Raw genomic sequence first — 288358 nt, 5'->3', positions numbered from 1 at the left:
GCGACTTTGCGACATGTATCGCGACTTGTATGAGTTGACAAGTATCAACCTCATACATGTATGAGTGTGCGTTTACACTGGTTGATATGGATCACTGTGCGATAGCTTTCGACGACGATTTGGAAGATTTGACATTTTTATGTGCTGGTACACTTGCTCTTTTGGAAGATGATAGGAGGAAAAGGCGGAGGAAGCGTAGATGGTGGCAGAGAGAGTTTCTCGCGAATTAACGCTAAAGGATGGCGCGTATTTTAGAAATTATGTTAGGATGAGTATGGAGGATTTCCGCGGTTTGTTATCACTTGTGGCTCCTCTTGTGTCCAAAACCAACACAAACTTTCGGGAAGCGATTCCACCAGAGGATCAGTTGGCAGTAACACTCCATTTTTTGGCCACTGGGGATTCCTCTTGAAACGAAGATTTCATTGCAAAACATTTGCATTGTCGCGCGATTGCTAATGCCAACGTCTCACACACGATTGTCGGCATCCGTTGTCAACATTATCACGCGAGGCCGCCGGAATAATAGCAAAAAATTGATATACGTGCCAGATGCATGAAAAAATTATAGAATGTATTACATACTCTGATATATATAAAACTTTTACCTTCACTTCTTGGAATAAAACTTGCACAATGGCCTCGCAAACACGAAGAATAATGTTGCATATGGCACTTTTTGATGTTCTATGCAGATACATTAACGTCGAAACGATAGTCGGCACCTCCAAAACTCAAACAGCCGCCAAAGAGCCTGGTACTACGCATGCGCTAATCGTCAAAATAAGCGGCAGGCGACAAGACGACACGAAATGATAGTACTGCGCATGCGCGAGTTCAAATGTCGCTCATACATGTCGCGTTGTTGTTGTTGTGGTCTTCAGTCCTGAGACTGGTTTGATGCAGCTCTCCATGCTACTCTATCCTGTGCAAGCTTCTTCATCTCCCAGCACCTACTGCAACCTACATCCTTCTGAATCTGCTTAGTGTATTCATCTCTTGGTCTCCCCCTCCGATTTTTACCCTCCACGCTGCCCTCCAATACTAAATTGGTGATCCCTTGATGCCTCAGAACATGTCCTACCAACCGATCCCTTCTTCTCGTCAAGTTGTGCCACAAACTTCTCTTCTCCCCAATCCTATTCAATACTTCCTCATTAGTTACGTGATCTACCCATCTAATCTTCAGCATTCTTCTGTAGCACCACATATCGAAAGCTTCTATTCTCTTCTTGTCCAAACTATTTACCGTCCATGTTTCACTTCCATACATGGCTACACTCCATACAAATACTTTCAGAAATGACTTCCTGATACTTGAATCCATACTCGATGTTAACAAATTTTTCTTCTTCAGAAACGCTTTCCTTGCCATTGCCAGTCTACATTTTATATCCTCTCTACTTCGACCATCATCAGTTATTTTGCTCCCCAAATAGCAAAACTCCTTTACTACTTTAAGTGTCTCATTTCCTAATCTAATACCCTCAACATCATCCGACTTAATTCGACTACATTCCGTTATCCTCGTTTTGCTTTTGTTGATGTTCATCTTATATCCTCCCTTCAAGACACCATCCATTCCGTACAACTGCTCTTCCAAGTCCTTTGCTGTCTCTGACAGAATTACAATGTCATCGGCGAACCTCAAAGTTTTTATTTCTTCTCCATGGATTTTAATACCTACTCCGAATTTTTCTTTTGTTTCCTTTACTGCTTGCTCAATATACAGATTGAATAATATCGGGGAGAGGCTACAACCCTGTCTCACTCCCTTCCCAACCGCTGCTTCCCTTTCATGCCCCTCGACTCTTATAACTGCCATCTGGTTTCTGTACAAATTGTAAATAGCCTTTCGCTCCCTGTATTTTACCCCTGCCACCTTTAGAATTTGAAAGAGAGTATTCCAGTCAACATTGTCAAAAGCTTTCTCTAAGTCTACAAATGCTAGAAACGTAGGTTTGCTTTTCCTTAATCTTTCTTCTAACATAAGTCGTAAGGTCAGTATTGCCTCACGTGCTCCAGTATTTCTACGGAATCCAAACTGATCTTCCCCGAGGTCGGCTTCTACAAGTTTTTCCATTCGTCTGTAAAGAATTCGTGTTAGTATTTTGCAGCTGTGGCTTATTAAACTGATAGTTCGGTAATTTTCACATCTGTCAACACCTGCTTTCTTTGGGATTGGAATTATTATATTCTTCTTGAAGTCTGAGGGTATATGGCCAAAAAGCGATGTACAAAATGTATACGCGACATGTATGAGCTCGAGGGTCCGCATACAAGTTCCGTGAATTTTTGTATGAGGTGATGTATCGCGACATGTCAAATTGACATGTCGCTCATACATGTCGCGATACATGTATCCCAGTGTAAACGTACCTTTAAGGTAGACGGCGCGCTGGGTAATCAGACGGGAGGCGCTGCCTGTGTAGCCTGCAGACGCGGCTGCTGGCCGAGGGGGACACGCCCCACGCGACCTTGCGACGTGGTGCGCTGCGCGGCGTGCCCGCCTCGTTACGCCTCCTGGCCCTTCACATGTCCTTCCTCGCAACACTTACCACATCACTAAATTGACCTTAATGGCGCGGCTCTGAGCCGAAGCTGACTTCCGTTCTACGTGCGTCACCTGCCCCTACCTCATTACATGGGTCGCGAAACGGAACTTCCTTCTCGGCATATTTTGAAGTAACTGCTGGTGCAAAACATAGGATCAAACCAACTTTTACACGATGTTTCAGTGCCGAGTAACATACTCGACGAAACTTGGACCGCTACGCCACACACTGCGGTGACAAAAGCCATCGGATGGCGATATGCACATATAGGGTGTTACAAAAAGGTACGGCCAAACTTTCAGGAAACATTCCTCACAAACAAAGAAAGAAAATGTTATGTGGACATGTGTCCGGAAACGCTTACTTTCCATGTTAGAGCTCATTTTATTACGTCTCTTCAAATCACATTAATCATGGAATGGAAACACACAGCAACAGAACGTACCAGCGTGACTTCAAACACTTTGTTACAGGAAATGTTCAAAATGTCCTCCGTTAGCGAGGATACATGCAGCCACCCTCCGTCGCATGGAATCCCTGATGCGCTGATGCAGCCCTGGAGAATGGCGTGTTGTATCACAGCCGTCCACAATACGAGCACGAACAGTCTCTACATTTGGTACCGAGGTTCCGTAAACAAGAGCTTTCAAATACCCCCATAAATGAAAGTCAAGAGGATTGAGGTCAGGAGAGCGTGGGGTTCAAAAATGGTGCAAATGGCTCAGAGCACTATGGGACTCAACTGCTGTGGTCATAAGTCCCCTAGAACTTAGAACTACTTAAACCTAACTAACCTAAGGACAGCTTACAACACCCAGCCATCACGAGGCAGAGAAAATCCCTGACCCCGCCGGGAATCGAACCCGGGAACCCGGGCGTGGGAAGCGAGAACGCTACCGCACGACCACGAGATGCGGGCGAGAGCGTGGAGGCCATGGAATTGCTCCGCCTCTACCAATCCATCGGTCACCGAATCTGTTGTTGAGAAGCGTACGAACACTTCGACTGAAATGTGCAGGAGCTCCATCGTGCATGAACCACATGTTGTGTCGTACTTGTAAAGGCACATGTTCTAGCAGCACAGGTAGAATATCCCGTATGAAATCATGATAACGTACTCCAATGAGCGTAGGTGGAAGTACATGGGGCCCAATCAAGACATCACCAACAATGCCTGCCCAAACGTACACAGAAAATCTGGGTTGATGACGTGATTGCACAATTGCTAGCGGATTCTCGTCAGCCCACACATGTTGATTGTGAAAATTTACAATTTGATCACGTTGGAATGAAGCCTCATCTGTAAAGAGAACGTTTGCACTGAAATGAGGATTGACACATTGTTGGATGAACCATTCGCAGAAGTGTACCCGTGGAGGCCAATCAGCTACTGATAGTGCCTGCACACGCTGTACATGGTACGGAAACAACCGGTTCTCCCGTAGCACTCTCCATACAGTGACGTGGTCAACCTTACCTTGTACAGCAGCAACTTCTCTGACGGTGACATTAGGGTTATCGTCAACTGCACGAAGAATTGCCTCGTCCGTTGCAGGTGCCCTCGTCGTTCTAGGTCTTCCCCAGTCGCGAGTCGTAGGCTGGAATGTTCCGCGCTCCCTAAGACGCCGATCAATTGCTTCGAACGTCTTCCTGTCGCGACACATTCGTTCTGGAAATCTGTCTCGATACAAACGTACCGCGCCACGGCTATTGCCCCGTGCTAATCCATACATCAAATGGGCATCTGCCAACTCCGGTTTTGTAAACATTGCACTGACTGCAAAACCATGTTCGTGATGAACACTAACCTGTTGATGCTACGTACTGATCTGCTTGATCCTAGTACTGTAGAGCAATGAGTCGCATGTCAACACAAGCACCGAAGTCAACATTACCTTCCTTCAATTGGGCCAACTGGCGGTGAATCGAGGAAGTACAGTACATACTGACGAAACTAAAATGAGCTCTAACATGGAAATTAAGCGTTTCCGGACACATGTCCACATAACATCTTTTCTTTATTTCTGTGTGAGGAATGTTTCCTGAAATTTTGGCCGTACCTTTTTGTAACACCCTGTATACAGATGGCGGTAGTATCGCGTAAACAAGATATACAGGGTGGTCCATTGATAGTGACTGGGCCAAATATCTCACGAAATCACCATCAAACGAAAAAACTACAAAGAACGAAACTTGTCTAGCTCGACGGGGGGAAACCATATGGCGCTATAGTTGGCCCGCAAGATGGCGCTGCCATAGGTCAAACGGATATCAACTGCGTTTTTTTAAATAGGAACCCACATTTTTATTATATATTCGTGTAGTACGTAAAGAAATATGAATGTTTTAGTTCAACCACTTATTTCCGATTGTGATAGATGGCGCTGTAATAGTCACAAACGTACAAGTGCGTGGTATCACGTAACATTCCGTCAGGGTGGACGGTATTTGCTTCGTGATGCATTACCCGTGTTAAAATGGATCGTTTCCAATTGGGGAAAAGGTCGATATCGTGTTGATGTATGGCTATTGTGATCAAAATGCCCCACGGGCGTGTGCTATGTATGCTGCTCGGTATCGTGGACGACATCATCCAAGCGTCCGGACCGTTCGCCGGATAGTTACGTTATTTAAGGAAACAGGAAGTGTTCAGCCACATGTGAAACGTCAACCACGTCCTGCAACAAATGATGATGCCCAAGTATGTGTTTTATGTGCTGCCGTGGCTAATCCGCACATCAGTAGCAGACAAACTGCGCGAGAATCGGGAATCTCAAAAACGTTGGTGTTGAGAATGTTACATCAACATCGATTGCATCCGTACCCTATTTCTATGCACCAGGAATTGCATGGCGACGACTTTGAACGTCATCTACAGTTGTTCCACTGGGCACAAGAGAAATTACGGGACGATGACAGATTTTTTGCACGCGTTCTATTTAGCGACGAAGCGTCATTCACCAACAGCGGTAACGTAAACCGGCATAATATGCACTCCTGGGCAACGGAAAATCCACGATGGCTGCGGCAAGTGGAACATCAGCGTCCTTGGCGGGTTAATGAATGGTGCGGCGCTATGGGAGGAAGGATAATTGGCACCCATTTTATCGATGGCAATCTAAATGGTGCAATATATGCTGATTTCCTACGTAATGTTCTACCGATGTTACGACAAGATGTTTCACTGCAGGACAGAATGGCGATGTACTTCCAACATGATGGATGTCCGGCACATAGCTCGCGTGCGGTTGAAGCAGTATTGAATAGCATATTTCATGACAGGTGGATTGCTCGTCGAAGCACCATACCATGGCCCGCACGTTCACCGGTTCTGACGTCCCCAGATTTCTTTCTGTGGGGAAAGTTGGAGGATATTTGCTATCGTGATCCACCGACAACGCCTGACAACATGCGTCAGCGCATTGTCAGTGCATGTTCGAGCATTACGGAAGGGGAACTCCCCGCTGTTGAGAGGAACGTCGTTACACGTATTGCCAAATGCATTGAGATTGACGGACATCATTTTGAGCATTTATTACATTAATGTGGTATTTACAGGTAATCAGGCTGTAACAAGATGCATTCTCAGAAATAAGTTCACAAAGGTACATGTATCACACTGGAACAACCGAAATAAAATGTTCAAACGTACCTTAGTTCTGTATTTTAATTTAAAAAACCTAACTGTTACCAACTGTTCGTCTAAAATTGTGAGCCATATGTTTGTGATTATTACAGCGTCATCTATCACACAGCAAAAAAAGTGATCCAAATAAAACATTCATATTTATTTACGTCCTACACGAATATATAATAAAAAATGGGGTTCCTATTTTTAAAAACGCAGTTGATATCCGTTTGACCTATGGCAGCGCCATCTAGCGGGCCAACCATAGCGCTATCTGGTTTCCCACTTCAAGCTAGACCAGTTTCGCTCTGTGTAGTTTTTTCGTTTGATGCTTATTTCGTGAGATATTTGACCAGGTCACTATCAATGGACCACCCTGTATAAGGGCGGTGCACTGCCGGAGCTGTCATTTGTATTGTTGTTATTCATGTGAAGAGGTTTCCGATGTGATTAAGGCCGCACGAAGGGAATTAACAGATTTTGAACGCGGAATGGTAGTTGGAGTTAGACGCATGGGAGTCAAAAATGGCTCTGAGCACTATGGGACTTAACATCTATGGTCATCAGTCCCCTAGAACTTAGAACTACTTAAACCTAACTAACCTAAGGACAGCACACAACACCCAGCCATCACGAGGCAGAGAAAATCCCTGACTCCGCCGGGAATCGAACCCGGGAACCCGGGCGTGGGAAGCGAGAACGCTACCGCACGACCACGAGATGCGGGCGACGCATGGGACATTCAATTTCGTAACTCGTTAGGGAACTCAATATTACAAGATCCACAGTGTCAACTGTACAGTGAGAATACCAAATTTCATGCATTACCTCTCAGTACGTACAATGCAGTGGCCGATGGCCTTCACTTAACAACCGAGAGCAGCGGCGTTTGGGCAGGGTTGCCGGTGCTAACAGACAAGCAACGCTGCGTGAAATAACCACACAAATCAATGTGGGACGTACCATTTGGCGTTAATGGACTGTGGCAGCAGACGACAGACACGAGTGCCTTTGCTAGCATCACGACATCGCCTGCAGCGCCTCTCCTGGGCTCATGACCATATCAGTCGGATGCTAGACACTGGAAAACTGTGGCCCGGTCGGATGAGTCCGGAATTTAGATGGTAAGAGCTGAAGGTAGGGTTCGAGTGCGACGAAGCAATGGGCCCAAGTTGTGAACAAGGCACTGTGCAAGCCGGTGGTTGTTCCATAACGGTGTGGGTTGCGTTTACATGGAATGGACTGGGTCCCCTGGTCCAGCTGAACCGTTATCATTCATGGTAAATGGTTATGTTCGGCTAGTTGGAGACCGTATATTGCCAGACAGCGATGGAATTTTTATGGATGACAATGCGCCATATCTACGGCAAACAATAGGACGGCAATGCTAAATTCTTGTACTCGCTGGAGGAACTTAGGCTGACTTCATTACCAAACAGCCAAGTCATAAATGGGTGACAGTTTGGAAGGTTTCCAATATCAGGCTTCACGTAATTTCTGTCTATTGTTACTTGAAAGTTGTAAATACGTTTCGATAATTACTAACTAAACAATTTATGGGAAACGGTTCACAAAGTCACTAGTATTGTCAGTTCACACTCATGTAATATACGTAAGCAGAGCCGATGTCTTGGTATTTAATGATCTTTAAACTCTTATTTGCATAAAAAGTAACACGTATTTTGAGAGAATATTGACCGAAAACATTTTTTATGTAATCATTCACAGTAACAACTTAACCTAACCATATTTCTAACAAAGGAAAATAGTGTATTGTGAATTCCCTTTCCAACTGGATCCGTCCTCTGGTGATTCTTTAGTAACACAATCACTAAATCCAAAGCTAAAACCGCTAAATATGTTTAAAATAACAAATTATAGGTGCACATAAACCACAGCTCACCGATCGACAGGGCCACACCGAAATCCAAAACCTTTCGGTACAATTGTCGTAAAATCGGTGAGAGGACCGTTCGGTAACAGGTTGGCTCTGAGCACTATGCGACTTAACTTCTGAGGTCATCAGTCGCCTAGAACTTAGAACTAATTAAACCTAACTAACCTAAGGACATCACACACATCCATGCCCGAGGCAGGATTCGAACCTGTGACCATAGCGGTCGCTCGGTTCCAGACTGTAGCGCCTAGAACCGCACGGCCACTCCGGCCGGCCGGTAACAGGTCTCAGAAGCGTACTGAATAGGATATTTCGATAAAGAACCGAAAATGACGTCACTACCGAGACTAACTTACTACACCGATCGGTATGAACGATACAGAATAGGGCCCCTGGTGGGGGCAGCATTATTGTACGACGGCGGACTTGGTGCAACTGATGCGTACTGGCGCCGCTTGATAATATTGTGCATCCTGGTGGCTGAAAAAGTAATGCCGCTGAGGTAAACAGCGTCTGAAAATTGCGACACCAAAAAAATAATTATTGTAGAGTAACGAAATTCTGGGAATTCATTTGTCTAGGTAACATATTTAAGGGATTAACATTGCAAACTTACAGGGTAATGTAAGCGCGAGATAAGCCATTGCAAATTGAAATGCTGGTACATTAATAACCGCCGTAACCAGCAGAATATGGAATGCAAGCAGACCATCGTGCATGCCTTGTATTGTACAGATGCCGGATGTCAGTTTGTGGGATGGAGTTCCATGCCTGTTGCTCTTGGTCGGGGGAAGGCAGGGACGACTTACGCTGTTTGTGAGTGACGCTGGAGTTATCGTCCGGTGATGTCCACATGTTCTCGATGGGAGACAGATCTGGGGATCGAGCAGACCAAGGTGACGTGTCGACTCTCTGTAGAGCATGTGGGGTTACAACGGCGATAAGTGGACTAGCGTTATACTGTTGGAAAACACCCCTCGAATGGTACTCAACATGCAGAATCGTTAGACTGACGTACAAATTTGCAGTCAGAATGCGTGGAATTATCACGAGAATGCTCCTGCTGTCATACGAAATCACACCTCAGACCATAACTCCAGGTGAAGTCCGACGTATCTACACTACTGGCCATTAAAAATGCTACACCACGAAGATGACGTGCTACAGACGCGAAATTTAACCGACAAGAAGAAGATGCTGTGATATGCAAATGATTAGCTTTTCAGAACATTCACACAAGGTTGGTGCCGGTGGCGACACCTACAACGTGCTGACATGAGGAAAGTTTCCAACCGATTTCTCATACACAAACAGCAGTTGACCGGCCTTGCCCGGTGAAACGTTGTTGTGATGCCTCGTGTAAGGAGGAGAAATGCCTACCATCACGTTTCCGACTTTCATAAAGGTCCGATTGTAGCCTATCGCGATTGCGGTTTATCGTATCGCGACACTGCTGCTCGCGTTGGTCGAGATCCAATGACTGTTAGCAGAATATGGAATCGGTGGGTTCAGGAGAGTAATCCAGAACGACGTGCTGGATCCCAACGGCCTCGTATCACCAGCAGTCGAGAAGACAGGCATCTTATCTGCATGGCTGTAACGGATCGTGCAGCCACGTCTCGATCCCTGAGTCAACAGATGGGGACGTTTGCAAGACAACAACCATCTGCACGAACAGTTCGACGACGTTTGCAGCAGCATGGACTATCAGCTCGGAGACCACGTCTGCAGTTACCTTTGACGCTGCATCACAGACAGGAGCACCTGCGATGGTGTACTCTTCGACGAATCTGTGTGCACGAATGGCAAAACGTCATTTTTTCGGATGAATCCAGGTTCTGTTTACAGTATCACCTTGGTTACATCCGTGTTTGGCGACATCGCGGTGAACGCACATTGGAAGCGTGTATTCGTCATCGCCATGCTGGTGTATCACCCGGCGTGATGGTATAGGGTGCCGTTTGTTACACGTCTCGGTCACCTCTTGTTCGCACTGACGGCAGTCTGAACAGTGGACGCTACATTTCAGATGTGTTACGACCCGTGGCTCTACCCTTCATTCGATCCCTGCGAATCCCTACATTTCAGCAGGATAATGCACGACCGCATGTTTCAGATCGTGTACGGGCCTTTCTGGATACAGAAAATGTTCGATTGCTGCCCTGGCCAGCACTTTCTCCAGATCTCTCACCAACTGAAAACGTCTGGTCAATGGTGGCCGAGCAACTGGCTCGTCACAATACACCAGTCACTACTCTTGATGAACTGTGGTATCGTGTTGAAGCTGCATGGGCAGTTGTACCTGTACACGCCATCCAAGCTCTGTTTGGCTCAATGCCCAGGCGTATCAAGGCCGTTATTACGGCCAGAGGTGGTTGTTCTGGGTACTGATTTCTCAGGATCTACACTCCTGGAAATTGAAATAAGAACACCGCGAATTCATTGTCCCAGGAAAGGGAAACTTTATTGACACATTCCTGGGGTCAGATACATCACATGATCACACTGACAGAACCACAGGCACATAGACACAGGCAACAGAGCATGCACAATGTCGGCACTAGTACAGTGTATATCCACCTTTCGCAGCAATGCAGGCTGCTGCTCGCGTTGGTCGAGATCCAAGATGGAGACGATCGTAGAGATGCTGGATGTAGCCCTGTGGAACGGCTTGCCATGCCATTTCCACCTGGCGCCTCAGTTGGACCAGCGTTCGTGCTGGACGTGCAGACCGCGTGAGACGACGCTTCATCCAGTCCCAAACATGCTCAACGGGGGACAGATCCGGAGATCTTGCTGGCCAGGGTAGTTGACTTACACCTTCTAGAGCACGTTGGGTGGCACGGGATACATGCGGACGTGCATTGTCCTGTTGGAACAGCAAGTTCCCTTGCCAGTCTAGGAATGGTAGAACGATGGGTTCGATGACGGTTTGGATGTACCGTGCACTATTCAGTGTCCCCTCGACGATCACCAGTGGTGTACGGCCAGTGTAGGAGATCGCTCCCCACAACATGATGCCGGGTGTTGGCCCTGTGTGCCTCGGTCGTATGCAGTCCTGATTGTGGCGCTCACCTGCACGGCGCCAAACACGCATACGACCATCATTGGCACCAAGGCAGAAGCGACTCTCATCGCTGAAGACGACACGTCTCCATTCGTCCCTCCATTCACGCCTGTCGCGACACCACTGGAGGCGGGCTGCACGATGTTGGGGCGTGAGCGGAAGACGGCCTAACGGTGTGCGGGACCGTAGCCCAGCTTCATGGAGACGGTTGCGAATGGTCCTCGTCGATACCCCAGGAGCAACAGTGTCCCTAATTTGCTGGGAAGTGGCGGTGCGGTCCCCTACGGCACTGCGTAGGATCCTACGGTCTTGGCGTGCATCCGTGCGTCGCTGCGGTCCGGTCCCAGGTCGACGGGCACGTGCACCTTCCGCCGACCACTGGCGACAACATCGATGTACTGTGAAGACCTCACGCCCCACGTGTTGAGCAATTCGGCGGTACGTCCCCCCGGCCTCCCGCATGCCCACTATACGCCCTCGCTCAAAGTCCGTCAACTGCACATACGGTTCACGTCCACGCTGTTGCGGCATGCTACCAGTGTTAAAGACTGCGATGGAGCTCCGTATGCCACGGCAAAGTGGCTGACACTGACGGCGGCGGTGCACAAATGCTGCGCAGCTAGCGCCATTCGACGGCCAACACCGCGGTTCCTGGTGTGTCCGCTGTGCCGTGCGTGTGATCATTGCTTGTACAGCCCTCTCGCAGTGTCCGGAGCAAGTATGGTGGGTCTGACACACCGGTGTCAATGTGTTCTTTTTTCCATTTCCAGGAGTGTATGTACCCAAACTGCGTGAAAATGTGGTCACATGTCAGTTCTAGTACAATATATTTGTCCAATGATTACCCTTTTATCATCTGCATTTCTTCTCGGTGTAGCAATTTTAATGGCCAGTAGTGTAGCATGCGGACAGGTTGGCTGCAGATGGCTCGGAGCTGCCGTAAAAGTGAGCGATACGCAACAGTTCGTTGTGTCCCTGTGGTGCCAACTGCAGCTCACATTGCTGCTGCAGGTGCAGTACGATGCTCCAGAGCCACAGACCGAAACACGGTGGTCTTCCCTCTCGGCAGAGCCGCGTGGCCGTCCGAAGGCGGTTTTCTTCAAACCGTACATTCTTGTGAACACCGCCGGCAGCGAGCACGTACAACGGCTACATTCCTGCCAAGTATTTCTGCAGTACCGCAGAAGAGACATACAGCTTGTTGTAGACCTATCACATGACCTCGTTCAAATTCATAATGTCTTTGTCGCCTCAAAAGCATTCTGGACTAACAACAGCTCACCTCTTTCATTCTCAAAGGTAACTGACGCTCACGACCGATACAGCGTGTATTTAAAGCAAACCAGATTTGCATCCTCATAGTGGCGCTACGAGCGTCACTCTCATGCGAGTAGAGAGAAATTTCAATAGACATCGTCTTTCATTGTGGGAAAATGCCTACTAACTTTCACTTATAACGCACAACTTCTTCTTGGTGTTGCGATTTTTTTTCTGTCAGTGTATTATTCTATTGTATTAACCGGAAGCCTAGAAACAACGGAGAGGTTCCGTCCCCACCGCAGCCGCAGTGGTCCACAACCCCACGACGACTACCGCAGTCCACCTCACCCCTCCGCCGCCCCATACCGAACCACTCTTTCACGGTTACTGTGCGGTTCGCCCGCCCCCCCCCCCCCCCTCCCAGGGAACTTCTCACACCAGACGAGTGTAACCTCTATGTTTGCTTGGTAGAGTAATGGTGGTGTACGCGTACGTGGAGAACCTGTTTGTGCAGCAATCAACGACTAAGGCGGAATAAGGGGAACCAGCCTGTGTTCGCTGAGGCAGATGGAAAACCACCTAAAAACCATCCACAGACTGGCCGGCTCACCGGACCTCGACACAAGTCCGCCGGGCGGATTCGTGCCGGGGACCAGGCGCTCCTTCTCAATCCGGAAAGCCGTGCGTTAGACAGCACGGCCAACCGGGCGGACCAGTGTATTGCTGGTTTTCATTCCCTTCAGGTGTTACTAATTTTCCCAGAGTTTCAGAATGTAATTGCCAAGAAAAATTATAACTTTATGTTTGTAGCGTATTGCTCTCGTTAAAACGATCGTGCCGTGGCAATTTGCGCATTGTTGATTTTAAAAAGATTTGCTTACGAAGCTGAATTTGTGTGTGAGGTTTATCACAAATTTTCCGCCTCCGTAGCTGAGTGACCAGCGTGGCTGGCGGCCCTGCGGCGGACCCGGATTCCATTCGCGGTACTGCTACGTATTTTTCCTCAAAAAATGGTTCAAATGGCTCTGAGCACGAAGGGACTTAACATCTCAGGTCACCAGTGCTCTAGAAGTTAGAACTACTTAAACCTAACTAACCTAAGGACATCACACACATCCATGGCCGAAGCAGGATTCGAACCTGCGACCGTAGCAGTCGCCCGGTTCCGGACAGAAGTACCTAGAACCGCTCGGCCACCGCGGCCGGCGTGTTTTTCCTCGGTGGGAAGATTGGACCAGGATGCGTTCAGCGTCGTGAGGCCAACTGAGGAGCTAGTCGACCGATTAGTGGACTCACTCGGCCGAACAGTCGCGGCTCCATGGTTCAGAAACGCGACAACGACCAGACGAGCGGTGTGCTGCCCACGTGCCCCACGGTACCACGTCTGGTGGTGGCTTTGGCAGAGGATGACACGGCGGTCGGTCGGGACCGATAGAACCGTCCAGGTCCAGAACGCGGAGCTTTACCTTTACCTGCTCTCAGATCATTATCTCAACTCATTACTTATGTAATTTATCTCATGTGTATTTCAACCTCTTCCATATCCATACGCCATATAAAAGATGTCGTTACAATTCCCCTAAACCATTTTTAGAGTAATGGTGCCAGGTGTAAGCGTCATATTCTTCTGTTCAGTCGAGGGTAACGGCGCAAATATTAAGTACATAGTGCAGCGAAGCGCTCACGCCTCCGCCCCTCCAATTTTGACCATTTTCGTTCTATATTTCACACAAAATTTAAGGTTGTGCGCAAAGGGCATCGGATTTCTCGTCTCACTTATGTGTCTCTATTTACTCAGTTACGATCTTCTTGCCATGACGGGCGTTCAGTAAGTAATGCAACACATTTTTTTCTGAAAACGGGTTGGTTTTATTGTGGATTTCAATACACCACACTATTCTCCACTGCTTTGGCCACAAAACCCTATTTTTGACATAATCTCCGTTCAGTACGCTGGCCTTACGTCACTTTACTTGGAGAGCCTACATGCCCGCATGGTACTTGCTCTTCCGGTCGACGTCACTCTGCGTCTTGCTCAATCAAAAAGCTCCCCATCATCCACGTACTGCTTCCCATGGAGTGCATCTTTTATTGAGTCCAACAGATGGAAGTTGAAAGGCGCGATATTCGAGGTGTAGGGGCGGATGAGGAAGAACTATCCAACGAAGTTTTATGACCTCCTCTCGGATGCGCCTTGCGTTGTCATGGAGAAGGAGAAGTTCGTCTGCATTTCTCTAGTGACAATCACGCTCAAATCTTCTCTCCAGTTTCCTGAGCGTAGCACAGAACACTTCAGAGTTGATCATTGTACCATGAGGGACAACTTCAAACAGAATAACCCCTCTAGAATCCCAGAAGACCGTCGCTGTAACTTTACTGGCTCAGCGTGCAGCTTTGAACTTTTTCTTCGGAGGAGAGGTTGTGTGCCACTCCATGGAATCTTGTTTCCGGTTCGAAGTGATGAACTCATGTTTTATCTCATGTTATGATATTCGAATGGGTAGCTTTAAGGGATGAAGTAGTGAAGGCAGCCGAGGATCAAGTAGGTAAAAAGACGAGGGCTAGTAGAAATCCTTGGGTAACAGAAGAAATATTGAATTTAATTGATGAAAGGAGAAAATATAAAAATGCAGTAAATGAAGCAGGCAAAAAGGAATACAAACGTCTCAAAAATGAGATCGACAGGAAGTGCAAAATGGCTAAGCAGGGATGGCTACAGGACAAATGTAAGGATGTAGAGGCTTATCTCGCTAGGGGTAAGATAGATACTGCCTACAGGAAAATTAAAGAGACCTTTGGAGATAAGAGAACCACTTGTATGAACATCAAGAGCTCAGATGGAAACCCAGTTCTAAGCAAAGAAGGGAAAGCAGAAAGGTGGAAGGAGTATATAGAGGGTCTATACAAGGGCGATGTACTTGAGGACAATATTATGGAAATAGAAGAGGATGTAGATGAAGATGAAATTGGAGATACGGTACTGCGTGAAGAGTTTGACAGAGCACTGAAAGACCTGAGTCAAAACAAGGCCCCCGGAGTAGACAACATTCCATTGGAACTACTGACGGCCTTGGGAGAGCCAGGCCTGACAAAACTCTACCATCTGGTGAGCAAGATGTATGAAACAGGCGAAATACCCTCTGACTTCAAGAAGAATATAATAATTCCAATCCCAAAGAAAGCAGGTGTTGACAGACGTGAAAATTACCGAACAATCAGTTTAATAAGGCACAGCTGCAAAATACTAACACGAATTCTTTACAGACGAATGGAAAAACTAGTAGAAGCCGACCTCGGGGACAACCAGTTTGGATTCCGTAGAAATACTGGAACACGTGAGGCAATACTGACCTTACGACTTATCTTGGAAGAAAGATTAAGAAAAGGCAAACCTACGTTTCTAGCATTTGTAGACTTAGAGAAAGCTTTTGACAATGTTGACTGGAATACTCTCTTTCAAATTCTGAAGGTGGCAGGGGTAAAATACAGGGAGCGAAAGGCTATTTACAATTTGTACAGAAACCAGATGGCAGTTATAAGAGTCGAGGGGCATGAAAGGGAAGCAGTGGTTGGGAAGGGAGTAAGACAGGGTTGCAGCCTCTCCCCAATGTTATTCAATCTCTATATTGAGCAAGCAGTAAAGGAAACAAAAGAAAAATTTGGAGTAGGTATTAAAATCCATGGAGAAGAAATAAAAACTTTGAGGTTCGCCGATGACATTGTAGTTCTGTCAGAGACAGCAAAGGACTTGGAAGAGCAGTTGAACGGAATGGATGGTGTCTTGACGGGAGGATATAAGATGAACATCAACAAAAGCAAAACGCGGATAATGGAATGTAGTCGAATTAAGTCGGGTGATGCTGAGGGAATTAGATTAGGAAATGAGACACTGAAAGTAGTAAAGGAGTTTTGCTATTTGGGGAGCAAAATAACTGATGATAGTCGAAGTAGAGAGGATATAAAATGTAGATTGGCAATGGCAAGGAAAGCGTTTCTGAAGAAGAGAAATTTGTTAACATCGAGTATAGATTTAAGTGTCAGGAAGTCATTTCTGAAAGTATTTGTATGGAGTGTAGCCATGTATGGAGCTGAAACATGGACGGTAAATAGTTTGGACAAGAAGAGAATATAAGCTTTTGAAATGTGGTGCTACAGAAGAATGCTGAAGATTAGATGGGTAGATCACATAACTAATGAGGAAGTATTGAATAGGATTGGGGAGAAGAGAAGTTTGTGGCACAGCTTGACCAGAAGAAGGGATCGGTTGGTAGGACACGTTCTGAGGCATCAAGGGATCACCAATTTAGTATTGGAGGGCAGCGTGGAGGGTAAAAATCGTAGGGGGAGACCAAGAGATGAATACACTAAACAGATTCAGAAGGATGTAGGTTGCAGTAGGTACTGGGAGATGAAGAAGCTTGCACAGGATAGAGTAGCATGGAGAGCTGCATCAAACCAGTCTCAGGACTGAAGACCACAACAACAACAACACATGATATTCGACAAAAAAAACTGCCACTGTCAGCCTTGTAACGCGCAAGAAATTCTGCACAGATGGCCCTTCGTTACTATTTACGTTTTTTTGTTAGACAGTGGTGAATCAAGGGGCACGCGCCTTTGAGAGCACCAACTGGTGATGGAGTGTGTCAGTACTACCAACAGAGAGATCCAGTTGCGCAACGAGGTTTTTGATTGTGATCCGTCGATCACCTCGAATGAGAGTGTCCATTGTACGAGATACACTGGAAAAGGGCATAGGTCATCCCCGTTTTCAAGAAAGGACGTCGAACAGATGTGCAGAACTATAGACCTATATCTCTAACGTCGATCAGTTGTAGAACTTTGGAACACGTATTGTGTTCGAGTATAATGACTTTTCTGGAGACTAGAAATCTACTCTGTAGGAATCAGCATGGGTTTCGAAAAAGACGGTCATGTGAAACCCAGCTCGCGCTATTCGTCCACGAGACTCAGAGGGCCATAGACACGGGTTCACAGCTAGATGCCGTGTTTCTTGACTTCCGCAAGGCGTTCGATACAGTTCCCCACAGTCGTTTAATGAACAAAGTAAGAGCATATGGACTATCAGACCAATTGTGTGATTGGATTGAGGAGTTCCTACATAACACGACGCAGCATGTCATTCTCAATGGAGAGAAGTCTTCCGAAGTAAGAGTGATTTCAGGTGTGCCGCAGGGGAGTGTCGTAGGACCGTTGCTATTCACAATATACATAAATGACCTGGTGGATGACATCGGAAGTTCACTGAGGCTTTTTGCAGATGATGCTGTGGTGTATCGAGAGGTTGTAACAATGGAAAATTGTACTGAAATGCAGGAGGATCTGCAGCGAATTGACGCATGGTGCAGGGAATGGCAATTGAATCTCAATGGAGACAAGTGTAATGTGTTGCGAATACACAGAAAGATAGATCCTTTATCATTTAGCTACAAAATAGCAGGTCAGCAACTGGAAGCAGTTAATTCCATAAATTATCTGGGAGTACGCATTAGGAGTGATTTAAAATGGTATGATCATATAAAGTTGATCGTCGGTAAAGCAGATGCCAGACTGAGATTCATTGGAAGAATCCTAAGGAAATGCAATCCGAAAACAAAGGAAGTAGGTTACAGTACGCTTGTTCGCCCACTGCTTGAATACTACTCAGCAGTGTGGGATCCGTACCAGATAGGGTTGATAGAAGATATAGAGAAGATCCAACGGAGAGCGGAGCGCTTCGTTACAGGATCATTTAGTAATCGCGAAAGCGTTACGGAGATGATAGATAAACTCCAGTGGAAGACTCTGCAGGAGAGACGCTCAGTAGCTCGGTACGGGCTTTTGTCAAAGTTTCGAGAACATACCTTCACCGAAGAGTCAAGCAGTATATTGCTCCCTCCTACGTATACCTCGCGAAGAGACCATGAGGATAAAATCAGAGAGATTAGAGCCCACACAGAGGCATACCGACAATCCTTCTTTCCACGAACAATACGAGACTGGAATGGAAGGGAGAACCGATAGAGGTACTCAAGGTACCCTCCGCCACACACCGTCAGGTGGCTTGCGGAGTATGGATGTAGATGTAGATGTAGATACAGAGCTGTGTGCGGCCGGCCGGTACGCGGGAGGTGGGACAGGTTTGCGCGACGTTGTTGCGATGACGGCAGACCCCCTCGTCTGACGGCTCACTGCGCTTTTGTTCAGTGCGAGCTCTCCGTAGACATTCCGCAAGCTCGTATGAATACCTGCTATGCTCTGGTTTACCGCCAAAAGAAACTCATTACAGCTGTGCTGCTTGGAACGCGCCTCAGTCACAGACGCCATTTCCTAGGCTACATATAGCGCCTATACAGTGACGTCTTTGTGTTGTATTGTAAGGTGCCACGTCTACCATTTGTATATGTGTATACGCGTATGTCGTCGTTGTCGTATCTTCTCTCCCTCGTCGATATGAGAGCATCAGAAATGTTTATGTTTGTGTTTACCTATTGTTGTTCAAAATGGCTCTGAGCACTATGGGAGTTAACATCTGAGGTTATCAATCCCCTAGAACTTAGAACTACTTAAACCTAACTAACCTAAGGACATCACACACATCCATGCCGGAGGCAGGATTCGAACCTGCGACCGTAGCGGTCGCGCGGTTCCAGACTGTAGCGCCTAGAACCGCTCGGCCACTCTGGCCGGTTTTGCGACTCCAAGAACCAGCTACTCTTAATCAGGCCCAAAACTCGACTTGTAACGAGAGCAGTTACGACGAGTCTATCACAATATCACTGTTCATGAAATAACAAAATATACGAATAAACTTCTTTATATCTTTCCTTTTATTCAATCAAATGCTTTCAAATGTTTATTTCGCAGCCACAAATCATTCACACCTCGATGCAGAGTGTAAATGTGTGCATGAAAAATAGTACACTGTTTCTGCTGAAAACCACGTATGAGCTTTTGGGTTGCTAGGCTACTCCGATCAACAGGATTTATATTGGATTTTGAAATTCATCTTTCTATCCAAACTTACGTCTTCCACAATAGCCCATCAACAGTGGGATAACCATCAAATATTCTAGCCTTTCGCGATGATTAAGAATTCGCGTAAATTGTATTTACGCGAGTTTAAAGCAACCATCGGCGGCGCGAAAGCAGTCTTGATACCGCGACACACTCGCGACGCTTACTAGCCTGTCACGAAATTGACTTGCATGCATCTACAATCAATTTCAAGGTCATAATTCGCTCCACGCGATTGTGTGGAATTGAACTTCGTCAAATCAATTATTTATCGAATCGTAATCACTGATCCCGACACTGACCGTTCATAAACGCACAATTAACGCTTTTTTTCTAAGAGTAAATGAATGACGTCACGTCATGTACATAGTTATTAAAATATTGTTCCAAATGACCTCAAACATTTATCGTCGTTATACTTCAATGGTAATCAGAAAAAATATGATTTATCATCGGAAAATAAAACATAACAGATCGCAAATCACACGTAACTAAATGACAGCTTTGCATAGCGTCAGGGTTTAATCACGCAAAACTATATGCCCGAAATCTCAATTTCTCCATACCAACTGACAGATACAAATAATATACCGGGTGATCAAAAGTCAGTATAAATTTGAAAACTGAATAAATCACGGAATAATGTAGATAGAGAGGTACAAATTGACACACATGCTTGGAATGACATGGTGTTTTATTAGAACGAAAAAAATACAAACGTTCAAAAAATGTCCGACAGATGGCACTTCGTCTGATCAGAATAGCAATAATTAGCATAACAAAGTAAGACAAAGCAAAGATGATGTTCTTTACAGGAAATGCTCAATGTGTCCACCAACATTCCTCAACAATAGCTGTAGTCGAGGAATAATGTTGTGAACGGCACTGTAAAGCATGCCCGGAGTTAAGGTGAGGCATTGGCGTCGGATGTTGTCTTTCAGCATCCCTAGAGATGTCGGTCGATCACGATACGCTTGCGACTTCAGGTAACCCCAAAGCCAATAATCGCACGGACTGAGGTCTGGGGACCTGGGAGGCCAAGCATGACGAAAGTGGCGGCTGAGCACACGACCATCACCAAACGACGCACCCAAGAGATCGTTCACGCGTCTAGCAATACTTTTTTTTTGGTTCTAATAAAACCCCATGTCATTCCAAGCATGTGTGTCAATTTTTACCTCTCTATCTACATTATTCCGTGGTTTATTAAGTTTTCAAATTTATACTGACTTTTTGATCACCCGGTATATTCAAGATCTCATAGATCAACCCCAACCTGTATTGTTATACGCCAACCTATCGGAATTTCATGATACTATAGGAGCTGAGGTGGGGATATTCCACGACGTCCAATAACAAATTTCGCATTTTTTCAACAGAAATTAGTCAAGGAAAAAATGTGTTGCATTATTTATTGATTGCCCTCGTACATTCTCAACTTGATCGTACTGCATTTGTCCAATTTGATTGCAGGGTACTTGCAGCAAAACAGTTGCTATCTTCCAGGTTAAGTTCATTTGCCTATTCCGGTGTTGAGGCACCAGGCCCCCACAAGAGCGGACAAATTGCATAGCTGGGCGGCGGCCATTAGAGTGGTAAACTGACGCGCGGAGTTCGAATGTTTATACATCGCTTTTGGTTATAAAATGCCTTCCTTTGAGTTAGGTCACAAACAAAATGCCTCATTTAAATACGTTACTACAATATACTTTTTAATTTATGAACAAATAGCAACTAGTCACTGTTCATGAATTTATCTTACGTAGTACATGGAATCTGTCGTAGCTGAAAGTTATGTGCTGGACCCCAAGCATTTTTCGTAGTTCATTTACGACAGATGTACGCACAATGCATCAAAATACTCGAAGTTTTGCCCAGTATATTAATAGATATTTTCTGACTCTACCTTGCTTTAGATTTTACGACGAGAAGTGCGTTATATATGGCATAGTCCTTCGGCAACTCACGACCAAATTATCAAGTTTCAATCTAACCTAGACCATGAAAACACTACCGATCAGCCAACTTTCTTCAAAATGATCAGAACATATAAAATGGTATTCTGTCGGTCGGAAATCTTGCCTCCTGACAGCGTGTAACCATTTTTGTAACAGCTGTGGTTTTGAGAAAGGAAACCTGCAAATAGATGCACAGACATTATGCTAATACCGTGCTATAAAGACATTTATTAAGCAAGTGCACTGACATACAAAACAACTTAAAATATCCATACACATGTGAAACGTATCGTTCCTTTCTCGAATTTATTTGTACAATTAATCGCTGCACAACTCTTCACCATTGTACTTCTTTTGATTGGAACGTACAGACAGTAGAATTACGAGTAACAAATACTGTATGTACGGCTCAACAAATATACAACGTTGAATCAGGGTCTTCATAAACAACAATACTACACAACACATCAGACTACAACCACTATAATGGCGTCCAGGCGAAGGTTCAAATTATCCCGCGACTGCAGCGCCATCAGTGAGTCTAGTTATTTTTTACAAGGTCTTTGTGAGGCACCAACGACGACCGTGGTAACCAAACTGCTGAGGGAGAGCAGGGAGTCCTCGTGCAAGAAGCTGAGCCCATGACCGCGGGCAACGACCGGCCGTGGAGGAGGGCGCCTGACAATCGCGCAGGAAGTTCGGTCCAGGCCGAGGACGCGTCGGCCGCTGTACAGTGCCTGGCCGAGGGCACTTCAGACCAGTACTCGTAGGAGAGGAACTCACGAAGGTTGAACAGCACCCCCAAAAAATATAATTACGCAATCGATTATTTGTTTGTTTGCAGGTACGCCCACGGGGGTGAAAGCTATATGGGCGAAGAGCCAACAAGCCACGTAGTTCCATTCCAGACCACTAGAGGCGCTAGGGGTCAAACGAAGCTGGAATTGACCAATGAGAGCTGTCTAAACTCCAATGGCGGTTGTTTTGAAATATTCTATTGTCTTGCTCTGCACTGAAGTCTGTGGTCCTTGGTTACAGTCGTCTTTGTATTTGTTTCATATTTACATACTACTCATCTTCATTATAAACAGATTTTTTACTTTAAATTCATCAAGTTCACTGTGGAATTGAAGAGATTTCCTGCTGAAAAATGTCCACAATTAATTGTAAGGTAAGACATTTAATTTTTCATTAAATAATCTCGTAGCCTATAAATGAAATGTCTTCTCTTCTATGGTGAATTAAGCAGTGCGGTTTGTGTTTGTTTATTTGAATAACTTTGATATGTCTGTAGTAGTTTTGCTTAATGAAGACTTTTATGTTTTTTTTCAGAATATACAACACAACAGATTGACGTTGAAATACTCCTGCAAGTTGCCCAGCTGTTCATCTGGCTATTACGTGGATTCAACGGAGGAAATTTCCAACAAGCATTTCTACAGGTTTCCAAAACAACCTCAAGAGTTGCTTCTAAGGTGGAAGAGTGTTTGTAAACTGTCACCAGATGTGAACTGTGCTTCTTATTTTGTTTGTGAAGATCATTTTTTCGAAGAAGATTTTATGAATAAAAGTAGGCATAGGCTAAACAGGGGTGTGTTTCCAAAACATGTGACAGGTTTTCCTTGTGAAATTGCCAAAATCGGTAGTGAATCAGGTGACACTGTTGTTAATAGAGAATAAAAAGTAAGTTTTGTTTTCATTTCACTGTTTTCATTACGCTGTTTTTATCCACCTTTCCTGCTTTTGGTACTTGATATTGATGTTTTGTTTTTTGTGTTGAAGCATTTACGGTAGTAAGATGCAGGAACCTTTTTAAGAAATTAATGGTCAGTAGTGCAAGTTTGCTGGGCAGTTACTCAGAACTTATAGTCCTGAAACATAGTTGTAACAAGTTTTACAGTTCTTCATTAATTAATAATGTGATAAATATTTCTTAATTGAACCTCTTTAACTGCTGCTTATTCTCATAATAATAGGCTTTTTCCCTCCATTGATCCAGTAGCTTGTATGACGTAAAAATTATGACATTATTCAGGAATATTTGTAGTCCAGTTTAGTTGTTACAATGTTATTTTTCTTTTGCTTCAATTATTTACACTAAATAAATGTCATAATTTTTAGTGTAAATAATTGAAGCAAAAGAAAAATAACATTGTAACAGCTAAACTGGACTACAAATATTCCTGAATAATGTCATAATTTTTACGTCATACAAGCTGCTGGATAAATGGAGGAAAAAAGCCTATTATTAAGAGAATAAGCAAGCTTGTTTCGACTTACTCTGAGTTTCAAGTGTTGCACCTAGTACTTATGAACCATAAAACACGCTAGAGCTTTTATGTGTTGATAAATAACAATATAAGCATGTCAATTTAAAAGTCTATTTTTGGTGTTTGCACCTGACAGTCGCTGCTCCTATCATGTTTTCTTGTCTGTCAGACGCAAACGTCAAAAATAGACTGAAAATATTACTGAATAGGTTTCTCTCTGCTGTAATACAGAGTGCTATAGCTGTGTTTCAATTATTTTCTTATGATGCCAGCCAAAATAATTACATAGCACGCCCAGAAAAATAAGGTAATAGAATTAAATGAAAAATAAAAACCTACAACGTAAGTAAACTAGGGGGGCATGCAACCCGCAATGTTTTCATATTTTAGTTCATCTCCATACCACTTGAGGCGCTGCTGTCGGTCTGTGTTTCCCACTTTTAACACAGGAGCTGCGTTTCTCTTTTTTCTTGTTCTGTGGGTACGCCTACATCTCTACAGTCCTGCTACACACTGTACGAGAAGGCACCCAAAAGAAAACCGGAATAACAGTGCCATGGGCGGGGCGTGTGTAGTACGCCTTTCTGCCGCTAGGCGTGTAAAACATTGACAGTTCACTGCCGCCTGTGTTGTCGGATTGGCTTGTTCTGTTCATCAGATTATATTAGATAGATTAGATTTACTTTCATTCCAAATGATCCGTAGTGAGGAGGTCCTCCTGGATGTAGAACATGTCAGAAAAACAACAATACATGACAAATATTTACAACACAAACAAATAAGCTAATGTACCATTCCACAGGTCCCAAGTGGAATGATCGTCGTTTTTTAATGAGCACTATATGAAAGAATCATTTTACAAATACTAATGCACTGAATTGAAAATAAAAAAGGTTTTTTGTTTATTTATAAGGTAATAAACGTGTAATACAACTACTATAATACTTATTTACAATTAACAAAAAAATGGTTCAAATGGCTCTGAGCACTATGGGACTTAACTTCTAAGGTCATCAGTCCCCTAGAACTTAGAACTACTTAAACCTAACTAACCTAAGGACATTACACACATCCATGCCCGAGGCAGGATTCGAACCTGCGACCGCAGCGGTCGCGCGGTTCCATGCTGTAGCGCCTTTAACCTCTTGGCCACCCCGGCCGGCTACAACACATTACTGCACTGAAATTGTGCAGAAGTTATATTGTATACACACAAATCAGTTGGTTCTAATGAGAAATTCATCAATGGAGTAGAAGGAGTTGTGCCACCAATAAATCCTTTAGGCTTCTCTTAAACTGAATTTCATTGGTTGTTAAGCTTTTTATGGCTGCTGGCAAGCTATTGAAAATGTGTGTTCCTGAATAATGCACACCTTTTTGTACAAGACTAAGTGACTTTGAATCCTTGTGAAGATTATTCTTATTTCTAGTATTGATTCCATGAATTGAGCTGTTGGTTTGAAAAGTGATATATTTTAATTACAAATTTCACTAAGGAATAAATATATTGGGAAGCAGTAATTCGTATCACTAGTTCCCTAAACAGGCTTCTGCAGGAGGTTCTTGAGTTCACACTACATATTACTTTTACTGCACGTTTTTGTGCCCGGAAAACTTTAGCTTGGCTTGATGAATTACCCCAAAAAATAATCCCATATGACATTATGGAATGAAAGTCAGCATAGTATGCCAGCTTTTTCATGTTTATATCCCCTATGTCTGGCACAATTCGCATTGCAAATAGAGATTTGTTAAGACGCTTCAGCAGTTCTGTGGTGTGCTTTTCCCAGTTGAATTTATTATCAAGCTGTAATCCCAAGAATTTAACACTATCCACTTCTTGTATCTGCTTGTCATCATATGTTAGGCATATACTCGTGAGACACCCCTTACGAGTTCTGAACTGCATGTAGTGATTGTTTTTGCTAGCGATGTTTTGTTCTTGTTTCGTTTTCTACGATGGCAAGTGAACAACGTGCATCTGTGAAATTTTGTTTTCTACTCGGTAAATAAGCTCCTGAAACTGTTTTAATGTTGAAAACAGCTTACCAAGATGACTCAGGTGGGCGAGTGGTTTGCTCGATTTAAAAATGGCGACTTTTCGTCTGATGACAAACCTCGTTCTCGACGTCCACTAACTGCCCGAACTTACGAAAATATTCTAAGTTTCTTCTCCGAGGTCAGACCGTCAATCAAACCTTTTATTTGGAAGTTTAGAGGAGATTGTGCAACAGTGTTCATCAACAAAGACCCTATTTGTGGCAGACACCACAGCAACGCACCTGCACACACTGCCATTTCTGTTGGTTTTTGGCCCATGCACCTTACTCGCCTGACCTGGCTCCGTGTGACTTATTTGCACACGCGAAAAGGGGCATGAAAGGGCACCGATTTGTCAACACTGAAGAAGGCAAGAAAAAACGAGAGAGTAGCTGTCAGGCATTTGTAAAGATGACTACAAAAAATGTTTCGAACAGTGGAAGCACCAGAGGGACAAATGTATTACAAATGTATAATAATTTACCCAATGAAATCAAAGCAACAAAGAACCCAAGAGCCTTCTCACATAAGTTAAAAAAATATCTCTTGGACCATTGTTTTTATGCAGTTGATCATTTTTTTGAAAGGGGTTAAAAATGTAAACAATATGAGAAATGTTCAATTAGGTCTGAAAATTATATACTGTGCATGTCTATAAAATATACTGGATTACTATATACTGTGCATGTCTATGAAATACACTGGACTACTTTACTATTACATTAGTATTGGCTGTTTGTATTTTACCATACAACATTTGTATTTACTGTTTTGTTAAAGATAGCTAACTTCCTCATTGCAAAATAATGTAAAATCAATTTATTAAATATTACTTGTAAATATGTTCCCTTGACGTGTCCAGTATCATATGCACAACCTTACAGTTCTATGATTTGTATTAACTGCTTTGTCTAAGATAGATAATTTCCTTGCTACAAAATAATGTAAACATCAATTTGTAAAAATTTGTATTAACTGTTTTGTTTAAGATAGATAATTTCCTTGCTACAAAATAATGTAAAAATCAATTTGTAAAAATTACTTGTAAATAGCTCTCTTGACCTATCCAATATCATATGTACAGCTGTACAATACTATGATTGCCTGGATCAATAAAAATACAATACAATACAATATTAGTTGTGATGGAGAGTATTTTGAAGGGGATAAGTACGTTTTCGAAACAATTTGAAAACATATTGCTTTTTAAAAAATAATTCCGTTTTTTTGTCGGTACCCCTTCGTAAGGCTTATTTCACATCAACCCGACAGCTGACAAGCCGGTATTTTTGCCGGGCCGACACGGGACCTACCGCCGTGCCGTCCTTCAGTCTCTTGAGCATATTCAGTTGACCTCGACTACAAATGGAGCAAGACCACTATTAGCGTGGTATCTCTTGTACAAACGTTTGAAAAACAAAAGAAGAGGAAGAAGAGTGCATTGGTTCCATCCACTCAGTATGAGAAAAAACGAAGTGGATGCATTCATTGTTCTTTTTGAGGAATTAAGGGGAGATGAAGATAAGTTTTTTAATTATTTTCGGATGAATTTAGAGCTTTCGACGATGTCCATGCACGAATCAACGCCTTAATACATCATTCCGAGAATGTATGCAGCCTACACAAATGTTGGCAATTACAATCATGTGAGTGGGAAAGAAAACAATAGCTAAAATTTAAAAAAAAATTGTTATCCTAAAGGACGTACATTCTTGTTATCACCTTAAAAAATTAAAACATTGGTTAAACATTTCCACAATCAGTAAAATAGTCAGATATGTGTGCCAAGCTTTTTGGTCTCTGCGTTAAGAATGTATGCCTCTACACACCAAAGACGACTTTGAAAACATTGCTCGAAAATTTGAGCAAAGAGCAAATTTTCCTCGCTGCATTGGAGCTGTAGATGAAAAATTTAATGTGCCACTGATGTAATTTTCTTTTGTATTTAACGTAAAAAATAAAGATTTGTACTCTCTGTCTTTGTCACACATCTGTTCAAAGCCTTCGTTCAGTGCCGGTAGATGTGCAATCGGCAATGTATGTACGAAGTGAGCAGTAGTGGTGGGGGTTGTAGGCAGAGGCAGCAGGGGACACACCGAGTGCTGGAGGGGAAGTGCGGTTCGAAACTGATGTCTACACGCACCTTTTTTGTTAATATTAAGTGGATCCCCTCCTCGCCCGCACATGCATGTTAGTATCTGAAAAGAATTCCACTGAAAATGCTACAAAAGCAGCGATTTATTTTCGCCTGGCGTGTTAAACATTGGTAACTTCCAGAGAAGCGTCAAAATGGCGAATTTTGGGTGAAACCTACATTCCTCTTGTTGCCATGTTAGAATCTGCTCCTTCTGCCACAACACAGTCGAGTTTACACAATGTCACCTCACTAACATGTTGCGCAGACAATTGCAACAGAATTCTGAAACAGTGAGTTATTAAGTTTATTAAGTGAGAAACTGAGAGGAAAGTAAGGACAATAGCTTATGAAAAAACATAGCATTGGTACAAAAATAAATGTGTAATGCCTTCACTTATGTTGTTCCAAAACTCACAGCATCTCTCATTTCACCAGCTACCGATGGCCCTTAGTGGAATAACATATTAGATAATGAAGTTTTGTGTAATAACCATAAGATAGTAGTAGTAGTATCTTTATTCATCCATAGATCTCTTTTTACAAGGATATAGGAAATGTCAAAGTATTTACAAATTTAGATTAATTTAAAATAAGGTAATTCCTATACACATATATTTACAGACTTCCAGTTAGAGGCAATCATTAGATTTACTCCTATACAATACATTTATACAAATAACTTATTAAATAATGTAATGTCACACTGTTCACCCATATCTCACTATAAGTCACTGCACACACTATACACACATTGTTTCTAATACTTCACTCTTTGCTATCCTGAAAAAATGAGTCAGCATCCCTCCATAATGAGTGAGATGTTGAGCTCAGAAAGAAGAAGAGGTGTTAGTATTGTGCTGTGCATAGCTTGGGGGTAAGTATTTCTGGAAAGGAAAAAAAAGAAGGAAAAAACATAAAGTGAAGGTGTTATGTGGAATGGCAGATATTTTATAATAACAATTATTATTATTTATTTGTACAACATTTGTTATAAAACCTCTAGTCTGTTTTAGCTAGGTAATCCTTCAATGTATAAAATGTATTGCATAACATGAACTTTTTAACTGCCTTTTTAAATAAGTCTATTTTCGCAATTTCTTTAATGTCTTTTGGTAATTTATTGTGCAGTTTTATTCCTTGGTAGAAACTGCTGTTTTGAGTTTCATGTTTATTGTTTCTTGGTATAATGTAAGTTGAATCTATCTCTTGTTGCATGGTCATGGACAGAACTGTTTATGCAGTAATTACCAATGTTATTTTTGATGTGTACAACTGATTGGTAAATGTATTCACATGGAGTAGTTAAAATCCCCAGTGTTCTGAACAGATCTTTACAATGAGTTCGACTAGTATTTTCGGTTATTATTCTTATGGCTCTTTTCTGGAGTTTGAAAATTGTGTTCATATTTTATGCATTTGTTCCCTAAACAAGAATGCCATAGCTAAGAATTGAGTGTACATATGAATAATATGTAACTGCATGTTACACACTGATGATAGGATTCTAAGGGCACAACATGCTGATGACATTCTGTTTGCAAGTACCTTTGTATATCCACAACTGAGAATCAATAGTCAATCCTAGAAATTTTGCATTTACACAGTCTATGGAGGTGCCATCTACATTTAATTTAACATTGTAATTTTTCCTCTTCAAACTGAAATTCATGGCATTAGTTTTCTTTATGTTCTATGTCACTTTATTACTTACTGACCAACCATAAACTTCCTTGGGAGTTTCATTTGCTTTCTCAGCAAGGAGTTATCTTGCTTTCTCAGTGACTACAATATTGCTGTCATCAGCGAAGAAGATTTTTTCACCATGAGTAACACTACTGGGAAAGTCATTGATGTATATCAGGAACAGTATTGGTCTTAATATGCTACCTTGCAGAACCCCTATATTAATGTATTTTGGTTCTGATAAGTGTTTTACTAAATGTTTATATCTATTTGAAGTATATGTTATCTCTACTCTTTGTATCCTATCTGTTAGATATGATTGAAACCAGTCATTAGCTACCCCTCTTACTCCTAATGCTTCTAATTTATTTAATAGAATCTTGTGGTCGACTGTATCAAACCCCTTAGAAAGATTCAAAAATATGCCTGTGACACACTCATCTTTATCAAGAGCATCAAGTACAACTTTTGTGTATTCAACTGTGGCTGACTCCGTATTTTTGCCACTTCAGAAACCAAACTGTGATTCACTTAAAAGATTGTATTTATTCAGGTAATTCATTAATCTGTCTTTCATAATTGCTTGTATTATTTTTGAGAATGCTGACAGCAGGGAAATGGACCAGTAATTTTCTATGTCATCTGCATTACCTTTCTTAAGCAAAGGTACAACACTTGCCTGTTTTAACTGCTCTGGAAATGTCCCTGACGTGAAGGATTCATTTATTATATTTGTTAAGGGGCCTTGTATAATCTCTACTGGTACTTCATCTAAGCCTACTGACTTTTTATTTTTTAGTTTTTGAACAGTTTTATTGACTTCATTCTCTGTGGTTGGAAGTAACATCATTGTATTTAGTGCAACATTATTTACAGGTGTTACATTTGTTTGGGGGAATTTTTGCTGTAACTTCTCTGCAATACTTGAAAAATGCTGATTTACATAGTTTGCTAAGTGTTGTGGATCATTTATTACCTTATCCCCCTCCATTAACAGTATGTTATTCTGCATTTGTTTGCCTCTCTCCGTTTCCTTTTTTATAACATCGCAGACTACTTTGCTTTTATTCTGTGCATTGTATATTACTTTGTCGTTAAATGACTTTTTGCAGCAATCAGCACCTTCCTATAGATCTTTTTGTAGCTATGATAGAAATTTAAGAATTCTGGATCATTTCGAATCTTTCTCGTGGAACTGAGGTGTTTTAAGTGTGTGGGACTATTTCTTAATAGCTGCTGTTATCCATCAGTTTTTGTGAGATCTTGATACAGACATGCATACTTTTGGAAATGCCTTTTCAAAGTTCAATTTAAACAATGTGGAGAATTTAGAGAATTTCATATTCACATTGGTTTCCTTATACACTTCATCCCAGCTTTGTTTTTCTAGTTCTCTTGAAAAATCTTTTATTTTTATTTCTGATAGATGTCGTTTATAGGCTTGTAGTTTAGGAAATGATTCGATGCCTGACTTTACTGTTGTTATTTGACAGAGATGGTCTGATAGTCCGAGATCTTTCACAGCTACATCACATTTTTCCCCTGTCCATATTTGTGGCCACATGGTCAATTACTGATGAAGTCGTTGTGGTAACTCTTGTTGCACTATTGACCAATAACTCTTGTTGCACTATTGACCAATAGTGACACGCCAAAACTTTGAAGGATGTTAATGAAGGTGCTGCTGGATTCATTTATGAAATTAGTATTGATGTTAATGTCCCCACACAGAATTATGTTGACCTTTGTACTTGAGACTTTATCTAGAACTTCTGTTAACTTATTGAAAAAAAGTGTCCACACTACCACTGGGAGATCTATACACACACAAAATGATTAATTTCTTGGTGATATAAAGAAAGCTCTTCTTTGCAAATGGTCACTTACGAAAATCCCACTTTGATAACTGAAACCACAGAAACCTGAAGAATGTTGTGGATACTTCATTCTGGCTTTACTGCTGGTGGGTGTGATCACCAATGAGCATGCTATAGCAGATCAGTTTTCTCGAGATTGGTGGCACGTAGATACCTCTACCCAAGTCTAATTCAATATGTTAGCCAAATTTCACACGCAACAACATATCACGTGATATGCACTAAATGCAAAGTCATAGTGATCCCTATTCTTCATTGCAAACTTTTTCGAATTTCATGCAGAGTCTTACTTAAATGCATTAAGGGGCTCCGGAACGCCCTATACTTGCAATGTTAAAATAACGCTTATAAATTACATCTTTCCTCACAAAGTATTTGAGGTAGGAAGTTGAACTTTTTACAGATTATTTATTGGAATATGGGCTACAACTTAACACAGGGATTTTACAAAATTTTAGTTCAGTTATTAAAGATGATTTTTTTTCAATTGTAATGAAAATTCACAACATTTTTTTGCAATTTTTTATTTATATATTCAAAAATATACAGTTTTTTGGAAAAAGGCTGTGTTAAATTATGCAGAAGGTACTGTGTAACATTTACTGAAAGTTTGAAACAAATATGTTTGGAAGATCCTTAGAAAACATGTAATTAGTATGAGAAAATAAAAGTTTTGGGAATCGAGCGACAAAGATTGGATTAACTTTTTAGTGCATTCCAGGTCCATAGGATGGATTATCTTCATCCTCTGCAAATTCCTCCTCCAGCTTCCTCTAGTTCCTCCTCCTGTTTACTCTTGCTTGTATTTCTAGACTCTTTACAGCCCTGTCTGCAGCCCGAAGGCGTTCCTTGTCTAAAGCAAGCATCGCTCGTACCATGTTAGAACCTATCTTCATTCCCATATTTCTAAATACCTTACACCTTACAATGTTGTTATCATTGAAAGTCGCAACAGCATCATACACACCAAAGTGAAGTGTTTCTATTCCAACAAATACAGTCTTGGGGATTCTCGACCATATAACACTATTTACACTTTCATTGGGTTCAAAAATGGCTCTGAGCACTATGGGACTCAACTGCCGAGGTCATTAGTCCCCTAGAACTTAGAACTAGTTAAACCTAACTAACCTAAGGACATCACAAACATCCATGCACGAGGCAGGATTCGAACCCGCGACCGTAGCGGTCTTGCGGTTCCAGACTGCAGCGCCTTTAACCGCACGGCCACTTCGGCCGGCCACTTTCATTGGGGTTTTGAGTTTTCCGTGAATACACTTTTTCAACAGTTCAGGTGCTGCTATGTCTCTGAAAATAGGTTTTATCACCTCCGTTATGTACCTGATGAACACGGACGTTAATAATAACACCATTTGACAGCAGTTTAACAGCGCCACAGTGGGTCATGCCCATGTAGAACACATTTAAAAAAAAATTTAAAAATAGTTTTAGTCCTCGGAATTGAATAAATTATATATCTATTAAAAGGTAATAGTCTGCAGATTCAGAAAACGCAAAAAAGTAAAATTTGAACTTTTCATGATTTTGAGCCTTTCCGGAGCCCCTTAACGAAATGATGGGCATATAACCATGAAGCTGACATATATACAGCTATAATTTACGCAAAAATGATTTTTTTTTATTGAACAGTTTCCGTAATACTCTTTGAGAAAGATTGCAGGGCTTGCGCCTAGATTCTGTCATAGCAGCGCGGCGCCCATCGGCCGAAAGTGGGCAAACAGCGTCGGTCTCCCCTTCCGAACAAACGACTCAACTCGCCCACTGCTTCGGTCGAAAATTGTTCGCTGCGCATTGGGCACCACATCATAGGGTCCTGACCATATCCTGCGTAGAATTTACGCATGAGCCCAGGACGGCAAATTTTTGCAAAAATAAAAAAAAAAAAGATAATGCGCAAAAAAAAAAGAAGCGATGGTTGCGGGAATTCTTATTAGTGAGAGAGACATCGGAGGTAGACTGACGGAGGTGTCAGCATTTAACTGACAGCACTGCCTCTTCTACGTTTTTGTGTGGCTAAGCAAGGACGCTTCACATATAGAAACAGAAGCTTTGATGCAGTATGTTATCAGCTTGGTGCTTTTATTACTGTTTGAGTATATTTCCCTCTGTTTTATTAACGTGGTGAAGTTCTGATATAAACGTGGTGAAGTTCTGATATAAAGTAAACGTCACTATTGACGGTAGGAAACATTTCAGTGGCGTAGGCTACATAAAATTTGCTGAGCAAAAGAGGAGGAGGGAAGGAAGTGTTAGATTAAAGGCCGAAGAGTTACACACGTTTTTCGTTAACAAAGGACTAGACTGTGCAGCTGCAAGTTATCGCTGTATAGAGAACTTGAAACCTACAAGTGATTCACAGTGCAGCGGCAATTGTGGTGAAAAGCTCGAGATTAGTGAACCTGAAATTGATGACCAACGTACGAACAATTCCACAGCAAGCGAACCAGCAGGAAAGTTAGTCAGACTTTACTGTTGATGATCTCTGCTTTTGGGAAACCGGCGAAAAAACTCGAGATTGCATAGTACAAAAAGGTATTAAACTGAATGCAAACCTTTATTTTGTTAAGTCAGACGTAGCATACGCCCTATAAACAAAGGATTATTCCCAAGGATTTGTTTGACAGGAAATTATTGAATGGAGACATCGTGCAAAGCGATTACTTTGTTTACTCCGCCAGTCAGGGGTCACTTTCTGTGCACTATGCTGTTTGGTGGTTCATCCCAGTTCTATAAAAGTGACGTTAAGGGTTGGAAACACCCATCAAAGGGTAACTGAACATGAAAATTCCTGTACGAATCGTGACTGTGTTGTAAGTTTCAAAGAAAAGGGAAATACTCTATGCAGAGTTGATAAACAATTCAGGCTATTACTCAGTTACAAGTAGTAGTAAGGTATTGGAGAAATGAAACTACTTCTGCTTCAGAAGCGAACTTGTTGATGTTGAGCATGGGTTGCCCTCTCAAGGCCTGTTATTGAACCATTTGGAACCACTGGTTGCCATGGTGAAGTTGGACGCCGTTCCAAAGTTTAATGATAGTGAATTAGCCTTAAACCACTTATTAACATCAGTGAAAATTTGATTAGCAGCTGTTTTTAAATCTGTAATTGATTTGCTACTTATTGCAATGTTTGTATCATCTGCAAACAAAAGAAACTTAGCATCTGCCAACGTAACAGATGAGAGGTCATTAATGTACACAAGAAAAAGCAGCAGACCCAAGGTGGAACCTTGAGGAACACCACATGTAATTAATTCCCAGTCAGATGAAGACAGACTGCTTACTGCACAGGTATTTCACAACGACACAATTTGTTTCCTATTAGATAGATAAGACTCAAACCACTTCACACATTGAAAGAAACACCATAATATACTTAAGAGAATGCTGTGGTTCACGCAGGGAAGGCTTTTGACAGGTCACAGACAATGCCAGTAGCCTCTAATTTATTATCTAATGAATTAAGTACAGTCTCACTGTAGGTGTAAATAGTTTTCTCTATATCAGAACTCTTAGAAAATCCAAACTGTAACTTGGACAATATATTATTTGCAGTCAGATGCTTAAGGAGACATTTGAACACAACCTTTCCAAATATTTTTGAGAGAGCTGCCAAAAGTGATATTGGTTGATAGTTTGATGATATCTCTTTATCCCCCTTCTTGTAAACAGGCTCAACTTCAGCATATTTTAGCCAATCTGGAAATGATGTGCTGATAAGAGATTGATTACACAAATAACTTAAAATAGAACTCAACTCACATGAGCACTTTTTGATTAACTTTGTTGATATGTTATCATACCTACTGGCATGTCTATGCCAATATCTCTTTCGTCATTGTGTCTAGCAGTGACTGCTTATTTGTGGTTTGGTGGCAAGGTGCCAACCTTGTTTTGGGGCCTTGTTTTTGGACGACATCACAGAGTTGTAATTAGTTTTTTTGGAAAGTCAGTACACTACTACCAAGAAAATTCAGGCAGCTGAATTTAAATGTGGCTGCACCAGCTCGAGGACATCCAAAAATTGCAACATTGACAATAACATTGCTCAAGTTCACCAAATGGTGATAGAGAACTGTTTAATTAAGGTGGTAGAGATAGCAGACACTATGAGCACATCTAAATAATGCGTTTGTCACATATTGATTGAAAATTTAGGCATGACAAAGCTGAGTGCATGCTGGGTGCCACCATATGTGCTATCACACCCGTCAGTGGTTGCCTTGGTGAAAATCCAGGAGTTGTGGTTTCAACTGCTTGATCACCCTCCTTATTTTCCAGATCTAGCTCCCAAGTGACCTTTTTTTCTCCTCGACTAAAAGTTAAGCTCGGAGGACAGAAATTTCCATGAAGAGGCCATCACCATCCTAAACAATTATATTGCAGAGCAAGACAGTTTTATTTGGACAGATTAAAGAGGTGAGAGCATCGCTGCAAGAAGTATGTTGACCTACAAGGAGATTATGTTGAAAAATAAAATAAAAAAAATTGAAGAAAAAAGTCTTTCCTTGTTAGGTAAGAAAATTTTCAGACTACCCTCATAGTGTGACAAACTGACTTAAGTAATTGAAAAGCTAAGTGGACTTTGGAACTATCTTGAGGTGAAATATGCCCAGGACATCTTTCTTTCTCTTTCTATCGATCCCCACCACCACTACACCCCCCCCCCCCTATCACCCCCTGCATAGAGGCAAATAATGTGGCTGGAAAATTTATATTTTGGGCAACGGTGTATAGGGTTAACTTCAGTTGCTGTCAGCTGAAGCACAGTATCACACAGTGTTGCTGTCATTAGTATACACTTGGCCAAGCTGTAGAACGGGCAGGCAGGAATCCTGCTCATGTGAAGGCTTGTGAGCAAGCCGGCCAGCTGCCTGCTTTTCTCCTCTCCCCTCCACACTATTCCCCTACAATCTTCATGCTTTCTTCCTCTGTAATGCATTACATTTGTTTACTATTTCCTGGCTTCCCTTATTAAATGAGGGAGCAGGATTTAATAGGACACCTGAAAGAGTATTAAGATCCATTTTATTTAATTCTCACAAATTGAATTTACAATGAGGTTAACAATCATTACAAAATTTCTATCTGCAGACAAACACAAACAGTTACATGAATTTTTATCATTGGTTTTGGTCTTAACTGTGATTTATTAATGTTCATAACAAAGAAAAAATCTCTCTCAAACTCATGTTGAGCCACCAATGACATTACTTGTATTTTCACTGCTGCACAATGAAGTCTAGGACTCTCTTGCTGTGGTAAGTTTTGTGTCCAGATTGCTTGAGAAATTCCTGTTTTATTGTATTAATTCGAGATACTTACTCCTTGTAATTCTTTTCATAGACAGAAGACAGAGTAGAGAAATGTACTGTGTCCTGGTACAAGGTACAAGCTGTCCTTCTCACACTACAATGTGTTTTTGATTTTCGCTTTGCAAACTAGTGTTCAGAGTACTCATATGTACTGAATATCCACTAAAAATGCAAGATCAGCCACCCACTCTGCACCTCCTAATTAAGGGACATGCTTTGTTTTTTGTTCTCTAAAAACTGATTTATTGGCATTCTCAATTCCAAAAATCTTTATGGTGCATTGCTGCTGTTAAGCCCGCTGACTTCACTGTGGTATGGTATGTCACATTACTCTTCTCCAAATTCAGCTTAATATTTATGGAACCGTCGATATGTCAAAAATTTTGTTGCTTCTACGCAGACTATCGTTTGGTGCAAATGCAGTGAAGTTATACAATGATTCTTCTGTGTGCTGCAGCCTTTTTCTTAGTAATTCAACAAATCCCATTTGCTCCCTTTCATTGTAGGTGCTGTCTGTTGTCACTGATGCCAAAATTCCCACTGTAAACTGGTAGCGCCTTTGAGAGCTTGTAGGATGTCAGCATCAATGTTAATGCTCTTTAGAGATATTTCTAAACAATCCAACATAAATCACTAATTGTGCAATATCTGGAAAGTCTGTGGACTCAAGTGTGAGGAAAATGCAATCAAGTCCTGCACTTTATTTATTAATTGCTGGTGAACATCACCAGCCAAGGTACTTATGCAGAGAGGCGCAGTCCTCCAAGAAAGGCTAGATGCTCAAAACTGATTAACATACATTTGGGTACAAAAGATCTGCAGCATCACTGATCCACTCTTTTATGAATTCAAGGTTGCCAAAGTGTTTTCCAACTCTTGCTATGTTATGTGCAATCGTACAACTTGTACAAACTGCTGGACTTTGCTTACTGTTGTCCAGAAAAACTGAAAACACTGTGCATAAAATAATATGAGAGGTGTTCAATAAGTAAAGCAACACACTTCTTTGCTCTGCCAATTTCTGATGAAGTAAATTTATAATTGGTTGTGAAAGATCATGGAATATTCTCACTTCAGCCCCTGTAGTTTCATGAAGTTCTGATAGATGGTGGCACTATATGTAGTCTTCAAAATGGTGTCTGTAATGGTGATGCGTCCAAGCAGAGAGCAGTCATTGAGTTTCTTTTGATGGAAAACCAGGGCATCGCTGATATTCATAGACACTCACAGAATTTCTATGGAGACCTGGCAGTGTACAAAAGCATAGGGAGTCAGTGGCCGAGGCATCTTTCATCACCGTAACCAGGACACACAAACCTGTATGATCTCCCAGGTGCCAGTCGGCTGAACACAGCAGTGAGTCCTGCATGTTGGAACGAGCAGATACACTCATTCCAGGTGACTGACACATCATGATCTAATACCTCGTTACTAAACTCGATGTCTGTTGGTGCTGCTGACTCATTTATCCAATAGTTGGGGTACTCTAGGGTGTGTTCCTGCTGGGTTCCTCACCACCTGATAGAAGATTGTAAAGAGCTATGAAGGACCATCTGTGGGGGTTGCTTGCATGTTACAGGTCCGATAGTGACAATTTTTTGTTACATATAATCACTTGCAATGAAACATGGGTAACTGGAAACAAAACAACAATCCATAGAGAGGCGCCACATCACCTCTCCCACAAAGAAAAAGTTCAAAGCCACACCTTCAGCCAGTAAAGTCATGCTAATAGTCTTCTGTGACTCTGAAGGGGTTATGCTGTTTGATCATCTCTGAAGTGTACTGTACTACCCTCAGAAACTGGAGGAACGACTTCAGTGTGTTCTTACAGAATAAAAACAGTCTTGGACTAATTCAAAAGTTGTTGCTGTAATACCCTGCCACAATGGAATGGAATAATTTTCATTGTGTTTATCACCAAAAAAATTCAAATGAACTTCTCCTACTCCTCTATGAAAATGAAAGGCCTCACAAGCCTGTGCACCTGAGAAGTGCTCATAAAACATCATTGGACTGTTCTTCCTCATCCATCCAACAGACTGGATCTCACACCCGCCAATTTTCATCTGTTTGGTCCAACGAACAATGCACACAACAGGGAGCAGTGTAAGGATGATGGGGAGGTTATTGATGCAGCAAGACGGTGGCTCTGACACTGACCGGTGAAGTGGTACCATCTAGGCGTTCAGGCCCTCCCAATAAAATGCATAAGGCCACTGGAATGAATGGAGATTATGTTAAAATTTAAAGTTTTGTAGCTAAAAGAGTGATGAATAATATTGGAACAATGAATAAACCTGCTTTTTTTTAAAAAAAAAAAAAAAAAAAGTGCTGCATTCCTTATTGAATGGCCCTTGTACATCCTTTATATGAGAGACACGCCGAAAGATAGTTATACACCTCTCGTGATGAAAGTAACTTACATTAGATTCATCAGGTGTCTTCTGAATGCTCTTTTTAAGGTCAGTTAATTTTCACAAGCATTCAGATTCTGAAAATAAGCTGAACACATCTGTGTGAAAATTGTTATAATGTCATTCTTTTCCAAACTTCCAATGACAGCAAGTATGTGACCACATATTCAATATTTTCAATTTTCATTATTCTGCACGAAGAAAAATTTACATACTTCTAATCCTTTTTAAACGTTACGTACCCACTTCTCCATTTATTCAATTGACAATGCATTTTCTGTTGCATGCAATATGATTTATGCTGACCAGTAGCTGCTTCTCATCATCTTCGACAGCTATGTCCCGTGCTCCATTGTTGCAGCCCGAGAGCTGTCCCCACGCTTCAGGGCCTGATACCGAATCTACTCTTGCACAGGACCAATGTTCATGTGCAATACGAGTTGTGTGCGATGTCTGCTCACCCCTGCTATAGAATACGGTCGCACATTTGTCGTGATAGAATTATGTGGCCGCACAACCCTGAAGTCTTCAGTGACGTGGCAAGTTCGTGTTACTAGCGATAGGGATATGGGAGAAAGTGAAATCCACTGATGCAATCCTGATGAGTAGCATGGGGACTGCAGGCCTTAACATCCCTCTCTGAAAGACAGATCACTGTAGAGTGACAAATATCCTCAATCCATTAGAGAGGAGGACATCTGTACACAGCCTGGTGGCTGGAAACATTTTACCTCTACCTCTACTCCCCTTGCAAGGAGAAATTATACACTACCAGGATTAGAATGAAGTTGTATGTTGACTATGATTTGTTTTTGATCAATTTAAACAATGGCAAGTCCAGAATGGAATAACAATACTGAAAGGGTAGATTGTTATGCCCATATAGAAGATGCATTTAGTCACAGACAGGCACAAAGAAAGAGAATACTAGAGATATTTAAGCTTTTGGACAAAGTCCATCAGAAGTAGATGTCTCATGCATTCACACGTGCTAATTCACACACACTAAGTCCAGACTGCAACTGTGTGTGACATGAGCAGCTGTCGGCTGGTGTGGGTAAGGAGGAGTTATGTGGCAGGGATGGGGAGGGATAACAGGGTATGGGTATGGGTATAGGTATGGGTATGGGTATGGGTGTTGGGAGGAGGGAGATGCCAGTGCTGCCTGTGTTGAGAATGCAGGTCCGTAGAGAATGCTAGGTGCATCAGGAGGTGTAACAAAGCAGGTGGATTCCATTCAACTGTTGTGCTATTCTTCCCTCCCAGATTTTTAATTTTTATGCAAATATCTTCAGTAGTGTTATTTTTATGACACGCACAGTACCAAAAACCTTGAATATTAAGTCAGGGATTGGCTAATTCATCTTTATTATCCATTACATTATTTTGGTTAGCAAGAAACTCAAGTATGATTAGTTTACATAATACTGTGCTAATCACAAATACTTGTAATATAAAACTTACCTATTATTATTTGTGTGTAAACATATACCTAATTGCTAACTTCCTAATAACGGAGATGAAAAATCTATGAAAAGAGCTGTAGCATTCATACAGCTAATATCGAAAATACATTAGCAACTTATGCTCTTGTTTAGTTTCAGAGTAATTAGCATTCATAGTTAAAACATTTTTACTGAAATATACCATACTTTTTACAAACTAAACATTGTAATTCAATAGCAATCATTATTGCATCTAAAAGTTCACTGTTCAGTTAACGAGGAATGTTAATATTTACTTATAATTTGTAAAAAGCCAGTGAACAATAATAAGTAAATGTAGTTCTGATTATTGTGATCTTATAAAAGAGAGGCTGATGGAATCCACGTTAGTGAGTTTGTGGGAGGTTATGGAATGTGAGAGATCTATGTCCACAGGTACGGGGAAATGTACCACAGACAAGTTAGCACAAACTGCAACTAGTACAGTGTGCCAAGTTTTATCTGAATTTCACATCTGGACGTTTGTTCTTAAATTTAGTGATTGTTTCTGATGATTAATTGGACAGAAATGTGTAATTATTATTAAGGCCTGTGTGAAACTTCAATAACGATCGTCTACTGTGACAACTGGGTCAGATTGAACTGTTATCTCCAACTTAAAATTACTGTGCACATAATTTTCATTTTCATATGACTGTCTACTTGGAAGGATAATGGTAAGTGGCAAGTGTGTTAATGATTTATTTGCCATTCTTTGGTTGTGAATCAGTACGTCGATGTTAGGTTACTGCACTTGAACAATGATCATCATCATAGAACGTCAATTGAGTCTAGTATGTGACTAACCATTTATCTGTGTATAAATTACAATAGATGAGACTCAATATGGGCATAAGCAGTAGGTTATTCAGCATGTAAGTGCAATTAAAGTGTATGTACTGCAAACCTGGCATAGAACTCATCATTTAAAATAGCCTATTTTAGACAACCATTTTTCAGCCAGATTCGACGTGGAGGTGAGCTACCGGAGGCATATTTTCCCATATAAATATGGTTATGTTACAGGTGGAGGGGTGGGGGGGAGAAAGAAGAGGGAAGGACTTGAAGGTGCACTGGCAAGATTGAAAACTGAGGCTAGAGGGTATGAGATTTCCAGCAATTTTATTGATAAGAATTTCAAAAAAGGAAACAATGTGGTTAATAGAAATTTCCATATCTGGAAATGAATATATGAATGAGAAAGTATGCAAAGTTGTGCATTTTGGTAAAGTTGACTAGAAAAGTCATTTTGAGAGTTAGAAATATGTTTATTATGTATTAAGATTTTTTGTGGAGCACATTCTATTGTTCTCTATTTGTTTGTTTGAGGTACCCCTAATAGACTTCATGCAGAGACTTGAGCTGTAGTGCTGCGCTTGACTTCATTGCAAGTGTAACATAGAGACTGCTGTGCCGTGTACGGCTCCAGGGCATATCAATGACTAACATAACATACAGCAATAATGTGAACAGATATTGAATCTTTTTGCAATAACATTTTGTTTAATTGGTTGAATGCCATAACCTGAACTGGACGTTAAACATAAAAATGCATGTTAATCTCTTGTCTGATGTATAGTCAATGTGTAATTAAGTCTGATTGTAACTCCCAAGTTGGAATGCTGATTTAACAGACATTGTTATTGAAGCAAGATTTAAGAAGATTTCATCTAGTTCAGAGTTCAATTATTACTATAGGGCAGATGTGTAGTTTACTGGTAACATACGTATCGACCAAACTCTCGTAAGGGATGTTGGGGACAAAAGATACGTTTTAGGGAGAATCCCCATCTGCGCAATTCAGATAAGATGCTGTTGGGGGAATAATCGAGATGGCACACACTGTGAAGCAATCATTAAAGTGAAGCACAATGTCTTGGGTTGCATGTTCAGCAACTAGGTGGTCTAGCTGAATCATGGCAAGCTTAGCGATGGTCCTTCATGCGAACAGACAGTGTGTTAGTAATAATCCTCAGCTACAATGCAACACATTGTTTGCAGCTATGTTTGTGTAGGTAGGATGGGCAGCAGAATACCACTATGGGACGATTGGGGAAGATATTTCGCACTTCAGGACACAATGAGAGAGAGCCAAAATCCTGGTGGAGAGTGTGGTTCAGTTTCTCCAGTCACGGGTGTTATTGAGTCACAAGAGGAATGTCCCTTGTGGCCACACTGTCGTAATGTGGGGAATGATAGGAGGCTGTTGAGACAAGGCATAGATGATCCTTTTCTGGATGAGATTGAGAGGGTAATTCCAGTTTGAGAGACCACTGTTGTGATTGGAGAGGGACTGCTCGTAACTGCAATTATGATGACAATGGGTGGCTAGGCTGTATGGACGGGATTTTTTGGTGTGTAATGGGTGGCAGCTGTCAAAGTGGAGATATTGTTGGTTGTTGGCAGGTTTGATGTGGACAGAGGTACTGACGTAGCCGACCTTGAGGTAGTGGTCGACATCAAGGAAGGAGGCTTGTTACACAGAGAAGGACCAGATGAAACAAATGCGGGAGAAGGTGTTGAGGTTCTGGGGGAATTCTGGATAGTGTGTCCTCATTCTTGGCCTACATCATTGTAACTGATCTTATAAGCTCCTTATCACAAGAAGTGAAATCAAATAAGACAGAAAAATATTTTTATGTTATTCCATCTAAAAATATTAATACATACCCAATGGAGTTTGTATACTGAAAGGTACAAAAATTGATGTTAAAGAGTAATTAGAATAATTTTAGTCAAAAAACAAAGAACACTGTATGTTTTTACGTAAGCTCTGTACTAGTAGTATATAAGATATATCTTAAAAGAATTTTGTCTCATGTCTCTTGCCCTTCTTGTCTGTTGCCCTTCTTGTCTGTTGCCCTTCTTGTCTGTTGCTCTTCTTGTCTGTTGCTCTTCTTGTCTCTTGCTCCTCTTTCTCTTCTTCTTCTTGTCCCTTGATGTTCTTGTGTATGTGAATTCTGTTCAAAAAGTGACTTTGGACTATTCTTTCATGAGAATTATTCGCCTCCGAATCTTTCATGAAAATTATTCGCCTCCGTATGATAGTGAAATGCTCATTTTTCATACTCATACTGCTAACAAATCTAATATTTGCAAATAAAATAGGAGAATAAAATCAGTACAACATTTAAAGTGATAGTTAATTAGATTTTTCATGCAGTAACATGGGAGAAAGTCTTTTAAACATAAAACATCAGTGATAGGCTGGGATCCTTTTTTTTTAGGGCAAAGAGTCATTATCATAATAGTATTTAATCAGAAAATTTTATTGTCACAGCCAATACAACGAAAATGTGTATACTCTCTGGTCTGGCTCGTGGAGAATTTAAATATTATTTGTGAACTGTAATTTACATGGATGTGGGTTGATGTTAATTAAATGTTGAGGACTTTTATATAAGAAAGTGACTAATAAATTACCAACAAGGATAGATTAAAATAGGTCCCCCATCTTATTTTTAAGAAGTTACCCCACATGTGGCACTATACTTCACACAACTAGCCAGGCCATCTCACAACAGTGAGAAATAAATCACAACAACAACAAAAGGTAACACCATATCATGAAGGTATCATCAGTGAATCTGAACTAGGTGAGAGGTTTGGAAACGACAGGGGAGTGCAGCTCTAGTGAGAGAGAGGGTACGACAGGATCTGCACATGAAGTCCACAAAATTACTATCACTGCATCTGAAGATCTCTTCAGAACTCTCAGCATTATCCTGGGATTGGATTGGGTAGACAACGCCACCTGGGTGGTTGCTGACTAGTCAAAACAACATGTGAAGGTTCGCCAAATGTCAAAGTATTCTCGTCTCGAGGCCCAGCCACAAGAATGGAGAGCGCCACGTTGATGCACTGTGTTTAATCTCACAGACAGAATTGTGGACAATGCAGCTGTTGCAGTGCTCGAGAAAGGTTTGAACTATGCACCAACACCACAAACAGCTCCAATCTGAGGTGTCGTAGCTGGCATAGAACAGGCAATTTTGAATTTTTCCAGTGATGTTGCAGAAGATACACCTGCTGAATTTTAACACGAGCCCCACCAAGAAAGTTCAACATCAGCTCAGCAGAAAGTGAGACTCTGCAACACTTGAAAGCAGACAAACAACTCGTCATTTTACCTGCCAACAATAGGAACACCATTGTCCTTTTATCACGAGTTGAATACTACAGCAAGATTTAAGTGCTGCTCAACGATCCTGCCTATTGCAAGCTAAGAGAGGATCTGGCTGGAAAAATCCTGAGAAAAACATTATATCTTCTCAGGAAGAGTTCTATTCCTTCTAAAGTGACTAAGAGCCTACACCAACAGGCTGCAGTTCCCCCAAGACTGTACAGACTACCCAAGATACATAAGGATGGGATTCCTCTTTGCCCAGTAGTGAGCAACATTGGAGCTCCTACCTATTTTCAGGCCAAACATCTCACTAAACTGTAGGGACCTCTTTTAGGCAAGAGTGATCACCTTATCTGGAATTCAGAGGCCTGAACGCACTTAAGCTACAAGTGTCGCATATTTTGGTAAGTATTTTGATGTCATACCTTTATTTACAAAAGTACCTTTGCAGTACTTGTGAGAGCTTATCAGCAGCCACTTTGAGAAAGACGTGGCATTATTTAAACATGTGCTTACCTCAACTTTGTTCTTATTCAGTGACCAGTATTTTGAACAACTGGATGGTGTCACCATGGGAAGTCCTCTGTCTCCCACGGTGGCCAACTGTTTTATGGAAGATTTTGAGGAAAAAGCACTGCAGTCGGCAAGTCTCAAACCTTCCTGCTTCTGGCAGTATGTAGCTGATACTTTTGTGCTGCAGCCCCATGGAATAGAGACATTACCTGTATTTCTCTGGTATCTGAGCTCGTTCCATCCCAATATACAATTCACAATGGAAGTGGAAAAGGATGGCATTTTGCCATTCCTGGACATCATAGTCAGAAGAAAATCCTCTATCGCAAATCAACTCATACGGAGCTATATTTGCAGGCCACAAGTTATCATCAGCCTGTGCAGCACAATAGTGGTGTATAGAGCATATGTGATTTCAGATGACGACAGTCTACCTGGTGAGCTACAACACCTAAGAACAGTATTCCAACAGAATGGCTATTCCGATAGGCAGATAGGCCATGCATTTCATTCTAAGCAAACTCAAAGCAGGGATGTAAATGAAGATGCAGAGGCACCCACTGCAATGAAGTTCTTGTCCCATTTTGGCGGCATCTCTTCGAGAATAGAAAAAATCTTCAAATAGGCATGACATCAGGTGTGTTTTCCGGCCACCAGCAAAATTGGGAAATTTACTGTGCTCTGTCAAAGATGACCCTGGCCTTAGGAAACGTGGCATGTATAAAACCCCATGCCAATGTGGAAAATCTGATATTGGGCAGACATGATGAACCGTGTGAGAATGTTGCGTCGAACTCCATCGTCATACATGCCTGGGCACGAGGCATTGTATGTTATGAAAAGACTGAAATTTTATCCCAAGAATCATCTTTCTGGGACTGTGTTGTTAAGGAGGCCATACATATCCGTATGGTGCACAATCTTATCAACAGGGATGCAGGTTTTCAACTAAGTGCCGCCTTTAGTCCAGCACTGGCTGCCATTAAATCAAAACAGGAAAAACAAGAACTTCTAATTCATCATGCAACACAACCCACTACTGAGATTTAATTCAGCCATTAATAACAGAAGTGCATGGCAGCACAGTCATTGCCCATAGTGAACGCACAGATGGCCTTTCTGCAGCTCCCTGCAGGGGTACTAGGAGCACCGCTTTCCTCCAACTACAAGTGTCTTCCCGCGTATTGGCTGCTCCTGGCATGATAAATTTCAACTCCGCTGCACAATTATCATCAGTCACGCCTTGCAGCAGTGACAGCAGCTGCTACGACCACCTGATAATGTCGAGTGGTTGCATCGATGAAATATTGTGCGAGTTACACAATACGATCTGGTGGCAAACCCGAGAAGCATATTTGCAACAGATCCACTGGGAAAGCATGAAAAAGCATATATTTTGGGTGTCTGTTAAAGTTTTGTATGATAGAACCTCAAAGATAATTCACTCCACTGTCTAGCGCACCAGTAATAGCAAAAATTTCTAGAACAATCCTGCCAAACAGATCGTGGCGGCATCAAAATCACAACAGTTTATGATAAGGAGTTTCCTTGCCCTACAGTGGCTTATTGTCTATCAGCCAAATGGCACCTGCCACCTAATGCCAGGTGCCATGTGACCAGGCGAAAGCAGTGTGGTGCTATGAGTTTATCATCAGCTGCCATTTTCTTACTTGCGGTTCTAGAATTTTTCTTGCAGTCAGATATAGGATTTTGCATGCTTGAAACTTATGAGCATTGTTCAAGAGTTGTAAAATAGAGTTTCAAGTGGAAAAAGGTCAAACATTTGAGACATATTATTCACTATGGGTTTAATAGAGGGGAGAAGGCAAGAGAGGCAGCTCAGCACCTTTGTATAATGAGTGGAGTGAATGCTTTTGGGAAAACATGTTGGAAAAGGGTTTTCTTATTTCAAGGAGGGTTGTTCTGGCATGAATGATGTTCCACATTCAGGAAGTCTCAATAACAGACATATGTGCTGAACTGCAACCATTTAAATGTCGTGCAATATTTGCATTCAATAGGCAAGTTTCAGAAGTAGCAACACTTCCTTTAAGAGGAGCTGGCCAATGTCTTCTGCATTGTCACCTCAATGAATACTGGTTCTTGCACTAGGCCACCTAGTGACTGAGGCATCTTGCAATACCTTCGTGATGTTTAGCTGCTTAGTTCTTCGTTGATCGTCCTGGTGTCGACGTACTGCATTGTTATACTGGCTGAAAAGTGGGTGATGGAAGTTCAACAATGAATACTGTAAATGATGTAGCTGACAGTTGCACAATTGTGTTTGACTGTTCTTTAATTTCACTGATCACCCCACCCCCCAATATTACACAATTATATGGCCAGTTCACTATTGGTAAATGTTGATAAGCCTCATTAATAGGTTGCAGGCAACATCGGCATACTGCTACAATAGTTTGCTGTTGAACATTTTTGAGCAGTAAAAACCTAACCACACAGTTCACAGTTCTTGCAGAATAATATGGTACGTGTGACGCTATTTCTCAAATAAACTGAACAGACATTGTCATCAATTATTGTAACACATGGCCTATTTGTGTTACACTTATTCCACTGTTAAGATGATGCATTGTTGTTAATTTAACCAATACATAATTCCTGTCTGAAAATCGGCTGTGGACTGACTGTGTCGGGATAAAAAATTGGTCCTTTTTATATCGTCACAATAATAGGCACTGAAGCTATACGTTGTTTGATGTTTAAGTTCCAGAAATTACAATTAAAACATAACTCATTCAATTAAATTCCTTCTTTCTAACAGTTCCTTCATCCACAGAGGACATACCAGATTATTTGTTTAAATAATGAAATTAATAGATATTGTTACACAAACAATACTTTTGACAAAAGTGGTAATTATTTTGGAATTAATTAAGGGCTGCCTTTGTTAATATGTTTTCGAATAGAGCTAAATAAATACTTTAAGAATCCTAGTAGTTTTTCTTGCAAATGTTTATAATTAGTACAGAATTACTGATTTAACCCTATAGCAAAAGATATTAACTAGGAATGTCAAAATAAATTAGGAAATAAATTACATACACAAGACTATTAGAGCTGGTGCTGTTTTCCTTAAGACCGAGCACCAACCTTTCTCTTTTACAGAAATGCAGATTATACTCGTGCCTGTTAGTGGTAATTAGGTGAAAATGAAAATAAAATGCATTTAAGGAGGCAGATGGCAAAATAAGAGAGGAACTAAAGAGATCCCAGCTTGCTTTGTCACACTTTCCTTAAGATGTTTTGCTAATTCAGTCACAAGAGCCGTTCGCTAAGCCAGGCCAAACAGTGACGCAACACTCTTCTACCTATTGGGAAAACCTGTCCACTGAATTGATGTCAGTTTCCATTTCTGGGAAAATCTATCAGCACATTTCTTGGTTTGGCATAAATGTACAATATACTCTGACTTACTCTAGCCCACCGTGAACCAAAGTGATCATTCTCTGCCTAATATATTAACTTCTACATTAACTTCTAATATTAACTCAGTCTTCAGGCCTAGAAGAACTTCCAATAGTTTATCTGGCCAATATAACAATGGGTTTGTCACATTCATTATAGTAGTGTCAGTGGTTGTGGCTGGGAGATGAAAAGCACCTCCTGAGATGTCATTAGTCGTGCCATTGATCAGCAACCTATTATCTCTTAGCTCTAGTCTCATTATCCCTTTAGCTCAACCCTACTCATAGCAGTTTATGATAACTATTTCGGGCTTGAACGTGGAATTGCTCCAACACACGTCGGCGATTTGGAAGTAAAGGTGCAGCATTAGGGTATTCCATGGGCATCCTCCTACTCTTGCTTTTCCTAAAAGCAACTTTACCTTGCATTTATTTGTGTTGGTCTGGATGACTTGTGTCAGGCATATTGTGACCCAGTCTGTCTGGTAACAATGGAGTTCATCTGCTGACAATAATAAGTAACTTCCCTTTCTTTGGTTTAGTATCACCTCTCGTGTTCCTATCTGTAAAAACTACTGCAGAGCTTCCCACTTCATTGGGTGAGGGTGGACTACAAAACATTTGTACCATGCGCTGATACTTGTCACCAGAACTTGAATTAACAGATGGAGTCAGGCTCTATCAGTGCTCATTCTTACCATTGTAGCTTGATAGAATAATGATAAGCTCTGCTAATTTGGTGTAAATATTTGTTTTAGCTGTGCTGTTAATTCCTTCTGGAGCTTGTGTGCCAGCCAGGAATTATTGTGAGGGTAGCATTGTAGGCCTCAACTGCCCGTATACTTCCTTCCTGCAGTGCTGTTGCCTGCTACTCTGGCATCCCCTGTGCTGTCAGATAGTGATTGTGTGAGTCTTGCCACAGATACTCTAGTATTGAACAGATCTAGCCAGGTCTGCATCGTATTCAGAGCTTCCTTCACCATGCTCAGGTAAATATTGACCTTAATGAAAGAGGACACACTGTGACAGGCAGTCTGCAGGCAAACCCAGTCAACAAAATCTACTATCTCTTGGGCACATCACCTCCAGATATCTGAAGGAGAACTGCAGCTGAAATGGAAAGAAAGAAGCAGGAGACAGACCCAAGACATCCCCTGTTTGTACAAGAACATAAATCACCAAGACTGAAATCGAGAAAAAGTTTCCTCTAGACAACACAACCAATTCCAACACTACCTGCAATGCACAGAATACAACTCTGGCATAGTTCATCATCAGAGGAATATTGAGATGACCCCAAAGAAGAAACTGCTGCAGGTCACTGCCTCACATACAAGACATTGAAGGTCTTCAATAGACTGAGAACTGCAATATCTTCGTGTAAGACAAACATTAAGAAATAGGGATACATTTCAGAAAATGAGGTATGTGTGTGTGGTGAACCTCAAGACCACCAACATATAGGTGGTGGTAAGAGGGTACCCTATGTCAAGTGCTACAGTGTGAATGGTCACAGGGATCGGGAAATGGGTAAAAAAGGTGCTTGGGGTCTGATTATGCTATTGCGGAGATTCGAGGAGGGATGGGAGGAGGCAGGCAACAAGAAGCTACCCTAGGTGTAATCGGAAAAACGTCAGACAGAATGGAACTCATTTCAGTGCACAATTTTTGGAAGTCATAGCCTTGTTGAAGCAGCTGATTAATACGTTCAAGATCAGGATAATACTGAGTGACAAGAGTGTACTCCAAAATTTTTTTTGGGGGGATCAGCAGTACCAGGATTGGATGTGATGGCCAAGTTTTATCTGTGTGTACTTATCAATGTATCTGCTAACGTACAACCCCTGTTTAATTTTGTTAGTAATTTTTATGTCTAATTGTTTTGTCTAGCATCCGCTGGTTTTTGTTCTGTTCTGTTCCCACTCTGATTAGATACGGACACATTGTCCTGACTCTCTGTATGAATCTATGTTAAAATGTACCTTAATTGCTTATAATGTAGTCAAAGTTAACTTTACTATGAATTTCATTTCTAAATTTTGACCCTCCATGTCACTTCGTTATTAATATTTTATGATTTATGTTTTTTAGATGATCACGGCTAGAAAAGAGGTGCCGACGATCCATAGTTAGTGGACGTATATGGCCAAACACTTCTCGTGTTCAGTCATTAATTTCAAACCAAGTATATCGCTCCATGCCACCAAAATGGGGCAAGAACTTCATTGCAGTGGTTGCCTCTGCATCTTCATTTACATCCCTGCTTTGAGTTTGCTTAGAATGAAATGCATGGCCTATCTGCCCATCGGAATAGCCATTCTCTTGAAATACTGTTCTTAGGTGTTGTAGCTCACCAGGTAGACTGTCGTCATCTGAAATCACATGTGCTCTATACACCACTATTGTGCTGCACGGGCTGATGATAACTTGTGGCCTGCAAATATAGCTCCGTATGAGTTGATTTGCGATAGAGGCTTTTCTTCTGACTATGATGTCCAGGAATGGCAAAATGCCATCCTTTTCCACTTCCATTGTGAATTGTACATTGGGATGGAGTGAGTTCAGATACCAGAGAAATACAGGTAATGTCTCTATTCCATGGGGCTGCAGCACAAAAGTATCAGCTACATACTGCCAGAAGCAGGAAGGTTTGAGACTTGCCGACTGCAGTGCTTTTTCCTCAAAATCTTCCATAAAACAGTTGGCCACGGTGAGAGACAGAGGACATCCCATGGTGACACCATCCAGTTGTTCAAAATACTGGTCACTGAATAAGAACAAAGTTGAGGTAAGCACATGTTTAAATAATGCCACGTCTTTCTCAAAGTGGCTGCTGATAAGCTCTCACAAGTACTGCAAAGATACTTTTGTAAATAAAGGTATGACATCAAAATACTTACCAAAATATGCAACACTTGTAGCTTAAGTGCGTACAGACCTCTGAATTCCAGATAGGTGATCACTCTTGCATAAAAGAGGTCCCTACAGTTTAGTGAGATGTTTGGCCTGAAAATAGGTAGGAGCTCCAATGTTGCTCACTACTGGGCAAAGAGGAATCCCATCCTTATGTATCTTGGGTAGTCTGTACAGTCTTGGGGGAACTGCAGCCTGTTGGTGTAGGCTCTTAGTCACTTTAGAAGGAATAGAACTCTTCCTGAGAAGATCTAATGTTTTTCTCAGGATTTTTCCAGCCAGATCCTCTCTTAGCTTGCAATAGGCAGGATCGTTGAGCAGCACTTAAATCTTGCTGTAGTATTCAACTCGTGATAAAAGGATAATGGTGTTCCTATTGTTGGCAAGTAAAATGACGAGTTCTTTGTCTGCTCTCAAGGGTTGCAGAGTCTCACTTTCTGCTGAGCTGATGTTGAACTTTCTTGGTGGGGCTCGTGTTAAAATTCAGCAGGTGTATCTTCTGCAACATCACTGGAAAAATTCAAAATTGCCTGTTCTATGCCAGCTACAACACCTCAGATTGGAGCTGTTTGTGGTGTTGGTGCATAGTTCAAACTTTTCTCGAGCACTGCAACAGCTGCATTGTCCACAATTCTGTCTGTGAGATTAAACACAGTGCATCAACGTGGCGCACTCCATTCTTGAGGCTGGGCCTCGAGACGAGAATACTTTGACATTTGGCGAACCTTCAAATGTTGTTTTGACCAGTCAGCAACCACCCAGGTGGCGTTGTCTACCCAATCCAATCCCAGGATAATGCTGAGAGTTCTGAAGAGATCTTCAGATGCAGTGATAGTAATTTTGTGGACTTCATGTGCAGTTCCTGTCGTACCCTCTCTCTCACTAGAGCTGCACTCCCCTGTCGTTTCCAAACCTCTCACCTAGTTCAGATTCACTGATGATACCTTCATGATATGGTGTTACCTTTTGTTGTTGTTGTAATTTATTTCTCACTGTTGTGAGATGGCCTGGCTAGTTGTGTGAAGTATAGTGCCACATGTGGGGTAACTTCTTAAAAATAAGACGGGGGACCTATTTTAATCTATCCTTGTTGGTAATTTATTAGTCACTTTCTTATATAAAAGTCCTCAACATTTAATTAACATCAACCCACATCCATGTAAATTACAGTTCACAAATAATATTTAAATTCTCCACAAGCCAGACCAGAGAGTATACACATTTTCGTTGTATTGGCTGTGAAAATAAAATTTTCTGATCAAATACTATTATGTTAATGACTCTTTGCCCTAAAAAAAAGGATCCCAGCCTATCACTGATGTTTTATGTTTAAAAGACTTTCTCACATGTTACTGCATGAAAAATCTAATTAACTATCGCTTTAAATGTTGTACTGATTTTATTCTCCTATTTTATTTGCAAATATTAGATTTGTTAGCATTATGAGTATGAAAAATGAGCATTTCACTATCATACGGAGGCGAATAATTTTCATAAAAGACTCGGAGGCGAATAATTTTCATGAAAGAATAGTCCAAAGTCACTTTTTGAACAGAATTCACATACACAAGAACATCAAGGGACAAGAACAAGAAGAGAAAGAGGAGCAAGAGACAAGAAGAGCAACAGACAAGAAGAGCAACAGACAAGAAGAGCAAGAGACATGAGACAAAATTCTTTTAAGATATATCTTATATACGACCAGTACAGAGCTTACGTAAAAACATACAGTGTTCTTTATTTTTTGACTAAAATTATTCTAATTACTCTTTAACATCAATTTTTGTACCTTTCAGTATACAAACTCCATTGGGTATGTATTAATATTTTTAGATGGAATAACATAAAAATATTTTTCTGTCTTATTTGATTTCACTTCTTGTGATAAGGAGCTTATAAGATCAGTTACAATGATGTAGACCAAGGATGAGGACACCCTATCCAGAATTCCCCCAGAACCTCAACACCTTCTCCCGCATTTGTTTCATCGGGTCCTTCTCCGTGTAACAAGCCTCCTTCCTTGATGTCGACCACTACCTCAAGGTCGGCTACATCAGTACCTCTGTCCACATCATACCTGCCAACAACCAACAATATCTCCACTTTGACAGCTGCCACCCATTACACACCAAAAAATCCCATCCATACAGCCTAGCCACCCATGGTCATCATAATTGCAGTGACGAGCAGTCCCTCTCCAATCACAACAGTGGTCTCTCAAACTGGAATTACCCTCTCAATCTCATCCATAAAAGGATCATCTATGCCTTGTCTCACCAGCCTCCTATCATTCCCCACATTACCACAGTGTGGCCACAAGGGACATTCCTCTTGTGACTCAACAACACCCGTGACTGGAGAAACTGAACCACACTCTCCACCAGGATTTTGGCTCTCTCTCATTGTGCCCTGAAGTGCGAAATATCTTCCCCAATCCTCCCATAGTGGTATTCTGCTGCCCATCCTACCTACACAAACATAGCTGCAAACAATGTGTTGCATTGTAGCTGGGGATTATTACTAACACACTGTCTGTTTGCATGAAGGACCATCGCTAAGCTTGCCATGATGCAGCTGGACCACCTAGTTGCTGAACATGCAACCCAAGACATTGTGCTTCACTTTAATGATTGCTTCACAGTGTGTGCCATCTCGATTATTCCCACCAACACCATCTTATCTGAATTGCGCAGACGGGGATTCTCCCTAAAACGTATCTTTTGTCCCCAACATCCCTTACGAGAGTGTGGTCGATACGTATGTTACTAGTAAACTACACATCTGCCCTATAGTAATAATTGAACTCTGAACTAGATGAAATCTTCTTAAATCTTGCTTCAATAACAATGTCTGTTAAATCAGCATTCCAACTTGGGAGTTACAATCAGACTTAATTACACATTGACTATACATCAGACAAGAGATTAACATGCATTTTTATGTTTAACATCCAGTTCAGGTTATGGCATACAACCAATTAAACAAAATGTTATTGCAAAAAGATTCAATATCTGTTCACATTATTGCTGTATGTTATGTTTGTCATTGATATGCCCTGGAGCCGTGCACGGCACAGCAGTCTCTTTGTTACACTTGCGATGAAGTCAAGCGCAGCACTACAGCTCAAGTCTCTGCATGAGGTCTATTAGGGGTACCTCAAACAAACAAATAGAGAACTATAGAATGTGCTCCACAAAAAATCTTAATAAACATATTTCTAACTCTCAAAATGACTTTTCTAATCAACTTTACCAAAATGCACAACTTTGCATACTTTCTCATTCATATATCAAACTAGTATGGAAATTTCTATTAACCACATTGTTTCCTTGTTTGAAATTCTTATCAATAAAATTGCTGGAAATCTCATATCCTCTAGCCTCAGCTTTCAATCTTGCCAGTGCATCTTCAAGTCCTTCCCTCTTCTTTCTCTCCCCCCCCCCCCCCCCCTACTCCCATCCACTTGTAACATAACCATATTTATATGGGAAAATATGCCTCCGGTAGCTCACCTCCACGTCGAATCTGGCTGAAAAATGGTTGTCTAAAATAGGCTATTTTAAATGATGAGTTCTATGCCAGGTTTGCAGTACATACACTTTAATTGCACTTACATGCTGAATAACCTACTGCTTATGCCCATATTGAGTCTCATCTATTGTAATTTATACACAGATAAATGGTTAGTCACATACTACACTCAGCTGACGTTCTATGATGATGATCATTGTTCAAGTGCAGTAACCTAACATCGACCTACTGATTCACAACCAAAGTATGGCAAGTAAATCATTAACACACTTGCCACTTACCATTATCCTTCCAAGTAGACAGTCATATGAAAATGAAAATTATGTGCACAGTAATTTTAAGTTGGAGATAACAGTTCAATCTGACCCAGTTGTCACAGTAGACGATCGTTATTGAAGTTTGACACAGGCCTTAATAATAATTACACATTTCTGTCCAATTAATCATCAGAAACAATCACTAAATTAAAGAACAAACGCCCAGATGTGAAATTCAGATAAAACTTGGCACACGGTACTAGTTGCAGTTTGTGCTAACTTGTCTGTGGTACAGGTAGGTGGACATAGATCTCTCACATTCAATAACCTCCCACAAACTCACTAACGTGGCTTCCATCAGCCTCTCTTTTATAAGTTCACAATAATCAGAACTACATTTACTTATTATTGTTCACTGGCTTTTTACAAATTATAAGTATATATTAACATTCCTCGTTAACTGAACAGTGAACTTTTAGATGCAATAATAATTGCTATTGAATTACAATGTTTAGTTTGTAAAAAGTATGGTATATTTCAGTAAAAATGTTTTAACTATGAATGCCAATTACTCTGAAACTAAACAAGAGCATAAGTTGCTAATGTATTATCGATATTAGCTGTATGAATGCTACAGATCTTTACATAGATTTTTCATCTCCGTTATTAGGAAGTTAGCAATTAGGTATAAGTTTACACACGAATAATAATAGGTAAGTTTTATATTACAAGTATTTGTGACTAGCACAGTTTTACGTAAACTAATCATACTTGAGTTTCTTGCTAACCGAAACAATGTAATGGATAATAAAGTTGAATTATCCAATCCCTGACTTAATATTCAAGATTTTTTGGTACTGTGCATGTCATAAAAATAACACTACTGAAGATATTTGCATAAAAATTAAAAATTTGGGAGGGAAGAATAGCATAACAGTTGAATGGAATCCACCTGCTTTGTTACACCTCCTGATGCACCTAGCATTCTCTACAGACCTGGATTCTCAACACAGGCAGCACTGGCATCTCCCTCCTCCCAACACCCATACACATACCCATACCCATACACATACCCTGTTATCCCTCCCCATCCCTGCCACATAACTCCTCCTTACCCACACCAGCCGACAGCTGCTGATGTCACACACAGTTGCAGTCAGGACTTAGTGTGTGTGAATTAGCACGCGTGAATGCATGAGACATCTACTTCTGATGGACTTTGTCCAAAAACTTAAATATCTCTAGTATTCTCTTTCTTTGTGCCTGTCTGTGAATAAATGCTTCCTCTATATGGGCATAACAATCTACCCTTTCAGTATTGTTATTCCATTCTGGACTTTCCATTGTTTAAATTGATCAAAAACAAATCATAGTCAACATACAACTTCATTCTAATCCTGGTAGTGTATGATTTCTCCTTGCAAGGGGAGTAGAGGTAGAGGTAAAATGTTTCCAGCCACCAGGCTGTGTACAGATGTCCTCCTCTCTAATGGATTGAGGATATTTGTCACTCAACAGTGATCTGTCTTTCAGAGAGGGATGTTAAGGCCTGCAGTCCCCATGCTACTCATCAGGATTGCATCAGTGGATTTCACTTTCTCCCATATCCCTATCGCTAATAACACGAACTTGCCACGGCACTGAAGACTTCAGGGTTGTGCGGCCACATAATTCTATCACGACAAATGTGCAATCGTATTCTATAGCAGGGGTGAGCAGACATCGCACACAACTCGTATTGCACATGAACATTGGTCCTGTGCGAGAGTAGATTCGGTATCAGGCCCTGAAGCGTGGGGACAGTTCTCGGGCTGCAACAATGGAGCACGGGACATAGCTGTCGAAGATGATGAGAAGCAGCCACTAGACAGCATAAATCATATTGCATGCAACAGAAAATGCATTGTCAATTGAATAAATGGAGAAGTGGGTACTTTACGTTTAAAAAGGATTAGAAGTATATAAATTTCTCTTCGTGCAGAATAATGAAAATTGAAAATATTGAATATGTGGTCACATACTTGCTGTCATTGTAAGTTTGGAAAAGAATGACATTATAACATATTCCACACAGATGTGTTCGGCTTATTTTCAGAATCTGAATGCTTGTGAAAATTAACTGACCTTAAAAAGAGCATTCAGAAGACACCTGATGAATCTAATGTAAGTTACTTTCATCACGAGAGGTCTATAACTATCTTTCGGCATGTCTCTCATATAAAGGATGTACAAGGGCCATTCAATAAGCAATGCAGCACTTTTTTTTTATTTTTTTTTTTAAATCAGGTTTTTTCAGTGTTCCAATATTATTCATCACTCTTTTAGCTACAAAACTTTAATTTTTAACATAATCTCCATTCAATGCAGTGGCCTTATGCATTTTACTGGGAGGACCTGAACGCCTAGATGGTACCACTTCACCGGTCAGTGTCAGAGCCACCGTCTTGCTGCATCAATAACCTCCCCATCATCCTTGCACTGCTTCCTGTTGTGTGCATTGTTCGTTGGACCAAGCAGATGAAAATTGGCGGGTGTGAGATCCAGTCTGTAGGGTGGATGAGGAAGAACAGTCCAATGATGTTTTATGAGCACTTCTCGGGTGCACAGGCTTGTGAGACCTTTCATTTTCATAGAGGAGTAGGAGAAGTTCATTTGAATTTTTTTGGTGATGAACACAATGAAAATTATTCCATTCCATTGTGGCAGGGTATTACAGCAACAACTTTTGTATTATTCCAAGACTGTTTTTATTCTGTAAGAAGACACTGAAGTCGTTCCTTGAGTTTCCCTGAGGGTAGTACAGTACACTTCAGAAGAAGGGCAGTACACATGAAGAAGGGCATCAAACAGCATAACCCCTTCAGAGTCACAGAAGACTATTAGCATGACTTTACCGGCTGAAGGTGTGGCTTTGAACTTTTTCTTTGTGGGAGAGGTGGTGTGGCGCCTCTCTATGGATTGTTGTTTTGTTTCCAGTTTGAAGTTATAAACCCGTGTTTCATTGCAAGTGATTATATGTAACAAAAAATTGTCACTATCGGACCTGTAACACGCAAGCAACCCCCCCACAGATGGTCCTTCATAGCTCTTTACAATCTTCTATCAGGTGGTGAGGAACCCAGCTCGAACACACCCTAGAGTACCCCAACTATTGGATAAATGTGTCAGCAGCACCAACAGACATCCAGTTGAGTAATGAGGTATTTGATCGTGATGTGTCAGTCACCTGGAATGAGTGTATCTGCTCGTTCCAACATGGCAGGACTCACTGCTGTGTTCAGCCGACTGGCACCTGGGAGATCATACAGGTTTGTGTGTCCTGGTTACAGTGATGAAAGATGCCTCGGCCACTGACTCCCTATGCTTTTGTACACTGCCAGGTCTCCATAGAAATTCTGTGAGTGTCTATGAATATCAGTGATGCCCTGGTTTTCCATCAAAAGAAACTCAATGACAGCTCTCTGCTTGGATGCATCACCATTACAGACACCATTTTGAAGACTACATATAGTGCCACCATCTATCAGAACTTCATGAAACTACAGGGGCTGGAGTGAGAATATTCCATGATCTTTCACAACCAATTATAAATTTACTTCATCCGAAATTGGCAGAGCAAAGAAGTGTGTTGCTTTACTTATTGAACACCTCTCATATTATTTTATGCAACAGTGTTTTCAATCTTTCTGGACAACAGTAAGCAAAGTCCAGCATTTGGTACAAGTTGTACGATTGCACATAACATAGCAAGAGTTGGAAAACACTCTGGCAACCTTGAATTCATAAAAGAGTGGATCAGTGATGCTGCAGATCTTTTGTACCCAAATGTATGTTAATCAGTTTTGAGCATCTAGCCTTTCTTGGAGGACTGCGCCTCTCTGCATAAGTACCTTGGCTGGTGATGTTTACCAGCAATTAATAAATAAAGTGCACGACTTCATTGCATTTTCGTCACACTTGAGTCCACAGACTTTCCAGATACTGCACAATTAGTGATTTATGTTGGATTGTTTAGACATATCTCTAAAGAGCATTAACATTGATGCTGACATCCTACAAGCTCTCAAAGGTGCTACCAGTTTACAGTGGGAATTTTGGCATCAGTGACAACAGACAGCACCTACAATGAAAGGGAGCAAATGGGATTTGTTGAATTACTAAGAAAAAGGCTGCAGCACACAGAAGAATCATTGTACAACTTCACTGCATTTGCACCAACAGATACTCTGTGCAAAAGCAACAAAATTTTTGAAATATCGACAGTTCCATAAATATTAAGCTGAATTTGGAGAACAGTAAAGTGACATACCATACCACAGTGAAGTCAGCGGGCTTAACAGCAGCAATGCACAATAAGGATTTTTGGAATTCAGAATGCCAATACATCAGTTTTTAAAGAACAAAAAACAAAGCATGTCTCTTAATTAGGAGGTGCAGAGTGGGTTGCTGATCTTGCATTTTTTGGGGATATTCAGTACATATGAGTACTCTGAACACTAGTTTGCAAAGCGAAAATCAAAAACACATTGTAGTGTGGGAAGGACAGCTTGTACCTTGTACCAGGACACAGTACATTTCTCTATTCTGTCTTCTGTCTATGAAAAGAATTACAAGGAGTAAGTATCTCGAATTAATACAATAAAACAGAAATTTCTCAAGCAATCTGGACACAAAACTTACCACAGTAAGAGAGTCCTAGACTTCATTGTGCAGCAGTGAAAATACAAGTAATGTCATTGGTGGCTCAACATGGGTTTGAGAGAGATTTTTTCTTTGTTATGAACATTAATAAATCACAGTTAAGACCAAAACCAATGATAAAAATTTATGTAACTGTTTGTGTTTGTCAGCAGATAGAAATTTTGTAATGGGCGTTAACCTCATTGTAAATTCAATTTGTGAGAATTAAATAAAACGGATCTTAATACTCTTTCAGGTGTCCTATTAAATCCTGCTCCCTCACTTAATAAGGGAAGCCAGAAAATAGTAAACAAATATAATGCATTACAGAGGAAGAATAGATGGAGATTGCAGGGGAATAGTGTGGAGGGGAGAGGAGAAAAGCAGACAGCTGGCCTGCTTGCTCACAAGCCTTCACATGAGCAGTATTCCTGCCTGCCCCTGTTCTACAGCTTGGCCAAGTGTATACTAATGACAGCAACACTGTGTGATACTGTGCTTCAGCTGACAGCGACTGAAGTTAACCCTACACTCCGTTGCCCGAAATATAAATTTTCCAGCCACATTATTTGCCTCTATGCAGGGGGGATTGGGGGGGGGGGGGGGGTAGTGGTGGTGGTGGGGATCGATACAAAGAAAAAGAAAGATGTCCTGGGCATATTTCACCTCAAGATAGTTCCAAAGTCCACTTAGCTTTTCAATTACTTAAGTCAATTTGTCACACTATGAGGGTAGTCTGAAAATTTTCTGACCTAACAAAGAAAGTTGTTTTTTCTTCATTTTTTTTAAATTTTTTTTTCAGCATAATCTCCTTGTAAGTCAACATACTTCTTCCAGCAATGCTCTCACCTCTTTAATCTGTCCAAATAAAACTGTCTTTCTCTGCAATATAATTGTTTAGGATAGTGATGGCCTTTTCATTCAATGGAAATTTCTGTCCTCCGAGCTTAACTTTTATCCGAGGGAAAAAAAAGGTCACTTGGGGGCCAGATCTGGGAAATAAGGAGGGTGATAAAGCAGTTGAAACCACAACTCCTGGATTTTCACCAAGGCAACCACTGACGGGTGTGATGGCACATATGGTGGCACCCAGCATGCACTCAGCTTTGTCATGCCTAAATTTTCAATCAATATGTGACAAACGCATTATTTAGATGTGCTCATAGTGTCTGCTATCTCTACCACCTTAATTAAACAGTTCTCTATCACCATTTGGTGAACTTGAGCAATGTTATTGTCAATGTTGTAATTTTTGGATGTCCTCAAGCTGGTGCAGCCACATTTAAATTCAGCTGCCTGAATTTTCTTGGTAGTAGTGTACTGACTTTCCTAAAAAAAAAACTAATTACAACTCTGTGATGTCGTACAAAAACAAGACCCCAAAACAAGGTTGGCACCTTGCAACCAAACCACAAATAAGCACAGTCACTGCTAGACACAATGACGAAAGAGATATTGGCATAGACAAGCCCTCAAGAGTTCCCATACACCATCGCTGGAGGAAGGTTGCTTGTCAGAGTTGAGTGCTGCTTGGCTCCAGTCTGCAAATGTCACTGAAGCCAACAGCATTGTCTCACTACAGGCAACATTGTGAGAGTTGTATTAGATAGACTATTCTGCTAAGTTTATAGACAATTGTACTTTGAGAGAAGAGAATTATCTTTTACTGCATAAAGTGATATGCCGAAATTCAGTCAGTGCAACCAGTCACAACTGTTGCCAAATACCTACTAGGAGCATCTGTCTGCAGCAATTTAAGATGGAATGACCACAAATACAGTTGTGAAGACAGGCAGATTTTCAGAACTCCAATATTATATAACCCAGGAGGGAAGTCAGAAAGATTGCTTGAACAATTCATGGACTTTGTTCATTGGGTATTGGACCTTTACCAAGTTTAATTACACAGCTCTTCAATAATCCATCACAGGCCTGTTAAACCAGCATGAGTGTGTCACAGAAATGGCCAACAAACTGCAGTAGCTGACAACGGAAAGAAATAACCCATTTGTTTACTGTAATGAACACACCTTGATAATTAAAGACATTTGAACTCCTGCTGATGAGTACTGGAAGCTGTTCTTCCCAAATATCATCACTGAAATCAGCCAGTTGTCACCAACTCTTGTCTATGAACTGCCTCAAGAAGTTACCTTCCATCTATCAATTTAGTACCTCTTTTCTTCATTCTCCTGGAATGTGAGACTCATATTAAAGTTTTGCAAGCTTGTACCCCCAATATATTCTTGGTATGCCAAAGTGGGCACATTTTTTGCAGTTAGTCCCTTCATTACAGCTCTTGACATAGTGCTCTCAGCCACTCTCGCCACATAGCCAGTCCACTGAATTTGCTTGCCTCTCAATATATTTGTTATCTGCTAAGTTTCCATCACAGTATACAATTCTCCATTTGTTCACTGCATCAGCTCTTTCACTATCCTTGACTGAGTCAGGATTTGTCTTATGATTCTTAATATTTCAAAGCTTCACTCTATTTGCATTCCTGGCTGTCCATGTCTGCACATCATGGAAAACACTTGGTTGAATGATGTCAATATACACAGTACTTACCATGGTGTTCTAGAGACTGTAGAGAGGACTTAGTAGAGCATGTTTTCATAAGGAACACACCTTTGAAAATGTATCATTTGGATATAAAATAACTTTGAAGATCACATCTCTTTCAAATCTACTACCTCACAGCACACATACAAACTGAGAAGAGTGTACTGTCATCAGTCCCTGCTATAATTATGACATCACATACCATTTTCGTCTGACCAGAAGAACGCCTGTGCGAAACTGGTATGTTCACAACTAGCTCCACGCAGATGTCGCACATCCACACCTACATCTACGTGATTACTCCACATCTACATCTACGTGATTACTCTGCTATTCACAATTAAGTGTCTGGCAGAAGGTTCAATGAACCACCTTCAAGCTGTCTCTACTGTTCCACTCTCTAATGACGCGCATGAAAAACAAGCACTTAAATTTTTCAGTGCGAGCCCTGATTTCTCTTATCTTATCGTGATGATTATTTCTCCCTATATAGGTAGGTGCCATCAATGTTTTCGCAATCAGAGGAGAAAACTGGTGATTGAAATTTCATGAGAAGATCCCGTCGCAACTAAAAATGCCTTTGTTTTAATGATTGCCACTCCAGTTCATGTATCATGTCTGTAGCACTAGCTCCCCTATTTTGTGATAATACAAAACGAGCCGCCCTTTGAACTTTTTCGATGTCATCTGTCTAACCCACCTGATGTGGATCCCACACTGCACAGCAATACTCCAGAATAGGACGGACAAGTGTGGCAAAAGCAGTCTCTTTGGTAGATCTGTTGCACCTTCTAAGTGTTCTCCCAACGAATCACAGTCTGATTTGCTATACCCACAACTTTATCTGTGCGATCGTTCCAATTTAGGTTACTTGTATTTGTAATCCCTAAGTATTTAGTTGAATTTACAGCTGTCAGATTTGTGTGACTTTTCGTGTAATCGAAATTTAGGGGATTTCTTTTAGTACTCATGTGAATAACTTCACACTTTTCTTTATTCAGGGTCGATTGCCATTTTTCACACCACACAGATATCTTATCTAAATCACTTTGCAATTCATTTTGGTCATCTGATGACTTTACAAGATGGTAAATGACAGTGTCATCTACAAATAATCTAAGAGAGCTACTCAGATTGTCTCCTATGTGGTTAATATACACTCCTGGAAATTGAAATAAGAACACCGTGAATTCATTGTCCCAGGAAGGGGAAACTTTATTGACACATTCCTGGGGTCTGATATATCACATGATCACACTGACAGAACCACAGGCACATAGACACAGGCAACAGAGCATGCACAATGTCGGCACTAGTACAGTGTATATCCACCTTTCGCAGCAATGCAGGCTGCTATTCTCCCATGGAGACGATCGTAGAGATGCTGGATGTAGTCCTGTGGAACGGCTTGCCATGCCATTTCCACCTGGCGCCTCAGTTGGACCAGCGTTCGTGCTGGACGTGCAGACCGCGTGAGACGACGCTTCATCCAGTCCAAAACATGCTCAATGGGGGACAGATCCGGAGATCTTGCTGGCCAGGGTAGTTGACTTACACCTTCTAGAGCACGTTGGGTGGCACGGGATACATGCGGACGTGCATTGTCCTGTTGGAACAGCAAGTTCCCTTGCCGGTCTAGGAATGGTAGAACGATGGGTTCGATGACGGTTTGGATGTACCGTGCACTATTCAGTGTCCCCTCGACGATCGCCAGTGGTGTACGGCCAGTGTAGTAGATCGCTCGCCACACCATGATGCCGGGTGTTGGCCCTGTGTGCCTCGGTCGTATGCAGTCCTGATTGTGGCGCTCACCTGCACGGAGCCAAACACGCATACGAGCATCATTGGCACCAAGGCAGAAGCGACTCTCATCGCTGAAGACGACACGTCTCCATTCGTCCCTCCATTCACGCCTGTCGCGACACCACTGGAGGCGGGCTGCACAATGTTGGGGCGTGAGCGGAAGACGGCCTAACGGTGTGCGGGACCGTAGCCCAGCTTCATGGAGACGGTTGCGAATGGTCCTCGCCGATACCCCATGAGCAACAGTGTCCCTAATTTGCTGGGAAGTGGCGGTGCGGTCCCCTACGGCACTGCGTAGGATCCTACGGTCTTGGCGTGCATCCGTGCGTCGCTGCGGTCCGGTCCCAGGTCGACGGGCACGTGCACCTTCCGCCGACCACTGGCGACAACATCGATGTACTGTGGAGACCTCACGTCCCACGTGTTGAGCAATTCGGCGGTACGTCCACCCAGCCTCCCGCATGCCCACTATACGCCCTCGCTCAATGTCCGTCAACTGCACATACGGTTCACGTCCACGCTGTCGCGGCATGCTACCAGTGTTAAAGACTGCGATGGAGCTCCGTATGCCACGGCAAACTGGCTGACACTGACGGCGGCGGTGCACAAATGCTGCGCAGCTAGCGCCATTCGACGGCCATCACCGCGGTTCCTGGTGTGTCCGCTGTGCCGTGCGTGTGATCATTGCTTGTACAGCCCTCTCGCAGTGTCCGGAGCAAGTATGGTGGGATTGACACACCAGTGTCAATGTGTTCTTTTTTCCATTTCCAGGAGTGTAGATCAGGAACAACAGAGGGCCTATAACACTTCCTTTCACTTTCGACTTTGAAGAGGACATCCTCTGCCAAAAAGAAAGGACCTGATGAAGAGTGCTCCAAACATTGCCAATGCCATGGGCTCCTGTAGAGCACATATGTCAGAGCTCATTATACTGATGTGTTTGTACCGTGAATCAGGATATTTGAAAGTGATTTTATCTTCAAATTTGTTTTACACCCAAATGATATGTTTTCAACATGGCTTCCTTATCAAAAGTTTATCTACTATCTCCCTCTTCAAATGCTAGAATCCTGTAATGGGATTTGTGAACCACCTTGGGTATCATGGTCTTAGTCCAGTATGAGAGGGCACTGGATCACAGCATATTTCACAGGCTACAGTAGCACTGTCTCCTATCAATTTTCTCCTCTCACAGTCCACATACTATATATTCAAATTTGTTAACTGATCTATAGGTCAATTCACATGCAGCTATTGGAACCTAGTCTTGCTCAGACCTTGATATTAGCATGCATTCAAGTCTTACTTTCATTCATTTGTACCACTACTTTTGCCTTGAATTTTAATTTCATCATTGCTTCTTCCATGTACACATTGAATAGTACTACATCCCTGTCTTACAGCGTTTTTAATCCGACCACTTCATTCTTGGCTGTCCACTTCCCTCTTGATTCTTGTACATCTTTTGCATTACCCGTCTCTTCCTATAGCTTACCCCTATTTTTCAATGAATTTCAAACATCTTGCACCAGTTTACACTGCCGAATGCTTTTTCCAGGTCAAGAAATCCTATGAACATGTCTTGATTTTTCTTTAGCCTTGGTTCCATTATCAACCGCAACATCAGAATTGCATTGAATTTACCTTTCCTGAAGCCAAACTGATTGTCATCTAACACATCCTTAATTTCCTTTTCCATTCTTCTTTATATTATTCTTGTCGCCAGACTCATACATTCTACATACTAATGTGAATAGTTGTTTTGTTGCCACTTTCCCCAATGATTTTTAGAAATTCTGATAGTGTGTTATCCATCCCTACTCCCTTATTTGATCTGAAGTCCTCCAAAGTTCTCTTAAATTCTGATTCTAGTACTGTATCCCCATCTCTTGTAGATCGACTATTGTTTCTTCTTCTATCACGCCAGACAAATCTTCCCCCTCATAGACACCTTCAATGTGCTCATTCCATCTATCCACTCTCTTGTTCACATTTAACAGTGGAGATCCTATTGCACTCTTAATATTACCACCCTAGCTTTTAATTTCACCGAAGGTTGTTTTGACTTTCCTATATGCTGAGTCAGTCCTTCTGACAACCATTTCTTTTTCCAATCTCTTCACGTTTTTCATGCAGCCATTTCATCTTATCTTCCCTGCACTTCCTATTTATTTCATTTCACAGTGACTTATTTCTGTATTCCTGAATTTCCCTGAACACTTTTGTACTTCCTTCTTCCATCGATTAACTGAAGTATTTCTTCCGTTACCATGGTTTCCTTGCAGTTACCTTCTTTGTACCTATGTTTTTCTTTCCAACTTCTGTGATTGCTCTTTTTAGAGATGTCCATTCCTCTTCCAACTGTACTGCCTACTGAGCTATTCCTTATTGCTGTGTGTATAGCCTTACAGAACTTCAAGCGTATCTCATCATTCTTTAGTACTTCTGTATCCCACTTCTTTGTGTATTGATTCTTCCTGATTAAACTCTTTAAACTTCAGCTTACTCTTCATCAATATTACATTGTGATCTGAGTCTGTATGCCTTACAATCCGCTATCCGATTCGGACTCTCTCTCTGACCATGATGTAATCTAACGGAAATCTTCCCATATCACCCGGCCTTTTCCAAGTATACCTCCTCCTTTTGTGATTCTTGAACAGAGTATTTGCTATTACTAGCTAAAATGTATTACAGAACTCAATTAGTTTTTCTCCTCTCTCATTCCTTGTCCCAAGCCCATATTCTTCTGTAACCTTTTCTTCTACTCCTTCCCCTGCAACTGTTTTCCAGTCCCTCATGACAATTAAATTTTCATCTCTCTTTACAGACTGTATTATCCTTTCAATATCCTCATACTTTCCCTCTGTCTTCCTCTTTAGCTTGTGATGTCGGCATGTGTACCTGAACTATCATTGTCAGTGTTGGTTTGAACAGTCCTGTCACTGAACTGTTCAAAGTAACACACTCTCTGCCTTACCTTCCCATTCACAACAAATCCTATGCTCGTTGTACCATTTCCTTCTGCTGTCAATATTAGCTTATACTCATCTGATCAGAAATCCTGTCTTCTTTCCATTTCACTTCACTGAGAGCTACTATATCTGGACTGAGCCTTTGCATTTGCCCTTTTCAGATTTTTTAGCTTCCCTGCCACGTCAGGCTTCTGACATTCCATGCCCCGACTAGTAGAATGTTATCCTTTCATTGGTTGTTCAATCTTTTTCTTATGGTCACCTCACCCTTGGTGAGGAGATCCGAATGGCGGACTACTCCAGAATCCAATGGAGAGATCATCACGACACTGTCAATTACAGGCCACATGTCCTGTATATACACATTGTGTGTTTTTAAGGCAGTGGTTTCCATTGCCTTCTGAATTCTCATGCTGTTGATCATTGTTGATTCTGCTGCTTTAGGAGCAGTTTCCCACTCCAAGGACAAGAGACTGCCCTAAACCTCTGTCCATTCCCCTGCCCTCTTTGACAAGCCCAATGGCAGAGTGAGGGTGACTTCTTATGCCGGAAGTCTTTTGCTGCCAGCGCTGAATATTAATCAAAACTTAAGCAGTGGTGGGTTTCAAACCTGGGACCGAGGAAGTTTTGATTACTATTAAAAGATGCTAGCCCTAGATCATGGGTGCATACAGATTAGTTTCAAGATAAGTATTATGCCAACTTCAGTCCAGAGATGACAGCAGGGCAGAGTGACATGTAAAAAAGGTCGAAGAGGGGGAGAAATGATAAGTGAAATAAATATTGAAATTAAGCTCTAGGAGGAAAACAGGAAGATGACAGTATGAAAACCTCCTTTTCAAGGTAGAAACATACAGTTACACAAAAGGTAGAACAACTTTTACCTACTTTTTGGCCAGTTTAATGGCAGAACTTGCACTTTTGCATCGTGAAGGTACATATTGGCCAGCCAGTAAGCCTCGCTGTAATTTTATAGTTTTCTCAAATTGATTTTCCTTTTCAGCCCTACAAGAAGGTAATGTGATCTGACACAGTTCACAACAACAGGACAGAACCAAATATGCATACATAAGCTATTCGATTATCATTAGTATGTAAAGTATGGGAAAGGTAACAACTCACCTAGAACAGATAAATCGGTAGGTGGAGCACAGTAACAATCCGTACGAAATTTTAGTTTCATAAAAGGTTTTTAAGATGAAAGAAATGAATGTCTAAGATGTTGTCAAAATAATTTATTTACATAACATGTTAGCAACAATTTGTACATATTAAATCAGGCATTTACAAATCAGACTTCTAGCTTATTTTCTTTTTTTTTTGCCATCTTTTGATCAGTCAAAGGTGCCTCTTTTTTATATTGCTTTAGAGGCAGTTAAAGCTTTTAGATATGATATAAAACAGCTTTCTCCAATTTCTTCACATATCTGCAATTAACATTAAAATTAGTCACAGCTTTTGATAAAACTCCTGCAGGGCTTTCTTTTCAAGAGAGCTGGTTGGAGTCCAACTGTTAGTACAAGGATATTCATCTGTTTTGGAAACCAAGCATTCATTAACAAGGTATTCAATATTTCAAAAATAAAAATGTTTTTTAAAATTCAGATCTGATGACCTAACTGATACAGAATACACTCGGGCAATTTGATAATAAAAGAAGGCTACCTGCAACAAAAGTAATGATTGCTTGGTATATTTTTTATGCCACTAAAAAAATATGTATCTAAAATTTTGCCAGTTGTCTGACTGAAGCAACTTCCACATCTCCATATTTTGAACATGGGACAGATCAAAAATTTCACAGCATTTCCTCTATTTCAGAAGCATTAGGCCAATTTATCAGTTCAAATGGATAAAAAGTAAATAAATGATTATTCAGTCTAAATATTGTAAATGTTAGTTAATGTTACTTTGTCAAAGGTAGAATTAAGTATGTTGTCCACCATTTTGAAATACAGATTTTACCAGTCATGTTATCCTTTATCTCCACACTTACACAATTGTCATTTTCAACAAAAAGCTTTCCCCCTGCTTCTTTTTTTCTTTTTTCATTATCTGAGAGTACTATTTTTCTCAGAGATATTTAAGGTAAACCATTAATGCAGATGGGTTAACAAATACTGCATGACAGGAAAAGAGGTGCAGAACAACACGCACTAAAATAGTTCTCTCTTTGTAAGTAGCCTGGTCAACGTGCATTTCATAACAGTCATCCATAACACTGACGAAACAGCTGCAGTCACTTTAAGAAATGCACAAAACCTCTTAACACGAAGAAGTGGCAGTCTCACAGATGTTTATGTAAATTTACTGCAAAAGAAACAAGAAAAAATTCCACAAATATTATTAAAAATGAAGACATCTGTAATGTCACACAGAATTAATAGATCCAGATCTAGTAACATGTAGAAACACTAATGTTATACGGACCATATGTAATGAAGTCAAACAATTTTGTCCAAATTTAATTTGATAATACAACTAAAAAATTTAAATCACATAATAATTCCACAAGCACTGAAAACAATAATTCAGTTAACTGAATAATGTGACTCAATCCACCTGCTAACATAAGGGCAGAGGACGAGGGTGGGGGCGAGAGGGAAAGGGTTCTTCATGTCTTAACAACGAGGTAATTACAGGTGGATGAACTAGTAAATAGCAAAAACTCATGGTTATTACTCCTTCTGAAGTCAAATAACATACTAAATGAGAGTATATAAGTATTATGGAGTTTTACTTTCAAGATGGGAGTGGACTAAAACTTATATTATTCTGCTATAGCTATTCATCTTCTATCATCATTACAGCAGAGCCTTTGAAGGCATAACTGAATAGTCTGGATCCTGACCCCCCCTCCCCCCTTTCCCATGCTGTTACTACTATAATAATGATGGACCATATTCAAATAACCACTCATCAACATTTATACAGATGCGATTCAAAATTTCTCCAGCTGCTGTAATTTTATAAGGTGCTAATTTTCATTCAGTGTGTCAGCAATCAATGTCTATTTCATGCAGTCAATAATACTGTCATCCAGCTTCACTTGTACTGTAAAGTTTCTTACTAAGTTTGGTGACAGACATCAATAATATCTTTATTTGATAAAATGACTATCACAATCTGTTTAAGAAAGATGTGCAAGATCAACGAATGAAGTCCGAAGGAAACAGGAAAGTAGAACATATTTCAAAGTCTGACAACTGCAGAATTACCAACAAATGAAATAGGTGGTGCAAATGAGTGGAGAACATTTAAGACAACATTAGCAAACTATGTTGACAAGTCTGTGGTAAACCAATGGTAAAATGAAACAGAAGGAAACCAGCCAGTGAAATCTCAGGGTAAAGGAAGCTGTTAAAGAATGGAACATATTGAAGGAAAAAAAATATGTGGAGAGAAACAAACAAACCCACAGGATCAAACCAGTAGATGCTCAAAAACTATCCACTTTGGAACAAGCTTATAGGGACAAGAAGCTTAGGGTTAAGAAAGTTGTGAAGCAAGAAAAGGAGATAAGTTGGGGAGTATTCACTCAAAGACTACAGGAGGACAGTAATGGAAACAATAAAATGCTATACAGACTAGTAAATAGCAAAACATCAGATAGTGAGGGCATAAAAGTAATGCGGAGGATAAAATGGGACCACAGCCCACGATGCAGAAGGGATCAGAGAAAATATGAAAACATACTTCAACACATTACAGAATCTCAAGGAGATAATGGAGGAGGAATAGAAAATAAAAGATTTACCAGAACTTGAAGTGGAACAACCACCTCTTACAGAGAACATCTTGAAGCAGATGAAAGGAGGCAAATCAGCCGGGCCTGATGAACTGACGGCAGACATGATCAAAGTAATAAGGCATAGAAGGAATAAAATGGCTACAGTGAACACAGGGAATCATTTGGGAGGAAAATAGAGTACCACACAACTGGAAGAAGGGGGTATAACATCACTGTTCATGAAAGGAAGTAGACAAAAGTTTTCTAATTATAAGGGGATCACACTGTCTTAAAGATATTGAAAAACGTTACTAATAAAAGATTAAGATCACTGTTAGAAAACCAGTTTGATGAGTAACAACACGGATCTGAGGTCACAGTTCGTAGTGATAGACGGTAAATCATCGAGTAGAACAGAAGTGATATCTGTTGTTTCGGAAGGTGGTTGGTTGGTTGGTTGTTTGAGGTGAAAGGGACCAAACAGCAAGGTCATCAGTCCCTCGTTTCAAATAGACTCCAATCTGCTAACGGGACATCTCAGAAAAGGCAGAACAATAAAACGGAAAAAGGGGAAACGTAAAAGGGCAGTCACGTTGTCATTAGTAAAAACAAACAAGGGAAGTTGGCAAGAGAAACGAACCCAACACTATGCTGAAGCAGCATAGGCAAGACCACCTGTGACTTAAAAGGGACAACCGCTATAATGCAGAAAGTACGTATGGGAATAGAAAAACTAACCAAGCCTTAAAAAGAAGGGGTAAAAACAGAGTAAAAGGGAAAGAAAAGAGGATTCCAGGCAGGGAGGTGAATCGGGAATCTCTGAACACCGCCTACAGTGGGAGACACCCAAACACTCACCGCCCTGCCCCAACACCAGAGGGAGATTAAAAACTTTAAAACTGAGAATAAAAACCACTCTCCCGGAGGAAACCTAGAACCAGAGAGACCATCCGGGAATCGTCAGCCAACATCAAAGGTAAAGTGTGGGGGAGTCTGTACTTCGCACGCAGAGCCAAAAGAAGGGGGCATTCAACCAAAATGTGGGCCACTGACTGGAAGGCTCCACAACCACATAGCGGGGGTGGCTCATCACGCAAAAGGAAACCATGGGTCAGCCTGGTATGGCCAATGCGGAGACGACACAGTGTGGTCGAGTCCTTGCGGGAGAGGCGAAAGGAAGAACGCCATGGGCCTGGATTCACCTTAATGGCACGAAGTTTATTAGACAGTGGAGTAGCCTCCCAAGAACTGGCCCATGACTGTGCAAAGTGGGATTTGATGTGAAGCCGTAAATCTGCTGCAGGAGGGGTTACAGAAAACGGGGGGTAAGTAACTGCTCCCCCAGCCAAACGATCAGCAAGCTCATTACCCGGGATACCCACATGGCCCGGGACCCATAGGAAGTCAATGGAACAAGCAGCACGGTGAAGATCAGCGAGATGGTCATGGATGGCAGAGACCAAGGGATGGCGCGAAAAACACCGGTCAATAGCAAGAAGGCCACTCATCGAGTCCGTACATAACAAAACGCGGTTGTGTTGGGATTGTTTAATAAAGGTAAGGGCCCGGGAAATGGCCATCAATTCCGCAGTAAACACCCCACATGAGGGTGGCAGCAGATGATTTTCCGTTCCAACAAAGGACGTGAAGGCATACCCAACATGATCAGCAGATTGAGAGCCATCAGTGTAAAAAACAACAGCATCCCGAAACTCCCATAAAATTTGGTGGAAAAAGGAACGGAACACCACCGGGGAGATGGAATCTTTCGGACCGCGGTGGAGATCCATCCGAATTCGAGGCCGAGGAAGTAACCAAGGAGGGGTGGAGGGGAGGGAGCGAGGAAGACAGGACAAAGAAGGAAGCCGAAAATCACGGTTAAGAGACGCAAGGCGCAGCCCAACCGGTAAACCCGCCCGAGGGCGGGAGTCAGGCGGGCGACGTCCATGGTCTGGAAATAGGATAGAATAGGAAAGATGAGCGGGAGAAGAACGGATAGTAAGGGCATAAGACACCAGAAGCTGGGACCGCCGAACAGAAAGGGGGGGGATCCCAGCTTCAACCAGGAGACTATCTACAGGGCTAGTAGGGAAGGCACCGGTGGCCAAACGGATACCACGATGGTGGACTGGATCCAGCACGTGCAGCGTGGAAGGAGCAGCTGAACCATAAACTTGACAACCATAGTCCAAACGTGACAGAACTAGAGCACGATAAAAGACGGAGGAGGAGGGAACGGTCCGCACCCCAAGAGGAGTGGGCAAGGAAGCGAAGGACATTGAGTTTACGGAAACATCCTACCTTCAGGAGTCTGATATGGGGCAGCCAAGTGAACTTGTTGTCGAAAAGAAGACCTAGGAAACGAAACTGTGGAACCACAGGCAATCTTTGTGCAGCGAGATAGAGCTCTGGATCAGGGTGGACCGTAGTACGGCGACAGAAGTGGACCACCCGCGATTTTAAAGGAGAGAATTGAAACCCGTGTGAGAGGGTCCATGCAGAAGCACGCCGTATAGCCACCTGGAGCTGCCGTTCTGCAGATGGCATCGAGGAGGAACTAACCCAAATGCAGAAATCATCCACATACAGGGCAGGGGTGACCAAGGGACCGACAGAGGCCACAAGTCCATCGATAGCAATGAGGAAAAGAAGGACACTCAAGACAGAACCCTGTGGGATGCCCGTCTCCAGGGTCCGTGGAGAACTAAAAGCAGTACCAACTCTAACTCTGAATGACCGATGGATCAGGAACTGGCGGATAAAATCGAGAGTGGGCCCCGAAGACCCCATTGATGAAGGGTTAGTAAGATGTGATGGCGCCAGGCCGTGTCATAGGCCTTGCGAAGGTCAAAAAACACTGCAACCAAATGGCGGCGCTGGGAAAAAGCCTGCCGAACTGCGGATTCCAAGCGAAGTAAATGATCGATTGGAGATCGTCCCTCTCTAAAGCCACACTGGTAAGGGGACAATAGATCCCGAGATTCGAGGACCCAAGTGAGCCGACGGGCTACCAGCCGTTCAAGTAACTTACAACCAACATTGGTCAAACTAATTGGCCGATAGCTGTCAACAGATAGGGGGTTCTGACCAGGCTTAAGGACAGGAACCACAACGCTATCCCTCTACTGAGAAGGGAAGTCACCCTGGAGCCAGATACGGTTAAACACCCGAAGAAGATGGTGCCGTTGTGGAGCACTGAGATGTTGAAGCAGCTGGTTATGAATGGAATCGGGGCCAGGGGCCGTATCATGAGAAGAAGATAGAGCAGAAAGAAATTCCCATTCAGTGAAAGGTTCGTTGTAAGATTCTGACTCACAAGTGGTGAAACATAAGGCGACAGCTTCAGCCTGCTGTTTTTGATGAAGGAAAGCAGCTGGATAGGAGGCCGACGCTGATGCCACCGCAAAATGGGTCGCAAGATGTTCTGCGATAACTAATGGGTCTGTACAAATGCCATCTGGGAGGTGAAGGCCTGGGAGGGTGGACTGCCGATGGCAACCTTGGAGAGAGCGAAGTGTAGCCCATACCCGCGACAGAGGGACAGTGGAACCAAGGGAAGAAACGAATCATTCCCAACATATCCGCTTGCTCTGTTTGATTAAATAACGGGCTTTAGCGCGAAGGCGCTTAAAGGTAGAAACGCTGGCTACAGATGGGTGCCTCTTGAAGTGTTGCAAAGCTCAACGGCGATCACGGATGGCAATGGCAATGGCCGTAGTCCACCACGGGACTTGCCGACGACGAAATTGTCCAGATGAGCGCGGGACAGCAAGGGTAGCAGCGCGAACAATCGCGTCAGACGCGTCACGTAGGACGTCATCAATACAACCCGACAAAGAGGGAGAAAACTCGACCTGTGCAGTGTATAGAGGCCAATCGGCGTGGTGGAAAGACCAACGAGGTAACCTGTCCATCGGGGAGCGGGAAGGGAGCGTGATAATCAACGGGAAATGGTCACTATCACAAAGGTCGTCGTGTGGCGACCAGTGTAATGAAGGGAGGAGAGAGGGAGAAGAAAGAGAAAGATCAATGGCAGAAAAGGTACCATGACCAGCACTGAAATGAGTAGGGGAGCCATCATTAAGAAGGCACAGGTCGTGGTCTGCAATAAATTGGTCTATAAGAAGACCTCGTCTAGATGGAAAGGCACTGCCCCACAAAGGATGATGAGCATTAAAATCCCCAAGGAGGAGGAAGGGAGGAGGAAGTTGCTGAAGAAGGGTGGTTAAGGCAGCAGGTGTAAGAGTCCTGTCAGGAGGGAGATAAAGATTGCATACTGTGACTGCAGAGTCTAAGTGGACCCTAACAGCAACCGCTTCCAATGTAGTTTGGAGAGGAATCCACGTGCTAGCAATGTCTGTACGGACCAACGTACAAACGCCACAAGAAGCCCGCAAGGGTCCGACACGATTTCGACAGAAAACACGGAACCCACGGAGGGTCGGTGAGTGAGCATCAGTAAAATGAGATTCCTGGAGAACCACACAAGCTGCTGAGTAGGACGAAAGAAGGGATTTCAATTCCGGAAGGTGACGATAATAGCCATTACAATTCCATTGGAGAACCACACAACAATGGTTTAAATGAGGGCTGAACACGCTAAATCCAGTCATACCGCCGGGTCCCCACCCGTCACCGACAAGGAGGGGGCGACATCCATAAAAGACAGGTCAGAATCCGGTTGCGAAGTCGGGGAAGGGACCTCCGGTGATACCAGAGGCTCTTTGTCCCGGGACTTATGTTTCTTCTTCTTTTCAGGCTGAGATCGAGGAGGGCTGTGTGGCATAATGGAGCCAGCTGCAGCAAGATCAGGGACAGCAAGAGACCGGGCGACCTGGGGGCCGATAGACCGCGGCTCTCGCGGTCGCCGTGCTGCAGCAGACCTCTGACCTGGAAGGTGCCGGGAAGGGGCATCCCGGGAGAGGCGCCCTTAACCGGCAGACGCCGAAGGAGTGGGACACTTCTCCGGCTGGGGAGGGGGAGCAGCGCCCAGAGGAGAGGGTGTGGGAGCCGCAGGGGAGGGGGGAAGGAGAGGGGTCCGGGATGGGGGTAAGGAAGGGGGAGGAAGGGATGAAGATGTAACCAAGGCGTAACTAGATGTCATGGACACAGGGTGCAATCGTGCATATTTCTTACGGGCCTCTGTGTAGCTTAAACGATCAAGGGACTTATACTCCTGTATCTTTTTTCTTTCTTATAGAATGGGCAATCTGCTGAACGTGGAGAATGACTACCATGACAATTTACACATACAGGAGGGGGAACACAGGGACTCCCCTCATGGAGTGGACGTCCACAGTCGCCACAGAGAGGGTCCTGGGAACAGCGAGAAGACATGAGGCCAAAACGCAAGCACTTAAAACACCGCATAGGAGGTGGGATGTACGGCTTCACATCACAGCGATAGACCATAATCTTAACTTTCTCAGGAAGGGTATCCCCTTCAAAGGCCAGGATAAAGGCACCAGTATCAATACGATTATCCTTAGGACCCTTCTGAACACGCCGAACAAAGTGAACACCCCGCCGTCCGAGATTGTCCCGAAGGTCCTCATCAGTTTGAAGGATGAGGTCTCTGTGAAAAATCACACCTTGTACCATATTTAGAGACTGGTGAGGGGTAATGGACACGGGAAATGTGCCAAGATGGGTACAGGCACGAAGGGCCGCAGATTGGGCAGCCGAAGCAGTTTTTATCAGCAACGAACCCGACCGCATCTTGCTCAGGGAGTCCACTTCGCCAAACTTGTCTTCAATGTGTTCCACAAAGAATAAAGGTTTGACATTGGTGAAAGTATCTCCATCAGTCCTAGTGCAAAATAGGTAACGGGGGAAAAGTTTTGCCCCTAGACGACGGGCCTGGCCCTCCTCCCAGGGGGTAGCCACGGAAGGGAAGGCCTAAGGAGCAAGAGAAGCAGCACTTGAGGAATCAGTACCACGCAGAGAGACGGCCGCAGAAGAGCGGCCAGAGTTTTGGACCCGTATGCGTTTCATCTGCATAGCGTCCGCCCTGATACCACCCACTCCGATCAGGGGCTCTCCTCACGGGCGCCACCCAGCCACAGCAAGGGCCGTCTGGCACGGCGGCCATTGCCGGGAGTTCCGATGCTCCAGGATGACGAGCAACCACTCCAAGGCTTGCATGAGGAGGTCACAGCTCAGGTATCAGAAGTGTGATCCCTGTGTGTTCAGGGGGCTCAACCAAAAGGTTACATAGCGACCCCACCACACGGGCTGGCTACCGTGCTGGCTATGCACCCTAGCATCAGACAACGATGTAAAAGAAAAGGTGGGATGTACTAGGAGGGCGCACGTCGGAGACACTAGATAAGGTGCTCTTCCCCAAATGGCTCACACTACAGAAGAGAAATTTTGGAATGGAGGTCAAACCCCAGAGGGGGACCAAGGAATGCCAAAAGGAGGAGATGAGTACGCAGCAAAGCCGGAGTGTAAAACCAACAGAACCAGGAGGATAGCGGGGGCCAACATAAGCAAGGACACCAAGAGAGGGAGAGGAGAGGGCGAGGGGAAAGGGGTATGGAGGGGAAAGGAGGGGAAGGGAAAGGAAATGCAGCCCAGGAGAGAAAGAAGGCTGCAATGGTTCGGGGCCCCATGCTCGCCCCGCACGTGTCCACAAAAGAGTTGTGGACCCCCTGGGGGGTCGGAAGGTAGTGTCATAGGCCCTCTGCTGTTCCTGATTTACACAAATGATCTAGTTGATGATCTGAGCAGCACCCTTAGATTGTTTGCAGATAATGCTGTAATTTACCATCTAGTAAAATCATCAAACGATCAATTCCAATTACAAAATGATCTGGAGAGAATTTCTGTATGGTGTGAAAAGTGGCAATTGGCACGAAACAAAGAAAAGTGCAAGGTCATCCACATGGGTACTAAAAGAAATCCGATAAATTTTGGGTATACGATAAATCACAAAAATCTACGGGCTGTCAATTTAACTAAATACCTAGGAATTACAATTACGAGCAACCTAAATTGGAAAGACCACATAGATAATATTGTGGGGAAGGCAAAACAAAGACTGTGCTTTGTTGGCGCGCTTTGTTGGCCGAACACTTAGAAGATGCGACAACCCCACTAAAGAGACACCCTACATTACACTTGTCCGTCCTCTGCTGGAATATTGCTGCGCGGTGTGGGTTCCTTGCCGGGTGGGATTGACGGAGGACATAAAAAAAGTGCAGAGAAGGGCAGCCTGTTTCATGTTATCGCACAATAGGGGTGAGAGTGTCACTGACATGATACTAGAGTTGGGATGGCAGTCACTGAAACAAAGGCGGTTTTCTTTGCGGCGGGATCTATTTATGAAATTTCAATCACCAATTTTCTCTTCCGAATGCGAAAATATTTTGTTGACACCCACCTACGTAGGGAGAAATGATCATCATAATAAAATAAGAGAAATCGGAGCTCAAACGAAAAGGCTTAGATGTTCCTTTTCCCCACGCGCCATCCGAGAGTGGAATGGTAGAGAAGTACTACGAAAATGGTTCGATGAACCCTCTGCCAGGCACTTAAGTGTGAATTGCAGAGTAACCATGTAGATGTAGATGTAGATGTAGAAAAAGAAGAGGAACAACAGACCTCATATTTGCACTATAACAATCAATGGAAAAGTACTGGGAAAAGGATAAAGATCTCATAATCATTCCTGGATTTGGAAAAGCATATGACGCTGAGGTAAGGTTGTGCAGGCATTGTTAATTAAGCATATAAAATTTTTTCGTGATTTTCTTTAGATTTCTATTCTTTTTCTTTTGTTCATATGGGCATTTCTAATTGTGATTACTTAACATTCTACTGTGGTTTTTAAATGTAAAGATGTAATTGTGATTATTTCGTTTGCCAATGGATAAATATGTTTCTTGCTTTGTACTTGTGGTAAAGTTTGTAAAGTTCTCTTTTGGAATATTATTAATTGTGAAAATGCAGTCAATAACATTTATAAAGGTTATGTAATTTACGATAATGATATAACATCTATAGACAGGGGACAGTGATAGTGATATCGAGAGTCGAAAGGTTGTTGCGTAGTAGAGGGGATGGTGGATGGCGTGTCTGTGAAGCGTGCGCGGGAAAAACGATACTGTGTTTCATGAAAAGCATACGTAATTGTATGGACAGTGATACCGAACTATCAGATTGTTAATTCTCTTTACAACTGCGGCATTTGTGGCCGACACGAACTGTGCTTTTATGCGAATGAACTTTGCTGGTATTGGTTTTGGGTGGTGGAACTGTTGTATATCACATTCTATCAAGCCGTGAAAGTGAAGACTAATTAACTGTGCAATACAAATGGCTTTCAGTGACGTTGTCGAAGTCTGAAACGCGAGAGCAGAGTGGACATTGTTTACGGTGTGCTTTACACACAAGAACAATTCTATGAACTGTGTATTTGTGGCTAAGACTATATGAATGTGACGAACCATGTAATTATGGACGATAGTGTCACGGACAGTGCATAAAGTGTAAAAATGAGCGATGTCTACGTCATGTACTTTGAAAGAGAGGACATGTCAACAACGTTTGTATATTGGTGTCTTGTGGTTTGTTAATCACCATGGGGTTAATGATACAGCTGTGCCAGAACTTTATTTGCGTTTCACCGGAGAAGATTAACCATCGGAACTGTCTGTATCCTGCTCTCATCATCGTAACCCGCCGACATCGTGCTGCCTAACGCAACGCTTCATATGCAACAAAAAGTTTGGGATTTCGCCGAACGCTATCCCCTGACCTAGAAACATTCTTTCTCTATTAAAAGTATAAGAATTACTGACTCTATTTAATTAAATTCTTTGTTTAGTTTGTTTGCTTTCTGCTAACGAAAATAAAATTACAATCAGTGAATTAAAAGTTGCCTGGTAGTCATTGTTGAAACACCAGTAAATATAAACTACTTCCTCTCATTAGGACTAATTCTCCTTGCATGTCAAAATTATTTTAGTTATTTTATGTAGTTTTATGTATTGTTATGACTCTAGATATGTGACAGTGACTAATAAGAGTATTTTGTCGCAATATATGGCTTCGCGGGAAAATTACGGTGATCGCCATAATTGCTTGCGTTCTGACCAATAACGTAAAAGCTGCTATTCCCTTATTGGTGCTTTTCCTGACGTGAGCGGGAATTATAAATGTCAGCTGTCAAATCACGTAGTGACTGTTTACCCAGAAATAAAAGTTTTTGATATTGTATTGCTACGAGTCGTAGTATTAAGAGACACTGGTTATACTCAAAATTGGGTAGACGTATGGTGAAACCCCCCAGTGTTCATGCGATTGTTAACAGTATTGTGTAGGATTCACGGAATTTTGTTACTTTTTATAATTTCTTTCAGATATTGTCTTAAATGTCATTGAAGTTTCAGAGAATATATACACAATTTTGTCGGTTCAGGTTAATTTCAGAGCAGTTTCTTGTGAATATTTGAGTTTTCAGTTCATAAACAAAGTGGGATTGTGACCAATTGAGAAGTATAACAAAGAGTGTGGTTTTCCAACTAGAATTTTGGATGACTTCACAGTTCAGATTTTGATAATTATTTTTCGTGTAGGTTGAGGTCATCACAAGGTGTAAGAGCTGGGAGTGTTGAGAAAAATGAATGGTTCCAAACTCCCTAATAACAGGCAACTGCTACATGAAATCTGTAAAAGTTGTGGACAAATGGGCAATGGCAGATCAGGCTGGTTCAGGTCAGACAGAGGAGTGCACTTTCTCCATTACTTTTTACTGCACTTACAGATGTGATTATAAAGGAAATCAAGAAGGTAGGAAATGGCAATCTCAATGCTTTAGCCTTTGTTGATGATGTAGCTATTTGGGGACATATGTCTGCTTGTGTCTGTATATTAAGTCTTTCCGCTCCCAAGATTGGAATGACTCCTTCCCCTCTCCCTTAAAACCCACATCCTTTCATCTTTCCCTCTCCTTCCCTCTTTCCTGATGAAGCAACCGTGGGTTGCGAAAGCTTGAATTTTGTGTGTTTGTTTGTGTTTGTTAGTGTCTCCATCAACATACCAATGCTTTCGTTCAGTAAGTTACATCATCTTTGTTTTTAGATATAAAAATAGGCATTTCATACAGCAAAAAGGAAACTGCACCTGTCTTCCATGTCAGCAAGACATATGACTGAAGTTTTGTAGCTCATATGATATTTTTGAAGACAATAATACAGATATCTAAGTCAAGTAAATCTATTGTGATAAATGAATATAATAGAAGGAAACATTCCACGTGGGAAAAAATATATCTAAAAACAAAGATGATTTGACTTACCAAATGAAAGCGCTGGCACGTCGATACACACACAAACATATACACAAAATTCTAGCTTTCGCAACCAACGGTTGCCTCGTCAGGAAAGAGGGAAGGAGAGGGAAAGACAAAAGGTTCCGCTCCCGGGATTGGAATGACTCTTTACCCTCTCCCTTAAAACCCAAATCCTTTCGTCTTTCCCTCTCCTTCCCTCTTTCCTGACGAGGCAACCGTTGGTTGCGAAAGCTAGAATTTTGTGTGTATGTTTGTGTTTGTTTGTGTGTGTATCGACGTGCCAGCGCTTTCGTTTCGTAAGTCAAATCATCTTTGTTTTTAGATATATTGTGATAAATGGTTACATCAGATAGTAAAACAGAACCAATAAGAGATTTTTTGTGAAGAGGAGACAATCATGGCTGATACACAACAGAGTAAATGATACTTTGGTAATTATTGTATGAAGTATGGAAAATCCCTTTACAAAGAACTTTATATCTCGTACAGATGACATGTTATCATTAGGTTCAACAAACTATGCTCTGGAATATCTGATGATGATGTTTTCAAGTACATTCTCTTCACCAGAAGAAAGTCAACTATAAAAGAAACTTAAAAAATGTATGAGGTAACAGTCAAATACCAATAAAGTTAGAGCATTCATATGTGTTTAACAATATTTCACATTATTTTCCATAACCAACAATTTATCACTGGGACATTTTTTCAACTAGCCTTACTGAAAAAGTTTAGTCCTGTAGAGGAAAATGTGGCTGTTTGAAGGGTTTAACTGTTGGAAACCACTTTTTACAAACACAGGAAGAATGATTTTAACGAAAAATAGGCAATAAATGACAAGCTACAGACATTTTTCTGTTAACTTATCAAAGGAGTTGACAGTGTGAATCACAGCCTTTAAGCAAATTAGAATATTACCGAGTCATTGACAATGTTAAAAAAGGATCAGCTACAATTGCTAACAGAAAAGAAAAGGATTTCCTATTTATCTATATTGTTGGGATATGTAAATTGATATCAGCAGTTTCCTGTTTGCTCTTTGCTGTTACCATTACTCTGAGGTTTCAAGTATTTGTATGTGTGTGTACTCACAGTACTGCACATACTGACTTTGATGTAATAAACTATTCTTTCACAAGGTTTCCATGTGCAATTATATGAAAAATGGTCAACAAGTATTATGGCAACAATTTATAGGTCTGTCTTTGCATACACCACCACCACGTATGGTTGTGTGTGATAAGAGTCCACAAAATTAAAAACGCCGTTTTTGCAGGTAGGTGTTCAACAACTGTCGAGACATCAATACATTCAAAGCAGTGCCACTGGAGGTGCATTAAATGAGTGGACCACAGGGTCACATTATTAGTTATGAAAGTATAGGTGGTTGAATGGAATGCAGACACTATGTGTAGCCAGGGTCTTCATTTATTCAGAGATCAGACCTCCTTTTCAGTGTGTATTGAATTGCATGAAAGCATTATCATGAATTTACTAAGCAAATGTAGCCAAAACCTACTCCTCCCAACCCATCTCTAGTCTCCACAACCACTGAAATAAGAGTGTGCATTGTTGAAAGTGTTAAGAGAGTTGGGAACAAAGAATGCTTACTATATCGAACAATGGAAAAATCCAGAATGGAATAACTACAATATTATGAAAAGGATAGTTGCTATTCACCACCACAGTCTCTGGCTGTTGAGGTAGGTTGTGTGTGTGTGTGTGTGTGTGTGTGTGTGTGTGTGTGTGTGTGTGTGTGTGTGTGTGTGATGAAGGCATTTTTGGTCTAAAGGTCATTTGCTGATATACTTTTTGTTGTGCCTATCTGTGACTCGGCATCTTCGATATGCAGTGAGTAGCAACTATTCTCTTCACAATATTGTCAATGTTTACTACATGGTTTTTAAAGGTTGACAACCAGAGTAATAAGAGAATGTAAGTTATTTGAGAGTATGTGTAGTGTGTGTCCCACTGGTGTACGAAGATGGCAATAAAGTAACCTACGTTGTTTAATTCAATGCGTGTATCTTATAACACTCATAACAACAACAACAACAACACTCCCCCTATGTGGTGAGTAGCAATCTATCCTTTTTCATAATATTGTTTTTATTCCATCCTGGGCAAACATGAAAAAAAGTGAAAACGGTTGATGTGAACAATGTAATGAGATCGTGAAATCAACAAAAGCAACAAAGAAATGCTGAAGTGAAGAAAGAAGTAAAATACTTAAAAATGTCTGAAAAAGAAGAACTTTGCGATATAAAGTTTTCAAGGGCAGCAACACTTTTGCTATGTGGGATGTAAAAATCAGAGTAATATTCACTATGCAAGAGCTACGTGATCATGTGGGCACACTTAATTACCTGAAAAATGTGACAAGAAAAAAAAGAAGTAGCAGCAGCAGCAATGGAAGAGCAAGGTGAAACATTATATAAGTCTACCATAAATGATCCATTCTTTTTCAAAGCTCTGTATTTTCCAAAGTATTAAATGCAAAAATATGATTCATACATTAATAGAACTGTAAACTCACCAAGTTTGCATTTTGCACTCTACAAATGTTCTGAGTTACCCTCTGGTCACACAACACAAATCAAAAGAGCAGTCAAGTTTGTTCCATACTTTACGAAGCAACATTCTGTCAATTGGCATCACAGCAGCATTGATGTGTTCTCTGAGCTGTTCTACAGTTCTTTGAAGTGGGGTTATACAAACATAGTCCTTAATGCAACTCTGAAGGAAAAAGTCACACAAGGCAATTGGGGTGCCACATGAAAAGAGCCGCACCTTCTTCATTACTATGTCCAATCCAGCAATGCGGCAGACTATTTTCCAGACAGCAACGAACATTGATGCTCCCATTAGGAGGTGCCAAGTTTTGCTGGAAGACGAAATTCTTGGTATCGGCTGTCAGTTGTGGAAACAACCACAACTGCAACATATGAAGGTAAGAGGTACCTGTCACAGTCTTCTCACAGGAGAAAAATGGCCCATACAGCTTGATCTATGACAATGGACAGAAAACATTAACCTTCAGAGAATCTTGTTCATGTGGCATAATTTCATTAGGATTTTCAGTGCCCCACACTGTCACATTGGGGTGAATAACCTTCGCATACAAACTGATGTCTACTTTGTCACAGAATATCCACTTTGAAGTGAAATGTTCATCCTGAAGTACTTGCTGCATTCTAATGAAACATTGAAGGCAATAGCCATAATCTTCCAGTTTAAATTGTTGCTCAAGGTGCAGATTATTCTTTTCCAAAGTGCCTTCTGAATTTAAGCTGCACTGTTGTAACAGATATACATCTCACATTTTCCAATACAGAAAAACTGTTCTTGCTTTGTCACCATTTTGTCAGGACACTGCCTTAATGTCAACTGGTGAGGACAACGCAAACTCTGTGATGATACAGTTCTATTCATGCATCAGTCATATTTTTAATGTAATACTGGGTCAATCAACCCAAGCAAAGCCATCCGCTAAAAATTAAGGTGGTTGCTTGACAATTTTTATTTTTATTTTTTTTAAATGTGTCTACCCTATAACTGAGAAGTTCAAAACAGTTTTAAAAAAATTGTACCTAGCAGCATAACTGAATGGCAGCCATTTTTACTAGCAAGCACACGACGATTTTCCAGTTTGGAGATATTAGTGTTAATCCGAATATCTCTGCACTGGGTTAAGTTACAATATTGAAATTGACTTGATTGTTTTTAGAAAAGTCTCCTCTACAACATTGTTTATTGCCCAAAATAACCAACCAAATACAAAAATGACCAACCAAATACAAAAATGACCAACCAAATACAAAAATGACCAACCAAATACAAAAATGACCAACCAAATACAAAAATGACCAACCAAATACAAAAATGACCAACCAAATACAAAAATGACCAACCAAATACAAAAATGACCAACCAAATACAAAAATGACCAACCAAATACAAAAATAACCTCTAAAGTTTACAATACCAAACTAAAGAAATCCACTTTTTAGACTCAAAAATAAAGTTTTCTGCAAAATCAGCTAGCACCAAGCATTCAGTTTCATAAAGTTGTGCTGCTTTTTGTCCTTCAAAAACTTACTTTGGATTTTAAAAACATAGTGGTGTCTTTTGAGGTGATCTAGGTTATCAACTAAAGATTCAAGGTACTTTTACCATTTAACCACTGTTATCATTTCAGCCCTGTCTGTTGTGATCCACTGTATGAAGGTAACATTGTCAGGGATTTCCTCCTAGGATTCGTTTAACAATTCAAGATTGGTTTCTTCACCATGGCATTTATCATACAAACTCACCATGCAGGCATAATTGTTAGGGTCACAGACCTTTAAATCTAGTAACTCTTTGTAGTTAACATCACTGCATTTTGCAACTGCAGTCATCAGTTTGACATTTTGATGATATAAACAAACACATATGAAGTGTGTTCCTGAGGAGCCACCCAAAATACACCACTTAGGGTGAAAGTCGCAAAATGTTGACCTTCCAATTTTTCATTCAGGATGAGCATTTTTGAAAGCCAAATAAAGTTCATTTAAATTTGATGGCACTAGTTGTTTCTGCTTTGTTACTTTAACTCCATTTATAAAAACTTTTTTGTTATCTTTGCTAACTGGGCACATTCTACTCTTTTCATCATCTTCAAAAAATTACTGGATCTTTGCACAATTGAGGGTGGTTGTGGTTGGGTTCTCTTCATGTTTTCTTGGTTTGGGACCCATGACGACCGTACCGAGACCGCTCTTTTAACCCTCTTTTTTTTCCCCGTTTTTAGATTTGGCCTACGCTTTATGCCTTATATTGTGTGTGTTTTAACTTCCTCATTTTATAGTTTGATCCCTCTGATTGGATCCCGTCCACTTTTAGTGGACACTCTCTCTTTTGAGAGTAACTCTGGAATGGTAGGACTAATGACCTTGCCGTATAGTCCTGTAAACCACCGCAATTATTCAATCAATCTTTTCAGTTGTTTCTTCACTTACACCTACTCCTTTCTTCTTTCCTAAAACTGGAACAATGCCTCTACATTTATTACATCTATACTCTGAAAACCAATGTGAGGTGCATGGCAGAGAGTACGTCCCATTGTACCACTTACTAGAGCTGCTTCCTGTTCCATTCACATTGGAGTGTGGGAAGAATGATTATTTGAATGCCTCTGTGCATGCAGTAATTAGAATGATCTTATCCTCAAGATCCCTGTCTGAGTTATACATAGGGGGTTGCAGTATATTCCCAGAGTAAACACTTAAAGCCAGTTCATGAAACTTTGTTAATAGACTTTCTAAGGATAGTTCACGTCTGTCTCCAGGAGTCTTCCAGTTCAGTTCCTTCAGTACCTCTGCGAGACATTCCCATGGATTTAAACAAACCTGTGACCATTCCTGCTGTCCTCCTCTGTATATGTTGAATATCCCTCGTTAGTCCTACCTGGTACAGGTCCCACACTCTTCAGCAATATTCTAGGACCGGTCCCACAAGTGACTTGTAAGCAATCTCCTTTGTAGACTGCACTTCCCCAGTATTATACCAATAAACCGAAGTCCACCACCTGCTTTACACATTACTGTACCTATGTGATCATACCATTTTATATCCCAATAAAGTGTTACACCCAGGTATTCGTACGAGTTGGCCGATTCCAACAGTGACTCATTGATGTTATAGTCATAGGATACTATGTTTTTTCGTTTTGCGAAGTGCAAAATTTTACATTTCTGAACATTTAGACCAAGTTGCCAATCACTGCAATGATTTGAAATCTTATCAAGATCTAACTGAATAGTTATGCAGCTTCTTTCACATAATACTTCATTATACATAACTGCATCATCTGCAAAGAGCCTGATTTTACTATTAGTATTGTCTGCAAGGTCATTTATATACAATATGAACTGCAAGAATCCCATGGGGCACACCCAAAGTTACTTCCACATCTGATGATGACTTTCCATTCAAGACAACATGCTGCATCCTCCCTACCAAAAAGTCCTCAGTCCAGTCACAAATTTCACTTGATACCCCATATGATCATCCTTTTGACCCCTGGTAGCCGAGTGGTCAGCGCGACAGAATGTCAATCCTAAGGGCCCAGGTTCGATTCCCGGCTGGGTCAGAGATTTTCTCCGCTCAGGGACTGGATGTTGTGTTGTCCTAATCCTCATCATTTCATCCCCATCGACGTGCAAGTCGCTGAAGTGGCGTCAAATCTGAAGACTTGCACCCGGCGAACGGTCTACCCGACGGGAGGCCCTAGTCACACGACATTTACATTTATCCTTTTGATAAAACGTGTAAGTGTGGTACCGAGTCAAATGCTTTTTGGAAATCAATAAATATTGCATCTACCTGGTTGCCTTGATCCAAAGCTTTCAGTGTGTCATGTAAGGAAAGTGAGAGTTGGGTTTCATATGATCTGTGTTTTCGAAATCCATGCTGGTTGGCATTGAGGTCATTCTGTTCAAGATACCTCATTATGTTTGAGCTCAGAATATGTTCCAAGGTTCTACAACAAATCAATGTCAAGGGTATTTGACTGTAGTTTTGTGGATCACTTCTACTACCCTTCTTGTGCCTTTTTCCATGAACTGGGCTCTACTTTTTGTTTGAGGGGTCTACGATAGATTATAGTTAGAAGAGGGGCTAACTCAGCAGCAAATTCAGCATAGAATCTGACAGGGATTCCATTGGGGCCTGGAGCTTGGTTCAATTTTAACCATTTCAGCTGTTTCTCAACACTACTGACACTAATACTTATTTCGTTCATCTTTTCGGTGTTACGAGGATTAAATTGGGGCTGGATTTCCCTTTGCAAAGGAACATTTGAAAATGAAGTTAAGCATTTCAGTTTTTGCTTTGCTACCCTCAATTTCCGTTCCTATCCTTCCTGTCTCATTTGCTCATTGTTACCTAACAGCCTTTACATATGACCAGAATTTCTTTGGGTTCTGTGAAAGATCACCTGACTAATTTTCAGGTTAGTCTAACCAAGTGATTAGCAACAACGAACTCATGAACCATTTTTTTTTTTCTCTCTTGACATGAGTCAACGAGCAAACTAAAAATTTTAACTTCTTCCTCTTTAGGTGTCACTGAAGATTTACTTTTTAATTTCTCAATTAAGCTCAAATATTCAGTGTGAGGTGATTCTGGAGGTAGGTTTTCTTCCTTTTTTTTAGAAATACTGTTGGTATCTGCATTATTAAAGTATGATTCTAAGTCTTTTCTAATTTTGTCTGAAATTCACTGTGCCTTGCTTTCAATAGCGGATTTTCTTTTCCACTAACCAGTTTTGTTATTTTTGAAGCAGGAGATACCTCTAAATCAGAACAAGTAAAATCTAATTTGCTAATAGCTTCCTCATTAGGAATATACAGTTTGGGCACAATTTCCAGGAATCACAAAAACTTTCACTCAGAAAGCTGTTTAGCTCGCACTTAACGTAGACAAATTTTCAAGTTTTATTTCCCCTCAAACTTTTAATAACTGGCTATTTATGAACTTTCAATGGATCAGAGCATTTTTTCCAAAAATGTGATTGTACCTCAGAATATATTTTTTTCTCATGATACTCACAAACTGATGATAAAGAAGAACCTACTCATAATTTAAACGAAGTTAGTACATCTTCATGAAAGTCATTAACATTTTTTAAAGTTTTTTGAAACTGAGCCATAAACTGTCTCATGACACACTTGATTTACTATATGTCCAATAGAGCACCATTCATCCATTTTATTGCATTCCAATTAGTTTTTCAAATTTGTTATTGAATTTTAAAATAATTTTAGTTAATTAAAAATCACACTAATGACAATAGCACACAAAATATTCTACATTCTAAATGAAGTATGTACATCTACTCCAACAGAGGTTTCTGAACAGACTGACTACAACAATGCCAGACCCAGCAAATGTAGTGGGGGTACAACAGTTCGTACATAGGCTTGTCACTGATTACTGGGCTCCTGCGGTAACTTTTAATTCTGTAAACCGAGCTCCTGTACACAACTGCCCAGAGGACTAAATTCACGCTCAAAACTGTTGCCTTTTCAACAGAAGATACATTTAACATGTTTATTATTTTGCTTTTATCATTTTGAGCTCTTAGTAATGTATTTGAGAATAAACCTAGTGTAACTGGGCAATTTTTTTCAAACTTAGAACTACAGCAAAGGCTCCTATTGTTTAATATTTTATTATTAACTCAATAATACTAACTAAATATAGGATGACAGTGTTAACTAAATAGAGGTTACAAATAACTTTTATTACAATGAAATAGTGAAGCATTTAAATAGGGAACAACCATGAGATCAATTGTAGCGTAACGTGAATTATTTCATTGTTTTCAAAAATTTATGTCTTTGTTCACAGTCAAATACCAATGTTCAAATTTTTACAGTACTTTACTATCATGTAGGTGTACAAAATGTACAAAAAATCAGATTTTTATATTCAGTCCCACCAGAGATATCTAACCCAAACTTTAGGGGAAAAAAAAAGAATCAAGATTTTCAAATTTTAAAAATTTATAAAAAATTAAGGAAACATTTGTCATTGTTCTTATTCTCTACAAGGCTAGTAGTTTATGACACCTAACTAGAGAAAAAAAAATACCCACTAATAAATCACTTCTTGGTTGTTATTTTTGAGTCTAAAAAGTGGATTTTCTAAGTTTTCAATACCAAACTTTAGAGGTAATTTTGACTGGTTATTTTTGAATTAGGATATTTTGGGTAATAAACAATGTTGTAGAGGAGACTTTTCTAAAAACAAAAACTTTGAAAATGATTTTTTATTTACAGTAGTCCCGTAGAATGAGGACACCTGACAAAAGAGTAAGGCCACATGTGTTGCGAAACTTGTGTGTGATAAACTTAAAGCTATACACAACAGAAACTCTACTCAAAGAACTCTGAAGTTGCCTCCAGAACTTCATAGTTTCAAATACAATGAAACTAGAGACATGGCAAGTAATGGAAAAGCATTGCAGAATCTAGAATTTGAAGTAAATTGTCTACTGTCAGAACATATGTCAGATAGCACACTCACACCCTATACACTATATATTTTCCCAATCTAATTAAAAAACTTCTTCAGCATGGGACATGTTACCTTGCGATGGGAAGACTGTGAACAGTCTAAATGCTAGGCTCATGACAGGAGAGGAACAATTGAAAAATAATAATCAAGAACAGAGTACTCCCTTTGACATTCACTTTAAGAAAAATATAAGAAAGCATCTACTCTATAAGAAATGTGATGGATGTGGACATTTTGCAAGAAGCTTAAGAAGAAAGAATACTTCTCTGAAAGCAAGAAATCTAGTCACAAATAAGAAGAGTGCTACTACAAAAATAAAAATAATGTACAAGATCCAAAACCAAGACCTCTGCAGCCTTGTCCTCACCGTAAAAGAACAAACCATAATGAAGAAGATTGAATATTGACATTTTTAAGAACATAGACAACACAAAAATAGCATTATTCAAATCAGAAGACACCAAAGGAGAGATAGTCATTTGAAAAAGAGAGACATCGCTGAAGAGAACAAAAGAGAAGACATCAATGAAGAAAAGAATAAAAAAGGCAATTCATTTACTGCATATAAATGCAACAATGAAAAAAATTCAGAAGAAGCTAATGAGAAAGAAGAAACACCAATGTCTGTTCATCCTGAATGGACAAGACATTGGTGTAATGAAGTGGACAAACTTACAAATATGGAAGCCTATGATAGTGTAGATAAAGATAAACTACTCATTATAGTATGACCAAAAACCAGATATGGACTGTATAAAGTGAACATTAAACGAGGAATGCAATCACTACTGACAGAAGAAGAGAAACCTGAATGGCATGAGAAGCTAGGTCATTCAGGCAAAAGTCTTAAAGATCAAGGGAATGTGTGATGGAATTCTTAATAGTTTATCCTAAGCAGAAAAATTGTATGAAGCTTGTCGAGAGCTAAGCTAAAAATGAAGCCATTTTCTACTGTGAGAGAAAGAGCAACATAACTACTTGAAATAATACATACTGATATCTGTGTACAGATTGATCCCCACATTTAATGACTACAGATGCTAAATGACAGTATTAGATGATTTCACTCATTTTTGTGTGACTTATTTGTTAAGACGTAAGTCAGAAGCTGCAAGAATCATAATAAAATACATGCTAGAAATTGAAAATCAGTGTCAAAAATAAGATGTGATAAAGGTGGTGAATACACCACTTGTGAGTTTAAGAACTGGTATGAAGAAAAAGTAATTGCATTTGACTACAGTAATCCTTAGAGAGACTAAATATAACAATAACGATCACGGCAAGAGCTATGATCTTTGATAGCAAACTGAGGAAAGTGCTTTGGGGAGAAGCAGAACTAATAGCAACACATTTAATCCTTAGAGTCCAACTATCAGTCAATGTGTTACACCTGCAGGAAAGTAGTTTGAAAGCACACCAGATTTGTCAAGACTTCAAATTTTTGGATCAAGGGTATTTGTCAAAAATTTAGGCTATCTGAAGAAACTAGATGAAAGGATTAATCCATGCATTTTTCTAGGCTACACTCAAAATGGCTAGAAACTGTTTGATCCAGATAAAAAATATTACTGTCTCAAGACATGTCAAATTTAAAATCAAAGGACACTGACAATCAAGCAAATGAAAGTCAAGATCAAGAAAATGAAGGTGAAGAAAATAAAGACAAAAGACGATGCAATGAAGAATGAAGAAACTACAATTTAATGGATTGAACCTATATGACAAAAACCTTTAAAATACATAGATTATGAAACAGCATTACTTTCACATGAATAGTGTGTAAATGAAGCAGATCAATAAAACTGGATAGCAATAGAAGATGGAAAGAACCACCAACAGAATGACATGTGGAAGTTGATGAATACAAAACAGGCAGTAAGGAATGCGACCTTGATAAGCAAATAGATTTTTAAAGTCAAAGATGGTGGTTGATATGAAGCCAAGCTGGTTGTCTGATGGTGTCAACAAGACTAGGATACAGATTTCAAAGAATTATTCAGCCCATTTGTAGATATCTGTTCACTGTTGTTTGCTCTGGCAGCAGAGAAAAGTTTCTACATGAGAGTGATGTAAAAACAGCATTTCTCTATGGGAAACTGGAGGAAGAGATTTTCGAAACTTGATTATGATATTTTCATGAAGACACCTGAATGATATAAAGAAGCAGGAAAGATTTGTATTTTGAAGAAAGCTCTGCATATACTTAAACTCTGTGCAGAGGGAATAAAACTGTCAGATTAATTAAAACAGAAGGATTAATTTATTAGAAGACAGGTCAGCAAAAATTTAAAGATTTAACAATGTACATGGCTATCCATGTTGTTGAGGGAATCATAACAGGGAAGTATAATTGCACAAAACTTTTGGAAATGTACCTTATGTCAACCAGGACTTAATATAACGAAACTTTCCTAAAGGCTCAATTCTGTGTGTTTTGTTCTTAGAATTATTTCTACAGTTTGCTCCTCATAAGGTACTAGAATGGTGCAGTCAAGTGATCAACAAAGCTAAGCGGCAACAACTGTGATGCGTTCTATGTGGGCATGATAACCAACAAGCTGTGTCTGTCTGCACGAGTGGCCAAGAAACATGTGGACACTCAATTGCTGAGTATGCTGCCCAACCCAACACTCTTCATTTCAATAATTGCTTCACAGCCTTTGCCATCTGGACTCTTTCTACCAACACCAGCTTTTCTGAATTTCGCAGGTGGGAACTCTCCCTGCAATATACTACATGTTCTCATAACCGTCCTGACCTACACCTTTGTTAGTCCCTGTTCTTCAACCACCTAATCCCCCTACCCTCTTCCCACTCCAGCACTCCACAGCCCTCTATTCCACAAATGCACCCATAGCCTATTCACTTTTCTCTTTTTCTGCACCCCCACTCCCCCTGCATCTGACTTCCTGACTGCATCCAGCTGCCTTACTCTCTCCCCATCTAGTCCCTGTGTGCTCCCACTAGCAGCACCTTACAGTACCCCACCCCTACCCTGCTCCCATCTACCTCTTCTCCTCCCCACCCTAGCCTTCTCCTCACTTCCACCACCCAGATTGCTTCTCTCATCACGCACTGCTGCTCGGAGCATGGCCTCAGCAAGCAGAGACAGTGGTATTGCTCTTTGTGTAATAACACTTCAACGACAGCATTTCATCAGTCACTGTTTTGTAGTAATTCATCAAACAAATTATGAATCTGAGTGTAGCACCTACATACACACAGATAACTAATGGTCGGTATGTTTCAGAACAGTGAAAATGGAATTGTAGCGAGCTTATTACTTAACTGTTTGTTTGTTTTGTTTAGGGCACAAAAACAACTAGGTTCACAAAACACAGACTTGGAGAAAGGTCCATAAAATATGCCACAGAGAAACTGAGATACTGAACTACAAATTAGATGTCTTTCACCATATTGCTATGACAGATAAAAAGTAAAACGTGGTTGACAGCCCGTGCATTGTTCGCTAAGAGGGCCAAAAACTCAGACAGCAAACATAAATGAGAATGTAAGTGGTTACAAAAAAAAAAAAAAGTCAATATCTCTCTCACAGGTTATGGGCGTGTCCCAAAGGGGATGGTGCACATTTAAAGTCACTGAGCAGCAGAAAGGGGTGAGGGAGTTGCCCAATAAGCTGGAGGAAGTCTGCTCTGGTGACACCAAATGACGGAGGGATGTAAACGAAATGAAGGGAAAAGGTCATATGAAGAAGGACAATGCGGACTGCAGCAGATCATTCAGTGAGATGGTTTGACTATTATCAGCCCTGATGAGCAGCGTGACCCCATCAAGAGATGGAATGCCTTCCTCGGGGAAGGTCAAAATGGACCGAGAAGAAATGTGAGAGCTGAAAGCAGTCATGAGGATGCAATTTTGTTTCCTGGAGGATGTTGCAATTCTACGAGCAGCTGTAAGTCCTCTTTGATGGATTGAAGATCGTGAACGTTCCACTGGGTGAGAGTCATAATGAGGAAAGGGGAGGAAGGAGAAAATGAAGGGGTTGTTACCTCGGCAGCTGCCGAGTGCCAGCCTTCGAAGACTCACTACTACAGGGCGCAGAGGCCGGAGGATCCTGCTCCACGAGATTTTCCCTCTATCAATCTGTGGTGCCCAGAGCAGAAAAACTGTTTGAGATGCACGCAGGCGACACAAAGGTCAGCCGGGCGAGGGTATTAAGTGGCATCACCCTCTAAGAGGATCTTCGAGTCAGCAAAGAAGACCATTTGCCTTTGTTTGACTTCCTGGAGCCTTTCCGGTTGGCATAAGAAGACTCGGGTGTTTGTCAGCTGGAGGAACGTAGAAAGTCTTCATGGGAGCATTCCTTCTGTCCTTTCCGGCTTGCTGTTTGTGTAGCAGGGACTTCACCCTGTGAGGCAGAAGTTTGGTGGCTTACTGCACCGCTGGAGGAGGATACAGGGATGCTACCATGACACTGGGCAATTTCACAATAACAGTGCTGAATTTGAGGTTGCATGTTTGTGTGGCCATTTCATTCGTGGAATGAGATGTATCGAGATCAGTACTGTATGTGCCAGATGGTAGAATGCAGGGTTTTTGACTAGCCAACAAGTTGCAAGCAACCAGGTAAGGCACTTTTACCTTCACCCAGATCTTCTTGACAGCCTGCTCATTTTGATACATGGGACAATCTTGGGAGGAGGCAGTATGGTCACCATTGCAGTTGATAGAGCGGGGAGAAGGAGGCAGACAATTGCCATCATTAGCATCCCTACCATACGTTACATATTTGGCCAGGTGCCGACAAGACATTCAAGTTTGGTTGAAACGATGACACTGGCAGCAGCGCATCGGGTTTGGAATGTATACTCGGACTGTGATAAATTCATAGCTAGCTTTGACCTTTGATGGAAGTACCACTCTACCAAACGTGAAAGAAAGAGTGCATGTTGTGCGCAGTAAGGATGCATCTAACTTTTTCACCATCCAGTGGACTGCAATGACAGCCTGATCAGAGAGGAATGCTTGGATTTCTGCCTCAATCAAACCATCAAGCAGCTTACCATAAATAACATCACAGAAAGAACTCAGCATTTGATGGGCCTCGACACAAACAGGACAGCTGTGGAGGAGCGAAGCTGCAACTAGCTGTGCTTGAGAATCAGAAGTAGTCTCCAAAAGCAAATTGTAGTTCCATAAACGAGAGCAGGATTTCACAGGGCCAGCAATTGCATCAACACCTTCCTGAATAATAAACGGTTTACCATATCAAAGGTCTGTACGTCTTCAGTACGTGAAAGCATGAGGAACTATGGTGCATTTGGGAGGGTCTTTTAAATTGTTAGCCTCATTCTATTTATGTTTGGTAGTCGCTAACTGTGAAGATGATTGGTTCAATGCGAGAAAATCCCCATGATTGCCTGCATCTCCGATTGTGTGCTGCTTGCAACCAGGGACCCTCAGAAGAAATACTTTTTGGGAAGGGGGGGGGGGACTGTGGGACACTCATCGTACCTAACACAAACAAGTTTTACAAATCTCTGAAACAACAAGTCAAAGTAACTCACTGGCAACACAGCACTTTCTTCCAACAACTTCACAGAACAATTGCATGAAGTCAAATAATCAGATACCTCATACAACACGAAAAACTTCAAACATGAACAACTACCAAAAGAACACACCACCAAATACTGCAACATGCCATCCACAAGCTCAACCCAACTCAAGAGCAATGCGCCACAATGATTTCACACAACACGTGTCACAGGTCAAAGCAGATGTGTGGAATCTGATGTTTCCCTTTACATATCTAGTCCATATCTTATGAAACCATATTATAATTACCTGAGAAAACCCGTCACAACTCATATGTATCATTATGGCCTCGTTTGGTTACTAACATCAAATAGAGTTGTGTCCTCTTCATCATCTTCTGCTCCTAGAGGGGTCATTTCCACATCTTCTCTGTTTGTCAGAATCCCATATTTTCTGACTGTAGTTTTCTTTCTTCTCATACTGTTGACAACAACAATGAAATGTAAATAAAGTGGCAGAAATCAAAGACATATCAGATTAAAGTAACTACCATCATCAGCAGTTTTCAGAAACTAACATCAGAAAGAGTCGAAATCCATTACTGTCAATTAATTAGAAGAAACCAACTGATCATAAATGCTGTAAAGGATACAAACCAAGTGATACGATTTGCAACTAAGTAAATAACCTAATAATATATAGCTAGTTATGTACATATTCCATGTAACAGGTTCACACTATCTTTATGGCTCTGCAACACATCAATTGATTTACAAAAGTAATAATTTATTCACTGGATATATGGCTGGTAAAATAATATTGTTGTGGTCTTCAGTCCTGAGACTGGTTTGCAGCAGCTCTCCATGCTACTCTATCCCATGCAAGCTTCTTCATCTCCCAGTACTTACTGCAACCTACATCCTTCTGAATGTGCTTAGTGTATTCATCTCACGGTCTCTCTCTACGATTTTTACCCTCCACGCTGCCCTCCAATACTAAATTTGTGAACCCTTGATGCCTCAGAACATGTCCTACCAACCGGTCCCTTCTTCTTGTCAAGATGTGCCACAGACTCCTCCCCAATTCTATTCAATACCTCCTCATTAGTTATGTGATCTATGCATCTAATCTTCAGCATTCTTCTGAAGCACCACATTTCGAAAGCTTCTATTCTCTTCTTGTCCAAAATATTTATCGTCCATGTTTCACTTCCATACATGGCTACACTCCATACAAATACTTTCAGAAACGTCTTCCTGACACTTAAATCTATACTCGATGTTAACAAATTTCTCTTCTTCAGAAATGCTTTCGTTGCCATTGCCAGTCTACATTTTGTATCCTCTCTACTTCGACCATCATCAGTTATTTTGCTCCCCAAATAGCGAAACTCCTTTACTACTTCCTAATCTAATTCCCTCAGCATCACCCGACCTAATTCGACTACATTCCATTATCCTCGTTTTGCTTTTGTTGATGTTCATCTTATATCCTCCTTTCAAGACACTGCCCATTCCGTTCAACTGCTCTTCCAAGTCCCTTGCTGTCTCTGACAGAATTACAATGTCATCAGCAAACCTCAAAGTTTTAATTTCTTCTCCATGCATTTTAATACCTACTATGAATTTTTCTTTTGTTTTCTTTACTGCTTGCTCAATATACAGATTGAATAACATCGGGGAGAGGCTACAACCCTGTCTCACTCCCTTCCCAACCACTGCTTCCCTTTCATGCCTCTTGACTCTTATAACTGCCATCTGGTTTCTGTACAAATTGTAAATAGCCTTTCGCTCCCTGTATTTTACCCTTGCCGCCTTTAGAATTTGAAAGAGAGTATTCCAGTCAACATTGTCAAAAGCTTTCTCTAAGTCTACAAATGCTAGAAATGCAGGTTTGCCTTTCTTTAATCTAGCTTCTAAGATAAGTCGTAGGGTCAGTATTGCCTCACGTGTTCCAACATTTCTACGGATTACAAACTGATCTTCCCTAAGGTCGGCTTCTACCAGTTTTTCCATTCGTCTGTAAAGAATTCGCGTTAGTATTTTGCAGCGGTGACTTATTGAACTGATAGTTCGGTAATTTACACATCTGTCAACACCTGATTTCTTTGGGATTGGAATTATTATATTCTTCTTGAAGTCTGAAGGTATTTTGCCTGTCTCATACATCTTGCTCACCAGATGGTAGAGTTTTGTGGACTGGCTCTCCCAAGGCCGTCAGTAGTTCTAATGGAATGTTGTCTACTCATGGGGCCTTGTTTCAACTCAGGTCTTTCAGTGCTCTGTCAAACTCTTCACACAGTATCGTATCTCCCATTTCATCTTCATCTACATCCTCTTCCATTTCCATAATATTGTCCTCAAGTACATCGCCTCTGTATAGACCCTCTATATACTCCTTCCACCTTTCTGCTTTCCCTTCTTTGCTTAGAACTGGGTTTCCATCTGAGCTCTTGATATTCATACAAGTGGTTCTCTTTTCTCCAAAGGTCTCTTTAATTTTTCTGTAGGCAGTATCTATCTTACCCCTAGTTAGAGAAGCCTCTACATCCTTACATTTTTCCTCTAGCCATCCCTGCTTAGCCATTTTGCATTTGCTGTCGATCTCATTTTTGAGACGTTTGTATTCCTTTTTGCCTGCTTCATTTACTGCATTTTTATATTTTCTCCTTTCATCAATTAAATTCAATATTTCTTCGATTACTCAAGGATTTCTACTAGCCCTCGTCTTTCTACCTACTTGATCCTCTGCTGCCTTCACTACTTCATCTCTCAGAGCTACCCATTCGTCTTCTACTGTATTTCTTTCCCCCATTCCTGTCAATTGTTCCCTTATGCTCTCACTGAAACGCTGTACAGCCTCTGGTTTAGTCAGTTTATCCAGGTCCCATCTCCTTAAATTCCCACCTTTTTGCAGTTTCTTCAGTTTTAATCTATAAGTTCATAACCAATAGATTGTGGTCAGAGTCCACATCTGTCCCTGGAAATGTCTTACAATTTAAAACCTGGTTCCTAAATCTCTGACTTACCATTATATAATCTATCTTATACCTTTCAGTATCTCCAGGATTCTTCCATGTATACAACCTTCTTTTATGATTCTTGAACCACGTGTTAGCTATGATTAAGTTATGCTCTGTGCAAAATTCTACCAGGTGGCTTCCTCTTTCATTTCTTAGCCCCAATCCATATTCACCTACTATGTTTCCTTCTCTCCCTTTTCCTACTCTCGAATTCCAGTCACCCATGACTATTAAATTTTCGTCACCCTTCACTATCTGAATAATTTCTTTTATCTCATCATACATTTCATCAATTTCTTCATCATCTGCAGAGCTAGTTGGCATATAAACTTGTACTACTGTAGTAGGCGTGGGCTCCGTGTCTATCTTGGCCACAATAATGCGTTCACTATGCTGTTTGTAGTAGCTTACCCACACTCCTAGTTTTTTTATTCATTATTAAACCTACTCCTGCATTACCCCTATTTGATTTTGTATTTATAATCTTGTATTCAACTGACCAAAAATCTTGTTCCTCCTGCCACCAAACTACAATAATTCCCACTATATCTAACTTTAACATATTCATTTCCCTTTTTAAATTTTCTAACCTACCTGCCCAATTAAGGGATCTGACATTCCACACTCTGATCCGTAGAACGCCAGTTTTCTTTCTCCTGATAACGATGTCCCCTTGAGTAGTCCCTGCCTGGAGATCCGAATGGGGAGCTATTTTACCTCCGGAATGTTTTACCCAAGAGGACGCCATCATCATTTAACAATACAGTAAAGCTGCATGCCCTCGGGAAAAATTACAGCTGTAGTTTCCCCTTGCTTTCAGCCGTTCGCAGTACCAGCACAGCAAGGCCATTTTGGTTAGTGTTACAAGGCCAGATCAGTCAATCATCCAGACTGTTGCCCCTGCAACTACTGAAAAGGCTGCTGCCCCTCTTCAGGACCACACGTTTGTCTGGCCTCTCAACAGATACCCCTCTGTTGTGGTTGCACCTACGGTACGGCCATCTGCATCCCTGAGGCACATAAGCCTCCCAGCCTCCAGCCTCCCTACCAACGGCAAGGTCCGTGGTTCATGGAGGGGGGAGGGGGGGGGGGGTGAAATATTAGCAAAATGCAATCAGTCTGCAAAGGAGATTGCTTACAGAACAGCCCTGCAACCCACCCTAGCACATTGCTCAAGTGAATCAAATGTATGTGGGAGCCACACCATAAAGGATCAACAAGGGATATGTAATGTTTACAAAGAAGGGCAGTACAAATGCTCACATATCTGACACATAGGAGTCAGTCACAGAGATAGCGAAGAACACGAATGGACACTAAGCCTAGTTACAAAGTTTTAAGAACCAGCTTTGCATGATGACTTTATGAATTAAACTACAAACCCTATATATAATTTCTGTAGGGACCATGAGGGCAAGATTTGATCAATTACAACTTACACAGACAAGTGTGAGCGATCATTCTTCCTGCACTCCATATATGAAATGAATGGGAAAAAATCCTAATGGGGAGTAGCCTGTGCTTAATCACAGTACAGATGCAGATGTATCACACGGGTCATTCCATGTCAAGTCACCCAGGCCTTGACACCAACCATGTCAGATTTTGATGAAACTTGGTACAATTACTTCTTTTATCATCCTGAGAGCACTTGTAAAATTTTTTTGCTCTATCTCTTATAGATTTTTTAACCAATTTTTTGAAGTTTTTAGATTTGGCGTTGTTTCAGCAGTCGGAAATCTTAACTTAAACGTGTCCTCACAACTAAAAAAATTTGTATATTAAAGAATACTCAAGATATTAGTATGAAATTTTGGAATAAGTTTATGTATTATATCTAAATGTTAAAAAAATTACCATAAAGATATATTAAAATCTTCCAAATGAAAAAAAAAATTTACAAGGGGTTTAAAAAAAGGCTAACGGATGTTTAGTTTTACAAAAACTGCAATATTTAGAGTATTAGACCTGATAGAAAGCTCAAATTTGTTTTAAAATATTCTTAATTGTATAGGCTATTAGATAAAAGAAAAATTATGTTGGCTTTTTAACCTGTTTAATAGTTATCTAATTTTTAAAATAATATTAATTATATTTTAAAAATAAAAAGTACCAAGTGACTTAGACACCGAAAATAAGTATTTGTCTTCTTGGAGTAACAATGTACACTTGGATTTTGTTTTGTTACTCCTGTGTTTTGAAGTAAAAAATTATTACAGTGTTAAATAGTGCTAGGATAGTATTTTATTAAGTTTATTCGAACTTTCAGTAAGTACTGTTACTTAGTTTACAGAGATTCTTTTCCAATATGCTATAAAAGTAACCAGAACAGTAATCAAACCAAAAGTGAAATCAGTATGTCAGATATTCAAACCTGTAGCGTAGGGTTATTTAAAAAATCTGACTGTTTCCAAACAACCTACACACCTTCAAAAAAGTTACAACCGGTATCTGAATTGAGTGAGGAAGAAGAAGATTTGATCCACTTACGATCTGGAATTAATCTGTGTGAATTTAAGAATATATGTTCACACCACAGCTATTACTTTTTAAATGTTTTTGAAAAGTATCAAACAACATGTGTAGACCCACTAAAAAAACACAAAAAGCCCATCAAAAAATCGTTGAGAAGTGTAGGCTTGGATCTTTCTAAACAATTACTGACAAAAAATATTAGCATAAAACCTGGACAAAACCTTTGCTCAACATGCCATAACTTTTGTGAGGAAAAATTAAGAGTTGAAGTCAATGAAAGTGAAACAGATGAAGAAGTCATGGTTGAATTAGAATAATTGGAATCCAGAAATGAATCCCTCATACAAACAAACATTGCTCTTGATAATTTAGGTTTAACACTGATAAAGCTTCATGGCTTGTCAGAACAAAGTAAAGGGTCTTATTTTAAAAGGAAGGTTAGCAGTATTGAAAAGACTGCAAAAAAGGCGGTTTCAAAAGCATTAAAATATGATACACCAGGTTCTGATGATGGCGAAGAAGATACAAGTGTGGTTGAGAAAGCAAAGGATTTTGATGTAATGATTTCTCTTATGAAAGAGAAGATTTCATCTGTTGGGAGGTCTAGAAAAATCCAGATTCTGACCTTGGCTCCAGATTCTTGGAGTCGAAGTAAAGTGATGACAGAATTTAATGTGAGTACACGGTGCGACAAGCTAGAAAGGTAAAATCTGAAAAAGGTATTTTGGAAACTCATGGTCCAAAAAAAGGTAAAATACAGTATGACTTGTAATAGATTTTTATGGAAAGGATGAAAGTTCCAGAGTGCTACCTGGAACAAAAGACAAAGTAAGTGTTGAAAAAAAAGTGTACATGCAAAAAAGACTCATTTTGTGTAACTTGAGAGAACTCTATTATTCTTTCAAATGGGAGATTCCCGAGGTAGAAGTAGGATTTTCAAAATTTTGTTTCTTGGGACCTAAATGGTGTATCCTTGCTAGTGCTGCAGGCACACACACTGTATGTGTATGCAGTATCCACCAGAATGTTAAACTATTACTGGATGCTGTGAAAATTGAAGAATCTTATAAAGACCTAATTAAGATGCTTGTGTGCAACACGGAAAACCAAAACTGCACGCTACATCATTGCAACAGCTGTTCTGCAAATACTGCACTAACTGAGTACTTAACTGGAAAACTAAGCGAAGATTATGATTTAGAAGAAGAAATTGTAATCAGTCAGTGGGTTAACACAGACAGGGCAGAAATGATCCAACAGTCTATCAGAGTAGAAGACTACATTTCTGTAGGTCATTGGAAAAGCTCACCCCGCACTCGTTTATAGCAAAATCTCAATCAGCAGCCTTTAAGAGATTGAAAGAAGACCCACCACCCAAAACAGCAATTATTGTGATGGATTTCAGTGAAAATTATTCCTTTGTTATACAAAATGAGATCCAAAGTTACCACTGGAATATAGGTGGTTGTACTCTACACCCAGTTGGAGTTTTTCTAAGAAATGAAGAACGCAATGTTTTTGTTTCCAACCACTGTTTTATTAGTGATGACCAAGAACATGACACTGGTTTTGTTAACTTTGTACAAAAATAAATTACAAAGTGGCTGTCATTACATCATACTGACATTGACTCAGTTCACTACTTTAGAGATGGTTGTGCTGGGCAGTACAGAAATAGAAACAGTTTTAAAAATTTGACTGAACACTTGAGGGACTTTAATTTGAAGGCCCAACACTTTTTTTTGCAACAAGTCATGGGAACTCAATTTGTGATGGCCTAGGAGGAACTATTAAAAGAATTTTAAGGAAAGCCAGTCTACAGCTTTCAGACGAAGAACAAATAATGACAGCAATCTATGTGTACAAGTTTTGTGAAAAAAATATTGAAAACATTCATTTTCACTTTATTGACAAAAAAGAAGCTGATTTGCTACGGTTAAAACTAGAAAAACATTTTTCAGCAACCCGAACCATTCCTGGAACAAGAAGTTTTCATAACTTCAAACCACTTCCAACAAACAACCTTGAAATTAGAAGGACTACAGATAGTGTAAAACCCTCCTTAGTCACTTCTTTCCATTCTTCTTCTGATTGGGTTCATGTTGAACCATCCATAAATAGCTATGTGGTTGCAAATTATGATGGTAACTGGTACTTTGGACTGGTAAAAACAATATTCAATGATGAAGAAGATGCAGAAATTCTATTTCTACATCCTTCAGGACCAGCTGCATCATTTTATTGGCCTGAAAGAGAAGATTCTTGCATAGTGCCTTTGGAGCACAGTCTGTGTAGTAGACACACCTCAATCAAGCGGCACTGGAAGAATGTATTACTTCAAAAAAGACTGTACCAAAAGAACTGAAAGCTCTTGGATGAAGTGGAAAAACAGTTTTAATCAGCATTAACGTTTATTAAAGAGACAAAATTACTCAAAAAATTCAATGTTTCAAGCAATCAGCTGGGTTATACATAAATGTCGTAAGTACACTATCTTTGTACATAATTCTAAAGTAATCTACTATAATTAATAAACATGTTAAAAAGCCATCATTATTTTTGTTTTATCAAGTAGCCTATATGTTTAAGAGTAAATTAAAACAAATTTGAGCATTCTATCAGGTCTGAGACTCTAGATATTGCAATTCTTATAAAACAAAACAGAGGGAAACATTCCACGTGGGAAAAATATATCTAAAAACAAAGATGATGTGACTTACCAAAAGAAAGCGCTGGCAGGTCGATATACACACACACACACACACACACACACACACACACACACACACACACACACACATATATATATATATATATATATATATATATATAGAGAGAGAGAGAGAGAGAGAGAGAATATTAATATATTTTAATAGCATCATTTTTATCTTCAAATATGTATAATAAACAAACTTGCTGCAAAAATTCATGATGTTATCTAAAAGAGTTTTTAAGATAAGCAATTTTAAAGTTTTGAATACAAATTAAATTCACCATTTCCGAAGGTTCGGAAAACGCAAAACATAAAAGCTTTAAAAATTTATAAAAAAAAACTATAAGAGATACCGCAAAAAAAAAAATGTTCAGGTGTTGTCAGGATGGTATTAGAACAATTTGAGCCAAATTTCATGAAAATCTAAGGAGGTGGGTGTAAAATTTTATTTTATATTGGGTGATTTGATATGGAATGACCCACACACAAATTGTTGGCCCCATTAAGCAGCAGAATCACATCACTCAGCCTGCGGCCTTGCTTGGTTGTGTCCTCTTCATCAGCTTCTGGGGGTCGACTGAAGCGTCCAATCCCACCCGTCGGCTTTGACCCATGACGTAAGGCTGTTGTGGCATGTAATGTCATGATGGCCCGGAATTTAGTTTGTGCAAGTGGCGTGTTCGTACGTGTAGTTTTGATGTGATCAGTGGTGCTCTCTGGTGGTGTGTTAGGTGATGTTTTTGGTTTACTTTGCATGTGTGGCGTGTTTATTGGTGGCGTATTGTTGCGGTCGGTGGTTCTCTCTGGTGGTGTGTTTATGGGTAGCGTGTTACGTGGCATATGGGGTTCATTTGCGTGATAGCATTGCACGTGTGTGGTATCAATACTGTGGCTGTGGGTTTTCCAGTATCGGGAGTTGCTGTTCGGCTATATAGGTCAAGGGAAGAATTAGATTCCAATTTGTGGGGTCGGAAGCTGCCATATAGCTATAGGTCAAGAGAAGTGTCCGATTCCAGAGGATATTGTGTTTAGTGGAATTTGCGGAGTTTTGTGTTGACGGTTTTTTTCGTTTTGTGTGGTTTGGTATGGTGATGTGTGTATAAATTTGTTTAAATTTACTTTGTCCCCACCCAAAAACCGGGGTCAACAGAAACATCCGATCTCACGCGTCGGCTTTGACCCGTGACGTAAGGGTGTTGTGGTGTGTGACGTCATTACGGCGCGGAGTTTGGTTTGTGAGTGTGGCGTGTTTGTAGATGTTGCCTCGTTGACGTTACCTTAGTAGGAGTTTTAGGGCCTGTAATATGTAGTTTACCTTTTTACTGTACTTTTTGTTTTAACGTCGTCTATGAGGCTTTTATCAGTTTGCCATTAGATTGTTCAATCTTTATGGTCTATATGTTTTGTCGCTACTCGTTATGTCTAATGAATCAATATTGTTTTTTTCTTTTTTTTATTTGTTTCTTTTTTTTATCTTTTGATTGACCTACACATTGATCTGTAGCGTAGCCCTGAATACGAGGTTAGGTTGGGAGTTTTTTTTGGTGGGGGGGGGGGGTCGGGGGGGGGGGGGGGGCAGCCCCCCCCCCCTGCCTGGCCTTGTGTACCACTTGTTTATTATTATCTTTGTTTGCTATCAATGTTAGCAGATTGTTCTTGTGAAACCTTTGTGTGTGTTGTTTTTCTATGTGTTTTCGTCTTTGTGATACGTATGCAACGTTTTTATATCCGCCATATTGGAATTGTCGTTTATGGTCGTTTCCGCAATATTTGTGACGTCATGGGTCAAAGCCGACGGGTTGGATCGGACGCTTCCGTATTTCTAAAAACCGCCAATTTCCCACGCTTTTCCCGTTAGTTTCATTAGGTTTTTTGTGGAACGTGTGTAAGATGGTTTTTCAATGTACTTTCGTGTCAGCGGTGTCATGTTTACGTGATTACGTCATAGGCGCCATATTGGAGTATGTATGGTCGTTTCCGCCATATTTGTGACGTCATGGGTCAAAGCAGACGGGTGGAATCGGACGCTTCTGTATTTCCAGCTTCTGCTCCTAGAGGAGTCACTTCTAGTTTATCTCTATTTTATTACTTTTATTAAATTTCAACAATTCTATTATTAAGTAATCTGTACAAGGCCAGCATGTACTACAGAAACACATACAAATCGCATATATACATCCATCCTATAAATTGAGTTATAGTTCAGTCCCCCCCCCCCCCCCTCCCAGAACTCCCAAATTACTTTTACTGAAATGAAAAAGGAGAATGGCTCATTTATAAAAATGGTAAGGATGGATTTACATTAAGAGATCCGATACATGGAACATATATATCTAATTAATAGCACAATGAACAACTGTGAATGAATAAGAACAGAAATTGACAAACTAGAGAAAATCTGTGGAGTATTGTATTGACATCAGAACTGTACTTCCACTGAATTTTGAAAACAGTGTTATAAATATGCTGTTATACATACACACTTTTGTAATGATTAACAATTGTGTACACTATTATGTGGGTCACAATAAGAGAATATACCTCTTGCCCATAGTTCAAGTGAGTAATACAGCACTAAACTAGTTGTTGTGTGACAAAACCGCCTTTTTTTTAAATTATGCAATGTTTTGGCAAAGCGACATCACTAAAAATATACGTAGAAGCTGTCGGCCTGTAGCCTATTACAAGAAAATAATGGACACAGCCCACCACAACTTTCTCTAGATCATCAGTCATGGTAAGTCAGTGAGATTAATGCCGGGAGAAAACTGTAAAGGTACGATAAAGCAGACTTTGAATTTAGCTTGCAGATTGTAAAATCTGAAAGAGTACAGCAACGTTTTTATTCCTTATAACATAAAATATTGCTTACCTTATCGCCCTTATTACAATATATATCACGACAATGGCGCTGAGACCAACAAAAACTGAAAACCCTCGTAACAGAGCTCCGGAATTCAGGTTACGTTGTGGCCTACCACCAGTCTGTTCGCCAGCAGATTGTTCAGTTACTGTCACGTTGTTGGCATGTGAAACGTTCGTAGACGGAGTGACATCTTTATTTTTCTTGTCTTGTGCTGGTGGTCTGACAGATACAGATGACTTCTGTTTTTCTTCATGCAATTTGACGTCTGTTGCTGGTTCAGACCGGGAAAGTCTGCTGAATGATTCTTGTGCATTTCCAATATCTGTCTTTGCACTACACAAAATTAAACTACACAATAGCACGCACGATACTGTTATATGGGCTGTTATACGTATTGAGTTTCCTAGCATGGTTAGGCAACATTTATGATAATTAATAGCTATTGAAATACAAGTTCCTGCCGTTCTACCACGCCAAGAGCATACGTCATTCGTTTGCACCACCAGTCCACACAAATACGTTTCGCAATTTTGACACTTGGTAATCAACACAGGTGCTACAATTCCCTTAATAAGTAAAGTAAACAGAAAAGCCTCCAAACTATTTCTGTCCAATTTTTTTCCTTGTCCTGAAAGTATTTTAGTTCAATGCAAACTCAAAATAGACCTTGGCATATTTGACAGTACATAACGAAACAGAATTATTAAATGACTCGCTATCTTTTCGGGAAACAAATCACTCAAAAAAATCACACGGAAATGACTTCGTTGTTTATAAGTTCTTGAAAGTTTTATTCACGATTTACGAAACTCCTTGATTATGCACTACATTTTACTTCTCTGGTGGGACAGCCGACATGTTGAGTTTACATAGAAAGAGGACCAGCTGTGTTATTTGCGTCATATCTTTGCTCCTCGATTGTAACAGATAGGGTGTCATTGATGGCAATGGAGGAAGGTAGTTGGAACCATCTGCCAAGTGTCATTTTGTTAGAAGTTTTCACTTATTTGTCTCAAAAAGAGAGAATTAGAGCTTCGTCGACGTGTAAGCAATGGCGAGGTACACTGTTTCATTCCAGCTTCTGGCCTACAGTCCATTTTAGGCTTAAAACTAAAGATGAAGATAGTGTGTTACGAACTCGGTACCAGCTTAAACATTTTGCAACGAAATTGCGTAATGCTACAATCAGCTTTGACGCAATGGATTTGATTTGTGTACAGGAGGCTGCAAGAATAATACAAACACTTCGTAAGAATGAATCTCTTCGACGTCTTTCCTTACAGCCAAGTCATTGCAGGTTTGAAGTTCCTGACAGATTTGCTGGTGATAGGATAACTTTTATCGAAAGGTAAGTGTATGGCATCTATTTGGTAGAATATTTAACATTGCGTATGGAATGTCGAGTGCTGCTTTCCTTATCGATAATGGAATTATTCCTGGATTGTTCATGCAAATATATTGACAGCTACATGTCATCGATGTCGTAACATATGTCACTTAGTTCCATGTTATGTTAGCGAAAAGTCAAGAAATTGTAGCCTTGCACATGGAAAAACTTGTCGAAACAGTATGCAGATGTTAATATACGAAGGGTTTGTAAGAAATTTAATAACAATTACATAACAAGAGTTATTTACTATTCAATTGCTTCTACAGAGTGACTTGTAATATAAGAGATTTAAACTTAACGGAATATCTTAAAGATATTTCGCCTATATCCTACAATACGAAACATCAAATTGGTAATAATGATTGCAATGTTGCATACATTTTTTCTCTCAATATTTGGGTCTTAGATATTTACATACTATAATACATTAAAGTGATTACTATTCATTTATACAAGTAATAATAATAATCCTCTTTGTTTACACGTGTACGCTTCTACACTATAAAATCGTTTTTTTAGTGGTATGGAAGACAAATATGTGTGAGCCAATTTGTCTTTTATTCAAGATAGTCCCAATGGCCCTCTTTGCAAAACAAAATTCTTTTTGTATTATTGCTGCTGGAGTATCCCACAAACAGCAATTCCATGCTCTAAGTATGGTTCAACTAGAGCACAGTACACTATTCATACATTTGTTAGCATATCGTGAAAGCTGTTTCGTAATAAATATCACATTGCTTAGTTTGCATCAGACATTATGTATTGTCTTCATTCAAGCTTGTTGTCAACTGAATTATCAGAAATTCTATAGTAGTAATGCCAGACTTATTTCATCTATGAATATGTCTATGTGATCTTCCTTTTCTCTATTTGTGAACAGGGTGAACATTCTTTGATATATATAATAAATTATTTGGTGTGAGCCACCGTACTGTTATTTGTTGACTTCCTTCCAGTGTTCAAAGTCTTTTTCTACATCCAGTGTCATATCAGCAGCATGCAGCATTTTTTCAATCCATCTCATTGACTTCAATATTATTTAGAAATGGGTTGAACAAAAGAGGCCAAGTAAGTTACATATCCTTGAGGCGCACTGTACCATACATATTAACACTGTTTTCAGATCTAAATCCAGTTTTTTTGTCACATATTGCTTTCTGTTTACTGACATAAGATTTCATTCATTGCACCGCATGCCCACATATGCCATAGCTGTCAAATTTTTCAGTGAGAATTAATTTCCTTTATTTCTGTCAATGGTCACAAAACTTTTGGTCTGTCAGCATTGACCATCTTCAGACCTGTTCTGTAATATGTCCCATAATAAACCCATAGTGGCATCATCACAAAATATATTTCATATTAATAACTGGAACACATAAATATTAATTATTTATTATTAATCAATTTAATAATTAGTGCTGTATGGGCTAGGGGTTTCCGCATGACCATTGTGGATTTTGATAGAATTTTGTGTGCACATTTGCACATTAGTAAAGTTTGACGACACACGTTCATACTTGCAGAGATTTAGTCACTGACCCCGTAGTGCTGCTTTCAACAGTGTGCTCCTGAGTTTTCAGCAACTTTGGGATATATCTCCAGCAATATTTTCTTGTAAGAAACAAACTAGGATACGTTGTAGAATTTTTTGTGCTCTCTTTTAAGCAAAATAATAAAACAGAATTTTGTGAGCAGTTTGCTTTTTCGCAGTGTAATTTTACAGTTTATCAAAATTTCATTCTGATGAAGACATCCTTAGAGGTGTCGAAATCTTGGTCAGCGTACCATAGTTATTTGCAACTGGTTGGGTATCTCTGGAAGTAATTGTGAGATAAAATTGAAACTTTGCAAATAATAGCTTACCAATACTAGGTCTTCAAATACAGGGTGTACGTAAAGTCTGGGAACACACAACATTCGATATACAAACCACGAGTGACCCGGCAGACATCAATATGGTAATTGAATTCTTGCCGTACCCATCCCAGCATGGCATCGTCGACTGTGGCAGTCCCTTCCTGTACTCTCTTCCGGAGCTCTGCTACATCACGTGCTAGAGGTGGTACAGATCTTTAATGTGTTCCCACAGAAGTCACACGGAGTGAGATCTAGTGATTGAGGAGGCCATTTCATGAAACAGTTGTCCCCTTGTGTAGCACGGCCAATCCATCAATGCAGCAGCTCCGTGTTCAGGTGCCTACGAACTTCACAATGAAAATGGGATGGAGCCCCACCCTGCTGAAAGATGAATGGAAAGTCCGAATGTATTTGAGGCATCAGCCATTGCTGCAACATGTCAAAGTAGGAATATCCAGTGTCAGCACTCTTGGTGGAGAAGAATGGCCTGTACAGTTTTCAGCGTGACAAGGCACAAAAAACATTCACCTTTGGGGAATCACACTCAAATTGAATGCATTCGTGTGGATGTTTTGTACCCATATTCGACAATTATACCTGTTCACTTTCCCATTAGTGTGAAAAGTGGCTTTGTCGCTAAGAATTAAGCAGTCAACAATGCCATCCCCATCCTCATTAGTTGTTGCAACTGGAAACAAAACTCAAAACACTTGTTTTTGTTGTCATCATTGAGCTGCTGCACTAGCTCCAATTTGAATGGTTTCATAGAGAGCTTTTGTCGCAGGACTTACCACACTGTCATTGGAGCCATTTCGACTCCACGGGAAGCAAGACCCACAGATTTCTTTGGACTCCTTATGAATGTCTCTCGTATGCGCTCCACATTCGTTTCACTCTCACTGGGAAGTCCACTTCTCTTTGCTGGGCACAAGCAACCCGTAGTAACGAATTTGTTGAGCCAGTGGTAAATGGCCTTCCTTGTTTGGTGGCTTCTTACCGTACTTGTTTCTGAACATCTGAACTCCAACACACAGAAAGATCGCTCCGCACTTGACCTCGCCATGTTTGCGACTAGCGCTGACTGTTGGCAAATTCCGAAACTATGCTGTGGCATTATACATAAAATAACTTTCAAGGTTTCTCTTCTAAATGACATGTGAATGATATCTGTACAATGTTTGGCTCTTGTGCAATAAATAATTGAAATTGTTCCTGGACTTTATGTACACCCTGTATAAAATTCCATCCTACTACTGTTTTCCAGTAGTTTACAGGATTGAGGGCATAGTTGATGATTTTTGTAAAAATGTGTGTTTTTGCCCAAGTTCTATGAAAATGAGTTTCCTGCAAACTCTTTTAAACTATATTCATTAGGAAGATTGTGTTCTAATCCACATAAAAAAAATTTGGTTTCGCAATGCGGACATATAAGGTTCAAAAAAACACTAAGGTGGAGGAATATACAAAATACACATGTGTTCTGTCGATATTCTGACATCTTTTATTATGTTCTACGGTTGTTTAGTAGCACTCTGGGGAAGGTAATATCAAAAGTCCTGAGGCCTAGGAAGTGAAATAGTCAGAAAAAGTAGAAAGAAGTCTTTTCTGCATAATACAAAATATAACTAGTTATAAATTTCAGAATCTAACTGTGCATTACCATTGTACTGCACATCATGGTAGTAAAATTGTTGCATAACAGATGAAACACTTATATAAACTGTGCTCATATTTTAAACCACTGTATAAATTTTGGTGAAGTTCATAGAAATCTGACTTGACTTTTTTTTTTTTTTTTTTTAGGTTTCTCACTATACAGGAATTTGAGTATGTCTTTATTGTGCAATGCCATTGATGTACTAGTCTTATTCCAATTTGAAGTATAGCACATTTTGTTTGCAAATTTTGCAGATTTTTGGAACATCAGTGTACTGATAGAAAAATTATATACAAGTTTGTAGCTGTGGTCCATGGTGGCTTAAACATTGCTGTTTTCTTTTAAAGTGAGAAAACCAGCATTACTTGGCCATAGGGCCCATGGCTGATAGCTGTGCAAAAGCAGCTGTGGGTGGTTTTTCTTACCACAGGTTACCAAGTGTGATACGGGTTTCTTTACACAGGATCTCCATCCTGATGACCCATTTCTTTGGCACAGGCCAAAGCTGGAAGGAATCTTTCTTAGGATACCAAGATTATGTTTACTCAAAGTTACTTGAACTTCTTACAGCTTTCATTAATTTGCTGTTGAATGTCATGAGCAAAACTTTACTGCTATCCAAGCGAAGTCACTGATGGTGCTGGAACAACTGCAATAATGTGCTGTTCTGGAATGCAGCACCTTTCACTTCTTGGTAGCCAACTGGGTCATGTTGGAGAACAAAGCTTATTAAAGCATCCTCCTGCTCAGCAGAAGTTTCACAGATAATTCCAATCCACCAGTCCTTCACATAAATGCACACAGCATATTGTCCTGACTGAAGGTTCGATGCTGATCTCTTTCACTGCTGTCACTAATTTTGGCCAGAGACTCTGCTGGTCTAAAGTGTTATTTTTTCAATAGCCAAAAAATTGTTTTCTCTAGTTTAACTAGAGTGTAGTTCCACTAGTGTGCCCATATTTAAACCTCTGTTCTCGTAACACTTCATTTCAGTTTCTTCTTTGATGATGAAAGAAAATTTAATGCCATTAGAAGCTCAGATTATTAGAGCAACAAAAAAGATAAAAACTATCCTTTTTATTGGATTCTTCATTCTATTTCATTTTTCATAAAAAGAATTTTGTAGAGCTAAATGCTTTAGAGATGTTTAAAAACTCAAAAAAGACTGCTTACTAGCAGTTGCTTTGACAATCTCATTTCCTAGTCAACGGGAGTTTTGATATTACCAAAGAGTAGTACACAATTGTAGATAATAAAAGCTGTCCAATATAATTTTAATATCAGTTGAATATGGCTATATTTTAGTGCACTTTCATCGTGTTGTCAGTTTTAGGGCCTTATGTGCTCACACTTTAAAACCATACCTAGTTTTTTAGTTGGTTTAGAACGTGGTCTTTCTAATGAACTTGGTTTAAATGAGTTTGCAGACAAACTGACCACTTCACACCTAATGAGGACACCCTCAACATGATGATTCCATGGAACTGCAATGGATGCTACTGGCACTTGCTAAAACTAAACTAATTTCTTTCCAAGAAACAAACTTCAGTGATGACCATTCCCCAACTGTCTGAGATCAATGTGCATTGTGCATTCTGTTGGAACCACATTGCCACAGAGAGCATCTGGAGAGGTCTGTACATTGATTTGTGCAGATGTTTTCATTGACTGAATTCCCCTCCATTAAACATTGCAAGTAATAGCAGTGGAAGTGCGAATGTCAGCAGCGATCACCATTTGTAACTTTTACCTCCTGACAGGGCACTCTCTTGAGATGACCACAGTAATTCAACTACTCTCCCCCTCTTTCCCACTGCTTGTGGACTTAAATGTACACCACTACCATCTGTGGGTAAATGCCACTTCTTCTCAGTGACAGTGCTCCTACCCACTTCAGCACTCCCCATAGCACATTTTGGGCTGTTGGCCTTGCGATCTCTTCCCCCAGTCCCATGGATTTGATGCTACAGTGGTCGCTGCATGGCCATCTTTGTGACAGTGGCCACTTTTCAGTAGTGCTGACACTTTCTTGTTACTGACTGATAGACCAAGTACCGTGTTGGGCTCTACAAAGAGCCAACTGGTATTTGTATACTTCTGCTGCTGTCTCAGGCCGCTCTGTCAGAATGCAGTGACAAGATTGTGGGAGATGCCTGGGACATGATCATGCATGCCACTGGAACTGCTATTCCCCTTTCTGCAGGTCCCCCCTCTGCTGCTAGTTGGTGCCATGGTGAGTCAAAGACTTTGCAACACTTCTTCAGGATAGTGTAAGGCCCCTGCAACATCTCAAGTGACATCCTCTTCAGACCATTGTCTTCACTTTTAAGTGGCTTTATGCTATGGCTTTCTATCTAATTAAATGGTATAAGAAGAAATGCTGGGGGTGCTACATCTCTTGCTTGGAAAAGTATACCACTTCACATCAAGTGTGGACCAATCTCCATAGTCTTTGACTGCCAAAGATGAAAAACTGTTCCATTTCTTTCTTCATGATGTGTGTGTTTACGCTGAATGCCTTTTGTCCCACTTTGTGACAGTGTTGGCATTCTTCTAATCCAGCTACCTTTTTTGAATGTGTAAAAGTCAAGCTGTGGGCATCTCTATAGCCACTCCCCCTCCCCCCCCCCCCCCCCCACTTCTCTGTTATGGCAAATCATAAAATAAAGCTTTTAGTGATTGGAAACTGCATCAGTGGAAACTGCATCAGGCTCTAGACCAGGGATCCCCAAACTCTTTTGGACAAGGGACCCCTTTTCCAAAATGAACTGTTACCTCAGACCCCCTTGGCCAAATTACCTACCCCCTTATTCATAATGGTCCGCTAACTTAAAATACCTAGGTACTAAGGTACCTCATTGACCCCCAAAATCAGTTTTTGTTTATGTCGACTCCTAGGAAACCGATATCGACCCCTTGGGGTCGATATCGACCACTTTGGGGATCCCTGCTCTAGACTTGTCACACGATACATCCCCAGGCCCTCATTTGATTCATAATATGATCCAACATCTGACTAGTACTTAAAGATCCATCTATTCTGGACCTTCAAATGTATTTGGAAGAAAGTGTTTTTTATGTTGGGTTCTTGAATCATGGGGTGTTTCGTCCCCCTATCAGTGCAGTTTATGAGAAGGATGTTTCACAACCACCCATCTGATTAGGTTGGACTCGGCTTTTCCTAAATGCCAGCACCTCATTGCAGTCTTTCATGACATAAGTCACGCGACATCACTTGGTGCCATCACATTTTACTTACCCTCTATGATTGGGATTTTCAAGGCTTACTATCAGTTTTTATCCCAGTAGTACACCAATCAGCTCCCAAGGATTGCAAGAGAATTGTGTTTTGCAGCGTTCCAAGCTGAGTATTAATCTTTCTCATCGCTATCAGTGGGCTAGTGAGCTTTGTCGTTCCACTCCTGCTGTATGTTGAAGTTTCACATTTACTGCAGCTCCCAGTCTGTAGCGTTGGCAAAATTCCAGCACCAAGGCACCATCTGCAGGGTTTTTCCTGTCATGCTTTCCCATGACTTCCAGTTCTCCTCTGTGAAATTGCAACTCGTACATTTTTATCATTGTACCACGGTCCATCCTGATCTGAAACTGTACTTGGATGTCCAGAGCTTTGACACCATTACAGAGTCCCTACTTTGGGGACTGTTATTTGATAAAAAGTTGATGTGGCTGACCCATGTTCATCAACTTAAGACTGGCTGCATCCGAAAGCTATGTGCTTCTTTGCTCACACCTCTTTGTATGCTGATTGTGCTACCCTCATCAGTATTTACCATGCCCTGGTCTCATCCTATTTGAACAATGGTTACCAGGTTTATGCCTCGGCGGCATTTTCAGCTTTTGCGTTTATTGGGCCCTGTCCAATCATCATAGAGTAAGACTGGCCGCTGACACTTTCTGGACTAGTCCCTTAGACAGTCTCCTTGCCAAAGCAGACATCTTCCCCCTTCAGTTCAGATGGTAGAAACACTCTCACAGTTAGGTGTCACCATCCAACAATTTCCTATCATCCAACTTACCAAATTATTGTTGTGTACAAGTGAAATGGGCCACAAGGGCGTTAACTTCCTGATACCCGTTCTTAAGTGGTCTTACCATTTGTAATGTATCTTGATCTCTGGTGTCCTCACACACTTCATTGTGGTGTATGAAACTTATTCAGCCACTGATCACTTCTTTTGCCGCACTGGTTTCTACCTTTTGTCCACTAGAGGGTCCACAATGACCTGTGTGGTACTGTCCCTCCCTCATTGTTACTCCCCTGGGTGTCCACCCAGAGGGGTTCTCAGTTACGCTGACTGGGATGGGTTCACAACTGCTGTAGTCCTTATCTTCCCATCACAAGGTAGTATTGATGCAGCTGCTCAGCATAACAGCAGCCATTCATGGGGCAGCCAACCAAACTGTCACCTCTTCCTCGGGATCCCCCTGTCTGAAGACGGAACCCTCATAGACCCTAGAGATTGCTGCGGCCATTAGACACCGTAGGCAGGCTCTCCAATGCAATAAGTGGCACCCTGCACTGGAGCACCTTAGTGCGTTTAAATGACTCCGTGCCTGCATCAGCTACCTCATAAAATGATGAAAGCAAAAATTCTGAGAACAGTACGTGTCCAACATTGCATTACATACCTCTCCATCACAGGTGTGGACAAAGGTCAGATGCCTCTATGGCTTCCAGTCACCTGCAGTTGTACCAAGTATTTCTTTAGATGGTACCATTTATACTGATCCAGACTCTGTTGCCAAACATATTGCTGAGCATTATGCTCAGGCATCTGCATCTGAGAACTACTGCCCCACCTTTCGGCTCATAAAACAGCAGGTGGAGCGGAAGCACTTATCTTTTACTAACCGCCACTTGGGTGCTGTAGCCTATTGCCCTGATATGGCCCCAGGGCCAGTCCATGTCCACAACCAAATCATGATGCATCTCTCTGTGGATTGTCACCATCACGTCCTTGCCCTCTTCAATCAGATCTGTAATGAGGGTGAGTTCACATCTCGGTGGCATGATAGTTCTGGTGCTGAACCTGGGTAAGAACCCTCTAGAGACACAGCTTTTGCCCAGTCAGCCTTACCAACATTTTCTGCAAGTTGCTAGACTGCATGGTTAGCAAGTGCCTGCATTGTCTCCTCATTTCTTGGGGCATTTTGGCTGCATCTCAGGACAGTTTTTGCAAAGACCACTCCACTGCTGATAATTTGCTGCACCTGGAGTCAACCATCCAGACGACATGTGCACATTATCAGTATCTCACCACTAACGTTTTTGACCTACAGAAGGCTTATGATGTGACATGGCATCATCAAATCCTTACTATGTTACATGATTGGGATCTCCAGAATCCACTCCTGATTTTTGCCAATAATTTCCTGTCGCACTATACATTCTGGATTGAAGTGGGTGCTTCTCAGAACCCCCCCCCCCCCATATCCAAGAAAACTTGTGCCGCAGGGCTCTGCACTGAGTATCCCCCTTTTTCTGGTGGCCATAAATTGTCTAGTGGCACCTGTGCGGTCTTTGGTATTGCCCTCTTTGTATGTTGATGATCTTAGCTTTTATTGTTGTTGCCGATCATCGCCTACAGGGTGCCATATGAAAGGTGCAGTCATGGGCTCTCACCAATGGCTTTCAGTTTTCAGCCACCAAGACTCATGTTATGCACTACTGTCGCCATTGTACTGCCCATCCACACCCAGAGCTTTCCCTAGGTGATCAATTAGTGCATGTAGTTGACACACACCACTTTTTGGCACTGATCTTAGATTTTCAGCTAACATGGCGGCCCCATCTTAGCTGACTTAAGTTAAAATGCTGGTGACACCTCAGTACACTATGTTGCCTCAGGAAGACTTACTGGGGAGCAGATTTCTCTATCCTTTTGCGACTCTACAAAGCTCTGATTCTGTCCTGTCTTCATTATGGGGGTGTTGCGTATGGTTCACCATCACCCTTAGCATTGCAGATACTGGACGCCACTCCCCCAGTGCGGCCCTTTAAGTGCTGGAAGTTTGGGCATATGTCTTCCTGCTGTACTTCCAGCATCACATGTCGAGATTGTGGATGTCCATCCTATTCCATGTGCCCTGCCTCCCATCTGTGTCAGCTGTGGAGAGCATCATTCCCCTTGCTCACCAGAACGAGAAAGGAAAATCATGGAATATGAGACCCTGGACCAACTGACCTACACTGAGGCCAGGAGGAAATTTGAACACCTACATCCTCTGGCTATGACCACCTCTTATGCTGCTGCTACGAGAACAGTTGTAGCCCCATCAGTTATGCGAGTTCCAGTCGGCTCTCAGAGCTGGAAGACTACACCTGCCCCCTTGATGGTGAGGGGCACTTCCCTCACTGTTGCTACCGCACCACCTACCTCGGGAGCACTGTCTCCCCAACCGTCTGGGACACCAGTCCCCACTTACCACCTGGGGAAGTGCAAGTCTTCTTCGGCTTATCTCAGTTGAAAGGGGTCCCTTGGGTCACTCCCTTCCCAGGTTTCTTCTAGTGGGAAAGATGACACATGCCAGTGGCTGAAGTGCCCAAAGGCAGCTGGTTGTAAGGCTTCATGATCATCCTCCATCCCGGAGACGGAATCAGTGAAGTCCTCCCAGCAAGAGAAACCCAAGTATCAGTGAGAGAAATCCAGAAAGAATACCCCCAAAGCCAAAGGAATTGCAGTGGCACACACACCACTGCTGCCTACAAGCTCTGTGTCTGAGGATGAGGTGAAGATTCTAGTGTCCGCTGAGGACCTAGATCTCGCCAGACCCTCAGACACAATGGATATAACCTATTCGGGAAATAGGTCAGTGGCAGCAGGTGACCCTGAGCACAGACTGCCTCATTCAGTGTTTCATGCCTTCCCAGTCTCTCACGATCATGTCATCCTCCAATGGAATTGCAGAAGTTTTTCCCACCACCTGGCTGAGCTATGGCAACTGTTAAGCTTTACACCTGCTTTCTGCATTGCCCTCCAGGAAACCTGGTTCACAGCAATGTGGACCCCTGCCCTTCGAGGCTAAAGGGGATAATACAAGAACCGTAGCAAATATAATAGTCAGGTGGAGTTAGTGTTTATGTCCTCAACTTGGTATGTTGTGAAACTGTGCCCCTTCAAACTCCTCTTGAAGCTGTGGCTGTAGGGTATGGACAATGCAGGAAATAACTGTCTGAAACGTATATCTCCCACCAGATGGTGCAATACCCCTGAACATATTGGCTGCACTGATTGATCAACTCCCTAAACCTTTCCTACTTTTGGGATATTTTAATGCCTATAACCCCTTATGGGGTAGCACCAGGTGGGTAGCCTTCATCTCTGCTGTCACCATTGAATCTTCCCTATGTGTTGCCATCGATGTTGTAATTGAGCAGGTCACTGCAACGATAATTTCTGTGGCAGAAAACATGATCCCTCGTTCTCTAGGTTGCTCCCAGTGACACAGTCCTTTGGTAGTCACTGGAAGTTGCTTAGGCAATTAAAGAGCGCCGGCAAGCCCTACAGCGACCCTTCCCTAGAGCACCTAATAGCCTTTAAGTGGCTCCGTGCCCACGTTCTCCTGCTTATAAAACAATGGAAACAGGAGTGTTGGGAGAGGTATGTGTTGACCATTGGGTGCCATACATCACCTTCCAAGGTCTGGATGAAGATCAGACATCTTTTTGGGTACCAGAACTGAACAGGTGTCCCAGGCATTAACATCAATGGCGTGCTCTCTGCTGAAACAAATGTGATTGCTGAGCACTGTACTCGAGCCTCTGCATCAGAGAACTACCCCCCAGCCTTTCGCACCCTCAAACAGCAGATGGAAAGGAAATTCCTCTCGTTCACTACACGCCACAGTCCCATTTACAGAGTGGGAGATCCTCAGTGCCCTTGAACATAGCCCTGACACAGCTCCTGGGCCAGATCAGATCCACAGTCAGATGATTAAACATCTCTCACCTGACTACAAGCAATATCTCCTAGTCATCTTGAACTGGATCTGGTGCAATGGTGTCTTCAAATGGCAGGAGAGCGTCGTCATTCTGGTGCTGAAACCCAATAAAAATCTGCTGGGGGTGGATAGCTATTGGCCCATAAACCTCACCAGGGTTCTTCGTAAGCTGCTGGGACATACGATGTGTCGGCATTTGAGTTGGGTCCTGGAGGCACGTGGCCTAATGGCTTCCGCCAGGGTCACTCTAGCACTGACGATCGTATGCCCTCGAGTCTGCCATCTGAATACCAGATGCCAACACCTGGTTGCCGTCTTTTTTGACTTAGGTAAAGCATACGACACGACCTGGCGACATCGTATCCTTGCCACACTGTATGAGTGGGGTCTCCGGTGCTGGCTCCCGATTTTTATCCAAAACTCCCTTCCACTCCATACTTTCCATGTCCAAGTTGGTGCCTCCCATAGTTCCCCCCATATTCAGGAGAATGGCGTTCCGCAGGGCTCCGTATAGAGGGTATCTCTATTTTTAGTGGCCATTAACAGTCTCGCAGCAGCTGTAGGGCTGTCGGTCTCCCCTTCTCTGTATACAGATGACTTCTGCATTTCGTATTGCTTCTCAAGTACTGGTTTTGCTGAGCAGTCTACAGGGAGCTATTCACAAGGCGCAGTCATAGGCTCTAGCCCACGGCCTCTAGTTTTCAGGCATGAAGTCGTGTGTCGTGCACTTATGTCAGCGTTGTACCGTTCATCCGGGACCTGAACTTTATCTTAATGATGATCCACTCACTGTAGTGGAGACGTATCGATTCTTAGGACTGGTTTTTGACGCACGATTGGCTTGGCTACGTCACCTTCGTCAATTTAAGCGGAAGTCTGGCAGCACCTCATTGCCCTCTGTTGCCTGAGCAACACCAACTGGGGTGCAGATCGCTGTATGCTGCTGCAGCTCTACAGAGCCCTTGTTCAATCCTGCCTTGACTATGGGAGTCTGGTTTACGGTTCAGCGGCACCCTGAGCATTGTGTTTACTTGACCCAGTGCACCACTATGGCGTTTGCCTAGTGGCAGGAGCCATTAGAACGAGTCGGTGACCAGTGTCCTGGTGGAGGCCGGAATCCCTCCATTGCGTATCCGACGTGCACAACTGCTCGCCAGTAGTTCTCCTGAACATCTGAATTACTGTTTCCTTTTCACACCCGAAGTGTGCGATCCCTTCTTTCTGAAGTGGAGTCCTTCCCTTTACCACCTCTGCTTGAGGTCCATTCACATACACCTCCATGGTGTACACCTCGGTTGAAGCTTTGTCTGGACCTTTTGCATGGGCCAGAGGACTCCGTTACCCCACCGCTTTCTTTATGTGTTCTGGGGCTCTGAAGTTGTTTACACCGATGGCTGACGGTAATTTTGGCTTCGCCTATGTCTCCAGAGGCCATATTGAACAGCATCCCTTACCTGCTGGCTGCAGTGTATTCACTGTAGAGCTTTATGGCCATATCTCGTGCACTTCAGTACATCCGTCCCTGTTCTGGAGAGTTATTTCTTTTGTTCTGACTCCCTGAGCAGCTTACAAGCTATCAGCCAGCCCTACCCTTGCCATCCTTTGGTAGGGAACATCCAGGAGTCCATCGTTGCCCTGGAACATTTCAGTCATTCAGTGGTGTTTGTGTGGGCCACAGAACACGTCGGAATCCCAGTCAATGAACTTGCCGACAGGCTGGCCAAACAGGCTATGTGGAAACTGCTCCTGGAGATGGGCATTTCTGAAACTGACCTGCATTCTGTTTTATGCTGCAAGGTTTTTTGGCTTTGGGAGACAGAGTGGCATAACAGTATGCAGAACAAACTGCGTGTCATTTAGGAGAAGTCTTCCCTGTGGGCTTCTCACAGGGAATCAGTTGTCCTTTGTCGGCTCCGCATTGGCCATACGTGTCTCACACATGGTTACCTCCTCCGTCACAAGGACCCACCTCAGTGTTGCTGTGGCTCTCAAATGACAGTTGTCCACCTCTTGCTGGACTGTCCACTTTCAGCCGCTCTGTGGCAGACTTTTAACTTTCCCAGCACCTTACCTTTGGTGCTGGGCAACAGTGCCTCAAAAGCAGCTTTAGTTTTAAGTTTTATTCGTGAGGGTGGGTTTTATCATTTGATCTGAGTTTTAGCGCATGTCCTTTGTCCCTCTGTGTCCTCCACCCTAGGGCTTCTAGGGCGGAGGTTTTAAGGTGTTGCAGAGTTGCTGACTTCTCCTTTTTTATTGTCGTGGTCAGCCAGCCAAGGTAATCTGCTTTCTTGTTTTTAATCTCTTCTCCCTGTTTCTTGCATCTCTCTGTGGTTTCTTGACCTGTTTTGTCCTGTGTAGTGTTTGTTGCCCTTCTGTCATTCTTCTGGTTCTTCTTTTCCCCTGTTATTGTGCCACACGTCTTTGTCTTCTTCTTTCCCTTGGGTAATTGTTCTACTGGGAACAAGGGACCGATGATATCGCAGTTTGGTCTCTGTCCCCCTTTTAAACCAACCAACCAACCAACCAACCTGGAAAGATGCTCCAAACCCCACTACAGTGACCCAGAACTGGGTTTACAATTGCTGCACACCTCGAATGTGTCTGTTGGAAATTGCAACTTCCTCCACTGTCGCCTCTGGTCAGGGAGACATCACATCTGCCCCCATGGCTTGTGCCCCAACCTTCGATTTGTCTCGAAGTGTCCTTTGATCCAAAAGATTCCATTGACTCCATGATTTTTCACTGCCTGTTCTTGACTCTCCTTGAGATGTATCCGGTCTCCGAAGTGGTATTCAACAAAGACTCAACAGTTGACGGATGAACAGGCTTTGCATACACATATGTATGGTGTAGTGAAATCCACTCTATGCCAAACAGCTGCAGTGTCTTCACTGCTGAATTGACAGCCATTAAACTAGCCCTCAGCCATGTTCGTTTCTGCACTGGCAAGAGTATCGTAATCTGTTGTGACTCCCTTAGCAGCCTTCAGGATATAGACCAGTGCTGCTCTCCTCATCCAGTGGTTACGGCTATCCAGGATCATGTCTCTGACTTCCATCAAGCTGGATGGCCATTTATTTTTGTTTGGACCCCCAGTCGTGTTGGGATTTTGGGAAATAAATGAGCTGACCGGTTGGGCAGGCTGGCCACCAGGATGCCAATTTTGGAAATGGGCACCCCAGAATCGGGCCTTTGGTCTTTTATACACCATAGATTGCTGGAAGTCTGGAACTCACAATGGTCTGCCCTGATCTTCCCAAACAAACTGATGAAATCAAGGAGACCACAAATGTGTGGCAGTTCTTGTTGTGTGCCTCTCACAGGGAATTCACTGTCCTTTCACCTCTGCATTCACCTTACTTGGCAGACCCACGGCCACATTCTCAGACGTGAGGATCCCCCTGACTGCTGATGCGGAGCCCGCCTGACAGTGGCCCACTCACTCGTAGACTTCCCTAATTTGGCTGCTTTGAGGCGGCATCTTAATCTTCCTGGCACGTTCCCTCTGGTGCTGGCAGACACTGCCAAATCGGCTGATCTGGTGTTACGTTTTGCCCGTGAAGGTGATTTCTATTCATCCCTGTAATGTAGGGTTTTTTGGCCCCATTGACAATGTGAGGGTCTGGTGGGGGCAACCTCGTCTCCACCCCAGGGGTTCCTTGTCAGCCTTTGCTCATTGGGAAGCTTGCCTCTACTCTTTCCACTATTTTCTTCTCTTTATTGTTTTTCATTTCTTGGTTTTAACACTTTGTTTTGACTGATCTTTTAATGACTTGTCTGTGCTGTTTTTTTTTTTTTTTTTTTTTTCCCGCAACAAACGAACCAACCAAACAACCAACCAACCAATCCATTGTGTAGTACCAGACTTACTTGAATAACACAGAGGGGCCTGCCAAACTCAACACCCATATCTAAGGAAAGGATTATGATCAACATTATCACATGCCGCACTCCATCAAGAGTCGAGTTAGAATTTAACCCAGAATGTTTGTACATTGTCTCGTGATCAAGAACATTATGCTTCTACGAGTTAAGCCACTTGCCAGCCAAATACTAGTGATAAAAGTTTGTTCCACCATCACAGTTTTCCATGCAGATTGAACACCACGAAACAGTTGTGCAGTTTATCCTTGACTGTAGTGCCAGGTTTACATTCATGAATTTGATTAAAAATTTTTAAATTTTTCCATTATTCAGTGACTTCTGATATAGACTGGGTGTTTGCTCGAAAAATGGAAATCTTTGTATTTGTTAAATATTGACAGGACATATCTAGTGTAGCTGTATAGTTTTCATTCATTTCCCTTTGTTTGTTTGTTTGTTTGTGTGTGTTTTTTAAGACACACATCACGTGTCTCAGAAGATTGCCATTTGTGACAAGGATACTGATGAAGATGCTGTCGGACAGTGTATTACCTTCCAAAACTGTAGGAAAAGTTAAACTGGATAGCAGGCCACAGTACTTCAATTTCATAGTGGAAATGTTATTTAGGTGTTTTGAATTTGGATTTCTGAATTTTACTTGAATTGAAGCTTTCTTAGTGAGTCACCAATGGGCAGATCCGATTATACGATGTTATGGAAAGCAGTTACAGAACTTGTTGTCCTCGGTGTTTATTCCAACATAAAACAAATCAGTGTGTTGAAATATACTAGCAGAGGATTGTTGGATGTGAAAGAAAGCTTAACAGGAATGACAGGATACAACTTGCAGAGTATATGAGTAAACATCAAACACAGTGCTGAGGACAAAGATGTGGATCACAAATAGAAAAATTCAAAAGCATCATACAACATGCATTAGAGAAGTATGTTCCAAAAATGTCTTAAGGGATGGGAAATAACCATGTTAGAAAACTTCTATGTAAACAAAGAGAGCTTAATCACAGATTCAAGAAATGTCAAACTATAGCTGACAAACAAACAGTAAACAAAGGAAAACTTAGCACAAGGAGAGCAATGAGAGAAATGTTCACAAAGTGTGGTCAACCCATGTAACTAAAAAGCTCTAAGAGGTTTTGGTTTTATATAAAATCGATAAGTGGTTCGAAATCATCTGTTCAGTCACTAAGTACCCATAATGGCATCAAAATTATAAATAATGTAGAAGGCCGAAATGCAGAATTTGGTCTTCTGAAATTCCCCATGTTCACCAGTTTGCCCAGTTTTCAAGGAAGAACAGAATATCCAGGAATACAAATCTATTGACCTCATGCTATATGCTGAGGCACAGAAAAAATATGAACACCTAGATCCGGTGGATACACCATTGAGTTAAGACATTGGCTGGTGGAGGGGGGGGGGGGGTCATGTAGGCAGCATTGGCTGTGGAAGGGGAGGGGAGGGGGTTCCCAGCAAATCTGTAAATAATTAATGAAACATGTATAACTGCTGCTATTGCTCAAACTGTTGCTGCTGTTGTAGCAGTTGAACTAATGCCAGTTTGATTTCACTTGTGAAAGACATGCGCAGAACGAACTACCCCGTTTCGCAAAACTGCTGTATCTACAGTCTTTAGGTGCGCAAGTCGCCCAATGTGGCATCGAATACAATAAGTAGTTGCCCTTGGCGGCCAAACTTTTCCGAATGGGGGACTTCCGGCCCACAATGCTGTTTACTCATTTCCATTTTTCCATTGAAAGCCTCTACATTAAAAAAAATATTATCTTGGTTGATACCTGCAAGGCAAATACTTCAAAGATTGGAGAAACATTAACCCAACTGTTATCTGCCCAAGTACAGGGTCCTGTCACTGATAACTGAATGCACACCTGCACCAAGCTGGTCTGAATAAAGAATAAAGAACATTTGTGTTTAGTGGAGAAGATGCAAGTGGACAAAGCTGTGCTTTCAGCAGCCAAATGTATTCGTATTTCTTGGCCGGACACTGGCTGCGGGTAATGGTGGCACACTTACTTCATCCAGAAACCGCTAGCACTGAATACAAACACTGTGATGGCGGATTGCACAGGCCCGCGCCACACACGTGAAAGGCAAAGGTCCCGAGTTCTGAGTCTCAGTGCGACATACAGTTTTGATATACCTGGAAGTTTCATTTTAGTGCACACTCCACAGTGAAGAGAGAATCTCATTCTACAACACCTTTCCTCTTCTGCATTGCTTGCCAAGAAACGCAATTCACTGGTGACCATTCTCAAACACTCTGTGGTTATCATGCTTTCTGTCAGAACTGTGCTGGTCCTCAGGGGGCATGTGGATGGGTCTGAATTTTGTACATACAGTTTTCGTTTGTGAATGGATTTCCCTTTGTACCTTATTGGGCACAATAGCAGTGCAGGTGCACATATCAACAATTACCATTTACAACATGTACCTACCTCCAGACCACTTGGGTTGAATTGACCGAGTTAATCTAACAAATCCCCCCCCCCCCTTTTTCTCCTGCTTGGGCACTTAAGCACATACCACCCTCTGTGGTAGAGTACCACTTTTTCTGGTAGGGACCTTCTAATTGGCCAGCTTATCACAGACCATGATCTGTGCCTCCTTAATGATGGTTCTCCTACCTACTTCAGTGCTTCCCATGGCACCTTTTCACCTGTCGATCTAACAATCTCTTCTCATAATTGTGTAGCTTTGCTACATTGGTCACTGCGTGATGACCTTTGTAATGGTGACCACTTTCCGGTGATCATGTCATTTCCTTGCCTCCACCAGACTGACTGACTCCCACATTGATCACTTCAAAGCCAACTGTCCTTTGTATACCTGTTTTGTTACATTCGCCATCTGTCAGACTGTGTTCATGAGGTTGTGTAAGCTATCTCAGACATGATCATTCATGCTGCTGGAACTGCCCCCCCCCCCCCCATCTCTCTCTCTCTCTCTCTCTCTCTCTCTCTCTCTCTCTCTCTCTCTCTCTCTCTCTCTCTCTCTCTCTCTCTCTCTCTCTCCCCCCCCCCCCCCCTATCCCTGTGGGTCCGGGGGTTAGAATAGGCCCGAGGTATTCCTGCCTGTCGTACGAGGCAACTAGGAGTAGTATCACACGTTTCGGCCTTTATGTGATGGGTGAAAATTGGGGAAGGGCGCCTTACAAGGTGCATCGTGTCCATCGGGCATTGAGATCTGTAGCCCACTTTCTCATCGTCCTGCCCATTCTCCATCTCTTGGGCGAGGACACCTTTCTGGGTGCGTTTTCCGCCATGCGCTATGCCAGGGCTTAACAACTAGCCGGTTTTGAGTGCGAGTACTCGCGTCTGCTCGGGCACGTGCTCGCGAGCAGGTGCAAGGTCCCGAAGTAGGGAGGGAGGGGAAATGCGCGCGCACGTTTGAATAGGGCCGCAACGTGCCTATTGAATTCGCGCCGACTGTGTAACATTTAAATTACTACGATCAGCTCTAACAGCCACTTCGCTGGTTAAGAATCATGTCGAGTCGCCGTTGTGTAACCCCAACCATGCTTTCGCAGTTCAACCCCCATTGAGAGGAATTGTATCTGTTTACAGAAGAAGATGGTGTTGCAAAATGTTTAGTATGTCACTAAACACTGAATTCTTTTAGGAAATTTAATTTGCAGCGACATTATATGTCATACCACGTGAAAGAGTACGGAAGTGGAAAATGTGATGGACCAGATCGTGCACAGGAAGTTATTAAACTTAAAAGGAAGCTATTCGAAGAAGATCTGGACGACGAAGAAAAATCAACTGAGGCAGCTCTCAGAGTGAGTTACAAAATTGCTTTCCTTTTAGCAAAATCCCTACGGCCCTTCACTGATGGCGATTTAATAAAATAATGTTTGGTAGTTGCAGCGGAACATTTGTGTCCATCTCAAGTTGAACAGTTTCGGATTGTGCCATTATCTAACATGACCATTATGCGTCGCATACAGGACATGGCAGACGACTTCCAGAGCCAGCTTGCAAATGTCTGTAAAGATTTTATGGCGTATTCTCTAGCTCTGGACGAAAGTATTGATATCACTGGAACAGCGCAGCTTGCCATATTTATTAGAGGTGTTACTAGAGATCTTCAGGTGAGGGAGGAGCTCCTCGATGTAGTAGCCATGAAGAACACTACAACTGGAGGTGATATTTTATGTAGTGTTGAAGAAAGTGTTGAAAATATAGGATTGTCGTGGAATTCTTTAGTTTCAGTGCCTACAGACGGTGCACCAGCGATGACAGGGAAAAAATCAGGTTTAGTTGTGCTGTTGAAAGAGAAAATGCAAAAACTGGCCGTGCCGAATGAAATAAGGGGGCATTCACTGTGTGATCCACCAGGAAAACTTATGAGCAAAGAGTATCACTCTAAAAAATGTGATGATTGTTGTTGTTCGTACAACCAATTATATAAGGAAGCATGGGCTACAACACAGACAATTTAAAAGCTTTCTTGAGGATGTAGAAAGCCAATATGGTAGCCTGCCTTATTACAGCGAGGTCCACTGGCTTAGTTGTGGCGAATTATTAAATCGATTTTTTTGCCTGTTAGATGAGATAAATATGTTCATGAAAATAAATAACATTTGTGTTCCTGAATTGAAAGAGCCTTCATGGAAATGTGATCTCGCGTTCTTAGCAGATTTAACTAGCCATCTGAATGCTTTGAACATTTCACTACAAGGTAATGATCTGCTAATTACTCATTTCATAGATCGAATATGAGCTTTTAAAATGAAATTGACACTTTGGGTGAGTCAGCTGGAAACAGGAAACCTAGATCATTTTCCTAAATTATCATCCATGCAAGATGTTCACAAAGACTGTGAACGTTATTCACATAGTTTAGTTGCCCTTAAGGAAGAATTTCATCAATGCTCTCAAGATCTGACAGCACTAGACAGTGATTTTGATTTGTTCTCCTCTCCATATTCAGCGAATATTGAAGAGATTCGTCCTGAGCTGCAACTAGAAATTATTGACCTGCAGTGTGACAGAGAATACAGAGACAAATTTAAGAACAAGAAAAACGTTTTGGATTCTACAGACACTTCCCTCAGGATAGATTTCCTCGTTTGCACAAACTGGCGGCTACAATAATATCAATGTTCGGTTCCACGTATGTTTGTAAACAACTGTTCTCTGCAATGAAATGTAACAAGACGCGCCTGAGAAACGCATTGTCTGATCGAAATTTAAACTGCACGCTGCACCTACAATGCACAAGAACAATTACTAGGAACATAGACGCAATTGTAAAGGGCAAAAAGTACAAGATAACCGAGAGTCCCACACTTCAGTGACACCTTTTATTGTGAAAGAGTTCACAAATTAATACGAATGTAGAGGCATACACTAAGCTAATAAAATTATGTGGCACATGTACATTCTCCTTTATTTGTTTCATTTGTCGCAGTAATAATTCGTGAGTGATATCCCTGCAGGTGGCCGCGGGTTTACATTGACTGGCGGCAGCTTTTGTATGCCCCACGTGACTCTCCCCACTCTCCGCTCTGGGCCGGTAGTGGGGGTAGCGTGCTCGCGCTGCTCCGTGCTTGCGCCTTGTGGCTCACAGCTTGCTCCGCGAGCACGTATGTTGTGAAGCCCTGCGCTATGCAGTGTTGATTTCTGCGTCAACGATGACCACGGACTTCTTTGCACCTGATATCCAGCACGGTAGCCAGTCCGTTGTGGTGGGGCCGCCATGCACCCTGTTGGTTGTAGACCCCTGACTACACAGGGATCACTCTGCTGATGCCTGTGCCGTTAACTCCCCATGTATGCCCAGGGGTAGATGACTATCCCCCTGGGGCATTGGGACTCCCTGCAAGGGCCATCCTGCCAGGTGGCTTTTGCTGTGACTGGGTGGCGCCCGTGGGGAGGGCCCCTGGTCGGTGTGTGTGGCATCAAGGTGCATAGCATGCGATGAAGCGTAGTCCATCATGTCTTGCTGGTGGTGAAACACCAGCAGTCTCTAAGCAATCACAAGCTCAATTAAACACACAGAAGTAAGACCCCAAATCATTCCCCTCCCTGGCCACACCATAGGAGGAACGTCAGGCTAAGGATGGCAGCGGATCTTATTTGCCCTGGTACCTTGTATCTTAGAGAGCTGATGGGGAATCTTTCATGACAATGAAGCCTCAGTTTTTTGCTGAGCATTTATCAGAGGACAAGTTCGGGGAGGTGGAGGGCTTATTCAAAATGAGATCTGGGTCAGTCTTGATCAAAACAGCATCCTCTGCCCAGTCACGAACGTTACTCGCTTGTGACAAGCTGTGGGATGTTTCTGTAACCATCATGCCCCATAAGAGCGTAAATATGGTCCAGGGTATCGTATTTCACAGAAACCTTCTTTTGAAGTCCGACGATGAGCTGCGCGTCAATTTAGAGTGGCGAGGTGTACATTTTGTCTGGCGTGTTGTGGCGGAGCCGGTTTATAGTATTTTGTGACTTTAATTACTTATAAATGATATCGCAGGTGGAAAAAAAAACCTAAAAACAAAGATGATGCGACTAACCAAACAAAAGTGCTGGCAGGTCGATAGACATACATACATACACACAAAATTCAAGCTTTCGCAACAAACAGTTGCTTCATCAGGAAAGAGGGAAGGAGAGGGTAAGACGAAAGGATGTGGGTTTTAAGGGAGAGGGTAAGGAGTCATTCCAATCTCGGGAGCAGAAAGACTTATCTTAGGGGGAAAAAAGGACAGGTATACACTCGTGTGTGCGCGCGCACACACACACACAAGCAGACATTTGTAAAAGCAAAGAGTTTGGGTAGAGATGTCTGTCGAGGCGGAAGTAAAGAGGCAAAGATGTTGTTGAAAGACAGGTGAGGTATGAGTGGCGGCAACTTGAAATTAGCGGAGGTTGAGGCCTGGTGGATAACGAGAAGAGAGGATATATTGAAGGGCAAGTTCCCATCTCCGGAGTTCGGACAGGTTGGTGTTAGTGGGAAGTACCCAGATAACCCGGACGGTGTAACACTGTGCCAAGATGTGCTGGCCGTGCACCAAGGCATGTTTAGTCACAGGGTGATCCTCATTACCAACAAACAATGTCTGCCTGTGTCCATTCATGCGAATGGACAGTTTGTTGCTGGTCATTCCCACATAGAAAGCTTCACAGTGTAGGCAGGTCAGTTGGTAAATCACGTGGGTGCTTTCACATGTGGCTCTGCCTTTGATCGTGTACACCTTCCAGGTTACAGGACTGGAGTAGGTGGTGGTGGGAGGGTGCATGGGACAGGTTTTACACTGGGGGCAGTTACAAGGGTAGGAGCCAGAGGGTAGGGAAGGTGGTTTGGGGATTTCGTAGGGATGAACTAAGAGGTTATGAAGGTTAGGTGGATGGCGGAAAGACACTCTTGGTGGAGTGGGGAGGATTTCATGAAGGATGGATCTCATTTCAGGGCAGGATTTGAGGAAGTCGTATCCCTGCTGGAGAGCCACATTCAGAGTCTCATCCAGTCCCGGAAAGTATCCTGTCACAAGTGGGGCACTTTTGGGGTTCTTCTGTGGGAGGTTCTGGGTTTGAAGGGATGAGGAAGTGGCTCTGGTTATTTGCTTCTGTACCAGGTCGGGAGGGTAGTTGCGGGATGCGAAAGCTGTTTTCAGGTTGTTGGTGTAATGCTTCAGGGATTCCGGACTGGAGCAGATCCGTTTGCCACGAAGACCTAGGCTGTAGGGAAGGACCCTTTGATGTGGAATAGGTGGCAGCTGTCATAATGGAGGTACTGTTGCTTGTTGGTGGGTTTGATGTGGACGGACGTGTGAAGCTGGCCATTGGACAGATGGAGGTCAACGTCAAGGAAAGTGGCATGGGATTTAGAGTAGGACCAGGTGAATCTGATGGAACCAAAGGAGTTGAGGTTTGAGAGGAAATTCTGGAGTTCATCTTCACTGTGAGTCCAGATCATGAAGATGTCATCAATAAATCTGTACCAAACTTTGGGTTTGCAGGCCTGGGTAACCAAGAAGGCTTCCTCTAAGCGACCCATGAATAGGTTGGCGTACGAGGGGACCATCCTGGTACCCATGGCTGTTCCCTTTAATTGTTGGTAGGTCTGGCCTTCAAAAGTGAAGAAGTTGTGGGTCAGGATGAAGTGGCTAAGGTAATGAGGAAAGAGGTTTTAGGTAGGGTGGCAGGCGATCGGCGTGAAAGGAAGTGCTCCATTGCAGCGAGGCCCTGGACGTGCGGAGTATTTGTGTATAAGGAAGTGGCATCAATGGTTACAAGGATGGTTTCCGGGGGTAACAGACTGGGTAAGGATTCCAGGTGTTCGAGAAAGTGGTTGGTGTCTTTGATGAAGGATGGGAGACTGCATGTAATGGGTTGAAGTTGTGTGAAAACACCCACGTGATTTACCAACTGACCTGCCTACACTGTGAAGCTTTCTATGTGGGAATGACCAGCAACAAACTGTCCACCCTGTGGCTAAACATGCCTTGGTGTACGGCCAGCACATCTTGGCACAGTGTTACACCATCCGGGTTATCTGGATACTTCCCACTAACACCAACCTGTCAGAACTCCGGAGATGGGAACTTGGCCTTCGGTATATCCTCTCTTCTCGTTATCCGCCAGGCCTCAACCTCCGCTAATTTCAAGTTGCAGCCACTCATACCTCACCTGTCTTTCAACAACATCTTTGCCTCTTTACTTCCGCCTCGACTGACATCTCCACCCAAACTCTTTGCCTTTACAAATGTCTGCTTGTGTCTGTGTGTGTGTGTGTGTGCGCGCGCGCATGTGTGCGTGCGCGCGCGAGTGTATACCTATCCTTTTTTCCCCCTATGGTAAGTCTTTCCGCTCCCGAGATTGGAATGACTCCTTACCCTCTCCCTTAAAACCCACATCCTTTCGTCTTTCCCTCTCCTTCCCTCTTTTCTGATGAGGCAACAGTTCGTTGCGAAAGCTTGAATCCAGTTCCCGATTGTCAGCATAACAATTCGTTTGATCTTAAAAATGATTATCCTGGCTACTACTTTTTTACTCTGCTAAAGAAATCTCCTCTTGACGTTGTGTTGAAATGTTGTCTGTAAAGTTGTGCGAGTGGCACTAAATTGCACATCATTTATCAGATTTTACACAACTGTTCCTTAAGATGGAAGCACTTTTCTCTAGCACAAGGGAACATTTAGTCTCAAAATACTACCCGTGCACAACACTGATGTATGTCTCCTATTAAAATACTTCATGTAAATCGTCCGAAATAATGAGGCTTCGTACATTGACAAATAAGAAATTGATATTACGTAATGTGCTGTGAATACTGTTTTTAAAGATTCAATCTGAGTTGAATTCTGTCTTTTAAAGTAGATTCGGCACCATCGGTGCACATTAATTTCCATTCATTTATATCTAACAATATTTATGTTTGTTAAAATTCTCGATTCAAAACTACCGCGGATATATTTTTGCTAAGATGGCGGCAGACAGACGATAGTCAATTTGACTGTTGGTATTCTCGATTCCTTTTATATCAAGTTAATATATTTAGATAAGTCCTTAAGCCTTTTGCTTTCTATTCTTTAGCATTTAAAATTATTCTCAATGAAAAATATGTCATATTTTTTATTCCAGCTATTAGTAAACTCCGCTGTAAGTTACTATCTCTAATGGTTGCGCTCCTAATTGTGGAGCTGAAAATTAACACTTAAAAACATTAATTAGTTTGGATTACAATTGAAATAAATAGAAATCCACATCTAGACAATAGCGACTGTATTTTTTCAAATAATAATTAACAATATAGTTTACAGGCTTTTTCTTTAATGACCTGACACGTCTCGTGTCCGAACAGTTCATCGGTTAGCACAGAAAGAACAACTGAACCACAATTACCACAGATAACAAAAAAGATTATAATTGTTGTTGTCTATGAATGTAGTTCTCTGATAATAGTTTTAATTCACACAGAAATTAAATTATTACAGAAATAATGAAATCATTATCATCATTTTTACACGATACAGTCTTTTTTATATGTAGTATCAATCATATTTGTTGAAGTTTGTACACTTAGTTCATTTTGACATCTTGTGGCTAGAACATAGTGTCGTGGGTATTACAGTGTCCACCAGGGTGCAAAGGATATTAAGGTTGCCACCGGTGCCTTCATCTTGGCCTTTGGGGGTGATACATTGCCCGAGAAGGTCAAGGTGATGGTCTAGCGGTATGATGTAAAGCCCTCTATCCCTTCCCCGATGCGGTGCTTTAAGTGCTGGAAGTTTGGCCACATGTCTCCCCGCTGTACTTCCAGCGTCACATGCTGAGATTGCAGACACCCATCACATCCCAATACTCCATGTACTTTGCCTCCCATCTGTGTCAACTTTGTAAATATTGTCATTTTTGTCATTTAAGATGGATTCAGGTTGTTTTGTTTGGTGTTTGTATATTTGGAGTGTTTCAAGGATGTCTTAATTTTCTGCCTTTTGGTGAGATTTGTAGGATTCTGATACTTGTGTTGTTAACATGGCGTTTTGTTTCATGCAGGTGGGTGGCTATTGCTGATGTGTGGTATTTTTTTGTTTTTTAGTGCTGCCCTGTGTTTTTGAAGGAATCTGCCTGTCTGGCGTATGTAGAAGCAGTCACAGTCCAAACATTCAGTTTTGTACACACATATGTGAGTGATAAAGTGGGTTTTGTGTGCTGCTGAGGTGGGGTAACTTCTGTCCAGTCTTGTTGTCTGTGGTAAAGGATATGCTTAAGCCTTTTCATTTGAAGTCATTGGCAATCTGATAAGAAATGTTACCTAGAAAGGGGATTGTATGGAAGATGTTATTTTCTTTTTTTGTGTGTTATGATTCCTTTGCCATTATTGAGCATTTGAGGGTGTCTACTAAGGAGCTGTTATAACCATTTGCAGTAGCTGTTTGTTTTATTATTTCAATTTCTTGTACACATAAGTCTTCAGAGAATGGTAGTTGGATAGCTCTATCGAACATGTAGTGGAATGCTGCCATTTTGTGGGCTGTGGGGTGACAAGATGAGTTGTGGATTGTAGTGTGTGATGTGGTAGGCTTAAGTTGGGAAGAACTGTCAGACAGGCTTTTCCTAAAGGCCGACACCTTGTCACAGCTTTCTTTGATCTGCATAAGGCGTATGACACTGCTTGGCATTGTCATAGTTTACTCTCCCTCAACAACTGGGGCTTTTCAGGGCTCCATGCCGATTGTTATTAGTCTGTTTTCATACCACTGGTTGTTCTGTATTAAAGTTGGCACAGCTCCCCATGGGTCCAAGAAATCAGCAGCCCACATGTCTGTGTTGAGAGTTTTTCTTTTCTTCATTGCTATGAATGGGTTAGTAATCTCTGTTTTGCTGCTGGTCACTCCTGTGTTGTTTGTCGATATTTTTTGTTTCTGTTACAGCTGCCACTTGTTAGCCACTGCTGGACACCAGCTCTGAGGTACCATCTGATGGGCCTCTGCATGGGCTCTTTCATGTAGCTTCCGAACCTCTCCTTCGAAAATGTCAGTTATGCATTTCTGCCGTCATACAATGGTTCATTCATACTTAGAACTCCACTTCTATACCATCATCTCAGTATTGCACCACAGTCCCATTTCTTGGGTCTCCTTTTTTATAAAAAGCTGGCCTCGCTGCCCGATACTCATCACCTGAAAACTAACAGCAGGTGGAAACTTAATACTCTCTGCTTCCGTGCCCGCTCATCTTGGGGGTGCGGATCGGGCTCCTCTAATCTGTATTTACTGGGCCCTGGTTTCTTCTCGACTGGACTGCGGTTGCCGGGTTTATGGCTTGGTGGCTCCTTCAGGTTTAAAACTGTTAGACCCCGTCCACCATCGTGGCATGTGTCTAGCCACCGGTGACTTTTGGACTAGTGCCGTAGACAGTCTCCTTGCCGAAGCGGGTATCTTCCTCCTTCAGATTCGATGGTACCAGCTCTTGGTCTCTGACAATTCCCTGCTCATCCCCTGTAAAACATTCTTTTTACATACGAGGGGTGTCATACTCCTGGTACCTGCCCTTCGATGGGATTACCAGTTGGAATGCACCTCACTTCCATCTGCCAAATCTCCATCTCCCCTCCCGGGACTGTGTTCCTTCCCCCCCCCCCCCCCCCCCCTGGATGGTGCCCAGGCCACAGATTAGGCACCAATTACATCCAGTTCTTAAAGAGTTTCATGGTGCTACCACCTTTCACACTGGAGGCTCTAAAAATGGATTGGAGGGGACATGCTTTTATGTCTGCTGCCAGTACTGAATGCTATTCACTGCTGGGAACATGTAGTGTGTTTACAGCAGAGCTGACAGCCATCAACAGAGTCCTCCAGCTTATTAAAACACAAGCAAGTGAGGCCCATTTAATATGTACTGACTCCGTTAGCATCTCCAGGCTATTGACCAGTGCTATTCTTGTTACCCTTTTGTCTCCGCTCACTTGTCTTTCTATGGGTCCCAAGTCATGTGGATAGCCCAGGGAATGAACTGGCTGACCGTTTGGCTAGAGGAGCACTTACTCCCCATTTGCTTTGCTGACCCCAGGTGCAGATTTGCAGAAGCACATGAGGTATCTGCTAGATTGGAAATGTAATGACATCTGCTGTGCTACTGCCTCACCTAAAAAACTTCACACAGCCAAGGAAACCGCTGCAGCATGATGCTTTTCCTTCTGCTTTTCCCAAAAGGAATCTGCAGTCCCATGTTGTCTCTGTATTGGTCATATCAGGTTACACCACAGTTTTCTCTTGTGGTTGTGGAGCCTTACAGACACTAGCTTTTGTCTTGGTGGAATGTCCTGTCCTTTTGGCTCTCTGTACTAAGTAGGGACTTCTGGACTCATTGCATCTAATATTGGCGGACAGCTCATGGGTGGTGGAACTTTGGTCTCCGTTTCTTCCATGAAACGGAGATGCTGAGTCGCAATAGGCACAGCAAAAAGTTTCACACAATTATAGCTTTCAGCCATTAAGGCCTTTGTCAGCAGTAGACACACACACACACACACACACAAACACACAAACACACAAACACAACTTGCACACATCTGCAGTCTGAGAGAACTGAAACCACACTGTGAGCAGCAGCACCAGAGCATGATGGGAGTGGTGACTGGGTGGGGGGTAAGGATTAGGCTGGGACAGGGGGGGGGGGGGGGATAGTATGGTGGCCGCCCGGTGTGGCCGAGCGGTTCTAGGCGCTTCAGTCTGGAATCGCGCGACCGCTACGGTCGCAGGTTCGAATCCTGCCTCAGGGATGGATGTGTGTGATGTCCTTAGGTTAGTTAGGTTGAAATAGTTCTAAGTTCTAGGGGACTGACGACCTGAGATGTTAAGTCCCATAGTGCTCAAAGCCATTTGAACCATTTGATAGTATGGTGGGAATGGTGGACAGTGAAGTGTTGCAGCTTAAATGGAGGGCAGGAGAGAAGGTACAGAGGGGGAGGGGGGTAAGTAGCAGAAAGGAGAGAAATAAAAAGAAATTAAAAGACTGGGTGTGGTGGTGAAATGACAGCTGTGTAGTGCTGGAATGGGAACAGGGAGGGGCTGGATAGGTGAGGACAGTGACTAACGAAAATTGAGGCCAGGAGGGTTGCGGAAACGTAGGATGTATTGCAGGGAAAGTTCCCACCTGCGCAACTCAGAAAAGCTGGTGTTGGTGGGAAGGATCCATATGGCACAGGCTGTGAAGCAGTCATTGAGGTGAGGGATATCATATTTGGCAGTGTGTTCTGCAACAGGGTGGTCCACTTGTTTTTTGGTCTCAGTTTGTCGGTGGCCATTCATGCGGACAGACAGCTTGCTGGTTATCATGCCTACATAGAATGCAGCACAGTGGTTGCAGCTTAGCCTGTAAATCGCATGATGATGTGCAAGTTGCATTTGTGTGCGTGTGCCTAGGCTCGCGCACGTGTGTGTGTGTGCGTGTGCGTGTGCGTGTGCGTGTGTGTGTGTGTGTGTGTGTGTGTGTCTACTGCTGACAAAGGCCTTAATGGCCGAAAGCTACAATTGTGTAAATCTTTTTGTTGTGCCTATCGCAACTCGGCATCTCCACAATATAGTGAGTAGCAACTTCCCTTCTCTGGTTTTGTTACATTCCATCCTGGATTTTCTGATGTTTGATTTCTTCCATGAAAGTGGTTTTTCATTCTCAGTTACAAGGTTTTATTCTACCCCCAGAGCAGGGTCAGAATGATTCGGAATGGGGTGTCTCCTACTGGAAGCTAGGTCTGGAGGGTCCCTGATCCTACCACCATGACCAGACTACTGTTTTGTCCCTCTTTTACTCTGTTTTAATTGCTTTAGATTTGGCTCGGCTCCTTTCTGCCGCACCCAGTTTTCTATTCTGGGTGTCACATTTTGTTGAATGGTAGGCTGTGTTGATTGTAATGGACCAGGGGTGGGACACCCAGAGACAACCAGTTGCTTACTTTCCTATTTCCTTCACCTTGCTTTGAATATTGATGGAACAGATGATCACCATTACGTTTTTAGCCTTCTCACTTTTACTGTTATGGCTCTCCCAACTAGATAAGAAAGCATTCTTGGTGGACGTCTCTACTTACGGATGAATCACCCTTGGATCGAGAGATTGATGACATCATTGTTTGATGTCAAACCCTCCCTCTGCCCCCGGTCACTCCTCTCCCACCCCAACCAGCCAACAGAAATAGTTTCACCAAGGAAGATCATAATACGGTACCTTCTTTCAATCAATGTACAAGCTTCTGTAAAAACTGCAGGTCATTCCTATTTTAAAGAAGGGTTGTAGGACAGATGAGCATAGCATTTGCTTCAGTCTGTTGTTGTAGGATTTTGGAACATGTTTTATGCCCGAGAATTGACATTTTTGGAGAATGAGAAATCTCCTCTATAAAAATCAACAGATTCCACAGCAGAGAGCCTGCAAAACTCAGCTTGCTCAATTCCTCCACGAGATCCATAGCATTGTAGTCAACGGCACTCAGGTTGATGCCCTGTTTTGTTACTTCACTGTCCTGCTCTGCCATTTAGTGAAAATATGAGAGCTTATTGTGTATCAGACTAGATCTGTGCCTGGGTTCAGGACACCCTTGCAGACAGAACTCAGCATGTCACTCTTAATGGAGCAGAATCAACAGATGTAAAGGTAATTGTGGGAGTACCCAAAGGAAGTGCGGTATGACCATTACTGTTTATGATGTGTATAAATGATCTAGTAACATGTGTTGGGAGCTCTTCAGGCTGTTCATGGATGACACAGTTGTCTATAAGAAGGTAGCAATGCCAGAAGACAGTAACAATTTGCAGAAGGGCTTACAGAGGCTTGGTGAATGGTGCAGGGACTGTGAATACATGAGAAAATAAATCTGTTACCATATCCCTACATTATTGATGATAACTCACTGCAAACAGTAACTACCATAAAATATCTGAGTAGCTACCTGGAGTGACCTTAAGTGGAATGACCACATAAAACAGTAGTAGGAAAATCAGGTGCCAGACTATAACTCATAGGAAGAATCTTAAGAAAATGTAATTCATCCACTAAAGAAGTGGCTTGTGGGATGCTTGTTTGACTGATTCTTGAGTATTTTTCATCAGTCTGGGACCCCTTCCAGGAAGGACTGATGGAAGAGAGAGAAAATCCAACAGCCATTCGCAAATTGAACAGGGAAGGGGAGGATTGGGGGTCGGTTAATGGTAACAGATGTGCTCTCCACCACACACTGTCAGGTGGCTTGTGTATTGATGTAGGTGTAAGTCAATATATGTATGCCATTATTCTTAACAGGTTCAATAACGCAAGTAACACACTGTTGATCCACAAAAGTAAAAGAATTCCCTATCTGTATATTTGGACTGATTCTTCATTTGTGAGGTCTCTACTAAATATGATTTGTGCCTAAAAGAATGCACATAATTGGTTTTGCAGTAAGAACAGGTATACTTATAAACATTTATTTTTCAACAATTCATCATTTTACAGTTATGAGTTTTGCCAAATTGTAGTCTCATTGAGATGTTTTGTCATAATTGATTCTGACGTACATGTATACTCCACAGACCATAGTACAGTGCATGGTTGATTGTGTTTTGTCCCAGTATTCTGTCTTACGAGCATGTATGGTAGGAGTAAGTAACTGTTTGTATGCTCCTGAATGTATCTTGGCTTATCATCATGATGCCAACCTAAGATACAAAATGAAGGCTCAGTAACTGTTGCACAGTTTGCTATAAATGTTTTCTAAATGTGCCCAGAACTATTTTGCAATATCACCACCATTCTTCCAGCAATTTCAATTAACTTAACAAATCCTGATCTAGGCATCAAACATAAACTGTTATTGTGAAACTGAACTGTCCTGGCTTGCTGTCTGTCAACTACTTTCAGCAGTTACTTAATGTTACTTAACTCTGAAATATTAGGGTTTTGTGTGTGTGTGTGTGTGTGTGTGTGTGTGTGTGTGTGTGTGTGTGTGTGTGTGTCATGTTGTCGCTAAATGCATATACCTTCTGTTTCAGACACTTTATGAAGCCATTACAACAGCTGATGCAGAACTGCCGCAGGATTGAGTTTCTAGATTTGGGTTGCTTGGAGGAGATATGCCAACACGCATCAAAGCTTACATATATCTTGGGTCAGAATCATGCCCGTTCTGTTCATCATTTGAGGCTCGCCTCAATCAAGGATGATCCTGAATGCTACCTTCTGGATGAACTGCCTCCAGCACTCTTTCGGCCCTTCCAAATGTTGCAGGTAGCAGTGTGTTTCATTATACTTAGCTAATAACAATAGTAATTAATTTAAGCCTGGAAACCAAGTGAAGTGGCATTTTTGTAAGTCCATGTACTGCTATTGGGCAAGACTAAAACATTAATGGGTGCACAGTTACACCGATTTAGGTTTTACTGAATCGCATTAATGACATGCTGGCCAAGTTTAATAAACAAGCCGCAGTGGAAAGGTTCCTTATTCAATTGAGCTAACATCACATTTCTGTCAATGAAAATATACCAAGTAAGTTTCCATCATTCCCAAACTTTGTTTCCTCTTCAATAATGTGGATAGATTTATTTAATTTTTGGTACCTTTGGTGTGGAATGGAAGATGACTTACAGCAGAGTTCAACAAATGTTGTCCAAGCCTGTACATAGTGGAATAAAGTTGTTATACCTATTATGGTGGTCTTGATGAGCAGTAATTCAAACGCTGTGTCACACTTTGTAGCAACAAATCATCTATCACAGACTGAGAAGATAACTCAGATGGAAGGTGATATAAAACCTTTCGAAGGCTTCAGTCTTCTTGTAATGCCTCAGATACCCTTGATTCAAACAACATAAAGTCCAGGATGATGTGAACTGCAAACTTAGCTGCAACCACTGTGTTGTGTTCTATGTGGGCATGACTATGAATAAATTGTCTGTCCACAGGAATGGCCACTACCAGATGTGGTCAAGGGACAGCTGGACCACTCAGTTGCTGAACATGACATTCAGTATAGTGTGCTTCACTTTCACTGCTTCACAGCTTGTGCCTTCTAGGGTCTTCCCACCAACCCCAACTTTTCTGACTTGCACAGATGGTAACTTTCCCTACAACATATCCCTCGTTCCCATAACCCCTGTGGTCTCTACCAATGCTGATCTCTGCCCGCCATTCACCAGCCTATCCCCTTCCATCTTCACATTGCAATACACGCATACACCTTGTGTTCCTCCTATGCACCTACAAGTCATTTGCTCTACTCTTTCTCTCTCCCCCCTCCCTGTTCCTTCTCAGTTCCCCCCCCCCCCCCCCCTCCTTTCAGTACAGTGCCCCGATGCTGTACCTAGCAATCCTATCCTGTCCTCACTATGTCCCAGGACCCTCCCATGGCCAGCACTACCACCTTCACCCACCCTACCTTATTACACCTTCCCACGACATGCTGTCTCCTTAAGCCCACAACCCATCCGAGCAGATTGCTGCACGTCAGATGCTGTTGCATACGGGCCATAGTGCCCGGAGGCAATAGCTACATATGAGAGTTGTTCTTGTCTAGTGGTGATACTATTGCTCCTGCTGTTGTTTTTGTTTGAATTTGTTAGAATTCCACTCCTGAGGAATATCTTGTCCAAAAGTTTGTATACTTCTACTAATTTTTTCATTGTGCCTATCTATGACCCAACATCCCCTCTATTTTGCGAGCAGCAATCCATCCTTTCCATTTGTAATCTTGATTGGAAGAGGTGGTAGGCTGTTTGATTTATGCATATGTATATACTTCACTATTAAAGGATTTTTTATTAAGGAGCTAAGTTTAGGCTTTAATTACAAGTGAACCAATAGGCCTATCAGAAAAAGGAAATATAAAAATATTTTTCTTGTTTTGTTCTGTGTTAGGCTGTATGGAGCAGTTTGGTTTCAAAGCTGAATATATATTAGATTGTGGTAAGGATTGTCTGGTTTTGCGTGTCTTAGCTAGGAACTGTTCACTTTAAAACTATATAGCTTGAAATATATTTATGCGATGTTAATGAAATTATTAATAGGTTATGGGTACATGTATTGGTTGTGGAAATGTCAAGTTAGAGAATTTTTGTCACCCCAAAATAAAGTTCTGATGATTTTGTGAAACTCCAGGAAAAAAGTATCCTGGCAGTGGAAACTGTGGGTTTGTTTTGAAGATCTTGTTAATTGTTTTAAGAAGCTGCAACCACTGTGACTGTACAGACTGATATAGATTTTATGAAGAGTAACATTAAACAGCTGTCGTTTGCTTGTTGGATTGTGCCGTTAGTAACATGCAAGATTGTGAATTCGAGTGCAGCATTGCTGTGTACTGTAGCCTACCCCAGGTGTCTGGAAACAATACCTATGACCTTGCTTTGTCTGTATGCTATTGCTAATATCTGATTGTCTCCATTGCAGTAATTATGTCGCATCAAGATGCCTCCGAGATCATCATCAGCAGGTGAACTTGCAATGGTTTCAAGCTATTTCTTTCGTTCGAAGTAAGGGGGAAAATTAGAGCGACAGTATGTGTCCTGTGTACCAGAAAGTGGCACATTGTCTTGAAGTATTGTTATTGTCAGTGAAGAGAATAGGAGCTACTTCAAAGGCGAATGATGGAAAAACCTCACCCACGTCATGAAAGAAACAGTGTTTTTCTGCAGGACATCCAAAACTGAAGTTAATGATTTCACTTTGTGCACAACACAAAGAACTACCAAAGATTTTTGCATGAATAGGGTACTCCTCACAATGAAAAATTTCCACCTTAAAGTGAACTGTCTGGAAATGTCCTTCATATTGAACCAGTCGTACTCTGGATGAATGACACTTTTCCGATTCTACGAAACTTTTCAATTTTTCAGATGAAGAATACTGGTAGATACAATTAGTTTAAAGATGTGAAAATAATATAAATAGCTCTTGTAAAAATAGTACAGTATGATGTTTCTAAATGGGGAGCAAACCATTTTTAAACCTGGTGTTGAAAGTTCAAAGCCCTCTTGAGAAAAGGTGTTGGAAGATGGATTTTTTTGTATGACAAAAAGCATTAAGTGTGAAAGTTAAAACAATGCTGCATTCTTTCCGAGCCACAACTCTTATACCTGATAGTGGCAGCATAGCACCTGATTCTGTGAAATAGTCCTTCAAAACAAACCTACGCTTTCTGTTACATGTTTCTCCTGGGCTAAGAATAAGTTCCTTTAGAAAAATAAGAACTTGTTTTTGGGTTATTGAAAAATACTGTAACATGAGATTTCCACTACCAATATATGTGCCTGTAAACCATTAAACTTTCATTAACACTGGAGAAACATATTTCAGACATCCCCCAGGGAGCTCGCCACTCTTTGACGGGTTCATGCTTGACTGCCACGGGGCTCCAGCCTTTGTAGCATTTTTTCCCCTCTGCACTCCATGCCTATCCTCTTGATAGCCTTTTCCCCTCCCTTGGGGAACATGTCTGGGGTGTTATTGGGAATGTTCTGCAATGTCTGTCGCCGACATAAAAACAGTCTCACCTTTGTTTTTGGCTCCCTTGTCCTTGCTTTGTTTCCCTTCTCCTCTCATTGCTTTGCTTTGGCGTTTGAGGTTCCTCTTTTTCTTCCTCCTCCCTGTGCGTTCCTGACGGCCGGCCCGTGCGTCAGACGCATAATAGGTGACTGGGTATTGCATTATTCTCAACCCCAGGTTGACAGGTAGGGTTTGCATGTACCCTCTGGTACAGGCCAGGCCCGTGGAGGGGTGATTGCCTGAGCTGCAACCTTCCCAAGTTGCAGACTGTTCCCTCTGTCAGGTGTTCGGGAGGTGTGGACAATCACCTAAGGTGGGTGTGCCCCCTTGTGAAGGAGGCTCCCAGTTGGAAGGAGCACGCCACCGGAGACACTGGCAATTATGGGGGATTTTCTTGCAACGAGTCAATCATCTTCTCAATCCAATTCTATGAAATGTAATAAGGCTAATGATTCAAAGACTCTTCCTGCTGCACCATGGTTCCTTGTAGTCTCACGAACTGAAGGAGGTCAGTCCTTCGCCACGGTAAATCCGTTTATTATTCAGAAAGGTGTTGATGCAATTGCCAGCCCTGTGAAATCCTCCTCTCATTTACGGAATGGCACTTTGCTTTTGGAGACTTCTTCTGATACTAAAGCACAACAACTGCTTGCTGCCTCGCTTCTCCACGGCCAACCTGTTCATGTCGAGGCTCATGGAACTTTGAATTCTTCCCATGGTGTTATTTACACCAGACTGCTCCACTGTCTGAGGCCGAAATCCAATCTTACCTCTGATCAGGGTGTCATGGCCATCCATCGTGTAATGAAAAAGATAGATTCCTCCTTAGTGCCCACCCACACTCTTTTTCTCACCTTTGAGAGAGTGGTGCTTCCATCCAAGATCAAAGCAGGCTATAAAATTATCACAGTCCAGCTGTACATTCTGAACTCGATGTGCTGCTACCAGTGTCATCGTTTTAACCACCACACACTAGAACGTCATGTTGACACCCAGCCAAATGTGTAACCTATGGTAGGGATGCACACGAGGGTGATTGTCCGCCTCTTTCTCCCCACTGTATCAACTGCAATTGCAGCCATGCTGCCTCCTCTCAGGATTGTCCTGTGTGTCATGATGAGCGGGCTGTCTTAGAGATCCGGGTAAAGAAAAAAATGCCTTACTAAGTAGCTCGCAAGTTTCTGGTTAGTCGCAAACCCTGTGTTCTCCCGTCTGGCACCTGTAGTTCTGTTCTTGCTACTCCTCACTCCAAGGAGGACATGGCCATGCAGACATGCTACCTCTAATTCAGCTCTGAGGTTGTGAAATTGCCCAGTGTCAAAGTAACATCACCATCCTCCTGTCCAGCTGTGCAACAAGCCATCAAACTCTCGCCTCAAGGGGCGAAGCCACCAGCTTCACAACCGGTAGGCCGGAAAGGACAGAAGGAGTATTTCCTGGAAGACTTCCTCCATCCCTCCAGCCAAACAACACCCGAGTCCTTCGATCCTTTCCGGTTAGAGTAGTAGTCCACGAAAGGCAAACAGTCTTCTCCCTTGCCAACTAGAAGATCCTCTTCGGCCTCCATGTCACCAGTGTGCACTACCAACCATTTCTCAGCATTGAACTCCACAGATCAACCGCACAGGCAAGCCAATGCGTCTGTGGACCCCATGGAGCAGGATCCTCGTGCTTCTGTGCCCTATAGTAGGGACTCTTCACCAGCTGACACTCTCCTCCAATGGAACATTTGCGGCATTTAGTCCCACAAAGAGGATTTATGGCTGCTTTTAGTATCGCAGCATCCCCTTGTACTCTGCCTTCAGAAAACAAAATTGCGCCTTCACGACTGCTTTGAGCTTTCACATTTCTTACCGATTTGTTTTGACCTTCCCCCTGAGGTCAGAATTCCATCTCATGGGGGCATCATGCTGCTCATACGGGATGACATTCATAGTCAACCCATCTCCCTGACTATCCATCTTCAAGTTGTTACAGTTCACCATTCTCTTCCCCACCTGACTTTTTCCCTCTGTACCATTTATATCCCTCCGTCATTGGTGACTTTAATGCGCACCATCCCCTTTGGAGTTCTCCCAGGACATGTCAGAGGTGCTGTCTTGGCTGACCGCCTTAACCAACTTAACATCTTCTGCCTTAACACTGGAGCACCCACTTTCTTTTCCAACTCGTCACACACCTATTCGCACTTGGACCTATCCTTCTGCACTGCCCAGCTTGCCCATCGTGGTCTGTTCTTTCAGACACCTACTCGATCGACCATTTCTTGTGTGCTATCCATTTGCTGACTCCTACCCCATCCACGTGTACGTCCAAATGGCAGCTTACTAAGGCTGACTGGGAGCTTTACTCCTCCCTGGCGATCTTTGAAGAACAAGATTTACCCAGTTGTAAAGATCAGGTGGAATATCTCACCAATGTTATCCTTACTGCTGCAGAACGTTCCGTTCCGTGCTCTTTCTCTTTACCACGTCGTGTCCCAGTCTCTTGGTGGACTGAGGCATGCCGTGACACAATTCATGCACAGAGACATGCTCTCCGCATTTGTAACTGGCATCCTACAATGATAAACTGCATTCATTATAAACAGATGCATGCAAAGTGTCGTCGCATTCTTCGATATAGCAAAAGAGCTAGCTGGATTTTATTCACTAGTTCTTTTAACAGTTCCACCCCTCCCTCTGTCATGTCTGATGACTCTGGGACCAAGATCCATTCCCCAATTTTCGGCCTGACAGTAGCAGACAATGTCATCGTGAACACTATTGCAGTTTTCAACACCTGGGGCCGCCATTTTGTGGAAGTTTCGAGCTCTTCCCACTACCACCCTGCCTTCCTCAATCGGAAATGAGTGGAGGAGCTCGGGTGATACCTTTCTCTTCTCTGAATCATGAGTGCTACAGTGCCGCCTTTACCATGATGGAGCTAGATCATGCTCTCAGATCATTCCAATCCTCTGCCCCAGAGCCAGACACCATCCACATTCAGATGTTGCAGCACCTTTCTCTTGCAGCAGGCGCTTACTGCTTAACACATACAACTGCATCTGGGCAGAGGACACATTTCCCGGATGCTGGTGTGAAGGCACCGTCATACCCATACCTAAGCCCAGTAAGGACAAAAACCTTGCTTCTAGCTACCACCCATCTCTCTAACAACAGCGTTTGCAAGGTGATGGAATGTATGATTCATGCCCGGCTGGTGTGTTGGCTCAAGTCTCACAATTTACTGACAACTGCACAGTGTGGATTTAGAGTGTGGCATTCTGCAGTTGACCATTTCATTACTTTGGTTGCCTATGTCATGAATGGTTTTCTGCGGAAATTCCAGACTGTAGCCATGTTTTTAGATTTGGAGAAGGCCTACGACACCTACTGGAGAACTGGTATCTTCCGTACTCTTTACACTTGGGCCTTCCGTGGCCACCTGCCCTGTTTCCTTCAGGCATTTTTAAAAGACAGAGTTTTCAAGGTGTATGTGGGTTCTGCCTTGTCGGATACCTTTATCCAGGAAAACAGTGTGCCTCAGGGTTCCGTCCTGAGCATCATCCTCTTCGCTATCACCATTAACCCAATAATGGCCTGTCTCCCGCCGCGCATCTCTGGCTCCATTTTTGTGAATGATTTTGCCATCTATTGCTTGTACTGGTCCCTTGTCTGTTCGAGACACGACTATGGGTGCTTTGTTTATGCATCTGCACGTCCATCTGCCTTACACAGTCTCAACACTATCTACCATTGTGGCATCCGTTTGGTCATGGGTGCCTTTTACACTAGCCCGGTTGAGAGTCTGTATGCTGAAGCTGCTGAACTACCACTGTCCCACCGTGACTTTCTCCTCAGTAGGTATGCATGCCGTTTGTCTGCTATGCATGGCCAACCCATCCTATGCCTCCTCCTTTGAGGATTCCTTTGATTGGCAGTATGGGTGCGTCCCTCTTCTGTTACCTCCTGGAGTCCGCTTTCGACACTTGCTACGGTGGCTTAACTTCACACTACCTGCAGCTTTCCAAGGGGTGTGAATGCTTCACCACCTTGTCTTCATGAAGTGGCCCATGTTAACCTTGGCCTTCATTTGCTTCCTAAGGACACTACTCAGCCTCTGTCTATCGCATTCAGTTTCACGACCTTCGCTTGGAACTTTGCGATAGTACCTTTATATACACCGATGGCTCTTGGACTGCCCCTGGGGTTGGGTGTGCCTTCGTCATTGGCACCCGTGTCTTTCGATATTGACTTCCAGCACACTGCTCAGTATTTACAGCCGAGCTCTTCTCCCTGTATCAGGCCACGGATTATATCCGGCGACACAGACATTTCAATTGTGTCCTCGGCTCAGACTCACTCAGCACCCTTCAAAGTCTATGTGAGCTGTACACCGCTCATCTGTTAGTGCAGCGGTTCCAGGAAAACTGTCACTTGCTCACTCTTGGTGGAGCCATTGTGATGTTTCTGTGGGTTCCTGGACATGTTGGTCTGCCAGGGAACGAGACTGCTGCCAAGGCTGCAGTCCTCATACCTCAGCCCGTGAGTTCCTATATTCCCTCCGATGATCTCTGTGTTGCTTCTGTCAGAAGGTGGTGTCCCTTTGGCATCACCAGTGGTCCTCCCTTCAAGGGAATAAGCTCCGACTTAGTAACCCTCTCCCAGCAGCTTGGGTGACCGCCTCTCTGCCCTCCTGCCGGGAAGAGATTATTTAAACTCAGCTGTGTATTGGACACTGCCTTTTTAGCCATCGTTATTTGCTAAGTGGTGCTACCCCACCACTTTGTACACATTGCACCCAAGTTTTAAGCATCCACCTCTTTCTGATGGAACGCCCTTTTTTTAACCACTTATGTTCCAGCTTGGGTTTGCCGCCTGATTTATCAGCCATTTTAGCACAACACAAGCTGTTGACTGGTTTTTACTTTTTTATCTGCCAAAGCAATGTGGCGAAGGCAATTTAATTTTCAGTTTTGGACCTCCATTTCTGTATGGTATCTAAAAAGACACTTTCCCACATGCCTGTTTTTAGCTGTCTACTATTATGTCAATTGAGATTGACGTATAGTAGTTTAATTCCTCTCTGTTTCGTGTTCTATAATTTTGACTTGGGCTCGTATGACCCCAATTGTTTTTTGCACCCTAAAGCAAAACAAAACCAAACCAATATTTCAGACACAAAGGAATTACTGACATTGGCTGAGAGCGGGCATTGATTGAACTCTCTGGAGAAAGTTGAAAATTTGTGCCAGACCAGGATTCAGACCCAGATCTCCTGCTTACTTGGCAGATGCTCTGACCACTAAGCTGTTTGGACACAGTGGTCATTGCAACTGCACAGACTGCCTTAGCAAGTCCCCCCCCCCCTCCCCAATCAGACCCAACTTATCCACACACTGCTGTTGTAGTGCCCATTACCCCTTATCCTCATTACTTGTGGCATTTCACAGATTCCCTGGTATGCATCTGCACTGAAGAGATCGTTGGCCATCTCAGCTTAATTATACAGTGTGTGTCAACAAGGACTTTACAACTTTGGAATGATATAGAAATTTTAACTTACAGAATCAGTACATGGGTCATTTTAAAGCAAACAGCCTCACGTTTAACATAAAAGTGTCAATTGTCATTTTGGTTCGATGTGCTACCATCTGTGGTACAGCAAACATCTCATCAGTAATCCATTTCTTCCCACACTCATTACTGCAAATCTGAGATAAATTGTGCAATGGCAGTGTAGATTTGATTTTTCAGGTTGGCTAAATTGTTTGTTAGGGTAGGAGTACACACATAAAACTGCCGAGTAAGAAATTCGGTGATGTCAAGTTTGGGGAGCGAGGTGACTCTTCACGGGCAATCCACCGATCTGGGAAGCAATAAGTTGTGGAAACCTTGAACTTCAGTGAGGAAATAAGGTGGTGCACCATCCTGCTGGTAGTAAACCAATCCCATCTTGGTCGTATTCATTGATCTGTGGCTGTGGAATTAAAAGTTTTCAAGCATATCCACACACACAATATTAATGACAGTTTTCTCCACGAAGAAGAAAGGGCCGTACACTTTGTTTACACTGTGTGGTTTCAAGTGTACACAGTACTCGCCAGTCTTTTGTGGAATGCCAATCTTGAGAGACATACATCACTTTGATTTCTGTGAACTGTGGGCAAAGCTCTCCCTAACCTGATCCACACAATTGATGACACACAGCCGACTTGGTGATTTATCATGTTGCCGTGAACAACCTACCTCAACAAATCTTAGGCATGCTTGAAGATTCTTCAGCATATTTGATGCTAAATTTACACTGAACAGCTTTTGCAGAGTTAGTTTTATAAAACCGAAACACACAACGAGTGTGCTCTGTATCAGTGAAATTAGCCATTTTATCTGTGCACTACACTGGTGCTCCTAGTGGTGGCACGGGGTACTGATTCACTATGTGAATCAAACTTGAGGTTGTTTGTTACAAAGTGACACATCTACAGATTCTGTAAGTTATCTCAATAAATTACTGTATCTTTCCAAAGTTGTGTGTATAAACACGAGAAAGAACAGACACTATTTCGATCAAGCAGCCATTATGAATTAAGCCTCTGTGATCATAGCAGCTGCACAGACTACGCCTAGCATCATTGACCATCTCGCCTAGTAAGCGGAGACCCAGGTTCAGATCACCACATATAAATATATTTCAAGCTATATAGTTTTACAGAGAGCAGTTCCTAGCAAAGACACACAAAACTGGACAATCTTTGCTAAAATCTAAAATTAAAAAAATATATATTTGACATTCAAACCAAATTGCTCCATATAGGTTAATGCAGGATAAAGCAGGAAAAATATTGGTATGATTTATTTTGCGATAAGTCTATTGGTTCACTTCTAATTGAAGCTTAAACTTGAGTCTCTATAATAAAAAAATCTGATAGTTGATACATCATTAGAGCCAAAAAAATTGGTAAATTCTTGTGATCTAATGGTAATGTCATTTTATAAGCACAGTACTGGTTCAGTCTTTGAAACTGAAGCTCTGCATCAATGAACGTGGCTGAAGTTCGTCGATGACATTGTAATTCTGTCAGATACAGCAAGGACTTGGAAGAGCAGTTGAATGAAATGGACAGTGTCTTGAAAGGAGGGTATGAGATGAACATCAACAAAAGCAAAACGAGGACAATGGAATGTAGTCGAATTAAGTCGGGTGATGCTGAGGGAATTAGATTATGAAATGAGATACTTAAAGTAGTAAAGGAGTTTTGCTATTTGGGGAGCAAAGTAACTGATGATGATCGAAGTACAGAGGATATAAAATGTAGACTGGCAATGGCAAGGGAAGCGTTTCTGAAGAAGAGAAATTTGTTAACATCGATTATAGATTTAAATGTAAGGAAACCGTTTCTGAAAGTATTTTTATTGAGTGTAGCCATATATGGATATGAAACATGGACTATAAATAGTTTGGACAAGAAGAGAATAGAAGCTTTCGAAATGTGGTGCTACAGAAGAATGCTGAAGATTAGATGGGTAGATCGCATAACTAATGAGGAGGTATTGAATAGAATTGGGGAGAAGAGGAGTTTGTGGCACAACCTGACTAGAAGAAGGGATCGGTTGGTAGGACATGTTCTGAGACATCGAGGGATCACCAATTTAGTATTGGAGGACAGCGTGGAGGGTAAAAATCATAGAGGGAGACAAAGAGATGAATACACTAAGCAGATTCAGAAGAATGTAGGCTGCAGTAGGTACTGGGAGATGAAGAAGCATGCACAGGATAGAGTAGCATGGAGAGGTGCATCAAACCAGTCTCAGGACTGAAGACAACAACAACAACAACAACAACAACATGGCAGACAGACTTTACTTTTTCCAACATGATGGTTGGTCCTTTCTCATCATCACTTACACTGTTGTGTGATTCAAGTTCCAGAGTTTCTGGTTTGCTATTTGTGTCATATAGCCCTTTTAGATATTCTTCCCATCTCTGGAGGACATTGTCACGATCTTTATATACTACCTCTTCATCTTTACTCAAAATTTCCATAGTAGCACTTCCTGCTCTGTTTTGTTCCCATGTCGTAGTCTTTACTCTGTGGTATAGTAAGTCGTATCTTCCCTTCATGTTCAGTTCTTCAATTTCATCACATTCCTCTTTCGGCCTTTTTTTTTTTCTAGCCTGCTCTGTTTCTCTTCGCAGTTCATTATTTAACCTTCGGTATATCTTTCTTGCATCTTCAGTGCTCTTGTTTTTCAATTTCCTTCTCTCCTCCATCTTGGAAATTATTTCTTGTGTGACCCATGGTTTTTTTTAACCTTTTGCCTTTTACATATCCTATATTTTGCTGTCCTGCTTTAATGATTCCTTCTTTTAGCATACGCCAGTACTCATTGGCATTATCAGGTGGTTCCTTGTCTCTTAATGTGTTTAGAAACTCCCGAGACAGCATTTCTGTAATTTGTTTTTTGTTGGATCTTACCTTCTCTAGATCCCACTTCTTCACCATGGTTGCTTTCTTCAGTTTTTTCATTCTTATTTCTATTGCTGCCATAAGTAAGCTGTGGTCACTATTAATATCTGCACCTGGTAATGTGTGCACCTACTTGATTCCATTCCTGTATCTGTCTTCTACCAGTATAAAATTGATTTGGTTTCTGTATTTATCCCCTGCTGATTTCCAAGTGTAGAGCCTCCTCTTGTGGTTCTTGAACCACGTGTTTGCCGCTATCAGCTGCCTTTCCCTGCAAAAGTTAATTAGCCATTCACCTCTATCATTTCTCTTTACAAGACCATGACTGCCTACTATGTTCCCCACTTTCCCTTTACCCACAATGGCGTTCCAGTCTCCCATTACTATTTTGCAGCATTTTTTTTATTTTCGTCCATTATTCTCTCTATTACATTGTACATTTCCTCTACAATTTGGTCATCATGTTCTGAAGTTGGCATATACACCTGGACAATCAGTAAATCTTTTTGTGCTCCTTTCAGCCTTACACCAATAACCCGGTCATTTGCATAGTCTACATATTCCACACATTTAGCCAATTCCTTTGTCATAATCATTCCTACTCCATTCATTCCTTTTACTTCTCCTCCTGAGTAGTACAACACACATTCATCTGACTGCAACTCTCCGTGTCCATTCCATCTTACCTCAGCAACTCCTATGAGGTCCATATGATTCTTTTCCATCTCTCTTTCAAGGTTTTCTAGTTTTCGTGATTGTAGCAGAGTTCTGACATTCCAGGTACCTATTCACGTTTTGATTTTTTGCCTCCTTTCAAGAAAGATTTAAGTGCTCGTTTTCCTGCGCACCATTTGAGAGTGGAACGGTAGAGAAATTGCATGAAAGTGGTTGTATAAACCCTCTGCCAGGCACTTAATTGTGAATTGCATGTCGATGTAGAGGGATTGAACATTTCTGTGACTGTGACTGAGTGCAGCTGATTCTTCTATGTGTTAAAATTGCTATCAAAAAATCAACTACGACAGCTCGTGGTAGATAAATCAGCATTTCAATTGAAGAAATGTGGAATGATCGGGATTCACTAAAGATAACAGCAGAATACAGTTCCATATAACAGTTGATAATGATGAACCTGTGAGGCTATGATTGTAAAAGGAATGGGAGAGTTGGCAATCTTTCTCCACCAAGTCTTGTAGGAAAAGAAGTCAGTCTCATGCAATTAATCTCACCAGCAATTCATCAGTTGTACTGAGATCTAAGGAAATCTCTACTAACATTACAACTCTGTCATGGTATATATGCAAATGAAGATGATTAAAGAGCAAGACAGTCATTTTTCTTATGGAAAAAAATCCAGTGATTTTGTGTATCATTAATTTAAATTTTGTTGTCAGACTTATCACATGACATGCAAGCAACTAGTAGCTTCTTAATAAATGTTAGGGCTTTAGAAATGTCCCTAAAAGTGACTGGTATTAATCATTCCTTTTACTGTTTTATATATTTTCTATTAACTTATGTGTTTAAAAAAAGAGTGAAAAATATAAAATTGTGTGTAATCCATAAAACAAGCAAAGATAAATTTAATAGTTTACAGTTCATCAATATTAAGAGAATTAAGTCTTGGTTTATATTGTACATCTCTCATCTGTGTCAACTGTATGCCAAATAAAATCCAAAATGAATAACTGAAGAAAGAGAAACTGAACAGCATTGAGAGATAATGTGAAGTATTAATTTTACGTGTTGATAGATTTTACAAGGTGTACAACTTTGCTTCCATCTCCCCCCCCCCCCCTCCTGTCCAACATTTGAGGCTTTAATGAAACAAATTAGTTACACATGTATCATTCAAAGTATTTTCCATTGCTGGCCACTACTTTCTCCCATCTTGTGGGCAGTGTACGAACCCCGCATCGAAAAAACTGTTCATCTTTTGAATTGATCCATGAATCAATCAAATTTCTGACTTCTTCAAGAGATCGGAAGTGCTAGTTAGCCAGGCCATGCGCCATTGATCTAAACAGGTGATAGTTAGAGGGAGCAATGTCTGGAGAATACGGCGGGTGGGGTAGGATTTCCCATTTTAACGTTTCCAAGTACGTTTTGACCTCTTTTGCAACGTGGGGTCGAGTGTTGTCATGGAGCAAAATCACTTTATTGGCCTCTCACTGTATTGCAGCCATTTGTCCTTTAATGCTCTGCTCAAACACGTTAGTTGCATCCGTTAACAAGCACCTGTGATTGTTTCACTTGGTTTTAACACCTCATTGTACACGACGCCGAGCTGGTCCCACCAAATGCAGAGCATGATCTTGGAGCCCATGAATATTCTGTTTGGCCATTGACGTAGAAGCATGGCTGGGACATCTCCACGATTTTTTGTGTTTAGGGTTATCTTAATGAGCCCATTTTTCATCCCCAGTCACAATGCAATGCAGCAATCCCTTCCGTTGTTGCCTCTGAAGCAACTGTTCACAAACACCGTTCAACGTCTCGTGGTTTCAGCTCACATGGGACCCAAGTTCCTTCTTTCTGAATAATGCCCATAGCCTTAAGATGTTTTGAAATGGTTTGCTGTGTCACTCCCACTAATCGTGCCAATTCTTCTTGAGTTTGACGCGGGTCTTCTCTCAGCCATGTCTCCAATTCTGCATCTTCGAAAACATTCTCTCTTCCACCACTATGCCGGTCTACAATGTTAAAATCACCATTCTTGGACCATTGAAACCATTCATGACACGTTCTTTCACTAATAGTATCCTTACCATACGTACTTGAGAGTATTCAATGAGACTCAGCTGCTGTTTTCTTCATATTGAAACAAAACAGTAACACCTCCTGCGAATGATGAGAATTAGGCTCGTAAACTGACATTTTCAATCAAGAACAACTTTATGATGCAGACACAAATCGACTAATGTTTGAATGAGGTTATGTTGACTGAGGTCCAAGCTAACAGCCTGACGTCTGCGATCTGTTTCTTTTGACCGCTACTTATCATTGTCGCCACCTATCGGCAAACGGTGGAAGCAAAGTGTGTAAAAAGTTATGTAAAAAAATTCAGTATACTATTTTCCTTCAAAGTTTTAAATTCAGTTTTCTCAGAATGGCATTTTAGGGCTTGCTCATTGTGATGTAGATCTGACACAATTGGTACCTGATGGTGATACAGGTGGCTGTGTAGGCAATTTAAGCTAAAACCTCATGTCACAACCTCATAAATTTACTGTTTATTAGAGGATGTAGTATTCAGTAACCAGCTGCAACTAATGCAGAACTGGTGTAAAAGATACACAGGAGTTACAGATACCAACCATCTATTCTGATAACATGGATAAGGTGCGATCAACGTAACACCTAGCAGAGAGATATTTGTAGCCTCTGAACACTGCTTGTCTTGAGTTTTTAAATGAATGCTCACTGACTGTAGCAAACTTTCTTCCAGGTGTCACATTTGTTACCTTCTCCAATTCAAACCAGATTATCACCTTTGCACATAAACCTTCTTGAGGACAGTAGGCGTAGCTGTGTTCAAAACAGTCGTTCTCTAATTTCATTGTATAATTATGTGAGAAATAGGTTATTTTTGAAAATTTGTGGACACTTGCAAAACTAACTTTTACTAAGTTACCAGTACAAATAACTCACTTCGAAGCAAATCAGCATCTGTGATTCACTGTTACTGCCAAAGAACAGATCACACCAGATTTCATTGTGTGTGTGCATTTTTGAGAATTTTCAGAAGTTACTATTATTCTGTGGCTAATCTAATTCATAGTAAATCATTGTTTATGATTTATTTTCTGTAGCAGATATTCTAACTAACATTGTTACGTCTGCTTTTCCCTTAAAGTTGGAGTGTATATTATCTACAGTTATCATAAATTAACTTTATTTTCAAGTCTGCTAATAACTATAATTAACCTCAAAAAGTTTAAAAAATTAGTAATTTTTACCACAGGTTTTTCATTTGCCTTAATGGACATCTTATTTGGTGTATTTGTTTATGTTCTTTTAGGGAACTAGTAATTCTTTAGAGCTACAGATATAAAAGATAATTAGCAGGCATAGTTTAAAGCTTCTTGTTCACTGTCCTGTAATACATTGCACCAGCCAAAATGCAGTTCCACTCTGAATGCTGTTCTCGAACACGGGATGAGTTGGTTGATGTTCATAATCAGTTGAAATCACCCCGAGTGCTGTCAAATGATTGGCAGCTGCTGTGAATCAGTAGGTTGGAAGAGCTCTCAAGAATTGTGTACCTGTGGTACCAAAGGTACCTCAAGTACTATGCTCTCCTGTGGATCCTGCCTCTTCTACAGAAAGTAAGAGATCAGTCATTACTTGTCAACTTGATTGTGAGTGGCATTTCAGTGGTAATCTAGGTGACCTGTACATTGTGGACAGGAACCAGGGAGCACTCTGGGTTTATACTGATCCCTCTGACCAACAAGTTTGAAGGGCTGTATTTCACTGAAACTGAGCCAGTGGAATTCTCTTCACCTGTTTCGGTGAAACCCATTTTGTCCGGTGTTAAGACCAGGCAAACGCAAAAGGATAGGGGGCTATTAGTTGTTGCCATGTCAAACATACGGTGATTGATGGTACCCCTTAGAGAGATGGCACCAAGGTACAGAAAAGGACACGAGGTACACTCAGTGTGTATGCCTGGGGGTCTCATTCAACATGTTGAAGATGCTATTCTGGCACCCATTGAGGGAACAGGGTGCAAGCAACTACAGTGTGTGGCGCATCTTGGAACAAATTATATGTCATCTGGGCTCAGAGGTTTGATTCCAGCCACTGGCAGAGGATGTTGAGGAGACCAGCCTTGCACATGGAGTTTCAATGAAGCTCACAGTTTGCGGCACTGACCCGAGAACGGCCCTTTGGTTTTGAGTCGAGTGGGAGAGCTGAACCAGAGACTTCGAAAGTTGTACGATAAGCTAGGCTGTGACTTCCTGGACTTGTATCATAAGGTTGAGAATGGTTGGGTGCCCCTGAATGGGCCATCTAAGCACTACACATCAGAGGATACTGCCCAGGTAGTGCACACAAGAGTATTTTTTTTTTAAATTTTTTGTTTTAGAGTAGGCTACTCTCCATCAAAAGCAGATAATTATAGCTTAGAATTAAAATATCGAGGTTTCATGACGGAGTGCCAGAAGTCGAAGCACTCCTGAAAAGCAATGAAGCTCACATAATACTTTGTACAAAAAGTTGGTTGAAACCTGTAATTGATAGCAGTGATATTTTGGGGAAAATTTAAGTGTGTATCTAAAGGATAGACTAATGGGAAATGGGGGTGGTGTATTTGTTGCAGGATACAAACTCAAATCGACGGAGGTAGAAATTGAAGCTGCATGTGAGATTGATTGGGCAAGACTCAGTATCAGGTGTGACACAAAATAATTTGATCCTTCTGTTGCTCACCAGACTCGTATTGTGATGTAGTCATTGGTGGAGACTTTAATCATCCAACAATCAATTGTCAAAATTACAGATTTTTTTAGTAGTGGGTGTCATAAGACATCCTGTGAAACATTACTAAATGCCTTCTCTGAAAACTATCTAGAACGGATAGTTCGGAACCCCTCTAATGATAGAAATACAGTATATTGGATCCTCATCAAGGATGTTCACGTCAAAACTGCTGTTGGTGATCATGACACGGTTGTGGCAACAATGATTATCGAAGTACAAAGGGCAACTAAAACAACAAATATATATTCAGCAAAGTAGATACAAAATCAAATCAGTATCTTCACATCTCAAGGAGAAACTTGAAACATTCAGCACAGGACGGGATCTTGTAGAGGAACTATGGTTCAGGTTCAAAAGAAAAGTTGACCACGCACTGGATAGCTATAAACCCAGTAGAACAATTCATAATGAGAGGTACCTTTCATGGTATACAGTCACTGTAAAGAAACTTCTAAATAAACAGATACTACTGTATACTAGATGAAAACAAAGTGTAGGACTATAGATAGATGTATGCTGAATGAAACACATTCAGCAGCCAAGAAGGAAATGCATGAAGCCTTAAGTGACTGTTGCAGCAGAATATTGTCAAATGATTTTCCTACAAAAGCCAAACAAATTCTGGTCGTATGTGAAGGCTCTTAGTGGCACCGAAGTTAGTGTCCAGTCCTTAGTGAATTAGGGAGGAACTGAAGTTGACAGTAGCAAAGCAAAAACTGGAATGCTTAACTCTGTCTTCAAATCTTCCTTTACAAAGGAAATGCCAAGAGTACTGCTGCAGTTTAATCCTCATACCACTGAAAAGATGAATGAAATAAGTATTACAGTGTCAGTGGTGTTTAGAAACAGCTGAAATAGTTAAAATTGAACAAGATTCCAAGGCCTGATGGAATCCCTATCAGATCTATATTGAATTTGCAGCTGAGTTAGTTCCTCTTCCAACAGTAATCTGTTGTAGATTGCTCGAACAAAAAACCGTGTCGGGTTATTGCAAAAAAGCACAGATAATGCCCGTCCACGATAAGGGCAGTAGAAGTGGTCCACAAAACTGCCATCCATGTCTTTGACATTGATTTTTTGTTGAATCTTAGAACATATTCTGAGCTCAACCATAAAGAGGACTGTGTGAGGTGACACAGTATTTAGCACACTGGACTCGCATTTGGGAGGACGACGGCTCAAACCCCCGTCCAGCCATCCTGATTTCCCTAAATCGCTTCAGGCAAATGCAGGATGGTTCCTTTGAAAGGGCATGGCCAACTTCCTTCCCCATCCTTCCCTAATTCGATGGGACTGATGACCTCGCTGTTTGGTCCCGTCCCCTAAATCAACCAACAAACCATAATGAGGTACCATGAACAGGATGCCGTCCTCCATGCCAACTGGTGTGGATTCTGAAAGTGTGTATCATGTAAAGCCCAACTCGCACTTTCGTCACATGACATACTGAAAGCTATGGACCCAGGCAGTCAGGTAAATACAATATTTCTTGATTTCTGTAAAGCATTTCACTCAGTACCACACCTGTGCTTACTGTCAAAATCTCTATCATATGGGATATCAAGTGAAACTTGTGACTGGATTGTGGAATCTCTGGTAGGGAGGACATGGCATGTTATCTTGGATGGAGAGTCATCGTCAGATGTAGAAGTAACTTTGTGTGTGCTGCACTGAAGTGTTTTGGGACCGTTGCTGTTCATATTAATGACTTTGCGGACAGTGTTCTTTCTGCGGATGTCGCAGTTATTGATAATGAAGTACTGTCTGAGAGGAACTGCGTAGATATTCAGTGAGATCTTGACAAGATTTGAAAGTGGTGCAAAGCTTGTCAACTTGCTTTAAATGTTCATATATGTAAAATTGTGTTCTTCACAGAACTAGAAAACATAAATAGTATCTTATGACTGTAATATCGATGAGTCACTGCCGGAATCGGCCAGCTCGTAAAAATACCTGGGTGTTACACTTTGTACAGAAATGAAAAGGAATGATCACAAAGGCTCTGTTGTGGGTAAAGCAGGTGGTCGACTTCAGATTATTTGTAAAATACTGGGGAAGTGTAATCAGTGTATAAAGGAGATTGTTTACATATCACTTGTGCAACCCATTCTAGTCTCGGCACACTCTGCCAGACAGCGCTGCTCTTCCCTCTCCCTCCCCCAACCATACACTTCTATCCCTTTCTCTTCCCCGCCTCTTCCAGATTGCTGCTTCCCTTCCTCGTGACAATTGCATTCTGGCCTGAGCTTCCAGAGATAGTGGTTATGTGTGTGTGTGTGTTTGGGGGGGGGGGGGGATGTGTTTGCTTGTGTGGATGAATGTGTTTGTTTCTCTTCCTGATGGAGGCTGTGGCCAAAAGCTAATGTGTAAGTGTCTTTTAATTGTGCCTGTCTGCAGTTTCTTCAACGTATCATATTTATGGTAAGTAGCAGTCTATCTTCCTTACATTGTTTATAAAAATTATATGTATTTGTGTGCTTGCAAATCAAGCAGTTTGTTATGGAAACTCATACTAAAATATCATCCCTCAGGTGCTAAGTGTTGACTATGACTATTTGAGTGATGAAATGTTGCCAGTCATCAGCAACCTTGGTCTTAGGCAGTTTATAATCCATGTTCATGGAGTTGAAGAGGACCATCCTGGTATACCTGATTCAGCATGGGCTGAATTTGCAAATCACAAGTGAGTATATACCACATCCAAATTTAAACTGTGTCATTTCCCTCTGATAATATAGTAATTTTTATTTTTTTTTTATTTTTTGTGTTTTTCAGCCCTTCATGTGAAGTACATCTCATCCTCATTCATGCCTATGATGCTGTGGAAATTTTGGATTCGACCATTTTCAGGCCGAGCATGCCACTTTCATTCTTAAAAGTGTTTTTTTGTGAGAATGTAAGTACAGTTATCTTGCATATAGAGCAGATGGGGCACAGAAGTCCTGTTTTTGGAATAATAAAATTAGTTGTATTAGTTATATTCTTCAGGCATTGTTACAGATACTGGTGGGACTTCTGACATTCTCTCTCTCTCTCTCTCTCTCTCTCTCTCTCTCTCTCTCTCTCTCTCTCTCTCTCTCTCTCTCTCTCTCTCTCTCTATTATGTAGTCACCAAGCGGCAGCAGAACACACACATAAAAGGAATATATGTGCATATTCTGCTGCCACTTGGTGAGTAGGTTTTTTTATCTATCCAGTTACATTATATTGTCAAAAATTGTTTTAGTCTGTATTGTATAAGATACGTTAAGGTTTCCAAAAATTTATTGACTGCGACAACTTGCACATCTTTTTTGATGTTAACCACCATCTACGGGGAATAAATGTAAATTACAATTTGAAGGGGGGGGAAAAAGTTTTCACTGCGATAAGTTAATACAACTGGATAGCTATAATTTAACTCTCTCCCAACCAGGGCATTAGTCAGTTAATAAAATACAAGAATCACTTTGGATTTTTTCCAGGATATGATCTGAAATTTAATTAAACAATGTAAAGATTTACTACACGTACGCTGACAGCTGTAAATCCTGTGGTCATAAACAGTGAAACTTCCTTTCTGTTGCTGTGTTCAGAGTGTTTATAGTTATTGAAGACTCACCATCTTGATGTTGCCACTGACAGCTCCATAGAGCTCATCAGGGTGCACTCCAGATGCTTATCTTTTTCTCTGGGTGCTAAGGCAGTTGTGTGTATCATACATATGTGTAAATAGAACTGAATCATTTTTCAAATTTGTTGCCATTCTCACCAACATAGTGCTGCCTTAACATGACTATATTACAGTTTTGCAAGCAATGTACTTAATTTTAAAAAAAGTCATATTTAAATGTTAGTTCAGTGTCATTCCCTTGCAGTCTGTATTGTAGTAGTAGTTGTAGACAAATATTTTAGAAGGTCTTGCATTCCTGCTTTGTCATTAAAAATTTAGGGGAATATCTCTACTTATTTGTGCTGTTGCTCGAGTGCTTAATTGATAAAAATTCATGAAGTGTTGGTTTTGACCATCAAGCTATACTTAATTGGACAAACAAAATCTGTACTTTCCATCTTTTTTGTGAAATGAATAAACTGCTTGTGATGATATTCATTGAAACTAAAAATCCCAAATTGTAGACTGGAATGGTAAACACTGCAAGAATGTAGGAAGACAGAGAAAAACCATGACATTCACTTCCCTAATAATTTTATTTAAAGAAATGCAAATTATGATAGTTTCACATCATTTATAGCATCTGACAAAAAAATGTTGCAAAAGTGTAATAAGTTTGGAATTAAATGAAAATTTATGAAAAGATGTAGGTGTCATGTTTCAGTTAAGAGGGATTGCTGAATGGCACATCATTATCTCTTTTATTTCTGAACTTTTAACAAAGAATATAGTATGGACATGATGGACAAAACTATAAATAAAATTCCCTGTATTTCACTTCAAGAAAATTGACCATGGCTAGTAGGTCCTTCTGTTTTTCAGCACTTGATTTGTTGCCCAGTGAAAGATGAGGTATATTTTGTTGGTTGGGAAGATAGTGCAATTTGAATACCAAAATTACATCATCTTTTGTTTGATTTAATTATGCTACACAACACACAGTGAAATTCTAGTGATTGCAGCTTACATGACATTGTGGTAGTTCTTTCTGGGTGACAGCCATCCTTTTGTTACATACTGATTTTCTTGATTTCTTAGCTCAGTGTTCTTCTTTGTGCTCCTTGCCTTATGTTATGTTACATTACCTTACCTTCACCTTTAAAACTTTAACTTTATAAAGTGCTGGAACAAATGCTTCACATCGAAAATAACTCAAATGAAGTAAAATGTACTATTGCTTGTAGGTAAGCAAACGAGAAACAGTTAAAATATTTTTACAACCATGGTAAGACATGCTTGGCACAGTCAGTGTTCCTCATGCCACGAAGAAAGGAACTTGCACACTGCTAAATCTGGTGTAGGCAATTGGAGTACAAGGAGGCTTCTCTAATACTTCCAACCTACCTCAGGTTACTAGCCATTGTACATTTAGCAGTTTACAGGAGAGGAAAAAAAAGAAAAATCCAATTTTTCACACTATCACCGTTTCTCGTTTCCAGCCATTAATTGTATTGAAGCACATATGTGTGTACACTAAATTTGCGGTATTGTAACTTGAGCAATCAAAACCTAACGTTTATCTCAGAAAGGTTTTTGTTGCTCTTTCTAGAACATTTATGTTCTTCATTTCATTTGACTAATTGATAATTAAATTACACAAGAATGCCAGTTTTGGGAACATTCCATTCCATAATCCGTCTGTAGTTGTTAAGATAGTTTTCCTGTACTCCTTCATGTTTATAATAGAAACAAATTGTTGCACTGAGTGATAATTTTCCTGCTGCTTTACAGATGAATTACACAGCACTGCAACGGATTTCACTCTGGTACTATAACAGTCTGCAATCACTGTGGTGGATTGACTCAATTGGTGCAACTTCCAACAGCTTATGCCTTGTAGAGCCATCTGTGGAACCTATTGCTCAGCCTGATCCCCTGGTAATGATGGCTTGGCGGTGTACCAAACTGAAGGAGCTGGTCTTCCTCGGTTAGAATTCATTCACTTCATTTTAGTTTTCTTTATTTCCCACCAAACAGTATTTCATAACTACTTTGAAATAATTTCCAGGTTACAAGTATTATGAGGATGACTTGATTGCCATAGCAAGGCTGAGAGGTAGTGGATTGCAGAAATTTGAAATCCACGCACAAGACATTTTACGTGTGTCTGATGTTCCTGATGCCCTGGAATTTGTAAGTATTCAGCAAAAATGAAATTAGCCTGGTTTTATGACACATAGAAAAAAATTTAAAACCGCTAATAAACATTTACATTTATCAGGATTAACGCAATGTAATTCCCCAGACTTACGTGATAGGTGAGACCAAGTGATAACTGTGTAAGTCAGTTTCACATAAGTCAGCATCCAATTTTGCATTTCAATAAATACAAGTTGTATTCAATTGGGACCAAAGACTAGAGAAAAGAATATAATTTAGAAGATAAATATTTAATAAAATATTAAACACAACAAATTATATTCCAGTGCAGCATTGTCCATTGAAACAATTTAAACCCAAGATACTGTAATGTAGAAGGATTCGTAAAATGTAATAATTTCATCTGAAGAGTCAAATTTTTTTATCATGCAAAATTTCCTCATAGCATGCAGCAAAGATTTTTCCCTGTTTTGTACCAGAAATGTGCACTGCTTTGGAATCTTTAAAAGTTGTAGCCCATTTTCGATTTAACTGAGACCTTCTGTTAAGTTTGCAACCGTTATTTGATCTTCTGGGTGGTCTGTGTGAAACCAGCAGTTCTTGAATGTTATCAGCACCCATCTCTAAATTTGTGTGGCAGGATCAACCTTTTCTTCAGTCAGATTGTCAATTTGATCAGAATCTGGTGCTTATACCCTGGGTTTCGTTGGTGGAAAAAACAAGAAAGATAAGAGTCCCCCCCCCAGGCGCCATGTAAAGGTCTTTTGTGAAATTTCATTCCAAAGTGCCCAATAATTCTCATTGTCATCTAAAAAATTGAATTGCTTCCAAAAGTCTTTAACAAAGAGCTCATTGTTTTTCTCATAGCTTCATGTAGATGCATAAATGATTACCTCTTGTAGCAATTTTTAAATGTTTTAATAACTCCACGGTCACTCGGTTGAAGTAGTCTGATTGTATTTGATGGCAAAAATGCAACTTCCAACTTGGGTCGAAATTAGAGTAACAATAGGATGACCTAGTATGATGTCAGTAACATCACTTTAAATCAGATTTGTTTTAATTAACAATAATGTTAGACTTAAGGTATGATGTCATGACCAAACCAGTCCTCAAAAAATTAAGCTATCATCCAAGCTTTAGCATTTGACCTGCAAACCACAAGCAGTCCAGCTTTAGATGTGCTTTTTAAAGTTCTCGGCTTTTCTGAGCAATCACTAAGAGATTTTAATTAATTCAATAGCTGCATTTACACCAACCCTCACTGTCAGTGGCAGCTCTAAAACCTGGAAAGATTTTTTTCTCTTCATGCACGATAAAATTCTTTCAATTATCTTCTTTCAGCACAGACCAGTTTCATTTACATTGAATATGGTTTGGCTGGTATAGTGCTGGACAGAGTGATGGTATCCTTATCAGCACTTGCTGCTTCTCCAATATCTGTAGTGCTGTGCCAGTTACGATGACTTTTGAATCAGCTAAACCAACCATTATGAGCTCTAAACTTTTTATCTCCCCAGCTTCATTCAGTCTCTCAAAAACCAGCTTAGCTTGAGAGGACATTGTGCTGATCAACAGGACCATTTCTTCTGAGTGACAATACCATAACATTTACGAATGATAACTTGAATTCAAAGATGGAGCATTTTTCACAGCTTAGAGTTTCCCTGCCCCCATTTATAATTGTTCTGACTGTTAAATGCAGTAGATCAAACTTCTTTGCCAATTCACAAATTTTAATTTTTGCCTTTAAGTCTTCAATAATATCAGTTTTCCATTTCAAAGCACACAGATATAGTCATTCACACAAGCAACCACACCTCTCACACACACATGACCAGCACATGTGGCAGCTCGGTCTGAGATGGTGGTCATTTGTACATGAGGTGCAATTGATCAGTCAAGTCAGCTCCATGCATAAAATGATTCCACACAAAACATGTCAGAACCTGTCGTGAGCTGAATATGTGGATTTGCTTAAATCTGATTGGTGTAAGTCTGGGAATTACTGTACATACTGCATAATAAATTTGCCAGAAGTCGGCTTTGCTGTGAACGTAATCTCTTGCTAATTAGGTATTTCTTGGATATGCAGATTAGATGGATGCTGAAAGCAGTCGCCCCAGATCATATATAATGATGAATTACCCCCACCCCACCCACCCATGAAGCTAACTGGCTACTTGAAAAATTCACTGCCAGCATATTGGAAAACGTTGCTTGAAAAGTTCTTGAAAAGTTCTTGAAACTCGTCAGGGACCTCACCTATTGTTTACGCTTGGTTGATCTGAGCATTTAAATTGGATAATTTATCTTAATAGTTTCTGAATTATGGGTTGATCTGGTAGAATAATGTTTATGGAAACAGTGTGTAAAATCGCTCAGGACACACAAAAGTCAAGGTTATAAAACAATTTGCATAATCGTAATAGAATAATGGTAAGAAAATGAAGGTTGTTAGGTTGCCACCAGAATAATGCTGGACTGTTATGGTCGCGATGGTCCCCAGACATATAAAGGACATTAATTAAGTTTTCAGTCGTAATTGAAAAACTATATAATCACCCAAGGAAAGGTGTATGAACCTGAACACAATACGCAACAGATCAGTGAATAAAGGAAGAATCAGAAGGAAAATCACCAGACGGGCAAGGTTCCAATGAACATTAGTGCTGATGGAAAAGAGCCCTTTTGAAGCAAGAATTAGATTGCAGAACACCTTGCATACTAGTTCATGAAGTGCGTAGATAAAATTAGGAAGACTAAAAATAGAAAATGAGGATTGAACTCCTCTTCCATCAACATATCGCATTTTCTGAAATCAGGATTGTTCATTGGACATGCGGTCTTACCTCGACTGCCATCATGGAAGTCACGTGCAAGTCACAGTTTGCCAAACTGCGGTAGCTGCTAACTGCTGCTGAGCTGATGCAATGTGACTGCGAATCATGGATCTTGTCATCATCCTGATTACTGGTCACGAATTTAAGACTTGGCAAGAGACCGAAGTCGAGAAAAACACATAAGAGTGTGGAGTCTGTAGAGTATCATCATGTAGTAGTCATTCGAATCAGAATACAAATGCTTCTCTCAATTTTTGAAAGACTTTCTTCGGACCCTGGATAGGCACGCAGTGCCATCTTTTGTAGTCAGTCCGAGAAAGGGTCTAAGGGCTTTAACCAATCATGGATCTGGAAATCTGTTCTCTAGCGCCAACCACAAAGTTGCAGATGTATCCACCAATGAGGTAAGTGTGCATTTGAGACAGAAAACGAGTGTCGGCCAGCTCACATGTCTAGACTTTGGTGCTGGAAATTCTGGGAAGTTTGTTGTGCTTTGCAAAGTGTTCCCATGGAAAGGGCAAAGTTTGTAAATTTACAGACACACAAGTGGGTATATATTTTGCTTGAGGAAAATTGTCTGGAGACCACACTCAGCAAGATAAGGGGTAGTTTACTTCTCACCCCCTTGCACCAGTGATTTCCCATTCTGCTATAGAGGTCACCAGTCTTCTGTTCTGCTGTTAATTGTTCACAGAAACTGAGCCAAGAGGAGAATCCCTGAAAGGCTCACCCAATGCTCCATACAGTGTGCCAGTGTGTAACCTGCATTCTGAGTGACTGGCAGCTTGTCCAGAGCATGTGAAAGTTCCTCTTGTATCCACCCCAGCAAAAAGGAATTCCCATGGTCAAGACCACACACATTTAAGGGTACAGGGTACTTATCAGTGGTGGAAAAATCTAAATTTTTAATGACTTTGTTAAATTCTATAGTCTTTCCTGATTACATTGATGTATACATTATAGGGTTTCAAATGAAAAATGACATGTATACACCAAATTTTAAAGTTACAGTCATGTATGCCACCACATCCCCTTTATTTCTGTCACAGAAACCAGTGTTATTTAGGAAAGAACTGTGAGCTTTCTGTTTCCAGCGATTAAATGTATGATACATTGTATATGTTGGTAACAGTGCAGGTTTCCAGTGTCTGTAAATGATTCTTTGCTAGTATTTACTTTTGTTTCGCTGAAGCAGTTTGTTCACTTGTTACTGAATGTTTGTTGCCCAGGTGCTACATATATTTGTAGAAGTAAGTATCCTTTAGCGTGCAATAAATAACTATGCTACGCATCAAGAAATTCAATAAAAGGAAATTCCGTGGTAATCAGTTCACAAATAAAGCAAGCCACACTGTTGAAAGTAACCTATGTACGAGTTCTTCAGGGAAAAAGACTCCCACATGGCATACCTCCTGGTGATTCAAATTTTTGTGTTAACAATGACTCTGTTTGTAGTGGATTTATTGTTGATGATGTGGTCATCTTATCTTCCTTGTTAAAGGAAATGGCGAAATGGTAACAGTGTGATTGTGTAGGCTGTCTGGAAATAACTGAACAACAAAGTGTAGGAATGGTTTAGCGTCAAAATTAGTTGTTCTGTGTAGATGCTCCAATAAATCTACCTCGAAAATGACTTCGAACATTGTGCATAATTCAAATGATGTGAATATGAAGTTAGATTATGCAGTGTGTGCAATAGGGTAAGGAAAAAAGGAAACTCAAATGTTTTGTTGTTTGATGGACCTTCCTCCTCTTCCCAGTAGATTCAGCCAGTACATAAAAATACTCTTAGCTGCCTTGACAGTTGTGTCTAAAGCATCTACAAAATGTGCAGTAGAAGAAATTGTAAATATTAGTGGAACCAGGGACATTGCCGTTGCACTTGATGGGGCATGGCAACATTGAGGTCATCGTTCCTTGAGTGGCGTTGGAAGTGCTACTTCTCTGGAGAATGGAAAAGTTGTTGATGTTGAGTGCTTACTTAATTACTGCCACACCTGCCATGGTAACACTGGACATATTGAACATCAGTGTTCTAAGAATTATGATGGTTACAGTGGAGGTATGGAGTGTGATGGAGCTCCAAAACTATTTCAGAGGTCGTGCCCATTTATAACATTAGATATACGAGGTACCTAGGTGATGGGGACTCTAAAGCTTTCAATAAAATTAATGAGATCAATGTTTATAGTGATACCTTGGCGACAAAACTGGAGTGTTGTGGACATGTGCAAAAGAGGATGGGTGCTAGATTGAGGAAGCTACGAAGAGAAATGAAAGGAAAGTTGCTATCTGATGGAAAATCTCTGTCTGGCCGAGGCAAATTGACAGAAACTGAAATAGACCTCCTTCAGAGTTAATATGGACTGGCCATTAGATGATCTGCTCCTCTGAATGATGTCACAGCCATGAGAAAAGCTGTATGGGCCACTTACTTTCATAAGTTGTCCACAGATGACCACCCTGTTCACGGACTTTGCCCTAAAGGAGCAGATTCTTGGTGTGGTTACCAAAAAGCAAAAGAAAGTGGTCAGATATACCACCATAAGTATTCTCTTCCTGAGCCTGTTATAAATGAAATAAAACCAATTTTTAGAGACCTGGGTGACCCTGTTTTGCTTAGTAAATGTCTTCGTGGGGGCACTCAAAATACGAATGAAAGTTTCAGCCGTTGCATATAGGAAAGATTACCCAGGAATGTTTTTGTAGGACTAAATACGTTAAAAGTTGGTGTACTGGATGCAGTGATATGTTTCAGTGATGGAGTGATAGGAAGGTTGGAAGTCCTGAGAAATTTAGGCATAAAATGTGGCTCTAATATGAAAGATCAACTGCTTGTGTGTGACAGACAATGGGTGCATGAAGCTGAAAGATTCGCTCTTCAAGTTACCAAAGAAGCAAGAACTGTCAAAAGGAATGGCAAGAGGAAGCTTGAAGATGAAGAAATGCTGCAGGATGAAGACTATGCTTCAGGAATGTTCTGAGGCACAGTTTAATTGGACTCATATCTTCATTCACAATTTCCCGCAAGTTGTATTTTTCAGAATTCAGGTACAAATATTTCCTAAAGTTTATAAAGCATTGCTCTAATTTTTTTCTGTATCTTACAGTAGTCCATATGTATGTAGTAGACTGAAGCTTTATTGCAGAATCAACTAAATTATAGAAAAAACATTTTTACTAGGAAAAATATTATAAAAATTAAAATGTAAGATATGATATTTTTTATCCTTGTAATATGCTTAATAGGTGGAATTAAATAGGTCTAGTACCTCAGTCATCATGTCATGCATATCTGGTAATAATGTGGTCTCCTTCAAATGTATAACATTGGATTAAATGGTACCTCAATTTGCGGAAGCATTTTGGGGAAAAAAATGCATCATTTTTTTGTAATTTTTTAATAACTTTAAGCAGGTTCAAAAATATTCAAAATACTTCTAATTTGTTTAGAAAGTGTGCTGCATTAACTGATATCAACAAAAAACGCTGTAAAAGATACACATTATAAACAGTGCCTGAAAGAAATAGGTGTTCATTTTTACATAATATTGAGCCAGAAAAGTACCCTGTATCCTTAAAAAGGAAAAAACATTTTGCAAGAAGGAAATGTTAGTTGCAAGCTACCTCGTAACTACTCGTGTAATCAGTGTGCAATACAGGGAAAAAGTTGACAAGTAAAAACTGAATTGGAAGGTAAATGGAGCAAGAGAATTCTTCTATACAATTTTATATGCAAATAGGATAAAAAGTGAGCAGAAAGGCCTGAAACAGGCCACCGCCTCACACATGTGATGGAGTTCTGGAGAAGTTATAAATGACAGTAAAGTATAAAAATTAATGATAATATTTATTCTTCAGTGTTGATAATTGCTTTCATACAGAAAAATCACCCAGAATTGTATATCAGATCATGTGATAGTACAGTGAATGTACCAGAACTCTTGTAAATGATCGGTCTGTAGCCATATGTACAAAAAATTTGTGATGATGTAAATATAGAATGACTCATTGCACTCAGTTATGATTTATCATACAAATGATCCATGGAACTTTAAACTAACTTCTTTTCTCCCTTTTAGCTAATTTGGAGCACTGATATATAATTTTATTCATATTTATCAGGCTTGCAAACACTGAAATATCATCATGAAATATCTTTGCAGAAACTTGTTTATAAACTTAGGGTCTTGTTTCTTTAGTAATTTAGAAATTTAAGAAGAAAATGATTTGTTGCTCTTTACGTATGATCTGTAATGTTGACATTGTAACTCATTGTTATTATGGGGGGAGGCTACAATTAGATATTTAAGGCATTCTGAAATTTTTGAGAAGTTGCCCATTTTGTTGCCATATTTTGAAGATCAGATTAGATTAGATTAATACCAGTTCCATGGATCATGAATACGATATTTTGTAATGATGTGGAACGAGTCAAATTTTCCAATACATGACATAATTAAGTTAATTTAAAAAAATAATTAAGTTAATATAACAACTCTTTTATTTATTTTTTTAAGTTTTTTATAATTTTTTTTGTTTGGTTTTTCTTTTTTCTTAATTTGTATCTAAAAATTCCTCTATGGAGTAGGAGGAGTTGTCATTCAGAAATTCTTTTAATTTCTTCTTAAATACTTGTTGGTTATCTGTTAGACTTTTGATACTATTTGGTAAGTGACCAAAGACTTTAGCGGCAGCATAATTCACCCCTTTCTGTGCCAAAGTTAGATTTAATCTTGAATAGTGAAGATCATCCTTTCTCCTAGTATTGTAGTTATGCACACTGCTATTACTTTTGAATCGGGTTTGGTTGTTAATAACAAATTTCATAAGAGTATATATACTGAGAAGCTACTGTGAATATCTCTAGATCCTTAAATAAATGTCTGCAGAATGATCTTGGGTGGACTCCAGCTATTATTCTGATTACACGCTTTTGTGCAATAAATACTTTATTCCTCAGTGATGAATTACCCCAAAATATGATACCATATGCAAGCAGTGAGTGAAAATAGGCGTAGTAAGCTAATTTACTAAGATGTTTATCACCAAAATTTGCAATGACCCTTATTGCATAAGTAGCTGAACTCAAACGTTTCAGCAGATCATCAATGTGTTTCTTCCAATTTAATCTCTCATCAATGGACACACCTAAAAATTTTGAATATTCTACCTTAGCTATATGCTTCTGATTAAGGTCTATATTTATTAATGCCGTCATGCCATTTGCTGTACGGAACTGTATGTACTGTGTATTATCAAAATTCAGTGAGAGTGTGTTTACAAGGAACCACTTAGTAATTTTCTGAAAGACATTATTGACAATTTCATCAGTTAATTCTTGTTTGTCAGGTGTGATTACTATACTTGTATCATCAGCAAAGAGAACTAACTTTGCCTCTTCATGAATATAGAATGGCAAGTCATTAATATATATTAAGAACAACAAAGGACCCAAGACCGACCCTTGTGGAGCCCCATTCTTGATAGTTCCCCAGTTTGAGGAATGTGCTGGTCTTTGCATATTATGAGAAATGCTTATTTCAACTTTCTGCACTCTTCCAGTTAGGTACGAATTAAACCATTTGTGCACTGTCCCACTCATGCCACAATACTAGAGCTTGTGTAGCAGAATTTCATGATCAACGTGATATTGGCTTACAAACTAATTCGGCGTTGAGGGTTGGCACAATGTCCAGGTATTGGAATAAGTGGAAGGGGTTCTGTAGCCATTATTTGCACAGTGTTTTCTGTATAAGTCATTTAGTTAAGCTGTGAGTGCCCCTGCACCTAGATTTTCAAGATGTGCTTGATTACGAATTCATTAAAAAAAAAAGTTATTTGGTATTCCTCTGCTTTTCTGGGTATGTTGTGCTTTTTGTGCACTGTGTTTGCATGGAACAGAAATAGTCCTTTGGATGCTCCTACTTACCATAACCTACCTCCAAACAGACACTTTATGATCTTGGAAGAATTGCTAAAGGGAAGCCACAGAACTACCAGCATGTTCCACGTGCTCTCAAGACTGTAACAGAGTCCTTGTTGCAGCTATAATATACAGTAGATCCTTCAAACAAAAAAAAGAAGGTACAGGTTATGCCCGTCTACAAGAATGGCTGCAAAAGTGACCCACAAAACTACCATCCAGTATCCTTGTCATTCATTTGTTGTAGAATCTTGGAACATATTCAGAGTACAAATGTAATGAGGTATCTCAAACAGAGTGACTTTCATACTAACCAGAATGGATTCCAGAAATGTCAATCTTGTGAAGCCTGTAATCAATGCCTGCAACAGCGTCCCTGCCACCACACGACCGCAGTTCACACATTGTGCAATCCACAGCCAGGAACTTGTGGCCCACGCACAGTTATATTCAGCCAGTCAGTGCAGGTGCGGAACCAGACCGTGTCCGCAGTGGTCCCTGTACATAGTTGCCTCCACAGTATCATAGCAACACTGGCCTGTTTACCCTTACGAAATAGCTACATACTGACACCACTCCAGTGACATTGTGCCACACTTGCTGTTGACGGCTGAATTCGTATACCATCAGGGCTCTTGTATGTGCATGTGGCATCGCACTCTGCAATCTCGGCCTGGACTACACTACTGCTGCTGCCTCCACACCTCGCCATTTGGATCAACCTTGTCTGGACTTCTGCTCTGCTCAGTACGTGACCTTCTTGGGATTGCTACTGTGCAGCAACCTGACCTCTGGACTTGTCCACAGACTTTGTTACTTTCCATCGCAGCTGCTGCTCCCAGCCTAGCTACCAGAGTCGTGTATAATTCTTTTTCTGTCAGCACTTATGGAAAAATAAACTTTATTGCTTTCTCATGCCTTCTGTTATTTGCAGCACCTCCGTTCACAGATAACACAAAGCCCAACTCTCACTTTTTTCCAGGTCACATCCTGACTTGGCTTGGACCAGGGCAGTCAGGTATCACCTAACATGCTGACTTGCCATGCACTGAGGCAGTCGAGTAGTTGCAGTGTTTCTTGACTACTGAAACACATTCACAAACATGCTTATTATTGAAAATATGATTGTATGGGATATAAAGTCAGATTTGTTACTAGTGTCATGGCTATCAAATTTTATTAGTGGAAGGCATGGCATGGATGTAAGGATGGGGTGAAACTTTATTAAGAGTAATATGAAGACATCGTGCGAGATGGTGTGGCAGGCAAGTGTCTAGACTTGAACCAGTTCTCTGTATGAAGTTAAGACTTGCGGGAAGCCAGCTGAGGAAACTACAAAACTGTAATGGCCGACGTTGACAACGAGCTTGGGCGCCACAGTGACGAGCAGATGCTGGCATGCAGCCATATCGTTAGAGAAGGTTCTGGAGAAATCTCAGTCTTCAGAAAGACCGTCAGAAGAGCAAGCGGAAAACAACTCTACAGGAGAAACTCGCATAAGAATCCTAGTGCAGTGGACTGAAGGCTGTGAAGAGTAACATTTGAAAGTAGTCAGTACCACGAGACAGGTGACTTCACTTGAATGCGGTTGCTGTGAGTACTTGTCAGGAACAATGCCACTGCCAAGCCTCGAAGCTGCTGTAGAATGAAACTTCGATGATGATGATGATGATGCAGTAAGACACTGTGAAGACTGTACACATTCTAGACAAATGAGTTTCCAATCAGTGTCCAGCAACAGCCATTACCTTGTTCGCAATGAGTAATATCTGATGTTTCACACTACTGGAAAGAACAATTGGTGTCTCAGACTTGTATCCAATTGTGATAAAAGTATTTGATTGTGTATTGTCAGAATGAGTTGCAGGCATAGGGCTTGTCTCTGAAAGTGAAAGGTAGAACTAAGGTACTGGGAGTTGCTCGAAAGGCCTAACATACACTGTAGTAGTGTGTATTCATTGAACTGCAGTGATATATAGCTACTGTAGGCCATGTCTCCGGATAGGGTTAAATAACTCTCAAAATAATTTTTTCCTAAAATGAATCCTTCAGTGTTTTCTCCCCTATTCACTTCCTACAAATCACAACTTCTTCTCCATTCCAGAATAACCTGTGCTGAGCACCCTAAGACTCTCTCCATCTCATTCCATTAAAGGTGACATAGTAGACATCACCAAACATCATCAGCATCCCAACAGTAATATGCAGGCTATACCATCAACCTTGGTGGTGATAGCACCTGTGCTGTGATGCGGCAGTGGATTGAGGATTTCTTTGTGGGGAGAGTGCGGCTTGTTAGCTTGGATGGAAAGTTATTGACAGGCATAGAAGTAACTTCGTGTGTGTCCCGGGGAAATGTTGGAACCCTTGAAGTTCATGTTTTGTATTAACGATGTTGCAGGCAATACTTACAGTAACCTCAGATTTTTCACGGATGATGCAGTTATTTGTAATGAAATCTGATTCTACATCTTGAGAGTTTATGTTGAAGGTGTATTGTGCCGGGCCCCATCATGCCTAAATGACATGTTATTGCAATGTTAGGGGTGTATTTGGCAGTAATACAAGATACAGCCTGAGACTTGAAGTACTCGGCTCTCTTAAGCCATCATCTTAGCATGCGTGCCTCGTTGGTTTGGTGCCATGCAGTGAGTCCAAATCAGTGTTGAGGGTTATCAACGAATATTAGAAACTGCCCTTGAATGAGTGTTATGTAAGTTTAAGATAACATTGTGCTCAGTTATGGCCTTGGCCATTAACAAAACATTGTAATAAGGAAACATGGTTCCATATTTTAATTTGACACATTGTAGGACATGTGTTCAGGCAAACATTTTGTCTTGTTTTGATCGTAGGAATTGTCCATAAATGTTTTACAGGCACTAACAAATTTCCTGTAGCAGAATATTACACGCTTAACATCCATCTGTGTTCATAGTCATACTGTGCAAACCACCGTGGAGTGCATGACAGAGGATACTTTCCATTGTACCAGTTATTAGGGTTTCTTATCTTTCCATTCATGTATGGGGTGCAGAAACAATAATTGCTTAAATGCCTCTGTGCTCACTATAATTAGTGTAATCGTGTTTTCTCACTTCATTGCGGAGTGATATTTAGAGGGCTATAGTGTGATGCTATATTTTTCACTGAGTACTGATGCTTAAAATATCGTAAGAAGACTTTATTGGGTGATTAGCACGTGTCCTTAAAAGTGTCTACTGTTTCAGGTTTTTCAGTGACACTCTCCAGTGAGTCAAACAAATCTTTCGCCATTTGTGCAAACCCTTCTTTGTATATGTTAATTACCCCATGTTAGTCCTATTTGGTACAGGTCCTACACGCTTCAGCAATATTTCAACATGGGATGCATGAGTGTTTGTAAGCAGTCTCTTTCATAGACCGATAGCATTTTCCCAGAACCCTACCAGTGAACCCAAGTCATTGATATTGTCATATGATACAATTTTTCTACTCGCCAAGCTGTGACAGGAGAACATGATGTAAAAAAAAAGATTTTATGTATGCAAGCTTTCAGAGCCAGAGGCTGTTCCTTGTGGCAGAAGGGTTGAAGGGGAAGGAAGAGGTAGAGTTCGGAAAAGTCACTAAGAACCCTGGGTCAGGGGAAACTTACCAAACAGGGTGAGAAGGAAAGACTCATCCAGTGCGGTAAGTCTCTGCTGACCTGGTGTTCTGGATGACTTCCGAAATGTACCCCTTTTCCTAAACCTCTCCAACCCTTCCTCTTCAACCTTCTGCTGGAAGGAGGAGCCACGAGCTCAGAAAGTTTGCACGAGTATAATCTTCTTTTATGTGTGTGTTCTGCTGCTGTTTAGCGTGTAGATGTTTTATCTATCAAACTACACTATATTGTTAAAAAGTGATAATTTTTGTTAGAATATTCATGAAGATGGACTAAAAGCGCACATTCTCATTAGTAATATGAAACAATTTTCGCCTAAGATACTGGGTAGATGAATATAATTGACAGGGCCCACTTAAAGAACAATGTTGCATTTGTTAACAAACCACAATTTTGTATCTAGCTTGACAATCAATGAATTAATATCTGGAGAAAATGTTTAACGCGCAGCATTTCTTTGATTTGTATGTGAAACAGTCCATTACAGTGACTGTATGGGTATGAAGAGGCATCAGAAGACTCGTTCTGATAGATAGCAGAGTTCATGATACCATTTGCTGTTGCTTATGCTGGTGCACTGGCAGTAATTTCCTTTTAATGAGTGATAATGGGAGTTAGTTACAATGTGTTGTATCAAGAACATGAGAATGAATATCCTACTTCCATTTGTTTAATTGACAGAAGTTGTTGCATGGTCAAGAGTAGAGCGTTGCTCTTTGATGGACTAGCCACAGGGAGATTGCTTGTGGCATACTAATTTCTGGTTGCCAAATTTTATTAAATGTCTTTAATACGGTATATGATTTATAACCCATCCTAATTATTATAAGATTATGGTCACAGTTGCCACCATATTTTGCTGATGCATTTTTGTAAATTTTTTGATTATCGTCTAATGTTTTAAGGTGTTTGAAGCAAAGGAGTCATTGATGTGATTAAATTATGATGGGAATACTACTCAATCTGTGTAATGTGCTTTTCTACTTCAAATAACAGAAAAGTGTGAATATTATTTCTACAGTTGCAGATTTGACAGCAGAAACTTTCCACTTGCAGTGTCTCAAGATTTTCTGTGATCCAAAGTTTAATGTACTTTTCTTTCCTAATAATTTTTCAGCAATAGCAGGCAACTGTAGTAGTATCGTTGCACGAGAAGAAAGAGGCCTACAGCTTTCATCTTTGTCTACATGATTTTTCAATGATGATAAAACCATCATCCATAAATAAATCTCATTATTTTAAGTCAACCACTTCACTTGTGAAATGATTACTGTTAGTGAGTTATTGGTGCAAATTTCTGCACAGAGATCTACTGGTAAAATTAACTTACGGTATCTGTATTATACACTATCTGCAAACAGTTAATGTTATTTCAAAAATCTCGTTCATTTCCACTCTTTTGTGAGGAATTTTATCTCACCTAACAGTTCTGTAAAATCAAGATAGCTTGCCATCTTTATAACAACAAACCACATGTTTATGAAACACACTGAGTAGTGGCCTGTTGGAGCTAATACTGTCTATCTCTGTATTCAGGAAATCAGCAGAGAATTGAAGAGAACCTGGGCCCCACTGGACGATGTTACATTACCTGAGGTTATACTCAACCCTATCCTGGGGGATTCTGATGAGTACATCCTGCAGGTACTGAGAGATACTGAAACAGCGTAATGAAACTATTCTTGTAGGAAATCTCAGCTCAGCTAATATTCTGTGAGTAGAATATGCATACTGTAGCAAGAGCACCTCATGCATCTAGGCATTTACTCTGCAGCATTACTTAGTGGTCAACACAAACTGCTCACTGCAAGAATCTGTAATCCGCTGTCAAATATGAGCTGCTGCAGATACAATGTGGTATATCTTTTAAGTAAATTTAAAACATTTACTCTGTGGTCACTTGGAGCAAAATATTTTATTGTCAAGAAGAACAATACAGTTCAGTTTTATTGGTGATTATATCCACAGGAGTCATTTGAACTGGTTGTGAATAGGGCATAAAGCTTACGCGCATGCCTGTCTATCTGATGATTTCCTGAAAGCAACTTTTATTTGTTGTGGAGGCTTCCTGGTACAATCTGTGATAAATTTAAAATGGTCTACATACTTTCCCATTTAATCGACAAATAAAAATTGTTAAAACTTACAGGTCTCGATATATGTATGGGACACAGAATTTTATGTTGAATACAGTGTTAAGGTTATTTATGTATTCTTACACGACCAATTTTGTCACCTGTATCAGAAAAGTGTACAGAGTCAACTGAGATGAGCTACAATCAATGTATAGCATCTGAAACATTTTATTTGTTTGTCTCAACTGTTTTAAGTTAAATGACTGTGGTAATGTTTGCCAGGGTTCCAGGTGTAATTATTAAAGTAGTTAACTTGTATGTGCATAACTTGAGCACATAGCCTTCTCTCTCCCGTTTTGTTTTGCATGCTATAAATATAAGCATGTCATTGTACTTTTTATATCTTCATCAGACCTGTTTTGCAGAAGATACGTGCATTCCTTGGGGAAGATATTTAAAGGCTTAGGAAGTGAGCAGTTATTTATTTACAACCACTAGTCTAAATGAAGAAAGATGTAGTGAAATGTACTTTTTATGGTGCTGTGCCTGAGATTTTGAAAGATAACCACTAAGCCATTAATGTTAAATTGTTGGGTTCAGGAGCCAGTTAAAAGGAGGGTGTATAATATATCATTCCAATAATCACCGAAGACTTATGTAAGCAGTTCTGTGCAAGTTTGAGAACATTTTGTACACTATATTAGTGAAGGTGTGTGGATTAATATTGTAAAACAAATGCACAAAGACTGTTTCATTTTGCCAGCTATTAATATTGAGTCTGTGCAATGTGACAAAGGTAGTCACAAAATTATACTGTTGGGATCAATGTAGATGTTTTTGACACTTGGGAAGTCTGCATTAATAATATTTTGAGAAATGTCTTAGATTAAATATAGTTAACATGATTGCCTATGTCATTCAAGGCATTGGGTGTATAACATCTGTGATATCTTAGGAATTAGAGCTCAACAGCAAACTAATGGGGTTGCAAGATGTCCCCTTCCTAATAACATTAAGTCACGTCCAGAGCTGTAAGGTGCATACTATGAATAAACGTATCTGTAGTGTGTTTGATCGTTATCGTTTCCTATTTTGATGTCCTTTACAGTTATATATTTTTAATTGATGCAGTTTGTTTATGAGATACTGTTTGTAAACAACAGTTGTGAAGTTCCACATGCCTCGGATGCAGCTTTTAAAGTAGTTGTATGTGTGTTGAGTATAAAAGTGCTTTTAATATTGTGTAGTAATAAGTGTATTGGAATACAGAGATGTGGAAACATTAAAGTTTGGAGATTATAAGAAATAGGTTTTAAATAGAAATTGTATGATGCAAGTGCTCTCTTCCTGCTGGCTGCCCATTATAGAATCTCAGGAGACACCTGATCATTACATCTAGTCAGGAAATGCTGGAGGCACACTACATAATGCAGAAAATATGACTAATTTACATTACTGTGTGGAAGTTTGGTATCTACATACATACATACATACATACATACATACATACATTCACAATTAGATTCAATAAATATTGTTGCAAACTGTACTAAAAAAAGTAGACTGCTGAGGTTATACACAAGTAATGTGTTCTTTCCAAGAAAGACTGATTTATTATATTAAGAACCATGGTTTGATGGGAATTAGAAAACAGCAACTAGAAATTGCCTACACCTTTACCCATTCCTATAAAATGTTACTGATTTACTTTGAGAAAAAGTACTGAAAATGAATTTACTAGTGTTGTTCATATAAGTTAATAGCTTAATTTAGTTCATATTATCACCCTCCGTTACATTTCATTTATAGGGCTAAGAATCAATACTGGTTTATAGAACATCAGAGCTCAGCTATTGTCTGCCTATTGCTGAAGATAAGATATTCATTTATAAAAGTATAAATTTAATGTTGCAGTGTTTCCACTTGTTCCAAAGTATTGAATTGAATTTGATTTTTGCTGATCTCCTACACTCCCCCCTCGCCCCCTTTGCTTTCTCCTCCTCCCCCCCCCCCCTCCACATATGCACACACCTTCAAACACTTGAAAAATTACCTATTTGAAAAGTGCCATAAAACAATAAAATATTTGTAATACTATCTACACTGCAACTCTAAATTCCACAATGGCACAACAGACTGAAACTGTGGTTCACATGACATTAAATGCTCAGGGGCAGCCAGCAGTTGAGTTCAATGACATTCTTATGTATCAGTCTCAACCTTGTAGCCATTTAATGTTTCCATATTCTAAAAAAGAGTCATTTAGAAGAGAATTTATTTTTATTTACCATACTGCCATATTTTACATAATGCACTGAAAAGTAAATTTTAAGCAGAAAATATATTAAAGATCAAAGATCCTAAAGTACAAGCACACTGCAGAATTTTTATGTCGTATGGAGATGTATTTAAACAACCGTGGTGAGCATAGATGGTTGTGCAACATGGAGAATAAAAAGCTAATAGAATTCAGCTGAACTGAAGGGTGCACATCAGGTACATTGTAGTTATTAGACAGCGGGACTTAAAACTAGAATAAAAGAGAACACCGTTTTGTTACTGGAATTGTTCTGAATCACTACATTTTTATAACTACAAGGTTCAGTGTGTGTACATCTATTGGTTTTTTATTAATCCTTTCTAAGAAGATGCCTTAATGATATTTGTATGTGATTTAAATTTACATCAGTACATACTGTGAGCGTTCCGTTTATGAATGTGAGCAGTGAGGCATCACTTTCGATCTTTAAAGACTTTGTCATCAGTATTAGGAAGCTCACTAGTAAAGAAATATACAGCAGTATTATGCCTTGATAGCATGTATCCCTCAAACATTTGTGGATATAAGAATATAGAGGGCCTTATTTTTGTTACTAACTTTTGTAAATCATCATTCCAAGAAGTCTTTTTTTCCTTTTTTAATTAGACTATAGAAGATTTGACTTGTTTGCTCTTTGGAATGGTGAGTTGAGAAGTACCTGACATCTTTACAAATGCACATGTGAAATCTGTGTAATTATGATTTTAAATGTAGCTGTGGTGTATATAAATGTGATTGCTGTTTACATCGGTATCAGTAGTTGATGATGGGATGCACAGAAAAATACAAAATTGTTTTCATTAAAAGGATGTTGCGAACTTTTATCTTTTGTACTGTATTTCGCTAGTCAGTGTCGGGCCTGTACGAGGTAAAAGACCTATTGTTACCTTTTATACATATAGAAACTGTATGAAAGATGTATTAACTCATCCATATAAACATACAACTTAACAGGAAATGGTTGGCTAGAAATTTTCTCTTTGGACAGCTTAAAATTTATAGTTGATTGTACTGGGAAAAATAATTGATTAATAAAAACATGTATCATGTCTTCCCGTAGCCAACGAAACAAGATATTCGCCATTAATAAGCTATCCACTAAGGACCAGACAGTACCTACAAAAAATAGTTTTTTGTTAATAACAGTTACAATTAATAAAAAGTGTGTGTGTGTGTGTGTGTGTGTGTGTGTGTGTGTGTGTGTGTGTGTGTGTGCGGGTGGGCGCACTCGCGTGTGCACATGTGCTTTTACATGTAGATTACTGCAGTAATAGAGCACTGATTTTTCATAGTTGTCCTTGTGAATTTTTAAGATTGGTTTCAGAACTGGAGAGGTGTAGAAAATAATAACTGTGATTAATTACTAGAACATTTTAAAAAAATATGAGATGCTAAATAATTGCCATCAAAATGGACAATGTAAATTTGAAATACCGTAATAAAAGTATGATGGCAGTGTGATAACTAACAGGTTTATGTGTTGACTTTTGTAAAAATTACTAGAACACTTTATGCAGAGGGGGCAAGGAATATATCCTGTTATGGGGTCCTTTATTTACTTGTACATATCAGATCAGTAGAGATTATCCTGCCAATAAAACTATTTGATCCCATTATGGCACCTTGTATTTTGTGAGGTAGGAGAAATGCCTTCTTGTCTCACAGTTCTTCTATTAATAGCATTTTTTGCATCCAAGCCATTTTCATTTGGTTTTCTCCACACTAATGTATGTAGGTTTCTGTATTTGTTACTCAGACAGTACATATATATTCTATAAATAACATATTTGTACTTCACGCTGTTTCTCCTTGCAGCACTTGTTTCTTGAAAAGAAAAGAGTGAAAGCTGAAGCTTAGATAGTTGTATTCTTCTTCTTCTTCTTCTTCTTCTTCTTCTCTTCTCTCTCTCTCTCTCTCTCTCTCTCTCTCTCTCTGTGTGTGTGTGTGTGTGTGTGTGTGTGTGTGTGTGTGTGTGTGTGTGTGTGTGTTTGTTTTGGGAGCAGTGCAGATTTCTTGTAGAGACATTCTTGTATTTGAGTGATTGATTGGATTTTTGTGGATGGCTCTTGTCTTGTAATAAGACATTCTGACAATGGTGCTTTTCATGTGTGTTGTCATTCTATGTATCTGGAAGATTTTAATATCCTTTGATCAGTGTAACATTTTTAGGTGATGAGAACCTAGATTAGATTAAATGTGCAGTGAAATATCATCATAACGAATCATGACACTTAAGTATCAAAGTTGTGAACTGATCCAGTGAAATGTTTTGGATTTGAAAAGGCAGCATTTGTTTATAGTAGAAAAATTTTGGTTATATTGGAAATATGAACTCGGACGAACTTTCAGCGAATTTTGTACATTAAAACATGCAAAGAGCCAGAATGACGGACTGACTGACTGACCGACCGACTGTTGATTGAAAGAAACTGAACAGTAATCAGATTGTATAGGTTGTGTAACTGCATGATCTTAATTCAGTCCAGAGGTTTATGATTTAGCACAGTCCTTGAACTGTGGGGTACAATTCATATTAACGTTTCAACTCTTCTATCCATATGAGGTTGTTGCTGTTGTATGTAAAATGCATGTCTGTTGTATTTTTAGATCTGTGAATTTCTCTTGTCCTATATATTTGTCAACCTTGTGTATAGTTGGTGTAGCAGTACTGTTGTATAGTACACAGTCAGGTGTTTCCAGCTTAAAATGTTGTAAAAGTTTTAGACTGGAACAACTGAAACATAATTTTTAATGTGTAGCTTCTGAAATAAAGCAGGATAACAATAGCTCCACTTAATTACAGCAATAGTTCTGCTTAGATATGCCACTCTGTTGAAAGATTAAAAATTGACTGATGAAGTATCAAGAAAAATAAAGTTGCATAAGAATGACAAGAAGATAATCAATGCTATAGTGGGTAGTGTGCTCAATGAAGTTGCTATACTTCCTGAACCAGCCAGCATACACAATAGCCAAGTGCCGCCTCCATAAGACTTCAAAGAATTATAAGTGACAATTACAGATCAAAAATCTCATGTTCTTTGTATTCTTAATGGTCCAGTCTGCCTTTATTGAAGTTTGTTCCTTCACATGTCCTTGCTCTTCGTCAATTCTCAATTTCAGCATAATTTGTTTAAAGTGTGTTAACCACACACACATCAATTGTTGCTGAATACACGAGACATTAAAACTCAAATGCTGTGCTTGTAAAATGTCTTTGATTACCTAATAGTGTGAAAGTGTTTAGTTAAATAATTTTCACTTAAAATTTACAAAAATAAATTCTCTCTCTCTCTCTCTCTCTCTCTCTCTCTCTCTCCCCCCCCCTCCCTCCCTCCCCCCCCCCCTGTCTCTCCCTCCCTCTCTTTCTCTTTCTTTTTTTCTCCCCCCCTCCCTCCCCCCTCTTTAAAAAAGAAACAATGCCATTTTAAAAGTTAGACAAAGTGAAGATACATTGTGATATTCAGTTTACAGAAACTGAGGGGCTCGGGGCAGATAAGTGTGTATACAACTGCAAGAATTTAATAAACATTCCAACAGTTTGCATGTTTGCTCTAATGCGAAGTGATGGCGAGTTGTTTTGCCGACTGCTATTGAAGTGCCTAGTTATGGGCCCTGTTATTGTTCTTGGCAAAAGAGTAAATGATTTGCATTAAGATTAGTATAGCGAACATATTTGGTATTACTATTATCAGAAATACTGAGCATTTGATTTCAATGTTGTCTCAGGGAGCCAAGTGTTTGATGCTGGCAATTATTGCCCATAATCTTTTGGTGATAATATGCTTACTCTGGATAGTTCATTGTGAGTACTTACCTCTGTTATGGCCTGACTTAGAATATTATTGTAACTCCAGCAGTACTGATAATTTTGGCAAATGTAGTTTTCAACATTCCTACTCCACTTTTGTCTCATATTTCATTAGTTCTTTAATCTCATAAAATGCAGTTCCATTAACAAAATATTTTTTCTATATAAGTAATTGATAGGTTACCTAATGGTTGTATATGGATTGTTATTATATTAGATATCATTATGTTCATTACCATTACAAGAACTCATTTTGAAGTAAACATCTCTCAAAAAATATTATTTGAGACAGTTTTTGTGTTATGTAGACATTTAATGAGGGCACATCTAAAGTTGCGAGCAGTGAGTACAACAGTGTTCATGTTGATAAGGGGCTATATAGGTATGTCTTTAACAATTTAATTTTAAAGCACATAAAATGAGAGCTGAAGTGTCACAGGGTAATAAATATACAACGACACATGTGTAAAGTGTTTTAAGAATCTGTATTCATTGATCTATTCTATTGCACTGTGCTTTCTAGTTCAAATATATTTTTAAGAGGACCCTTCACTGACTACACAAAATAGGAATGTCACTTTTAGCCTATAATACATTTCTTGCTTTGCAAAGTCCCGAGGTTAAATATATTATGTTCTTTCATGGTTACTAATACATCATTCCATTGGCATTTTACTTTGTGTTGCTGCAGCACATCCTGCACACAGGTAATGTATTCTGTGCCACAAATGTAACTTGTGTGCCTAATTAAGTAGCAAACAGGGCGATTTGATAAGGGTTGGGGAGGTGAGTTGCTATGCTCTCTTTCTTAGAACTGTTCAGCTATTTACTGTTTATTTTTCTTATATTTTTAGATTTGCAAATAAAGCCTATATAGCTGTGTTCTTCTTTCTTAGAGCTCCCCCCCCCCTTTTTCACTCTTTGTGAGCAATTATTATTATTTTTTATTATTTTAAGACAGGTTCCATATACTACATGAAAGCTCGGCTGTAGGTTTAGTTCACTGACATTCCAGTATCTTCCCATCATGTTGCAGGGATTTCAGCATATTGCCAGAGGAATCAGGAGAGTAAAACTGACAAGGGGGACATACTGTTGATGTACAGGTGTTTCTCATAGCATTATTGTTGTGGGCAATTTGAAATTCATGTGACACCACTTTTATGGAAGATTATGTCAAGTGAATAGTTTGTACACAACTTTGTGGCATTTATTTGTGTAAATGCAAGTTAATCATACATCAAAAAGTTACCTTCCTGTAAAATATATATAATTTGTATTGTGCATGTTCAGGGATACTATCTGCATTGTGCAAATGGTGAATGTTCACTGTGTTTTGCAGTCCATAGTTCAATCATATTAACAGGTTGCGGGTGTGCCATATGAGAAGAATGTTCTTGTTACTTCCTTAGATTGTCAGAGGATGCTGTTTCCATTTCTTTGTTGGTGGGAACTCTGGAATGTCTGTGAAGGGATTCAGAGTTGACAGTGGTAGAAGAAATTTGAAGTTATTTTTGAAATTATTTTCCTTGCCTGCTTCTTTTCCCACTAAATCATTGTGAGAAACAGGCCTGTGTCTGTTCTGCCTCTGACCTTTTCACTTAAGCTGAAGGACACCCTGAAATATTGCTAGATTATAACTGAGGTGTTGCATTGGTGAAACTCTTGTTAGAGAGAGAGAGTAACTGTTAATCTGCATTAAAAGATTAGCCATTACCATAAAAAATATTCCAGAATGGAACTAAATAGTTGACATTGCTTGCTGGATGCAAATGTGATTCAGTACAACATTTAGCCTCACCATTGCACTTCACTTGCTGTCCCATTCTTGCTTCATAGACACAATTGCAATGTCTATTGCAAAAAAAAGAAAAAGGGCACTCTGGGAAATAGATATTAAACTTCATCACAAAAGTGGGAGAAATCATATCATAAAAATCCGATTGTATTAGTCACTAGAGATTTCCTGTGGCGTATTGTAAAAGCAAACATATGTAGTTTCTTTAGATTTCCTGAATGTCATCTTAAGTATTTGTATTTTGGTATCCCTCAAGAGAGCCCTAGTATATGTGCCTTTGGGTGTTCTTCTGTGGAGACTTAATTCATATTTTTACTCTTCTGTCCATGGATAAAATGATAATTGGTAATATTTAAAACTGTCATGCATTGGTTTTGTAGCATTTGCAAATTGCCTCATAAGATATAGAACTCTACAAAGAATTTATTTTATTACAAAGTATATTTTACGCTTTAAATTGAAAGGTGTCACAGAAATATTTCCTAGAAAAATTGTGTAGAAATGGCGTGGACACCACTCCCTCTCCTCCCCCTTTTCTCTGTCTCTGTCTGGTGGTGCATGTTTTACTTCATTATGTTGAGTTTTTCAGTCATTAAATTAAATGTTAGAAATAAATCGAAGATTAATCCAGCTGAATGCAATTTCAGATATATATGTGAATGGATAAAACACAAAGGAAGACAGGAGAGTTTAAATGGAAGTATGGAGAGTGGTTGCAATTTATTTACTGCATTCTAAAATTACGCAGAGTACCAGTGAGGTGATAAATGAAATAATAAATTATTATAGAAAGAAGTTAAAATTCTGATTGGCGTGGAAAGGAGGTGTAGAGTGTAAGGTGAACTGATGGGGGTAGGGAGGGGGGGGGGGGGGGGGGGGCATAATAATGTAAATTTGACAAATCTGATTTGAAAACAGCATCACACATGGATGGTTTCAAATAGTGTGATTCTTAAGGTGTGTTTTGAATTGGGAAAGGAAGTAAGTGCATTTTTGTGCAATAGAATAACCACTGTATATTTGTTCATCGAAAACCTTCAGTCTTGGTTTCTTCCATTATAAACGAACTAGGCCAATCTCATTTTCAGTTAACAACATTTGAAATTATACAAGTATGCAATAGTATGACTAAATTTGTTTTTCATTACTCTGTACCTTTTTATCATATATCCTTGTGTAAACCTTATTGTTTGTGACAAACTATTACAGTTTAATAGTGGAAAATTTACTATATTGATCCTTGTGCAAATTATTTCCCTTAAACGATTTTACAAATTCTTATGTAAAACTAAAAATATTTTTTGCACTGTTCACTTCTAAATGATCATTACCTTGTTACGGAAAGATTTATTTAATTTTCTAAATGTATAGCTTTGATCCTTATCGCATTTTTCCCAATAAAAATTAAGCATTGTAGGTGCTAAAGAATCTCTCTCTGAAGCTCATATTGTAAACAGTCTTTTAGCACTGGTTAGATTTCCAGTGGTGCATGTAGACTTCTTTGTGGAAATTGTTTATAATTGTAAAAATGTTGTACATTATTTATCACAAAGATAGAATTGAGAGTAAAGAGTGAGGCATTAAACAGTGTGAAAATTTAAACATTTAGTTTGTTGGCTTAAGTTTGCATATTAATGTGAATCTTCACAGTGGGAGTGTAAGACCCTAATAAAGTCTGAAACAGAATTAACACTGTGATGTTTTTAAATTGAGGTTTTAACATTTTCAATGTTTCCTTCATTCCTTTTCTTTCAAAACCAACATGTATGTTGGAATATTGCATCTGTAAACTGGGTAGTTGTTTTTTGTGAATGAATCTAGTATTACTCTTTGAGTTACTGATTTTGGAACAGTGATTTTTATAAGGCAGAAAATTATATTCATTTGTGTGAACAATTTGTTGTAATAGACTGATACTTTTGTGTGGATGTTTCATGTAATCAGATTGGAAATGTTTGACAGAAATTTATCGTTCTATCGTTCATAGAATAAGAATACATTGAACATTTTTGTAGACTTCAACAATTTTTGTGAATTTTGGGAGCTCACTTTTATAACCACAGCCTTTCATTTGAGTGCAAAATATTGGGTTAATGGAAAATTGTGTTTTTGGCATAGTAGGCTAAAAGCAAAATAATTTACTCATTACCATATTCACAGGAGATTTTTTTCACATTAATAAGCATTGTAATATGGTAGCCATAGCTATTTTCCTCAGAGCTTAAAGCAAAATGTATCCACTTTAGAGGAGGAAAGAAAGATATTTTTCAGCACAAGACTACCTAACATGTTTTTACTAATAGATTATGTTTTATAATTCCTAATGTGTGCTTAGTTTTATTTCTTTAAATTGAAAATGAAGAACTAGTAAAGAGCAACACCAAAGGATTAGGAAGAGATAGATGTAAGTAAATAGATTTCATTATTGTACTGTTTTGTTAACATTATTGACTTTGATGCTTTATGCATTATTACACTACAAAATTTGAGACATTGTTGGATCCATTATTATCTGTGCATTTATTTTTCGTATAGTAGTATTATGAAATACATTTTTTCTGGCATTCATAGTCATTGCTACATTGTAATACTTTTTGCAGAATGCATATCTTGAAATGAGTTTATATTAATAAAAATTGTATCTACAGTTTGGTTAAATAAATTCTGTCGATTTTCACTTTGATCAAATTGTAATATAATTCTTAATGTGTTAGATGGTACTCACAGAAATACTGGAAAGAACAACATAGGCAACCTCATTGGAGCACACCAGTTTCACACAAGTCCTGTTGGTTGCAAACTATACATAACTGTGCATTCCGTAGTATGTATTTATATTAAAATGTGACACAAAATGGGTGCTAGAGGCACAAATAAAATAAAGGGCTAATACTGAAGCATATGCAAAAGTCATTTCGGATGCAGTTGTCATATGAATATATCGGTCAAGTTGCCACCAAAGAATTGAATTCAAGAGGAATGTGTTCCAAATCCCTCTCAGCTCTCCACATTTGTTTTTTTCTGGTTTCTCTAAATCGGTGAAACTGAATGTGGTTATGGTTCCTTTTAAAAGCCACAACCACTTTCACACCCCATCCTTGCCCTACAAAGCGTATGTGCAACCACTGATGGGCTGTTCGCCAGTAGGGCACTGACACAAACCTTCCTTCCTATTGCAAAATTCATAAAAAAGGAGTAAATTATTTTGTTAAGAATTTTTTCTTTGTTATTTTTAATAGAGATATGGAAAGTGGACTGTAGATGTCAAGTAAAAATGAATGTCAAGAATGATTTGGCTGCAGACTAGCCTCTCAAGCCATACATAGCATGTATGTATAAGGGCCTTAGTTGTCATGTGGACTCATTTTCTCAGAGAAAATGAGATTTGTTACAAAATATGCCTATGGCGCATAGGCAGTTTTGTCACAATCTGTTTAATTTCATACATTTAGCTGATTTTTTTGGATTCTTTACACTACTAGTGGTAAATGAATTGTAAGTATTAGGAAAACTATTAAACAGACATGGTTGTTTGTTACCCAATGGACAATCCCCACTTCATGAGACATGCTAGTTCTTTCTTTTCAACTTGTGTCCTGATGAAGTCATGTAATTTGTTATCGTCTTTATTTAAATGTCAGCTGTTGTTCAATGTTTTTGTAATAAAACACTATTTTTAATAATATTATGAAAAGGGTGGAATATTTAATCGTATAGATTACCAACAAGCAGTGGCAGAACACACACATAAGACATGGTTGTAACTGGCAACCTTTTGGAGCCAATGGCTCCTTCAGGTAGAAGGGTTGAAGGGGAAGGAAGAGTGGTGAAGGAAAAGGATTGGAGAGGGTTAGGTTTCGGGAAAGTCACCCAGAACCATTGGTCTGGGGAGACTTATCGTACTGGATGAGAAGGAAAGACTGGTTGTTTGGGACTGCATCAAACGAGATTTGCAAACCTGAGGGCTTAAAGGTGGAAGACGGGGTAATATGCACAGACAGAGATTACTGCTTAATCATGCCTGACCTGAGCTAATAAGAGTGAAAAGCTAAGTGCATTGTACCCAAAAAAAGGGGGGGGGGGGCGGGGGGGGCAGAGAATAATAGATGGGAAAGACAAAGAAAAATGTAGAAAACTAAAATGGAGGGAAGCAAAGAGTAGTTACAGTGAAGAAATGTAGGTGCAGTGGTTAGCGCACTGGACTCGCATTCGGGAGGACGACGGTTCAATCCCGCATCCGGCCATCCTGATTTAGATTTTCTGTGATTTCTCTAAAACGCTCCAGGCAAATGCCGGGATGGTTTCTCCGAAAGGGCACGGCAGACTTCCTTCCCGTCCTTCCCTCATCCGACAAGACCGATGACTTCGCTGTCCGGTCTCTTCCCCCAAACAATCCAATCCAATCCAAGAAATGTGGAGGCGGAAGAAATTAATGTAAATTAAAGCCAGGTGGGTGGCAAGAACCGCGCTGTAGTGCTAGTTCCCACCTGCGTAGTTCTCAGAACTGTCTGGGGGACGAATCACGAATGTTAAATTGTAGAGCGTGCTCTGCAACGGGATATTGCGAGTTGCCAGTATACACCCCCTGCCTATGCCCATTCATTCTAATTGATAATTTGCTGGTAGACATGCTGATGTAGAAGGCCGAACAGTGTTTACATAACAGCTGGTATAGAAAAGGAGCAAGCACTCAGAAGCTAGTGTTAACTATTTTCTGTCATGTTTCTATGTTCCAAGCACCAATCCTCTATAGGTAATTGGTTGCCTTTCTTCGTTTTTATGTATTTTTATCCAAGAATTTTGGTATGTGTAATCCTACTAGAAAAAGAGCAGGAGCTCAAAGCTAGTGTTAAATGTTTTCTGTTACATGTTTCTGTGCACCACATACCAATCCTCAGCAGGTATATGGTTGCCTTTTCCTTATTTTGGTAATATACGTTTCTTACACAGAAGACATTCAGCCATACATACTAGACATTTCTGAAAATTTTTGCAGCATAGCCTGATTCGACTGATAAAGTTTGCCAACTGTAATCAGAAATGAAGTTTAGATTTTCTAATGCTTTACTTCCTGATAAAATTTTAGAATATAATATTCGTAACAGTCTTTAATTTCTTTCCTAAATACAGAGATAACTTACCTTCATAATTAGTTAATATTATTTCAGTAAACTTTCAGTAGGAAGAACATTTTCATATTTATTATGTTATTAAGGTCATTGTCATTATTCTTGAACTTGGAGGCGAACTTTAAATATGAAATGTGTTAGGCAAGAAAATGAGCATTATATTTTGCAGACACAGCAGTAGTAATTTGTTTATTGTAGTGAAAAAAACAGCAAGCTGAGTGATTTTTAATAATAGTCATAATAATAATAATAATAATAATTTATTGTATAGCAAATACATCTCCAGCATAATGTAATACTAATAACAATAGCTGTAGGCAAATATCAGGGATTTTTATATTGTTTATCACTCCACTCATCACTGACAGGAAATATTTTAAAGGTCGTTGTAGGCATGTGTGTGATATGTTGATACAACATGAGTAACTGTCTGTGTTTAGCACCACAGTCGCAAGATAATGATGAAGATTTACCCTATTTCTGGAGTGTGTCTGAGCAGCTTCCATATTTCATTTGGATGCAATTCAGATCAGTCCAAATTGCTTGTGTCTGGTAAAATCCAGAGGGGTTTTCTTGGATGCAGGGTAGTTTGTCATTATGGTGGACAGTTTTTTTCCCAACCGTGTTCCAATTCATCGATGACATTGAATTTTAGACAGGAATTATGGCATTATAAGAGTGGGATGACTTGATCTTAAATCTTTTTTTCTCCCCAGAGAATACATCATTCAATATCGGTGCATTATCTACAACCTTCTGATATCCATTATTACTAGATGCACTTTTCCATCCAGGACTACTAGGCTAGAGAGATCTCGGTAATCTGCAGTTGACTATACCAATTAGAGTATAGCATTTTCAAAATTTTGTTGTAGCTCTTCAGTGTAAGACAGTTATGAGTACATGTGATCCTTCAATATACCCCACTTGTAAAATTCACAGGAAGATTGGTCATGCAGCCTTGAAGTCTAGGAAATTTTGCAGTCTCTGACGACTGTCCTTTCCACAATAAGCACCTAATTAACTCGTGGTAATGTTGCGTGGTAAATTTGTCTATCTACAGCTATATTAAGCAACGTAGCCTATGTAAGGATGTTCATCCAGGTCTGTTCAAGGCAGAATAATATATATATATATATATATATATATATATATATATATATATATATATATTAAAAAATAGAGGGAAACATTCCACGGGGTAAAAATATATCTAAAAAGAAAGATGATGAGACTTACCAAACAAAAGCGCTGGCAGTTCGATAGACACACAAACATACACACGAAATTCTAGCTTTCGCAACCAACGGTTGCCTCGTCAGGAAAGAGGGAAGGAGAGGGAAAGACGAAAGGATTTGGGTTTTAAGGGAGAGGGTAAGGAGTCATTCCAATCCTGGGAGCGGAAAGACTTACCTTAGGGGGAAAAAAGGACACCTATACACTCGCGCGCGCACACACACACATATCCATCCGCATATATGCAGACACAAGCAGACATTTGTAAAGGCAAAGAGTTTGGGCAGAGATGTCAGTCGAGGCGGAAGTACAGAGGCAAAGATGTTGTTGGAAGACAGGTGAGGTATGAGCGGCGGCAAATTGAAATTAGAAATTAGCGGAGATTGAGGCCTGGTGGATAGCGAGAAGAGAGGATATGCTGAAGGGCAAGTTCCCATCTCCGGAGTTCTGACAGGTTGGTGTTAGTGGGAAGTATCCAGATAACCCGGACGGTGTAACACTGTGCCAAGATGTGCTGGCCGTGCCCCAAGGCATGTTTAGCCACAGGGTGATCCTCATTACCAACAAACACTGTCTGCCTGTGTCCACTCATGCGAATGGACAGTTTGTTGCTGGTCATTCCCACATAGAAGGCTTCACAGTGTAGGCAGGTCAGTTGGTAAATCACGTGGGTGCTTTCACACGTGGCTCTACCTTTGATCGTGTACACCTTCCGGGTTACAGGACTGGAGTAGGTGGTGGTGGGAGGGTGCATGGGACAGGTTTTACACCGGGGGCGGTTACAAGGGTAGGAGCCAGAGGGTGGGGAAGGTGGTTTGGGGATTTCATAGGGATGAACTAAGAGGTTACGAAGGTTAGGTGGACGGCGGAAAGACACTCTAGGTGGAGTGGGGAGGATTTCATGAAGGATGGATCTCATTTCAGGGCAGGATTTGAGGAAGTCGTATCCCTGCTGGAGAGCCACATTCAGAATCCGATCCAGTCCCGGAAAGTATCCTGTCACAAGTGGGGCACTTTTGGGGTTCTTCTGTGGAAGGTTCCGGGTTTGAGGAGATGAGGAAGTGGCTCTGGTTATTTGCTTCTGTACCAGGTCGGAAGGGTAGTTACGGGATGCGAAAGCTGTTTTCAGGTTGTTGGTGTAATGGTTCAAGGATTCCGGACTGGAACAGATACGTTTGCCACGAAGACCTAGGCTGTAGGGAAGGGACCGTTTGATGTGGAATGGGTGGCAGCTGTCATAATGGAGGTACTGTTGCTTGTTTGTGGGTTTGATGTGGACGGACGTGTGAAGCTGGCCATTGGACAGGTGGAGGTCAACGTCAAGGAAAGTGGCATGGGATTTAGAGTAGGACCAGGTGAATCTGATGGAACCAAAGGAGTTGAGGTTGGAGAGGAAATTCTGGAGTTCTTCTTCACTGTGAGTCCAGATAATGAAAATGTCATCAATAAATCTATACCAAACTTTGGGTTGGCAGGCCTGGGTAACCAAGAAGGCTTCCTCTAAGCGACCCATGAATAGGTTGGCGTACGAGGGGGCCATCCTGGTACCCATGGCTGTTCCCTTTAATTGTTGGTATGTCTGGCCTTCGAAAGTGAAGAAGTTGTGGGTCAGGATGAAGCTGGCTAAGGTAATGAGGAAAGAGGTTTTAGGTAGAGTGGCAGGTGATCGGTGTGAAAGGAAGTGCTCCATCGCAGCGAGGCCCTGGACATGCAGAATATTTGTGTATAAGGAAGTGGCATCAATGGTTACAAGGATGGTTTCCGGGGGTAACAGTGAACAATCCATTGCCCTCACCCACCTAATCCTTCACCTACACATCCACTCAGCCAATCAACACACCTGTCAACTCCTATCCTTAATAAAAGTCCTCAATCTTTCCTCTCCCACATCCACACCGGCTGTTCAGAGCATCCTCCTACAGGCCAACCGCAAATTAGAACAGCATGCCACCCTCCACCTTAAAAAACTATCCAATCTCCTGGTTTCCCACCTCCGGAAAGGCAACTCACTCACTCTTCACAACCTTTCCAGCAAACCTCAACCTCCTCTCATTGCACACAAACCCAGTCTCTCCCATCTACTCAATCTCCCACTTCCAGCTCCACTCCCTCCAAAACCTCAAAATTCCAACCAACACAATCTGGAACCACAACACCCCAATTCAGTAGTTAACCTTTCCTCCAAACCTCTCTCCCAATCCGAAACCTCTGTCCTATCCAAAGGCCTCACCTTCAGCCCCACTCCCAGATTTAACCAAACAGCCCTCGTCAAAGATTTACTGCCCTACACCCGTACTCTCTGCTGGAAATATCACTTTGCCACGAAGAAAAATGATCCTAATCCTACTCCTAATGATCCAACTCCCCAAGACACAATCCAAATTGAACCCTGCCTGGAACAGTTCCGTCCTCCGTCACAGCGGGACCCACCTCCTTTTCCTCAAACTCACCCTCTCCTAACCTTCCAGGAATTTCTGACTTCCAGCCTTGCCTCTCAATCCTTCTTAAAAAACCTTAATCCTACTCCCAACATCACCACTGCTGAAGCCCAGGCTATCCGTGATCTGAAGGCTGACCAATCCGTCGTCATTCTTCCGGCGGACAAGGGTTCCACGACTGTGGTACTTGATCGTCGGGAGTATGTGGCTGAGGGACTGCGTCAGCTTTCAGACAACACTACTTACAAAGTTTGCCAAGGTAATCCCATTCCTGATGTCCAGGCGGAGCTTCAAGGAATCCTCAGAACCTTAGGCCCCCTACAAAACCTTTCACCTGACTCCATCAACCTCCTGACCCCACCAACACCCCGCATCCCTACCTTCTACCTTCTTCCTAAAATTCACAAACCCAACCATCCCGGCCGTCCCATTGTAGCTGGTTACCAAGCCCCCACAGAACGCATCTCTGCCTATGTAGATCAACACCTTCAACCCATTACATGCAGTCTCCCATCCTTCATCAAAGACACCAACCACTTTCTCGAACGCCTGGAATCCCTACCCAGTCTGTTACCCCCGGAAACCATCCTTGTAACCATTGATGCCACTTCCTTATACACAAATATTCCGCATGTCCAGGGCCTCACTGCAATGGAGCACTTCCTTTCACGCCGATCACCTGCCACTCTACCTAAAACCTCTTTCCTCATTACCTTAGCCAGCTTCATCCTGACCCACAACTTCTTCACTTTCGAAGGCCAGACATACCAACAATTAAAGGGAACAGCCATGGGTACCAGGATGGCCTCCTCGTACGCCAACCTATTCATGGGTCGCTTAGAGGAAGCCTTCTTGGTTACCCAGGCCTGCCAACCCAAAGTTTGGTACAGATTTATTGATGACATCTTCATGATCTGGACTCACAGTGAACAACAACTCCAGAATTTCCTCTCCAACCTCAACTCCTTTGGTTCCATCAGATTCACCTGGTGCTACTCTAAATCCCATGCCACTTTCCTTGACGTTGACCTCCACCTGTCCAATGGCCAGCTTCACACGTCCGTCCACATCAAACCCACCAACAAGCAACAGTACCTCCATTATGACAGCTGCCACCCATTCCACATCAAACAGTCCCTTCCCTACAGCCTAGGTCTTCGTGGCAAACGAATCTGCTCCAGGCCGGAATCCCTGAACCATTACACCAACAACCTGTTAACAGCTTTCGCATCCCACAACTACCCTCCCGACCTGGTACAGAAGCAAATAACCAGAGCCACTTCCTCATCCCTTCAAACCCAGAACCTCCCACAGAAGAACCCCAAAAGTGCCCCACTTGTGACAGGATACTTTCCGGGACTGGATGAGACTCTGAATGTGGCTCTCCAGCAGGGATACGACTTCCTCAAATCCTGCCCTGAAATGAGATCCATCCTTCATGAAATCCTCCCCACTCCACCAAGAGTGTCTTTCCGCCGTCCACCTAACCTTCGTAACCTCTTAGTTCATCCCTATGAAATCCCCAAACCACCTTCCCTACCCTCTGGCTCCTACCCTTGTAACCACCCCCGGTGTAAAACCTGTCCCATGCACCCTCCCACCACCACTTACTCCAGTCCTGTAACACGGAAGGTGTACACGATCAAAGGCAGAGCCACGTGTGAAAGCACCCACGTGATTTGCCAACTGACCTGCCTACACTGTGACGCATTCTATGTGGGAATGACCAGCAACAAACTGTCCATTCGCATGAATGGACACAGGCAGACAGTGTTTGTTGGTAATGAGGATCACCCTGTGGCTAAACATGCCTTGGGTTACGGCCAGCACATCTTGGCACAGTGTTACACCGTCCGGGTTATTTGGATACTTCCCACTAACACCAACCTGTCCGAAGTCCGGAGATGGGAACTTGCCCTTCAATATATCCTCTCTTCCTGTTATCCACCAGGCCTCAATCTCCGCTAATTTCAAGTTGCTGCCACTCATACCTCACCTGTCATTCAACAACATCTTTGCCTCTGCACTTCCGCCTCGTCTGACATCTCTGCCCAAACTCTTTGTCTTTAAATATGTCTGCTTGTGTCTGTATATGTGTGGATGGATATGTGTGTGTGCGAGTGTATAGGTGTCCTTTTTTTCCCCCCTAAGGTAAGTCTTTCCGCTCCCGGGATTGGAATGACTCCTTACCCTCTCCCTTAAAACCCACATCCTTTCGTCTTTCCCTGTCCTTCCCTCTTTCCTGACGAAGCAGCCGTTGGTTGCGAAAGCTAGAATTGTGTGTGTGTGTTTGTGTGTCTATCAACCTGCCAGTGCTTTTGTTTGGCAAGTCTCATTATCTTTGTTTTTAGATATAGTTTTCCTACGTGGAATGTTTCCCTCTATATATATAATGTGGAAAACTCTGATACCAAGAGGGATACCCACTGGAAGAATGCTAATGGACTGTACCCATTGAGTAGTCTCCTTGTGAAGCATTCATATGATCAATTCTTCTATATGGTTCGTTTTGTGACAACAGTGGCCCTTTTCCGTAAGGACTGGAAATAAAAGCCCAGAAAAATAAAGTATACATACTGTTTTTCACAGCCATTCATTTGGTACACAAGACTGGCCAAGAAAAAAAGTTTCACTCCTCATTTGTATAAAGTATTAAACAATGTCTTCTGGCAGCAGACACAGCTGACAGTTTTGGGACATGCAGATATATTTATTATACCATTACACAGATATTGAATAGTAATATACATGTAAACCAACTGTATGTAAGAGTTTATGCAAGAATTAGAATCTTAACTTAATGGTTCAATGACTTCATAGCATTTCCCATCACATGTTCTGTAGTCTTGCTAAATTTCTTCTTCTTCTTCTTCTTCTTCTTTCTTAATTGTCGCTTTGGCCTTGGAGACCCTATCTGTTCTGTAAATTCCTCCTGGCTTTCATGGTCTATTCTCCATTTCTCAGGCTCATCACCCGCCTATCCCTGTTATCTTCCTTCCACCGGCTACGTGGTGATCCTCACCCACTTCCGTCCTCCCTGGATCGTGATGATGCTACCTGTGGTAGTATTTCCTCTTCTATCCTAATAACATGTTCAGCCCACATCAATTTTCTTTTCTTCATCCTTCAAACAATATCAGCTTGGGAGAACAGGCCTGCCAGTTCCTTGTTTTTAATGTCCTCCATTCCTTTGACGCGAGTGTCCCTCTTGGGGCCAACTATGTTCCTTAATACATTTCCCTTGAAGACTAGCAGTTTTTGTTTCTATAGAACTACTGGGAGAATCGTGCTGTGGTATAGTCTGATTTTAAAACTTCTCGAAACTGCTCTACTGCACAGCATGTCTCGTGAGCCGAGACATGATATTTTTGTCACTGTGATCCTTGTCTTAATCTCAATGTCCATCCTATGCTGCTCATTAAAAATGCTTCCCAAATATTTAAATATGTCTACTCTTTTTAAAGTGAATTTATCAGCTATCCTTGGGGTTTGATCATTGGGTGGTTTGCTCGTGACTGTGTCAATTTGTACCCTGCTTTCCTTGGACTATTTCTGTAAGAACTTGTCATGAGCTACAGGTACTCTTTGCTAGCCCTATTAGATCGTCATCCATCCGCATACACAAGCTGATTTGTTGTGATATTACCCAGTTTTATTCCAGCTTGGTTTAATTTTTGGTGTTCTCTGTTTATCTTTTCTAAAATTAAATCAAAAAGTATTGGAGATAACACTCTCCTTATCTAAGGCCAGTATGAAAACTTCTGTGGAAACAGGAACTCTTTCAATACATTGGTGGTTGCACCCCTATATAGGCTGTCATGAGCTGTTTTGGAACCTACAAAATCTGTGTGAATAGCAACATTATGTTCCCAACCTTTCTCATTTTACCTATCCGAGTGTAAAAAGCTGGCCCGTAGTTCATCAGATCCTCTTTGAACCACATTGATAGTCACCTGCAATTCCTTCTGCAATTGGGATCATTCTCTTCAGTAGGCATTGGAGTAGATTTTGGCAGCTTACATTAAGGAGTCCAATCCCTCTAAATTACAACATCCCAGGGGGGTCATTCTTCATTAGTATAGGGCAGATTATGGCCATCTTCCTGGCATTAGGCGATCTCTCGTACTCCCAAACATTCTTTAACAGTTTTGTAGTTATTTTAACCAGTACTGGTCCACCATCTTTTATTAGCTTTCCTGCAATTTGATCTTCACTGAAAGCCTTACGGTTTTGATTATTAGTTGTATTTCTTCTTCAGTGGGTATCTTTACTTTGCTGTCTACAGTGTCCGGTATTTCACACGGAAGAGAATGGAGAGTCACCACGATTTAGTAATTCTGCAAAGTACTCTGCCCACTGCTGTTCTACTTAAGTGTCATTCATGAGGATTTTTCTCCTCTGTGTCCTTAACAGATGTTTCTTTTTTCTTATATTGGTGTTACTTTTACATTTTATAACAATGAAAACAATCAATTTTTGATACAATAAGTTAATTAGATAGATAAAAAAAATTACTCGCCAAGCGGCGGCAGAACACACACACACACAAAATTATAATTACGCAAGCTTTCAAAGCCAGTGGGTCCTTCATGCAGAAGGATTGAAGGGGAAGGAAGAGGGGTGAAGGATAAGGACTGAGAGGCCCAAGAAAAAGATTAGATTTCATTGTGTAGGGAAACAATTAAAAATGAAGTTCTCCTGGATGTTCAACACCCATCGCCCACTGTACAATGACAGGAAGTGAACACCATCTCGGTTCTGACGGAGCTCTGGATATTGGTCAGTCCCCAGGAAGACCTCCAGCATGATCGAGTGGTGAGACTTGGACGCAGTCCAAATGTGCATCATGCTGCAGCAGGATCCCTCAAATTAAGACCGCAATCACTACCTTCGTTCTGGAAGTAACTTAGTGCAAACATAGCAATGGGCTTAACAATGTAAGCTTCCAATGAACAGTTTAATTTCTTATCGCCCCTTTTTAGCTCTAAAGGATGTGGCCCATGTCGGAAGTTTAACTACTTAGCCCCACGATAAGTACGAATATCACAGAACTAGGAAGGGTGGTAGGCAGCTTCCTTATTTTAACCATCAAACACATAAATGGCAGGCAAAACAGAGCCAAGCTTTAGCTTGAAAGTTCTTACAACTTTAACTTAATATTGGCCAAACGCACAATTACTAAATTGAGCTAACAGGGACCAGCTTTTACAACACAGCTTTTAAAACTTATTATCCTAAAAAAAAAAAAAAAAAAAAAAAAGACGCTGTAGCATCACCGCACAATGCAAATTGCTCGCGGAGGAAACCAACGGGCACAACAATCCCCCCCCCCCCCCTCCCCTTCTTCCAAATCTTTACGGCACCCCTGAGACAGAGCCACACCCAGTGGATGGTGCCTACGAACCAAATGGCAAGATCTGTGATATGGGTACCGGAAGAACCTGACCACTCTGAGCATCTTGCAATCTAACTGTGAATGGCGTAAAAAAATTCATGTGTGATGAAGGAACCCTTAAAACAGGTTAGCAAATAGATTTTTTCATGGCCCTTGCTTATGGCTGCAAAATTCTTCCAAAAAACTGTCCCCTATGCGGTATTTGCAAAGTTATCTGTTCTGATTATAACATACTCTCCATTGCTGGTGTGACCAACAAATGTTTCTTCGGGCCATATGCCACTGCTCTCTATTATCGGAAGGTGAGAATCTGTCAGGTAACAAATCCTCAGTTCCCCACAAGTTGCTCACTAGAGAATTTGGGACATAAGTGAACATCAGTCGAGCCGGCATATTCAAATGGCTCTCGTGTCTCACCGAATTAAAGGCATAAGCTAATCAACTCGAGGTTTCGTCCCACTTTGATTCTCCTGGTGGTAAGCGATAGGGGCTGCCCGGAGATTTGGTTGACTTGTTCAGTGAGAGGGGGGATTGGGTGGGGGTAGTATGGTGTATTCCAGTGATGTTTCACACCCATATCAAACAAAAGAAATTCTTAAATTCATTGGAGGTGACAGTGGTAACATTATCAGATAGCAGGACTTGACAAGGACCAGATACCCCAAATATACGTTTCAGAGCCTCTACTGCTGCTCTTGCAGTAGCCGTTCTGGTTGGTATTAACGAGGTAAAACTGGAGAAAGCACCCACAATGACAAGTGTATATAATTTCCTTTCTTAGAACTGGGCAATGGACCCCTTGTACGTGTCTGTGATGCATCAGTCTGAACGATGAACAACTGGTCATGCCTATAAATCTTGCCACCTGCTTCATATTACAGGATATAGGAAATTTAGTAATCACCCTAACTCTTTCACTATCTTTAGTGGGACCCTCTGCAAATACCACATGCCCAAGGGACTGTATTAAGGGACAAGCAAACCTCACCTTGTAAGGATTGACTGTAAGGGCAGCCTTACGTAACATCTCGAAAACTATCTCAAGGTGTTGGAAATGATCTTCCATAGATGCACTATAAATTACATAATCTAGGTAATGGTAAAGGAATTCAGATTTAATCCCCTCAAAGACTTTATCCAAGAATTGTGACAATACTGCAGCACCAAAGGCCAAATGAAACCCGATTAAATTCATATAAGTTCCAGTCTGTGCTAAATACGATTAATGCCTTAGAAGACTATTCAAGAGGTATTTGGTAGCATGCTTGATTTACGGTAAATGTAGAGTGCTGAAAAAATTAGCTCCTTTAAACAATGCAAAACAGAGTGGAGATCGGGTAACAGTACCAAACTCAAAATTATCTTCTTAATAAGTTCACTGGAGTCAACAAAAGTCTGAATTCCTCCTTGTGGCTTCTTAACCATGAATATAGGAGAAGAATAAGGTGAAGAGGATGGTTGGATGACCCCTCTGCACCATCATCTCTACTGTGAGCTTTAGCTGTTTCATACGAGGAGGGGACAACCTATAAGACTGTCTCTAAATGGGTATGTATCACTTACCTCAGTTTTATACTTCATCAAATGAGTAACCCCTTCTCTTAGTTAGGACATCAGGAAATTTTTCACACAAAATTCTAATCTTAGTCTTATATTCATCAGACAAATACTGAATCTGTTCTATCATTTCACACAACTGTACCCCTGGCTGCAACCATCATTTCCTCCCCCCACCTCCCCTTGGTGTTTCATGTCCTGAAGTTGAGAAAACATAAATTTCTTTGCTTTGGCATGCCTAAATTGAAAATACTGATCTGCCAAGTTAGGCATGAGATTGACCTTGGCAATAAAGCCAGGTCCTAGTACCAGATTTGTCGTAAGAAACCTGCACTTTCCAGGTGAAGTTATCAATCAGCAGCTTTACCTCAGTGATGCCTATAATTCCAACCCATGATTTGTTAGCCTCATAATACCTTCTGCCGTCAGATTTTATTATCAGAAATGCACAATGTGGTTGGTTCTTTGCCCTCACCTGCTATCAGTGGCCATAATAGTCCTTCGGGAACCCAAAAATACACAAACAAGTTCCTTGTTAACATGGCATCACACAAGTGGGAGAGTCATAACTCTTGGTTGCAACATTCTGGCTGTAGGGTATTTGCTTTTAACTCGCCTCAGCCTCCTTAATTGTCAAGTATCTGTTCCACCTCTACTCTGATCACAAAACTTCTGGATGTGACCCCTCTTTCTGAACCTAAAACGTTTAACGTTGCCTTCATCACAATTATATTGTCTTTTTCCAACTTCCTGGTTGCACCCGATCTGGATATTAACCTGCCTCCTTTGGTCTGTATACATTTTGCCCTGCACCTGGCATGATAATTCCTCCAAATGTTGATAATTCTGTAGTGCTCAACACAATACTGCTCTCACCCTATCCTCCAGTCTTAGTCCATTAATAATGTGGCGTTCTACTTGTTTTTTGGTACAGCTCAAGCCCAGTGCCTTAACACTCGGTTTTACTCTTCGTATAGTCACCTGTCGGTCGTTGGGATGCCTGCTCTCTACCATAATGTTTGTGCACCAACTCTTGGAGGGTGTGCTCAGGTACTATCTCCGCTAAAATTTGACTTCAGAGTTGGTGCAATCCGTCCCCATGATCTATAGTCCTTTGCACATAAGATATGAAAACACCCTCCATCTTTGATGCAATTAAAACTATCAGTTCGGTATCGGCAATACCAAACATCCACCCTTCTCTGATATATCAACTAGCATATACAAAAAGTTAACTACATTACCAATGGAACTATCACACATTATACCAGTATCACTAATAAAATTCTGCAAAGGATAGAGTAGCTTACCAAATATTATCGCCCCCTTATTCCCGTCGGTCACTGACCCTGAATTACATTGCCCCTGCACACCTGCAGCTACCACACCATCACCACTCCACATCTCCACGCACTGCAACAATTCACTCAGATCATTTTGCAATTGCTCCAACTGCTTCCAAATTTTCTCCACTCTCCCAATTTGTTGAGTATCCTTCCACCTGTTCTGGTAATGTGCTATCCTTGCCATCAATCTCCACTGCTGAGCTCGTGACAGTTTACTGATATTGAAAAAGTTCTCAAACTGCCTGCAACTTGGCGACTGGTTCTTTAATAGGTGATAGCACATCACCATTTCACTGCCACAGGATGAAACAGAAACAGGCTGTCCCCCCCCCCCCCCCCCCCTCAAATGCTTGGGTGCGCAAAGTAGCTTCTGCACCATACCTTCATCGTGGCTCCTCAAATCTGGGCTCCATATTTTAGTTGCTCCTAATTAAGCAGGTGTGGCTCTCATATGGCATGTATTCTCATTCTGAAACAATCACAAAATAAAGACTGATAAATCAACAGCAGCTGAGCCTCAACTACAACAACCATTACAGTGGACTTGCATGCGGCAGGACGATGCTTCAAACCCACATCTGGCCATCCTGATTTAGGTTTTCCATGATTTCTCTACACCGCTTCAGGTAAATGCCGGGGTGGTTCCTTTGAAAGGGCACAGCTGACTTCCTTCCCCAACTTCACCTAATCCGATGGGATCGATGGCCTTGCTGTTAGGTCCCCTCCCCAAAATCACCCAATCAATCATCCGACACCCCTAAACCACAACAATCTGCTCTAATAGTTTGTTCCCGATATCATAGGACTGAAGAGCTGAATTATTGACTGTCGAGCCTGGAATGGAATCGATCTTTTTAATTTCTTTAAATGGGTTTCAACAATTAAAAATCAATCTCTCCCAAATGTTCAACACCCATGGCCCACTGTATGATGGCAGGTAATGAATGCCAGGTCGGTTCTGATGGAACTCTGCATCTTGACCAACCCCAAGGAAAACATCCGGCAAGATCAGGTGATGAGAGATGAACCCAGGCCAGACGTGCAACACGCTGTGGCAGGATCCGTGAGACTAAGACCACAGTCACTGCCTCCATCGTGGAAGTAACTTAGCAGCCGGCCCAATAGCTTAACCCTTTCGTTTGAAGCCACCCATGATATTTTGATTTTGTGGCAAGAGCACAGTAGCTACATTCGTAACCACGCTTCTGGATGTAGATGGTGCTGCCATCTAGTGATGAAAATTTGAACTACGTCAATATTTCTCATGTGGTTGCAGTTCGATTCAAGTATAAGTGCCATTATTGTTTGTGGTGTGCTGGTTCTCTTTATCTTCATTTGTGATTGAATTTGTCTTTGAAATGTAAGTTTCACACATGGAACAAATTCATAACACTTTCTTATATAAGTACATGCTATATGTATTGAAACAATAATGAAAATCGTGTACTTCTTGTGTATTTACTCTGGTGGTTTCATTTGAAACCACTGCGGCTGCAGGGATAGTATTAGAAGCTTATCTTTTCTAATTTCAGTTTCGCGAAATGTTTTCTCACAAATTAAAGGGTGAGGAAGTTCTGGCGTGTCTTTTAGAAGAAATTCCTTCTGATGTGGACATTGAGGTTGACAGTACCAGTGATATTGATTCACAACTGCCAAGACCAGGATATCTGTTTCTGAAAGTGAAAGTGATAATTGTTCTGAAAATGACAGTGATTATAGTTTCAGTTCTGAAGATAACATGCCACTATAAGGTCTGTGAATTTTACATGGGCAAGGGATGACAGTACGATGCATTCTGTCGATGTTTTAAAGGATGTTGGTGTCAAAGGAAAACTGAAGGTGAAGGTATATTGCCAGTTGATTTCTTTTTATATCTATTTGGGGACAATATGCTGGACACACACAGTATTCCAGACTAATCTTTATGTGACTCAGAAAGGTAAGAATTACAGACCTCTTGAAAGAGATGAACTCAAGGTGTTTTTGGCTATAATGTGTATCAACCAACCTTGCAAATATCGTGATTGCTGGTCATCACACAAAAAACTCAGAGATCAGTACATTTCTTCACTTATGTCATTGAAAAGATTCAGCTGGATTTTATCTCATATACATGTAAATGACAATTCCCTTATGCCACAAAAAGGGAATAAATGTTATGACAAATTGTATAAAATTCGACCACTAATAAATCAATTACTGACAAGGTTCAAAGAATGTTATGCTCTAACTAAGGAGCAATCTGTTGATGAATGCATGGTGAAATTCAAAGGGCAAATATCATTCAAACAGTATATGCCTCAAAAGCCCATCAAGAGGGGGTACAAAATATGGGTCAGAGCTGACAAAATGGGATATATCTGTGATTTTGAGGTATACACTGGGAAATCAGATGGTGCAGTAGAGAAATGTTTGGGAGAGAGGATTGTAAAAGATTTGTGTAAAGGCTTAGAAGGCAAAGGATGTCACATATATTTTGTCAATTTTTTTGCTAGTGTTCCACTTTCGCAGACACTAAAACTTGATGGTATCCTAGCCTGTGGTACCATTAGAGCCCACAGAAAAAGACTTCCACTTCTGAATCCAGACAAAGAGTTGCGAAGAGGAGAAAGCCACTGGTCAGTTCGTTCTGATGGGATTGTGTGCATGAAATGGAAAGATAAACGTGTTGTCACATTACTATCAACAATTGACTCACCTGTAACTTTGAAAGACGTCTTTAGGAAAGAAAAGGATGGCACAATTACAAAAATACCTTGCCCACAGATAGTGAAATCTTATAATTTGAACGTGGGATGTGTAGATAAATCGGACATCATGAATAGTTTCCATGCAATTGACAGAAAATCTAGATTCTGGTGGCTCAGACTGTTTTAGTATATGATTGATATTTCTATTGGAAATGCATTTATATTGTTTCAACTAACCAAGCTGAATGAAAAGAAAAAGGTAAAGGAATTTCGGCGGTGTGTTGTAGCTGGCCTTGTAGAATCCAGTGTTTTCAAAGACAGTCCTGGTCACCCAAGCACATCATCTGAACCATGCGACAAAAAGTGTACAGCTGTTGTTCCAGTGGAAAAACACATAACAGAATCAAAACATCTGCCAGTAAATGGCACACCAAGGCGATGTGTACACTGCAGCACAAAAAGTAATCCACATAGAAGCAGATGGATATGTTCTTCCTGCCAAGTTGCTTTATATTTATCAGCAGAAAGGAACTGTTTTGTACCCTATCACGGAAAAAAATGAAGTTAATGGCGGTGGACTCATTTGAAGCCACCGCATTTAGTGTGCAGTGTTTTAGTTTGAAATCATGCTGTACCTGCTGAAATACCGCAAAAAAAATTCACATTTTTCCAGAATATTGTAAGAGTTATATCCCAATAAAACAAAAAAGTTTAAAAAATGATTTTATTCATTTTGTGTCTGAAAGGATTAAGCTTCCAATGTACAATTAAATTATCGTCCATTTTTAGCTTTAATGGCCGTGGTCCTTGCCCAAAGCTTCACTACGTAGCCCCACGATACGTATAAATATCACTGAACAAGGAAGGGAGGTAGGCAACTTCCTTTCTAGGTTTTAACCATCAAACACACAAATGGCAGGCTAAACAGCCAAGCTTTAGTTAGAAAGTTCTTACAAGTTAAACTTAATTGTGCCCAAGTGTGTAATTACTGAATTAAGGTACCAGGGCCCAGCTTTAGCAACACAACTTTTTAAAACTTACTATGGTAAAAAAAACTTTATACTGGCAAAGTGCATGATTACTACATTCAGACAATAAGCTACTGTCATCCAGACATGCTGAGTGGTCACAGGACCACAACTGCAGTGCGATAGCTTAACCTTAATGGGGCATAGCCACGCAGGTGAGGCTGAACACTGGCCAGGCTGTAACCCTGCAGAAAGCTCGTATGACTGTATCCGGCTCATCAGTTGCAGTCAAGCGCTCTTACATGAAATCTAATAACTGTAATGGTGCATTGCTTTACTGTTCTACAGAAGCGAAGTGCACTACTTCAAAGAACACATACTGCAACACAACTGTCCCAAAGGGCAACATACATACTTCATAATAAAAGCTTTAGAGCCAGTTGAAAGGAACAATATATAGAACACCCTACACTTCCAGGAGATAGTGACCATACAATACAGGACAGGGGCATCTCTACTTTCCACAGTTCAAGCTTCAGTTTCTTGGAAACACACATACCCACATGACAGACCACCAGTACCTCGCCCTTTCAAGTTACTATGACAGCAACAACCCGACACGGATGATCATCAATTGCCACAGCCAAGAATGGTATCACTGGCGAATAACTATCTTTTCTGTTAGCGTACTATGACAGGTCCTTGTGCTAACACACTGTTGCAAGTAATGAAACTTTTGTCACCAACGTTGCTGCCGGAGACAGTCCGTTCAACATTTCACAAGTGTCTCACCACACCAAAACAGAACAACCAGTATCAAATGCAGCACCTCTAAAGTGCTAGCAGCATTCTTTTCCAACACTTTTATTACAGTGAATATGCTTTTGTAGTTCTCGTTAGAAAGAAGGTGGTTATCAAGCACAGCTGTTGTCAGAGCCAGCTCTTGCAATAACAGCCCCATCACAACACAAGACAAGGAAATCAACACGTCACACACAGTTGAAGAATAACACTAATAATTTGCCGTCTTTACTGGTAATTTAATATGATAGGAAATACCACCAAGAAGCTAAGGTAGTGACACAGCTGTCATAGCCAGCTCTCGTAGTAAACCACTGTGCCAACACGACATCGGTTCTTATCATTGGCATGGTCTTCTTAAAGTAGAAATAAATGTTACAACAATGCTATTCACCACTTAACTGTTCCCAGCTGGCAGTGTTGAAGAAGAACAATGGAAATTTTCAACTGAGCCTAACCAAAAATGTTCGCTCCAGTATCCTGAGTGAATCCAACTAATAATGATGATGATGAATAGCAACAAAGAACTAAACCCTGGAAACACTTGCTATCGGCAGCCACAACCCTGGCCAACACAACCCTTACTCATTGCTGCGCTTCCCCTATGCAATGCTGCAGCCGTTAACACTGGCAGTCGAGATCTGACCACCCAGTCCAACTTGCACTACTCCATGTTGTCGTCACCTTTGATGCCACTAGTGCCAACTTGCTGTCACACACCTAGACAACCAATACTCCGTGGAATAAAGAGGAATTGTGGTAGAACCAAATACTAAATGAGGTGCGTAACTTGAACAACAGTGCAGTGGGATGAGGTAAAAAATTCTCTCACTGCGCACGGACAGCACTGGTATCAACCTCGTTTTTTGTTCCATATTCCTAGATTTATGAAAAGCATTTGACACAGAAGCCCACTGACTGTTAACAAAACTTATGGAATAGGTTGCCAGATATGTGAGTGGCTCAAAGACGTCTTAAGTAACAGAACCCAGTATGTTGTCCTCAGTGGCAAGTGTTCATCAGAGAGAAGGGTAATGCCAGGAATGACCCAGGGACATATGATAGTACATCTATTATTTCATATATACACAAATGGTTTGGCAGACACATTGGCACCAATCTACAGAGTGACTTTAGGATGATACAAAAATTCCAGGTTGGTGAGATGAATGGCAGCTGGCTCTACATGTAGAAAAATGTAAGTTAATGCAGATGGGTGGGAAGACAAACCCATAATGTTCAGATACAGCATTAGTAGTTTCCTGCTTTACATAGTCACGTCATTTAAATACCTGGGTGTAATGTTGCAGAGCAATACGAAGTGGAATGAGCAGGTGATAATTTTGGTAGGGAAGGCAAATTGTCGACTTTGGTTTATTGGGAGAATTTAGAAAAGTGTGGTTCATCTGTGAAGGAGACTGAATATAGTGCTTTGGTGCTATCTATTCTTGAGCACTGCTAGAGTGTTTGGGATCCCTACCAGGTCGGATTGATGGAAGACACTGAAGCAATTCAGAGACAGGCTGCTGGATTTGTTACCAGTAGGTTCACACAACACACAAGTATTATGGAGATGCTTTGTGAACTCAAATGGGCATCCCTGAAGGGAAGGCATTGTTCTTTTCAAGGTACACTATTCAGGAAATTTAGAGAACCGACGACATTTGAAAGTGACTGCAGAACAATCTTACTGCCGCCAACATACACTCCTGGAAATTGAAATAAGAACACCGTGAATTCATTGTCCCAGGAAGGGGAAACTTTATTGACACATTCCTGGAGTCAGATACATCACATGATCACACTGACAGAACCACAGGCACATAGACACAGGCAACAGAGCATGCACAATGTCGGCACTAGTACAGTGTCTATCCACCTTTCGCAGCAATGCAGGCTGCTATTCTCCCATGGAGACGATCGTAGAGATGCTGGATGTAGTCCTCTGGAACGGCTTGCCATGCCATTTCCACCTGGCGCCTCAGTTGGACCAGCGTTCGTGCTGGACGTGCAGACCGCGTGAGACGACGCTTCATCCAGTCCCAAACATGCTCAATGGGGGACAGATCCGGAGATCTTGCTGGCCAGGGTAGTTGACTTACACCTTCTAGAGCACGTTGGGTGGCACGGGATACATGCGGACGTGCATTGTCGTGTTGGAACAGCAAGTTCCCTTGCCGGTCTAGGAATGGTAGAACGATGGGTTCGATGACGGTTTGGATGTACCGTGCACTATTCAGTGTCCCCTCGACGATCACCAGTGGTGTACGGCCAGTGTAGGAGATCGCTCCCCACACCATGATGCCGGGTGTTGGCCCTGTGTGCCTCGGTCGTATGCAGTCCTGATTGTGGCGCTCACCTGCACGGCGCCAAACACGCATACGACCATCATTGGCACCAAGGCAGAAGCGACTCTCATCGCTGAAGACGACACGTCTCCATTCGTCCGTCCATTCACGCCTGTCGCGACACCACTGGAGGTGGGCTGCACGATGTTGGGGCGTGAGCGGAAGACGGCCTAACGGTGTGCGGGACCGTAGCCCAGCTTCATGGAGACGGTTGTGAATGGTCCTCGCCGATACCCCAGGAGCAACAGTGTCCCTAATTTGCTGGGAAGTGGCGGTGCGGTCCCCTACGGCACTGCGTAGGATCCTACGGTCTTGGCGTGCATCCGTGCGTCGCTGCGGTCCGGTCCCAGGTCGACGGGCACGTGCACCTTCTGCCGACCACTGGCGACAACATCGATGTACTGTGGAGACCTCACGCCCCACGTGTTGAGCAATTCGGCGGTACGTCCACCCGGCCTCCCGCATGCCCACTATACGCCCTCTGACACTGACGGCGGCGGTGCACAAATGCTGCGCAGCTAGCACCTTTCGACGGCCAACACCGCGGTTCCTGGTGTGTCCGCTGTGCCGTGCGTGTGATCATTTCTTGTACAGCCCTCTCGCAGTGTCCGGAGCAAGTATGGTGGGTCTGACACACCGGTGTCAATGTGTTCTTTTTTCCATTTCCAGGAGTGTATATTTTGAATAAGTACCACAAAGATAAGATACGAGAAATTGGGGTTCACACGGAGGCATATTGACAGCCATTTTTTCTCTCGCTCTATCTGCAAGTGGAACAGGAAACGAAATGACTTGTAGTGGTACAGGATACCGTTTGCCATGCACTATATGATGGACTGCAGTGTGTGTGTGAGTAGATGTAGATATTGTACAATAACACAAGCAAGGTGTCAAGCTTAACTGCTGAATACATCTGTTTTTACAACTTCTTGTAATAATTGTGGGTAATTAAAATGGATGAACTAGAAAGTTTTGCAAAAATAAAAATTGTGTGACGGGCACTTTTACACTGCTGAAATTTCATTTAAAGATGTTGAGTTTAGTCCTCTATTTTCCATTTTGAAAACTTAATAAATGGGTGGTAGAATTCAAATGTGGGCATAGTTCTTCAAGATCCTCTATGTGAAAGATGGACTGACACTGTGACAACAGATTAAAAAATTGGCAGATTTACAGTATGATCTTGGACAATTGGTGAGTAAAGGAGTATTGAAAGTTGTTGACATAGGAGTATCAGAAGAAATGACATATCACTTTCTACATAAAGAACAAAGTAGGAGATGGCTTTGTGTAAGATGAGGGTGGAGGCAGGATGTAGGCACTTGTTGAATAGTGATATTAAGCAAATGTTACTATGAACGTCTCAGCAATCACTGAAGTGACTTGAAAAGAATTTAGCACCATGTTGGATTGCTTTTAATGAAATGTGGATCCACTACTTTCCACAAGAAGCAAGAGAGCTTTAACAGCAGTTGGTGGAAAACACATGCTCTGTATACAGGGTTGCCACAAGTTTCCCCTAAGTGAAATTCCCTGATATTTCCCTGATTTCCAGACAAGTTTTAGCATTTTTCCCTGACAAGTTTTGAGATGTCAAGGGTAAGTAAAGACATAGGTGACAAAAAATGTAAGGACTTCTGTATTTCTCCCCCTTGTGAGCGAAAATCTGAAGTACTAACATCAACATCTTTTGTAATGAACTGTTTTTAGATGGTGAAAGCAAGCCAAATGGTATGTGTGTTTCATTAAGACCACTGTTACTATTTTATTTCAATAAAATGAAACACATTTGGTGACAAAAATATGCATTTCCTTGGAATCACAAGACACATTTAAAATACCTTCACTGATTTCAGAAAAATGTAGGTGTCTTGAAATAAGTATAAGGCAGCGAAGGGTTGTGAAAACCAACACTATATTGGTTATTAATTACTGTGTTATGGCTATTATTTTACAGATATTGTGTGATTTTTCTTTTGAGAGATATATGAGTACACAGTGTACAAACTACCAGTGACTGCCACAAATTTCTTCTTCTAATTGTCTATATTTAAACTACTTTTGAGGTGCCAAAATGTACTAGAATAAATAAAATGTCTATAAAATGTTGCACTGTACAATTTACTTGCTAGCCTCTGGCCTGCTGAGGAACACTGCAGTCCTAGGTCCACGGATAAGCCACAAACATCCACCACATTATACCACACACGTGGCCTGTGGGTAGATCACCAAGGCTAAATCCGACGGGCACACCCTGCACATTAGTGGGAAATGGTGGACTTCAGATCAGCAGGCCCAATCCTTTAGAGATACCCACAGAAATGGCCTGCAGTTTTGGGCTGTTGTGGAAGTCCACTCGTGTAGCCAGCTATTCACGTGTCAGATACCATGTTGATGAAATGAGATAACAGTGATTAATCCATGCAACAGATAACTTGCGCAAACACTCAGAGAATCAGTACTTATGAGGGCAGGTAGCAGCTCATTGTGAAGATGATCGATGAGCCACAGGCATGCATGTAGAAAAGAGAACCACACTCTCACAACCATAGCCTTTGTCAGAAAACACACATTCACACAACTCATGCACAGATGACCACCATCTCTGACTGCTGCATCAACAGTCTCTTGAGAATCAGATCCAAACAAACCACTCTTTACGCATCCCTGCCTCTCATCGGTAGCTGCTAGGCTACTGGTAAGAAACGGTGGCAGCACTGAGTGCAAGCTGAGGGGAGTGGTAGGAAGAGGAGAAGCAGTAAGAATAACGGAGAAGGGAAGCGGCGCCCAGCCAGTGACTATGCATGAGATCTTAGTAAACAAACCACTTCATCTACTGAAATAAAAACGAGATTTTTCCAGTGTTTTTTTTTTCAAATTTCCCTAATATTCTCTGATTTCCAGAAATTGTGGCAACCCTGATATAAGAAATGGGAAAGTCAATTTCATCTGGCGGAAAGTTTTCAGTGTGTTGTGAAGTGCAAAAGGGATTAGTCTTATTGGTTCTATTGCAAAAAGTAAAAACGAAAGGCAGCAAACATTATGTACTTCTTATGAACCAGCTAGGGATAAAAGTACTTTAAGTAGTCTGAACTGCAAAAGAAAACAATTACCTCTATTCAAAACAGTGTCCTGAAGCAAAAGGATCCTTTGGCAATGGGGACAATGAAGGATTTGAAGTATAAACTGTTGGAGCACTGTCCATGTCACCCTGACTTCCATCTACTCCAAGATCTAAAGAAATTAGTAACAAGAAAACATTACTCTTAGAGACTACACCAAATACAAATTATGGGTGTTAGCAGCACCTGTATAACATGCCCAGAAATCTCCAGATCTACATTTGCCTCCTTCGTTTCTAAAGCATTTTGTGACTGGGTTTTAGGGCTAATTGATATGCACAGAGATGGTATTCAAGACCTTTTGAGGTGCTCAAACCAGGACTTGAAGCAGCCCAATCTGTCCTATCCATATGGTAGTCTTCAAACGATGATGCAATGGCCCCTGCCGAGAAACCCGTACACAATAATTCACCATATTGCATGAAGAGTGAAGACAAATTGTAGCTTTCCTGAGCATTATAGATTGCAGTAGTACCAAAATAAAGCCCTAAATGTTACATAGCCACCTCTTCGGAACAAATTTAAAGGTTGTACTAGCTCATTAAACCACGTTTTCATCGTGCAGCTAAGCAATTTTTCCTTCACTTGCTGCTAGGTTGTTTGTTCCTAAACGTATCTCTGGTGCTTCACAATGTTGAAGTGAAATATGGGGAAGGAAAGGTACTAGTTTCTTCCAAATGTATCCATCTAGCCCTTCCTGATCGACCATTTTTTATTTCGTTGAAACTTTACGCGAACATTCGTACATTTCCCAAATGAACATTGGTTAAATTTAACGTTCGTCGAAGCAATACTGACCGAGATGTATTCATTTGTGTGACTTTGTGCGCGACTTTGTGCAAAGCGAGCATTAATTCCTGGGGACTTTGAGAAATTATATCTCGGGCAATAGTTATCAGAAAGAAATGAAATTTGACCATCTTGTAAAACTTTATGCGCTATCCTAACAATAATAACGAAAAGAATTTTACGAGTGTTTTTTCAGCCACAAAATTTTAAGCAAAATCGTCCAAATAATGTCTGAGTATTGTTTCTTATATCCTAACAATGACGAACGCGGAATGTGGCAGGTAGTAAACCTCACAACACAATGTTCTCAAACAGAAAGCTTTTTTTTTTATTTACGACTTTTCAGTACTGAGTAAATTAAGTGCAAAATTGAAGATTTTGTGAAAAGGTCAAAAATCTGTTTTCGACCTCATTAGTAAGACCATGATTTCAACCACAAAATAAAGTGTATTTGATTTTCCAACATGGGCTAACAGTGCTAGATCATTTGAATCAAAGTTTGGCACGAAAATCTCAGCACTAGACTTGGCCACTGTTTCTATGTTTCGATACAGTGTATCGATACGTGGAACTGTTTCAGTGTTTCGGAACGGCTGTGGTTCACTGTTTCGAAACAGTGGTGTTTCATTCCGCCCCTGTCTCGGATAACCGCACCAGATTCGATCTCGAGCCAGACACAGAAACTCTATCGTTGTTTCAAAATAAGGCTGTTTCAGTCCACCTGCCCTTGGAACGGACTAATTGTATCGAAACAGTAATGTTTCATTCCGCTCTGTGTTGTACGAGATTCGGGCTCGGCACAGATACTGAAACACAACATAACACTTAATGAAACACTTTCAAGAGTGTCGAAATCTTTTTGACAAGCAATAGCATGAAGCTTAAGATATCCGAAAATAAAGCTTCGTTTCTAACTGACTGTCCTATTACGAAATGGCGTAACATCTGCTTTATAAACACTAACAAAACAATAAAACAACACATACTATTCACATTCAAAATAATAAATATGTGAAAATCATTCGATTAAATTACACTTTTTTTTATAACATACGCTTCTCTTTTCATACACAGTAATCGTATTAAGAAACGCAAGTAGGCCTACAACATTTTGATTAAAAAAGGCGTAGAGTGACAGTTATTAGACATATACATAAATTTGATCTAGTATAATTGCAAGCAATCTGTTTGGCATATCACTGATAGTGTAATTGTGAACGGGAAGGCCTGGGAAGCATGATGACTTTATGTTAACGGTTCGAAACACCTTGAAAGATAAAAATTTTTTCTGTTATATTTTGTTATTTATCCGAATTATTTGGCGTTTTTTATGAGTCTATAGTCACTGTGCCTATTATCCACAATGATTCCCTTCGTGTGCATGGAAATTAGCAGGATAGGTATATGACCCATACTAACGGAATGTGGGAATCCCAGTAGCATATCCGTTGTTTCTGCAGTTTGCTCCCACCTCCAGTTCAGTTCGTGGTGGTTCTTCTGTCTTCAGCTATGGCTGTCCTCAGCCAATTGAAAAGTATGAAAGTCACATAACACGAAAGCAGCGCATTTACTGCAGGAAACACAAAACTGCCAAGACGCGCAAGTGATAGTTTCGTACTTTCTGCGAAATAATTAGCGCTCTCGCACCTCATTTATGTTTATATGGACATACTTATACAATAGACATTCAAGATGATAAAATGTGTAGGTTTATTAGATTATAAAACACAAACTGTTTCACTGTTTCGAAACAGTGTATCGAAACATTACATTGTATTGCTTGATTTGTTTCGAAACAGTTAAGTGTTTCAGTTTGCCCATCTCTACTCAGCACGAAAAAAGTAAAATTCCGATTCTTATATCTGATAGAGTAAAAGCATGTTCAACATGAAACTTAAAATGCCGTAGCCTGATATCACAAGGATGTAGAATACAAAATTTCGTTCATCTACTATTTTCCAACCCTCCCCAAATTCGTCGAAAAAAGTATTTTTGTAAAATGGGGAAAATAGGGTATAGGTGATACTTCTTTTACATATACTGTTTTATTGAAGGTTCAAAACCAGTCTCGTTCGTAACACCGTGTTTTAAACTTCCCAAAACAGTGGGTTTAATTTCCAACATAGACTAATAATGCTACATAAAATGAGGCAAAGGTAGACGAAAAAATGCTGCAGCGAATAAAGTTTTCACTTAGGTTTCTTATATCTTGTTGATTAAAGACATGATAAACATGAAACTTCGGACAGAAAAACTTAGCAACCCAAGATTTTCTAGTATAAAATATCATTCACGTACCGTTTTCCAAATTTCTACGAAATTATTTCAAACGTGAAGTCCATAAAAATTACAAAAAAATAGGTCACGTTCAATTTGCTTTTACAAAATTTGTGTCCCATAATTGATTTGAAACTAGTCATAATTGGGAAGAGCATGTTCACAAGCATCCAGAAAATCACCTTCGATTTTCCAATGTGCGCTAACAATACCCGAAAATGACGGACAAATTTGCGTCATTGTAACACGGGAACAAGCTACATTGCAGCAATCTGTTGTCCGTGTTTCGTTGCATGTGGTTTCCGTTTTTAAACTGACAAGTAATGTCTCACAATATATTGTGTTGGTCCATGGTGACATTGTCATCACCTGTTCAAGACATAAACCGGCAACGCCATCGCCATAGCTGTCACGCAATGAGTGCGTTTCTGCACCCAACAACTGAAGCCTGTAATTTGCTTCCTTAATTTACATTCCATAGCCTTGTGGTACCTGTCTGCTTACAAAGCCATCTGCTAAGTACCTCACCTCCGATTCTCAAATCAGTATGGCTATCTCACATATGTGGCCAGCACAAAATAATATAAATTTTGATTTTAAAATTCCCAACATTACAGTTTACATTTTACGAAATTTTTGAGCCACTTTCTGTAATTCTTCTCCTGGAAATTGGTTCTGTCGGCCAGATGATGATATCGAAGGAAAACAGAGCGTGAAAATGAGTTGTTGTTCTGGTACCCAACAAGCACCCGGTCTTTTGGGCCAATGAAATAAATGAGACAGTCCTTGAGAAAGCACAACTTTTATCGGAACATCATTTTGTTCCGTTGATATGTCAACAATGTTGCCGATCCACAGTTCATTATCAAACATACAGGCAATGTAACGGTCAGGGTAACAACTCCATCAGTTTCAGAATTAGCATGGCTGTGCTGGACACTCTGGCAACAAAATTTATTCTGTCATTAGAAACGGTGTTTATACAAACCGAAGTCGAGTCAAGAGGTACAAATTTATGATGTTCTCTCATACCGACAACCGTGCTGCTTTCTCGCCATCTTATATCTTGGAACTTTTCGCTTTCTTAGATTTCTTGTTTTGGAACATAAATACATATTCGATGCACTGTACATTTTGGTCATAAAAGTTGAACAGGTCTTTAAAAATCAATATTTGATTTGTTGATCACTATTGTAGGCTTGCATGGATAATAACCAATCGCTTGGTTATGCCACCAATCCCTTTACACGGAGAATTTCCGGGGCTGATGCAAAATAATGTTCCATTCTCGGTTAATGTCGAAATCGTTTTTATGGCTACACAGATTGACAAAATTCTTATTTCTAAATTGTCTTATTGAGACGTCACTGAAATAATATACGTGGGGAGTCAAATGACCTTTACGACTTTGGAATGATACAGAATTTATTGAGATAACTTACAGGAGCGGTAGATGTGTCGTTTCGTAGCAAACTTCAAGATTCACATAAAAGTGTCAAGTGTCAGTTTGGTTTCATGTGATTTCAGACTACCTAACAGATCAAAACGAAAATTTCTGTTCCGACACTGACAGTGTTGAGTGTTTATGGAAAAAGTTCAAGGCAATCGTAAAATGCGTTTTAGACAGGTACGTGCCGAGTAAAACTGTGAGGGACGGGAAAAACCCACCGTGGTTCAACAACAAAGTTAGGAAACTACTGCGAAAGCCAAGAGAGCTTCACTGCAAGTTTAAACGCAGCCAAAACTCTCAGACAAACAGAAGCTAAACGATGTCAAAGTTAGCGTAAGGAGGGCTATGCGTGAAGCGTTCAGTGAATTCGAAAGTAAAATTCTATGTACCGACCTGACAGAAAATCCTAGGAAGTTCTGGTCTTACGTTAAATCAGTAAGTGGCTCGAAACAGCATATCCAGACACTCCAGGATGATGATGGCATTGAAGCAGAGGATGACACGCGTAAAGCTGAAATACTAAACACCTTTTTCCAAAGCTGTTTCACAGAGGAAGACCGCACTGCAGTTCCTTCTCTAAATACTCGCACAAACTAAAAAATGGCTGACATAGAAATAAGTGTCCAAGGAATAGAAAAGCAACTGGAATCACTCAACAGAGGAAAGTCCACTGGACCTGACGGGATACCAATTCGATTCTACACAGAGTACGCGAAAGAACTTGCCCCCTTTCTAACAGCCGTGTACCAAAAAATCTTTAGAGGAACGGAAGGTTCCAAATGATTGGAAAAGAGCACAGGTAGTCCCAGTCTTTAAGAAGGGTCGTCGAGCAGATGCGCAAAACTATAGACCTATATCTCTGACGTCGATCTGTTGTAGAATTTTAGAACATGTTTTTTGCTCACGTATCATGTCGTTTCCGGAAACCCAGAATCTAATCTGTAGGAATCAACATGGATTCCGGAAACAGCGATCGTGTGAGACCCAACTCGCTTTATTTGTTCATGAGACCCAGAAAATATTAGATACAGGCTCCCAGGTAGATGCTATTTTCCTTGACTTCCGGAAAGCGTTCGGTACAGTTCCGCACTGTCGCCTGATAAACAAAGTAAGAGCCTACGGAATATCAGACCAGCTGTGTGACTGGATTGAAGAGTTTTTAGCAAAAAGAACACAGCATGTTGTTCTCAATGGAGAGACGTCTACAGACGTTAAAGTAACCTCTGGCGTGCCACAGGTGAGTGTTATGGGACCATTGCTTTTCACAATATATATAAATGACCTAGTAGATAGGGTCGAAAGTTCCATGCGGCTTTTCGCGGATGATGCTGTAGTATACAGAGAAGTTGCAGCATTAGAAAATTATAGCGAAATGCAGGAACATCTGCAGTGGATAGGCACGTGGTGCAGGGAGTGGCAACTGACCCTTAACGTAGACAAATGTAATGTATTGTGAATACGTAGAAAGAAGGATCCTTTATTGTATGATTATATGATAGCGGAACAAACACTGGTAGCAGTTACTTCTGTAAAATATCTGGGAGTATGCGTGCGGAACGATTTGAAGTGGAATGATCATATAAAATTAATTGTTGGTAAGGTGGGTACCAGGTTGAGATTCATTGGGAGAGTCCTTAGAAAATGTAGTCCATCAACAAAGGAGATGGCTTAAGAAACACTCGTTCGACCTATACTTGAGTATTTCTCATCAGTGTGGGATCCGTACCAGGTCGGGTTGACGGAGGAGATAGAGAAGATCCAAAGAAGAGCGGCGCGTTTCGTCACAGGGTTATTTGGTAAGCGTGATAGCGTTACGGAGATGTTTAGCAAACTCAAATGGCAGACTCTGCAAGAGAGGCGCTCTGCATCGCGGTGTAGCTTGCTGTCCAGGTTTCGAGAGGGTGCGTTCCTGGATGAGGTATCGAATATATTGCTTCCCCCTACCCATACCTCCCGAGGAGATCACGAATGTAAAATTAGAGAGATTCGAGAGCGCACGGAGGCTTTCCGGCAGAACCATACGCGACTGGAACAGGAAAGGGAGGTAATGACAGTGGCACGTAAAGTGCCCTCCGCCACACACCGTTGGGTGACTTGCGGAGTATAAGATGTACCATTTGTGATGTGGCAGACATCCCACCGGTAATTAATTTCTTCCCACACTCGTTGCAGCAAATCATGCGTAATTTGTGCAACGGCAGCGTCGATTCGAGTTTTCAGGTCGGCTGAATAGTTTGACAGGGGAGGAACATACACATGGTCTTTTATAAAACACCAGAGGAAGAAATCCAGTGGTGTCAAATCTGGGGAGCGAGGTGGCCTTGCGATTGGCCCTTTACAGTCAGTCAACCGACCTGGGAAGCGATTATCGAGGAAATCTCGAACTTACGCGAGGAAATGATGTGGTGCACCTTCCTGCTGATAGTAAACCACCGCAACTCGGTAATCTTCATCGAATTATGGAATTAAGAATGTTTTTAGGCATATCCAGATACACAACACCCGTGATAGTTTTATCAATGAAGAGACAGGGCCGTACACTTTCAGTTTGCTGAGGGCACGAAAGGTGTTAACTTTGGGGCTGTCACAAACGGGTTCCAGGGTTGCATGTGAATTTTAGCTGCCCCGTATTCTGCCGTTGTGGGTGTTCACTATACCACTGATGTGAAATGTCTCAACGCCGAACATTATTGTGTCCAGGAATGGCTCATTGTCTTCCATCCGATGCTACATTTCCACACAGAATTTCCCACAAGCAATCTTATGTGCATCACTAATGTGCTGTACCATTGTGCATCTGTATGGTTACCAGTGTAAACGTCTATGCAGTACTCGCCAAACAGGCAGGATAGTACAGTAATCACAAACACATGGGCGACCTAGTGATTTATCATGTCGCAGTGGACAACCTGTCTCAACGAAGTTCCCCCAAGATTAAGTTGTACGTCTTGTTGGGGGTCCTTTACCATATTCGGTGCGAAATTTACACCAAACCGTTGTTGCAGAGTTCGCTTCATGAAACCGAAACACACAGCGAGCTTGCTCCACACCAGTGAAAGTAGTCATTGTAACTGTTCACTACACTGGCAGTCCTGGTGCCACACTGGGGTACTGATGCCCTACTTGAATTAGACTTTAGGTTGTTGGCTACAAAATGACACATCTACTGATTCTGTAAGTTATCTCAATAAATTTCTATATAATTCTCAAGTGGTAAAGTCATGTTTGACTAACCCTGTATTTTAGTGATCTTTGTTTGAGTCGACAAAAAGTAAATTAATTTTCGAATAAACACATGTACAGATACCATATCATGTTGCAAGTGATCTGAAATAATGCATCAACAAACTGTTTGCAACATGTCCTCATTGACATAATAAGCTACAAAAAGCTTGCAGATTTTCCAAATGAAACTCCTGAGCAACAAGCAAGTAATTTTTAATAAGTCTGTGGAACTTAAATTAAGAAACTAATTTACAGGTTTGGGATCCTGGATCAAGAAACTCATCTTGAACAGTATTGCATGACCCCTATGGTGATGGAGTTGCCAGTTAATGTTTTTGAACGGTAGTGATAATGTAACCATGGACCAACACAATGTACTGAAATATTGCTTGTCAGTTTAAAAACATAAACCACATGCAACGAATCATGGACAATAAGTTGGTGCAATGTAGCCTGTTGCAGTGGTGCATTCCCCCAAATTTCTCTGTCATTTTCCTATTGTTAGCACACACTGGAAAATCGAACGCGATTTTCTGGATTAGCTTTAAAACATGCTCTTTCCAACTGTGATTGGTTTGAAATCAATTATGAAACACAAACTTTCTAAAAAACAAGTACAGAGTCTGCCAGAAAAAGGTATACACATTTAAAGGAGGGAAAAGTATTACTTATGTGCTTATGTGTTTAATTTACATTTAATAATTGATCACACATGTTGTACAACTATCAGTTCAGCACATGGTTACTTTAAATGGTCAAAATATTCATAACAGAACGACAAGCTGTCGCTGCAGCTATGTCAGTCAGTGTTACAGTGTAGATCGCTGCAGTTGCCTCTGTAATCTCCTGGCAAAGCTCCTGCAGCATGTGTGGCTTGTGTCAGTAGATGTTATCCTTCAGAGTCCCCACAAGTAAAAGTCCACAGGTGTAACATTCCCTCCAGGGGGTCCACAACTCTTTTGTGGATACGTGCGTAGCGAGCACGGGACCCCGAGCTAATGTGGCCTTCCTTCCTTTCCGGGCTGCATACCTTCCCTTTCCGCATCCTTCCCCATCCCTCTCTTCGCCCCTCCTCCCCTTACCTCTGGCTCTTTCCTTCCCTTTCTCCCCATCTGGGAGTATGGTTTGTGCCTACGTCCGGAGACGGACGCTCGTCAATGTACTGCATTCTTCGCCTTCCTTGCTTTTATGTCTTCTTCCTTCCTTTATCCTTCTCTTTTCCTTACCTCTTCTCTTTACCCTTTTCTCCGCTGCGGCGTTTGAGACCTCTCTTCTTTCCTTTCCCTTTCTCTTTCTTCCTCCCTGTGCGTGTCTGAAGGCCAACCCACGCCTTTTGTGCGTAGCCGGTGACGGGGTAACGCGTAATTCCCCGCCCCGGGTAGACAGGTAGGACACGTACGTACCCCCTGGTAACGGCCAGGCCCAGGGAGGGGTGATTACCCGAGCTGATACCTTCCGAAAGTGCCGATTGGTCCCTCCGTCCGTTTGTCGGGAGGTGTGACCTGAGGTGTGAACAATCACCTAAGGCGGGAGTGCCCTCAGAGAGGGCCCCCACAAGGGAGGAAGGGAGGAGCGCGCCATCGGAGACGCCGGTAATCATGGGGGATTCTTCCGCAATGGTTTCCTCACCTTCCACTATGTCTGCTCACAAACGTAAGTATACTGAGTCTCAGCCACAGGCGATTCTTCCATCGTTGCCACAGTTCCTTGTTGTTTCTCGGTCTGACGAAGGTCACGACTTCTCCACGGTCAACCCTTTCATTATTCAGAAAGGTGTCGACGCAATTGCAGGTCCTGTAAAGTCTTGTTCCAGATTACGGAATGGCACCCTGTTGTTAGAAACACACAGTGCCCTCCAGGCACAAAAATTGCTGCGTACTTCTGTGCTCCATACCTTCCCTGTCCGGGTGGAACCGCACCGTACCTTAAATTCCTCGCGTGGAGTCGTTTATACACGCTCCCTCGATGGATTGTCTGACGAAGAAATTCAGCACTATCTGTCTGACCAGGGCGTAACGGCTGTTCATATAGTTATGAAACGGGTTGACACGAACATCATCCCAACCCGCACTGTCTTCTTGACATTTGACAAAGTTCAACTCCCATCGAAAATCAAAGCAGGCTATGAGATAATTTCCGTTCACCCTTACGTCCCAAACCCTACACGTTGCTATCGATGTCAGCGGTTCAATCACACCAGCCAGTCCTGTTCCAATCCGGCCAAATGTGTTACATGTGGCAAGGATGCCCATGAGGGTGCTTGTCCACCTCCGTCCCCTCGCTGCATCAACTGTATGGGTGACCACCCTGCTTCCTCTCGAGATTGCCCCGTTTTTAAGGACGAAAAGCTCACCCAGGAAATAAGAGTGAAGGAAAAGGTGTCGATCTTTGCTGCTCGAAAATTATTCGCCAGTCGACAGCCCACCATGCCTCAGGCAGGAAAATACAGCACTGTCCTTGCTTCTCCTCGGCCAACAAAGGAGGCGGCCACGCAGACTTGCGACCTCACCTTTAGTGCCACGGTCGTCAGATCGGCCAGCGCAAAGATCGCCCGTTCAACCTCACCACTTTCGCCTGCCCACTCTATGGCTCACCTTTCATCGGGTTCTGCAAAATCTCGAGCCCAAAAGTCAGACACCAAGCCTTCCAAAAAAGAGCATACTCGTGAAGAGTTTTTACGTACCGCAACTTCCAAACCATCGGTTCCTCCTTCATCTAAACATCATACTTCTAAGAAGGCTCAAAAGAAACCCAGTTCCTCTCCTTCTCCGCCAAGGCGTGTCCCATCTACAGCACCACCTGGCGGAAATCGCCCTCGGCCGTCTTCTGTGGCGCCGAGGCGCACTGCTGGTGGCCGGTCAACCGGCCGATCGCTGGTGGCAGAAGCTGCTCCTGACCAACCTATGGATCAGGATATTCTGCCTTCGGCTGAATGCCATTCCATGCTGTCGGTCGCTAGCTCCGAGCAGTCTTTGAGTTGACAGCAACTTTGGTCACATTCCTCCATGTTCTGTTCACCCCATGTCCATTATCCACTGGAATATCCGCGGCATTCGAGCCAATAGGGATGAATTGTCGATCCTCTTACGATCCTACTCGCCGGTCATCTTCTGTCTTCAGGAAACAAAGCTGCGTCCCCATGACCGCTTTGTTCTCCCTCATTTTCAGTCCGTCCGATATGATCTCCCCTCTGTTGAAGGCTCTCCAGCCCATGGAGGACTCATGATTCTTCTGCATGATACTCTCCATTATCACCCAATCCCCTTAAACACTTCCTTCCAAGCTGTCGCCGTCCGTCTTTCCCTTTCCGGATACACGTTCTCTCTTTGTACTGTATACATTCCATCGTCCACACCAATGGCACGAGCTGATCTCCTTCATCTTCTTGGTCAGCTTCCACCCCCCCTATTTGCTGGTTGGGGACTTCAATGCCCACCACCCGCTTTGGGGATCTCCACATCCTTGTCCACGTGGCTCACTACTGCTAGACGTCTTCCACCAAGCGGATCTAGTTTGCCTCAACACTGGGGTCCCTACATTTTTGTCTGCCTCCACGACACATTTATCTCATTTGGACCTTGCGGTCGGTACTGTTCCGCTGGCTCGGCGCTTCGAATGGTTCGCCCTTGATGATACACACTCGAGTGACCACTTTCCATGTGTCCTTAGACTGCAGCCTCAGCTGCCATATATGCGTCCGAGACGCTGGAAGTTTGCCCAGGCCGACTGGACACTTTTTTCGTCTCTAGCGACATTCGCTGACCGTCACTTTCCCAGCGTTGACGATGAGGTCACACACGTTACCGACGTTATTCTTACAGCTGCGGAACGTTCAATACCACGCACCTCCGAATTGCCCCGGCGCCCCCCAGTTCCGTGGTGGAACGAGGCATGCCGTGACGCAATACGTGAGCGGCGACGTGCTCTTCGCATTTTCCGTCGCCATCCTAGTTTGGCCAACTGTATCCGCTATAAGCAGCTCCGTGCGCGATGCCGTCGCGTCATCCGCGATAGCAAGAAGGCAAGCTGGAAATTCTTTATTAGCTCATTTAACACCTTCACTCCCTCCTCGGAAGTTTGGAGTCGGCTTCGACGGTTCTCAGGCGCACCTAGTTTCTCCCCGGTCTCTGGGCTCACTGTCGCGCATGATACCTTAGTGGACCCCGTCGCAATTTCTAACTCGTTGGGTCAGCACTTTGCTGAGATTTCGAGCTCTTCAAATTACCCGCCAGCGTTTCTCCCGAAGAAACGTGCAGCGGAAGTGCGACATCTTGCTTTCTCCTCTCAAAATCACGAAAGCTACAATACTGTTTTCTCCATGCGGGAACTCCAACATGCCCTCTCTTCTTCTCGCTCCTCCGCCCCAGGACCGGATGGTATCCATGTCCAAATGTTGCTGCATTTATCAACCCATAGTCTGCGTTACCTCCTTCGCCTTTATAATCGAATTTGGACCGACAGTACTTTTCCCCGACGATGGCGGGAAGCTGTCGTCGTTCCTGTTCCGAAACTGGAAAAGACAAACATCTCCCGTCTAGCTATCGCCCCATTTCTCTCACGAGTAGTGTCTGTAAGGTTTTGGAGCGTATGGTGAATTACCGTCTAGCGTGGTGGCTGGAATCCCGCAGTCTTTCAACACCTGCCCAATGCGGATTTCGGAAGCATCGTTCTGCAGTTGACCATCTTGTTGCTCTCTCCACTTATATCATGAACAATTTTCTCCGGAAACGCCAAACGGTAGCAATATTTTTCGATCTGGAGAGAGCATACGATACCTGTTGGAGGACAGGCATCCTCCGCACACTGTTCTCTTGGGGTTTTCGAGGCCGGCTGCCCCTTTTTCTTCGCCAATTTATGGCAGAGTGTACTTTTAGGGTGCGGGTGAACACTACTCTCTCCCGTACTTTCTCCCAAGAAAACGGGGTACCCCAGGGATCCGTGCTGAGTGTTGTACTGTTTGCCATTGCCATCAATCCCATTATGGATTGTCTCCTTCCTGATGTCTCGGGCTCCCTCTTTGTGGACGATTTTGCGATCTACTACAGCTCTCAACGGACCAGCCTTCTTGAACGACGTCTTCAAGGATGTCTCGATCGCCTCCACTCGTGGAGCATCGAAACCGGCTTCCGTTTCTCACCCAGTAAGACCGTTTGTGTCAATTTTTGGCGACGTAAGGAGTTTCTTCCGCCCTCCTTACATCTAGGTCCTGTCAACCTTCCGTTTTCAGACGTCGCTAAATTCTTGGGTCTTATGTTTGACAGAAAACTGTGCTGGTCCTCCCACGTTTCCTATCTTTCGGCTCGCTGTCTGCGATCGCTTAACACCCTCCGTGTCCTGAATGGTACCTCCTGGGGAGCGGACCGAGTGGTCCTTCTCTGCCTCTATCGCGCCTTAGTGCGCTCGAAATTGGATTATGGAAGCATAGTCTACTCCTCTGCTCGGCCGTCTATTCTTCGGCGTCTCGACTCTATCCACCACCGTGGATTACGTTTAGTGTCTGGAGCTTTTTACACTAGCCCTGTGGAAAGCCTTTATGCCGAGACTGCTGAACCTCCGCTGTCCAATCGGCGAGCAGTCCTCCTGAGTCGTTATGCTAGCCATCTGTCTTCCATGCCTGCTAATCCAGCCCATGACCTTTTTTTCGACGCCTCCTTTGATGTAGGGTATGCAGGCCGCTCCTCCTCCCTACTACCCCCGGGAGTCCGCTTCCGTCAACTGCTCCATTCTCTTTCCTGCCGCCTTTCTAAAACCTTCGTGACAACTTGGGGTACAGCACCGCCTTGGCTCCGTCCCCGGATCTGCCTGCTCCGTGACCTTTGTCAATTTCCCAAGGATGGTACCCCTACACTTGTTTATCGTCGGGCATTTGCTGCTCTATGTGCAGAAATGACGGACGCCACATTTATTTACACCGACGGCTCGAAAACATCATTAAGTGTAGGGAGTGCCTATATTGTTGGCGACACCCCAAGTCGCTTTCGGCTTCCCGACCAGTGTTCGGTTTATACTGCGGAGCTTTACGCTGTTCTCCAGGCTGTCCACTACATCCGCCGCCATCAGCGGATACAGTACGTTATCTGCTCAGACTCTCTCAGCTCTCTCCTCAGTCTCCAAGCTCTTTACCCTATGCACCCTCTGGTCCACCGGATTCAGGACTGTCTGCACTTGCTCCACCTGGGGGGCGTCTCGGTGGCGTTCCTCTGGCTCCCGGGACACGCTGGTATCTGTGGGAATGAGGCGGCCGATATAGCGGCCAAAGCTGCAGTCTCTCTTCCTCAGCCAGCTATTCAGTCGCTTCCCTTCACCGATCTACGAAGCGGTTTATGTCGCAAAGTTGCTCATTTATGGCATGCGCATTGGTCAACACTTCCCCGTAATAAATTACGGGAAGTGAAAGCCCTTGCTTGCGCTTGGACCTCTTCCTCCCGAACGCGTCGTCGGGAGGAGGTAATTTTAGCTAGACTCCGGATAGGGCACTGTCTTTTTAGCCATCGACATCTTTTAAGCGGCGATCCTCCCCCACTCTGTCCCCACTGCTCTCAGCTGTGGACGGTAAGACACCTTTTAATTGAATGCCCCTATTTTAATCCGTTACGCTCCCGTCTACAGCTATCGCCTGATCTATCGTCGATTTTAGCAGATGACACGCGCTCAGCCGACCGCGTTCTCCAGTTTATTAGTGACAGTGAAATGACGTCAGTCATTTGAAGCTTTTTTTGGGGACAACCACCCCCTTTTTGTAGTGGATTTTTAAGTATTCCTTCTACATTTAGTTTCTCCAATTTTATGACTTTGTTCCCACTGCTACTGGTTTTCAATTTCGGTTTTTTACTGTCTTAAGTCATGGGCTGGGCGCTAATGACCATAGAAGTTTTGCGCCCTAAAACCACAAAAAAAAAAAAAAAGGTGTAACATTTGGCGACTGCGGAGCCAACTTCGTCCAGTTCAGTGCCCCGGAAAACTGTCACCGAGGAAAGCTCGTACGGCTAGATGGTAGTGTCTGCTGCCCTGTCCTATTGGTAGAGGATCTCTTCATCAGCCCCATAAAGTGTACCTATACCTGGCTGAATTGATGTATGTAACATTTCCAGGTACATTTCTCCAGTGATGGGCACACATTGTTATGCCGATTCATGGTTCCATTAAGTTTAAATTGTGCCTCGTCACTCCACACTACCTTTGTCACAAATTGTTCATCAGTTACCATTTGCTGATACCATTCGCAAAATTGCAGTGGTGATCAGGATCGTCATCATTAATCGCATGCAGTAAACTTTCCACTTCGCAGCTTTCAGAATTCTTTGTACACGTGTACTGCTAGCCCCCACTTCACATGCACATGGCGTAGCAGACTTCTGTGGAGAATTAACAAACGTTACCAACACGAGACCCGACGAAGTAGGACTTCTAGCTGCATGCTGTCTTCCTGATCTTCCTCTGTGAATATCACAAATCGTCCATGCACTTCAAAATTGTCAATGATGCGCTTAATTGCTAGGCGAATTGGCGGTTCTGTTTAATACTCCCGCCTCCACTGATGTTGCACTTCAAAGGCATTATCAAACTTGAAAAGCCATTTCACAATAGATTTTCGTTGCTCGAGTGTCAAGCGTGCTCAAGCCATCTGAGCTGAGATGAAAGTACTACCATCTGTTGAACCAAGGACCATACTACAACACACTTGTAACTCAAATCGAACGATTATATCGATATCTCGACAGAACCTGACAAAGAGTTTATACATTTTTGTTGGGCTCTGTAGAATGTGATCTATTTTTGTAATATTTACGTACATCAGGCTTTAAATGATTTTGTAGAAATTTGGAAAGTGGTAGATGAATTATATTTTATACTGGAAAACAAATTGCTAGTTATCTTGTTTATTGTACCTTTAATCGAAAAAAATAAGAAGCCTAAGGTAAAACTATACTCGCAGCGTGATATTTCCGGCTACTTTGCCTCATTTTATGTAGCGTTGTTAGCCCATTTTCGAAATTAAACCCATTTTTCTGGGGAAGCTTAAAATATTGTTTTGAATGAGACTGGTTTTGAAGCTTTAATAGAAAACAGTATTTGTAAAAGAAGTGTCAGTGAGACTGGTTTTGAAGCTTTAATAGAAAACAGTATTTGTAAAAGAAGTGTCAGATATACCCTGTTTTCACCGTTTTATAAAAAAATCATCATTTTTTCGACGAATGTGGAGATTATTGGAAAATAGTGGGCAAATGAAAAGTTTTATTCCACACCTCGTGCTACCGGGCTATCGTGTATTATGTTTCATGTTCAACAAGCGTTTTTTCATGCCGCCATTTTCGCGCCCAACTTTGATTCAAATTACCTAGCATTGTTAGCCCACATTAGATAGTGAAATACACTGTGTTCTGCAGACCATACCATGGCTTTACTAATAATGCCAGTTAGGAGAGTTTGAAAGAACACAATTTTTTGAAAGACCATGTCGAAAACGGACTTTTGACCTTTTTACAAAATCTCCAACATTGAACTTAATTTACTCAGTATTGAAAGTGGTAAATAAATGAAACGTTATGTTCGAGAACCTTGTGATGTTAGGTTACTACGTGGCAAGTTTGACGTTCGCACTTTTTAGTCCCTAAGATATAAAATTTTCGGTTGAATATGGCTCTTAAAATTCTTTTCGTTATTGTTCTTAGAGAACGCATAAAGTCATACATATGATCAAATTTCACTTCTTTCAATAGAAATTCACTCTCGCCCTGAGCAATGTCGTGCATAGAGTCAAACGTGAAACTGTATGTCGGCCAGTATTATTTCAACAAACGTTTTCACCAATGTTCATCTGGGACATGTTCGGACGTTCACATAAAATTTCATCGAAATCCGTTATGGCCGAGCAAGAAAATATGCCGAAAATAACAAATGGTAGTGGAATTCAGGGCATTTCCAACCCAGAAGACAGCAACCATTATATTCGCACCAAATACAGCTTGCCACCATGACGACGACGGCGACGACGACCACCATCACCAGCGCTGCTTTTAATATGTAATATGTTTCAATATAATTCTAATTTGTTTAAATCAGTCCTCAGTAAAATGCTTTAATGTGATTTGTAAAAACCTACCATTGAAGGGAAATAAAACATTTGGAAATCATTCATCCAAAAATTTGTGGAGTGCAGCCTGTAAAAGGAAAAAGAAGGCGTATCAAAAATGGCTATATACTAGAACTCAGGTAGACAGAGAAAGTTATGTTGAAGAAAGAAACAAAGCCAAACAGATAATTGCAGCATCCAAGAAGAAATCTTGGGAAGACTTTGGAACCAGGTTGGACACTATGGCTCAAGCTTCTGGAAAACCATTCTGGAGTGTAATTAGCAATCTTCGAAAGGGGGGTAAGAAGGAAATGACAAGTATTTTGGACAGGTCAGGAAAACTGCTGCTGAATCCTGTGGATGCCTTGGGCAGATGGAGGGAATATTTTGAAGAGTTGCTCAATGTAGGTGAAAATACGATCAGTAATGTTTCAGATTTCGAGGTAGAATGGGATAGGAATGATGATGGAAATAGAATCACATTTGAGGAAGTGGAGAAAATGGTCAATAGGTTGCAGTGCAATAAAGCAGCTGGCGTGGATGAAATTAAGTCGGAACTCATCAAATACAGTGGAATGTCAGGTCTTAAATGGCTACACAGGATAATTGAAATGGCCTGGGAGTCGGAACAGGTTCCATCAGACTGGACAAAAGCAGTAATCACACCAATCTTTAAACAAGGAAACAGAAAAGATTGTAACAACTACAGAGGTATCTCTTTAATCAGCATTGTGGGTAAAATCTTTTCAGGTATTGTTGAAAGGAAAGTGTGAGTATTAGTTGAAGACCAATTGGATGAAAATCAGTGTGGGTTTAGGCCCCTTTGAGGTTGTCAGGACCAGATCTTTAGCTTACGGCAAATAATGGAGAAGTGTTGTGAGTGGAACAGGGAATTGTATCTACGCTTTATAGATCTAGAAAAGGCATATGACCGGGTTCCTAGTAGGAAGTTATTGTCTGTTCTATGAGATTATGGAATAGGAGGCAAACTTTTGCAAGCAATTAAAGGTCTTTACATGGATAGTCAGGCAGCAGTTAGAGTTGACGGTAAATTGAGTTCATGGTTCAGAGTAGTTTTAGGGGTAAGACAAGGCTGCAACCTGTCTCCACTGTTGTTCATATTATTTATGGATCATATGTTGAAAACAATAGACTGGCTGGGTGGGATTAAGATAGGTGAACACAAAATAAGCAGTCTCGCATATGCGGATGACTTAGTTGTGATGGCAGATTCTATTGAAAGTTTGCAAAGTAATATTTCAGAGCTAGATCAGAAATGTAAGGACTATGGTATGAAGATTAGCATCTCCAAAACGAAAGTAATGTCAGTGGGAAAGAGATATAAACGGATTGAGTGCCAAATAGGAGGAACAAAGTTAGAACAGGTGGACAGTTTCAAGTACGTAGGATGTATATTCTCACAGGATGGCAACATAGTGAAAGAACTGGAAGCGAGGTGTAGCAAAGCTAATGCAGTGAGTGCTCAGCTATGATCTACTCTCTTCTGCAAGAAGGAAGTCAGTACTAAGACTAAGCTATCTGTGCACCGTTCTATCTTTCGAGCAACTTTGTTTTATGGGAGCGAAAGCTGGGTGGATTCAGGTTACCTTATCAATAAGGTTGAGGTTACGGATATGAAAGTAGCTAGGATGATTGCAGGTACTAGTAGATGGGAACAATGGCAGGAGGGTGTGCACAATGAGGAAATTAAAGAAAAAACTGGGAATGAACTCTATAGATGTAGCAGTCAGGGCGAACAGGCTTAGATGGTGGGGTCATGTTACATGCATGGAAGAAGCAAGGTTACCCAAGAGACTCATGGGTTCAGCAGTAGAGGGTAGGAGGAGTCGGGGCAGACCAAGGAGAAGGTACCTGGATTCGGTTAAGAATGATTTTGAAGTAATAGGTTTAACATCAGAAGAGGCACCAATGTTAGCACTGAATAGGGGATCATGGAGGAATTTCATAAGGGGGCTATGCTCCAGACTGAACGCTGAAAGGCATAATCAGCTTTAAATGATGATGATGATGATGATGCATGTGTGATGCAATTAATGTAATAACTATTACAGCAACAGTCTATAAAAAGTCTGACAACATCAAAATTTACACAATATAAAACTGAAATGTGCAATATCACCTATAAGTATTTCACTCAACATTATGACTGTGGATAAAAGTCTAGGATATAGCTACGACAGCGTGTAAATGGGAGGAATTCTGTATGTTCATTATTTCTGCCTCCATCTGCGAAGTTACATTTTTTCTCAGTGGAGCATCTTAGCCCATCTTGGGTCACTCAGTTCCTATGCTATTCAGGAACAGAATGCCAATTCCTCTGCAGGGAAACAATCGATTCCTTAGCAGTCGTATAGGATATTTTAGCAGACAATGTGCAGACAGTTTCAGCGAATATTGAAAAATGTTTCAAACACATTATACTGATATACTTATTTTAGAGCCTAAACGATAAACATGCATGTTAAATATTAGTTTACCAAACTGCCTTGTGTAATTTTCGTGTTCACTTTCCAGGAAGTTTGTCCAATAACTTAAATCATTTAACATTTGGCAGGTACACTGCATCAGTGCCTTCCCTGAAGATTTTGATCTTTTCATTTTCTTCAGTTCTTGGGAGTAGGTACAGCTGTTAGGAATGTGCAATGTAATAATTTTAAAAACTGTACTGTTAATGTTACAATGTAGATCCAATTTTCTCGTTGTAGCAGAATATTAGGAAACAATAAATACTGATTTGATCCTTTTAATTTTTGTTTAATCTTCTGAATCCTCTCGTATTCCCATCGTCTTTCCCAGCTCTGCGATAGTGGCTTCCCTGACTGCTTTATTTTTGTACAGTGAACATTTCACATTCTACCAGCACTCCTATTCTATGTAAAGGAAAACTAACTTAACTGTTGCATAATCAGTCTAACGAGCCATGTTACTGATCCACAAGAAACAGATGACTGAGAAAACAGAGCAGAATGAAGACAGGTAATTTATTTATTTTTATTTTTTGTTTACATGGAGCTACCAACAGCTGACTGTTTCAACTGTCATTGCAGTTTTCTACAAGTTAATGCATGGACTATGGTCCATTGTTTTTAGCTTAGTTCTTTGTCTGCAGTAACAGTCTTTCTTTTTATTACCAACATGTATATCAGAGCACTTGGTTGATTTGTGTTAAAGAATTTAATTAATTTATAAAGATACAGTGACTAGACAGTAAGGCATTTATGATGTACAAAGATTTCCCTGCAAGAGTTTCTGTAATCTGTTCCACACATAACTGTGATTGTTGTTTTCTGGGGAAATGTTCTGTTCATATGTATGTCAGCAGCACAGTGCCATATATCTGTTTCAGAATTGTCGAGAAATTATAAAATCTGGTCTAAGTTCCAAAAATTAAAAAATTTCGTTTTATTGTCAAAATATGGGCTATGTCCCTAACACTCACCAGTAAAAACTGGGCTATCTAGTAATCAGCGTGAAAGTGGTTTAAAACATTACCACCAGAATGGGCCAGGTGCTAAGTGCCACCTGTTCTGATACAAAATCCGGGCTATGTGCCCATGCAGATGTTTTTAGTTTGATGTTTGATTGTGTTCAAGTTGCAGTGATTAGTCCTGTCTGTTGTGTTTACTATTGTGGTTTATGTGATGGGTGAAACAAGAAACCGTCGGAAAAGGGGTGAAGGTAGTGTTTCCCAAATAAATAAGAAACTAAGAGCCGAGGAAAAACCATATGGGAACAATAAGAAAGCTACTGTACCTAAAAAATAACCTCCACCTGATGAGGTAAGTGTATATGATAACTTTAACGCCTTATGACTAAGGCTTTTTAGAAGAACTTTGTTTGATTATGATTTTTCTGTGTCGTTTTAAGCTAACCTATGTTTAGATTATGCAGACCATATTATGTTATGTTTGCCTTGGTTCCTGGACTGTAGTAGATCTACCAACTGTGCAGAGTAGCAAACAAACAGGTTATTCGTGGCAGTCACAAATTATTTAATGCCTCTAATTCCAATGTTTGTTGTAGGTTTCATGCCAGTACCGCTAGCAATGTAGAAAATTGCATTGGAAAACAAATTAAACATATTCAATCAGTTCTATGAACTAGATGATAATGTTAAGCAAAACTCTTATTTGATGGGGAACGTAGGTGTGTTCAAAGTTACAAGAAGGTGTCATGGTTCTCACAAAGAACTTGAGGAGAGTTGCAGACAGGCCAGTGTTTTTTATACAATTTCTGTTGACGAAGGAGGACATTTTCAAGTGTGCAAAAAAACCTTTCTGGGAATACACAAAATTACCAGACAAAGAGTGGAAACCTCGGAAAAAGGAAAAAAGAGTGATGATGTTACCTACATTGAACGTAGGGGAAATAAAAACAAAGAAAGGAAATATACAGCTGCTGATGTAAAACGCATTGTTGAACACACAAAAGTTTCCCCAAGGAAGAAAACCATTACAGAGGCTAAAAGCTCGCTTCTATTTATGAGCCAAGATTTAAATTACAGCAGAAGTATGAGGCTTTTGTTCCACTTTATCCAGACACAATCATTAGATATTTGCACTACAAAAAAATATAGAAAGAATACTTTCCCAAAGTGAGATTTCACTGCCCAAGGAAAGCTACCTGTAACACATGTGATCCGCTTAAAAGTAAAATGCTGAATGACTCAACCAATAGAGCTGTACATGATACTTCACTAGAATTACATCATAGATGTGCTGAAAAAGCTAGAGAAGAGATGAAGCATGATCATGTTCATTCTACCATTTCTTACAAGTGATACATGCACAGTATCCATAGATTTACAACAGGTTTTCTCTTTGCCAACATTGTCACACTGCCAAATGTATTATTTACGTCAAGTTTCTTTTTAAAATTTGGGATTGCATAGGACTGATAATATTAAAGATTTTGTGTTTCTTTGGCATGAGGGCATGAGTGGCAGGGGAGGCAACGAAACAGCGAGTTGTGTGTTAAGGGGGATTAGAAGTAAAATTACCCAGAAAAATAGTTAATAGTGTGGTCTGACAAATACTGCGGCCAAAACAAAAATCAGATGGTATTGTTCTTATGGATATACTTGGTCTGGAACGATTTCTTTGACGAAGTACACGACAAGTCGTCTCTGGACACTCATACTTAACCTGTGACCGAGACTTTGTTCTAATTGAAAAAAGAAAAAGGGTAGAAAAATGTGAAGTTCCTTTGGATCTTGTGAGAGTTTTGTGTAATGCCAAAAGCGAAACTCCCTTTCTAACCACTATGATGAACGATGATGATTTTTATGACTTCTCCAAAGTAGCTAAAGAACACCTGATCACAAAAAGTTAGAAATTTCCAAGGTCTTTTGGCTCAAAGTTTCCAAAATCAACCCAGGAAAAGTGTTTACAAAAAAACATTCAATGGAGTTGAAACGTGGATGCAAACGAATGTATTCAAAAAATGTGTGAAGATGGAAACCATAAAAGGCTTAGATCTACCCCAGCTTGAAGGAATAGCCAGATTGAAAACTGAGAAGGAGGACTTAAAAAAGATGATACCTTATCTTAAACAAGAAAACAAACTGTTTTACCAGACTCTGTCTGAGTAAACACAGCAGCTGTTTATAGACTGTAAGATTGTAATGTTTTGTTTATTAAATAGTGGTAAATTAATACAAAATGTAACATTTTAAACTTTGTAAAAGACATTTATTTTGAAATAAAATTTGTAAGAACACAGTAACATGCTTGATTTTGTCTTTGTTCTTTAACTAGTTTGTTTGCTAACACAGCACTTCTGTAGGCCTAACTGATTTTTCATAATAATACATAGCCATGCGGGATTAGTCGAGCGGTCTAAGGCAATGCAGTCATGGACTGTGCGGCTGGTCCCGGTGGAGGTTCGAGTCCTCCCTCGGGCATGGTTGTCCATGTTTGCCCTTAAGATAATTTAGGCTAAGTAGTGTGTAAGCTTAGGGACTGATGACCTTAGCAGTTAAGTCCCATAACATTTAAAATATATATATATATATATATATAATATGGTTAGTATAGGAAAACTCTAAACAGTAGTTTGCAGATTTTTATAATAGTAAAATTATTATTATTATCCTTTCAACGCCCCTTTATTTACATATATAAGTAGTAGTGTTAGTCTGGTTTTTATGTTAGAGGTTGGCACCTAGCACCGTTCTAGTTTTGTTCCCTCAACAATTTTTTTTGTTTTTGTTAAATATTTTCGGGTAACATTGCTCTCAAAAATGTTTGTAAATTAACTGTCTTCATTTATTTAGGCCATACAAAATAAGGATATCAAAAAGGAGTGCTGTCTGGAAGTTTTCTGTGATTTCCTCAAAACAGCAGTTATGGCACTTATGATTAGTCGACAATTAATCTGTACAAAAATTGCCCCATAACAATAAATTGTTTCCAATGAGTAATGACTGATTGCCAATTACTTTTGATAGCTTGCTAATTAGATGTAGTTCATATAAAATTGATGCAGTTTACCCATGGTAGATGTTCATCTAGGTAAATACTGGAAAAATTACAGTCTTCTGTGTCTACTGCTTCAATTACACCTATATTACTAAGAGAGGTGTGGTGTGAATTTACAACTTTAAATGGCAGTAACTATGATTTTCTAATATTAATCTTCAACCTTGATCCTCAAAATACGTACATAGTTATTTAATCTATAGCCTGATTAAAATTACTTGACATTGACATCTGTCAATTGCCACTACAGTGTTGCCAGATTGGCTGCCAGCTACCACTTGGTTATAGGTTACACACAAACATGGCCTGTCCCTTCACAAATGCTATGAATGTGTAACACGGAGCAGTGTTGGAACCAGCCACTGGGAGGTATGATGGAGACATGAGATGCTCTGATAGCTGATTTTAAGTGACCAATCACTGAACTGCAGCCGACGGCGCTTTTTATAACTATGATTTTAAACTCATGTCCTAACCTACCCAAAACCTCGTAATGTGAAATGTACCCAAGACAATGGCGCTCGAAAATCAGTGGCAGAACTAAATCATGATCACTTTGTTCACAGTGATTAAAGCTAAACTCAGTGTGCAAACTCAAGACAGAAAAATTTCAGTTTCAGCACTAAAAAGCAAACTGTAATATCTCGCTATCATTCAGTGCTTACTTGAAACTATCCTACACTGGCTACATGAACTGCTGCTATACCAACCAATGAGCAGTGCTGATTGGCATTTGCTTCTAGATTTTAGACGATATGGGCAAATTCCAAATAAAAAAAGAATCATAGGAAGAAAAATAAGGGCAAATGTAAAAGTCAATACGCTAGTGAAAATGACATAGCAAAGTATTAGAAACTTTTTAAAAAATGCATTTAAATCAATTAATTGAGTAAAAACAATAATGAAAGTCTTCTAATAAGATTTCGAAATAAAAAAATCTGTCTTTCACGATTTTTTAACCTAATACCTTCTCTACACCACGTTAATGCACTTACTGCTGCACTACAATGCTACAGTATGTAAATTTGTTACATTTATCACTCTGATATTCCAATAGCAACGATAAATTGCGCCCTTCAAAAATTTGGTTTGATGTAATATTTTGCGAAACTTTTCTAATATAAGCTGATCTCAATGATAATAACTATACACTGACACTAAGTCACGTCTTCTGCGGAAGGATCTAGAAGTGTTAGGTTGGTGCTATGTATGAAATGCGTTTATATCGATAGTGTGGCGCGTGGGTGTGTTGTTTTGTGGCTATCACACTGATGAAATATGAAATTAAAGGACAAGATCCAGGATTGAGGAACCATACACAACAAGGTGAGCTGACCAGTTGTTACAGCAGTTTGGCAATGGCGAACGGTTCGGGTGTGATATTGAGTGCTCTGATTGGAGGAAACCAGCTCCAGCCCATGAAGTGTCAACTGTCAAGTAATTTTAATCGAACTATAGTCCCTCAGTTGCCTACCAGTGTTAACCCATCATTTTGTTTGCCAATAAATAACAGCAAGGTATAAGGAGCATAGATTGCCAACTGGGAGATAAGAGGTGGCTCTATATCATTTACATACACAAGAAAGAGGAAAGGCCCCAAAACTGAGCCCTGGCGTACACCTCATGTGTCTGTTTCATACCTGGAACGGAAATTTATAACCTGATCACTGATTTTGTAAGTGAGCTTTGTTCACTGCTTACAGTTGACTACGTATGTAGTCAGCAACTGCATGGATGCAGCATTTATACTGAAGGCCTCAAGTTTACTTAGGAATAACTCATGATTTATGGCATAACAGCCGTAGTGAAGTCTAGAAATATGTCAACAATTCGCATACTTTGATCAAGGACATAATACACTTCATGAAGAAACACTGTAATTGTTGCGATAGTGGTGTGATCCTTTTGGAAACTAAGCTTTGCTTCTGTTAATAACTTATTTTTCAAGAAATGATCACCGAGTTGTGTCAGCAATACAACTTTAACTACTTTACTGAATATAGGCGTTGATAATATGGGCCTGAAATTTGAAACCTCTTTCTTGGATTATTTTTTATGCATTCCTTTGAATTCAAAAGATGGCTCTTGAGTGAGGCATAGTTTCACTGTACCACTAACGCGCGCCATTAAACAGGTGTGCAGCTGTTCACACTTGTCCAGTGGCGGGCAAGTGGTAAGTGGGATGGGGTGAGGAAGACACTTGACCAGTCACCGTTCAACTGAGGCCGGGGTCACAGTAGCACCGACATCGGTGCATTCCACCGACGACCGACATTGGCTTAAGACGGCCAATCTTTTAAAAGCATTACGCCAGTACAATCTAACGTACTAACTACGGATGACGGTCGGCGGAATTTAAAGCATTTTTTTTTCCTTCGGTCAAACCAGCCGACGTTTCCATGCGCATAACATGGATTATGAGAAATTTTTGAAGTTAGTACTAGAAAGAAAAAATCTGTAGCACCGTGAGGATGAGAAATATAATAATAGGGATGTGTCTAAGACTGTTGTCTGAAAACGCTGCTTTATTGGAAATTACAAGTTTCGAACAACTTTTAATAATTATTAATTGAACAGCACTAATGATTGTATACTTGTCTCAGCCGCCAAAAATTTGTTTCCTTGTTTTTAATTACTCGTGACGAGTTTTGGGTTATCCAATCGTCAGATCTGGCACAATAAAAAAACGCAAAAGTGGTGTTATGTGTTTCCACTGTTCAGTGCTTACGGTGTTCAGAGTATCTTATTCTAAAGTTTATGTCTGCCTTTCAAACATGTGCTGAATGTCATTCTTTGAAGGTTAATTAACATACACTCCTGGAAATTGAAATAAGAACACCGTGAATTCATTGTCCCAGGAAGGGGAAACTTTATTGACACATTCCTGGGGTCAGATACATCACATGATCACACTGACAGAACCACAGGCACATAGACACAGGCAGCAGAGCATGCACAATGTCGGCACTAGTACAGTGTATATCCACCTTTCGCAGCAATGCAGGCTGCTATTCTCCCATGGAGACGATCGTAGAGATGCTGGATGTAGTCCTGTGGAACGGCTTGCCATGCCATTTCCACCTGGCGCCTCAGTTGGACCAGCGTTCGTGCTGGACGTGCAGACCGCGTGAGACGACGCTTCATCCAGTCCCAAACATGCTCAATGGGGGACAGATCCGGAGATCTTGCTGGCCAGGGTAGTTGACTTACACCTTCTAGAGCACGTTGGGTGGCACGGGATACATGCGGACGTGCATTGTCGTGTTGGAACAGCAAGTTCCCTTGCCGGTCTAGGAATGGTAGAACGATGGGTTCGATGACGGTTTGGATGTACCGTGCACTATTCAGTGTCCCCTCGACGATCACCAGTGGTGTACGGCCAGTGTAGGAGATCGCTCCCCACACCATGATGCCGGGTGTTGGCCCTGTGTGCCTCGGTCGTATGCAGTCCTGATTGTGGCGCTCACCTGCACGGCGCCAAACACGCATACGACCATCATTGGCACCAAGGCAGAAGCGACTCTCATCGCTGAAGACGACACGTCTCCATTCGTCCCTCCATTCACGCCTGTCGCGACACCACTGGAGGCGGGCTGCACGATGTTGGGGCGTGAGCGGAAGACGGCCTAACGGTGTGCGGGACCGTAGCCCAGCTTCATGGAGACGGTTGCGAATGGTCCTCGCCGATACCCCAGGAGCAACAGTGTCCCTAATTTGCAGGGAAGTGGCGGTGCGGTCCCCTACGGCACTACGTAGGATCCTACGGTCTTGGCGTGCATCCGTGCGTCGCTGCGGTCCGGTCCCAGGTCGACGGGCACGTGCACCTTCCGCCGACCACTGGCGACAACATCGATGTACTGTGGAGACCTCACGCCCCACGTGTTGAGCAATTCGGCGGTACGTCCACCCGGCCTCCCGCATGCCACTATACGCCCTCGCTCAAAGTCCGTCAACTGCACATACGGTTCACGTCCACGCTGTCGCGGCATGCTACCAGTGTTAAAGACTGCGATGGAGCTCCGTATGCCACGGCAAACTGGCTGACACTGACGGCGGCGGTGCACAAATGCTGCGCAGCTAGCGCCATTCGACGGCCAACACCGCGGTTCCTGGTGTGTCCGCTGTGCCGTGCATGTGATCATTGCTTGTACAGCCCTCTCGCAGTGTCCGGAGCAAGTATGGTGGGCTTGACATACCGGTGTCAATGTGTTCTTTTTTCCATTTCCAGGGGTGTATGTCTGTTTTGCTGAGTTTATTTGAAGTTACTGGAAAGTTTTTGTAATCTTGCTTTTCAGTGTCCTCGCGAATCATATCGAGTGTGTAATAGAACGGGTCTCTCTTCATCTTTATATTTGTAAAATTTGTCTGGTTATTTCAATAACAGAGGAAAGAGTGAACAGTACTTGTCACATTCTCTTCCTGGCAGGCGTAGGCCAAAATAGATTCTAATCTCCTTGATCTCGCCAAAAACTAACGAAGAAGATCGGACACTCTGGTACCAAGCCGTCGGCCGATGATGTCGGACGGTCTCTGGCGGCGGTGTCTGACGATCACAGCTGCGCAACGTTAGTAAAAAGTACAAGGTGCCGCAGATAAAAGTAGACCGCCTCCCCTTTGTATGTGAATGCAATATTTCGACTTTTGAGACTTTTGAGATGGAGTAAACAGCTACAACAATGGACAGTTTTATGCAATAATCGATTGTTAGAATCTTCTATCAGCGTTTCAGTTTATTTCATTAGCGAAGTTAGACTTTCTCTTTGCGGTCTGCAAAATGACTTTGTCGACAGAGGATATGTGAAAACAGATTCGATTAAGGAAACTCGTGAAATTTTCGGGGTCAAATATCCGAATAGGGGACTACAAGCAAAGAGAGCAATACAGATTCTGTATAAAAACTGGCGCACCGAAGGGTCTGTGCAAAATGTAAAGCGACAAGAGTTTCTTCAGTTGGCACACCAGAAGTTGTTGCAGACATTCACCGAAAAATTATTCAGAGACGAAAAAGTCTACACGTAAAGTGGCTAAAAGGCGCATCTAAGTAGGAAGAGTTTCCAGCAGATTTTGCAAAGTCTTAATTTAAAACCATATAGTGTGATGGTTGTGTAGCAATTACGGGAGGATGACTCAGGAACGTGTACATTGCTGAACATAGCATCTTAACATCAACGACGGTTTGTTAGAGCCTTTCCATTACATTATAAGTGATAAAGCATGGTTTCATCCTTCTGGTCATGTGAATTCACAGAACACGAGAACCCTAACATTGTGTGTCAGCAACCACTCCATGATGAAAAAATCGGCCTCTGGTGCGGTGTAACACGAACGTGCATCATCGGACCGATATTCTTTGATACTACCCTCAACATGGTTGCCTGTTCGGAAATACAGTTACTTAAGTTCATAATGAACTAGTATTTGAAGTGAAGTCATTACTTTATTCAAGGCCTATAAGATGCACATGTTTAGTGTGTCCGTCGGCTTGTAGATTTAGATTTCAAACGTGCATTCCTGTTTAACATAGCCGGCGCGCCGAGTGTTCACAGCCATGATTGGGGCGCGCACTACAGTCAGCGGTGTTGAGGCATTCTCCAGGCCCCCAACTCCCGCGCGTCGTTGTAAATTCACATCTTACTACGGCAATAACTATGTCAGATACTGTGCCGTGTGTAGTAACCAAAAACGTTACTTCTTGCATAAGAAAGCGAACATTATCATTAGATTATCTCTGATTTTTATTATCTCTGTTATCGAATGTAATGTTGATGACTCTGATTTTGTTATTGCTCCGATAAAGACGAAGGGAGCTTATAATTGTGAATGTTACGTATTACAACTTGACAGCAAGAGTAAAAGTTGTATTCAAGGAAGAAATAAACAAGGGCTCGTCTCTGGTAAATAGCTGCAACTCGAACGTAAATATTGCTCTTTCTAGTCAAATTACCACAGAAAGTTTCAGCGACACTACGTCGACATGGAGTTGGAGAGACGCTGGGGGGGATTGGCGAACGAACCTGCAAATATACACGGCGACTTTCAATGCACTCAAGAGCACTCAACAACAAGCGGTGTTGAGGCATTCTCCAGGCCCCCAACTCCCGCGCGTCGTTGTAAATTCACATCTTACTACGGCAATAACTATGTCAGATACTGTGCCGTGTGTAGTAACCAAAAACGTTACTTCTTGCATAAGAAAGCGAACATTATCATTAGATTATCTCTGATTTTTATTATCTCTGTTATCGAATGTAATGTTGATGACTCTGATTTTGTTATTGCTCTGATAAAGACGAAGGGAGCTTATAATTGTGAATGTTACGTATTACACCTTGACAGCAAGAGTAAAAGTTGTATTCAAGGAAGAAATAAACAAGGGCTCGTCTCTGGTAAATAGCTGAAACTCGAACGTAAATATTGCTCTTTCTAGTCAAATTACCACAGAAAGTTTCAGCGACACTACGTCGACATGGAGTTGGAGAGACGCTGGGGGGGACTGGCGAACGAACCTGCAAATATACACGGCGACTTTCAATGGACTCAAAAGCACTCAACAAGAAATTAGCCACATCTCTTTACGAACATGTTACCACACGACAAATCACACTTAGGCGAAGTTTAGTTTCAATGGACATTAATTTCAATACACCATTTGAAAACCAAGAATAGAGTCTAATCGTGTCTATAAAACTATAAAATACAACAAAAATATCAGTTTAATTTGTCAACCATTGACAGGGCTAATCTTGAGTCTGGAAAAGCGCATACCACGCTTTACAACATATTCTATTTGTTACAAATAAGTATATGTTACTATTGTAAGACACTAATATTGTATTTTTGCACGTACGATTGTTGGAGTATTGCAGAGAAGATATATGTAAATCAGAAAAACTAAGATCACAATAATTGTAACATATGACGATTGCGCGGCAGTCTACGAAAAGTAGGGGTATATTTTCATTTCTATCTCTGCTGACTCTTCTAAAAGAGTGTAGAATGGAATTATTAACACTAGACAGGCAGTTTCATTTTTGTATATTAGACGTAGTCAGTTTTAATAATTCGTTTGTGTCAACTGTATGTGCGACTTCGTTGCTACACAGTCCACATTAGATTGTTTCTGGCGCGCGGTTTCAAACTCACAATCAAGACATTACAGCAGGAAAAGATTGTTTATGACTCAGCTGTAATTGGTGTAATCATTTTGAATGAATTACGACAATCTGAGTACGACATTAAAATTCGAACGGTTTAAACAAGACAGCAGGCTGGAATGGTGCAACAGGCGGCACAAAATATTCAACAGGCGGTGAACGTACAGGAGGTTGGTGATACGTTTACATTAATGTTGGCACATATTGAGCAGATGTCGACCGCATTGAAAACTGAATTTCTTATTAGTCAGGCGTCATTACAGACAGAATTAGAGGCCACTAAGACAGCACTACAAAATCAAATAATAGAATCACAGACAGTACTTGATAGTGCCATTCTACAGAGTTCAAGTGCACAGAAAAGTTTAGCTGACGCATCCGGTTAGTTCCATGATCAGCACAAACATTTGCTAGATGTATTTCATAATTTAAAACTGGAGCTCGAAAATGTGAAGTTAAGGCACTGCCGAGCTGTCACAAGTAGTAGGAGACGTCTCTCGTGTTCAGTATGATATTAACACGCAACTCAACAAGCAGAACCATTTACGTAGGTTTTCCACCAGTGGTTAGAAGACAAAGGTATACAACTGATTACTACTGTTGAAGAGAAGGTTCAGTCAGTGGTAAGTGTAGTCATTTCAGAGAAAGATTTTGCTATCCAAGAACTTTTCAGAGGTTTGCAAGAAGCTCGAACTCTATTAAGTGAACAATTTTCTGAAAGGCGTGTAACTACAGACAAGCAGATGGAAAATGTCAATCAGCAAATGAACAATCTACGTCGTACTTGGCAGGATAATTACTCGGTCATTGCTGATAATGACCACATGACAAACAGAGCTAGTTCAGACCCTGCAAAACATTAACATCACCATACGCAAATGTAAAGCCATATATGTGGGTGATTATGCAGCACTTCATATGGAAGAAAAATTAGGTGCAGACTGTTTCCATCTTTTAATACAAAGAAGAAAACTATATACCCAATCGTTTTCATCAGGTCATTCAAAGACGTATTACCTGGAATCTGGACCGGAAGTCAGGAGATAAGTTATGTGAATGGACATATGTTAGGTGACCGGAGCTCTCTGTGCAGTTGAAGTGCAGAACTTGCAGTGCATATGCCGAATTCGAGAACGCTTTTTTTTGCAAAGTATTGGTCTGCAGCGAGACGAGAGAATCCGTAAGCAGATTTATAATCCAGAACCGTACAATTCACGGATAGGTGCACTAAGCAGTTACATTGGGCAGTACTGTAATAAGAAGAAGTATTTATCGAAACCAGTCTCTGCCAAAGATCATATTAGAATATTAAAAGTGGAGTTACCATTTGACATTCAAAATAAATTATTGCCTCTCAGTGCTATCAATTTTGTCGAATATTTGTCTGCACTGAATGCAGTAGACATGTTGATGAAAGATGTAGAAGCCAGAGGTAACAATTGCAATGGGCAAAATAGTTCTAACAGAAAGAATTATTCTAATAGGCTTGCATACAAATAACTTTAAGCAGGAATCGAATGCTGAAGAGAATCAACAATGGGTTTCTCGCAATACTATGTACAACAATATGAGTAGCTCAAGAAATGGAAACGGCAGTTAATGTAAATGGCAGTTAAGACAGGAACAAAAGATATGATAGGCGCTACAATCCCGGCTATCAATAAAATCCAGAACATCACATTGGAATGCAAATTCTAACAATTAACCGAAACCTAATGAGGCAAGTAATGAATGGAGAAATCGTTTGCCTATTATTGCTGACGTTACTGATGAACAAGCTATACCCACCAATCTACGTCAGAAAAACTAAATGCGACCAGCTTGAAAGACTGGTCGGAAAAAGTGAATGGGGTTGTGACAGTAATATTAAGATTATACAGTATAACGATGGAGCTGACGTTAGGGACGAACTATTGCTTGGTGACCAACCTTGTAATTTTAAACCAAAAAATGTGCCACAAGCAGCTATCAGTGTTAGTACTGTGGGATTCAATGTTTTGGCAATCTTCGACAATGGCGCAAGTGTGAGTGCTGCCTCCACGGCTCTTATGAAGCAATTACAGGGACGACCTAGTTTGCCGACCTTACCTGTGGTGAACTGCAAGATACTTGGTACTGCAGGAGGACGCTCACATTCGGTGAAACTACAAACAAGAACTAACATGGACCTTGGCAATGGGGCTATTGATTGCATTTGCCTGGTGATACCTAACCCTATTGTTACTTGATTCTGGGGCGTGAATTACTGAGAGAGATGAATGCAATAATAGATTTTGCCTCCAGTAAACCCATGTTAAATAAAGATGGAGTCCCTTAACAGTCATTTTGGCGCAGGAACAAGAATTACTTGCACGCCGTTGTCAAGGACTTGCAATAAAAAAAAATTTTCGTGATACTTGTAGGACGTTCACCAACCACTGACCAATTCTTCTTGTTAAAGAACACCAGTTAAATTAATGAAAAGGTAACTGAATATAATGCCCTAATACCACAGCGAAAGATACGATCAAGACAATTGCTACGACAGTATGTTATGGTATTTGATGAGAAGCCAGGCATAATAAAAGGACATCTTTGTCATCTAAATGTGAAACGGAATAAAACGTGCTGTCACAGGTGTTACTCCATGCCATGGGCGCTAAGGTCAGCCACCAACCGAGAAACACAATGAAATGCTTATCTGTGGCAGTATCCGGGCCAGAGAAATAAATAAAACAATTCTTCTACAGAGGACACAAACCCACAATACCGAAGAGTCAATTCGAAAGTTTACTGGTGTCAAGATTTTCACCACAATAGATTTAAGATCTCTGTTTCGAAAAGTAGCACTAGAGATGGAACCCGCGAAATCACGGAGCATTTCTTTACTTGAGACACTGTTACCAATTTACAGCATAGCCATTTGGTCTTACCGTTAGTTTAGGTGTATTCATTTCAGCACTAGACACTGTGTTGGAACCTGAGTTACATGGGTTGGCTACACCGTTTGTTGATGATATCTTAATTGCAGCACCAATTTGGTAGAGATTCTAAGACGCATTCTGAAAAATTTTCGACAATCAGGGTTGACTGCCAACCTCAAAAAGTCGAGGTTTGCAATGACAGATATCAACTTCCTTGGACATTTAGTTTCTTTGTGTGGGATTTTTCTTACGAGAAAAAAGGTCAGTGCAATAGAGAGTGCAGCACCACCATGCAATAAAATGTAATTGAAGACATTTTTTAGGAATAGCCTCATTTCACTGTCGTTTTATACCAAATCAAGTCCTAAATTCGGAGCACTTGTTAAATTTATTAATGAAGAATGTGTCATGGCAATGGACTCATGCGTGCCAGATAGCATTTGACAATATAAAAACCACTGTTACGTTATCTAGATATGATGATAGATTTTGGATTAATGACAGATGCATCGACCTGTGGATTAGTAGTCTGTCTGTTTCAGATTCAGTTAGTCGATGGATTACCTACTTTTTGCGCCATAGCTTTTGCAAGTCGAATGCTTACAAACTGTGAGCGACCATACACGACTGGAGGCACTGGCAGTGTTACGAGCGTTTTGTAAATTTCATTATAACAGCTTGGAGCAGATACAAAGGTATATTGCAATTATCAAGCACTGAACTTTTTTAATAACTACAATCTTTTACATCCACCATTAGCCTGATGGATACTCATTCTACAGGAATATCATTTTGAAATTAAATATGTGCATGACAAAGAAAATATTATTGCAGATGCCTTCTCAAGACTCCCAGAAGTATTAACAGGCGCTACTGATATAGAAGAACAAACGACAGAGTTTAAAGTTTTGTTTATGGAGGACGTAGAAAATTGTCGAGCCTATCTTAGAATGTGTAGAAACATGGCACATCTGCAGCAAACTAATTCTCATTGGAATCATGTTACACTAAGATTGAAGCAGGAAGTTCAGCAAAGATAAGAGAGCTTTAACAGTTATACGATAATGTTTTATCTCACAGGAGACATCCTCAGTCAAAAAGTTGGTGTGTCTGCATTCCATAAGACTGTGTAGAAAAATTAATCTGGCATACATGCTTAGTATGGATTCACTGTAGAATTTACAGAGTCTTAGAAAATATTGAAATATATTGTCATGTTTCTAATCTAAGAAGAAGTGTCCAGTAAATAATAAATAAATGTGAAATATGTCAAAAGGCTAAACTTTGAAACCACAGTACCCAGTAATTTTACATTCGATCATCATAGAAAAACCACTACAGGTTGTGGGTGTTGATGTAATGGGACCCCTACTTCGTTAGAGAGGGAATGTTAAATACATTGTAGGATTTTACGACCTATTTACCAAATATGTAAAAACTGTTTCCTGTCAAGATGTTTGCCATGCAATTCATCATCAACAGACTCGCAAATTATTACATTCAGTGTGTTGGCAAGTCATATGCATTATTGTCACACAAAGCTACCAACTTTATGGTATACAGGTGGAGAACATATTTACGAAACAACGGGATTAGGAAAATTTTGATCTCCAGGTTCGATCCGGAAGCCAACCAAAGAGAGAGGTTGTTTCGTGAATTGAAGAGATTTATCCGTACATATTGCCACCATAAACAAACATTGTGAGTGCACTGAAGAAGAATACAATAATTTGACTCACTCATCGACTGAGGCTACGCCAATAGAACTTCTGTTGAGTAAAAAGGAAAACAATGAGTAAATAACTTGTTTGCCGAAGATGACGGTTACAGAGGAGTCTGGGGAGGCCAAGATTCATCGAGCATCAAATAAAATGAAGGCAAATGCACAACAAAGCAAGAAGCAGTATGACCAGCTGTTGAAGAGGACGCAGCTATACCCAGTGGGAACAAAGGTGTTACTAAAGAGTCACCCAAAGGCTTCATTACTTAAGAAGAAAAAAAAAAAAAAAAAAAAAGGTCGCTTGTGTACTCAGGATCATACCAGATTATATCAATACCAAAGTCTGGTACATATGTGTTATGTTATCCCACTCGTAATAAGGTAAAGGCGATGCACCTTCTTCATGATCTAAAACGATAGTGTTCTAAAGACTGATGTAATCAGTGATAGAAATATTTTCTTATAATGTTCAGTGATAAGTTTTCAGTTAGTGTTTTTTCTCAACTACATTCATATTTCACTGACAGACAAAACTGAGGTATACTATTAGTTGAGATATAATTTTGCCACTACATATATTAGGTTGTTTGTGTTCCATGCATATTAATATTAAGTGCATGTGACATTGTTGCAGCAGTTTTATTATGCAAATTTGTTATTTTTTCGTAGTATTACGTCAGTAGTGATAGGTTTTAATTTTTACTGAAGAGGATGCGAGTGATCTATTCCTGCATTACACACACAATAATAGTTCGGGATCTCGGCTGTTCAGTATAGAATGTCAAATCGGACACCTTTCAGCAGTCTAAATTTCCTAATTGTTATTTTATTGGGCTACCGGTTTCGGCCATCTTCAGGCCCCCTGAGCGACGCGTAGGAAGATTCCATCCACGGTTCCAGTCAAAATAGGGGCCAACATTCAGAGACTGATCTGTAGATTTTTGAGACAGCGATCACTTCAAACAGCACCTGCCGAATCTTCCTACACTTCGGTCAGAGGACCTGAAGATGGCGTAATATATCGCCGAAACTGGTAGCCCAATAAAGCAACAATTTGGAAAATTACACGACTGAAAGGTGTTTGATTTGGCGTTTCTACACTTAACTACATCTCCACATAGTTAGTTATGTCTATTACCAATATAAAGATCTGGATTATGTCTATTCGAGTCCTTTTGGCATTTTTTGGCCTTTAATCATTTTTCTCGTGGTTAGGATTCCCATTCCTGTGAGATGAATCAGTAGACACCGATATTAATCTGTATGTATAAAAGTGCAGCCGTAATCCATGCAAGTAGTCATTGTAATTTTTAATGCTTTAGTTGACTTGTAATAAAGAGTGTAAGGAATGTTTGTAAAGAAATGACTGTGGGACTATCTGTGTTCTAAGGACATTTAGACACAGTGTTTTCATAGAATAATTTAGTGATGTGATCCCCTGTGCAATGATTTTCAAAGACACATAATGATGTGTGTGAACTTTGTGTAGTTAGTAACATGTTTCGTGGATCATTTTGCGTCATAGGTCGTAATGATGTGGAATGAGTCGTTATGCGTTCACATTACAAAGTAATTGGTACATACAGTTACATTCTGAACATTTCTAATTTTGTTTTTAACATGAACTTTGTACTGAAACTTGTGTTAACAGTTCATTTTTACTTGTAATTTTGTGATAAGTTGTGCTACCAAGTGATGTAATGTGATATGTCATGAACATCAAATCAGTGTCATGGATTGTGATCAAGTCTATTTACTCGATTTGCAACGAACTGACATGTCGTAATAGATCTTTACATTTCCATGAATGGTGTGCTACAATTATTAAATTAAGTGGTCACTAAAGACATTTTGTGTTCTCATGGTAACCGAAAGAACGTTGTGCTCTGAATTTTTCCCTAATTTATGCGGACCAGAGGCTACATATTAGTTATGTTAATAATTTCTAAGATTCACAGGGCAAACGTAAATTTGAATTTCTAAGGACCACCAATTCGTTGTGTGTGAATGGATTACATAGAAGTTCTCAGCCATTTGTTACACGCGCAGCTTATTGAAATTCCCTGCCCAAATTCTAATCCCTATTACGGTGATTGTTCCAAGTTCTATCATTGAGTTGTTTCCTGTACAACCCTATAGTCCATGTCAACTGCCATTCTGAACATGTTTTCCTTTTCTATCCAGATTTTGGCCGACTTTGCTGTCAACTTCTTCATCATCTGTCACCGACACGACGACAGAAGACGACAACTGTATATTAGAAGAATGTAATGTCCAATGGTTGCGATATCAGACATGTACCTGAGTGACATGACTAATACTAGGGCACTGAAAAGTTTATCGAACGTTATTAAGCATACATAATTAGTCCAATCAATACACATTGACACTCACATTGCAACTCTCAGTGCTGAAGGCCTCTATGCGGTTTTTCCTCGTTTTCCTGTCCATCCATGCTTGAATGAGGAGGAAAGTTACAATCCAGGACAGTTTTTTCAAGTTTTGAGAACTGTAATAAAACATAGTGAACACCAGACAACACTTAAACCTACGTCACTACAAGAAAATACAGATGTAGATTAATACATAATTATTGTCATGACACACAAGAGCAATATCTAATTGGAAAACGTAATGTAATCGTATTAATATATTAAAACTAACATGGTATGAAAACATATAAAGAATATTGCATTTGGTAACTGAAATGTGAACTGCCGGTTAAATTTCGCGTCTGTAGCACGTCATCTTCGTGGTGTAGGAATTTTAATGGCCAGTAGTGTATTCTTGGAAATATGTTGTCAAGTTACAAATGCTATTTGTTATTTAACAGCCGGCCGCTGTGGCCGAGCAGTTATAGGCACTTCAGTCTGGAACCGCGCTGCTGATGCAGTCCCAGGTTCGAATCCTGCCTCAGGCATGGATGTGTGTGACGTCCTTAGGTTAGTTAGGTTTAAGTAGTTCTAAGCCTAGGGGACTGATGACCTCAGATGTTAAGTCCCATAGTGCTTAGAGTCATTTGATTTTTTTTGAAATGTGAACTTTGAACTGTCTAATGCAGGAGTTCAGCATCGATTCGTAACTCATTCTGTTGTACTCCTGGGGATGCCATTGTAACAAGAGTTTACTACGGAAATAACGGGGTCAGATATTGTGCTGCTTGTAGGAACCATAGAGTAAATATCTCTGGAGTGAGCATTGCATTCTGCACATGATGTCAACATTAAACCAGCATTGTCACGTGATTTCGGGACTTCGCTGTGCGTGTGTGCTTTCTGCAGCGTTTGAAGTTTATAATACCAAGAGTTTTTGTTGTGTTTCACCGTTTGTTGATAGTGTAATAGCGATGGTGAATTACTGTTGTTGCTACGGATGCAAAGAAAAATATGTGAAAGGAGGGATAGTAACTTTTCATGGGTACATTCCATATAGCTCTAATTATAGTTTTCATTTTAGTAAGAAACACTGTATACGTTTAAAAATTTCGAGACGCATTATAATTAAGACTTGATTCTGTAGACCTATTTTTCTACGATTTTATGACTATATAATAGATATTACGGCTCGTACAAAAGCTTACAAACAATCGCTTCCTCTCGTAAATTTGCTAGTGGAACAGGAAAGGGAAAGGTTAGTTGTTTCACTAAATACTAGCTTCCATGCATTTATCAGTGACTTGTCAATTACGTATATAGATTACTCAGTCTACTATTTATTTAATAAACTGGGAGCAAGTACTTAAAATGCATTAAATAAATACCTCAAAGTGCCACCAGTAAGAAAAATTGTGCTTTAGGTAGCAAAAACGAGAAAATAAATACGCAGAAATACAAGAAAAACGGACGAATTAGCAGGGATATAATCGCTAATGTGTGGTAAATTCGGTGTTTTTCGGACACTTGCAAAAGTACTAGCGTACTGTCAAGTCGTTTTGCAGGACTATCACTGCAAAAATGTACTTCAAGCTCTGTAATACTATAAAGTGCGGTATCATACCAAAAACTACCAAAAATCGAGCGCATCTGAACTATGACACCTATCGCAAAGAAGCTGAATGTAATATCACTTGCCCTTAAAAGTTACGTAGCTGGTTTATTCCCGTTATCAAATGGATACTGTTAAAATGTCTGCGCAATATATATAAATAATCCACGATACGTACGTAAAGAATCCGTCTGTACTAGGGATGTAGTGACATTCTAAATATACAGGGCGCTATACGGACAAACACACGACGTCCCGAGATCACGTGACCAGGCCGGCAATGTATGTTGACAACACAAAATCTGTTCTGTGCATGTGAATGCTCACTCTAGAGATATTTACTCTATGGTAGGAACCAAAGACGTTACTCCTTCCACAAGAAAATCGAATATTATCATTGTATTATCCATGGAGGTAAGAATAAGGGGAGATGGCGCTACGTATCCCAGCCGTACTACGTTTTGAAGCCATGGGGGCGTGGCTCGCTGCCATGACCCTCTGACCAAAACATTGCCAGTGTGCTATAGCGCTGCGTGTATTACAGTCGCTAATTGCACCATATACGCATGTAACGTCATCAGATTGGTTGTTTCACAGTTTTTGTTTAAAATAAAATCTCGCAAAGGCGAAATTCCGTATTTCTTCTGATTAAAAATTGTTTTTAATGTAATATTACGAATAGCTAATGTAAACGATACAATTTTGTTAATTCAGTAATAAACGTGTATCACAAACTAAATAATAGAAACTGAAAACTAAGTTAGCTATACCCTCCTTCCAAAGCCCCATAAATACATCTTGTTTGTAATACGTACTGGGACATTTCAGTTACGTTACATTACTGGAAAACACTGTTCATTACCACCAATATTTACTGAAATACGGTACATAGAATGGCAAATCTACACAGTGTCCTGTTTAGGCCTATACTTTACGCCAGTTAATGTAGTGTTAGCTTTTAATTTGGTACATGATGAAGACAAAGTGAGTTACTCAACACTTCGATTATCGACGATACGTACGTATTATACTGAAACGTGAACTTGAAAACTAAGAATTTAATTCTTTGAATTAGCATACCTTTTGCAAATGTTTTGGGTGTGTAGGGAAAACTGATGGTACAGCATTTTCTCGGAGCCTTACTGTTGAAAGGGAAGTTCGGTCTATGTCCTCTTCTCGGAAATGCTGAGAACATATAGTGCTCCATTTAGACGCACGCCAATTCTTCCTCCTCACGGCATTCTCCCACAGAGCTTTCCGACTTTCATTTTTAGGAAATCTAAAATCATACAGGAGAAAAACACGCTATAGTACAGGTACCGATGTAGCACACGTTCATTCACAATGAAGTTATAAAATCACACTTAAGGGGCTCCAGAACGCCCTATACTTGCAATGTTAAAATAACGCTTATAAATTACATCTTTCCTCACAAAGTATTGGAAGTAGGAAGTTGAACTTTTTACAGATTATTTATTGGAATATGGGCTACAACTTAACACAGGGATTTTACAAAATTTTAGTTCAGTTATTAAAGATGATTTTTTTTTCAATTGTGATGAAAATTCACAACTTTTTTTGCAATTTTTTATTTATATATTCAAAAATAGACAGTTTTTTGGAAAAAGGCTGTGTTAAATTATGCAGAAGGTACTGTGTAACATTTACTGAAAGTTTGAAACAAATATGTTTGGAAGGTCCTTAGAAAACACGTAATTAGTATGAGAAAATAAAAGTTTTGGGAATCGAGCGACAAAGATTGGATTAACGTTTTAGTGCATTCCAGGTCCATAGGATGGATTATCTTCATCCTCTGCAAACTCCTCCTCCAGCTTCCTCTTGTTCCTCCTCCTGTTTACTCTTGCTTGTATTTCTAGACTCTTTACAGCCCTGTCTGCAGCCCGAAGGCGTTCCTTGTCTAAAGCAAGCATCGCTTGTACCATGTTAGAACCTATCTTCATTCCCATATTTCTAAATACCTCGCACCTTACAATGTTGCCCTCATTGAAAGTCGCAACAGCATCATACACACCAAAGTGAAGTGTTTCTATTCCAACAAATACAGTCTTGGGGATTCTCGACCATATAACACTATTTACACTTTCATTGGGGTTTTGAGTTTTTCCGTGAATACACTTTTTCAACAGTTCAGGTGCTGCTAAGTCTCTGAAAATAGGTTTTATCACCTCCATTATTGCATGAGGCAGACTATGCTTATGAGTGTACACTTCACCAGTTAGCAATCCTTTGTTATATTTACACCAACTGTCTTCTTCTTTGGGACACAAGCTATGTTGGGGATTTTCATCGGTTGAAGAAGTATGAAAAAAAAAGAGCCCAAACGGCCTTCTTCATTTCGTCGACACTTTGTGTATTTTGCCTAATAGCCATTCCATAATAGTTCTGTATTTTGTCAATTACACTGTCAGTTAACCTTCCCTTCCCATCCAACCCTTTACCATCACTGAGTTTTTGTTTTTTGTACGAAGCTTTCAGTCGCCGAAGTCTTGTTCCCATTCGCTTCTGTACGTGTCCAATACACTCAAATTTCTGCACTACAACATCATCACCATAGGGCTTCAGTCCTTGAACATGTTTGAAACTTTTAGAATCACCGTCACCAAGGTAATTAACATATCGCACTTTATCACACGCCTCAGAATGCTGGAATATACTGGCAACACCAGCCACTTCCATTCCTCCACTACTGCCACTATAGTTAGCTTTGCAATTATTTTCATGTGTACCTTTATATTTTTGTGGACATCTACAATACTTTGATATTACTGCTACATCTAAAACTTTCCCTGTATACATACTGGTGTCAGATACTACACCATGAAGAGATGTGTGTCCCCGTTTATGCCAGGTACCATCGAACGCTGCAGTCAAATCTCTGTTACCATTATTTTCCATTACTGCCTCTTCCACAGTGTTCTTCATAGATTCTATACAGACATCTTCTACTTTAGACCCTATTAATTTATTATAGGTCGTAAACTTGGTTGGGGGATTTGGAAGATTCATGATGCCACAGAAAATTGCACCTGCAGTAGTACCCTTACCAACTGAACGCAAGGAATAAACAAATCTAATGTTGTGTTCGTAGATTTTGCTACCATTTTCTTCAGTTGCAGTTACTGCAACACTGTTCCAAAAGGTGGTCATGTATGAACACTTATCACATTTCAGTTGTATTTCACTAGCAAGTCCTACGTGGTTTATTATGGAGAGTTCCAGACCAACTTCACTACAATGAATACATCTTACACAGTTTGAAAAAATTCCTTTGAGAACCGACATATCAAATATTTCATTCACATCCGATTCGCCCATAAAACATTCATAGTTTTCACTCATTGAACCAAGCTTCTTCTGTGAAGTATTTTCTTTCCCACTTTGACTGCTATGGGCAGGTGTACTTGAGAGGTTAGGTTCACTCACTTGGTTATCGTCTTTTTGTTTACAGTAATAACGCATACCTTTGGCTTTCCAACATTTCTCCTTTTCTTAAAAGCCTTCAGAGGATTTCTAATAAATTTACTTTTATTCATTATTATACTTCAACAAAACAGACACTCAAGAAACAGAATTAATTACGAATATTTTCGAGATAACGACAGAGTAAATAAACATGAAACAATCGACAATCACACCAGCGATATATATTGAACCATCACAGGTTAGCCACAACACATACTTTATCTCACATCACTAAAATGTACCTGATGAACACGGACGTTAATAATAACACCATTTGACAGCAGTTTAATAGCACCACAGTGGGTCATGCCCATGTAGAACACATTTCAAAAAAAAATTTAAAATAGTTGTAGTCTTTGGAATTGAATAAATTATATATCTATAAAAAGGTAATAGTCTGCAGATTCAGAAAACGCAAAAAAGTAAAAATTGAACTTTTCATGATTTTGAGCCTTTCTGGAGCCCCTTAACGAGACAACTTACACATGAAATGTTATTCCCTTCGATTTCGCAGCACAATCAGAACGATTCGTACATCCGAACACCACACAAGTCGCCATAATAGCGCAAAATCCTTCCAAAAGCGAGCGACAAGCCTATGCACACAAGCTTACAGCAGCAATGTTTTGGTCGGATTGAGATGGCTACCCTCGGCTTCACATAGCTTCACAGCTGTGACGTCACGGCGTCTCCCTCTATTCTTACCTCCATGGTATTATCAATAATTTTTATCAATTCTGTTGTCAAAGGTAATGTTGATGACTCTGGTTTTGTTATTGCTCTGAAAGAGACGAAGGGAACTTATATTGTGAATGTTACGTATTACAACTCGATACTAAAAGTAAAAGTTGTATTCAAGGAAGAAATAAACAAATGATCATCTCTGGTAAATAAGTAGTTGAAACTCGAACATAAATATTATTCTTACTAGTCAAATTACCATAGAAAGTTTCAGCTACACTACATCGACATGCAGTTGGAGAGACTCTAGGGAGATGGGCGAACGAACCTGCAAATAAACACCTCGACTTTCAACGGACTCAAGAGCACAACAAGAAATTCGCCACAGCTCTTTTCCAACTTGTTGCCACATGACAAAATATACACAAGGCGATTTTTGTTTCAATTGACATTTCAATATACCATTTGAAAACCAAGAATAGATGCTAATCTTGTCAATAAAACCGTAAAATGCAACAAAAACAACAGTATATCGTAACAATGTAGTCTTCATGGCGAGTCTTCGCGTACCATGCGTGCAGACGGCTCACTTTACACTGGATGACACCATCATAAATTTGTACCACACCGGCAGCAGACGACCCGTTCGTGAGTACGTTACTGGTGAGTACCACATCCCGCTGCAAGCGTGCGCTGGCAGATTTTTAATCTGTTTTGCGATTCACAGCAACACGCTTCGACACAGTACTACCTCAGAACATGCCACCATCACCTTTGCAATGTTTATCACTGTCTGTATCATGTCATTTATTCACAGGCGTAACAGTCTTGTTTTCTACAGACTGAGCTCACATCATCATACTCCCATTGGTTAACATTTTATAGCGCACATCATTTCCATCCTCACAGAATCTAAGGGCTTTCAACGTACCCATGATATTCCCAACTAACATATTTAAAAGACAATTAGCCCACCTTATGACGTAAGTATTAATGCCATAAATTACAATAGAGAGAGTTAACAACCCTTGTCTCATGCAAGTTACGATTTAGACTGTCCAGATAGTATCCTTACTTTATATTAGGACTGCATTACAGACTGACAAGATCGACATTGTCTATTTGTAATGACAAGTCTTGCAATTATACACAGTGTGCTCAAGTTAATGCGTGGGACACAGATAGGGCAGCTAAACACAAAAGAAAATCAAGGCTCAAGCATAAGCAATGTTCAAAATCCCGAGAAGTGCTCATACAGAACTTGCTTGTTTTAATGAAGGGCAATATTTAAAAGGTTTTAGAGAGTACTATATCTAAATACTGCAACTATGTGTGGCAACATAAAATATATGGGTATATACAAGGTTGGTGTTCTGTGGGACCTTCTCATTGAGCCAAGACTCTTATTTACTGACACTAGAAGCATTGGAAAGAAATTTTCAGTGATTATCCATCTAGTTTAACTGCTAAATACAATGATCTTGTCATAAAGTGTTCACGTCGTATGAAATTATCTAGATACGTAGATATGTGTCATGGTTCTTTACCTTTTTGTCGACTCTTCAACGTCTTACAGAAATGGTACTTTACATTTTTTGTGTGTTGCTTGTAACTGTCTTGAAAAAATAAATCTTCTCATGCTGTTCTTTTATCTACATACTGAAATTACTCAACATATTTATATCACTTGGATTCAATCTGAAACGTCCCCTTTCAACAATTATACATGACTGTGCTTAAACTGAAAGTGACACACAATATTTTTAGCGCAACGCAATCTGACTTTCAAAAATCCCTACAAAAAATGGCCCTGACTAACATTAACCTATACGTTTCACAAATCGCTTACCCCACAAAAATCTTGGTTACTCGAACTACTGCAATACAGCGAGCGCCACTACTGCCAGCCAAATAAAAGATTCAAACTACGGAAGGCACTAACTACTAATAGGGATAGTTAGCAAATGAAAGATTTTAATAGAGAACAAACAATGTATTTACCTTAATATCATCAAAAGTAATAATATATGTAATTTCAAAACTCCGCCATTTCCTTCCACACATCCACCACTGCTGGCTGCTCACCTCCAACTGCGCAACGCTACGCGCTGTTCACATCCAGCTGCCCAACACTACAATGGCAGACAACAATGCAAACTAGCCACAGACTGCACACAGCACAGCCAGTGATTTTCATACAGAGCGCTACGTAACGTTGCCAATAAGAAAACATAAACAGCCTACTTACATAGCCCCCATGCTCCCCACAAAAAAATTTTAGAAATTGTTTTGGGCAGTGGCCAATAATGATTTGATAAAATTTTTCATAATTACAATAACAAAGATATCCAATGCACACACTTATTAATGCACTGTTAGTCAAAAGCTAAAATTTTCTCACAGTCCATAAAGACAGTCCTGATCATGCATCACAGTAAAACTGCCGTTTCTTTTCTCAAAGTCTGAGCAGTAAAAGACAATGCACACATAAGTAGTGGATTTCCATGCAGTCTTGAAGAAGTAGTGTTGTCCTTCCAACAGAAAGACAATGCTGACTCTCGACATGCAGACAGGTAAAGGGCCACAACAGAGCAAACCCACAGCAGAGTCAGTAGAAGTTGAAGAATATTGGTAGGTAGGTCATCACAGAGTAGACCCACTGTAGTCCTGGTAGAGATTAAGGTATTGGTGGGCCACCAGAGGTGCAGACCCACTGCAGTCCTTGTAGAAATAATGGTACTGGTGGGTCATCAAAGATGCAGACCCACTGTAGTCCTTGTGGAGATAATGGTACAGGTGGGTCATCAAAGATGCAGACCCACTGTAGTCCTTTTGGAGATAATGGTACTGGTGGGTCATCAAAGATGCAGACCCACTGTAGTCCTTGTAGAGATAATGGTACTGGTGGGTCATCAAAGATGCAGACCCACTGTAGTCCTTGTGGAGATAATGGTACTGCTGGGTCATCAAAGATGCAGACCCACTGTAGTCCTTGTAGAGATGGCCAGCAGCCATCTGTTGTGACTGTGCAGGTGCACAATCACCACTGAAGAGTCTTGCAGATAATATAGCAAGTCCATAACCACCACTTGTGCACTCACAAAGCTTTTTGGAATTGTCCTTAGAACCAGCAATGCTGTTATCCAGTCCCTTGCTGAATTATTAACACACGTGCAAACACTATCAGTCCCTAATTCTCACATATTATCCATATACTATGACCAACAGAAACGTGTGCAGTGAAATGTAACTTACGAGTTACTTAATTTGATGAACTGGTGTCAATTACAATTTTATAACACAAGAATACAATTACAAAGTTACAAAATACATCATTAAAGAACATAACAATACAGATAACATTTGTAGTGCAGGCTTTACAAAAGAAAAGAAATAAACATATACATCAGTGTTACAGGAATTATGACATAAAAACGTACATAAAAGATCAGAATAACTTTCGAAACATCAACTTCACACATGAGCATTAAAACAAAACAGAATAAATAATGTCTAAACATCTTTACAAAGAAAATAACATATTAGCAGAAAAATTCCACAACATAACTCATATCAGCTAAACACATAAAGACAGGAAAAACACAAATATACAAGAGTACACAAACACATAGCAGAATAACACAAGAGGAAAGGGCAGGGCTTGTTTTCAGTGTAACATTTGGTTCGGCAGTCCAACCTAAAACTTCATTCCATAGATCTTTTTTTTCTTATTTCAACATTTGTTTCCACCAAAAAAAATCCTATCCAAGCATGCTTTCTGTATTTATATGTTCACATATTTCTTACCTCATTATTTATTTTCCATTATCTTACCTCATCATTTATTTCCAAGAAAATCCTACCTAAACCTGTTGTCACTAAACCATACTTTTTTGTTCATATCCTCTTTCAAAAATAGTTTTTCTCCACTGTACACTACTTTTTTGGCCAAGCCATTTTCTTATAGCTTCTCAATGCATTTCTTCCAATTCGTCATAACTCATTCTCTTATATAGTCTACCCCCTCTTAAGCTAAGTTAAATCTACTGAGCTCAGATGCTAAACTAAGGGACAAGGCAATGCAGCAGCACAAAACAATTAACACAAACATCAATGACAAAAAATTCAAATTGGCAAAGCAATTGCAATATTACAACAAATATAAGGCACTGTGCAGCAAACAAGAAAAATAAATCAGTAGTAAACTGGCTTAACAGCGTAATACAAAGTCAAATTCAGTAACATTATGCCTGGCAAACAGCAGCAGCAAATGAAATAACTTATATCTAAACATGACATAGCTCAAGCAGAAAAAAATATTACACTAAAGACAACAGTGCAGACAAGGGAAATGTATATTCACATTTTAATGTCTATGTAATTAAAGTGGTGCACCACAAAAACTAATTCTACAAAAAATTACCAAGTACTCGAAAAGAAAATTATATATGCAGTTACTGTTATTAGTCCCTTCTTATTGTTCTTTCCATTCCAAGAGCTCCTTATTTGAAGAATGTAGATCAGAACATAATTATTTAATAGATCTGTTGACAGAAAGTGTTCACATTAGCAGATGAATTTAAGTTTATTTTATAAAAACAATGCTGCAACACAGCTGGAAAACAGATATCAAATGAAATAAGCAATTACAAAAACCAAAGCATAAAAACATCATTCAATAGCTATGTGACATTTCTTAAGTCAGTAGCTCTCAACTCTCGTAGAAAGACACTTGTCATAATCAGGTTTGCAGATGTAAGAATATTTCCCATCAATTCATAAGCATTTCAGTAAGTAGCACAAAGTATGATAAATTATGTTTCCAAGTAATGAGCGTGTCGTATTTGCGATGCTTTCTACAAAGGAATGTCAATAGCGAGGATAATGGCCCCTTTTTTTTTCTCCACCTGTGCCTCTGAAAGGCACACATTAATGGCTTTTTTTTTGGGCGTCTATCGCACAGCTGGGTGCACACGACGCATTACGTGAAGGTGGTCACTTAACTTTCTTACCGAAATATTTACGACAGCTGTTTCCGCTACAGTGACAGTCTCATATAAAAATATTTCACAGGTCAAGAATTTGCATTACAAATCTGTAGAAACAGAATGCTATTGATATAACAGTGTCCAAAAAATTTTTGTTGGCATTGTGATACATTCACGCATTTACACACATTTCATAACTCTTAAAGTACGATTCTTGGTTTCCAACATCCTTTATCACAAGTCAGAGTCCCTAACCACTATTCATTACTCCTTACCTTATTACACATAAATATATTCGTCAACACTTCTTCAATATTTCATCATAATAAATACATAGCATAATAAACATTCCTCAACAGCACAATGCACATCGTCGTTGTAATAATAACATCATAACACCTCAGTCAAATCTCAAAAACGTCGTAGCTTTCTGCAATAATTTCAAAACCTAAAAAAAAATTCTCTGCTCATTTAAATAGTGTTATCTACCTCAAACGTACTTTAAAAATCATGATCCCATACCAAATACATCATTCAAAGCTCTCATAGTATCACAATGGTTCCAAAAAAAAATATGAACATTTCACAAACTACAGACAAAATACAATTTCGTAAGTGTGTTGTGAAGTTATCCAACTGTGTAATTACGTAAACATCAGTCACTGATGTAGTAAAAAAAATGTTTATCTCTCTCAGTTAAATGATCAGATAGCTGTGTAATTTATGTGTTAGAGGAATATGGTACCGATGTGTAAAGTTGTATAAGCAAATACCATATTAGCTAGGGCTCCTTGTGCTTGCCAAACACATGGTACACAAAGTAGGCGTGTACCCCCCTGAGGATTAATGTAATTATACCCTCAGGTGTTACAGATTACAACAATGGAATGAAATGTATTACGGAAAACCTTTGTATCATTGTACTTCAAATATCTTTAAAAATAAATGATTTAAGTACAAAATTAATCACTCAAATACGTGTCCTGTAGCGCTAAATGTGCGTCTTGCTGTAAGATAATCCCTGTGGAAGTGTCGTAGTTATTGTCCTCCGAAAGCTAAGTTCTGCAGAAGTCAATGTACTTACCTCATGATAAACAAAAGTGAAATGCTTTGCGTATAGATATCTTAGTTATTATGCTTATTGTTGTGATGAAAAAAGTACTGTGCTGTAACGTATTGTTGTGCTACGAAAGAGGCTGTCTCATTGTAGCTATACCACAAAAGTTACTACAAAAACATGTTTTACTTTACAGAAGAATTCAGAAAAACTGTGCAGATATAAAACAGATACACCGCAAAAGCAACATTGTAAATAGTCACTCATTAGTAGCGTCGTGATAAAATCGTGTAGCTGTCACATAAACTAACCACTGTGTCATCTGGTACCTCACAGAAAGTCCTTTAAATCCAGAATGTATTTTCAAGTAAACCAAAATGTTGCATTAAAATCTTATTAGCAGTATCAGTACATGTGCTAAGTATGTAAGCCTCATAGTCGTTATGTAATCGTGCAACTAACAAGCAAGAATGTACACCCACAATAACACTGTGACGTCTGTTCGCTATCACAATGCAGTGGTAATTTCTGTTTAAATAAGTTCTCTTGGTTCTTGACTGCATATTTAACTTCAAACATTGTTGCATGTTAACAGATTCTAAGTCTGACAAAGCATACTAGTAATGTAAAGTGAAAAATTTTATAGCAAAGACTAAGTTAAAAAGCAGATTATCTCTCAATAAATGATTTTACATGTGAAATGTGGTGTAAACCTTTACTCTTCCTAGTACGCAGTGTTTCAACTTCGACGCAATTATCATGTGGTATACGTCGGTAAAGAATACTGGAATTTTTCTCAATGTTAGTGTCTATGTTATTTTTCTCTGAGCCAGCCGGCGCACGTGGTTGCCTGCAGTGCGAGTCATTGTCTGTTTCTTTGTTGGCGCGCGTCGTTATTGGGATTTGGAGGTCTAACTTCTACAAATTCACCTTGCCCAGAGGGCCCAGCCCTGTTTAAATCCCGCCAGTTCTGATGAAATTCAGGTCTGTCGTTACGATCATATCGTCTGCCATCATGTCGGTAGATTCCACAGTTTCTTTCTTGTCGGTAACGTGGTGTAGAATTTCTCCCTGAATCGTAGCTGCGCGCTGAACTGTTGCATCTGAAGTTATTCTGTCTCCCTTGATAATAATTATTTTGGTTCCCATATTGTCTGTTTCTCTGATTGTCTCTGTGATAGTCATTTCTGCGGAGAGGTGATCTTTCCCTGTAATTATTACTACTCTGCCAACGGTTGTCATATGGGTGGTGTCTGTTTTGGTCACGATTTATGTTGTAAGAATAGCCTTGTCGTGTATTATTTCTGTCATTGCGGAATTGTGACAGATGTGACCTGTAATTGTTGTGCTCCTGTTTTCGCGTTCCGCAATTGTCAGTGTCAATTTCCAGTTCTTGTAACAGTCCCTGAAAAGCTTCAATGTCGTCTTTGCAACGTCCTGCTAAAATAATATGTCGTAAATGTTCAGGCAGTTTGATTAAGCAAATGCGGATGAGTTCTGAGGGGCTGTATGGGTTTGAAAGATACTGATTCTTATGCAACATGTCTTCAAAATATTTCATAAAACTGGAAAATTCAGATTGTTCGAAATGTTTCATCATTATGATGCTATGTTTTACTCGGTCTTGTGTAGCTTGAGACCAATATGCTGAGAGGAACGCATGGTAAAATTCTCCTTCACTGTGACAATCGTGAATGACCGATCGCATTCTTACAGCTGGTTCATTCTCCAAGTAGCCACACATAAATTCTAACCTGTGCTCCAATGACCAGTTGGGAGGAAAACAATGAGAGAATTGATGGAGCCACGCTTGTGGATAAATGTCGTTGGCAGAATTCTTAAACGTTTTGAATTTACGTGTATTAATGAACAGCTTATAGTCAAAATCATCGAGTCGGCGAGTAGCGTATCGGTCATTGTTACGTCGTGTCGGCGGTTCCATCTCAAAATTCGGTGTACCTTGCCAATTTCTTTCATAATTTCCGAAGTGCCCTGAGTTATTATTTTGTGGCTGTTCCGTATTTCTATGTCCCTCTTCCCGTATTGGAGTGCGAGTGTCCTCTGAAATACGTAATTCTTGTATTACCTGTGTCAGCTGATCTTGTACTTCCCGGATTTCTCTTTGGTGTTGCGTATTAATTTGATTCTGATTTTGTTTGAATTTCCTAATTTGTTCATACTCTTCTGTGTCAGTGATGGCTACAGGTCTTGTGTCATTCAGATCATCATCTACCTTTTATAAAATAAATTAAAAATAATAATATATTAATTATTCTATCTGTATGATGGTGTTTGTAATTGTAATTGATATTTGCTTATCTGGAACGTGGACGTTTAATTATTCGGTATCAGACGTTTGACAATGGCTTTTTCGTAAAGGCAATGTTACTCGTAGTTGACCGTGAAATAAAACTGAAATAATCGGACTTCGTAAATAAATCGTTTCCAAAGACTGCTGCGGTAGGTGCAGACTCAAATCTAAATCTCAATGTTAGAATAATTTGCCAGCCATGTCAATACGTCGTACAGAGGTGTCTGTCTACTAAACATAAAAAAGTTACACAGTTAGTTAAATCAGATATATTCAATGAATAAGCCTACAGTTCACAATCCTACTTACTTTTATAAATATAAATTCTTTACAGAGTCGAGTGCCTAGTCTGGTTGCAACTCGCAGTATTCTTCTCTAACATGAAATATGGCGGTGTGCCAGACAATAAAATAAAATACGTGCTTCACGCACCACTTCAACCAGAGCTCTCCCCCTTTCTTAATTAAACATAAGAGTAACGTAATTGTGCTTTTGTTTTATCAGCGACACAGCGCTGCAGTTGTGTGCCATAGGCTTTATTTATTTGTCACTGATTATCTATTTAATTAATATTTCGCGTTTCCGCGGAAACTCACGCTCGGCATGCAAATGTGCCTTTATATTGCCCCCTGAATTGCGAGGCGAAAGGACACACCTGCAGGGGAGCAATTCACCTAAAGGCACAAGAAAATCTAAGTTATCTACAACTATTTACATGACCTACATTATACACATTATATACAAATTTTGAATGACGCGGGTGCGCCGTAAAAGTTCTTATGTTGGCAGATAGAGTGCGCGCATGCGCAGAAGCGTCTGTGTGACTGCCGTTATCTCGTACAGTTAGATCACGCGGCACAGTATTGCAGTTCATATTGTTCGTGTGCGCGCGTTTCTCAGTCGTTGCACAAAGAAAATATTCAACCAAGATTACATATGAAGACTACATTCTATGACAGGTAACTTAGTTTTAAATTTACAATATTTGTTATAACACAATACAACTTAGATTGTTGAATGTTCTTAGTTACATAGTATTGTTTTGAAATACTTCAAAGAAAAATGTCCGTATGTTTCAGGTGCGTTGACCTATACACATCGTGTCGTTATTACAGTTCATATTCATCCGCTGCACAATAATTTTTTACAGGTTAGTATCGTCGTGGTAAAGTTTTTTGATCACAGTAACATCGTTGTATAACAACGTGATTAATACATAAGCGTATCCATTTCTCATCTCCATTATAGTCGTTGTGATGCAGTTCGTTGTGACTAAAAGCATTGCTTATTACAGATCAGACGTGACCCGTCGAGTAATTGGTCCACGTGCAATTCGTTTTTTTTTTACATTCCGTGGAAGCTTGGTTGCAGAACCTCGGACGGCACATAGCTGGCGTCGATCCTTGGACAGTCCAGGTAAGAGTGTCCGTCACATTTCGAGAACATTTCATTCCCTGAAGTTCCAACCAAAATTCTTCCACCCGTCGTGTTGTTTTCTGGACAGGCACTATGTGTCCATTTAATCCAGTTAACATCTTGAAGTTAGGTACTGTAGTAATGTCACTAGACGATGCACGAATTATGCACTTCACATTTTCAGTTTTTCGCTGAATATAGTTCACCTAAATGTTCGTAGTTATTAATCAAAGAAATCATTCATCGCGTTTACATAGATACGCTGCATAACGAATGGCATTAACCGTTTCTTTCACATAGGTTTCTGCGTAGTTGCAGAGTTAGTAATGTTCGTTAATGTCCGTGAACAGAGGTTCACTATGCAATGTCTTTTTGGCACTCGTTTTGTTCAAATTTTTTTACATAGTACAGTTACATGATACATCAGTTAAATAAAATAAGTAATTATACATACACACGTCACATATTTTCTTAGCATAAACATAATACAGTTGCACATAAACATGTTTGCATCATCATTACATAGCTATAGGTTATTACATTGTGTCACGTTTGATTACATGAATTGTCGATATTTACATCCTCTTTAGCGGTTTTGCTGGGATATTATCGATGTTTTTTGTGATGTCATCTGAAATTAAGATTGGTTAGACACAACATTCATTACATCAGTAGACAAGACCAGGCGTTTTCACTACTCAATAATATTCAAAATAGTAAGAGAGAGAAAATGTTCGATTCCTCGCGTTTTGTGCGTGTGTGTAGAGTGTCTGTGTGGCCTTGACTACTGATAGATGCTTTTCGTGTTGAGAGATGTGCGTCTAATCTATTTCTCAAAGTAAAAGATCGCTTCACAGGTGACGTCTGTCAGTTCGTCAGGTGTCACACCAAGTCAGTGGTACCTTCAGTAACAAATGTTCCGTGAAAAATTAATATGCCATCCACTGCTACGTAATCATAAATTTTACTTTAATATTCCGTCCTTCAGGTGGTGCCGTGCGTTGAAAGAAGAGTTCTTCTGTCTTCAACTGCGTCACTGGAACCGCTGAAATGAAAATTTCTATACTACTTATTATCTGTGCTGTAACAACAGAGTTTTTCGAGTTGCTTAGCAATATTTTGATGGGTATGACCTTGACATTATTCAGCATGAAATGCTCTAAGATCTCGGTGTGCGTATAGCCCAATAATTTTGTTAGTTCTAGGATGTTGTAACAGATACGCACCAGGATGCGGTATGTTAACAATTATATAAGGTCCTTCATATAGCAGACGCCACTTAGCGTTGCGTCGTTTGAGTGCTACAGATTTATGATGAGTACGAAGTAGTACAAGCATTCCTACCTCGAATTTTTGTTTTCTTTTTATTATGTTTCTGTGATGTTTGTTTCGTATTTGTACGTGATGTGTCAATGTAGTCAATACTTCTTTTATTTTCTGTTCAGGTGTGATTTCCTTGTCTGACAACTTAGGTAATGGTTCTATCCACTGATCGTTCTGTCTGCAATTAAACATGATCTCGTTAGGTGTGTAATTTGTATCGTAAATATTTAAGTTATTGTGTACGTCTTCGAAAAGACTTAGGTAGGACACCCAATTAGTATGTTTTGATGAAATATAAGTCCTCATGAATCGATTTAATTCTCGGAAAAGTCTCTCAGTCGCGTTACATTGTGGGCTAAACCTCGAAATAAATATACTTTTGATGTTATTGTCCTTCAAGAAATTTCTCCATTTGTACCCAGAGTAGTATGCTGCATTATCTGACAGAATTGCTTTAGGTTTTCCCACGTGCGTCAGGTAATCACTTGAGAATCTTCGTATTATAGCACTTGCAGTGGCGGATTTTAAAGCATAAAGTTTTACATGTTTAGAAAATATATCGTAAAAAGCTAAGATATATTTGACGCCTCCAGAGCTTGCTGGATGCGGACCACTGATGTCAGTACACAGAATTTCTAGGGGTTTACTAGGTAAAATAGAATGTAAATCTGTTTTTGTGGATAAATTCTGAGGTTTTGATTTTTGACATATGACACATGTTTTCAATTCCCTGTAAATTTTTCTTCTCATATTGCTAAAATAACAGTATGTGCTGAGCTTCGCTAAACACTTTTTTGTCCCATAATGTCCCCAAACTAAGTGTGTGTGCCAAATTAAATTACGTTCAGACTCTTTGGGAATGCATACACACCAGTTAGTAGCATTAGGATGTCGTCGATAAAATAGCACATCATTGTGTAAGTTGTAATACTTAGTCAAAGGATGATTGTGTTTTTCTACCAGTAATGTTATTATCTTATACCAGTGAGGATCAGATTTTTGTAATTCAGCCATGTTTCTGCACATATCAATATAATATTGGTGATACTGCTTGTCTTGCATTAAGAGAATCCTGTAGTCATTTATATTTTCTAAGTCACTGTTGGTATCATTCATACCTTGTGGAAGTCTAGACAAAGTGTCTGCAATGGTGTTGTCCTTACCTCTTATGTACTTAATTTCAAAAGAGTAGTTCTGAAGTGTAACTGCCCATCGTGATAGTCTAGGATGTACAAGTTTACAAGTTAACAAAAATGTCAGGGCCTGGTGATCGGTGTAAATTACTGTATGTTTTCCAAATAAATAATAATTGAATTTCTTGAATGCCCATACTATGGAAAGTGTTTCTAACTCAGTAGTGGAGTATGTACGCTCACATTCAGTTAAAGTACGACTTGCAAACCCAATAATTCTTATCTGTTCCTTTTCTTTATTCTTTACAACTTGAAATAAGCAACATCCCAAGCCAGTTCGTGAAGCGTCACAAGTCATACAAAAATCTAAATTGAAATCTGGATGGCTCAATAAGTTTGCACCCACTAAAGCATGTTTAATTGTATTAAAGTCATTCTGGCACTGTTCCGACCAGATCCAAACTTGATTCTTTCTGAGTAGATTTAGCAGATGTTTACTGTTCAAAAGTGGTTGTGGCAAAAAACGTCTAAAAAATGAACATAGCCCAAGGAATGATTTTAACTGCTTTTTAGTTCGAGGGCTAGGAAAGTTTCTGATAGCATCTAATTTACTGGGATCAGGACGTATGCCCTGTGAATTAATGATATGTCCTAAATATTTTATCTCACTGCAACCAAATTTTGATTTTCTTAGGTTGGCTGTGACTCCAGCTTGTGCAAATTTTTCTAAAATTCTTTGAAGTGTGTCAACGTGTTCATTCCAAGACTGTGTAGCTATCAGTATATCATCTACATAGTGTGTGACTGTCTCAACTAAATCGTCGCCAAGCACGGTATCCAGGGCTGTAATGAATACCCCAGAGCTGACATTCAGTCCGAAGGGTAGAACACAAAACTGATAGGTTCGCCCCCCGAACATAAATGCAGTATATTTCCGTGAATCAGGAGTGATACCCACCTGCCAAAACGAATTAGCGAGATCTATTGTGGAAAAATATTTTGCATCTAGAAATTTCTGTAATTGCTCTTCTAAATTTTCGGGTTTTGTGTGAACCGGTAAAATTATTTCATTAATTGCTCGTGCGTCTAACACTAACCTAATGCTTCCATTCGATTTTTTGACAACAAGTAGAGGACTACAATAAGGTGAGGTGGATGGTTCAATGACCTTCCAGTCTAACATTTGTTTTAATTCTTGCCACACAGCAGGTCGTTGAGATAACGGTACGTTATATGTCTTATGGTCGAAGATCTTGTGAGGCTTAACTTCAATCTTGTACACATACGTGTTGATAACACCCAATCGTTTGGTAAAAACTTGTAAATATTTGGATAACACTTCCTGTAGTTTTATACGTTCATGTACACTGAGAGCTGTAGCTTCACTTATCTTATGATCAAGCAATGTTTTCAAGTCCATTAGCTCTGTGTCAGATGAGTGTGTTTGCATGTCTTGAATGTCTTTGTCAAGTACTAACTGAACCTTGTACCCTGTACAGTGTTTGTCATGCTTTAGAGTTCTCCTGTCCAAATCAATAATAATTACCCTGCTTTTATCATTTAAAATACATTTACCTTTGGAGAAGTCTATAATGCAGTCCTTCTCGCTCATAATATCTATTCCTAATATGCAATTTGTCACAAGGTTTTGTACAACCAGGAATGGCCATTGTACGGTTCCATTACCTATTTTAACGTTTACAAAAACTTGCTTCGTAACCCTACATGACTTATTACCTAGTGCAGTAGTTATTTTACAGTTTTGGGCAGGAAACTCAGGCACAGGTTCCAATTCACACATCTTTTTATAGAAATTAAAAGACAAAACGCTCACATCTGCACCTGTATCTAGGATAATAGTAGTTGGAATCCCACCTACTACTCCAGTAGTAGATGCTAAAACAATTTCATTTGTGTTTGAACGACATTGTGTACTGTCTTGCAAAAGTTCATCTGATATATTCTCATTGTGGTTGTATCTTATAAATAAAACAGGTAATTTTTGTTTAGAATTATTCGGCATATCATTATTCTGTTGTTCAAGTGTGGTGTCAAATAACTGATTAACATTGAAGTCGCCCCCCAAGAATTCTTCAGCCACGACCTAGGGCATAGTAGTGACTGTTTCTAGTTTGTTGGATTAGCATTTGTACTAGGTACTGACACAGATTGAGGTTGTGCATCTGGTGTCATTTCTATTATATTCACATTCGGATATTGCCTATTATGATCTCCAAACTTTTGCGATTGTTGTTGCTGTTGTGCATTATAACTTACCTGTTGGTCGTAAGGTATGCTCCAATTTTGTCCTGGTGTCTGCTGTGGTAAAGCAGAGTTTGAATGAAAGTACTGATCGTTACGAGTCCAAGCTTGATGCTGTCTTGGCTCGTAGTTGTTATTATTTCTATTTCTGTTTGTGTTTTTGTTGTTGCCTTTGTATCCGTTGTTACCGTTGTAGTTATTACCGCGGTGCCTTTTGTATGGATTGCCGCATGAAGTGTTATTACTGTTGTAACTATTGTTTGTGTTGGAATACGCGTGTTGATTTTGATTTCCGTACTGAGACGGCATGTGAGTTTGCTGTTTTTGTTGTACCGCGTATCCAACTGTGGACGCGCCAGAATTGTGTTGGCAAGCCTGCATGTTTTGCATACCACTAGTGTAAACATTGTGGCTGCTGTTTTGCCGCGCGAAGCGCTGGTCTTCAAGTAACATGTCAACTGAATCTAAAGCTGTTAAAAAATAATCTGAATCGTCATCCGGGATATGTAGGAGTTTTTCTTTAATGTTGAAAGGCAATTTGGCCTTCAACGCACGGAGTATATCACGCGTTGCGACTGGTTCGTCTAAAAAGTGTCCCATGTTCAAGTATTTTTCAAAATATCTGCGTAAGTTACCATTTTTACTGTTAAAAGTTTCAGGTTCTAAAATTTGTCTTCTGAGTCGCTCCTGGACGGATTGCGACCAGAATTTGTTCAGAAAAGCACGCTCAAACTCACTGTACGTGGTACATACGTCAGCTTGACTGTATGCCCAGACAGCTGCATCGCCTTGGATGTAACCGACAATATATGAAATCTTTTTCCGGTCACTCCAAGTGCGTGGAAATGCGTTACTAAAGGATTTAAGAAAAATCACCGGATGAATGGTTCGTTTTTCTGGGATAAAAATCTGAAATTGCCTGTGTTTCATTAAGCTTTCTTCTTCCTTCGTATTGTGATATGGATTTATTCCACTGTAATTACTGGTATGTTCAGCTGGCGAGTAATTACGATAATGTTGCTGTGGTTTACCATGATAATAGCTTGTGTTTGTGTTTGCACATCGTGGTATGTGTTGTAGTCGTGGTGTGTTTTGTTCTTGTGTGTTTGTTGTGTGCGGTATGTGTGTGTCATACTCGAATGTATATTGGTTCCTGAACTGTGCATTTTGACTGATATTTTCGTTACATTCAGACTGTGGTCGATCGGTGAATTGTCTCATGGGTGCAGTGACGGATTGTACAGCGTCACTGATCAGGTGTTTGTTATTAGTAATGTATTGCGCTACGGAGTCGTGCACAATTGTTGGTAAATTTTCACGTAAGCATGTATCAAAATGTTTGTCTTTGTTCACTACCCAATCATTAAATTCCTTATTAATATTTTGAAAATGAGCTGTGGCATCAGATTGTAAGATGTCAGTCAGGTGTTGTTCAACATTGTCAAATTTATTCTGTACGTCAGTAATTCGTTTTCAAGGTTGTCATGTACTGAAGGATATGTTTGAATTTGTTCAGTAAGAACTTCACACGTGACATTAAGGTTTTTTACTTGTGTCTGTAAAAGTGCTACGTCAGTTGTAGTCTTTTCTTGTCTCGTATTAAGCTGGGAAAATTTAGTACTGAGTTCAGTCATCTGTTTGGTCAGTGTGGCGTCTATAAGTTCCACACGTTTACATAAAGTGTCATTACCTGTCTTGAGTGCTATGAGGTCAGATTTAATTGCGTCATTTTGTGTCTTTAACTGTTCATTTTGTGTCTTTAAGGTTGCCATATTTTCTGCGTTTTGTTTCATTAGCATTTGTAACATGTCGGCAATGTTTACCGTTTGCAAGGTCTCTGCCCCCGAGACGTGACGTCATGCATTAACATGGGCTCTGATTGAGACTTTGAAATTTTTGTGGTGGACGGCCTATTGTCAAAATTTTCGTCAACACTTGCGTCAATGTTTGATGAATCGTCACTACCAGTTGCTGTCGTAAAGTCATTTTCTAACACTTGTCTCACGTCCGAGTCGGATTGCGTCTGAATAGTACGTCCTTGCTGTTCCATTTTTGCGTATTGTTTTCTAGTTATTACCATGCCACACGTGATATATGTTTCAAGAAAATTTTTGACACTGAATTTAAAATAAAATGTAGTTGAGCATGAATCGCTCGTAGCAACAATGGCTGTCTGTTAATTTAAAAATATAAACTGAATTTGAGATTATTGGTAATGGCTGCTGGCCATGTTACATGATATCGTACAGAAGTTGGCCATATTGTACACTCGTGTATTGGTATTGTTGCATACGTTATTGTTTAGGGAAAAGTACTGAGAACGAAATTTATCACTGAAACTGTTATGCGGAAAAGAAACACTACAGAATTTACTGAAAAGCTAATACACTGAATTATACATCTGGTCAAGCCTGCTAATGCAAAGATGCTGCGTCTTACCTTATTTTGCTGGAAGCTTCTTTGCGTCTTCCGGCAAAATTTCAGAATTTGAAAATATCTTCCAATTTTGTTATCTCTCATACATTGACGTCCAGGTCCAGAAAGTTGATTTTTTACATGAAACAAAGAGAACAATGTAACAAATGACAAAATAACAAGTCCGACACGCAGTCGCCAATATAAAATAAATTAAAAATAATAATATATTAATTATTCTATCTGTATGATGGTGTTTGTAATTGTAATTGATATTTGCTTATCTGGAACGTGGACGTTTAATTATTCGGTATCAGACGCTTGACAATGGCTTTTTCGTAAAGGCAATGTTACTCGTAGTTGACCGTGAAATAAAACTGAAATAATCGGACTTCGTAAATAAATCGTTTCCAAAGACTGCTGCGGTAGGTGCGGACTCAAATCTAAATCTCAATATTAGAATAATTTGCCAGCCATGTCAATACGTCGTACAGAGGTGTCTGTCTACTAAACATAAAAAAGTTACACAGTTAGTTAAATCAGATATATTCAATGAATAAGCCTACAGTTCACAATCCTACTTACTTTTATAAATATAAATTCTTTACAGAGTCGAGTGCCTAGTCTGGTTGCAACTCGCAGTATTCTTCTCTAACATGAAATATGGCGGTGTGCCAGACAATAAAATAAAATACGTGCTTCACGCACCACTTCAACCAGAGCTCTCCCCCTTTCTTAATTAAACATAAGAGTAACGTAATTGTGCTTTTGTTTTATCAGCGACACAGCGCTGCAGTTGTGTACCATAGGCTTTATTTATTTGTCACTGATTATTTATTTAATTAATATTTCGCGTTTCCGCGGAAACTCACGCTCGGCATGCAAATGTGCCTTTATACTTTGCAGATAAGTTAGTGAACTGATCCGAAAGTTCGGCTACTTTCTCCGATAGTGTACTTATTTCCTCAGTGTGTTTTTCTGGGCCAAGTTTCAGAGTGTCCATTTGGGTTGAAATCGTATCTACTGTGTCCTTTAAGTTTTCTTGAGTATTTATGGCTGCTTCGTGATTCTGTAATGCATTTTAATGCCGCGAAAAAATAGGTTGAAAATGCTCACAAATTTGTGTTTTACATCATTAAAGACTTTTTGACATTTAGATTCAATGTTATGTAACTCAGTAGTTAAATCTTCACGTGTTTGTGCAAGCTTATGTTCCACTGAGTCTAACTTTTGAAGCTTTTGTTCCATTGTGTCTAACTTTTGAAGATTTTGTTCCATTGTGTCTAACTGTTGCTGTGTTTGTCTCTGATTTTGTTCCATTGTGTCTAACTTTTGAAGCCTTTGCTGTGTTTGTCTCTCATTTTGTTCCATTTGTTGCATTAGCTGTAATAACAATGCATTAGTGTCTGGAATCTGTTCCTCTACGCTTTTCGGCAGTGCATTTGCACCGGCAACATTCACATTTTGACAAGCAGAAAATGTGTCTTGACTTATTTGAGAAAAAGGTGAGGACGCAAAACTGAATCTACGGTATTTGCAAAATTGTGTCCTGTCATTTCGGATTCCTGAGGCGAGCTGTTGCCAAGCGATCGATCGATAATGCTTCCCTGTTCACTAATTGTTTCACTGCCTACGCCATTGTTTGCCGCCCGGTCCATTTCCCTATGCACAATTACCAAATTACTACTTGGAATGTCTGTTAATTCATTACACAGTGGTGTTGATAAGCTACGCTCGTCGTCACTGTCATTTCTCAGTTTACTTTGGAGCCTAGTATTACGTTTTTCACACGCCATTATTGTCACAATATTTCACACGACAACACAGAAAAGCACAATTTGAAGAGCAAAAATAAGAGAATACATTAACATAGCACTGAAAATAATATCTAGTTAATTGCAGCTGCGAAATACTTGGTGCAAATCTACATGCGTGCCTCACCCGTTTTACTGTACAACAATGAAAGACTGCAACTACAAAGGAAATTCTCTCTACAATTACGCACTAGCAATAAACAATAGCTACACTAATTACACAAACTACAAGAAAAAATCAGAAGATTCCAGTGAGGTATCCTAGGCTAAGGGTCGACATATGAAACGTCCCCTTATGAAAAATTATATACGAGACTGTGCTTAAACTGAAAGTGACACACAATATTTTTAGCGCAACGCAATCTGACTTTCAAAAATCCCTACAAAAAAATGGCCCTGACTAACATTAACCTATACGTTTCACAAATCGCTTACCTCACAAAAATCTTGGTTACTCGAACTACTGCAATACAGCGAGCGCCACTACTGCCAGCTAAATAAAAGATTCAAACTACGGAAGGCACTAACTACTTATAGGGATAGTTAGCAAATGAAAGATTTTAATAGAGAACAAACAATGTATTTACCTTAATATCATCATAAGTCATAATATATGTAATTTCAAAACTCCGCCATTTCCTTCCACACATCCACCACTGCTGGCTGCTCACCTCCAACTGCGCAACGCTACGCGCTGTTCACATCCAGCTGCCCAACACTACAATGGCAGACAACAATGCAAACTAGCCACAGACTGCACACAGCACAGCCAGTGATTTTCATACAGAGCGCTACGTAACGTTGCCAATAAGAAAACATAAACAGCCTACTTACAAATCCTATTGTGTACTGACCAGGTAGCATACTTAATGTGGTGTCACCGCCAGACACCACACTTGCTAGGTGGTAGCTTTTAAATCGGCCGCTGTACGCTAGTATACGACGGACCCGCGTGTCGCCACTGTTAGTAATTGAAGACCGAGCGCCACCACACGGCAGGTCTAGAGAGACGTACTAGCACTCGCCCCAGTTGTACGGACGACTTTGCTAGCGACTACACTGACAAAGCCTTTCTCTCATTTGCCGAGAGATAGTTAGAATAGCCTTCAGCTAAGTCCATGGCTACGACCTAGCAAGGCGCCATTAACCATTTCTAGAGAGAGTCTCACTTGTATCATCAAGAATGCTGTATGCAAATGATGGATTAAAGTTAAGTATTCCAGCAGCTATGTACTTTTCTTTATAGCTTTCATTACGTATCCTGTTTCAGACCTAAGCAAGCCTGCGTGAGTTGACGCGTGCATTTCGGCCTCCTCTAAAAAGAGTGTTGGCAATTCTGCCGACACTTCACTTAACATCACAGTGTTTGTCTTTAAACCATCCTACAACTACTGTTTGCATAACTGCATATGTCTGCTAGTTCGTTTAAGACTTCAGGCAGAGCAATGTCAAGCAATATACAATGATTAGCCAGAACATTATGATCACCTACTTGACAGCCCATATGTCCACCTTTGCGATGGGTAACAGCAGCGACGCATTGTGGCATGGAAGCAATGAAGCCTTGGTAGGTCACTGGAGGGAGCTGGCACATCTGCACACACAAATCGCCTAATTTCTGTAAATTCCGGAGAGGGGAGCGATGAGCTCTGACACCACATCATTCAACCACATCCCAGATGTCTTCGATCGAGGTTCAGATCTGGCACGTGTGGGGGGGGGGGGGGGGGCAAGCACATCAACTGGAATTCGCCACTATGTTCCTCAAAAAGCTCCATCACACTCCCGCCCCTGTGACATGTCGTATTACCTTATTCAAAGATACAGCTGCCATCAGGAAACATAATCGTCATGAAGAGGCGTACGTGCTCTGCAACCAGAGGACGATAGTCCTTGGAGGTCATGGTTCCTTACACGAGCTCTGCTGGAGCCATGGACGCCCACGTGAATGTTCCCCAGAGCCGCCAGCTTTCTCTGTGCTGCAGTACAGGTGTCAAATAGTTAATCCCCTAGAAGACGATGGATTCGAGCACTCCAATCAGCATGACGAAGAAGATATCGGGATTCGTCAGAGCACGCACCACTCTGCCACTGTGCCAATATCCAGTGCCAATGGTCACATGCCCATTTTAGCCATAGTTACTGATGTTATGGTGTTAACATTGGCACATGCATGGGTCATCAGATGCAGAGGCCCATCGCTAGGAGTGTTCAGTGGACTGTGTGTTCAGACACACTTGCACTCTGCCCAGTATTAAGGTCGGATGTTAGTTCCGCCACAGTTAGCTGCCTGTCCTGCTTTATCAGTCTGCCCAGCCTATGACGTCCGATATCTGTAACGAGCAGTGGCCGCCCAACCCCACGAAGTCAGGATGTGGTTTCACCATGATTTCGTCAGCTGAAGACACTCACCACAGCACTCCTCGAACACCTGATAGGTCGTTAAGTCTCCTCTGGGCCATCACAATCTGCTCAAGGTCCAACTCAGATAGACTGTGCGCTTTCCCCATTCTACACAAAGACAGCATGCTCACGGGTATTACATGCGCCGTGCTTGTGTCTAACCAGCAGTCATTCCTCGTCAAGTGACGCTGATATCACCTGGACTGGTTTATATCGATAGGAGGATGGCGGTCATAATGTTCCATCTGATCAGTGTAATAGTCTCTATGTGCATAGTCTGTGAGTAGGAGAAATGCTCACTTAACCTTCACTACCCTAAACGTCCTCTTGGGACATTTTGCTATTTCCAGTATGAACATCTTAAGTCTTTCCTTAGTGGATATAGATATTATCTCAATATTATCAATTTTCTCTGACTCTAACCTTCTGCCGGCCGGTGTGACCGTGCGGTTCTAGGCGCTTCAGTCCGGAACCGAGTGACCGCTACGGTCGCAGGTTCGAATCCTGCCTCAGGCATGGATGTGTGTGATGTCCTTAGGTTAGTTAGGTTTAAGTAGTTCTAAGTTCTAGGGGACTGATGATCACAGATGTTTTAAGTCCCATAGTGCTCAGAGCCATTTTAACCATCTAACCTTCTTTACTGGTGTCAGAATACATGCTACAATAGGTACGCAGCAACATCTGAACCTACAGCCTGCGGCATGGTGAGTCAAGAAAATGTTTTTGAGTGTTTTAGTCGTGGAAAATGAGATTGAGTACCATGCTTTTTGTAAGATGAATTTTGTTGCAAGTAAAGAGTTAGTAGATTTGCTACACTTTAGAGGTGACTGAAGTCACGATTGGCTAGTACTTGTTAGATGTATGCAATGTAACTGGCTAGGCAGTGCTGAGAATTGAAATGGTAATTAGATGTAAGCACTAGATTAATTTTTTTTTTATATTTTGTGTGTCTTGTGATTACTGGTGTTTCAAAATGAGTATCAGGAAGGACAAGGCCCCAGCAGAGTCACAGACACAAGGAGTGTCAGAACCAGAGTCAGTTCGCATGTTATTGGAAGAGGTAGCACAGTTACAGCAGACAGTACAGACTTGGTCTAGTGGAATCACAATTACTACAGCAAGGTATAGATTTGTCATCCGCAAGTTTAGCTGCTCCTCTCTCCGGTAAATTAACTGAGGATGTGCTAGCATTTGTGGAAGGCTTTAAGAATTTGAGAGAGGTGGGAGGGTGGTCTGAGTGGAACTTTTAAGGGTAGGAAAGTTGAGATTTATGGGAGAAGCAAAAACTTATGTGGGGTATACAGAAGCTCTCAAGGGAGCTAGAACGTTTGAGGTATTTAGAAAGAGGTTAGTCCAGAGGTTTATGAAGCAGAATAGTGGCAGACATTTTAGGGAACAGTTGTTCATTGTATCAAAGGAGCATGAGAAGTCGGGGGAAGAATTTGCAGATAGAACAAGGAATATCAATGGGCATACTTACAAGTTGAGATGTAATGCTATGGTGAATAAGGTGGTTTTATGAGAGGCAACTTGATGCATTCAAAAGATGATTACCTTCAGAGAAGTCAAGAAGAGTATGGGCAGGGGTCCAATAGATTTGTGTGCAGTTGTTAGATTAGCAATAGAATGTGAAGAAATTGATGTATCAGCTGGAGTGTGGATTGGGTAGACTATGTTTTAATCCAATATAAGGTGTTATAGGTGTGGACAAAAGGGAAAATAAAGAAGCAATGCCGTCAGCCTTGGGGCAATGGGAGTGGAGGCAGAAGTCGTAGTAGTTTCAGAGGTAGCAGGAAAGAAGTAGATGTTAAACGTCAAAGGGAACCTTAAGTCACCTACGGTCCCAGTAAGATTAGATACTACAAAGTCACATGCAGAGGTGGATCGTGCAGTCAGAGAAGTTAATTGTAGTATGTTGTTGGACACAGGAGTGCATGTGTTGGTTGCTAGTGGGGATCTAGTGAAACATATGCAATGGAACCCACCACGGCATAGATTACCTGGAGTGGGGGATAAAGAAGTGATGCTGTTGGGATTGTTAGATGTTCATTTTTGCCTGGATATGATTCAGTTTAAACAATGTGTATAAACTGTGCCACATCTGAGTGAGGGCTATGACATGACTTTGTGGTTGGATTTCTTGTATCAGCATTGTGTCAAAATCGATCTTCGGCAGAATATGGTGGAGGTTGGTGCGAAATGTTTTCAGTTGGGTGAAATTGCTGCCAGTGTTGTGATGTTGCAAGATCAGTCTATCGTCAAAGATACATTATTTATACTGTGAACAGTCACGCTAACATTCAGTTCACACAATTATGTGCCTCAGGCTACTAGGAAATCACTTTGTGCTAATGTTGAGTCTAGATTTCTGGTAGGAATTTTGTGTGGTCTGCAGCTGTTGGACATAAATGAAATACTTGGTCAGGCAAGTTGCTTAATGAAAAGAAGTGTTGTATGTGTACGAGAGAAAAATGATCAGAAAATGGTACCAATATTTGTCAATAAGTTTGGTGCTGAGGATTTATGATTAATGAAGAGCTTGTTAATTGCTAATGTGCATATCCTGCACGAGGAAGAGTGGGATACAAGGAGTGTCGGCCATGGATAGTCACCAAATGCCATTGAAACTGTATTACGAAAGAATATAAAGCAGCTAAAGAGAAGTGATAGGGAATGGATGGAAGAGTTACTTCGGAATTTAGGGATTGCTTTCTCCAAAAGGGATGTTGTCAACTACGCATATTATCCAGCACTGGATACCAACAAAATATGAATCACTGGTTTACCGCAAACCACCAAGATTTTTGCAGCCGATTCTGGAGGAATTTATAGATCAACAGCTGAAGGATAGGATTATTGAGAAAAGTAATATATCGTGGGCGGGGGGCCGGAATTGTCGTCATAGCCAAGAAGTCAGCGGATGGATCGTGGGACTACAGATTTTATTTCTATTGTCGCCATCTGAATGCTAAGACTATAGCAGATGCCTACCCTTTGCCAAACACTACAGAAATCAAAGGCTACTTGGGTCAGTGCAAGTATTTTTCAATGATGAACTTAACAAGTAGCCACCATCAGCTAGAAGTCGCTCTGGAAGATCGACCAGAACCAGCATTTCTTCTCTGTGGGGACATTACCAGTACAGATAATCGTGTATCCAAGTGATATGGAACAGCACATAAAACAACTGAGGAAGGTATATCTGAGATTGTGGGCAGCGTATTTAATGTTGGCGATAGAAAAGTGTAATTTTGTGTTGGAAGAGGTGACATATCTTGCTCACATAATTAGCAAGAACGGGATTGAGACAGACCCTGAGATTGAATAAATCACAATGTGAATCTTCTGTGACTGAGTCCATGAAGGAACTACAATCATTCGTTTGGGTCAGAAATTATTACCGAGATTTGTAAAGGGATCTATAGATGATGCCCGACCATTGACGCAATTGCTGAAGAGAGGTTCAAAAATTGTTTTGTTAATGGATTGCAAATGCGCTTTTGAAAAGCTGACAGAAGCTTTGACATTAAGTCCGATCTCAGTGTTTCCAGATTCAAGTAAGGAATTGGTTGTGTGTGTTGCCTCAAGAAATAGTGAGTGTAAAGCACCTGGTAGAGTAAGTACCAAGGCAAATAAACTCAACAGAGAGGAATTACTCTAAGATGGAAAAAGAGATGTTGAGTCTTCTCTGTGGAATCACCCACTTCATTTCTATGGGAAAATTTTTAAAATGATAACATATCATGCAGTTTTGAAATGGTTGGTGGGGTTGAAGGACCTGTCTAGAAGATTGACACAGAGGTCAGTACAATAGAGTGAGGTTGATTTTGAGATCGTGTATAATGCTAGAAAAAAGCACGGGAATGGAAATGACCCAAGTAGGAAAGTAGCAGTGTTGCAAAAATATGTGGTGATGAGCTTAAGAAATGGCAGAAAGCGCAGAAGACGGATGACAAGTGTAAGCTGTGAAGTAAACAACCACAGTTTTGTATGCATGATGATTTGCTATACAAAGCAACCAAGTTGGGACCACAAGTAGTAGTACCAGCAAAACAGAGGAATAGAGAGTTACGGGAGACACATGATCACGTGTTAGCAGGTCTTGGAGGATATAATGCTACCAACAGGAGAGTAGCAGAGAGGTAGTGGTGGGAGAATGGAAACGCAGACGTGAACCAGTGTGTGCGTAGTTGCATACGGTGTGCACTGGGAGCGGATTCCTGTCAACTGAAAGTCTCATTGCAGAGATTACCTGAAGCATTGGCAGCGTTTGAATTTATCAGGATTGATATTTTAGGTCCTTTCAACAAAACACCTTCAGGGAATAAATACACTCCTGGAAATTGAAATAAGAACACCGTGAATTCATTGTCCCAGGAAGGGGAAACTTTATTGACACATTTCTGGGGTCAGATACATCACATGATCACACTGACAGAACCACAGGCACATAGACACAGGCAACAGAGCATGCACAATGTCGGCACTAGTACAGTGTATATCCACCTTTCGCAGCAATGCAAGCTGCTATTCTCCCATGGAGACGATCGTAGAGATGCTGGATGTAGTCCTGTGGAACGGCTTGCCATGCCATTTCCACCTGGCGCCTCAGTTGGACCAGCGTTCGTGCTGGACGTGCAGACCGCGTGAGACGACGCTTCATCCAGTCCCAAACATGCTCAATGGGGGACAGATCCGGAGATCTTGCTGGCCAGAGTAGTTGACTTACACCTTCTAGAGCACGTTGGGTGCCACGGGATACATGCGGACGTGCATTGTCCTGTTGGAACAGCAAGTTCCCTTGCCGGTCTAGGAATGGTAGAACGATGGGTTCGATGACGGTTTGGATGTACCGTGCACTATTCAGTGTCCCCTCGACGATCACCAGTGGTGTACGGCCAGTGTAGGAGATCGCTCCCCACACCACGATGCCGGGTGTTGGCCCTGTGTGCCTCGGTCGTATGCAGTCCTGACTGTGGCGCTCACCTGCACGGCGCCAAACACGCATACGACCATCATTGGCACCAAGGCAGAAGCGACTCTCATCGCTGAAGACGATACGTCTCCATTCGTCCCTCCATTCACGCCTGTCGCGACACCACTGGAGGCGGGCTGCACGATGTTGGGGCGTGAGCGGAAGACGGCCTAACGGTGTGCGGGACCGTAGCCCAGCTTCATGGAGACGGTTGCGAATGGTCCTCGCCGATACCCCAGGAGCAACAGTGTCCCTAATTTGCTGGGAAGTGGCGGTGCGGTCCCCTACGGCACTGCGTAGGATCCTACGGTCTTGGCGTGCATCCGTGCGTCGCTGCGGTCCGGTCCCAGGTCGACGGGCACGTGCACCTTCCGCTGACCACTGGCGACAACATCGATGTACTGTGGAGACCTCACGCCCCACGTGTTGAGCAATTCGGCGGTACGTCCACCCGGCCTCCCGCATGCCCACTATACGCCCTCGCTCAAAGTCCGTCAACTGCACATACGGTTCACGTCCACGCTGTCGCGGCATGCTACCAGTGTTAAAGACTGCGATGGAGCTCCGTATGCCACGGCAAACTGGCTGACACTGACGGCGGCGGTGCACAAATGCTGCGCAGCTAGCGCCATTCGACGGCCAACACCGCGGTTCCTGGTGTGTCCGCTGTGCCGTGCGTGTGATCATTGCTTGTACAGCCCTCTCGCAGTGTCCGGAGCAAGTATGGTGGGTCTGACACACCGGTGTCAATGTGTTCTTTTTTCCATTTCCAGGAGGTAGATCAAATGTGGAAATGGTCGCAACGCCAAACAAACAGGTAGCAACATTGGCACAATCGCTAGTAAACAATTGGATACTTAAGTTTGGGGTACCTGGAACGACAATAGTTGATTAGGGAACCAACTTTATGTCGGATTTGTTCAAGGAATTGTCGGGAGAAAGGGAACCAATTTCCAGGACTGGGATTCGCAGTTCACTGAGGCCCTTACGCTGACTTGGCGCGGAAGAGTTTTTTCAAGTGCTTTCCCGAGGTGAGGAGTAAGTTGTTGCGCACCAGAGTGAGGGAGTCAAGTTGGTGGCTTGTCAAGTGAAGGAAGTGGTTGGACTTCGACCTTCTGCCAAGTCATTCTGGAGTTATACTTTAACTTTGTCACAACTTTGAGATTATTCAACTGTGTCGGTATTGACAAGATGATGTTTTTGGCAGTCAGTCCACTACAACCAGCAGCATTCTCTATTAGCAGCTCTTGTGGCTCCGGATGGCGCTGCCACCCTCAGCTATGATTCTGTCGCCTTGGTAACACTGACATTTGTAATGCACGCTTGCAGGTCGTGCGGAAAAGCGGAGAAAGGGGTGGTTAATCTCAGCGCATTTGCTGTTCCTGAGACACTGATTTACTTACTTGAAATCCTGCACTTTTTTCCTACAGGCAATTTTTCCTTTCTTGGGGTTTTCAGTCGCTAACCAGTCATGAATTAATTAAGCGATGTTGTTAACAGCTGTAGGTCTTGCGACTGTTCTAATGATTTTGCAGCCCTTCGATTTCAAATTCCATTCTAATTGTGTGCTGAGTGGATATCATGCAAATTTGTTTCTTTTTCTACTGCAGTTGAAATTATTATTTGTGTGTCCGAACTTTTTTTTTAACAGCGCTTAAATCGTCTAGTCCAGTGTAATGCTGTTGGGAATCTTTTGTAATTAACAAAGCCACGTATTAATAGCTCTTTTGTTTCCAATCTATTCATGGAGTTTTCTAATTACCTAGTTTGTTACTCAATGAAATAAAATGTTACTTGATCATACTCTTTCATTTAGTAATTGCTCGATTACCCTACACATTGATTGCTCAAATTCTCTAACCATAAGCTAGTGGACGAGGCCGCCTGATAGTTTCAGGCATTTAATTTCAGTAGATTAATTCAGTAGTTTAAAAATGAAGAAATTGCAAAAAGGTGGGAATTTAAGGAGATGGGACCTGGATAAACTGACTAAACCAGAAGTTGTACAGAGTTTCAGGGAGAGCATAAGGGAACAATTGACAGCAATGGGGGAAAGAAATACAGTAGAAGACGAATGGGTAGCTCTGAGGGATGAAGTAGTGGAGGCAGCAGAGGATCAAGTAGGTAAAAAGACGAGGGGTAGTAGAAATCCATGGGTAACAGAAGAAATATTGAATTTGATTGATGAAAGGAGAAAATATAAAAATGCAGTAAATGAAGCAGGCAAAAAGGAATACAAACGTCTCAAAAATGAGATCGACAGGGAGTGCAAAATGGCTAAGCAGGGATGGCTAGAGGGCAAATGTAAGGATGTAGAGGCCTATCTCACTAGGGGTAAGATAGATACAGCCTACAGGAAAATTAGAGAGACCTTTGGAGAAAAGAGAGCCACTTGTATGAATATCAAGAGCTCAGATGGAAACCCAGTTCTAAGCAAAGAAGGGAAAGCAGAAAGGTGGAAGGAGTATATAGAGGGTCTATACAAGGGTGATGTACTTGAGGACAATATTATGATAATGGAAGAGGATGTAGATGAAGATGAAATGGGAGATGCGATACTGCGTGAAGAGTTTGACAGAGCACTGAAAGACCTGAGTCGAAACAAGGCCCGGGAGTAGACAACATTCCATTAGAACTACTGACGGCCTTGGGAGAGCCAGTCCTGACAAAACTATACCGTCTGGTGAGCAATATGTACGAGACAGGCGAAATACCCTCAGACTTCAAGAAGAATATAATAATTCCAATCCCAAAGAAAGCAGGTGTTGACACATGTGAAAATTACCGAACTATCAGTTTAATAAGTTACAGCTGCAAAATACTAACGCGAATTATTTACAGACGAATGGAAAAACAGGTAGAAGCCGACCTCGGGGAAGATCAGTTTAGATTCCGTAGAAATGTTGGAACACGTGAGGCAATACTGACCTTACGACTTATCTTAGTAGGAAGATTAAGGAAAGGCAAAAGCTTTTGACAGTGTTGACTGGAATACTCTCTTTCAAATTATGAAGGTGGCAGGGGTAAAATACAGGGAGCGAAAGGCTATTTACAATTTGTACAGAAACCAGATGGCAGTTATAAGAGTCGAGGGGCATGAAAGGGAAGCAGTGGTTGGGAAGGGAGTGAGAAAGGGTTGTAGCCTCTCCCCGATGTTATTCAATCTGTATATTGAGCAAGCAGTAAAGAAAACAAAAGAAAAATTCAGAGTAGGTATTAAAATGCATGGAGAAGAAATTAAAACTTTGAGGTTCGCCGATGACATTGTAATTCTGTCAGAGACAGCAAAGGACTTGGAAGAGCAGTTGAACGGAATGGACAGTGTTTTGAAAGGAGGATATAAGATGAACATCAACAAAAGCAAAACGAGGATAATGGAATGTAGTAGAATTAAATCAGGTGATGCTGCCGGAATTAGATTAGGAAATGAGGCACTTAAAGTAGTAAAGGAGTTTTGCTATTTGGGGAGCAAAATAACTGATGATGGTCGAAATAGAGAGGATATAAAATGTAGACTGGCAATGGCAAGGAAAGCGTTTCTGAAGAAGAGAAATTTGTTAACATCGAGTATAGATTTAAGTGTCAGGAAGTCGTTTCTGAAAGTATTTGTATGGAGTGTAGCCATGTATGGAAGTGAAACATGGACAATAAATAGTTTGGACAAGAAGAGAATAGAAGCTTTTGAAATGTGGTGCTACACAAGAATGTTGAAGACTAGGTGGGTAGATCACGTAACTAATGAGGAAGTATTTAATAGGATTGGGGAGAAGAGAAGTTTGTGGCACAACTTGACTAGAAGAAGGGATCGGTTGGTAGGGCATGTCCTGAGGCATCAAGGGATCACAAATTTAGCATTGGAGGGCAGTGTGGAGGGTAAAAATCGGAGAGGGAGACCAAGAGATGAATACACTAAGCAGATTCAGAAGGATGTAGGTTGCAGTAGGTACAGGAAGATGAAGGAGCTTGCACAGGATAGATTAGCATGGAGAGCTGCATCAAACCAGTCTCAGGACTGAAGACCACAACAACAATTTCAGCTTTTCTTATTCCCAATAGACGGTGTACCCACGTAATCTACGTGCTTCATGGGGGTATTTTATCGTATCTCAGGATCAGGTACGATAAATTACGTAGCAAATTTGGTCATTTGCATACATTTATTGAATTCGTTGAGACGGTGTCTTTACTCACTGAACGCCGACTCCAGCACAATTGGCGGCCCTTCCCCTTACAACTCGCATATGAGAAACTCGAAATATTAGCACTCGAAATATCGGAACTCCAAACACAGAGATTTGAATTATCGAGACTGGAAATCTCTAGACTTGAAATATCGATACTTGACTGTTCAATAATTGAACTAGCTCATCTACAAGTGCATCCTAATCTGTAAATTAGATAAGTTAGATCAGCAGTGCTATTATGCAAGCCTTGTGCATTTTCTTTAATATTAAAGAAGAGTTAGGTCCGACAGTAATACCATGTATGTTTAGTACTGAAAATCTTTACGCATTTAGAAACTAATTTTATTTTGGTGAAAAGGTATATCGAACTCTCTTCTCTGTGTGGAACGTTGTCCATTAATTGTCTTTGGCCATGTTGTGTTTTACGTTTCGTAACTATAGTATTATGAAGTTATTCTTCCTTATCGCAAAAATATATACTTTAAGTGATATAGCACATTAAACATCTTGAAATGCATCACTTTTAGTATGGCGTGTTGTTATAAAGCATCGGAAAAATGTAACTTTGGTGGATAAACATGTTACTATGGGTAACTTCTAGATGAAATATAATAAAAATGTATGTTAGTCAGGCAACAACATTGGCTACACTTTTATAATGGAGACCATCATGTATTCTCTTCTTTCCCCCTAAGATCGTACTTGGTGAGGCGAAGCATCACCGAAATAATTCTAAAAATGTCTGATGATGAAAGTTCGTTCTTTATACCACCACTAATAGTCAATAAGATCGAAATTCCAATATCTTTATGTATTTTGATAACTATTATGGACAGTTTACACATGGAAATAGCATTGAATCACATCGTTTGTGAGTCCATTGTCATACTTATCCATCAAGTTTAAGTTACACATTAAGTGCTCTCTTCCAATAACTGCTGTTATCTGATGTGTTGGCAGAAGAGCCAACACCGTATAGCTAGAGGAGGCCGAAATGCACGCGTTAAAGCTCACGCAGGCTGGCGTGAGGTCTGGAAAATGACAAGGAATTATAGTAGCCAAAAATAGTACATAGCTTCTGGAATACTTAACTTTAATCCATACTTGTTGTACATCGCTGTTGATGATACATTAGTCCAATCTCAATATACTCTGGTAATGGCGCCTTGCTAGGTCGTAGCAATTGACGTAGCTGAAGGCTATGCTAACTATCGTCTCGGCAAATGAGAGCGTATTTGTCAGTGTAGCATCGCTAGCAAAGTCGGCTGTACAACTGGGGCGAGTGCTAGGAGGTCTCTCTAGACCTCCCGTGTGGCGGCGCTCGGTCTGCAATCACTGACAGTGGCGACACGCGGGTCGGACGTATACTAGCGGACCGCGGCCGATTTAAAGGCTACCACCTAGCAAGTGTGGTGTCTGGCGGTGACACCACATTATCAAACAGTAATGCAGATACCAGTTTGTTTTTGTCAACTGTCTCTGTCTGTCTGATTAGCAAAACATTTTCGACAATATGTGATTTGTACAGCTGAACGCTTGGTCAGTTTTGTTTTCGTACACAGCCTCATTTAGCCCTAAAATGAAGTGTCAGCTGCGGCCTAGCATCATACTTTTAGCCATGACTATTTTGTACTGTTACAGAACAATTTAAACACGAAAACACCATTGGAGCACATAATTTGTGAGTCCACAGTCCTGTTTTTAATATCAATTTTCATGGATGTTTTAGGTGTGGAATTAACCTTGTGACAGAATAAACTATATACTGTGTGTATGTGTGTGTGTTGTATGTGCTGTGCTTTTGAAAAATAATTCAGTTTCTCTTGATAATTTTGAAAATGACACCACTTTACACAGATCAGGTTGTTTCGGCATACTTT

At 40.9% G+C, this 288358-nt stretch overlaps 2 protein-coding genes across 3 annotated transcripts; one reads left to right on the top strand and one right to left on the bottom strand.

Moving 5' to 3' along the window:
* Window positions 1-68634: 68634 nt before the first annotated feature.
* On the bottom strand, window positions 68635-107957 carry LOC126191391 (membrane protein FAM174A-like). Its single transcript, XM_049932250.1, has 3 exons — window positions 107089-107957; window positions 96316-96486; window positions 68635-69724 (listed from the first exon to the last, which is right to left on the bottom strand). The coding sequence occupies exons 1-2, from the start codon at window positions 107490-107492 to the stop codon at window positions 96348-96350; spliced, it is 543 nt and encodes a 180-aa protein (XP_049788207.1). The 5' UTR covers window positions 107493-107957; the 3' UTR covers window positions 68635-69724; window positions 96316-96347.
* Window positions 107958-107998: 41 nt separating this feature from the next.
* Window positions 107999-232459, top strand: LOC126190701 (F-box only protein 33). Of its 2 annotated transcripts, none has more exons than XM_049931168.1 (7): window positions 107999-108430; window positions 140335-140569; window positions 160292-160443; window positions 160536-160656; window positions 163144-163339; window positions 163421-163545; window positions 232348-232459. In XM_049931168.1, exons 1-7 carry the CDS (start codon window positions 108024-108026, stop codon window positions 232411-232413), a joined length of 1302 nt encoding a protein of 433 aa, XP_049787125.1. In that variant the 5' UTR covers window positions 107999-108023; the 3' UTR covers window positions 232414-232459. The 2 variants fall into 2 exon arrangements, with proteins under 2 accessions (XP_049787125.1, XP_049787124.1); XM_049931167.1 differs by lacking the exon at window positions 232348-232459 and adding an exon at window positions 177461-178592.
* The last annotated feature ends 55899 nt before the right edge of the window (window positions 232460-288358 follow it).

The sequence above is a fragment of the Schistocerca cancellata genome, chromosome 6 (assembly GCF_023864275.1).
Source record: "Schistocerca cancellata isolate TAMUIC-IGC-003103 chromosome 6, iqSchCanc2.1, whole genome shotgun sequence".
NCBI classification, from domain to species: domain Eukaryota; kingdom Metazoa; phylum Arthropoda; class Insecta; order Orthoptera; family Acrididae; genus Schistocerca; species Schistocerca cancellata.
The sequence above is the reverse complement of the archived record's forward strand: the minus strand, read 5'-3'. Positions and strand labels throughout refer to the sequence as shown.

Bases quoted from the DNA above. Each gene is read 5' to 3' on its own strand.
- LOC126190701 (XM_049931167.1), top strand. From the start codon at position 108,024: ATGGCAATGGAGGAAGGTAGTTGGAACCATCTGCCAAGTGTCATTTTG. The intron at 140,570-160,291 runs GTAGCAGTGTGT...ATCATCCCTCAG, and splicing joins GGCCCTTCCAAATGTTGCAG to GTGCTAAGTGTTGACTATGA. The intron at 160,657-163,143 runs GTAAGTACAGTT...GCTGCTTTACAG, and splicing joins AAGTGTTTTTTTGTGAGAAT to ATGAATTACACAGCACTGCA.
- LOC126191391 (XM_049932250.1), bottom strand. From the start codon at position 107,492: ATGCTAGGAAACTCAATACGTATAACAGCCCATATAACAGTATCGTGC. The intron at 96,487-107,088 runs GTAAGCAATATT...TGTTGTCAACAG, and splicing joins ATTGTAATAAGGGCGATAAG to TATGAGAAGAAAGAAAACTA.